This window comes from Dermochelys coriacea, chromosome 3 (assembly GCF_009764565.3).
Source record: "Dermochelys coriacea isolate rDerCor1 chromosome 3, rDerCor1.pri.v4, whole genome shotgun sequence".
NCBI lineage: Eukaryota > Metazoa > Chordata > Testudines > Dermochelyidae > Dermochelys > Dermochelys coriacea.
The window spans coordinates 39467862-39754478 of record NC_050070.1 but is presented as its reverse complement, the minus strand read 5'-3'; the positions used below and the strand labels follow the sequence as shown (position 1 = coordinate 39754478).

At 41.5% G+C, this 286617-nt stretch overlaps 2 protein-coding genes across 14 annotated transcripts; one reads left to right on the top strand and one right to left on the bottom strand.

Annotated features, from left to right (window-relative positions):
* Nucleotides 1-45267: 45267 nt before the first annotated feature.
* Nucleotides 45268-87915, top strand: LOC119853188 (testis development related protein). Its single transcript, XM_038395916.2, is given in 6 exon segments — nt 45268-45362; nt 45365-45425; nt 45790-45932; nt 62099-62158; nt 80635-80738; nt 84680-87915. Coding segments are annotated over 6 exon segments (786 nt in total). The 5' UTR covers nt 45268-45290; the 3' UTR covers nt 85026-87915.
* Nucleotides 87916-104968: 17053 nt separating this feature from the next.
* On the bottom strand, nt 104969-171884 carry FBXO25 (F-box protein 25). 13 transcript variants are annotated; one of them, XR_006279780.1, is made up of 13 exons: nt 171751-171790; nt 170459-170556; nt 162923-163068; nt 152759-152868; nt 151620-151669; nt 146954-147067; nt 129212-129305; nt 128243-128427; nt 125306-125488; nt 122720-122863; nt 111435-111461; nt 110996-111170; nt 104969-106271 (listed from the first exon to the last, which is right to left on the bottom strand). XR_006279780.1 is itself a non-coding variant. In XM_043510325.1 (12 exons), exons 3-12 carry the CDS (start codon nt 163057-163059, stop codon nt 106182-106184), a joined length of 1134 nt encoding a protein of 377 aa, XP_043366260.1. In that variant the 5' UTR covers nt 163060-163068; nt 170459-170556; nt 171751-171789; the 3' UTR covers nt 104969-106181. The 13 variants fall into 13 exon arrangements, 10 of the variants coding, with proteins under 10 accessions (XP_043366260.1, XP_043366261.1, XP_038251508.1 ...); XR_006279781.1 differs by having other exon boundaries at nt 110996-111167; XR_006279782.1 differs by lacking the exons at nt 110996-111170; nt 111435-111461 and adding exons at nt 117777-117836; nt 117998-118043 and having other exon boundaries at nt 171751-171788.
* Nucleotides 171885-286617: the final 114733 nt, after the last annotated feature.

Below are 286617 nucleotides of genomic sequence, written 5' to 3'. Positions count from 1 at the left end.
AAATACATGCCACACTTGCCAGTTGTGTAGTTAGTATTCATGAACAAAATGTCATAATACAGGATTTTCAGTTAAAACATGTGTTGGTGACTATCTGGGATATTTGATGGGGTATACCTGCCCAGCACTGGGCAAGCAGGCATTAACCCCATGCTATGAGCTGAGGAAGCCATGCCCCCTCACACCTGCTGGACATGCTCTGACTGGAACCACTGTATAAGAGGGAGCAGCTCAGCTCAGCTGGGATGACCACTGATGAGAGCAGATGTGCCCTGCAGACTTCTTCTGGGAAAGTGCCAGAGACACCAGACACCGATACTAGCCAGGTTGGTGCCTCTACCAAACCCCAGCCGAGGCCGACAGGCAGTGATTGCTGAGGGACCGACCACATTGGAAGAAGGGGTAGGAAGCAACCCAACAAATGGGACAGTAGCAACGGGTGACTGAGACTGAGCAGTGAGTTATCTGCTCTCTAGGGTGCTGGTTCGGGACCTTGTGGAGAATGGTGGTCCAGCTCTCCCAACCGTCTGACCCACCATGGATACCACCAAAGAGAGGGGAAGTGAATTGGACTGCTGAAGGCCATTACATACTTTGGCCTTACTAGTCTCAACCCTGGGACATAAAAACATAAGAACGGCCATACTGGGTCAGACCAATGGTCCATCTAGCCTAGAATGTTGTCTTCCGACAGTGGCCAATGCCAGGTGCTCCAGATGGAGTGAACAGGTAATCATCAAGTGATCCATCCCCTGTTGCCCATTCCCAGCTTCTGGCAAACAGAGGCTAGAGATACCATCATCCTCCATGAATTTATCTAGTTCTTTTTTGAACAGTAGGGACAGCCCTACTAACTCTGGCCATTGGGCCATACTGCCCTGGGAAGAAGGGTGGCTACTTAGACTTGGGTCACTGGGCCTTCCTGTCCCGAACCCCAAGATAGCCCTATTGTCTCTGATTGTTGGGCCATACTGCCCTGGGGAGGAGGGCTGCTACTTAGACTTTAGCTACTAGGCCTTATGGTCCTGAAGCCCAGGCCTGCCTTAGTGACTTGGGCCACAGGGCTACAGTGCCCTAAGAGGCTGAAAGGGTTTACCTGCCCCTCAACAGGATGTTATAGCCATTTTGTTTCCTCCAGGCCATATTGTGATACTTTACTCCAATTTACTAGCACTTACTTATTGGTATCAGTAGGTCTACCAATGGAGGAAGGTACTATTCAGTGTGAGTTAGGGGATCAGAATCTGTTTTTTTTATTGGGGAGATGTTTTTAAAGTCTTTATGCATTTTATTGAATCTCATATTCATTGTAAATGCTCCAGGACTGGAACTGTGTTCTGTATAATGCTGAGTAGATTGTCGTTGCAAATAATAAATAATAGTAATGATTTCTGATGAAATAGACATCTCCAAATAAATATTATGCAATCCTGTAGTACCTGCAGCACTACACATATCATTTTTCAGAAAAATAGTAAGAGAAAATCTTTCCTCACCCATTAGTAGTGCTGCTCCAAAGGAGGATGCATTGATGAGGAGTTGAAGTGGCATATGTGAATTTTACTTGTAACTGTTGTGTTGGCCACATGTAAGTTGCCAAGGAAACTACGCATATCTTAGACTTACTGAAGGTAAAAAAGAGTTGACTTGGGCAGTCTGGATGGATCTGTTGCTTGGAGTGGAAGTGAAATCCCAGGCTTGCTTGAGGAGTGAACTGAAAGACTTGAAGTGTTACCTTTCACTCTCAGGGCGTGAGCAGCTGGCCAATTGGCAGGTTTGAGACTCTGGATAGCTGACATCATCCATTTTCAAAGCAAAAACTGGGAAGAGAAGCCTAATTTAGAGTTTGATGGGGTGTGGTGGCTGCTTGGAATTCAACCTAAAATTTTAGTTTGGTATCCCCAAAATATATGCATGTTCTTTTAATAATATATCATATTGTTATCCTTTCAAGCCTGCTTCAGTTCCTTTACTCTTTCTATGTATCTGTATATTGCCCAAGATCTAGTGTTAGACTCTCAGAGAAAATCAGAATCCCTTTTTTTTCTGGTTAAACCACCTTATGGAGATAATAGAATTATAGAAAGGGGGAAATGTAATCTAATGTGACTTCTTTTAAGGAACACGACCCAGGGAAACTGCCCATAGCCCCAAATATATTTAAACAATTCAAGGAGTGTTAATGGGCTATCAACAAACTTGTAATTTATTTTCCCTCTGTTGAAATGGTCCATTGAGTTGCGTTTCACAGATAATCAATCATCTAGGGACTGGAACGCATCACAACCTCTTTGTTTGTTCTTAATTCCATCTACACTACAAAATTAGGTTGAATTTATAGAAGTAGTTTTTTTAGAAATCGTTTATATATAGTAGATTGTGTGTGTCCTCTCACAAAATGCTCTAAGTGAATTAAGTGCATTAACTCGGCGGAGTGCTTCCACAGTACCGAGGCTAGCATTGACTTCCGGAGCGTTGCACTGTGGGTAGCTATCCCACAGTTTCCGCAGCCTCTGCCGCCCATTGGAATTCTGGGATGAGATCCCAATGCCTAATGGAGCAAAAACATTGCCGCGGGTGGTTCTAGGTACATGTCGTCAGGCCCTCCCTCCCTCGATCCCTCCCTCTGTGAAAGCAATGGCAGACAATCGTTTTTCCTGAGTTACCTGTGCAGACGCCATACCACAGCAAGCATGAAGCCCGCTCAGCTCACTGTCACTGTACGTCTCCTGGGTGCTGGCAGTGCGGTACTGCATTGCTACACAGCAGAAGCCCATTGCCTTGTGGCAGCAGACGGTGCAATAGGCCTGATAACCATCGTCATCATGTCCAAGGTGCTCCTGGCCGCCTCGATAAGGTCGGTCAGGAGCGCCTGGGCAGACATGGGCGCAAGGACTAAAATAGGAGTGACTCGACCAGGTCATTCTCTTTAGTCCTGCCGGTAATCCTATTGCACCATCTTCTGCCGAGCAGCCAGGAGATGAGGATGGCTAGCAGTCCTACTGCACCGTCTGCTGCCAGCCAAAGATGTAAAAGATAGATGGAGTGGATCAAAACAAGAAATACACCAGATTTGTTTTGCATTCATTTGCTCCTCCCTCCGTGAAATCAACGGCCAACAATCATTTCAGTGAGGTCTGTTAGGGGCACCTTGAAAAGTTTAATGGAGATTCAGTCCTGCCTGAAATACTGGGGGGAGGGATAGCTCAGTGGGTTGAGCATTGGGTTGAGCATTGGCCAGCTAAACCCAGGGTTTTGAGTTCAATCCTTGAAGAGACCATTCTGTGTGACAGTTGTTTTGTTTCTCCTTGATGTAAAGTCACCCCCTTTGTTGATTTAAATTCCCTGTAATCCAACCCTGTAAGCCATGTCGTCAGTTGCCCCTCCCTCCATCAGAGCAATGGCAGACAATTGTTCCGCGCCTTTTTTCTGTGCAGGTGCCATACCACGGCAAGCATGGAGCTTGCTCAGATCACTTTGGCAATTAGGAGCACATTAAACACCATGCGCATTATCCAGCACCAAAACCTGGCAAAGCGAAACCGGGTGAGTAGGCGACGTCAATGCGATGATGAGAGTGATGAGGACATGAACACAGACTTCTCTCAGAGCACGGGCCCTGGCAATGTGGGCATCATGGTGCTAATAGGGCAGGTACATGCGGTGGAATGCCGATTTTGGGCCCGGGAAACAAGCATAGATTGGTGGGACCGCATAGTGTTGCAGGTCTGGGATGATTCCCAGTAGCTGCGAAACTTTCACATGCGTAAGGTCACTTTCATGGAACCTTGTGACTTGGGTTCCCCTGCCCTGAGGCACAAGAATACCAAGATAAGAGCAGCCCTCACAGTTGAGACGCGAGTGGCAATAGCCCTGTGGCAATGCCAGACGGCTATCGGTCAGTCAGGAATCAATTTGGAGTGGGCAAATCTACTGTGGGGGCTGCTGTGATGCAAGTAGCCAATGCAAACAAAGCTCTGCTGATATCAAGGGTAGTGACTCTGGGAAATGTGCAGGTCATAGTGGATGGCTTTGCTGCAATGGGATTCCCTAACTGGTGGGGCCATAGACGGAACCCATATCCCTATCTTGGCACTGGAGCACCAAGCCAGCGAGTACATAAACCGAAAGGGGTACTTTTCAATAGTGCTGCAAGTACTGGTGGATCACAAGAGACGTTTCACCAACACCAACGTGAGATGGCTGGGAAAGGTACATGACGCTCGCATCTTCAGGAACTCTGGTCTGTTTCAAAAGCTGCAAGAAGGGACTTTCTTCCCAGACCAGAAAATAACTACTGGGGATGTTGAAATGCCTATAATTATCCTTGGGGATCCAGCCTACCCCTTAATGCCATGGCTCATGAAGCCATACATAGGCAGCCTGGACAGTAGTCAGGAGCTATTCAACTACAGGCTGAGCAAGTGCAGAATGGTGGTAGAATGTGCATTTGGGTGTTTAAAAGTGCACTGGCGCAGTTTACTGACTTGGTTAGACCTCAGTGAAACCAATATTTCCACAGTTATTACTGCTTGCTGTGCACTCCACAATATCTGTAAGAATAAGGGGGAGACATTTATGGTGGGGTGGGAGGTTGAGGCAAACCGCCTGGCCACTGGTTACATGCAGCCAGACACCAGGGCGGTTAGAAGAGCACAGAAGGGTGTGGTGCGCATCAGGGAAGCTTTGAAAACCAGTTTCAGGAATGGCCAGGCTACGGTGTGAAAGTTCTGTTTGTTTCCCCTGATGAAAGCCACCCCCCCTCTTGGTTCACTCTACTTCTCTGTAAGCTAACCACCCTCCCCTCCTCCTTTCGATCACCACTTGCAGAGGCAATAAAGTCATTGTTGCTTCACATTCATGCATTCTTTATTAATTCATCACACAAATAGGGGGATAACTGCCAAGGTAGCCTGGGAGGGGTGGTGGAGGAGGGAAGCACTGGAGGGGTGGTAGAGGAGGGAAGGACAAGGCCACACAGCACTTTAAAAGTTTAAAACTTTAAAACTTATTGAATGTCAGCCTTCTGTTGCTTGGGCAATCCTCTGGGGTGGAGTGGCTGGGTGGCCGGAGGCCCCCCCACCGCATTCTTGGGCGTCTGGGTAGGGAGGCTATGGAACTTGGGGAGGAGGGCAGTTGGTTACACAGGGGCTGTAGTGGCAGTCTGTGCTCCAGCTGCCTTTCCTGCAGCTCAACCATACACTGAAGCATATTAGTTTGATCCTCCAGCAGCCTCAGCATTGAATCCTGCCTCCTCTCATCATGCTGCCGCCACCTTTCAGCTTCAGCCCTCTCTTCAACCTGCCACTTACTCTGTTCAACCCGCAACCTCTCCTCCCGGTCATTTTGTGCTTTCCTGCACTCTGTCATTGTCTGCCTCCACACATTCGTCTGTGCTTTGTCAGTGTGGGAGGACAGCATGAGCTCAGATAACTTTTCATCGCAAGTGCGTTTTTTTCGTCTTCTAGCCTCTGGGAAGGAGAAGATCCTGTGATCCTTGAAACACATGCAGCTGGTGGAGAAAAAAAAAGGGACAGTGGTATTTAAAAAGATACATTTTATAGAATAATGGGTACACTCTTTCACAGTAAACCTTGCTGTTAACATTACATACATAGCACATGTGCTTTCGTTCCAAGGTCGCATTTTGCCTCCCTCCAGTGCATGGATAGCCCCTCCACCCTGTGGCTAACAGCGGGGAACATTTCTGTTCAGCCACAGGCAAACAGCCCGGCAGGAACGGGCACCTCTGAATGTCCCCTTAAGAAAAGGACCCTATTTCAACCAGGTAACCATGAATGATATCACTCTCCTGAGGATAACACAGAGAGATAAAGAACGGATGTTGTTTGAACACCAGCAAACATACACTGCAATGCTTTGTTCTACAATGATTCTCGAGTATGTGCTACTGGCCTAGCATGGTAAAGTGGCCTACCATGGTGGACCGAATAAGACTGCCCTCCCCAGAAACCTTTTGCAAAGGCTTTGGGAGTACATCCAGGAGAGCTTTATGGAGATGTCCCTGGAGGATTTCCGTTCCATCCGTAGACATGTTCACAGACTTTTCCAGTAGTTGTACTGGCTGCGAATGCCAGGGCAAATTAATCATTAAACACACTTGCTTTTAAACCATGTCTACTATTTAAAAAGGTACACTCACCAGAGGTCCCTTCTCCACCTGGCGGGTCCGGGAGGCAGCCTTGGGTGGGTTCGGGGGGTACTGGCTCCAGGTCCAGGGTGAGAAACAGTTCCTGGCTGTCGGGAAAACCGGTTTCTCCACTTGCTTGCTGTGAGCTATCTACAACCTCATCATCATCATCTTCCTCATCCCCAAAACCTGCTTCCGTGTTGCCTCCATCTCCCTTGAAGGAGTCAAACAACATGGTTGGGGTAGTGGTGGCTGAACCCCCTAAAATGGCATGCAGCTCATCATAGAAGCAGCATGTTTTGGGGTCTGACCCGGAGTGGCTGTTTGCCTCTCTGGTTTTCTGGTAGGCTTGCCTCAGCTCCTTAAGTTTCACGCAGCATTGCTTCTGGTCCCTGTTATGGCCTCTGTCCTTCATGCCCTGGGAGATTTTGACAAATGTTTTGGCATTCGAAAACTGGAATGGAGTTCTGATAGCACAGATTCTTCTCCCCATATAGCGATCAGATCTCGTACCTCCGGTTTGGTCCATGCTGGAGCTCTTTTGTGATTCTGGGACTCCATCATGGTCACTTCTGCTGATGAGCTCAGCACTCACCTGCAGCTCGCCATGCTGGCCAAACAGGAAATGAAATTCAAAAGTTTGCGGGCCTTTTCCTGACTACCTGGCCAGTGCATCTGAGTTGAGAGTGCTGTCCAGAGCGGTGAGTCACAATGGAGCACTCTGGGATAGTTCCCAGAGGCCAATACCGTCTAATTGCATCCACAGTACCACAAATTTGACCCAGCAAGGCTGATTTCAGCGCTAATCCCCTTGTCGGGGGTGGAATAAAGAAATCAATTTTAAGAGCCCTTTAAGTAAAAAAAAAAAAAGGGCTTCGTCGTGTGGACGAATGCAGGGTTAAATTGATTTAACACGGCTAAATTCGACCTCAACTCCTAGTGTAGACCAGGGTTCAGATACCACAATGATGGGAGCACTAGAAGAACCAGAAAAGAAGAGAAAAGAGTTCTCCTGTAGAAAATAAGAAGTCAGCAGAGCTGGTCAAAATTGGCAAAAATGTTCAGTGAAAAGGTTCTGATTTTTTGGTCTTTCCTTGGATTTTTTAAAATCTTTTGGCAATCTCTAAAACTAGACAAAATCTTGAGGAGGCGAGGGGAGGTATTTTTGTCAACATTTTGAAACATGTTGATCAGCCTTCATAGTAGGGTCAGGCAAAGCAGCTTTAATTTAAACTGCTACTGCCAAGATTGTCCCCATTTTGTTGTAGTAGCAAATGTCAGTGGAACACCCTTGCCACAGTGAGGGTAATTACATCAGTGTAAATCCCAATTGAAATGTCAAGTCAGTATAAATAAGCCTTCTGAATTAGCACAACATTCCAGTAGGTTGCAAATCTCAGGAATGAAGTGGATTCCACAGCTCAGTGGGCCTAAGGAGTCTCATTAAACACAGCTCTTTGACTTGTAAAGCATTTGGCAATATTGCCTATTAAGGCTGTTCTATAAAAATAATCCATCTTAAATTAGCTCTAATGCCTAACCCATCTATAATGCCAAATAACTGAAGTTGAATACTCACCTTGAGAAACTACTGTTATGCATAAAGGGGTAGATTTCCAAACAAGCCTCCTAAATTGTGTCTGTAAAATATGTGCATGCAACAGTCCACATGTACAAATTTCTGTATTTGTAAATGTAAATGGGCAGGCTTTGTTTTCATTGACATTTTACTTTCAAAATAAGTTGCACAAGGAAGGAACAGCAACAAGTGGTGTTGTAGTGAATTCCTTCCACATCTATTTGCAAAACAAAAGAAGAGGCAGAGAAGAAGGAAAAGCCACAAAAAATAAAAATAAATTCCTCACCCAAAGTATTTATTATTTCAAATGATGAGTAAACCATCCTACTGGCATGTAAATACACCATATCACATTGTTTGAGATGAGAATTAAAAACAGAAAGAAAGAATGGAATTTTTGGGGTGTGGGGTGGGGGTGGGGGTGTGTGCATGTGGGTGGATGGAGCCATTAAAAGATATTACTTCACCCACCTTGTCTCTCTGGCTCTTTAAACAGCAGAGGAAGGTGAAACGAAATCTAATGGCTGGAAGCTGACACTAGGTAAATTCAGACTAGAAATCAGATTAAAACTTTTAACCCTGAGGGTGATTAACCATTGGAACAGTTTACCTGGGGATGTGGTGAATTCTCTGTCACTCAAATTCTTTCAATCAAGATTGGTATCTTTCTAGAAGATACACTTGAACCCAGGCAGAAGCTGTGGGCTTGAGGCAAAAGTCATTGGGAGGTTCTGCCCATTGTTATTCAGGAGGTCAGACCCCATGATCACAATGGTCCCTTCTGGCTTTGAAAAAAATCTACCTGTCTTTGAAAAGCATGCAATGAAATGTGCAGTATTATTAAGGGAGTGGAGGGATGGTGTGAATGGAGAAGAGTTTTCAAAAGCAGTCAGCAGTGGCCTACCTCAGTGAAGTAAATGGTGAAAATTTCATTGACTTCAGTGGGATCAGAGTTCGGCCAATGCTAAGCTCTTTTTGAAATCCCACCCATGTGTGGTTCTTACAGCTCAAGGAATCAAGGCCTCTCCCATGCTCCCCATGCTTGTTAAGTGGGGTCCTCTGTAGAAAGCATATCACATCAAGCCCCTCTGCATGCAAACAGGTTTCACTTAGGCAACTCCTTGAAAAATCTGACCCATAAATTTGCCATTTTAGATTTATTGGGCCAAATTCACTGTTGGTGTAAGTAGGCACAAATGTGATTTCAGTGGGGTTGTGTCCACTGATGCAAGCAAAAGAGTTCGTTTGTCATCTTAAGACTTACACATTTCCAATAATTTGGCCACTTCCCCATTTAAAACTCCAAACTGAAACTTAGGTCTCCTGAAATACCTCCATTCTTCTCTGGGAAGAATGGGCTTGGACAAACAAAATGCTGTCTGACCAAAGGTCTGCCCCGGTTTTCCCATTGCTTCTTATGCCCTTAGAAGCAACTGTTCTTTTTGTCTGAAGAATTTCTTCCACAGTCAGTGTAATTGAGGTCTGGGGTACTTAGGTGGCACTGAAAGTAGAGTCAACCCTAGGATAGTCAATAGGGCATTAGTGTGCTGAGCCAGCATAAGCCCCATTATGAGACATTGATTGGGTATAAAATGCTGTTCTCCATTTTATGCTTTTTACAGCTAGATGGGCAAGTGAAATGCAGAAAGGCATCTCTCATCGCATAAAAGCCACATACGTGCACATTGCAACTGTATCAACTCGAGGCTAAGAAAAAGAGCCTAGTAGTGAAGTACAGACATGTGATTGGGATTCAGTTATAAGATGGATCTGTGGTGACAAATTCTCAAGAGAAAACCATTAACAAGATCTTCTATATTAAGGGATATCCAGGGACAAGATGATCTATAATGAATTTCTGCTTTTTAGTAGCTATGAGCTTCCATTCTTTATTCACTAACACCATTTAATCTCCTCTCCTTTGGCTTCTCTTGATAGGTTTATGTATTTTTTTTATTAATGTGGCTTTTTTAGCCTGGGTTTCACGTTCTATCACTACCTAATTTTAGTTATTTCTCATAACATAACAAATACAGATCTTTCCAGTTCATGCCCATATGGAACCTAAAACTTGTTGCAGCATTTGTGAAAAATGACTGTTTTGTCTGAGGCAGTTTGGTAGACAGACACTTTGACATCAGTGTTGCTGGATGAGAAATGGTACTTGTTTGAACATCAGGGTTTTTTTTTATGAAATATGCCGCTATCTTGTTATCAGAGAATGCTAAAATTGTTGAAATGTGTCCCTTGTAAGCAAAAAGAACCTCATGATTTTTGAAAAATGTCAATTTCTAAATAAACCCAACATTGACTTAAGTCAGTTTGTATGAGTCCAGATTCTGACACTCTTATTTACATTTAATAGTATGTTACGCTTCCAGGAGCCTTATTGACCTCAATGAAACTACTTGGTGTTTCTTATGGTGAGGGAGGTGTCAAAATCTGGCCCATAATGTACATAATCTGTACAAATGTCACCTCCTGGTTTTGCCCTTTGACCTTGAGAAAGATGTGCAAATGGCACTTACTTACAGTCAATAGGAAAAAGAAAAGGAGTACTTGTGGCACCTTAGAGACTAACAAATTTATTAGAGCATAAGCTTTCGTGAGCTACAGCTCACTTCATCGGATGCATCCAATGAAGTGAGCTGTAGCTCACAAAAGCTTATTCTCTAATAAATTTGTTAGTCTCTAAGGTGCCACAAGTACTCCTTTTCTTTTTGCGAATACAAACTAACACGGCTGCTACTCTGAAACCAGTCAATAGGAAGAATCTTTCCTCCTAATTTTTTCTACCCTTATTCATGTATTGATCTAAAGAAGGCAAGCAGGCTTTTGTCTCACAGATCTTATAACTGTAATGAGAGAGATGCAGGAGTTGGAACAGTTAGGGTATGTCTACACTGGCAAAGTTTCTGCACCACAAGTTATACCATTTTTATTAAACTGCTGTAATTAAACTGCTGTTGCGTGTCCACACTGTGCTCCTTGTGACACTGGAGCGCATTCACATTAGCAGCTCTTGCAACGGCAAAGACAGCAGTGCATTGTGGTAGCTATCCCACTGTGCAACTGGCCACAGGGTGCTTTGGGAAAGATTTGCAATGCCTTATGGGGCAGGCACAACATCACATGATGCAGGTTTCCCAGTCCCATTGTTCCATGGGCATCTACTCAGGCCAGATTAACTTTTTGTGGGCCCAGCACCATACATATTTGTGGGCCCCCATTAGGGAAATAGGGCATGTGATGGGGGGCAGTCTGCAAAGCAAGGGGCCAGTTGGAGGCAATGTGGTGCAGAGCAGCATGAGAGCCCCACTCAGCCCAGCACAAGGGCACTGTTTACAAACCCACAACTGCTAGATGCACACTGGCCCACCCAGCCCTGCGCTGCCAGCATGCTCCTTCCACACTGCCCCCCTGCCCCAGTGCCCTGTCCTTATGCCCAGCACCCCTTCACCCAGAGATCTCCCACATAGATCCCTATGCCCAATGCTCCCGGAACTGCTATGCCCAGCACCTGCTCCCCAGAGACCCCTCCCACTGACCTCCCACCATAACTGCACAGCACCCTGCACACCATACCCCCTGCCCAGCTACCCCACCCACAGATCTCCTACTGTCCAACACCTCCTTCACAGTCCCATCATCACAGCTGTACAGCACCCCATATTCCTGAGGCAATTCTGCATCAAATTCTGTGCATAATATTTTAAAATTCTGCAATTTTTTTAACAATAAATAAATGTGGAAGCTCCACCATGGCAGTGGGGAGCACAGGCCACTGGCTCCATGGAGGTGGGAGAATACCCTGCAGCCTGCCCCGTCCCCCTGGGACAGGGACTTGGCAATGAGGCTGAACCTGACCCTCACACAGCACAAGGGCCACGCCTGCCACAGAAACACCCTGCACCAGGCACACCAGATGTGGGCAGGGAGGCTCAGCCTGGCAGCAGGATCCAAGTGCAGAGGGACTTAGTGTGTGGGGGATCCAGATGGGGGTAATAGGGTTCTGTGAGGGGAGGGGGGTAAGAGGGTTCTGTGTGGGGGCAGTCTGGGTGCAGGCAGCTCAGTGGGGGATCTGGATGCACAGGGAGGTTCCAGGTGCAGGGGAAATGAGAGTCTGCAGGGGGTGCCAAGTGAAAGTGGTTGGAGCTCGGTGGGGGAGAAGGGGGAGCTGGGTGCAGGGGAGGTGGGGTTCATTTGGGTGAGGGTCCAGGTGTAGGTGGTTGGGGGTCAGTGGGAAGGGTGTCTGGGGGGGGCTCATTGGGGTGGTACAGATGCAGGGGAGGTGGGGGCATGTCAGGATGAGGGTTTGATGGGCCTGCTTAACAGGGGATCCCCAGCTGCTGCCAAGCGGATCCACATGCTGGGCCCTTGCTTCCCCATCCCATGCCCCTTCTTCACCACTCCATCTCCTGTCCATCCCACCCCCTTCCTTCCTCCGCTTCCCCATCCCCTTCTCTTCCTCATCCCATGTCCCTTCCCCACCGCTCCATCTCCCCCCCAGGCTTGGAGGGCAGGGGGGAAACCGCTCCCAAGCATGAGCCAGAGGAGAGGGCTGGTGCTGGGTCGCTCCACTTCCTGCTGCCTGGTGATTGCAGCGTGGGCCCGACCCTGCACTCATGGGGCAGCGGGAAGTGAAGTGACCCAGCCCCAGTCCTCTCCGCTCTGCTCCCCTAGCTCCCAGCCTTGGGACTTGGGGAGCAAGGGGGAACCGCCCCCCAGCACTCACCGGCGGTGCGGTTGGGAGCCGGTGGAGCGGAGCGGGCTGGGGCCGAGTCACTCCAGTTCCCGCCACCTGGTGAGTGCAGGGAGGGCCCGACCCTGCAGTCACGGGGCAGCGGGAAGTGAAGTGACCCAGCCTGCTCTGCTCTTCTCCCCTCGCTCCCAGCCTTGGGACTGGGGGACAGGGGGAACTGCGCCCCAGCACTCACTGGTAGCATGGAGTGGGCTGATGTCAGGTTGCTCCACTTCCCAGTGCCCAGTGACTGCAGGGCACGCCCGACCCCTGCTGCAGTCCATTGGGATTTGCTCAGGGGAAGGGGTGGAATGGGGGCAGGGCTGGGGCGGAGCAGGGGTGGGAAGAGGCAGGGCGGAGCAGAGGTGGGGGCGGCTTTTTTGGCCGGCTCTGGGCCCGGCGCCATGACACCACTGATGCCATGCTAAACCCGGTACTGATCCTACTACATGGCCAGCTGCTTTTCAACTTAAGTGATTGGGGCAGTGTGTGTGTGTGTGTGGAGGGGGAGAGAGAGACAGTGTGTTTTGGGGCACAAATAGTGTGTCAGCATGCTGTCCTGTAAGTTCAGACAGGGGCAGGAAGCCAAATCAACACAGCAGGCAAGGGCTGTCAGAAATGGTGCTTGAAAAGGGGAGGGGTGTATGTCTCCAGGGCAGCCGAGTTCAAAACAATGAGCAGGGCGGTCACTTGAGGCATTATGGGACAGCTCTAGAGGCCAATTACAGCACAGAAAGCAATCAAGTATCTACTCTGGCACAGAGCACTGGAGCCTCTGTACAAATAGTCTTACGACTCTCGTCGAGGTGGTTTTTTTTGCAGTCCTGCAACTGAGGAGTTTCTGCGCACAAAGAGGCTTGGCAGTGTGCACACGACTGCAGTTTGAGCGCAAAAAAGCTGCTTTACTGCGCAGAAACTTGCCAGTGTAGACAAGCCCTTAGTTAGTAGTCAAACTCATTGATCTACAAGTATATGGGCCTGATCTAAAGTTCATTGAAGTCAAGGACAGTCCTTCAATTACCTTCAATGGGCTTTGGATTTGGATTTAAGTGCATTCTATGCTGCTGTCAAGGAAACATTACAAAAATGTAGCCAGTCCTGTGTGTTGAGTCCCCTAGGCTGATTTGAAAAAAAGAGAAAAGTTTGAGATGTTTCTAGAAATCAGGGAGGAGGAAACTATTTCATGTATTGATTTTTTTATATAAAAATATTGCTATTATAAAAGCAGTAAGAAAAATATCAAGGTAGTCTCTTAAGTAGACTTTATCTTTTTTTATTAATAAACTGAAGGCTCATTAATAATAAATAAAGGCTGGATTATGGAGAACCGTACAGGACAATTTTAGAAAACAAAACAAACAAATATCACTGGTCTGATCAGCTAAGTGTCAGTGTGGTTAGAAAATGGCAATATGCTCATTCTTTTTGGCAAACTGGAAATTTGTTTCTGGGTTTGGTTGACTGATGCTATTTCTGAAAATTCCAACCTGTGAAGTATTGGTCTTCTAGAAAATCTTTAGGTAATACATATCCTTCCTTTTTCAGTGCCTTCTGAATATTCTGTTTTATCTATTAGAGAATCCCAGTATCTGGTATTAGTGTCTGGAAGTTTAAAAAGCACATTCATTCTGAGAAATTTTTTTTACCCCTCTAACTACTCAGTCTAATCAGCTCTTCATTTACTTTAGTAAAGTATCTTCACAGTTGTGACAAATAGCAAAGTGAACAGTGCATATTACTTTTCTTAGGCTATGAATCTTTTATCTCCCTGGGAAACATAATAAACACGTTCTCAGTAAAAGAGCCACCTTTAGAAATCTTTGCTTGGTATTTAATCTTAGTCCACATTATTGCTTAGGAATTTAAAGTATTCCCCAAAGAAAAAATAAACATGGAGACAGAAATGTCAAGGTCAGTGATTCGCAGCAGGATGTCATTAAAAGAAATGGAAGCTTTGTGCTTTCATATCCACTGTTATTTCCTTAATAACAGCATCTTAAATAACATCTTTAACATATAACTGAAAAACCAACCCGGAAAAAGAACTAGACACCACAGTATAATTTCTCAAAATAAAAATAAATGGTGCTCTGCAAATGCTCATATAATAATACCTCTGATCCCCCATTCTCCTGCATGAAGAACTTGATCCTGTACCACTTGAGCCAGTTGCAAAACTCCCATTGATTTCAGTGGTTCACAATTGTATACTTCACTGGCTCTTGTCTTTATGCCTTGTTTCATACTGCCATTAAAGCTTAGTGCTATATGCCCCATCTAACAGCAATGTAATATCTTACTCTGGCATCGTTATTATATTTGCATAGCCTCTGATGATCATGGTGCCAAAAATGCATAAGGCCTGATATTTTTGCAGTGTATTAACTCCTCTGACCAGATCCTCAGGTGTGCTAGAATTCCACTAAGAAGAGGGAATTGAACAAGTGGCTTTAAGCATCTTTCTGTTATCCTGATCCCCAGGGCTTCCAGGAGCCAGGTCAGCCCGCTGTGTAAATTAGAGCAGCCTCAGGGCAGACTGTAACTACCCAAACTAGAATTTGGTCAAAATGGACACGTACTCCTGCCAAAAAGTTCCACAGGATATGAAATGACTGCAAATGGTCAGGACCTCCAGTTTTTCATCTCATCTGAATCACAGTACTCCTAGCAGCACAGTGCTCTTGGCCCTCGCACCATGTTAGGACTTTCATTCAGTTCCAATGAAGGAGTCGTCACTAAGATCTACAGCAACATGGGGTTTTCTGGGAAGTCCATCATCAAAGTACTAACAAGGCTCAAGCCTGCTTATCTTGTGAGAGTTCTTCAGCCTGAGACAGTAAAGCTGCAGGCTAAAGAAAGGAGCTAGCCTTAAGGCTAAGGCTTGCCTTATATTTTCCACATTACTATCTGGTACTGCAAAGTTTTTTTTTTTAAAATGTTATACATTTTAAGTTAAGAAATAAATATATAAGAAGCATTTTCAACAGCATACAATAGATTTGTTTAAAGTTATTTATCTTACTTCATAGTAAGGCCATGCTCCAATAAGCTTCCATTGTAAAGGTAGAATTACTAGCATTCTGCATGTTGGCATGTTTCATCGAGGTAAGGTTTACATTATGAATATGCCAAATGTCCATTTTAGGGTTTGTATTTGGAGCATAATGCGAAAGTTGGCAGATTGACAAACTGGCAGCAGAGTTTGTTTAATCAGGTTTATTGAGACATGCAAAATAATTTAAATCTCTTTTTTTTTTAAATAAAGAGAACATTTTCCCACAGAACCAGAAGTACACATGTAACATTCTCATTGGATCACATTTCTTCATCCAGGAGTGAAAGTACCCTTGCATTTTCATGGTAAGATTGTTTTCAAGAGACTTGTCCTCTGGAGAGCATAGTATGCCTCAGATTGGCAGTTTTGTAATCAGCTTGTGGTGATTATGTGCTTGCAGCTATACAAAACACAAAGGAAGAGCCAACTAAAATATCAACCAACCAATTCAGATCAACAAAGTACCACATGACCAGGAGATGGATCTATCACAAAGCAAAGCTAAAAACAATATACATGACAGCATAAAATTGATTAAAGCTTGTACTATAGGTTCCATGGAAGAAATGTGTAACAAGAAGAGATCTGGAGGAAGAGAGGGAGGCTATCTGGTGTACCCAGAGAGGAAGGAATAAGGGGCAGTGTGAAAAAAGGTGAGAAGAGAAAAGTGGGAGATGGATCCAAAGGAAATAGTAATACAGACGTGGCAGAGCAGAAGGGGTGAGTTAAAGAGCAGAAATAGATTAGAGTAGATATAGACAGGCACAGAACTGTGTAGATCATTGAAGGTGATTACACGACGTTTGTGCTTGATGTGGAAGACAATGAGATTTCTTGTAACCTCCTCATTGCATTCTGCAACTGGATCTGCACAGCACAGCAGGTGAGATACACAGGAAAATGGCGATTTTTCTGAATCTAGCTGTGGCAAAGTTTGCTCTGTTCTATATCTGATCACCAGTTTTCCTCTTCTGCTGCACTGAATCAGTATCTCTGAAATGAGCAAAGAAAAGAAAGCCTTGAGTCCAAAGATTCTGAGATTCATAGTGATGCTCTTCAAAGAGGGATGGGCAACTGCCAGTACTCGAATGTAATCTGAAAAAACGGTTATAAATAATATTACAAGAGTGAGGTGACATAGGGAGAGAGAGGAGTACAGAGGAGAAAGAAGGAAGAATTAGAAGAGATCAGAACCACTTCCATTCAGATGATCTACTATACCTAACCGAGAATTGTTTCTGGGCATTTTCGTGAGAACTCAAAAAGCTAATGTTAGTTCTTTCATTCTGAAGCCCACAGACATATTCGTATTACAGGGTTGGTTGAAACCAGAGTTTCTTTGTCTAAGATTGTCTATATACAAACACAATCCTGATTACTTAACATACATGATAAATAGATCACTTCCTTTATTCTGCTCTAATGGGGGCTTTTGCTGAATTCAATTACTGAATAACTTATTCCTTTGTTTCATTAGGTCTTCTTGGTCTGATTCTGCTGTCAATTACATTAGTGACAGGTTTCAGAGTAGCAGCCGTGTTAGTCTGTATTCGCAAAAAGAAAAGGAGTACTTGTGGCACCTTAGAAACTAACAAATTTATTGGAGCATAAGCTTTCGTGAGCTACAGCTCACTTCCACCAAATGCATCCAATGAAGTGAGCTGTAGCTCACGAAAGCTTATGCTCAAATAAATTACATTAGTGTAAATCAGGAATGACTCCACTGAAAATTTTGGAATTACTCTGGTGAAAACCTGAAGCAAGTAAGATTTGGATCAAGCCTTCTCTGGTCTCTCAAGCTGTGTCCTTTACTCAGAAGGCAAGTATGCCTGTCATTATGTTGATGGATATTATTTTTGTTGACTCTTGGGCCAAGTGGCTACCCAATATTTGGGGTGTAGCTGGGTTGGTTCTGTTAGGACAAAACATTGATGATAGAGTCAGATTTTTTTTGGTGCAATCCTGTTTATTTGCGAGGAATGGACACAAGGCCCTCTTTCCCTGAGCATATTGGGAACAAATAGGAGGCAGTTTTGTTGTTCAGAAATCCAGCCCTGTACCCCAAGAAGCTCAGTTGCTGCTTCCTCTCAGGACCATGCTACCAGTGCTTCTTTAGCCTTCTCCTAGCTTTCTGATTTCTTTCTGCTTCTGACGCTCACAGACACAAACTGCTGCAATCCAATCAGTGCCCCTGCCCCTGCATTTTGAGTCAGTTTCAGGGAAGCCCCCATGGTTCTCCCTGAGTTACTTTATGCTTAGGCCTTCCTTCGTGGTCTAGTGTTTTGGGCATTGGTTTCTATCGCTTCAGCTATAAATAAGTTTAATTGCTTCTTCATTTATCCTGAATGAAAGCTGGCTGGCATGCACGTCAGCTTCAGTGAGGTCCAAAGACACTCCCGTTGGCAATCTTTAACACATTATTTGCATCACAATAAATAATATACAAAATGGCTGTTCCACTTGCTGTACTGGTATAAAAGAATGATTATTTACCTTATAGTGATGTTTTTATCCATGTGGATCCCACTGTAAGTTCACATGAACCTCCATATATGCAAGATCCGACTCATTTGAAAAGCAGTATCCATTGGGCTGCACCTGCCGTCTGCATGACCCCCATTACCCTCTCTCAACCCCCAAAGGCATAAAGAGCAGAGAAGCCACAACAAACCCTCAGTTTCCTTGATAATTCAGAATCCCAGATAATAAGGACTCTAAAAGAGCAAGGATGGAGGCTGGGTCATGGATCCACTATAAAGTACATAAATGTTCTCTCTTCAAGTATGTGTCTGTGTGGTTCCCACTCTGGGCGACTGATATGCAGTGCCCAAGCTGGAAGGTGAGATTGAGTAGTCCGGGCACTAATTAAAAAGTTATTGCAGTACTACCCTCCTGAAATTAGCATCTGAACTTGCTGCCGGGGTCAAGGGCATAGTGTTTAACAAAAGCCAGCAGGTTATTTCATGTAGCTGTCTTGCAAATTTCAGATATGGAGATAGTTCTGAAGCATGCAGCAGGAGCTCTAATGAAGTGCACTTTAACATTGAGGAGAGAGGTATATCAGCCATGCAGTATGCAGTGAATAGCCCATTTTGATATTCTCTGGGAGGAGGTGGCTCGACTCTTTGAACTACGAGTGAAGAGATGGAAAGAGAATCTGAAGGCTATGTTCTGTCAAGGTATATGCTAAGTCCAAGATGTGGATTTTTTTCTCTCCTGGAAGAGAGGAACAAGAAAGTTAATGAGGGCCTGTGGAGCCAATGGGCCATGTCCCTACTCCACCTGCACTAGGTGTAAGACATGGAGAGGGGGGTTAAAGGGAGGAGATCTTGCCTAGTTCAGAGCTGTGCAGGAAGGAGAGCAGAGTTCTGCTACTCCTCATGTGAGAGAAGCTGGGTTGCAGCCCAGAGACTGAGCTGGTTTATCGGCTGGACAAGCCTCCTGCTAGAAGCTTGGCTGAAGTATGGCCTATGTGAAGACAAGCCCTGAACAGAAGGGTGGAGTGCCACTGATGGTTTATTGAATGACCCTCTTTTTGAGTTGTGGGGTTTGGAGGTTTTTTTGGTTTTGTTCCCAATTTCTTTAAAACTATAGTACCCTGGAAGGGTAGGACTGAAGTGTGCCTGGGCCAGGGGGCCAAAGCACTGCTACTTCAGACTTCACAGAGACAGCAGTCTAATAGCGAAAACTCATGGCTAGGTGATGCATGGCCTTACAGCAGATGGATGCAGGTGTGGAGTGACCAACTGTTGAGGAAGACCGTGGTGTTCTTTGAGAGTATATAGGCTTTTTCCTACGTGGATAATTGGAAGATCTATTCTGATGATAGGTAGTTGTGTTTTGCATAGACTGCCATTGGTACTTGAAGGACTTGTGGTGCAGGGCTGTGGTGCATATGCCCAAAGAATAGAAAACAGGCTTGGAATCTTTGAGAGAAAGCAGTGCATTGTCCATATGCATGCTGAGCAATTCTCTTCCCTCAGCTGGTAAGACCTTGGTAATGCCTTGCATTTCTTTTGGAATGCAAGAGGTTTGGAGTGATGAATCTCTGCACATGATCACAGTGGTGGCCATGGATCTAGCTGCTGTGTCCAAAGCATCCACGGAAGCTTGTAGTGATATTTTTGGTACTAAATGGCCTTCTAAGATAATATCCTTTAGCTCTTCTCTGGCATCTTGTGGGTGCTTAGAAATGAAGGTAGATACCCTCACCCATTTTGAAAATAAGACCTGATAACTGGTGATTTGGAACTGTAATCATAATGAATAGGCCTTTCTCCCAGTTGATGGCTGTTAGCATGGTGCTTGATGAAAGTATGCATTTTTCAATAATTTTTGATTCCAAGTTGATAGGCAGCTTGTAAAAATCTAATATAGACTACAGTAGACCAGATATACCTGACAGACCAGAAAAGGGAAATCCATCTGGTGTTTAGAGCAGAGATCAGAGAGCTATGACAAATGGGTTATATTCTTGCTTCAGCTGCTACCTTCTGGTGTGTCCTTGAGCAAGTTACCTCTCTCTCTGTGATTCAGTATACCAATCTAACATTCACAGGGGTGTTATAAAAAGTTAGTTGATGTAGTAAATTACTTTCAAGTCCTTGGATGATGTGCAAAATATTGCTATTTATAACAAAAAAGCTTGCATATTTCAAACTCTAAGAGTTTATTCAGGGTTATACTGAAATAGTATGGTTTCAGCTAATCAAAGCAGAGAAATTCTGTAGAGTTACACACCAACCTATAAAGTTATTTCTAATAAAGCAGTTCTTTGTACTCAGATTGACTGAAGGGTTCTGGTTTGCATAGTTATTATATAACTAATAACTATGTTATTAGTAGTATTTTTCACTGTTCAAAAATGTGAGGTGCTTTTGGATGCTGAAAATAAAATGAACAACAATTATTTTTCACTAACTATACAGGCTGCAAATCCCTGTACTATGAATAACTGAGGATTTTTATTAGCCAAATTGAGCAGAAGGATTTGTATAATCATATGACAGTTATTTTCTATCTTTTGGGCTTGTAACAGTAACTGCTGGAGTCTGTGGATGCTGACTTCTGTCATGTAGCATGTGTATTAACCTTTTCTAAACTAGACCCAGATGATGTGTCTGGGACCAAGAAATAAAGTTCAGTCTTCCCAGCATTCCTGGGACTCATATCTTTTATAACAGGCCTCTTAACTTGCTCCTGCAACCTTGGACTTCCATCTTTAAACTGTATGAAACTGAGTATTACAGTCTATAGGAAAACATACTGGTTACATAGTATTTTCTGGGATATGAACAACACTTGAAATACATGTACTGTATATGATCTGTCCTATCCTCTGGCCTGACAGAACTCCAGATTCAGGGCTGCTCTACTTTGTAGCTGGCTGCAGAAACCACAAGAGGTAATTCCAGCAGCTGGGAATCACTGGAGTGAAGCAAGAGAACTCCAGGTACAAATTCTCCATTGGCCATGCTCCTTATGTTTAGGGAGGGAGGGGACATAGAACCAATCACATCTACTTTGTACCACCAGAGGATTTCCTAAAGTTAGTTAAACTGGCTTTATAGTCCCTTTCAGTGACAAGGCCCAGTATTTGTCCCTATAACTGTAATGAAAAACCTCAGAAACAATGCAAGAGAAATAAACCAATGCATCATTTCAGTATTTTAAACAGCATTTCCTTTCCTTGCCATTAGATACAAGTGAATCATCTTTCCCATTTAATATTAAAGCAACTCAATGAGTAATACAGTGATGCAATCAATACAAGCTAAAATTCTGCTTTCACTTCTTCAAGCTCCAAAAATAAAGTGCAGTACCTATTGACTGATCATTTGTCACAACAGCTGCAGTTCAGGATAACATTTTAAAAGGCTTTTCATTTATCTTTTAAGACTCTTTGGCAAAAGGATTTTCCTTTCCCAGTAAAGTACAGGTTGCAGAATGCTGAGAATTTGTCTACTTTTGGCAATTTACCAAAAGAGCTATTCTAGCTATTATTCCGGAGTAGTTATTTCATTATAAGCCCCCACATGAATACTCTTTTTCTGATTTTTCTTGGAAAGTAAATTAAGCTAAATTGTAAAGAGACACACTTATTCTGGAATAAGCGTGTTCACATGGGGGCTTATACTGAAATAATATTCTGAAAAAATTATTCTGGAATAGTTATTTCAGTAAGTTTCCAACTCAGACAAGCCCTTAGAGAAGGTGATCCAAGAATTTCTTCCACTGGAGCAGGAGATGCCAAGTACTGCATTGTGGTACTGTCAGTTCACAGCTAAGAAGCTGCTCTGCACTGTGTATCATCATACCAAGGGCTGAGTTAAAGATACACACATAAGGGAATATTTTTGTCTATAGCAGTAGCAGAATTCAGAAGAAAGTTAAGAGCTGTAGAGGGCACACTATAAAAGAAAAGAAAGTTGATACTTGTATTTGCTAATATTTCCATAGGGCCAGATTATAAATCAATATAAGGTGGCTGGCACTGAGGAGTAAGATGCCCTCTCCTCCTCCCCACCATACAGGATGCATGGTAACACTCCCCACATCACAGCTTCAGCAGGTGAGCACGGTATGGGTGGAGTCATGGTTCTGCCTTCCAATGCCTTGAGCCAGCAGTGTTAAGACAGCACAAGGGAGGAAGAAAGATACTGTATTGTAAAGGACTTCAGTAAATAACTTTCTCATGGAGTGAGAGGAAGTAGAGAAGGAGCTATGAGTCAGGGGATATGTCTACAAAACAGCTGGGAGGTATGATTCCCAATGTGAGTAGATGTACATACACTAGCTCTGCTTGAGCTAGTGAGGCAAAACAAATAGCAATGTAGCCACAGTGATATGGGTGATTCACTGCCCGAATCTCATACAGGGTTGTTCTCAAGCAGAGCTAGAGCATGTACGTCTATCTGAGCTGGAAGCCAAACCTCCTAGCTATAATGTAGATGTACCAAGTGTCACAGGTCCTTCACAGGGCTCCTTGTGGGAGGTGCAGCAGCTGTGCAATGGCCCCTACCCAGGGGTAAGCCTAAGCCAGAGCATCTTTCATCCTGAGCAGCCTTGAAAACTTAATTGCAGATGTCCAGTTCTTAAACATGTATTTCCTCATTTTTGAACTGATGCGTATCTAGATTAATAACTTGTATGCAAGTTAGTGTCCACATCTCCTAATAATGCACTGTAATAATAATATTTATTATTTTAATAATAATAATATTTTAACAAAATGTTTTCCCCGTAGCCTACAATAAAACTCTATATACAGGTGCCATATCAGAACCAATTCAAAGCCAAGCCACTTCACCCACCCCCCAAAAGCTCCCTATTTTTCTGGGTCCTACATTACAGGGCCTAAAATTCAGGGTGTGAGCTTTTCATCACCACTTGCCCCAAGCTTCTTTACCGTAGTTTCTGGGTGTGGAAAGGGAAGGCAACAGCGAATGTACCCATAAATAGTGTGTTTCTAAAAAAAGTTCTGAGAACAGGGGATGGATCCGTTCATTTAAAAGGAGAAAGGGAGAACCCCATGAGCCCCAGCCAGAGCAAAAGCAGATGTCATAATTCTCTAAGGTGGCTTAAGTGAGCTCTGTCAGCACAAAATAGCTTGCAGCTGGAATATGATCAGGAAAAGAAAGAATATCAGTCTGTCCTCTGTGAGGTTAAGCTTGTATGACCTGAAGAGCCCTCTTTGGGTGCAGGTTTGGCATCATTGGCTGACCAGCCCTGTGGCATATGCTTTCAGAAGGAAGCCTGAGAGATTGGAGAACCTAACCATTTCCTCATTTAAACAAGAAACAGTGTAATTGTCCTTTTGCTGAAAAAGGTTATACTTTGTTCCTGACAAACATACTAAAGATACAAGTGATAATGTCAGAAAAATCTGAAGTCAAGAGAAGGGATGAAGGTATTTAAGGGGAATATGGGGGAACCTTTGTTGGGGATTTTTTTTAAAAAAATTCAGCTCCTGTCACAATCTAGTTCCATTCAAAGAGAAATGTTCACTTCAGAGTACTCATGAGTCTGAACAATAAGTCATTTCCAGTAAGGGTAAACTAAGGATATGTACGGAAGGGCTGAACTTTATCAGAGGCAGGGAAATCAGACCAGTTTTTCTGTCAAAACGATGCTACAACTTTAACAAAGTGGCCCCTATGAGACAGCTCCAGCACAGCAGTGGCTTTACCTTTATTGTAGCATTAATTACAATGTTACTTTAAAAAAGAAAGGCAAACCCCACTGCATTTGATGTATAAACCAAGATAAATTTTAAATAAAAAAAAGCCATTGGTGTTTTCCTTCAAAGGTTATGCTCACATTCTCAGTCCACCCCATCTGTTCATGAGATCTGCTGAGATTAAAAATAGTAAGGAAGATAAATATATCATTGACCTCAGCAATTTGAATGGAAGCACCCAAGAAATGATGATAGCTCAGTTGTGGACAGGAAGTATTACCATAATTTCATTATTTTGCCAAGCTGTGGCTACTGCTCTTATTCTCCATCATCCTCCAGGCTGTGCAGTTCCTGCCAGTACCCACAAATCAGAGGATTTGACACAATCCACATAATCTTCTTGTAACATATCTATTGCTGATCTCTTTCAAAAATCAAGAGAGAAGCATAATCAGGGGGATGGTCGTTAACTTTCACTCAACTGTACAGAAATATAGACATACAGTGACACAAATAAGAACTTCGCTACTGGGGCTGTAAATTATTGAGTCTGTAGAGGAGGCAGGGAGGCCCTGTAACAGACCTATACTGTCTGAAAATGAAAACAGAGCCCATATCACATCACATTGAAGGAGAAGAAACTGAGGAACTGACAGCTGTTTGCTTTATAAGTTAACACTTCAAGAAGAAGGAAAGCTATATCTGTTTTGTCAAATATACAACTGATTTTTTTTTGAGACTGTCATAGAAGAGAAACTCCTGCATGTCTCCCCAAAACAAAAATTCTTGGTATGGGGGGTGATTATCAGATGACAAGCTTGGGGGTTGTTTTCACTAAAGTTGGTTGGAATATTTTTATAATATTAATTTTGATTTAAAAAAAAACAAAAAATGGGAAAAATGCAAAATGTTTTTCCATTTTCTGAGTAGCTCTAGCTCTCAGCCTGTTATCTGTAGTGAGCAATACATAGTTTTATAGTAGGAATTAAAAATAGTGCTCACTTCTCTGTAAGTCTTTTTATATATCTGATTTTTATCTCCCCCACAAATGACTTATATTTTACAATTGTCTGTTTTCTATATTTTTCTTGTTAATCTATCCAACTATACTCTTAGCCCAGCAGAAGAATCTGTCCTATCTCGGGGCCTCTCCTTTTGCCCCTCCACCCCCACGAACATGATACAGTTCTGTGGTGACCTAGAATCCTATTTTCGACGTCTCAGACTCAAGGAATATTTCCAACACACCTCTGACCAACATATTAACCCACAGAGACCTTCCTGCCAACACTACAAAAAGAAGGATTCTGGGTGGACTCCTCCTGAAGGTCGAAACAGCAGCCTGGATTTCTACATAGACTGCTTCCGCCGACGTGCACGAGCTGAAATTGTGGAAAAGCAGCATCGCTTACCCCATAACCTCAGCCATGCAGAACACAGTGCCATCCACAGCCTCAGAAACAACTCTGACATCATAATCAAAAAGGCTGACAAAGGAGGTGCTGTCGTCATCATGAATAGGTCGGAGTATGAACAAGAGGCTACTAGGCAGCTCTCCAACACCACTTTCTACAAGCCATTACCCTCTGATCCCACTGAGAGTTACCAAAAGAAACTACAGCATTTGCTCAAGAAACTCCCTGAAAAAGCACAAGAACAAATCCGCACAGACACACCCCTAGAACCCCGACCTGGGGTATTCTATCTGCTACCCAAGATCCATAAACCTGGAAATCCTGGACGCCCCATCATCTCAGGCATTGGCACCCTGACAGCAGGATTGTCTGGCTATGTAGACTCCCTCCTCAGGCCCTACGTTACCAGCACTCCCAGCTATCTTCGAGACACCACTGACTTCCTGAGGAAACTACAGTCCATTGGTGATCTCCCTAAAAACACCATCCTAGCCACTATGGATGTAGAAGCCCTCTACACCAACATTCCACACAAAGAGGGACTACAAGCCGTCAGGAACAGTATCCCCGATAATGTCACGGCTAACCTGGTGGCTGAACTTTGTGACTTTGTCCTCACCCATAACTATTGCACATTTGGGGACAATGTATACCTTCAAATCAGTGGCACTGCGATGGGTACCCGCATGGCCCCACAGTATGCCAATATTTTTATGGCTGACTTAGAACAGCGCTTCCTCAGCTCTCGTCTCGTAATGCCCCTACTCTACTTGCACTACATTGATGACCTCTTCATCATCTGGACCCATGGAAAAGAAGCCCTTGAGGAATTCCACCAGGATTTCAACAATTTCCATGCCACCATCAACCTCAGCCTGGACCAGTCCACACAAGAGATCCACTTCCTGGACACTACGGTGCTAATAAGCGATGGTCACATAAACACCACCCTATATCGGAAACCTACTGACCGCTATTCCTACCTACATGCCTCTAGCTTTCATCCAGATCATACCACACGATCCATTGTCTACAGCCAAACTCTACGATATAACCGCATTTGCTCCAACCCCTCAGACAGAGACAAACACCTACAAGATCTCTATCATGCATTCCTACAACTACAATACCCACCTGCTGAAGTGAAGAAACAGATTGACAGAGCCAGAAGAGTACCCAGAAGTCACCTACTACAGGACAGGCCCAACAAAATAAATAACAGAACGCCACTAGCCATCACCTTCAGCCCTCAACTAAAACCTCTCCAACACATCATCAAGGATCTACAACCTATCCTGAAGGACGACCCATCACTCTCACAGATCTCACAGACAGGCCAGTCCTTGCTTACAGATAGCCCCCCAGTCTGAAGGAAATACTCACCAGCAACCACACACCACACAACAGAACCACTAACCCAGGAACCTATCCTTGCAACAAAGCCCGTTGCCAACTCTGTCTACATATCTATTCAGGGGACACCATCATAGGGCCTAATCACATCAGCCACACTATCAGAGGCTCGTTCACCTGCGCATCTACCAATGTGATATATGCCATCATGTGCCAGCAATGCCCCTCTACCATGTACATTGGTCAAACTGGACAGTCTCTACGTAAAAGAATGAATGGACACAAATCAGACGTCAAGAATTATAACATTCAAAAACCAGTCGGAGAACACTTCAATCTCTCTGGTCACTCGATTATAGACCTGAGAGTGGCTATCCTTCAACAAAAAAGCTTCAAAAACAGACCCCAATGAGAGACTGCTGAATTGGAATTAATTTGCAAACTGGATACAATGAACTTAGGCTTGAATAGAGACTGAGAATGGATGAGTCATTTCACAAAGTAAAACTATTTCCCCATGTTATTTCTCCCCCCCAACCCACCCCCCACGGTTCCTCAGATATTCTTGTTAACTGCTGGAAATAGCCTACCTTGCTTGTCACCATGAAAGGTTTTCCTCCTTCCCTCCCCTGCTGCTGGTGATGGCTTATCTTAAGTGATCACTCTCCTTACAGTGTGTATGATAAACCCATTGTTTCATGTTCTCTGTGTGTGTATATCAATCTCCCCTCTGTATTTTCCACCAAATGCATCCGATGAAGTGAGCTGTAGCTCACGGAAGCTTATGCTCTAATAAATTTGTTAGTCTCTAAGGTGCCACAAGTACTCCTTTTCTTTTTGCGAATACAGACTAACACGGATGCTACTCTGAAACCTATATTTTTCTAGTATATCCTCTTATATTGCTGGATGAATTTTTCATATTTTGTACCCTTCTCCTGTGAAATTGTTGCATACCTCCTGAATTTAGTTAGAATTTTCTAACAGTTTATGCTAATACACTGGCAATGAAGATGGATTTTTTTTGTGTGTTCCCAAGTGTAGGCTCATTTAATAAGTTTCATCTCTGTTAGAGAGCTTGAAGGAGCCAAGAAATGAATAATCAAAAGAAGCATCCTTCTTTCATGTATAAAAAATTAACAATCAGAAGTTATAGGCTGAACTAATGACCGAGTATTCATGCAGGAATATATTCTGTTTAGAAAACAAAATGTTAATATATGATTAAAATGGCTGCTGTCTACATGGTGTTATAGAATTTAAGGTCACATCTTCACTAGAAACTTTTGCCAGTATAATGATGTTGGTTAGTGGTGTGATTTTTAATACTAGCAAAAGCCCTAATGTTGATACAGTTATATTGGCAAAAAAGCATTTTCAACAGCGTCGTTTATTTAATTTGGAGAACTAGTATAAACCATACTGGCAAAAATCACATTTTTTCCCGTAGAAGTTGCATCTACACTGGGAGGGTTTGCCAGTATAGGTATACAGGTATAGCCACACTAGCAAACCACTTGTGGATGGCAGCAGGTGACAGCATCATGGTCTGTTGCCAGCAGAGACTTGTAATGAGGCAGAGGGTATAGTGGATCAAACTGAATGAATAAACAATGTGATGTGTTGTGAAAAGGGCACATGTTATTCTGAGATGTATTAACAAGAATGTCATATGTAAGCCACCTGAAATAATTATTCTACTCAGAATAGGCAAGGCCTCAGCTGGAGAGTACTGTGTCCACAGTACTGAGTACTGTGTTTTTGGTACCCCGCATTAAGAAAGATGTAGACCAACCAGAGAGGGTCCAGAGGAGAACAAAAAATTATATTAGAAAAATTATTTAGAAAACATGACCTAAGAGGAAAGGTTGAAAGAACTAGGCATGTTTAGTCTAGAGAAGAGAAATGAGAGAGGGGACCTGACAACAGTCTTCAAATACGTTAAGGGCTGTTATAAAGAGTACTGCAATCTATTGTTCTCCATATTCACCAAGGGTAGGAGAAGTAAATTAAGCCTATTACTACAAGAGACTTAGAAAGTTTCCATAATGTCAAACCTAACTATAAGGATAATTAACCTGTTCCAGTCCTTATCATGGGAGGTTGTGGATTCCTTGTCATTTGTGATTTTTAAGAAAAAGTTAGACAAACATCTGTCAGGGATGGTCTAGCTATAGTTCAATGTGTTGGCATTGGGGGATGCACTAGATGATCACTTAAGGTTCCTTCTGGCGCGGCATGATTCTAAGATGTCCCTCACCCACAGTAGACATGTTAGTTATAATGCATCTTTCTGAGAAATAGCTGGCTTAATAAGTACAACAGGCCTAATTTTCAGAGATCCTGAGAATCCCCAGCTCCCACCTAAGACAATAGTAGCTGGAGCTATTGAAAGATAGCTAAATGGAATTAATGTAAGTATGGATTTAGAGACTAATGTTTAAGTACCTAGATTGGAAAATATTGGCCTTCTTTCCTACTTACTCTTTTCCTTTTTTAGTATATGAACCTTACATTAAATCTTATGGCTAAATCCTATCTTCCTCATTCAGTCAAAATTCCTTTTGCCTGTGGTCTACAAAATTTGATTAAAGTGGATCACCACAATTCTTTTCATAGGAACAGACTGACAGTATAAATATAATTATAACTTCAATTAACAGTATAATAATACTTACTAATACTTTGCACTTCTACAAAGCCTTTCATTCAAGGATCTCAAAAGTCTTCAAACTTTGGGCCCAATTCAATCCAGGGATGAATTTGACCCATTCATTTATATTCAGAACACCTCTGAGAGGTACAAAATATCACAGCCGGATCATGGGCAGTCAGAGACTAGAGCTCACCGTCACGAGACAGGAGTCAGCTGGGTCAGCATACTGGCAGGTTGGAAGCAAGCGACAAACTGGAGATCAGAAAACAATGCAGGAACCAGTGTAGGCCAGAAGCAGGAAACAAATTAGAGGTCAGGAAACACAAGTCAGATGCCAAGAATCAAGGCACATTGGAATGCTAGAGGATCAAGCCAGGGAAGCAGCAAGCACAAGTCACACAGTCCAGAGCAGAGGGAAACTCAGTTTTTCAGACAGCCTCTTGTGTCTGCTGCTGGCTTAAATAGGCCAGCAAGCCAATCAGTCTGCCATTGGACCTTGGCCCAGAGCTTCACACTGGGGCTGGGCATCCTGAGTCTCAGGTAAGCTATTCCTAGCAGGCTGCCAGGTGGCAGACTGGAGTGTGGCTGCTCCCATTAACCTTACCAACCTGGGTTTGAAACCTGCAAACCATAACATGTAAGTATTATTCCAACTTTACAAATGACTCTAAGACACAACAAGAAATACTAGAACAGAAACAAAAATCTGGATGGTTGATAAAAATCTTTAAAAATCAAACAGAAATTTGGAGCCAAAAAAGTTCTTTTTGTAGATGTTCTCTTTTCCTGGGCAACATATTAGATCCTTCCCCACTACATAATTTTTACCTTCCTTCTCCCCCTCAAAGGCCCAATCTCAGAACATCCTGTCCAATCCTGAGGGCTGGACATAATTTCTTCTGCCATTCCTGGTTTGACAGGAAGGGGTTGCTTGAAAATGATATGAGGTACTCTCTATGAGCAGAACTTGCTGCTTTTGCCATGGTTCCAGCCTAAATTGATCTGGATAGTGGAGAATGAACTGGAACCAGGTCTCTTTTGTGGCAGCCCAGAGGCATTTCTCACAACCTTAATATAATTTAAATTTGTTTTACATGTTAATCATAGAATCATAGGACTGGAAGGGACCTCGAGAGATCATCTAGTCCAGTCCCCTGCAGTCATGGCAGGATTAAGTATTATCTAGACCAGTGGTTCTCAAACTTTTTTTTCGCGGATCACTTGAAAATGGCTGGGGGTCTCGTCAGACCACTTAATGATCTTTCCAGATGTTATTTGTACCATTAGATAACTATTGTAAAGCGCTTTAGATAAAAGCGCTATATTAAAAAAACCTTAATAATAATTAACATTTTTTTCCTACAAATAAAAGCACACAACTCATATTTTAATATCAGTAGTCTTACCATTCTAATGCGATGGATGTTCCCCTCTCTCCCCCACCGCGGCAGCCCTGAGCTGGGGCTGGGAAGGAGGGGGGGGTCTCTCCCTGCCTGCAGCAGCCCCCGTGCTTCTTTTCCAGGATCCAAGCACCCTTCTTCAAGGCCCAGGCACATCTGCGCAGCTCCACTAATTAGATGGGTGGCCCTTCATTCTCTCGTGTGCGGCCATCCAGGTGCTTATAGAGAACTATCCGTGGACCACCTGAATGGAGCTCATGGACCACTGGTTGTCCACGGACCACAGTTTGAGAACCTCTGATCTAGACCATTCCTGACAGGTGTTTTCTAACCTGCTTCTAAAAATCTCCAATGAATGAGATTCTACAACCTCCCTAGGCAATTTATTCCAGTGCTTAACAGCCCTGATAGTTAGGAATTTTTTCCTAATGTCCAACCCAAACCTCCCTTGATGCATTGCTTCTTGTCCTATCCTCACAGGTTAAGAAGAACAATTTTTCTCCCTCCTCCTTGTAACAACCTTTTATGTACTTGAAAACTGTTATCATGTCCTCTCTCAGTCTTCTCTTTTCCATACTAAACAAACCCAGTTTTTTCAATCTTACCTCATAGGTCATGTTTTCTAGATCTTTAATCATTTTTGTTGCTCTTTTCTGGTCTTTCTCCAATTTGTCCACACTTTCCTGAAATGTGGCGCCCAGAACTGGACATAATACTCCAGTTGAGGCCTAATCAGCATGGAGTAGAGCGGAAGAATTACTTCTCATGTCTTGCTTACAACACTCCTACTAATACATCTCAGAATAATGTTTGCTTTTTTTGCAACAGCATTATGCTGTTGACTCAAATTTAGCTTTCCTTGGCAACTCCGGCCGCTTTCTTTTTTTTTGCTTCAGCAACTCCGGCCGCTTTTTTTTTTTGCTTCCCCCCATGTGTCCCGATATTTTGTCAGTTTCATCTGGTCACCCTACAGCACACACTATTACTAAAAATGGCTTACTTTCTCAACCATATCATTATAAAATAAGTCAATTGGAATGTAAATATTGTACTTACATTTCAGTGTATTTTTTAGAGCTGTATAAACAAGTCATTGTCTGTATGAAATTTTAGTTTGTACTGACTTTGCTAGTGATTTTTATGTAGCCTGTTGTAAAACTAGACAAATATCTAAATGGGTTGATGTACGCCTTGGATGACCTTTGCGTACCCTCAGGCGGACCTGTATCCCTTGTTGAGAACCACTGCCCTGCCACACTGGCCCACTGAGGAAGCTGGACACAGTATGCCAAAGTGTGGTGCAACCTACACAACGGCCCTCCACCTCCTCACACACAATTGAGTTCAAAGAGATTGTGCCTCCTTAAGGGACAATCTCTCCCTGAACTCCCCAACATAAGGTTTCATTTTATAGGTACAAGTGCATCTCTTGAGTTTTGAAACGTTATATATAAAATCTAGTATTTTAAACAGTTATAATTAAAAGAGAGCACTATTGGATTTTCATTAACTTATAGAAAAAAGACATGATGTAATATAACATTTAGAATCCAAGCCTTGTTTTCTAAAGAAAAATATTTTCTTTTCAGTGCTGTAGTGTTAAGATCTGTTGTATTTAAGTTGGTTTTTCGGGGGGTTGATGACTGAGCTCGCCCATACCATCTGAAGCACTCTTAAATATTTGCCTTTAAAGGCAATGGGAGAACTGCTCAGCTGCTTCTTTGCCACTGACCATAGCCAAAAAAGTTTCACAATATGATTATAGCAGATGTTATTTGCTTTTTAAGTCCATTGGCATTTTACATACTGGGTTTTTAAGGGCAAATGGTAGCATGGATGAGATTACCAAAAAAAACCAAAACAGTTTAACTTCAGGATCAACACACTGGTAGCCTAACATGAAGATCTGAACATATATTTACAAAAACAGGTTTTAACAATTATAACCCTATGTTACAGCATTATAGGTGATATATAACTATTTGTTTCAGAGTAGCAGCCGTGTTAGTCTGTATTCGCAAAAAGAAAAGGAGTACTTGTGGCACCTTAGAGACTAACAAATTTATTAGAGCATAAGCTTTCGTGAGCTACAGCTCGCTTGCATCCGATGAAGTGAGCTGTAGCTCACGAAAGCTTATGCTCTAATAAATTTGTTAGTCTCTAAGGTGCCATAACTATTTGTGATGGTGAATCTTAAAAGTTTAAAGGTTTGAGCTTACTTCAGATTAGGTTCCAAAAGTTTTCATGCATGTCCAAACTTTCCAGAAGTATCTGAATTTCTTGGATGTAAGTAGATGATAAGAACAAATATTCTGAAATTTCAATATTTGTTGTTTAGATAAGGGACAATGATGGTTTTAAAAGCAAAGGGCTGGATTTTTAAAGATACTTAGATGCCTAAAAATGAAGACAGGTGCTTAATGAGATTTCCAAAAGAATTATTGATTTCAGTTGAGGCTTGGGGCCCTAAATTCCAAGCATTTTTAAATGCCTAAATACATTTAAAATCTGGCCCAAATTGCCTAAGCCTACAACAGGTTAACCATGGGAAAGACAGCAAATATAATTTGACTACATCGCCTGCTGCTTAAAAATGGGTAGTGGTGCGTTGGTGAAGATGGAAGGGCAAATTCAGGGGACTGCACCTCAACAGCAGAAGTTATGAATATTTGAGAAAGGAATACCAGAGGAAAGATGGAAAAGTAGGCATGTGGGCATTATGTGTAGGATCCATTCCTAATGAAATCCTAAAGTATCTCAGCAGGTTGTGGGATACTGAAGAAGAGTAAAAGTGATGCAACGCATCTGTGAAGTTACTATTTGTAAAATGATGGTCAATGGAGGATTGTTACACCACGAGGTATGAACATGGATCAGACTCAGAAAGGTCAGGAGTCTGTTAAAATATAGAAAAAACACATTTTTATTTCAAGGTCCTATAGGAAATACGATAATTTAAATTACAAAAATTATGGTAAGATCTTCATAAGAAATATTCCTGTATAAATTCCCCTATGAAAGGTATACAAACTTCTAATTGCAGCCCTTACTAAAATCTCCCAGCTCATCAGACCAAACTGAGCTCCTTAAACAGAAGCAAACTCCCAACCAGAGTAAATCTCTCAGGTTTCAGCCAAACTGAATTTTTAGATTGGAGTTAAACCACTTGTGGCTGAGCTTTATAGTTCCTTAGACCCACCCGTAAAAGGTTCAGCCCCTTCCACCTGGCTCACTGAGGAGTTGAACACAAATAACCAATTTAATCTCTTCAAAAACTCAGGGCCATTCTCTGTGATGGACTACTTTGTCACAGGTGATCTGATATACAAGTAATTTTTTTCTTGGAATTAAAAACTATAGGTGGCCCACAAAAGGGACTGGAACCAAATGTAAACTCTGGAATAGAAATGGGATAGAGGGAGACTCAGGGAACAGAAGAAGCCAGTGGAAGAGGCCTGGACACATCTGTAGCAGGAGATTAGCCTTATGGGAGGTCTGTCAAGCAGAATCGGGGTGGGTACTCAGCGTGAGACTAGCTTCATAAACCGAAGCAGGAAGAATGTTGCTGAAATTCTGATCCTCTGACTCCCGATGAGAAAGCTTTCACTTCCTTCTTTTTTTGGCAAAGAAGTTAACAATATTTAACCTGACTTTCTACAGAAACTAGGGGTCTGGTCCATCACCCATTGAAGTCAATGTCCTGTGTTCCTTACCGTGATCATTTAGTTAAGAGTCACTTAAAACAATTCCCACCAGGAGAAATGTTGCAAATATAACAGTCTCCATTCATACTTTGGATCTGAAGTTACTGCTGTGATCAAGAGGGAAGTGGGAGAAAATAGAATTACTCATTGTCATCTATATCTTGAAGCATATCAAATGAATCTTTGGGTATGTTGACACTTCAGCAGTACATGCACTATAGTGGCAGAGCTGTGAAGCTGGGGCTATGCCACTGCATTGCTGTAGTGTAGACGCTTGTCTTAGAAACAGAAGAGATTTTTCCATTGCTGTAGTAAATTCAGCCCCTCAGGAGGTGGTAGCTGGGTTGAGAGAAGAATCTTTCCATCAACTTGGTGGTCTCTATACCAGGCATAAATCGGCTTAATTACATTTCTTGGGAGGGTAATTTTTTCATACCGAGTGAAATGGCTAGGTCAGCCTAAGCTTAAGGTGTAGAGAAGGTCTGACTCCTTTGAACTTTACTTTGGTAACACAAGTTCACTTTTTACGGGTTGATATTGATGAATATATGTACAATGCTCAAGCATCCTGGTTGCATTGTTTTTTTAAACTGCATATAACAAAAAATAAAATAAATAAATTACAACAAACTGCATAGAATAAGGAAGCCTCATATTAAAAACTTCTCTCCCAATCCATCTATGCAAAAGCATTCTTCCTAGCAAACCCAGTAGTAAACCTCCTCAAGCATCTGAGTGAGTTAAATGGATGGACCTAAAGATTTGTCTACATGAAGAGTTTTCTCTCCTGTCTGAATCAAGATATTTTGGGGGTGAAATTCTGACCCCAATGAAGCAATGAAAGTTTTGTCATTGACTCCAATGAGTCAACCGGTCTCTCTAAGAATGGGACTTTAAAAAGTCTGTCATTTACAATAAAAAGACAGACATTCTGATTGAGACAGTCATATTCCAGTGAATTACTAGAAGAAATGGGAAAAAAATGAACAGGCATGCTACATTCTTTACGAAAATATAGGGGCATACCACTGCTATCCTATACACACTTACGAGAAAATTAGTTTATAATCATAACTATGCAAAGAATTTTTTAGACTTATATATAGTTCTCTTCCCTCTCCCTACCACTGACTCAGGACTCTGCCCTTATCAAAGGCTGCAGGACTACTGCAGTCTGTGATCACCTTCCTGGACTTCCATGTCACTCACTGTACAGTATTTCTAAGTAATTATATGGGCACATATTATGGGCCTTAACTCTGTACTCTATCTCTTGTCTCCCGATTGATCCAGCTGATTCTCTATTTTCCTCAGTTCAGCCCAGTCAATGTCAGATGAAAATTAATTGAAACTAAAACTTTTCCTTAATTTCTCCATCTAGATGGAATGGCATAATGTTTTTTCAATTCTCTGTAGAAATCTCAGAGGTCTACACTTAAAACGCTGGAGTGGCAGTTTCACCAGTGCAGCTGCAGCTCTTCAGTGAAGATGCTACCTATGCCAATTGGAGGGCTTCTCCTGTCAGAGTAGGAACTCCACCTGCCCGAGAGATGGTAGCTATGTATATGAGAGAAGCCTTTCTGTTGACATAGTGCTGTCTACACTGGGGATTAGGATTTTTTATACCCCTGAGTGACGCTCATTAAAAAAATGTGTTAATTAAATTTGTGACTGAACTTCTTGCAGGAGAATGTATGTCTCCTATTCTGTTTTATCCACATTCTGCCATGTATTTCATAAAAAGAAAAGGAGAACTTGTGGCCTTAGAGACTAACAAATTTATTTGAGCATAAGCTTTCGTGAGCTCGTTATCAAGCAGAACCGGTCATCAGTATGGACAAGTCTTCTGGAACGGTGGCTGAAGCATGAAGGGACATAAGAATCTTTAGCGCATCTAGCATGTAAATATCTTGCGATGCTGGCGACAGTGCCATGTGAAAGCCTGTTCTCACTTTCAGGTGATATTGTAAACAAGATTTGGGCAGCATTAATTCCTGCAATTTGTAACCAAACTTGTTTGTCTGAGTGATTGGCTGAAGTAGGACTGAGTGGACTTTGTAGCGTCTAAAGTTTTACATTGTTTTATTTTTGAATGCAGTTATTTTTTGTACATAATTCTACATTCATAAGTTCAACTTTCATGATAAAGAGATGGCACTACAGTACTTATATTAGGTTGAATAAAAAATAAATATAAAATGAGCACTGTACACTTTGTATTCTGTGTTCTAATTGAAATCAATATATTTGAAAATGTAAAAAACATCCAAATATATTTAAATAAATGATATTCTATTATTAACAGTGTGACTAATCCCATGATTAATTTTTTAAATCACTTGACAGCCCTATTTTAAGACCTTCCAGTATGAGAAGCAAGTAACAAGCCCCCACTAGGAAGCTGGGAATCTCCTCTTTTTAAGGAATAAAGTGCTTGTTTGTAGTGAGACAAGGCAGTGAGATACAATCTTTTAAGTCATAACATTTTTATGTATAGAAAAACTGTTTCTTCTTCAGGAGTAAACCTTGCTCAACCTTGCTTTAAGCCAGTTTTTCAGGGGAAAAGCAAAAACATTTTTCTAATAAGCTGATTTTTTAGAATTGGAGCTGTTTGAAGAGCCATTTTAATATCATGTCTGTGCAAGACTTCTGCAGGCATACCTATGTCAGTCAGGGGTGATCCCTGACTAACATAGCAACGCTGACGTCCTTAGTGTAGACGCAGCTGCCTTTTTACCAGTATAGCCTGTTTCATTTGTGGGCGGTGGTTTTACTATACTGGTACAAACCTGGATTACAAGAAAAGAGTTACAAATAAAAAATTATAAAACTCTCTAAATCATTTCTAAATTAGCTTCTCTGAAACAAATATGACAAACAGAACATGATGGTGTGATGTAATATAAAATTTTTATTAGTATGAGTTCAGAGTTTGGGAGACTTACATAACTTGTGTACTGTTGCCATCCAAAACCTGTTATTGTCCTGCTTATTACCCACGATCCTAGATTTTCCCATGAGGTGGATGTCATGGGAAAATGTCCAGTCCCCTGCAGGAGATTGGATTAGATGACCTATCAAAGTCCCTTTCAGTCCTACATTTTGATGATTTCTGTGATTACTGCCATGAGGTTGGGAAGAAATTTTCATTTATTATAGCAGTTTATTATACAGAGGCCTGTATTCTATGTTGCCCAAGGCAACAAAAGTCCAACTCAGCGCATTATACTAAATTGTGTAGAAGGGTAAGAAGAAGTTGGAGACAGAAAGACTGGTACAAACTAGATTGTTTAAGTTACAAGAATGGTGATATGGGGTCTTTAAAGCTCCTGACAGACTTGTGAGTTGATATGACAAGTTGAAATATTCTAAAAATGGGAGGAAATGTTTATAGCTGAAATCACCAAAATGTGTTTTGAGTGGTTAATTTTAATCGGATGAAGTTGCCACCCCTTTTTGAACATTGCATATTTGGAGATCCCTGAAAGGGAACAATGGGATGAATGGATTGGAAGGAAAGAGTTTTGCCATAATGGCTGCAACTCCCCCCGCTCTCCTCCTTCCAGAAATCTCTTGGCATCCTGCGATCTACCATAACACCACTGGGCCTTTTTTTGTCCTATTCAGACAGAGGTCTTGAACACTAAAAATTAGAGAGAAAAATGGGGGATGTTACCACCTCTACCAGCTTCAGCTGAAAAACACCTGGGATGTAAGCCATTGCTTCTGACTGTCATCACCGTCCTAGTCTGGCATTTTCCTTCCTCTACCCTAATTGTCTTCTTTCTTATCCTTCTCATTTTGCTTTCTACCTAATAAGAATCTGGACTGGTCAGCCAAAACAACTTCACCTTTTGCAACACTGCTGAGAGCCTGTGTTGAAAAAGCCAAGGTCAAAGCAATGCCTTACAGAGCTCAATGCTGGTAAAAAGTATGTCTGTTCTCATTGTGGTATATACGACCCTGTACTCTGCCTTCACTTTCCCAGCAGCTAGTATGCAAGTAAAAGTAAGGACCAGAGACAGAAGCTTAATTTTCTGTGTTTGTTATTCTTTTTTTGTCCCATTTGGCATATCTTTTCTTAAAGGAAACAGGATTGAATTTCAAAAATAATAATAGCTCAAGACCATATAAATGAACGTTGTCTCTCTTCTTCCAAAAAGAACTTTTAATACAATCTATAATGCTGTCTAAAAAGACTGTCAAACAGAGGTTTTTCCATATGGAGACGTTGCACATCTAAAGAAAATAAGGAAAATTGTTAAAATGAAAGCTTTCCTTAATTCTTAGTCTTGAAATGCTTTAAACATTTTGTTTATTTTTCTGTGAGTTTAATAATGGGTTAAAGAGATTTTAACTGGTGGTTGTTACAGTGGACATAAGCCAGCAATAACTTGGCATGAAACCCTGAATCATGCTTAGCCATTTAATGTTGCAACAGTAAATGATATTTTTTTAACATCCTATCCCTTGCTGGACCTATACAATAGGCTATTGACACTGATTTGTTATTGTTTTAAGAAGTTAAAGTTAAGAAGTATTTCCTTTTTATAATGGTTGCACTTACTACTTTATTTTCACCTGGGACAAAAGCTTTGCCCTAGTTGGAGACACATTACTAATGTGGGTGGATCAGATCATTTAGTATTTTATAGCAAGGCTTGACAAAATTTGATTTTTATTTTTTTATAATTTCAATTGATATTTATCTTTAAACTTTTTTAGGTTTTTATTGATTTACATTTTCACAGTTGTGCACAAATATGAATTTTAAGCATTTTTTCCTGAATTTTATTGATTTAAAGTTCAGTTGTGAAAAAGTATGGGGTGTCAGAAAATAATTATTTAATGACAATAGATGTTGAGATTCAAAAAGTTAAAACTTTATAAACATTAACACACAAATTGTCAACATCAAATGTCAAAATATACAAAGTACATAGCCTTAAATCAAACTAAGAATTTTTCAAACAACAATTTTCTGACCTCGCCTATCTGTACATTTTGATTATTTGTAGATGAAAATATTTTTGAATTAGTTTGAGTGTGTATGGTGAAATTGATTTTTACTAACATTTACTGATAAAAATCTAATCTTACCAAGCCTATTTATAGTTGCTATTGCCACTTCTCTTCTCATCAGTTGTAGACCTAGGTTTTTACTTCCAGGAAGACTTCATTGATGTTGGGGGCGGGATGGATGATTTGTTTTAATAATTAGATAAGAGCTTCTCCTTTTCTGAGGTGTGGAAGTGATTTGGGAAGTTGGGTTTTTATATATTATTGGTAGGGGACACTCACTATGGAAGGGGTATATTTTTAATATTTTTTCTTGAGTTAATATTTGAGGCATAATTGGTTATGTCTTGGTAGGATTTCTCCAGACACAATCTTCCTACATCATAAAGCCAATGCATTCTAGGAAATAAGTCACACTGCTAGGATGACCAGATGTCCCAGTATTATCAGGACCATCCTGATATTAGGGGCTTTGTCTTATATAGGCAACTACACCTTCCCTTCCCCTTCCCCTCCCCCCCCCAAATGTCCCAGTTTCTCACACTTCCTATCATCCTGCTGATAACCATCACTGAATCAGTTTTTAGACTATGCTGTAGCAGGATAAAAGAGAAAACACTGTAACTGAGTGTATCCCTTAGGAGTCTGGCCTCCCCTTCATACCAGGCAAGCCTAGTTTATGGGATGCACTTTCTAATCTGGAGGACAGTGGAAAAATGTTGATATTTTTATATAATTAGTTTTTAAAAGAGGGTGAAAAACCCAAAGGTTTCTAAACTTCAGAAGTCTGTAAACAAACTGAATTGTTTAAAGAAACAGGATTATGAAATATTGATACTGCCCAAGAGTGTGCTAGGCATCTCAGAACAAACAGAAAGCAAGGGGTGAAATCCTGACTCCACTGAAGTCAATATGAGTCTTTCCATTAACTTCAATGAGACCAGGATTTAACTCAAGGTCCCTGCCCCTGAGGAGTTTGCAGTCTAAGGCCTGGTCTACACTGGGGGGTGGGGGGGGGGAGGAGGAGGAGGAGGGGATTGAGCTAAGTTATGCAACTTCCTACATGAATAACGTAGCTGAAGTCGACGTACTTAGTTCTACTTACTGCGGTATCTTCACTGCAGTAAGTCAACAGCTGACACTCTCCCGTCGACTCCGCCTGAGCCTGTCACCTTGGTGGAGTACTGGGAGAGGGCTAGACTAGATGTGATAAATCGACCCCTGCTGGACTGGTCCAGCAAGTAATGTAGACCAGCCCCAGGCCCTAATTCTGAAAACATACACATGTGATTAATTTTAGTCATGTGAGTAATCCAGTGGGTTCACTCATGAGAGCAAAATTAAGCACATGCATAAGTATTTTCAGGGTTGGGACCTAATCTTAGACATGATGTTTCAAGTTAGGGTAACAAACAACAGTGAGGGGAAAGGGTGAAGAAAAACATAAGGTTAAAACTGTAGGATCATGTATTCATAACTATTTATTTATATAGCAACTAATATGATCAAATGAAAACTAAATTAAATAACTTAAGAATCATTATCTACTATTTTAATATGAGATAATATAATTAAATGTAAATTGGAAATGTTAGAGATTGTCTCTTGCACTTGATTAACCTTTGAGTTTTAGATATGAATGAGGAGTAAGAGGCTAAAAAACCAGTTACAAACCAGCCTGCTCTTTTAAAGGGAACTTTCATGCTAAATCTGATCTGTCTTTAATAATTGAAAATGTGCTTTGTCTTTCAGCCCTCTCAAGTTTCAGTTAATATTAATGGAGGATGTGGAAAGGAATTTTACCATATACTGTTAATAGATTTAATTCTATGGGAGATGGGGATAAAAAAGAAAATAAAGCAGACTTGGATGGAAAATCTATTATAACATGTAAGGCCCCAGTTCCACAAACACTTATGCATTTTAAACTTACCACATATGAATGCCATTGAACTCAATGGAACTCCTCAGGTGCATTTTCCAGGTTGGGGCTTAAAACAGTATTGCTGCAGATTCTATGACTGCAGGTTTAAGGGAAGTGCATGCATGTGTGCGCGTGCTTAAATTATACATTATAGTTAACTAGAAAAATCAGAAACCCTACCTTCAGTCATAACAGACCAGCACTATGGTTAGAATGATGATACATCTTTCAGTTCATGTTATTCAGACACTATTTTATGACACAAAATGTGATACTGCTATATTGAATTTGCAACCTTTGATTCAGTGTGGGATCAGAATCCACTGGCATTGAGGTAAACTATCTCCCCTTTTGTATGTACAGCATGTTGAGTAACAGGCCTTGGGGACTCAGCATTCCATCTTAAATATGCCCACTTTTCCTGATAGGCAGGTAAGAGTACATTGCAGCCTAAAGGGCCCTAAGGAAAACACTGTTATATGTACTTATAATTGGTTCAGAAGAGCAGAGCAAGTAGGCTACAGATATACTCACCTAGGCCTTGATGCTGCAAGTCCTTGTATGGTGCACAATAGGGAGTGCAACATTGTCACTCTCCATTGTGAGTAAATGTGCTGGTATGTGTGATTGCATTAAGGATAAGCAATTCATACAGTCTCAAATGGTATCAGTCAGCTTCCAAGAGCACTGTGACAGATCTCTAGACATCTATCCCTAATTCATGACAATGGAAAATGAGTGCCTGTGTGGGAATTTCTATTGAAGAAAATACCCATCTATTTGAAAAAGACAATACAGAAACTGTCTGGGACAGACATGCAAACTAGTTTGTGATTTATGGTATTTAAGCTTGATTGTTCAACTTTTGAAAGGTGAATATTAATTTACATGAAGGGATTTTGTATCCACAGGGATCATCTCTTGGAGAAAGCACTGGGTCCAAACCTTATTTCATGCAGATGTGCCTGGAGAAAAGAGAACCCTGTAACTTTCAAGAAGACGTACTGAAGGGTAAAGAATTTCTGGAACCTACACCATCCTCTTAGCCTTGCTGAACAGGCGTAGATAGAGATGTTCTCTCCTAGAAAGGTGTGCTGCAAAAGGCTCTGGCAGGTAGTACACAGAGGATTTAATCTTTTAGTGTCTCAGTTTCCCTATATGTAAAATAAGTATTAGAATAAATAATAATAATGATCCCACCTTCCCAGAATTCAGGGAAGACTGATGAGTCACCTAGATTCTCCCACATACTTGTCCCAAGGTTTAATTAACATTTGTAAATTTTATAATTACTCAGATCTTTAAATTTAGTTTTGATTTGAAATATTAAGTAGATATTTTGGGTGAAATTTGAATGAATATCTAAAGGAAAAATTTTATTTACTGTTAAATGTTGTTATTACTGTTGAGCAAAAGAGCAGTGAGTTTTCCTTCAATGGCAAACTCCTGTTTCTGTCACTAAACTTTTCCATTAAACTTTAGCTCATGCTGTTGGGGAAAAAAGTTAAAAGATATTTGCCTGCTTATGTTTTATCTATAAAATATTAAACATATCAAATCTGGTATTTCCAGGTTGAACATATAGAGAAATGCCATCGAGTTGAGTGTAAGATCTCACTTTGATCAGCTAATTAAAAATTTGAGTATTTTCTATCTTGGAAATCACTATGGATGGTTGAAGAACGAGTGGGATGAGTGGGAGGTAATGGCATGTGTGGGGACAGTGGGTGGAGTACAGTCCCTGCATGAGTGAGGAGGCTACTTTGTGTAGAAGGTGATGTTTGTGGGGTGATTGGTGACTGGGTGCTGACTGTGTGGTGGTGACTAAGTGGAGCGGGGAGGACACTGTTAGGGATGCTATGTGTGTGCAATGAGTGAGAGGTGATTGTGTGTAGAGCAGTGGTTTTCAAACTAAGGCCGCCGCTTGTTCCGGGAAAGCCCCTGGTGGGCTGGGCTGGTTTGTTTACCTGCCACGTCCGCAGGTTCGGCCGATTGCGGCTCCCACTGGCCATGGTTCACTGGTCCAGGCCAATGGGGGCTGCAGGAAGGGCCGGGCAGCATATCCCTCGGCCCGCACCGCTTCCCGCAGCCCCCATTGGCCTGGAGTGGTGAACCACGGCCAGTGGGAGCCGCGATCGGCCGAACCTGCGAACGTGGCAGGTAAACAAACTGGCCCAGCCCGCCAGGGGCTTTCCCTGAACAAGCGGCGGCCCTAGTTTGAGAACCACTGGTGTAGAGTACTGTGGGAACTTGTTCTTGGAGTTGTCTGTGTGGGGTTATTGTAATGGGTGGTGGGTGATCAAGGGGAAGTGACAGTGTACAGGTAAGGTCGGGGGTTAGAGTACTGTCTGTGTGGGAGTAGTGACTGTGTAGGTTGCTGTACATGTATGTATGGAATGCTGTGGGGCATACTGTCTGTCTGTGAGGTACTTTCTATGGGAAAGTATTTGTGTGCAGTGGCATACTAATATAATAATAAAATGATACTGATATTTCATAAAGTACTTTTCATCAATAGATCTCAAAGCACTTTACAAAGGAGGCAAGGGGAACTGACTGCGTAGCATGCTATATGTGGGGAACTGTGCTGGGTGCTGTCTCTGTGAATGGTTTGTAAGGGGTGCCATCTCTGTGTTTAGGGGGTAGTGATGGGTGGGGTGCTGTGTGTGTGGAGGCTGTTGTGAGAAATTCTCTCTGTGAAGATTGCTTTGTGTGTGGAGTGCTATGAAAAGTTGGGGTGTGTTGTAGGGTGCTATGAAAGGGTGAAGTGCTCTCTGTGCGTACGGTAGCCCAGAGGTCTTGTCTGTGTGGTGAGTAATGTGCAGTTGCTCTTTGTGTGGGGTGTTCTGTGTGGGTGTTGTGTAAGGGTGGATGGGGTTGCTCTCTGTGTGGGTGGTGTGGGGGGTGCTGTGTAGCCTGCTCACTATGTGTAGTGCTCTGTGTGGACATGCTGTGAAGGGGTGGCATGCTGCTGCTTGTGTGTGGGCGGTCTATGTGGGATGCTGTCTGTGTTTCAGATGTGAAGAGGTAGTGTGCTCTCTGTGCAGGGTGCTCTATGCATGGGGGTGCCGTAAAGGGGTGAGATCATAGAATCATAGAAGATTAGGGCTGGAAGAGACCTCAGGGGGTCATCTTGTCCAACCCCCGGCTCAAAGCAGGACCAACACCAACTAAATCATCCCAGCCAGGACTTTGTCAAGCCGGGCCTTAAAAACCTCTAAGGATGGAGATTTCACCACCACCCTAGGTAACCCATTGCAGTGCTTCACCACTCTCCTAGTGAAATCGTTTCCCCTAATACTATGAAAAAAGAAAAGGAGGACTTGTGGCACCGTAGAGACTAACAAATTTATTAGAGCATCAGCTTTCGTGAGCTACAGCTCACTTCATCGGATGCATTTGGTGGAAAATTTTTTTCATCCGATGAAGTGAAGCTGTAGCTCACGAAAGCTCATGCTCTAATAAATTTGTTAGTCTCTACGGTGCCACAAGTCCTCCTTTTCTTTTTGCGAATACAGACTAACACGGCTGCTCCTCTGAAACCTAATACTCTGCTGTCTGTGCCAGGTGTTTTCTGCGTTGAGGCTGGTCTACCGGTGCTTTTGAAGGGGTGGGGTCCTCTCTGCAAGGGTGCTTTCCAGGGGTGAGGTGCTGTCCGTGTGGGGGTGGTCTGGGGGTGCTGTGAAAGGGTGGCCGGGGTGTTGTCTGCGTGTGGGTGCTGTGATGGGGTGGGGTGCTCTGTGCGGCATGCTCAGTGTGGGATGCTATGAAGGGGAGAGGTACTCTCTGTGTGTGGCGGGGTGGTCTGAGGGGATGCGAAGGGGTGAGATGCTGTCTGTACAGGGCTCGGTATCTCTCGGGGGGCTGGGAAAGAGTGAGGTACTATTAAGGGCTGGGGTGCTGTCTGTTTGGGGGCGGTCTGAGGGTGCTGTCAAGGAGTGGGGCGCTCTGTGTGGGGGTGCTGTGAAGGAGGGGGTGCTGTCTGGGATAGCGGGGAGGGAGGGGCGGCTCTCTGTGCGTGGGGCACCGTGAAGGGGGGGCGCTGTCTGCGTGGACGCTCTGGGGCGGCGAGCACGTAGAGGGCCGCTCCTCTCCCCCGGTAGGCCCCGGCGGGATGTGGGAGGCCGGGCGGAGCCGCGCTGGTTGCCGTGGTGACCGGAAAGCCCGTGCTCCCCCCGCCCTCTCCGGCAAACAGGGCAGCGGCCGCTCGGCGGCTCCGGGCCGCGGCTCTGGTGGGGGAAGGTCACAGGTGAGAAGGGGCCAGAGAGGCGGCGGCGGCATTTCCCTCCCCCGGCCACCGCCTTCCGGGCCTGTCAGCCCCGCGCTCGGACCGCTCAGCCGGCCGGGGGCGGGACCTTCCCCGCCGAGCTGCTCGCCGCCGCTGCGACCAGGGGACAGAGCGGCCGGCGGGAGGGGCCCCGAGAAGGCGCAGCCCCCTGGTACGGAGCCGGGGTGGAGGGGGCCGCCTGGAAGCGGGTGCGGGGAGGAGGGGGGCCGAGGCCGGTTTAGGGCCGGAGGGAGGGGAAGCTCTGCCCGCCCGGCCGGCAGCGAGTGCCCCAGTGCTCTCGCAGACGCGTCCGGGGCGGCGGAGTCACTCCCTTCCCCCGTCCCAGGGCTGAGTGAGGCGGGACCCCCACGCCCCGTCATGTGGAAACTCAACAAGAGCAGCAAAGTTCTCCTGGATGATCCTCCCGAGGAGGAAGAGACCCGGCTCCGGGATCCGCCTCAGCCAGCAGCCAGCGCCTCCGCCGCGCAGGTAAGCGGAGCGGGGGACTCGGTTAATAACAAGAGCGCCCGGCATCGCGGCACCCCGGTGCGCTCTGTGGGACCCGCCGCCCCCGCTCGCTTGTCTGTACTCGCTGGGTGGCGAGGCTTGGCGCGACTCGGGAACGACGGGGCGTTTGTAGCGGGGGTATACATTGCTGCTGCTGGTTGGGATTCTGTGATTTCCCCCCCCTCTTGCGGTGCTGGGACCTGCCGCCCTTCCTTCCCACGGCTTCATACTGCACAGGGTACTTTCTTTCTCCCACCCCCAAGCACGGCCACTGCAACTCCTCCACTCAACACAGCAAACAAATGATCTCCAAAGGCATAATCCCCATTAAATATAAAGGGGGGGGGGATTTAGGTTATGGCTGGCGTGTTTTTATACTTAAAGAGGGGCCGCTGTTACTATTATTAAAGTAGACACAATGTTGTTTGAAGACTTTTCCCTGTTGGATATCCCTCAGCACACAAAAGATTGCATAAATACTACAGGTTTCAGAGTAGCAGCCGTGTTAGTCTGTATTCGCAAAAAGAAAAGGAGTACTTGTGGCACCTAACAAATTTGTTAGAGCGTAAGCTTTCGTGAGTGAGCTGTAGCTCACGAAAGCTTATGCTCTAATAAATTTGTTAGTCTCTAAGGTGCCACAAGTACTCCTTTTCTTTTTATAAATACTACAAAGATACATTTACAAGATGGAGTAAAGGCTCAGTTTGGGTAAGGGGCAGGTATTGGTCAAATGTCAAACAGAACAACTAAAGTAGTTACTGATTCCATTAGTAATTGTGAGTCTAATGGCTTACCACTATTATTAGTTTTAATAAATTCTTTTTTGCAAGTGCCTTGTAATTATAGGTTTCAGAGTAGCAGCCATGTTAGTCTGTATTCGCAAAAAGAAAAGGTGTACTTGTGGCACCTTAGAGACTAACAAACTTATTAGAGCATAAGCTTTCGTGAGCTACAGCTCACTTGAGCTTATGCTCTAATAAATTTGTTAGTCTCTAAGGTGCCACAAGTACTCCTTTTCTTCTTGTAATTATAGCATTTGATTGAATAGTTTGAATAGTTTAATTGAGTTGATTGATTAATTTTACTGGGTGGGGTGTGCCAGCACAGGAGTATTCCAAGTTATTCATTCAGTAACTCTTGATGGCTTCCCGTTGGTGTGTAGTTAGAAATTCTTTACCCTGTCTGTTTATATATTAGTACAGTAATGATAGAGAAGTCTGTAAATCAATATAAGCTATGATTGCTTGTTGTTTGAAATCAAAACAGCTTTGATGATTGTAGTAAAATATTAAATGTAATGTAAAACATTTGTTTAGTTAACAAGGATGTCCTTTATTTAAATCTTTTATTATATGAGAATGAGAAAATGAAATGTCAGAGTATATGGCTAAGGCTGTTTTGGATGAATCTATTTTAATTGTAATGAACAATCTGGATAGAACATCACTCAAAACAAAGATGCTTTATTTTTACAACTCGCTATTTAGGTAAGTGTCTTAAGGAGGACGTATAACATAAGGAAATAAGGTTGTACAACCAATTAGATTGGAGTTGACATGGTTTAGGGCCTGATCATGCACCATTGAGATAAATGCATTTTGCCACTAATTTTTCTAGGAACAGGATCAAGCTTCTAACATACAGCTGTGGAGTTGATTCTGCTTCTGCTATGAATTCTGCTTGAATCATAGAATCATAGAATATCAGGGTTGGAAGGGACCCCAGAAGGTCATCTAGTCCAACCCCCTGCTCAAAGCAGGACCAAGTCCCAGTTAAATCATCCTAGCCAGGGCTTTGTCAAGCCTGACCTTAAAAACCTCTAAGGAAGGAGATTCTACCACCTCCCTAGGTAACGCATTCCAGTGTTTCACCACCCTCTTAGTGAAAAAGTTTTTCCTAATATCCAATCTAAACCTCCCCCATTGCAACTTGAGACCATTACTCCTCGTTCTGTCATCTGCTACCATTGAGAACAGTCTAGAGCCATCCTCTTTGAAACCCCCTTTCAGGTAGTTGAAAGCAGCTATCAAATCCCCCCTCATTCTTCTCTTCTGCAGACTAAACAATCCCAGCTCCCTCAGCCTCTCCTCATAAGTCATGTGCTCTAGACCCCTAATCATTTTTGTTGCCCTTCGCTGTACTCTTTCCAATTTATCCACATCCTTCTTGTAGTGTGGGGCCCAAAACTGGACACAGTACTCCAGATGAGGCCTCACCAGTGTCGAATAGAGGGGAACGATCACGTCCCTCGATCTGCTCGCTATGCCCCTACTTATACATCCCAAAATGCCATTGGCCTTCTTGGCAACAAGGGCACACTGCTGACTCATATCCAGCTTCTCGTCCACTGTCACCCCTAGGTCCTTTTCCGCAGAACTGCTGCCGAGCCATTCGGTCCCTAGTCTGTAGCGGTGCATTGGATTCTTCCATCCTAAGTGCAGGACCCTGCACTTATCCTTATTGAACCTCATTAGATTTCTTTTGGCCCAATCTTCCAATTTGTCTAGGTCCTTCTGTATCCTATCCCTCCCCTCCAGCGTATCTACCACTCCTCCCAGTTTAGTATCATCCGCAAATTTGCTGAGAGTGCAATCCACACCATCCTCCAGATCATTTATGAAGATATTGAACAAAACGGGCCCCAGGACCGACCCCTGGGGCACTCCACTTGACACCGGCTGCCAACTAGACATGGAGCCATTGATCACTACCCGTTGAGCCCGACAATCTAGCCAGCTTTCTACCCACCTTATAGTGCATTCATCCAGCCCATACTTCCTTAACTTGCTGACAAGAATGCTGTGGGAGACCGTGTCAAAAGCTTTGCTAAAGTCAAGAAACAATACATCCACTGCTTTCCCTTCATCCACAGAACCAGTAATCTCATCATAAAAGGCGATTAGATTAGTCAGGCATGACCTTCCCTTGGTGAATCCATGCTGACTGTTCCTGATCACTTTCCTCTCCTCTAAGTGCTTCAGGATTGATTCTTTGAGGACCTGCTCCATGATTTTTCCAGGGACTGAGGTGAGGCTGACCGGCCTATAGTTCCCAGGATCCTCCTTCTTCCCTTTTTTAAAGATGGGCACTACATTAGCCTTTTTCCAGTCATCCGGGACTTCCCCCGTTCGCCACGAGTGATTCAGTCCTCACCCCCTAATAATGTGTACCTCCTCACTGCACAGCCTGGCTAATCATGCTGTACATAGCATAAATATTTAGCCCTGATAAGAGTTAGCTCAACAAGAACTAGGAGCCAGGATCTCTTCAATTATCAGTCTTGTGGTCCAGCCACTGGATCATACATTCAGATATTTGTTTGCATGCTTGTAAGTAAATGAGAGAGTTCAGTATTGTTTCTTGGCATAGACTTATTTTTCATGATGACAAAATAGATCCCCTTAATGTGATCATTATTCCCTTTCCTCAAATGTACATTTTCTTTTGCTAATCTTCTACTTCCTTAAGAGAGAATCAGTTTTTTCAGGTTGTGTTACAAGAATATTTCAATCTCACTTTGAATTTGTGATATATTGTCTTCCCCATGCATTAAAATCAGATATCTATATTTTTATAAGTCAAGTCTAATAGGATTTTCAAAGGCTTCTGCATACAATTTACATAATTAGTGTTAACATTTATAACTATTATAGTTTCTTACTTTAAAAAATAATATGAAGTAACGTCTATATTGTCGTAGACAGAGCTGGTCAGAACATTTTAGACAAAATGAAATCTTGTAAAAATATGCTTTTTGTTGAAGCTTAAACATTTTGCAAATATGTATCTGTTTTGAAAAAGTATTTTGGAGAGGGAGCTCAAGCTCTCACCCTATAGCCTGATGGTTAGGCCACTAGCTTGGGATATGGGAGATTGGGATTCAGAGTTCTTACTCTACTTGCTTCAGAGTGATTTGAAACTGCTTTGAATCATCCAGAGCAGGGTCTTGAATCTGGGTCTCCAACACTGCTGGTTAGTGCCCTAACTGCCATACTATAGCAGCTAAGAGGTATGATCCCGTTTGCTTGGACATACACACATTTTCTTTGCTAACCTCCTGATTATATATGTAGGGAGTCTGGTGGGTGCAGTTAGATGGCTGGCCTAAGCTGTCTTCCATGCTGCCACAGCCACGCTGCAATTTTATCCTGCTATCTTGAGCAGAGCTAGCATGAGTGCCTGAATGGGAATCGTAGCTTCTAGCTGCTGTGTAGACATACCCTTAACAGACACCAACCTAACCTTATCATCCCAAGTCAAAAAGCTTAGGTTTTGATCAGAAAATGGATATTTTGACACCATTTTCATGAAAATGTTGAAAAGATTTTCATTCCAATGCAATTTCAAAGGTTTCTTAAAACAGAATCATCATCCTTGAGCTACCTGAAGATGGAAGTGCCTGCATAACACAAAGGCGGGTTGGGTTGGGTTGGGTTGTTGACGCTGTTTAAAACTGTTTCTCGAGAGTGAAAAGACAGACAAACTCTGAAAGATTAGTCGGACAATAAATTTGATTTCATGTACTTTTTACTAGACAATTCTTCCTTAAATCACAAAAATGACTTTAATTATGTGTATAAACCCTTTTGCACACAAAATGTACTTTGTTGGCTAAAGTAAGAATGAATACAGGAGTAAATTTTAATACAACTAAAGAGCACAAGTATTTCGTAAAATGTAATGTATTCTCCTTAACTTGCTCTTTCTACTATGTTTTCAAAGAGCTCTTCAACTTTGCATGATGAGTATAAATTTACTTTGTAAGATACTCATTGTGATTCAAGTTGTAGTCAATTGTCTGTACTTGAAAATATGTTTTGTACTTTTGTAGGACTTAATGCGTTGGCATTCATATTGAGTAAGTGCTCATTGACTAAAGGTCTTATATATGTTATATACTATACTTTTAAAAATATTAATCAAATGAAACTCTAAGATGACAGTGATGTGTCAGTATGATATGCAGCTTTAATACATGAGATGTTATTGACTGTTTTAGTAAGATAGCTGCTTACATATTGGCGGGAGGGAGAATCGAACTAAATTTTCATTCTTAAATTAAAGGAAGAAAATAAAGACAATATGAAATACTGGAGTTCCTCTTCCTTGACCTGTTCTCATTTGATCTTAATTTCTATTATATTCAAATAGAAAGAAATGCAGAGACATGTTTCATGTTAATTACAGTTTAGACCTGTTCACTGAACATTTCAAAGCTGGGCTTTACAGAAATTTAGTTATCTTTTTAATTAATGTGTTTAAAAGTCTTTGGTACAGTTTTGACACAAGCTTTCATGTTAAATTAATAAAACTTACACAGGCCCTGAAGGAGTGGATAAGAAATAAGTACAGCTTTCAGATGTATATTAGTGAAATAAATCAAATAAGGGCAATGACATCAGTTTTTGATGTTAAGGATCAAAAAATAATAAAGCTCCGTGAACAGTTTGACTAAGTTGACTGATGTGGAGAATGAGATCTTGGTCTTTTTGCTTCAGAGAGGAGATTCTGCTAACAGGCACGTTCTGATTTAGACTGTAAGCCAGACATATTTCTACTTTAATTTCATTCTTGGTTCTTCATTTAGAGATTTGGGGTACTCTACTAAAAGTCAGGAATGGACTAAAGTATTTCAGTTTTGTTTATAATTAAATCTAATTATTTTTGTTAAAAAGTGAAAGCAGTAAATGTTAATCCAACTAACTTCTCCCCTTCATTTTCCATTTCCTCAAATTATGTCGCTTTCAACGTTACCTCATTCCTGTCTTTGCAATTCCATCCTGGGTCTCCTCCATTCTAGCTTCAGTCTTCTCCACTTCAGCAAAAATTCTCCTGACAAGTTCTTCCTGGCCAAAATTGAAGTCTTCTATTCCATCCTTATCATTCTTGAACTCTAATGGTTTTGACTTTGTCAGTTGTACACATTTTCTTGAAACATTATTTTTCCTTGGCTTTCATGACTGTCCTTCCATGGTTCTCCTCCTACTTCTCTGATCCCTCCTTCAGCAATTCTTTCAGTAAGTCCTCCTCCTTTCTCCAACTCTCCATAAAGTCTGTCCTATTTGCTCACATTGTTTCTATTACCATCTTTACATTGATGGCTTGTAGGTCAGGAGAAGAGAGGTAGATCAGTCTACTTCAGTCCAATACTGCGTATTATTCTTTCTCTTTGAAATCACTGCAAAATAATTTTCTTTATCCCCAAACCTCTACTTCCTGCTTTCTCCCACAGTTGCCAACACTACCGTCCTTACTGTCACCTGTTACATTTGACCTCTTCCTTTCTTTACACTGCACAGTTCGTCTATGTCCAAATCTTGTTGCTTCTTTCTCAGTAACATCTCTAAACTCTGCCTTTTTCTTTCTGTCCAGACAACAGAAACTCTTCTGCAAGCCCTTATCTCCCATCCTGATTACTGTAACCTACTCCTCTATGGCCTCCCTAATTATGGCCTCCCTAATGCCAACATTGCTTCCCTCTAAGTCCATAAAAATCACAGCTACTGACAATGAGGCCATAGCTACACTACAAAGTTTTACTGACACCAGTTATGTTGGCAAAGTTAGTGCTTGTGCACAGGCATACTTGGCTCCTTTCGTTGGCATTGTGCATACCCACGAGGAGTTCTGTGTTGATGCAGAGTGTGGTGCACCATGGATAGTTATCCCAGTGTGCAACCTGCCACCATTCAGTGCAATGTCTTTTGAGTAGTTTTGGCAATGTATGGTGGGACAGAACTGAGTCACACGGGGTGACTGGGAGCAACGGATCAACTTCCTATAATGCAATGTTCTTCATCCCATAATTTTTGTGCCTATTTTCAAATTCCCATGAATCTGCGTAAGACTTGTCGCTGCCTGCTGTCTCTGGCAGAAGCATGTAGCCTGCACAGCTCTGCACTATTGTCATGAGCATTGCAAGCACAGGATGTACGCTTCTCTGTTATTTGCAGAGCTTCAAGAACCGCAGGGAACATGATGGCAGTTGTTGTTGTTCCTGGCAGTTGTTTTGCTGTGGGACATGGTGAGAATTATTTCAAGGTTATTGGTGGCATTCACTGAGCAGCTGCTTCTGGGCCCAAGAAACGAACACTGACTGGTGGGATCTCATCATAGTGCAGGTTTGGGATGATGAGTAGTGGCTGCAGAACTTTTGGATGCTCAAGGCCACATTCCTGGATCAGTGTACCGAGCTCACCCCAGTCATCCAGTGCAAGGACACCAAACTGAGAGCTGCACTGACAGTGGAGAAGTGAGTAGTGATCACACTAGAGAAACTTGCAATGCCAGATTACTACTGGTCCATGGAAAGTCATTTTGGAGTGGGCAAATCCACCATGGGGGCCATTGTCATGCAAGTGTGCAGGGCCGTTAATTGTCTCCTGTTACTCAAGACTGAGATTCTCAGCAATGTGCGGGATGTAGTGGATGGCTTTGTATCTATGGGGTTCCTGAACTGTGGTGAAGCAGTTGATAGCATGCACATCCCTTTTTTGGCCCCAGAGCACCTTGCCACAGAGTACCTCAACAGAAAGAGCTACTTTTTCATAGTTGTGCAAGTGTTGGTGGCTCACTGTGCATGCTTCACTGACATTAGTGTTGACTGGTGAGGGAATGTGCACGATGCTCACATCTTTAACAACACAGGCCTGTTCAGAAAGCTATAAGCAAGGACCTTCTTTCACAACCTGCAGATTACCACTGGCAATGTTAGAATGCCTATAGCGATCCTGCGGAGGTCCAGCCTACCCCTCACTCTTCTGGCTTATGAAGCTGTACACTGGCCGTTTCAACAGGACTGAGGAAAGATTCAACAACTGGTTCAGCAGGTGCAGAATGACAGTTAAATGTGCTTTTGGTAGATTGAAAGGGCACTGGTGTTGTTTACTCACCAGATTGGATCTCAGTGTGAGAAATATCCCAATGATTATAGTTGCCTGTTGTGTCTTACTTAATATCTATGAAGCAAAGGGGGAAAAGTTGCTGAAGGGTTGGAGGGCAGAGGTGGAGTGGCTGTCGGCTGTGTTTAAACAGCCAGACACAAGGGCTATTAGAAGATCTTAGCACAGAGCTATACTCAGGGAGACTTTGAAGGAGAGCTTTAAAAGAAAGCTACATTAATGTGCTGCAGTGTACTGTGCTCAACCTGGCACTGCAGTTTGGGGGCCTGTTAGGAATTGTGCAGTGCTCGATGCACATCTGTGCATATATCACTGACAGTGGATCTATTAATATTGGGGTGCTTGCTGTGTGTTTATGATGACTGCATTGTTTGGCACTAATTCTATGGGTTTTGAGTGTACAAGACCACTACTTTCACTGCAAGCAGGCTTTATATACCATGTGTTGTAAACCAACAACGACTAACTTTCAAAACAAGAGTTTTATTTACTTACAAAAAATACCTGAAGAACTTACAAGTAAACACACATAAATTTAAAAAAATTGAACCTTAATAAATGAAAAGAGGAAGGAACACTGATGTCCACTGTAGCTACACATACATCAACTGTGGTTCTCACAGATCAGTATATGTGAAGCTGTGGTTGTCCATGTTTCCCCAGGTGTGGGGGTACGCATGCGGGTGCTGAAGCCATGTGGAATGCTGAGGTGGGATGAAGGGAGGTACTATGCTTCAGTTCTTCACAGACTGCAATGGGAGTCGAGCCCAGGATTATTGAACCTGAATGTCTACAAGAGTCTGCAGCATCTAGTTTGCTGATGGAGAAGCTCCATTATGTCCCGGTGCATCTCACTCTCTTCCTCCTGTGCCCCACATTCCCCTTATCTGGGTCAGTCATTCCACTAGTGTGGAGGGGATACCCCCTCAAGGCTGCAGTGGCCACAGCTGGCTTCCCCTGCTTCATTACATTAAGTTCAAGGCCCCTCATAACTCTGCTCTTGTCATGTCATTTAGTGTGCCACTTCTGCTCTGCTCCCAGGCATGCCAACCTTGTCAGATTTTCACAGAAATACTTCTGTGGCTTCTTCCACACTGGCCTTTATGCATAGAATGCTCTATTAACTGATCCGTAAAGCCACTATCCTCTTCTCCTTCAGTTCTCTCCTCAAGATTCACCTCCTCTATCCTGCCCATAAGAAATCAGCTAATTAATGTCTTTCTATATGTTTGTACAGTGCATATTGTTTGGGGCCTCTTGGTGCTATTGTAATACATATAAAATAATGACTTAGAGGAAGTACATTAAAATACCCAATTTCTGAAAGTGAATTAAGCTTTTCCATCTGGGTTAAACTTTTAATCAATTGAGGATTCAGTAGAAGATGATGGTTTAAAATAAAAAATGAAGTTAGTAATAGAGTAAAAACCTTTTGCCAATAATTGCGCACACAAGTTACAGATTCGCTTATGGAGACTAATTAAACAAAACTAGTGAATGAATTCTGCAGCAAATAAGTAGTGTCTGATCTTCTCGTCCTTACTTAGATAAAACTCCCAAAGAGTTCAGTAGGAGCTTTGCCTGAGAAAGGACTACAGTATTAGGTCTAGTATAGAAGTACAGTACAGATAGGCCTATGTTAACACCAACATTGGTACTAAAAGCAACATACCAAACAAAACAGTGGATTTGATAATAAATCTCCAAAATAGTGTGTTCAGCTTCAGCATTTGAAAACTTCTTTTCAGATGCTAAACTGACTCATGTTGCCAGAACTGATGGAGGAGAGCTTTTGAGTTTTCACATGTAGTGTTTATGTCTTGTCAAAATGCCTCTGGGCGCTTATAAATATATGCGTCAAATGCTGTGTTCTTTCCAAATGGTGTGACTGCATTATCAGCTTTGGAGGGTTTATTTTCTGGATCAGGAGGCATGTAACAAATATGCACTTTACTGTGTGGGTGAGATGTCACCTTTCAGGTAGAGCGTAGCTAAAAAATTTTGATAGAATAGCGTTCCCTCAGAAAATGTTTGGTAAAATCAAAATGTTTCAGAATTTCCAATCCACAAGATATTTTAATATTTTTACTTTTTATCCTGATTTGAAATGTCAGAATTTCCAGCATCATACACATTCCTTTTTCTGACCAGCGATACTTTTAGTTTTGTATGGTTCAATGGGGTTCCTTTTTTAAAAACATTCTATAATGAGAAAAGTCTAAATAACATAATCTTTTGATCCTAACTCTACTTGAGAAAGTTGAGGTGGCTCAATATAGAGGTATGCAAAATAATGGGAAGAATTAAAATATGTAATAAGATCAGAGGGGAAGCCATGTTAGTCTGGATCTGTAAAAGTGGCAAAGAGTCCTGTGGCTCCAATACGTCTGTTAGTCTATAAGGTGCCACAGGACCCTTTGCTGCTTTTAATTAAAAAAAACGCCTCATATTGATGGAAAAAGTCTGTCAACTGAAATCACAACCGATTTTGGCATTCAGGTAGAACTTTTACAATATTTCACATAAAGTATTAAACCTATTGAATTAGTGCGCAAATAAGGGCATTTAAGCAAATAGTTTAAAGGAATTTGAGACTTCTAGATGCTTTTGTTAAGAAAGAGTGAACCAAAGAATTCAGCAACCAAACAGGAAAGTGCAGAAGAGATATCCTTAAAGGAATTGTATACGCCAATTCAGTAGTTCTCAACTTGTGGCCCATGAAGCATTTTCTGGTCACAACATGCTGGTCTTCTCTCTTCTTTGCATCTGCTAAACAGCATTTGAAAAGTGTTAAAATACATTAAATACTTATTACAGTTAATATTCTTGCATGTGATAACGACAGTAAAGTTACACAATTGTGAATGGGAAAGGAGGTGGTTCATGCAATCTGGAATGAAAGAGATGGTGATCCATGAAACTCACTCTATTAAAATGTGGTCCACATATGAAAGAGTTTGTGAGCGTCTGTGCTTGATCACTTTTTCCCCTCCAACAGTCTTTTGCTGTTTTTCCTCACCGTAAGGTCAAAAAGTGATCCTTGAAGATGAAACATCAATCTCATTGTCAGCAATGAAACAGTACCAGTAATGTGGTGGTCTGGGGATTGGAAGATGTTTGTAGTTGTGTTGTCCAGTGCTGTGTTGTCCTGTGTATGTGCACACTGATATACTGCATGCGTGATGGAGAATGGAAATTGAAAATGCAGAAAATTATTATTTAAACTCTTGGTCTAATAATACTTTCACATATCTATCGTCTTTCATCCAACAATCTAGAACACTTCACAAAGGTAGACAAGTATTAATTCCATTTGATAGATGTAGAAAACTGAAATGCAGATATGCTGAGTGTCTTGCATAAGAACACGCAGTAAGCAAGTGGAAGAGTCAGGAATTGAGCTCTTGTATCCTTACTCTAAGTCATCTTTTCTAACTTCAAGCAAACAATGCTGCCTCCCATTCAAAGATGAAAACACATAAGGCAAAAATCATGTGGAAACACAATGTAACTTAAGACAATGTGAACATGATCAGAAGTGGCAACAAACAACTATACTGGGGCTCTGCTACTAGAGCCTCATCTGCATCAGAGAATTTCTGCGAAAATTGTCCATCAGTGCTGACAGACATTTTTGTAAAAATTCCATACAGTAAACAAGGTTTTCATAACTAGATCAAGGTAAGACTTCAATTACTGCTTTTCAGGCTGGTAGAGCTCTAACTGTGTGATGACTTTCCATAGGCCAGTCTTCTGAACATAAATAGTCACATTTAAACATGGTTTTAAAATATGCTTATTACCCAGTTGCTTTACAGTAGTTTCTTTTATGCTCTGTATGGACAGAAAAAATTGTTTTAATCTAGATATTTACCTGTGAAAAAACACATTTGTGGGCAGAATAAAGCATGTTACAACATGTTTTATTCACAATCAAGATTAAAGATGGTTTATTTTGGTAGTGTAGATATGTTTTAGGTTTGATCACGAATAGCTCGGGGGGTGAAAAGTATTTTTTTTTTGTATAAGAAAACAATGGTTGATCCCTAATGCATATCTTGAATCTGCTCTTCCTCTGAAATAATCTAGTTAATATTTTTCACCAGTGATAGTCATAGGTAAGTCTAAAGTTGTATAGTCTGTCCAAATGGATTTTAGCTACTTTGCTCTGAAAACAGGCAAACGAATCTCACAAAATGAAGCCTAAAATCTTGGCTTATAATTAGACCACCTGTTCTAGTTCTCATCCATGGAGGCTAGTAGAAGGATCTTTGATTTATGACTTTTCAGAAGGCTGGCACCTTACAATGCACCACCTTTAGTAGTCAACATTGGATATACATCCAAATCATTGCATCGCACTTGAACATGTAGTCTTATGTCCTAGAGGTAAAAAAATTATGGCTGAGTAATATTGATACATACAGCCCTTCTTAATTTCTTCTGAAATGTGCAGATCTAGTTTTTCTAACATCTGTATGCTCGGTCATATGACAGTGCTCATCTCCAACCCAAGTTAATTTTATTTCAGGAAGTGGTTGTAATATTAAATGAAATATGTTACTAAAGCTTTTACTATGTCCGTTCTTTCTGTGTTATTTAACCATGATCGCTCATCTTCTAATGTTGATTTGACCTCTTAGTTTCATGACTGTAAATATGTATACCTGCCTGCACAGTCCCTTTTCAGATATAGTCATGCACAACGAACAAAATGAGGCATAATGTCAATGTCACTCGGCTACCTCTTGTTGCTTCCTTTGTACCTAAAACTGTATACATTTACCATTGCCTTTTGTCTTTTGAAGCCAACTCTTAATCCAGACAAGAAATTTTGCCTTAATAATATACTTAGCACTCTGTATCTTTTTTGATACTGTACCAAAGCCACCTTGAACTCCAGTAAACTACCTACTACTTCACAACAGCTCTCGCTGTCACTTCTTTGAAAAAGTTAATCAGGTGGCATGACCATGTCTTCTAAATCTGTGATGACTGTCTCTGATCAGCCTATATAGTTGTTTTACTTTACTTTTACTTTGATCTGTAATCCATGACTCTGGAATCTTTCCAACTATAGAGGCTAATTTGCAGGCTTGTAGTTTCCTGGGTGATTTTCAGATCCCTTTTTCTAAGCATGTTTTCGGGCATGGAGGGAGGCTGGGAATATTCTTTGCTATTTTCCCTGAGAAATTAAATATCTCAAGTTTTTAACCTAGCCTACACTTGTAATCACCGCAGTGTAGACATTTTAAAATTACAATGCCTAATTCCTTGATCAATTGTGGGGGGAATAATTAAGACAGATGAGCAGGAGAGCAACAATTTACATTTAAAGGATTTGCAGTAAAAGTGATCGTTACCCAAATCCGTTTTACAGATTTTCTTTTTGCTATAAATTGTTTACTTTGTTCATGCATTTGATTTTTGACATCCAGACTTATATTATGAGGTTGACGCACTGATTGGAAATAATTAATAATTTGACATTTGTGTAGTAGGGCAGCTCTTGTCCTGTATGCCCACCTTTTGATACATTCTTTGTGTTTAACCAGGTTTCTCAGCTTAGATTTATTATTAAAGTGAATGATCAAAAGAGGCTAGTTTATTACTTAACCACGAGAAACTGAGGAAAAGTAGATCAACAGTATAATCTTTATACAAAAAAGTTTGTAGCTTATTGAATTAATCCCTTGAGTACTTTATGGTTTGCAGTATGTCCAACAAAAGGACACTTGTGTTTCCTTGTGGAAACGTTGTGTGTACTGACATTCTATTGCCAAAGTTGCTTTTAAGTTGTTCAGAGTTTACCAAATGCATGGAACATTAGCATTTAGTTACCTGTTCAGCAACAGAAACTGTAGCCCTAAGATGTAAGTGAAACGTGTAAGTGAAAAGAAATAGTGTAATATTGTACATTATACAAACGTAAATTACAGTGAATAATTCTGAAATAATTAGAACATCAAAAATTATTGTATAGGAAAAATTGGCATGATAAAGGAAACTGAGTATGAAATATGCAGGTAGAGAAATTCTAGAATAAAAACTTTAAAAAAAATCCTTCTAATCCCTTCCCACCTACAATAATAGGATAAATAAATATATACTATTATTTATCAATCACAAAAGCATTTAGTAATGTGTGGTGCTGAAAGAAAAAAAGCCGGGAACGTAGTTTCATTAATAGTAATAATTGTCATCTTGAAATCACTGTGTTCAAAATATATATTTATAAAGATATAAGTGTGGAGGGAAATGTTTAACTGGAGTTTTTCCTCATCCATGTCTTTTCTAGGGGTTTCACTGAGCTAACTTGAATTTGTTTAATTAACTCTGTGGTGTTCCCCTACCCTGCTCACATCTCCATTGCATGAGCATATTGTGTGTGTGAACACATACAAAGTATCCTACTTCTCAGACTGCAGCAAAAGATCAGCAGAGTTTTGGAGTAATATTGGTATTAATTGTGTGCCAAACTCTTAATTAAAATACTAGTAGGCCACACATTGTTGCTTGTTTAGGCCAAGTTCATTGCAAACAGCAAGGGTTCCTTGCATCCTTCCACTCCCTTGTGTCAATCTCCCTTGCCTCTTTAGACTCCCTGCAGATCCTCACCCCATGCTAGGAGCACCCCCCTTCCCCTCCCCCCCTTATTTTTCTGTCTAAATTGTAATGGGAGAATGGGCTGAGCTGAAAGGAGGAGTATTGGTATGATGGACTGTGTTTACTGGCTGCCATCAACTGGTTCTTTGCTCTATAGACTATGAAAGAGGTGGCTGAAACTGGTAGCTCTGCTAACCAGATGCCAGGTGCTCTGTGGGTCCCCCATTTCCTCCTTTTTATTTTTTTCACTTTTCATCAAAATGAGTAGGTTTCTCCCCATTGATGCCTAGAACATTCTCAGAAATTTTGAGTTGATTGGATGCAGCATTACATCTAAACATCAACAAAGAGACGTGCCATCAAGTAGAGCGTAAGGCCTTGTAAACTGGGCCAACTCTTTTAGAGCTGACAAAGGAGTGAGGTGAAAATGGGGGGACTTTATTTTTAATATAGCTCCTTTTCAAAACCTCAACATTTTTAAAAAGAAAATTATTAACCATTTAATAATACTTAGAATTTGTATAACATTTTTTTCATCATTAAAGTACTGTATAAGTTGTAACTATTTAATCCTTTCAACTCCCATCTGTAGTAGTATTCTCCCATTTTAAAGGTAGCTAACCAAAATGCAGAGGTTAACTGACTTGCCAAAAGTCCCAGCAAGTAATTTTTTAGTTATTTCTCATCTCAGGAGTTCCTGACATTGTCCTGTACTCTAACAACTAGGTCTGCTACTGCTAATGTAGAGATCACTATACTTATCTCCAAAATGCAGCTTTCTCTGGGATATAACAGCCAGTGTAATGGTTCCAGAAACAGGTTTCAGAGTAGCAGCCGTGTTAGTCTGTATTCGCAAAAAGAAAAGGAGTACTTGTGGCACCTTAGAGACTAACAAATTTATTAGAGCATAAGCTTTCCAGAAACACTACACCACATTTAGGGACAGGAACTGAAGTAGGAGAATATAGCCCATAGTGGGGAATTTGGGCAGGATGTTAAAGAAGACATGCATAGAATCTCTAGTTAGCACAAGCGATTAGGATCTTACTTTGTCTCATTCTGAAGACAGTACCTGTGGCAGCATGGTATACTTGTGGCCTAGTAGGATAATAGTTTTCTCTGAGTTGAAGAGAAATGTGGTACCACTTCCTGCAGTACTTTTGGTTTTCCTTGGAAGCCTCCAGTCTATATAATGAGCAGGCTTGACCTGTTGAGCAGGCTTTATCTTGCTTAACTTGTGAGAACTAGTAAAATTACATCCAAGGAAAAAAATAGCTCTATATATGAGATAGTAATGTATAAAACATGGTCATCAAAACAACATCAATAGAATGCTGAGGTAAAGATAATCCCCGGTGGAAGTTTATTTCTTTACTTTTATATATTGTGGTGGTTTGGCTATTTATAACTTTTGACACACAACTTGGCATTGATCTGAATGAGGTTTTGTTTACATCTTTCATTTTTCATTAAGTTTTATAAACATTTGAGTTGTATATCATATCTTCATAATAAGTTACCATTGAGATGAGCTGTGTAAAATAAAGACATCATAAATATTCTGAAACAAGTATTCCATATTGTTCAACTATAACTGACTAGTATTTCCTTCCCCCTCTTCCCCCGCCACACCCCTGGAAGAATAAGGACCAGTTTCTTCATGATGAAGTTACATCTTCTGTGTCACAACTTGCAACAAAGGTAAATATTTGTTCCTTCGGTAATGAAACTTGTTTCATGTTATGCATTTTTCTGTTAATGCATGTTAGGAAAATCCTTATTTCTTTTCTGTCCCCTGAGTTGAGCTTTTATTTGCTATGGCTTTGTACTAATTCTTTTATTTATTTATTTATTTATTTATTTATTTTAAGAAAAATATTTTTAACGTCAATTCAAGTCTTTTACTAATTTTTTCTCCAGCGTTGGAGTACTATTTAAAATAAAATAAAATAAAATAAAAAAAGCAAGTAACCAAAGGAATAACTGAAGTAGAGGGCTAAGAAAATTTTTAAAGGGTACGTATAACAAGCTATAAAAGATAAAAAGTAAAATGGATGTATCTTAACTATAGTATAGGTACAGTTTTCCAAGTTTGACTCTCCCTCTGACCTCTCTCCCTCTGTTTTTCATCTTAAGCAAAAGCAAATTAAACCAATTTCTGCAGCCAGTAAAATTTATGTCTTTAAACCTCCTCAGAACATATGCTCTTAAAAATGCATGAGTTGAAGGTTAAAGGATCAGAAGCTGAGCTTAATTATTGCAAGTAAGAACTTGTTTTGAAATTCCAAATGAATTGAGCAAAGTGATTGAACTATAGTTTAATTAGTGTAAAAGGATACTTCCTATTAATAATGTATGAAAGTCACTTCTTTGCCTCATCTTTGTTGATCAGTGGTTTTCAAACCGTGGGTTGCGACCCAAAACTGGGTCGCAGAATGGAAGGGACTGGGTCGCAGCGGCTTTGGTCAGCACCACTGACGGGGCCATTAAAAGTCCTGTCAGTGGTGCTACCTGGATAAGGAAGGCTAGTCCCTACCTGTTCTGATACTGCGTTCTACCCTAGAAGCAGCCAGCAGCAGGTCCAGCTTCTAAGCTGGGGTTGCCCCTGCCCCGAGCTCTGCAATGGGAGCTGTGGGTGGGAGTCACGCGGAACCACTTGTGTGCCTCCGCCTAGGAGCTGGACCTGCTATTGCGTTTGTGGGGCACAGCACAGTCTGCAGTGCCAGGACAGGCAAGAAATCTGCCTCTGCACCCCCGCTGTGCTGCTGACTGGGATCTGGCTGAGGTAAGCCCACACCCCAACCCCGTGCCCCTGCCCCAGCCCTGAGCCCCCTCAAACCCGGAGCCCCTTCCTGCACCCCAAGCCCCTCATCCCCAGCCACAGCTCAGAGCCTGCACCCCCAGTCCAGAGCCCTGACCCCCTCCCACACCCCAAACCCCTCATCCCCAGCTCTGTTGGGTCGTGGGCATCAACAATTTTCTTTAACTGGGTCGCAAGGAAAAATATTTTTTACTGAAATTATAAGTTCAAAGTGTACTATAATTTTCCTGTTTTTTTTTAACTTCATGGAAAATATGGTACTAGAAAAAATTGACTACTTGTATCACAGATAAGTTTTAATGGATTTCAGGCCAGATGTTAGAAATTCAAAACAATGAAAAATAATTCCTTAAAATTGTTTCTATTTTGAGACTTTTTATAGACTTTCTTAATCATTTGTAAAGACTTGTAATCCGTGTTTTGGTTTCAGGGAAACATTTCACCAGCTAAATCAGTGAGCTGTCATTATCATACAAACTTTTGTTAAACAGATACATTAGAGAAATCTTTTGGCAACCCTGCCTTTTCCCTTTATTGCCTTTTTCTCCAACTGTTAGTGTCTATGGAATCATTTCATTTCTTTATTTGGGTAATCTAAACATTTTAAAAATGTGACACAGTGAGGTTCTTTGGAATATTTAATCTTTGATAAAGAGTAAAAGAATTATGCATGTTGGGAGGCCATTCATGTACTTCATGGCTATAGCGGAATCCCTGTACTGAATCAATATAACTAAGGACAGTAAAGCACAGCTGGAAGTTTTGTGTGGTTGGAGAGGGAATTTGGTGATTCCCACTGTGACTGACAGGACAGTTTTGGAAAAGATGGAGTGGAGCTGGTTTGTGGGGAAGTAAGTAAGTCACTTTTTACCATGTGTATTGGAAATTGCAGCACATCCAGGTGGATATGAAGTCAGCATAGGCTGGAGCTCCAGCCTACTCAAACCACAGAGCAGAGGAGCAACTTTTGTCAGCAACTGAGTCCAGAAACAATGTTTTTCTTGTCTTTTGGTATTTGGGGGCATGTTCCAGATTGGATAAGAGATTTATTTGGTATTATATTTAAATTCATCCTTGCAGTAAAGCCTAATGTATTTATTATAGACAGTGGAATTAGCAACACTTGTAGTTAATGTTGCCTGACACTTTCCATTATAAGACCCTATTTTCAGTTGCTTATAACTTTGCCAAACTTCAATCATTTGGAGCAAAAATTTCGACGTCGGGTATCTGTATCAGGCTGAATTTTTGTGGAAACATTTCTGTGCAAACAGTCCATTCATTTCTCAGATCATAGTTAGTAGAAAATACATTATTTTGTCCAGGTGAAAAAAATTCTTACAATTTTTCACTGAAAAGCCCTAGTGCATCTATGTGTTGGGGAATGGGCCTGGAATTTGGCAAAGGGATTGACCTAGTGTCAGAAGTGTGCCTTAAACTATTCCAGTGAAAATATGGCCAAATTGGGTCAAGTTATGAACCTCTGAAAAACTCAGTTCACAAATGCTAAGTAGAGGCGTGTTAAGAGTTTGGCAGCTAAATTCTCTGAAGATTCCGTCTGCACAGAATATTCTCCATCCTATAGCTGTGGGGACTGAGCAAAACTTTTCTCCAGTTGTTACTCTTGAAAGCCAGGGACTGCTGTGGCACCAGAACTGAGAGCAGGGAGACCCTCTCCTGTTTTCTCAAAGCTCCCTGCACTTAGAGTCCATGTAATCAGGCGGAAGAGGAAAATGTCTGGGTGGAATGCAGTCAAATTTATAACCAATGTTTACTTTAAAAAGGAATTATTTTTTTTGTAGTAAATCCAACAACCCAAACATATTTTACTCTCCTGTTTTGACACCTTATTTGTCTCCATCTGCCACACACCTTATTCTGTATATTTTAATGACTGCCATCCTACCTTCAGTTACATTTACAAATTGTCTCTCATTTTTATTTTTTGTTTAATTTAATTTAATTTAAATATTTTAGTGGAGATTCATCATGTACTCAATGTGTCAGACTTCTAGGTAGTGTTTTTCAATTGCCTTTTTAATACTTAACCACTGTCAGAATTCCTGCTCTGTTTCCTTTTAACTGTGACTCATTCTTATAGCTTCCATTTCTTCATGCCCATTCTGGCCCTCTGGCACAGTTTTAATGATGAATTATGTACCTTTGGCAGTAAAATTAACTTAAAAGGGACTCTTCAGTGATGATTTACTCCTTCTCAGAAGGATGTTATGTTGTTTCATTTCTTGCTTATTGGCTAATAAAGGTGCATGCCTAGTATAGAAATCTAGCATAATATGCATTGTCATACTACATTGAGTAAATATTCATATAGTTGTGGAAAGCTGTTGTTTATTTCTGATAGCGCTCACTAAGTGAGCTTTCTAAATGCATAAGGACGACAGTCCCTCATCTGAGAATCTTATAATCTAAGGGAAAACAGTAGACCCAAATAAGTAGACAGAGAGGTCTGAGGAAAAGGAATAATAGTAAGCAATATATATGCAATTTATATAGAAGTCAACTTGAATCATTATAGTCAACATAACAGAAGGTATTTCAAAAAGGACTTAAAGGAGGACAGAATAGGGGCCTGTGGATGAGTTCAGGGAGATCGTATTGTGCAGAGGATGCTGTAAGAAAGAGGGCACAGAAGACTGTGAGAATCTAATAGATAGGTGATGAGGTTGGAAACATTGGCAGAGTGGAGGAAACACAACTAGACTATGGAGCAGCAGATTGCCTCCTGTTGTGGAAATGACTGTACAAGTTTCCACTTTCAGCTATGCCAATTAAAGGCAGCTTTTTCATGGTACAGAAAGTAGAGTACTGCTGGAGTTGGGGTTTTGGCCAGCTGAAGTGGAGGAATTTGCTCTGAGGGCTTCAGGTCCTTAGAAACCTGTAAAGAGAAGATGGTTTCCCTGATGCTAGTTGATTGACTTTTAATCATTAGTCCTGTTGATCTTGAATGGTACAGAAGGAGGACTGTGTGGGACACTGCATTACAGCAGGACAGTCCTTTAATCACCTAAAATGGCAGATAGGGTAAGTAAGGGGGAGTCTTGCAGTGGCTGGTTTTTCTCTGAAGGGAACGCTTCTTGCTTTTATGAGTCCAGCCAACATAGGTCAGACCTTCACATACCTCTAGTTCTGTTGGTGAGTATTGGACTTCAAAGGGATGCTCCTTCATTAGTTTCTGCTTTGCTCTATGAGAACAGTTGACTGCAGTCTGTAAGATGGATCCTGGCCCCTGATGGGTCCACTTTAAAGTTACCTTTCTAAAAGGCTAATATCACAGGCAAATACAGACTTTAATAGTATTCTATTTTCTTGTCAGACAAAAGATTTCAGTTGAATTATAGCTTTGTTAAATTACATCTCTTTAATTTTAAAGGTCAGTGTTTGAATATATAACTGACTTTGTGCTAACGATACCAATAAACTATGGAAATTAGATTGTTTCCTGTTCATCAGAGATGTGAAACAACACTCAAAGAGATTGGGGATCTACGAATCATCCAATTACCCTTACAATGAATTTTTCTCTCTAAATACATTACGGAAAAGAGATTTCTAGGGATGGGAATATCCACTTCTGACCTTTACATTGACAGTGGAGACTTGCAAACTTACTATGAAATCATTGGTCATAACTTGGTAGGTAAGGTTGAGTGAGAATTTTTCTGTTTAAGTGAAGCTTTAAATCTTTATTTTGTAAAAATGTCATTACAATGACAAAAATTAACAAAGTAAATTTTTACTACTATGACTTTTTCATGGTGGTTTGAAAATTGGGTTTCTACAGAGAAAATTATAAGGTTTGCAAAATGACCTTTTTAATTTTTTTACTGGATGTCTTACCTCTTTTTCCGACACCCGTTGGAAATCTAAGTACTTTAGGATTTGTGCTTTTCTTCATGTGCTGCTCTTCATGTTCTGGTTAATACAATACCAGTTATATGTTAGGTAATCTGGGTCATGATTTTTCACTTTCTCTCCATAACTGAAAAGAAATGCAGCAAGTCAAACCTATCAGATTTATCAGTAGGCGTGGAAGGATTAGTTTTTTATTGGTAAATGTCAGTAAATGTCGATTTCACAGTATACGCACAAACCTATTAAAAATATTTCCAGCGATGGTCATTGAAATTTACAGATAGACAAAGTAAGAAGAATGCTGCTTTAAAAATTAAGTTTGATTTAACAGTATTTAATTTGTGGTTTTTGACATGCAATATTGACAGTTTGTATTTTAAAGCTTTATAAAATTCTTAACTTTTTGAATATCATCATCTATGGTCATTACATCATTATTGTCTGATCCCTCCCATAATTTCCCCCACTGTGAAAATTTCAATTGATAAAAATAGTAAAAAAAAAAAAAAAAAAAAAGCTTAAAATAAACATTAATATTATCCATCAAAATTGCAACCAAAAGAAATCAAATTCTACCACGCCTTTTTATCAGTAACAACATAACATGATAGGGAGGTGGGGTAGACAGTGACACTCCCCTACTAAATACTCCAGTAGTTTAGGGGAAGGTTTGAAAGAGGAGTTCATGAGTTTAAATCTCATGTGTACGGCTGGGGTTTATATTAGGACTGATGGGAAAACAAATTTCTGTTTAACAAAAAATGTTGACGTTTTGACATTTGTTTTCCTCCCTCATTGGAGGAATGAGACCTTCAGAATGTTGGGCATGTTTTTGTTTTGTTTTTTGTGGAAAATCATGAGAGCAGCTCACTGCAGAATAGTCAATAGCCGAATAGTTGGAGCACTCACCTGGGATGTGGGAGATACAGATTTAAAGTTGCTGCTCTGAATCAGACAGGTGAGATGCGTGTCTTGACTATTCTGGGAGGGATCTCTTTGTCTCAGACCAGACATTCCAGCATCAACCTGAGAAACCTTTCCAACAAAATTTTAGTTGAAACCAATATGTTTCCACAAAATATTTTGGTTTTGATTGGCAAAATGTTTCATAATTTTTTTTTGACCAGCTATAACTTTTATTCCCTTATGCACTTAACTGCTCGAGAAAGCAGTCATGTATGAGCTGCCTACCTATTCTAGAAATAAATTATAGTGGTTACCTCAGGTTCCTGTAGGTAAAGAATGCAGAACTTTAATGTGATAGACTCAAATCCTAGCTATCCAGCTGCAGTTGAATACATTTTGTTGTTCCGATTCTAACTGCTAAACCACACTTTTTTCCTGGTACTGAACTAAGAATTTCTGATCTTCAGTATACTACTGTTGTCTAGAAAATAGATGTATACAGTGGGAGAGTGTGTGTAAAATGATGCGCTAGTGGCTGAACTAAGTAGAGACTAGCCGTTACTCTTGTAGGTCAAATGGTAGATTTCTGGTCTGAATGTTCAAATCCTGCTGTTGACCTGAAGAGGTGTTATGGCTGTACGTGACAAATGTTGTTTATAAAGTTTTTTCTTTTTAAAAACAACGGATTTTATTTAATTCGCACAATGAGAAAACACCCTGTAACACACATTTGTAGTTTTAAGAACTATTATGTGTAAATTGACACATTAAAATGCAGGTGTTTTCACATTTCAGTCATTTGTCAATTCTCCCTCTAATCTCCCTGATCCTGGGGAACTATTTACTAAGGTTCATCAACCCTGTGCACGTGTATGAATGAATGTGTGTCTTATATATAAAACACTAAGAAATAAACATACATTATCTTCATTTAGTAACAATTAAGGTTGCATTAGGACACAATGCAAAACCTGAAAACCATGGAAATAATGTGATGGGCAAAAAACCTTGTAAATTCCTTGTATTTCTACTTCCAAGAGATATGAAGCAACATGTGTTCCAACTTAGTTATACTCTGATGGTAGTGCACCACTCTAACAATGATCTCAGCAAAGTTAAGGTAGAATAACTTTCCAAATGAATGGAATGTGTGATAGTCAATGTGTTGATACAATTATGAATCATGTTTATTACAATAATGTCTAGGGTTCAATTGAGAACAGGCTTCGATAGTAATAGGCACTGTACAGATACAGAACAAGAGACAGTCCTGCCCCAAAGCACTTACAATGTAAATAGAAAAGTCATACATAGGGTAGGAGAAAAGGATAGAACTTTCAAGCAGAATACACAATGAGTTGGTTGCAAATGTCATGTTAGTTCTACAACTTTTTGGTTTGTTATTTCAGTGCTTTCAGTGAGGTTATGTTAGGAAGGAATTAGCTAGACAGAGAGACAATGGAAAGGAAAGGAGGAAGAGCATGATGGAAGAGTGGGAAGGGCTTGGAGAAAACAGCACGGTGGGGGGAATGATCAACATTGGGGAGAGAGCATCTGCGCAACAGCATTTGAGGTCACTATTAAGGTTCTGCGCTACAGTGCGAGTTTGAGGAAGTTGAAGTACACATTGTTTTTTGGTTTCTGTTGGAGGTGGAAATGAAGGCCTTTTGGAGGGTTGGGGAATTTTACTGAGCGAGATGTGAATTTGACTGAGTAAGACAATGTGAAAATGGCAAGGAACACAGGAGACTTTACCATTAACTTATTTCCTTGCTTTTTAGGTTTTGAGTTGGTGAGATGTGTCCTGATTCAAATTTAACTGTCATTAAATGAAGTTTGTGTGTGTGTGAAACTTTTTAATCCTAATGGTTTTTAGGGATTCCTTTTTTACACATACTATTATTATTGATTTGTATTATCGTAGCACCTAGGAACCCTAGTGATGGATCAGGACCCCATTTTGATAGGTTTGTAGAATCATAAAGTATCAGGGTTGGAAGGGACCTCAGGAGGTCATATACTCCAACCCCCTGCTCAATACAGGACCAATCCCCAATTTTTGCCCCAGATCCCTAAATGGCCCCCTCAGGGATTGAACTCACAACCCTGGGTTTAGCAGGCCCATGCTTAAACCACTGAGCTATCCCTTCCCCCAAACACACAAGAAAAAGACTCTCCCTGCTCCAAAAAGCTTACAAAGCCAAGACAAGAAAGAAACAGATACAGACATTCCTATGGGCGGGGGGGGGGGGGGGCGGGAGGTACAAGGAAACTATAAAACGCTGTTGGTGAGCATGATAGGCTGTGGTCTCAATGCACCAGCAGCCTAACTGTTGTCAAGCCTTTTGTAGGCATCATGGCAAAGGAGAGTTTTGAGGAGGATTTTTAAGGAGAATCATGAGTTAGTATTGCAGATATTTACTGGGAATAGGGTTGCCACCCAGACAGTCCAGTTTTTGGCTTCTGTGTCCAGGTGCCATTTAGAGTTGCCAGGTGCTCGGTTTTAAATGCATTTGAACCAAAAGTCTGGTTACCATGGGGTGGCGGGGAGGCGCGGGGTCATTAACCCTAATCAGCTGGGGCTGCCTCTTGCCTGAAGGCAGGCTCCTTGAGATGATCCAGTGGGGTGGGGGAAGAGGAGCGAGCAATAGGGATAGGATCTTGGCGGGGAAGGCAGAGCATGGGCGGGGCTTTCGGGGAATAGGGTGAGAAGGGTGAAGTCTGGGGAAGACGCGGGGTGGGGCCTTGCGGTGGGGCTCAATGGTCCAGTTACCAGCAATTAGAAGGGTGGCAGCCCTAACTGGGAGTTCCTCCCAAGTATGAGGGGCAGTAAGGGAGAAAGTACGAAGATGCTTCTAGGAAATTTAACAAGTGGGTAATAGAGGCTGAGATCATGGCCCAGTTGTAGATGAGGGCTGAAGTCTATATAACAAATGAGAGATGGTAGGTAGGGAAGAGTCTTGCAAATGAGAACAAACATCTTATGCTTGATGTGATAGCGGGTGGTGGAGTGGGAGTGGACTCTGGCAAAGAGAGAGGTGACATGGTGAAAGCAATGAGCTAGGCAAATGATCTTTGCAGAAGTATTCTGAATGGACATGAGCTGGGCAAGGTTGTATTTGTGAAGGATGAGAGAAGGATGTTGTAATAATTGAGGTGTAAATGGTAAGAGCTTGAATGAGAGTTTTAGTTTTGTGCATAGGAAAGGATATATCTTACAGATGATTAGCAAATAAGTATGTCCATACTGGGTCAGACCAATGGTCCATCTATCACAGTATCTTGTCTTCCAACAGTGATCAATGTCTGGTGCTTCAAAGGGAATGAACAGAACAGTCAATCATTGAGTAGTCCATCCCCAGTTATCCACTTCCAGCTTCTGGCGGTCAGAGGTTAGGGACACCTAGACCGTAGGGTTGTATCCCTGACTATCTCTACTAATAGCCATTGATGGCCCTATCCTCCATGAACTTATCTAATTCTTTTTGAACACAATTATATTTTTGGCCTTCACAGCATCCCCTGGCAATGAGTTCCACAGGTTGACTGTGTATTGTGTGACAGAGTACTTCCTTTTGCTTGTGTTAAACCTGCTGCCTGTTAATTTCATTGGGTGTTCACTGGTTCTTGTGTTATGTGGAGGAGTAAATAACTCTTCCTTATTCATTTTCTCCATACCAGTCATGATTTTATAGACCTCAATCGTCTCCCCCCTTAATCATCTCTTGTCCGAGCTGAAAAGTCCCAGTTCTTTTTAACCTCTCCTCATATAAAAACTATTGCATAGTCTCTAATTTTAGTTGCCCTTCTCTGTACCTTTTCCATTTTAATATCTTTTGAGATGGGGTAACCTGAACTATGGACATACTAGGGATTTATTTAATGGCATTATATTTTCTGTCGTCTTATCTGTCCCTTTCCTAATGGTGCCTATCATTATGTTAGCTTTTTTGACTGCTGCTGCACATTGAGCAGATGTTTTCAAAGAACTATTCACAATGATTCTGAGATCTTTCTTGAATGGTAACCACTAATTTAGATACCATCATTTTGTATGTATAGCTTGGATTATGTTTTCTAAAGTGCATTTCTTTGCATTTATCAACATTGAATTTCATCTTCCATTTTGTTGCCCAGTGACCCAGTTTTGTGAGATCCTTTTTATAACTCTTTGCAGCCTGCTTTGGACTTATCTATCTTGAGTAATTTCGTATTGTCTACAAATTTTGCTATAGAATCATAGAAGATTAGGGCTGGAAGAGACCTCAGGAGGTCATCTAGTCCAACTCCCTGCAGAAAGCAGGACCAACACCAACTAAATCATCCCAGCCAGGGCTTTGTCAAGCCGGGCCTTAAAAAGCTCTAAAGATGTAGATTCCAGCACCTCCCTAGGTAACCCATTCCAGTGCTTCACTACCCTCTTAGTGAAATAGTTTTTCCTAATATCTATCCTAGACCTAACCCACTTCTACTTGAGACCATTGCTCCTTGTTCTGTCACCTCCCACCACTGAGAACACCCTAGTTCCATCCTCTGTGGAGCCCCCCTTCAGGTAGTTGAAGGCTATTATCAAATCCCCCCCCCCACTCTTCTCTTCTGCAGACGAAATAAACCCAGTTGCCTTGGCCTCTCCTCATAAGTCATGTGCCCCAGCCTCCTAATAATTTTCATTGCCCTCTGCTAGACTCTCTCCAATTTGTCCACATCCTTTCTGTAGTGGGGGGGCCCAAAACAGGATGCAATACTCCGGGTGTGGCCTCACCAGTGCCGAATAGAGGGGAATAAACTTCCTCAGTTGGCTGGCAATGCTCTTGTTAATGCACCCCAATATGTCGTTAGCCTTCTTGGCAACAAGGGCACACTGTTGATTTATATCCAGCTTCTCGTCTACTGTCCTTCTCTTCAGAACTGCTGCTTAGTCAGTCGTTTCCCAGCCTATAGCAGTGCATGGGATTCTTCCGTCCTAAGTGCAGGACTCCTGCACTTGTCCATGTTGAACCTCATCAGATTTATTTTGGCCCAATCCTCTAATTTGTCTAGGTCACTTTGCCCTCCAACATCTCTCTCTCTCTCTCTCTCTCTCTCTCTCTTCCCCCAGCTTAGTGTCATCCACGAAATTGCTGATGGTGCATTCCATCCCATCATCCAGATTGTTAATGAAGATATTTAACAAAACTGGCCCCAGGACTGATTCCTGGGGCACTCCGCTTGATACCAGCTGCCAACTAGACATTGAGCTGTTGATCATTACCTGTTGAGCCCGACAATCTAGCCAGCTTTCTATCCACTTTATAGTCTATTCATCTGATCCATACTTCTTTGACTTGCTGGCAATAATACCTTAGGAGACCATATCGAAAGCCTTGCTAAAGTTAAGGTATATCATGTCCACTGCTTTCCCCATATCCACAGAACCAGTTATCTCATCATAGATGGCAATCAGGTTGGTCAGGCATGACTTACTCTGGGTGAATCCATGTTGACTGTTCCTGATCAACTTCCTTTCCTCCAAGTACTTCAAAATTGATTCCTTGAGGACCTGCTCCATAATTTTTCTGGGAACTGAGGTGAGGCTAACTGGACTGTAGTTCCCCAGATTCTCCTTTTTCCCTTTTTAAAAGATGGGCACTATATTTGCCTTTTCCCAATCATCCGGGACCTCCCCTGACCGCCATGCGTTTTCAAAGATAATGGTCTGTGGCTCTGCAATCGCATCAGCCAACTCCCTCAGCACCTTCGGATGCGTTGCATTCGGACCCATGGACTTCTGCATGTCCAACTTTTCTAAATAGTTCTTAACCTATTCTTTCACCACTGAGAGCTGCTCACATCTTCCCCATACTGTGCTGCCTAGTGTAGCAGTCTGGCAGCTGACCTGGTCTGCGAAGACCGAGGGGAAAAAAAGCATTGAGTACATTAGCTTTTTCCACATCATCTGTCACTAGGTTGCCTTCCCCATTCAGTAGGGGTCCCACGCTTTCCGTGACCACCACCTTGTTGCCAACATATGTGTAGAAACCCTTTGTGTTACCCTTCACATCCCTTGCTAGCTGCAAAATCCAATTGTGTGTTGGCCTGCTTGATTACACCTCTGCATGCTTGAGCAATATTTTTATTCCCTTCCCTAGTCATCTGTCCAAGTTTCCACTTCTTGGAAGCTTCCTTTTGGTGTTTAAGCTCATTGAAGATTTCTCTGTTAAGCCAAGCTGGTTTCCTGCCATATTTGCTTTTCTTTCTGCACATTGGGATGGTTTGTTCCTGTGCCCTCAATAAGGCTTCTTTAAAATAGAGGCAGCTCTCCTGGACTCCTTTCCCCCTATTAGCCTCCCAGGGGTTCCTGCCCATCAGTTCCCCGAGGGAGTCAAAGTCTGCTTTTGTGAAGTCCAGGGTCTGTAGTATGCTGCTCTCCTTTCTTCCTTTTCTCAGGATCATGAACTTGACCATCTCATGGTCACTGCTACCCAGGTTGCCACCCACTTCTACTTCTCCTACCAATTCTTCCCTGTTTGTGAGCTGCAGATCAAGAGGAGCGCAGCCCCTGGTTGGTTCCTCCAGTAGTTGCATCAGGAAGTTGTCCCCCAACACACTCCAAAAACTTCCTGGATTGTCTGTGCACTGCTGTATTGCTCTTCCAGCAGATGTCAGGGTGATTGAAGTCTCCCATGAGAACCAGGGCCTGTGAACTGGAAACTTCTGTTTGTTGTCTGAAGAAAGTCTTGTCTACTTCTTCCTCCTGATTTGGTGGTCTATAGCAGATACCCACCAACGACATCACCATTGTTGTTCTTGCCTCTAAACTTAACCCAAAGACTCTCAACAGGCTTTTCTCCAGTTTCATACTGGAGCTCTGAACAATCTTACTGCTCTTCTGCATACAGTGCAACTCCTCCGCCTTTTCTCCCTCACCTGTCCTTCCTGAACAGTTTATACCCATCTATGGCATTGCTCCAGTCATGTAAGTTATCCCACCAAGTCTCTGTTATTCCAATCACATCATAGTTCCTTGACTGTGCCAGGACTTCCAATTCTTCCTGCTTGTTTCCCAGACTTCTTGCGTTCGTGTACAGATAAGATAACTAGCTGATTGCCCTACTTTCTCAATATGTGTCAGGAGGCCTCCCCTGTTGCACCCTTCTCCTTGTGTTTCCTCATGGTATCCCCCTTCCCCACTTACCACAGGGCTTAGGTCTCCATCCCACGGCGAACCTAGTTTAAAGCCCTCCTCACTAGGTAAGCAGGTGAAGATGCTCTTCCCTCTCTTTGTTAGGTTGATCCCATCTCCTAGCAATCCTCCTTCCTAGAACAACATCCCGTGGTCAAAGAATCCAAAGCCCTCTCTCCGACACTACCTGCGCAACCACACGTTTACTCCCACAATTCGATGGCCCCTACCAGGGCCTTTTCCTTTGACCGGGAGGATGGACGAGAACATGACTTGTGCCTCAAACTACTTTATCCTTCTTCCTCGAGCCATATAGTCTGCAATGACCTGCTCAAGGTCATTCTTGGCAGTATCAATGGTGCCCATGTGGAGAAGTAGGAAGGGGTAGTGGTCCGAGGGCTTGATCAGTCTCGGCAGACACTCTGTCACATCCTGAATTCTAGCTCCAGGCAAGCAGCACAGTTCTCAAGTTTCTCGGTCTGGACAGTGGATGGATGACTCCATCCCCCTTAGGAGGGAATCCCTCACCACCACCACCACTTGTCTTCTCTTCTTGGGAGTGGTGGTGGTGGAACCCCCATCCCTAGGACAATGTATCTCATGCCTTCTGGTCAATGGAGTCGTCTTCTGATCCCTTTCCTCAGAAGACTCTTCCAAACCATTCTCCACCATAACACCTGTGCAGAAAGGTTTCCTACCTCTATCTTCATTGGAGGTAGATCTCGCTGTTTACTCCTTTTTCCAGATCATTTATGAATATGTTGAACAGACCCTGGCGGGGGGGGGGGACACCACTCTTTACCTCTCTCAATTCTGAAAACTGACCATTTATTCCTGTCCTTTGCTTCCTATCATTTATCCAGTTACTGATCCATGAGAGGATCTTTCGTCTTATCCAAGGACTGCTTAGTTTGCTTTAAGAGCTTTTAGTGAGGGACCTTGTTAAAGGTTTTCTGAAAGTCCAAGTACACTATATCCAATAGATCACCCTTGTCCACATGTTTGTTGACCCCCTCAAAGAATTCTAGTAGATTGGTGAGGCATGATTTCCATATTGACTCTTCTCCCCTAACAAATCGTGTTCATCTATGGGTTTCATAATTTTATAGTTTACTATAGTTTCTACCAATTTGCTTGGGACTGAAGTTAGTTTTACTGGCCTGTAATTGCGAGGATTACCTCTGGAGCCTTTTTAAAATATTGGTGTCACATTAGCTATCCTTCAGTCATCTGGTAGAGAAATTGATTTAAGTGATGAGTAACATACCACATGTAGTAATTCTGCAGTTGCATATTTGAGTTCCCTCAGAACTCTTGGGGGAATCCCATCTGGTCCTGACATAATACTATTTAATTTATAAATTTGTTCCGAAACCTTCTCTACTGATATCTCAATCTGGGACAGTTTCTCAGATTTGTTACCTGAAAGAAATGGCTCAGATATGGGAATTTCCCTCACACCCTTTGCAGTGAATACTGATGCAAATAATTCATTTAGGTTCTCTGCAATGGCTTATCTTCCTTGAGAGCTGCTTTTGCACTTCAAATGTGCAGTGGCCCCACTGATTATTTGGTAGGCCTCCTGCTTCTGATGTACACTTATATATTTTGCGGTTAGTTTTTGAATCTTTGGCTAGTTGCTCTTCTGATTCTTTTTTGGCCTTCCTAATTATGCTTGTACACTTTACTTGCCAGAGTTTGTGCTTCTTTCTGTTTTCCTCAGCATGATTTTACTTCCAATTTTTAAAGGATGCCTTTTTGCCTCTAATCACTTCTTTTACTTTGTTGTTTAGCCATAGTCCTCTTACTATTGTTTTTTAATTTGGAGATATACATTTCATTTGAGTCTCTATAATGTTTTTAAAATTTTTCCATGCAGCTTGCAGGCATTTCACTTTTGTGACTGTACCTTTTAATTTCCGTTTAACTTGCTTCCTCATTTTTGTCTTTTTCTCCTTTCTGAAGTTAAATGCTACTGTGGTGGGCTTCTTTGGTATTTTTCTCTCCACAAGGATGTTAAATTTAATTATATTACACTCACTATTACCAAATAGTTCAGCTATGTTTACCTTGTGAACCAGATCCTGTGCCTCATTTAGGACTAAATCAAGAATTGCCTCTCGCTTTGTGGGTTCCAGGACCAGTTTCTCCAAGAAGTAGTCAGTAATGGTGCCTAGAAATATTATCGCTGCATCCACATCCAGTCAACATGGGGGTAGTTGAAATCCTCCATTATTATTGAGTTTTCAATTTTTATAGCCTCTCTAATCTCCTGGAGCATTTCACAGTCACCCATCACCATCCTGGTGTGTGGTTGGTAGTATATACCTACTGCTATATTTTTAATATTCAAATAAGAAATTTCTATCCATTCTATCTGCCAGATTTAGACATGGCCTGGATGTGAGGATCTAGAGAGAGGTCCTAGTCAAAGATGATGTACAGCATGTTTAACTTTCAGTAAAAGTTATATTCATGCTGTTTTGGATGTTAATACTGTTCTATAAATTGAACTGGAAGTTTTAAATTTGGAAATTCTGAATAAGCTTTAGAAGTTTCTGTTAAGGGATGGGAAGTATAGTAAATAATTTTTGAAAGACTTCTACTACAGAACTATTACCGTAGCTATATATCTGCCAAGAGCAGAGGCTTGTGTTGAAGGCACCTTTTTTTTGTGAACATGTAAATTGCTACGAGTTGAAGAATAGCTCTCTGAAGAGGATGTTATATTCTTATTGAATAACACCATGACAGATAGGAGAATGGCTGTTCATTCTTTCTCTAAAGTGCATCTGCAGATATATACATTTTATCAGTTTGGAGTACTAGACCTGTTAATTATTCCAAATGTAGATCTTTAAATCGGTATCAAGTTCAGTGAAATTAATTTAGATATTTTAAATTGAAAATAAAACACAGAAGAGATAACCAGGCTTTCACTTGGAAAATTACAATTTTGGAACATTTTGTTCTTTGGTCTCTGGGTTATCATGCTAGAGCAGTTCTCAAAACAGTGCAAGGCAGGTTAGGGATGCAGAGGTTTCAGCTGTACATCTCAATTCTGAATTGAGGAATAGTACTGGTAAAAGGTGAGTTTGGAGCTGCAAAATTCTTGTTTTAATTCCTACAGTTCCTCTTTAAACCACTTGTAATTTAGGCTGGATTGCATATGAGTTAGACTGCCATTTGGCTAAGGAAAAATATAAATTTATAATTAGATCATATTATAAAAGATAAAAGGCGATTGTAATAATTTTCTCTCTCTTTTGACATTTTGTTCGCTACCTTGTGTGACTCGGGATGCCTAGGGCAGCCCTCACTGGAAATGCCAAGGTCAGGGCAGGTTGCAAAAGGGAGGGCAGACACTCCCAAGACTGGTGGGTAACACTGAAGTTATTCTCCTCAACCAGTCACAAACTCTGCTTCTGATTGCCCACACTGGTTATCAAGAAGCAAAAAAAGAAACCACACAGATCCCTTTACTACATTCTAGTTCTCAGGTTCCCAGTCAGCATGTAGTAAAGAGAGAAGTTATTTTAAAAACTCTGCTCACATATACAAAATGTTCTTCTGACCTCAAAGGGTCAGCCACATTACCAGATCAGTACAGGTTTGGATCTTACCCAGAACACCATACTGCCAGCCAATCCTTGAGTGTCTAAAACTAAAGATTTATTATAATGAAAGAACAAAAAGAGAGATGTTAAATGGTAAAACAGTCACATACAAACAAAGACTTCAAAATCCATATATCAGGTTCCTAGCAGTATTGGCGAGTTTGCTGGCTTGAAAGTCCCCCTGGAATACATTCACAGCTTGAATGGGTCATTCAGTCCTTTGTTCAGAGCTTCAGTTTGTAGCAGAGTTCCTCCAGAGGTAAGAAGCAGGATTGGAGACAAAATGGAGAAGATGCAGCTGCCTTTTATAGTCTTTTTGCCATGCAGCCTGTGCTTCCTTTGTTTCAAGCACAAGCTGCCCAGCACATGTCTTGAAAACCTTAGGGTTCTGTCTGTACTGGAGCTGTCTGCAGGCTTGGGAAGACATCATTTTACACAGTGGTGATTTTTGGAAGATTATCTTCACAACCAGAGGGCTAAGAGCCAGTCTTTGGTATATCTGTGTAGGACCACAGCACAGATGGAGAGAGGCTGACAGGTGGCTTTAAACTGTCTTTGCATTCCCCAAATCCTAAGGTCATAAGACTGCTGGGTTATGTTTCTGGCATAAAATAGCCTCAGGCCCCAAGAAAGGGGTCTGGTAGCTATGAATGCCCAGATGTAGAGACCCCTTAGGTACGCCCATTGTGCCAGAAAAAGAAAAGCGGGATGGAGGTTGTGACGTTGCACTCTATATGCTTTATGGCAATATGCTTATGGATATGACATAACTGGAATATGCTTTATGCTAAACACCCCTTATATGCTGTCATTAGAAAGCTTGTAATCTACTAAGTGTGTTCATCCTATTTGCATGCATTATTTCTATATCTGGAGTTAGGAAACCAAGATATAAACTTGTATCACTGATGTAAACATACTAAATGGAGGCCATTAAGGGTGCTCCAGAAACATTCAGTTGTAAATGGCCTTAGTTATTTGAAAGCCTTCCTATGTATGTGTGGGCCAACCCAGGAAGAATGGAGACTAAGGGTTTTACAGTGACATGTGACCCTGTCACCTGATAATGAAATCCATCTCCAGTCATGAGAAAACCCCTACTTACCACCTGAGATGTCTGCTGGAACTAACAAGGCCTGTACCAGGGGAAAGGATTGGTCTGTGCATATCTCTCTCAGTGATATAGAGGGTGAATAATTTACAAATTTACCCTGTATAAGCTTTATACAGAGTAAAACGGATTTATTTGGGGTTTGGTTCGCATTGGGAGCTGGGTGTCTGGGTGCTGGAGACAGGTAACCCGGTGAGCTGTTTTTAGTTAAAGTTTGCAGCTTTGTGGGCGTGCCCCAGACCCTGGGTCTGTGTTGCAGCAGGCTAGCGTGTCTGGCTCAACAAGGCAGGGTTCTGGAGTCCCAAGCCGGCAGGGAAAACGGGCTCAAAGGTAAATTCAGCACATCAGGTGACAGTCCCAAGGGGATCTCTATGACCAAACCTGTCACAGAGGTGTCATAGGAGCCACTACTTTTGACCTCACTGGCCAGCTCAGCTGGTTTTAAGGTGCAAAGTAGCTTTAATGGACCAGTGAATTTGGCCCAGGATATGTCTTTAAGAAGGATGTGTCTTTCTCTCAGAAGGATGATAGGGAGATGGGGGGAAGGAAGAGAAAGAGGTTCTGTGTAAGCTCATGGTAACTACCTGGAAAAGATTTATTTATACTTGCCGTAAGGGAGTGGGCTTTTCAAGCCCTGGAAGTAAGTTTGTAATGCATTTTCATTGGTATTTTTACTACCTTGTGTAGGTTCAGAGTGCAAGTTTTCGGGGTTGGAAAGAAGTGACCTCTATGTTCAATAAAGATGATGAACAACAATTGCTAGCAGAATGCAAGTCTCCAAAATCAAAAGGGTAAGTAAACCTTAGTGGCAATTAGAAAATTAGAGAATTAGAAAATCAGCAAGCTGAGGAGAATAGCTGCAGGATCACTGGAGTTAGTAAAGGTAGGGCCTAAAGAACCAATTTAGAAAAAAAAAATACTAATCTATTGAAAGTTTCAGAAAGCTAAATGGTTTATATTTTTGGAACTGTTAAATTTGCATTCTTCAAATTTGATCTCTTATTTAAGCTTTGAACTTAAAATGTGTAGGGCCTGCTCTACTAGGCTGGGCGATTTCCTATACATATTGGGGGACAGCCACAATAAATGTAGTTGGAATAACAGCCTTTTACTGTAGAATGAAGCTACTGTAGAAAGTAATTAAAAGTTTTTGAAATTTTTTTCCCTCTTAGGTATAGTTTAGCACTTTAAACTGTGATCAAGCCAATATGTATAATATCTATTGCCCTGTTATTCCTCCTCTGAGTTGACTAAATTTCATTTTGTAGTGAAAAAATCAGTTCAAAGCTTCTTTTAATGCTCTTGACTGATTTTTCTGTTTTTAAATCAAAATTAAGTAACTAATTGGGGGTGCAAGTGAAGTGCTGGATAACCAATAGCAGCCCTCTGAAATTTTAAGCCAGTATAACTTTTTTCTTTAAAAAACACAAAAACAAAACAAAAACCCTCTCAAATAAGTCCTTATAATGTGGTTGGACACTGAAAAGGGACTGTGTAAAGTGGTACTTTCTAATCCATCATATCTGATCCTTGCATATAAAGATTCAGTTTAGCAATGAAAATGTTTTGACTGTTTTTATTCTTAATAACACTCCAGAACAAGCACAGCTTAGAAAGAATCAAACTTTCTCTCGCTCTTGTGCTTCATTTAATATAATTGTTTTCTAAGTTCCAGTGACAGGGCCAATCAAGTTACACCTGAAGACAACAGTTACACTGACACTTTGAGCCCAGATTACTTACGGAATGCTAATGTGAGAAGGAAAGAACCCAGCTTAAGTCTAGATTCTCAGGTTGAGTTTGTAGAATTGACAATTGCATAATATCTTCTGACTTGTAAAGCGAGCACACATGATATGGAAATTGAGATAGTGTAAACATGGAAAAACATGGTCATTTTTAATCAGTTTTCAGAGTACAACTGAACTTTAAGGTTAATTTTGATGTAAACAGCTCTTGATTTTTTTATTTTTATTTTATAGAAAATGAAACTAAGTGATCATGCTATGAAAAATGAGGAAATCACTGGGAAATCTATAGTTGGGTATAATTAGATTTGGGGTTGGAAAGGAATTTTCCATTGGATCAGATTGGCAGAGACCCTGAGGGTGTTTTGTGTTCATCTGCAACATGGGGCACCGGTCACTTGCAGGTTTAAAGTAATGTAAATGGTGGATTGTCTGTAACTTGAAATCTTTAATTAATGATTTGAGGACTTCAGTAACTCAGCCAGAGATGTTGGGGTCTGTTACAGAAGTGGGTGGGTGAGGTTCTGTGGCCTGCAAGGTGCAGGAGGTCAGAGTAGATGATCATGATGGTCCCTTCTGACCTTAAAATCTATGAGTCTATGAGATTAAAATAGCTAAAACAGATTTTTGGTTTTAACAACAGAGGAAAGATTTCTTAAAGTACTGATATTCAATCACTTCTATTTAATTGGGATATTAATAATTTCCCTATTTCAGCGTTGCAAGCTGAAATTAAAACAGTGTTTTCATTTTTAACCCCCTCTTCCCCAACTATATTCAATGGTTTACTTTAACTGCAATAAGGACATTTGACTGTGCATTATTAGTGGGTAATGGAAACTTTGAATCTGCTTCACTTTATAACTCACTGCACATCAAAGGTTATGTATACATCAGCACTACTATCTGATTGTCTGTGTTTTACTATTTAATTGTATACAAACTTACTTGTATAAACACTTGACATTTTGCATTTTTAAATGCTGTACAGTGCAAATATTAAGTTTATTAATCTATACACAGCTGAAAATCTAAATTCTTATTTCAGATACCCTGTATATAGTCCCTCTTTTGTTTGAAAGAGAAATGTAGCTAGCAGAGATTTCATAAGGTGATTTTTATGGTAATGCATTGTGGCCAATATAGTACAAATCTTTTCAGGAAAGCTGGTAACTATAAAAGCATTTCAATGCACATTAAATATTTTTGGACATAACCTGGCAGGGTGACAATTGATGTATGAAACTTAGCATTACAGTGACCGAATACTAAAGCTGGTTGGCAAATGATAAACATTTTCATAATTTATTTCCTTTTAACACTGGGGTAAATTTACCTAATTGAATGCTATAATGTTGTTAAGTATAGTTCAAAAATAATGTATACAAAGATATAAACCATCAGATTTGGTTGAATTGTAACACCCAATATGTCTTGCATTCACCCACTTAGCTTGTTCTAGATTATCATATCATTGTATCTTGCTTGGGACCAGAAGTCTGGCGAGCTGCTCTATCTGAAGCTGACAGTAATGAAGCTTGAATATGTTAGCATGGCATGGTCCCCATCACGGGCTGTGAATGTGTCTGCATGCTCAGCTTTGGATAAAGTGCAAACATAATTTTAACATATAAGAATTACTGCATGACCTTATTGCTATTTCTGTAGGACAAGATTTTCACTTTGAAATGTAACAGTTACATTAGTATTATAAATAACCATTGTACACTTTGCTTAATTAGAGAAATGAAATTACATAACTTCATAGACATGTGTTATGTCAAACAAAGTAGTTTAGATAATTGAACTTTTCTCTATGAACTGCTCAAAGAAAACTGGAACAAATTATATTTAGGATGCAATGTGTTCCGCAAACATTGATGGTTATAAATACACTTTTAAAAGTCTTTAGAACTTGGTTGAAAACAAAATTTAACTCTCTCAAAACTTGGCTCCTTTAAAAAAAAAAAAAAAAAAAAAAAAAACCCATACAAACTCTGGTTTAGTGCAAGGGTAAGTTAGGGCATTAAATACAAAGGGGTACAGAGTATCAGGTTGAGTAGCACCTTACTTAACAAGTGATTCCACTCATTTCAGCGTGATCATTCATAGAGTAAGGAATCCTATTCTTTATTAATAAAGATAATGGAATTTGGCGCAAAATATTTCAAATGCTCATATTGATGGCTTTGGTTTTTTGCGTCAGAGTATTTCTTTGGAAACTGGGAAAAAATCTCTTGTCTCTTCCCTCTTTTTCTCGTATCTAATTTATTGAATTCCTCAGTCAACCTGAAAAGTTTTAGTGGTTGTGTGTGTTTGCTCTTCTTTTTTAAAATTTTGTTCATGATCTCCCAGTGCACAGATCCTGCAAGTTGTTCATATTGGGAGACTCGTATGCACATTCAGTGCTCCATTGACTTCTTGGAAGCTTAGCATAGGCAGAGGGGTCAACTTGTGCAGAACAACTTCCAGGCCTAATCTCTTCTTTGGTGTGTGAAAATCATCTCCAGACTTCTTTCTACTGAAAAAATGTAGAGATTTGATTTGTTTGTGTGCTTAAAAATATTCTTCTCTTGTTCAAAAGAAAAAATTTGCAAGGATAGCTTTGAATTTTCCACACTCTCATCAAGGGTGTTGCAAACATATCCTTTTTTGGTAGCTGAAGATATGAAAATATAGTAGAGGAATGAAGTCCCATATAATAATTATAAATAATTTAATGATACAAGGAATTGTTACATATTTAGATATTTATTTTATGGTAGCTTTGTATAAAACAAAGAGGATTTTTTAAAAAAGCTGTTCAGTTTAAAAAATAGTCCTACACTTAAGGAAATCTTCTGTTTTTGTGAGTTGATTTGGCAGAACCAGTTTAGGAAAATTTATCTTTTGCTATCTTGAATAAATTTGTCCTCTAAAGAGAGTTTGATGTTTTTAATGGGAAGAAACATCAATGTTTAAATACATTTTTTGTTATTCTCTAGAACTAATTTAAAATTAAAAGAAGATGTGAAGTCAGAAAAGAAATCTGGATTTTGGGACAGTTTGGCAATAAAACAGAACACCCAAAGCAGGAAACCAGATCAGATTGAAGGGTGGGAACCACCGCAGATTACTACTGGAGACCCCATCAGTGATGCAGGCAATACTGTAAGTGACTATCCATCCTGGTCAGGTTGGGAAGATGAGACCAAAGGCTCCACAAAATACACCAACCTTGCAAGCTCAGGAAACAGTTCCAGGTGGAGTATCAAATCAGCGGGAAAGCTGGTTAGTATTAGAAGACAGAGCAAAGGTAACCTTACTGATAACTGGGAAGAACTAGAATGACACAAATAATGTGAAGTACTTTACAAATAAGAATAGAAAAGTTCCATGATTTACATGTGTATTTAAACCAAAATTAAATCTGCTCAGTATTGCACCTTTATACTGTACTTTGTTTTATTCAAATTGTTAGAGATTGTTTTCTCACATTTTCTTATTACATTGTTGGATAGTTAGGTTTTCCACACTGAAAAGATGAAGAACCTATTTTGTGCCTATATTTCATATTCAGACTCTGAAGTATGTTGGAATGTTGGTTTAACCAAAAAGTGAAAAAAAAAAAAAAAAGTAATTCCTTAGCAAATGTAAAGTACAGGTTGTGAATTTTGACTGCCTTATGTAGGAACTTCCATGAGCCTGGGGTCCTGGGTTTTCTGATTCTTAAGGATCACTCGAGATTTTATTTTTGATTCTGTCTCTTTAAGTAACAGTTCCAATATGCAGCTTGCCACAACAATGCTTCCATTTGATAAATGGTTTTCCAGATCTTCAGCGTGAGTACATGCTTCTCTGATTTGTCCATACAAGATGCTACATTTTCACAACGTGCTATGTTATAGTACGTGAAATGTGAGAACACCAAATGAGTCTTCCAAAGTTTATACTGAACGGTCCTTATCGTTGTGAAAAGTTGGCAGTTTTTAAAAACAAATTTGTCATGCTAAAAATAAAGATAAATATTTATTAAACATCGGGAAGCAAACATTACAGTTGGATGTAAGGGGAATTCAATATTTGAAACCCTTACTTTTCAATCTAGGGATATATTGCTCCTCATGGAGGTGGTGAATGTTCTTGTTTTTACAAAAGCTGGTCCTTGTTCAAATTGTTTAATCTTGGTCCTACATTTATTTTTTGTAAGAAAGGATCTGATGATGCCCTTTGGCATTTTCAGTGTAGCTAAGCAATTGCAAGTACATTCACACACACACAAGTTTTAATGCTTTTTTGTTATAAGGCTCCATCTTATTAGCTATGGATACTTTTATTTTTAGTGAAAAGGGGAAAAGCATGAAACTTTACACTAGAGATGTGAGATGTACATAAACACTAAAAGTGCCTCTTTATAACATGCCATTATTTTAATGACATAATTAGTATTATGTCCAACATCAGATCTAAAACCAGTTTCCATTTTGTTTTATATATACTGTATAAATACTACTTTAACACTTAGGGAAAAAAAAACCCTAATGTTTCATCAAATACAGATGTTAGGATTTTTCTCTCCTGAATGTTAAACTGGTATTATAGTTACAAATTAGATAGAGTATAATATATGTCATTTGTAACTCTTTCTATATTATATATTCTACAGCAATATGACTACCATGAGTAGGAAGCTCAAATACCCATTTCAAACAAATCAAAACCTTTATAAGAAATTAAAATGTACTGTTAATATGCTAAACATGTCTTGTTGTATAAATATTTTTCACAAGAAGTCTCTGCTAACCAAAAGGATGCTTGCAATTTTCTTTAAACGTTTCTGCTGGTGCCTGTCTTTCCACTGCCACATTTGCCCCCCAACATATACACTGATGTATGTCCTTCTGGTTTGCAGTATCCAAATGGATATTCATTTGAAATCAGTGAAATCTCTGCTATATAGATCTGCCTGTATGGAAACAGTGTGTCAAAACATGTCCTTTTTTAAAAATAGAATGTTACGAGACACTGTTTTAAAATTATATAAAGGAACATCAGTGGTTGGCTGCTGCAAAACTGGGTCTCTTGGTTTGTAAATTTATTATTACAAAAATTAATAGGGGAGAAAGGGCTGGAGTTACATTATGCTGTATACGAGTTAGGTATTATTATTATTTGGCTCCATTAGGAAAAATACATATTCACCTTAGGCAAGAAACAGGTTTATACAAACTTCTGTTCTGGGCATGAGTATAGAAAATCCTTGCTAATTTTTGTAAAAGATGCTCTGTTCTGCAGTTTATGGAAAGCATTTATAGAGCAGGAGCAAAAGTGTGGCGTGTTGGCAGTTAGTGCTAACATAAAGGGATTGAAGCAAATCTACTAGGAACCCTCAATATTTTACTGGGGGAGAAGAGTCAAGGATGCCATTTTTTCCTCCAGTGGAAGCTCCGTTTATACTGTTACCAGTAAAAGTTATGTCTTGCACATTATACTGCTAAGTGCCTGTATTTCACTTTGATGATGTATTTGTGATGCACAGCTGAACTGAGAAGTTAATTTTCATTTTTTGTTTTTAAATTTCCAATAAAGGATATAGTCTCAAGGCAGAAATTTATTATAAAAGAAAGCTGTATCTAAATGAGAACTTGAGATATGTAAATGTAAGGTCTGACTTTCTTAACTATACAAATGTTTTTTAAAAAGTGGTTTCCTCAGACATAGTTCTTTAATTATAAAGACAAATATTAAATTTAATATAATTTATTGTTCTGCTTTGGTAACATTTCTGTTTTGAGAACACAGTGGGGTGATATTTTCTTCTGTAATGTTCATAGACTTTTTGTTAAATATCTATCCAGAGATTGATTTTTTTTTTTAAATGTTTAGCTACAATGTACATTCATGGACTTATGCTATACATAACTCCATGTGTGGAACAGGAGTAGAATATGCCCCTTAAAGTTTGTTTTGAAATTGCATTTCAATCCTATGTGAACTGGTTTAGAAGAAAGATAGCATCAAAATTGTATACTAAAATTGCACAAAATGAATAAAATGTTTATATTGTTTTTTCATTGCCGATCTGCATGATTGTTGTCTTAAACTTAATGGGAGTAAGATGCTCCGTAACTGTAACTAGTCACTTAATATTAAATAAAAGTTCTTTTCTGGGTATTTTTATTTATTAGCATCACTTGCAAAAATATAGTATTTTCACATCTTAATAAAGAATCAATTTGAACTGAAATGCCTCATTCCATAATTTTTGTTCCATATTCATGCCTGTATATGTGATCTGATTTGCCGTAAAGCTATGTGATTAGTGTTTGTATGTAACTCTCAGGTTCTTGAGTCATCTTAGAATTCATTCAAGGAAGTAATAGATATGTCTAAACAAATACGTGTGTATATAATGATGCATGTCTGAATTCTCCTAGAAGTAGCAAATATCCTAGCTATGAAGTGTTGCCTTTTGTTTTTGTAGTGAGAGAATTTGACTTGTCTTGACTGATACTCACTTGTTTATTAATAATTCCATAACTGTTGTGAAAGCAAGAGCAGAATGGTACCCTACTGCATTCTGAAGATTTCAAAGTTAGTAATATGCTATCTTTATGTAGGAAGGACATCTCAATATGCTGATTCCTCCTTGTTTGTTTACTGATTTTGTTGGGATTGTGATATATAACAAAGGACTGAGAGATGTTTGGTGGGTTTTATTGTATGTTTTGTTTTGTTTTGGGTCTTTTGCTTGGTTGTTCTTGCTGACTGTTTTTCCTGGCTACAACTAGAAGGACTGTAAGAGTGGTATCTTTTATCATTCCATGCTGGATAATCAACAAATGCATAAAGAGCACAAAGTTGAGAAACAAAGGATATTGAACGTAGTGTACATTTTACTTTAATTTCAGATTTGTCTGTCGGAATAGGGCAATGAAGCGTGTGGTGAAAAATCAGGCAAAAGTGACTAAAATATTTGTATACTCTTTAATCTCATGTAAACTCTGAGCTAGATTCACAGAGAAGGAGAAGAACTGCTTGTAAAGTAAATTTCAAAGACTTGTCCTCTATCTCAGATGGAAGAGGCTATTTACTTCAGAATTTGGGAATCAGAGACATCAAATTTTAGCATTCACTGAAAGACACAAGAAAACAATTATTTTGTCTTACCTTTACCAGTTTATTAAACGGTTCAAGAATTTGTCTGTTTAAACTTTTATGCTGCTAGGAGCAGGGTGCATAAAAATTGATTGATTTATAAAAATCAGATTTTTTAATACAAATTTTTCTTTTAAAAATCTATTTTAAAGTAATTTTTTTAAATCGATAACCTGTGTTACAGCCTAAATTTAATCTATTATATTAATTTAAATACATAAAAAAATTAAGCAATACTTGTGTGACCCTTCTGCCAGGTGGCGCCGGCAGCAACCAGGACCAGGTTCAATACCTAGGGGCTGCTTTCCATCGATACAACACAGAATCAGCTCGAGCCCCCACCCAGTAACCTGGGAAAATTACACAGCACCCTTGGGCATCTCTGAGAGGCAATACGTCCCCACTCACAAGCACAGAATCTGAGAGTAGAAAATAAACTTTTAATGAAAGGAGGGAAGTCACCTGACATGAATTAGGGAAAACGCTACAAGCAGGATTCATAATCATAAAACTGTTATAGGACACCCACCCCAGTGCGTGGGCAGTGTCTTTTGCCTCATGTTCCTGAGTTCTACAACCAAAAGTTCCTTTTCTGTGCCCTCTGCTCCCTCACCATACCCCACTCACAGTGGTTGTCCTTGGTCAGTGAGGCATATCTGTGTGAGTTCACCTCCCACCAGGGGAAGAAAGCGCCTTGCTTGCTCTGAGCAGTTGTTCTGGCTGGCCGTCCTACCAGCCACTCGTTCCACTCCGCTGGTTTCCTGCCAGCCACTCACTCCGCCCGCTGCCTCCCCATTTCACTCACCCGTCATCTTTTGCCACCTGCTTCTCTGCTGTGACCTCTGCCAGTCAGTCTCTTGAGGTTTCACCCAGCTCTTAGTGATTTTCAGCTCTTAAGTTGGGCAGAAACATGGTCCCACCACAAATGATTGTCAGATCTTTTGAGCACCTAAAATAACAAAAGGCTCCTAATGGAGCTTATTTAGCTCTGTCTTTGAAAAGCGGGGAGAAACAGGTTAAACCAGACTGGGGACACTCCTCCTGGCTGCTATCCCCATTCCTCTTATTTTCACATGGATCTGGTATTCAAGCCACTGGCTTAATCACCCTTTCAACTGAGGACAACCCCCTCATTTGGGACAGGTTAAGCACAGTTCTGCCCCCCTTTATTCATATAATACAGACAAAAAGGAAAGGAGTACTTGTAGCACCTTAGAGACTAACAAATTTATTTGAGCATAAGCTTTCGGGAGCTACAGCTCACTTTGTCGGATGCATTCGGTGGAAAATACAGTGGGGAGATATATATACACACACAGAGAACATGAAACAATGGGTTTTATCATACACACTGTAAGGACAGTGATCACTTAAGATGAGCCATCACCGGCGGGGGGGGAGGGGAGGAGGAAAACCTTTCATGGTGACAAGCAAGGTGGGTCATTTCCAACAGTTAACAAGAACATCTGAGGAACAGTGGGGGGTGGGGCGGCGGGGAGAAATAACATGGGGAAATAACTGGTTTCAGAGTAGCAGCCATGTTAGTCTGTATTCGCAAAAAAGAAAAGGAGTACTTGTGGCACTCCAGAGACCAACAAATTTGTTAGTCTCTAAGGTGCCACAAGTACTCCCCTTCTTTTATGGGGAAATAGTTTTACTTTGTGTAATGACTCATCCATTCCCAGTCTCTATTCAAGCCTAAGTTAATTGTATCCAGTTTGCAAATTAATTCTAATTCAGCAGTCTCTCACTGGAGTCTGTTTTTGAAGTTTTTTTGTTGAAGGATAGCCACTCTCGGGTCTGTAATCGAGTCACTGGAGAGATTGAAGTATTCTCCGACTGGTTTTTGAATGTTATAATTCTTGACGTCTGATTTGTGTCCATTTATTCTTTTACGTAGAGACTGTCCAGTTTGACCAATGTACATGGTAGAGGGGCATTGCTGGCACATGATGGCATATATCACATTGGTAGATGCGCAGGTGAATGAGCCTCCGATAGTGTGGCTGATGTGATTAGGCCCTATGATGGTGTCCCCTGCATAGATATGTGGACAGATTGGCAATGGGCTTTGTTGCAAGGTTAGGTTCCTGGGTTAGTGGTTCTGCTGTGTGGTGGCTGGTGAGTATTTGCTTCAGATTGGGGGGCTGTCTGTAAGCAAGGACTGGTCTGTCTCCCAAGATCTGTGAGAGTGATGGCTCGTCCTTCAGGATAGGTTGTAGATCCTTGATGATGCGTTGGAGAGGTTTTAGTTGGGGGCTGAAGGTGATGGCTAGTGGCGTTCTGTTATTTTCTTTGTTGGGCCTGTCCTGTAGTAGGTGACTTCTGGGTACTCTTCTGGCTCTGTCAATCTGTTTCTTCACTTCAGCAGGTGGGTATTGTAGTTGTAGGAATGCATGATAGAGATCTTGTAGGTGTTTGTCTCTGTCTGAGGGGTTGGAGCAAATGCGGTTATATTGTAGAGCTTGGCTATAGACAATGGATCATGTGGTGTGATCTGGATGAAAGCTAGAGGCATGTAGGTAGGAATAGTGATCAGTAGGTTTCCAATATAGGGTGGTGTTTATGTGACCATCGCTTATTAGCACCGTAGTATCCAGGAAGTGGATCTCTTGTGTGGACTGGTCCAGGCTGAGGTTGATGGTGGCATGGAAATTGTTGAAATCCTAGTGGAATTCCTCAAGGGCTTCTTTTCCATGGGTCCAGATGATGAAGAGGTCATCAATGTAGCGCAAATAGACTAGGGGCTGTGAGCTGAGGAAGAGTTGTTCTAAGACGACCATAAAAATGTTGGCATACTGAGGGGCCATGCGGGTACCCATCGCAGTGCCGCTGATTTGAAGGTATACATTGTCCTCAAATGTGAAATAGTTATGGGTGAGGACAAAGTCACAAAGTTCAGCCACCAGGTTAGCCGTGACATTATCGGGGATACTGTTCCTGACGGCTTATAGTCCATCTTTGTGTGGAATGTTGGTGTAGAGGGCTTCTACATCCATAGTGGCTAGAATGGTGTTTTTAGGAAGATCACCGATGGATTGTATCACCAGTCGGGAAGTCAATGGTGTCTCGAAGATAGCTGGGAGTGCTGGTAATGTAGGGCCTGAGACTAACAAATTTGTTGGTCTCTGGAGTGCACAAGTACTCCTTTTCTTTTTTGCGAATACAGACTAACATGGCTGCTACTCTGAAACCTGTTGTTTCTCCCTCCCCCCCCCACTCTGTTCCTCAAACGTTCTTGTTAACTGCTGGAAATGGCCCACCTTGCTTGTCACCATGAAAGGTTTTCCTGCTTTCCCCCCTCCCCGCTGCTGGTGATGGCTCATCTTAAGTGATCATTGTCCTTACAGTGTGTATGATAAAACCCATTGTTTCATGTTCTCTGTGTGTGTATATAAATCTCCCCACTGTATTTTCCACCGAATGCATCCGATGAAGTGAGCTGTAGCTCACGAAAGCTTATGCTCAAATAAATTTGTTAGTCTCTAAGGTGCCACAAGTACTCCTTTTCTTTTTGCGAATACAGACTAACACGGCTTCTACTCTGAAACCTGTCATAATACAGACAATAACATTGATAATATTTCACCACCCCTGCATTCAATACTAAAGTGATTTGTAACCCAACACCAGCCAAACTTGATCACTTGGAGTTACACAGCTTCTGTCTGCTGGACACCTATGCAAAGTAGATGTGTTAAATACAGTTTGCTCCTGAAGTCTCTCCTCCTGCCAGATAGTTGTCAGGGGAGAACTCGTTTAGACCCAGATTACATCTGCTTGCTGCCAAAGTTTTAAAGCAAGCCAAACTAATGAACAGGCTAAGCACATGAAATCTGTTGGGGTTTTTTTGTTTTTGTTTTTTTAAATCAGCTTTTGATAGCAATGTCTTCATTTCACTTATTCAGGTAGTTCAGTTCATTTAAAGTTAAGAAACTGATTGGGAGTTGAAAAAGCAGGAAAGCTTGTTTTCCTCTTCCAGTCTATGAATAAAAACTAGGTGTGAGGGGGTGAGATTGACAAATTCTAAAGTCTTGGAGGACATGATGACCAGAAATAATCAGCTAGATACAGGTAATACTACTTTTGCTTAATAAATAAGTTAGCTTTAAATGCAATCCATTCTTTTGTATCCAACACGTTTAAGATAGTTTAATAAAAGTTTTAAATGCTATTTTTATAATTTTTAATTGAACTCCCAATTTCTATCCAAACAGAGCTTGACATTAATCATCTAATAAATAAGAAATGCATCATTTACCATTTTTGTAACATAATACAAAATTGTAAAAATTTAAGATTTTGAATAAATGTATGTTTATTGTATGCTAAATGTATATTAGCTTAAATAAATGTGTATACATGGTATGTCCTCCTGGTTAGCAGAAAGTACCAAGTTTAGTGTAAAGTCTATATTTAGTTTCAATTCAACACATTTTGATGGTTACCAACCAACAAGAATCAACCTTTCTTTAGGAAAATTATTCAAATACACATGCAAAAAAAATTAAAATTGATTATTTACCTAAGAACAGCCATATTGGGTCAGATCAATGGTCCATCTAGCCCAGTATCCTGTGTTTCGACAGTGGCCAATGCCAGGTGCTTCAGAGGGAATGAATAGAACAGGTCATCAAGTGATCCATCCCCTGTTGCCCATTCCCAGCCTCTGGCAAACAGAGGCTAGGGACACTTCAGAGCATGATTTGGCTAATAGTCATTGATGGATTTACCCTGCATGACCTTATCTAGTTCTTTTTTGAACCCTGTTTTAGTCTTGGCCTTCACAACAACCTTGGTCAAAGAATTCCACAGGTTGTCTTTGCATTGTGTGAAGAAATACTTCCTTTTGTTTGTTTTAAACCTGCTGCCTGTTAATTTCATTTGGTGACCCCTAGTTTTTGTGCTTATGAGAAGGAGTAAATAACACTTCCTTGTTTACTTTCTCCACACCAGTCATGATTTTATAGACCCCTATCATATCCCCTCTTAGTCATCTTTTCTGAACTGAAAAGTCCCAGTTTTCTTATTAATATCTCCTCATAAATCAAGATTTCCTGCTTGCTGATTTTTAAATCAGGATTTAAATCACTTTGATTTAAATCAATCCATTCTGTCTGAGCGTAAAAAATACAGATGAAAATTAACTACTGTAACTTGAATATGGTTCTGACAGCTTCATTAGCTTCCATTTGTGGAGGTCTCCTATTTCTCCGATTCTAAGGATACAAACATTCAACATGGCCAACTGCTCTCGTTCTGGAAGCATGACTACCGAAGGATTCCAATGGCACCGTAGCAGTTCCCCACATTGCCTTACCAACAGAGCTGGTACCTGGCTCCTTGGACACAGGCTCAACAACAGCAGGATCAACTGGGTTAGTCATAAGTATCAGAGGGGTAGCCATGTTAGACTGTATCCACAAAAACAACGAGGAATCTGGTGGCACCTTAAAGACTAACAGATTTATTTGTGCATAAGCTTTTGTGGGTTAAGGCCATAAGCTTAAATCATTTTTTACCCACGAAAACTTATGCACAAATAAATTGGTTAGCCTTTAAGGTGCCACCAGACTCCTTGTTGTTTTTGTGGGTTTGTCATAGTGGAGCTCATGGCCTCAGTATTCGCTTTCAGAGTGCTCCTGTTCAACTCGGGAGGACTCCCCCATCTTGCCCCCACAAGCTTTGTCTTGTAGACATTTGGAAATGGGCTAATCGGTCCATCCTGTAGCCCCAACTCTGATGGTACCAGCAGATCTGGAGAGACTCCCTTTGTTATCTCCAGATGCTACCTTGTCATTGACATTTTCTCCACCAGATGACTACTGACAGTTTCAAGAGCTGCTACGGATGATAGCCAGTGCTTTTGAGAGCCACTAGAAGAGGTGCAGGACAGTCAGCATCAGTCACTAGATATCCTGCATGCATTGGTACCCACAAGTGTGACTCCGTCAGTCAATGAGGCCATTATTCAATCATTGCACACTCTGTGGCATACCCCAGCCATGTGCATGCCAACCTCAAAGGGGGTCAAGAAAGATACTATGTCCCCCCATAAGAGATTTGAATTATTTTCACATCCTCCACCTAACTCCTTGGTGATACAGGCTGTGTCAGCACAATCCAAACACTACCACCCACCCTTAATTTGGCAGGCAGGTAGGATGAGAGACTGCACCTCATGGTTTGAAATGTCTTCTCCTTGGCTGGACTACAGTTCCAGATCTCTAACTACTTGGTATTAATGGCCAATTATAACTTTATAAACTATGGCTAGATGGAGGAATTTGCAGATAAACTATCTCTGCAGGATTATACTAGATTCCAAACAATTTTACAAGAGAGAAAATTGGTTGCTAGGTCTATACTTGAGGCTGCAGTTGATTCCGCAGACATGTCCTTCCGTGTATTGGTGACTGGAATTGTCATGAGGGATAGAATCCTGGTTACACGCCTCTGGTTTCCCTAGAGATGTGCAGAACACAACTGAGGACCTTCTCTTTGATGAATCTCACACCTCTTCGACCAGAAAACTGATGATTCCTTTCACTTTCTAAAAGACTCTACAGCCACCTTAGGCATATATATACCGGCACCAAAGAGAAAATGTTATCACCCACCACCAGTCCAATGCTATAGAACTCACTTCTATTGCCAAAGGGCCTATGAACCTCCTCAGAAGCACCCTAAGGTATATATAGCCCATTCGCCTGTTCCGGCAATGCTGACCTCTGCAGAACACACTCAGTCATTGCAAAAATGATGCCTAGAGAGCTGTCAACCACTCTGTATACCAGTGCTTCTACCCTCCACACCTTTTGGGGGTCATCTCAAACTTTCTACCAGCTTGGAGAGCCATAACAATGGACATGTGGGTCTTAGACCTCGTTTGATGTGGCTACACTAGAGGTTTATGATGATACATCCACATCTCCCATTATAACCCTCCTCAGAGATTCCTCTCATGACAGTATTCTTAACCTAGAGGTAGACTCCCTTCTACAGAGAGGAGCAGTGGAGCCAGTCCCTGAAGCCTTTTGGGGAATAGGGTTCTATTCCAACTCTTTCCTGGTACCCGAAAGGAAAGGGGGATGCAGACCAATCTTGGATCTCTGAAACCTTAACTGCTTGATTAGGAAACTGAATTCTGAATGGTCATGCTTGCGGCCATCATTCCCTCACTAGAAAAAGGCATGTGGTTTACGGCTCTCAACATGCATGATGCCTACTTCCATACTGACATACATCCGACCCACAGAAGATTCCTGAGGTTCAAAGTGGGGCATTGACACTTCCAATACAGGGTTCTCCCATTCAGACTTACCACCGTCCCACAAGTTTTTACAAAGGTTTTATCTGTGGTAGGGACGCATCTATGACATCAGGGAATCCTTGTCTTCCCATACCTAGAGACTGCCAACATGGCCCAGAAAGGAAGCTCGTGCATCAACCTCCCAGCTTCTTTTACTCCTCTCCTCCACAGGAGTGAGCATCAATGTGAAAAATCAACTTTACTCGGTCCCTGGAATTCATAGGAGCTTGCATTGATTCGACCTCTGCACAAGCTTATCTGCCAAAGAACTGATTACTGGAACAAATAGCCCAGTTAACATCCAACCCTTTGGTCTCAGCCAGGACCTGACTCTCCATCCTAAGTCACATGGCAGTGAACATATGCCTTTTGCCTGCCTATACCTTTGCTGTCTACAGCTATGGCTGCAAAGAGTCTATTCTCCGATGTACCAGTCAATGAACATCATACTCAATGTTCACTGGAGGTCATCTCTTCTCTCTGTTGATAGATCAAGTCTGGTCTGGGATGCCCTTCCTCTCATCCTTGCTGATCATGACAGTCATAATGGATGCATCACTCTCAGGCTGGGGCGCTCACATTGGAGATGACATGACACAAGGCACCTGGACCACAATAGAGGCCAGGATGCACATAAACATTCTTGAACTTTGGGCAGTACACAAAGCATGTCACGTGTTCTTACCAACTATCCTCTATCACCACATCCTCGTCGTTTCAGCTAGCACCACCACCACAGTATACTACATAAACCAACAAGGGGGCACGAGGCCCCCAGTGTTGTCTATGGAGATGATTCACCTTTGGGTATGGTGCATCAAACAATATTGTCAGCAGCCTACCTTTCAGGCACCCAGAATGTGATTGCAGACTCTTTCAGCAGGAACTTTGCAACTGACCACAAATGGAAGTTGCACAACACTATAATCATGGAGATCTTTGGTCACTGGGGTACACCAATCAGAGATCTCTTTGCATCTCACACCAATACCAAGTGCACCCAGTATTGCTCCAGGGGAGGACTCAGTGCCCACTCATTGGACAATGCTCTGGTTGTCAATTTAGTCAGACCTGACAAACTATACCTTTCCTCTCCCTCACCCCCCCCCCACCCTGTGCCCTCCACAAACTCCAGCAGGACAAAATGACAGTCATTCTGGTTCTGTTTTTCCCAATTCTGATTCCCTCTTCTTCTCCACATGTTGAAACGACCTCCACTCCTGCTGTAGCCATTTCCGGAGTTGCTGATGCAACACAACGGCAGACTCAGTGATCCAGATCCATGGATGCTACACCGGACAGCATGGTTTTTGAATGGACATCTCCATTAGAACAAGAATGCTCACTGGTGGTGCAAGACATCCTCTCCAGTAGCTGAAAGGACTGCATGAGGTGATCATATCAGGCCAAATGAACATGGTTTGCCTCCTGGACATCCCCATGCTCTTAGACTATTTCCATCATCTGAAAACTCTGGGACTTGCCCTCAGCTCTATCAGCACTTTCCATCCTCCAGTGGAAGGGCATTTGATTTTTAACCACCCCTTGACCACTTGGTTCTGGAAGGGCCTTTTACATAAATATCCATCCATTCAACCCAGTGCTCCCCAATGGGATCTCAACCTAGTTCTTACCTGTTTAATGAACTCTCCCTTTGAACCCTGGCCTCCTGCCCTCTCTCCTCTCCATGAAGATCCCTTTCTTATTGCCATTACCTCAGCGAGAAAAGTTGATGAGCTGGGAGCCATGGTGACAACCCTCCCTACCCTTCCACCACGTTCCATGTGGACAAGGACTTTATGACTGAATCCCAAGTTTCTGGTAAAAGTGGTTTCCCAATTCCATTTGAACCCACCCATACATCTGCCAACCTTCTTTCCAAAACCACATGCCTTGAATGAGGCATGGCGGCTTCATTCCCTTGATGTGCATAGGGCCCTGGCCTTTTATCTACAAAGGACAAAGCCATTCTATTAGTTTCCCAAGCTATTTATCACCAGAGCAGAAAGAATTAAAGGACACGCCCTTTCCACCAAGACGATCTCTAAGTGGGTCTTAGAGTGCATTACACGCTGCTATCAATTGTCAGGGTGTTCCCCACCAGATGGGTTATGAGCCGATTCCACAAGAGTGCAAGCATCAACTATAGACATGCTCTGCAACATGCCACTTGTGGACATATGCAAGATGGCCACATGGAGTTTGGCACAGACCTTTCCCTCCCACTATGCTCTAGTATGTGATCTCATTATCCCTAGCCTGATTCTTGCTTGCATATTTATTGCTGCCTCTGGAAATTTCCACTACATGCATCTGACGAAGTGGGTATTCACCCATGAAAGTTTATGCTCCAATACGTCTGTCAGTCTATAAGGTGCCACAGGACTCTTTGCCGCTTTTACTTTAAGAAGGAACTTTATGTCTCAGAAATGATATGGTTCTCTTCGGCATGTCTGTGCCAACTGTTATTTTGGAAACCTGCATACCTGTTCCTAACTTGGCTTGTGAAACCCCAACATGACTGAATCTGGGAAAAGAGAATTTAGTTACAAACGCAATAGCTGCAGAATGATTGTGGAATATGAGTTTTGTAGGCTGAAATCTCAGTGTCTGAAATGTCTGGATGCCAGCGTGGCCAGTGACATTCATATAACTGTTGGCTGCTGCACTCCCCATAATGTTTGTGAAGGTAAAAGGAAGTGCTTGCCTCCTGTGTGGGCACAGGACAAGTCAGATTTACAAACTCTGTACAGGCAGCTAGATCTCACCCACATGCATGCTGGCCCTGGGGCCCAGAAGGCAAGGGAAATCAGAGATGCCATATATGCACGTATCTTGGCACAGCAGGGAGGCAGTGGATGACATCTACCTGTGCTGAGGCACAGTGTCACCCACTATGCAGCTGCTGGAAAAGCACCTGATGGAACATTGCATATACTTGTGAGGCTACATGGTTTTGTTCACTTGTAGCTGGAGATCATTAGCCCTTCGTTCCTGTGATAGTTCACAAATCACAGACAATTATAACAGGGAATCTCCATTGTGTTATCATCTTCGTGTTTGGGTTAGTTCTGTGCAGGGTGGTGGGTGAGTTGTACTGTAGTCATTGTGCAGAGCTTTTATCTTAACTTTTCACACTTGTTTCCAAACCTCTGGTATCGGGAGCACTCAATCTCTCCTAATGACCTTATCAACATTTGCTTTATGGGGATCCGTTTTTTTTAAACTATTCTTTACAGCAGTGCTACCTGCACTTAGCAGATGTTATCGAGCACTAATCCCAGAATTGAAACTGCTTAGAGTTTGGAAGGGGGAGGAGGAAGAGGGGCTATTTATCACAGGGTAATGGCAGAGGCCTATATTGTTACTTGGACTGTGCTTTGTTTTCTTGCATGTGAAGCAAGCCGGAAAGACATTTCTCTACCTATTTTTAGTGCTGTGAGTTCTGTTGATTTAAAACTAGCAGTGCTGTCTGTAAGCACATAACACTAACCACACTTTCACCATTCCTCCCTTATATCCTTGGTACTGTGGCTATTTCCTAACCTAGGGGAGGAGCAGGTTGGAGTTGTCAGTGTGGGATGGGCAAAATCATGCTTGCACTGTGATGGTACCAGACAATTACACTATTCCAATCGTGCTGTGATTCATGTGACCCAGTCCTGAACCTGAAAACATCTTACATTCATCACAGTGAAGGAGGTTCCACAAACAAGTTAAGGGAAGTGTAACATCTATTAAAAGTACTGTACAGAATGTGTAATTGAAATATTTTTAAAAGGCAATGTAAACCAGCAAAACATAACGGGACTGACTCATTGAGCAACAGCCAAATTTTAATGTCTATCTCTTTGCTCTCGCCCGATAAGGGGGGAATGATTGAGGACAAACAGAGACACCTCCTGTCTGGGGATTGGGGTTGGGCACTTGGTGGGGTTCAGGGAGTCCTCCTGGCTCATTGTTCTCCTCCTGGTTTAGGGTGCCAGTGGAGGGTGTGGTCCTGGAAATCCTGTAGGCTCCTCCAGGTTGTTCATGGGGTGGACTGAGAGCAGGAGGTTGTGGTGGTTATTCAAGGAAGATGCTGTGGCTATGGTAGCAGGTGGACCCGCAATGCATTAGGCCGCCAGTTCTATCAGTCTTTCCATTATGGCATGCTCCTGTTTTCTATGGTGTAAAACCTGCCCTATAAACTGATGCATCAGTGTCTCTTCTTGCTGAAAAGCCTGACCCTCCATGCCCTGTGGCACCTAGGCTGTCCTAGTTTCTCCTGTCCATGCCAATTAACAGGTCATCCAAGGTACTCCTTTCTCTACGGTGCTTCTCCTGCCCGCCTGGTGGAATGGTTTTCCCCGTGGGAGCCAGACATCCTGCCAATCCAAAGACAAGGGCAGCATTATTTTTTGTCCTTTGGAAGAAGCCCAAGACATTCCCCCACATAAGTTTGCTGTGAAAGGCCACAATATTGATACTTTTCAGCATTCCAGAGCTGCAACTGTTAGACTACCCTGATTTTCAGACTTTTGCAGCCCATGAGGAAGGAGCAGTGGCTACGAAGGGTAAGATACATGTACTAATGTTTTATGAAATTTCCAGTGTGTCAAGGGGTGAGGTGGGGTGGGGTGTGGGTGACAGTTCCTTCCAGAGGCTAAGTTACAAGTTTGCAATTTCTTTTTTTTTTTTAGGCTGGGCAACTTTTGGAGAACATAGCATGTTTTCAAGGTACCCAGGCTGAAAAGAGAGGTGGCATTCCACTTCTGTGGAGGAAACCTACGCTAGAGAGATGTTTCTACTAAGGGGCAATGTTAGAGGGCTTTCCTTTCACACTCTTCCCTGCTTCTTGTCACGCAGACAGAAAGCAGAAAACCAGAAGTCTGAAGTGTAGACAATGCAATGTTTATTGAGGTTAGTTTCCAGCAAACATGTTCCATAACTCTTGACTCTGCAGAGCCTTTTTTCCTAGTGTCTCGCCCCCCCCCCCCCCGGAGGCATACTCCTAGTCCCACCCCTTACAATTTACGGTCATGTTCCATTTTGGGTCTGGGGTCTTCATCCTACCTCTTTTGTACCCAATGGGAGGGGTAAGGAGTGAGGTTGTGCGCCAGGTCAGGCATTTCTTTGGTCTTTTAGTGTTTTTATACCTCCCCCACAAGTCCCTTTGCCCCTCCCGACTGGTTGCTTGCTTTTGCTTTGATAGGGGTTGAGACAATCTGAAAGTGTGCTCTGAGTAACACTTTAACTGCTCTTATCTATTCCCATTGTATTAACAAACCTATCTGACTAGGCAGAAGCAACAACACATTGTCTTTGTCTACATATATTAGTACAAGAGTATCAAAATTCTATCCCAGGCTAACAAACAGACCTATATACTACAAGCTACCCCTCTATCTATTACTGAATGGAGGGGTTTGGTCACCTACAACAATGGACCAAAATGATTTGCACTTCTATTGAAGTTCAAGATGCAGCTGGAGTTTCTGCTACAACAAAAGTTTGTTGTATATACTTCCAGAACTGGGAGGTAAGTCAACTGGAACTTGACTATATTCTCAGCTAGCATATGGAGCTTTGATGGAAAGGGAAAGATGAACAATGCACACACACCCCCTCCTCCACCCTGGCATCACCAGAAAATCTTGTCCTATGCCTGCCTAGCAATGATGAATTAAACAGAGAAAGAAAAAAAACACAGTACAACTTTATTTTTGTACCCTGATGTTTTAGGTCAGCACCAGATCACTCTTGCCTCTCCACTGCAAAGGGACATCCTCTTGTGTTTATGAAACTGCCAGGCAGGATCCTCCTGCTCTCAGCCCCATTTCCTGCATTTCCTACATGTCTCAGGGTGGGGCAATGACAGACTCAGGAATGGTAAAAATTCTGTTGTCTTCCAAGTGAGAAAGGATCGCTGTGACTTTTCCTTGGACAACCAAAAAGCATTCCCACATCTAACCTGCATCTGCCACCTCAACCCCATTCTCTGTTGTTTCTGTTTGTAAGGGAACAGTATGTTTGGGGTTGGCTGCGAGAACTGAAACTGTATAATCTTCCAAGGGACAAGAGCTGTTGCTAGCTTTAGATAAACAACCATAAGTTTTCTATAATGACCATCCCCAACTGGGAATCTTTCTAAACCCACTCCCTCTGATCCACACAGCACCAGGACCATCACTGCCTGCATGTTGGGTGAGAAATGAACAAAGATTGTTTGTTGATCAGCTTTATTGCTTCTGCAAAATGCATAATGGCTAACTGGCAATCAATAAAATGACTGATTTAGAGCTGTGTTTTGCTCAAGGACCCTGTAAAGATGGAAGTGGAGTAGGGAGCTGGGCTTAAAATCAGGACTATAGCTCTAGAGTAAGAGGGGATATTGGCAGGGAGGGTGGGGCAGTCCATTCTAACTCACCAGCCTTGGTTCCTGCTGTGGTTCAGGTTTGGCAGGGGTGGGGTGTGTGTGAATTTTGTCAACCAGCTTCTTTGGGTAGAGGGGGCAGTCCCATGCTGCATGTCCTGCAAGTCTTCCATGACTTCCTTCATGGTCCCTGTTGCCACCTCACCCTAGCCTCCATTGGCATCCCAGCAATGAGGCTGGCAGTGTTGGGTGTGTGTGTGTGTGGGAGCAACTTCAGGCTCTGTCCTGGCAGCCCTGGACGGCACCTGGTCCAGCTCATCATAGAAGGGGTATGAACAAGGAGCCTTTCTGGAGTGACTTTTGGAGTCTTTACTTTCCTGTATAAGAGCCTCATGTGCTTGATATGTTCCCATCATTGGAACAGAGTCTTCTCTGCCCACCTGCACCAGCCTGCATGAAATCTCCAAGTACAGATGTATGTTCCTGTTGCTCTGGGAGAAGTTGTAGAGGATGCTGTACCCCAGCCACACACTGATGGGGCCTGGGTGTGGTCAGGGGGCCAGGTGGCTGCTCTCAGAACAGGCTCCAAGTTCACGCGTACTGGTAAAAAAAAAAAAAATGCAGTGGAGAACTGGTGTGGTCAGCACAGCTCGCTACTACTGCTGAAAATGGGGCAATAGACAGAGATCTTTATAGATAGGGTAAAGGACAGACAGAAAAGATTTCAGTGCCTTGTGGGTACTGGAGGACTATTGAAATGCAGAACCAGGTACATGCCCATTGCCCGTATCCACCCAGCCGCCTGGCACATGTATGGGGCCATGCCACAATCCAAGATGGGTCCTTACATACACCCCCTCAAGCATGCTAACTTACCCCGTACTTACATTCAGCTACATGTTTCCAGGGTTTGGCGGTGGAAAGTAGGGGGCTTCTGGCATGATCACATGCATGGACATGTGTACAGGCACTAGTGATGTTGTAACCTATAAGTGTGAGATTTACTCAACTTTTGTAATGCATTGGACACCTCAGCTGAAAGCACTGTGCAAAGTAAGCAGGCAGCTATTATGAGGTCAGATAATCTGTGCAGTACTGTAGCATGTCAAGTACGGTGAAACATTTAATAAATATTTACTGTGCAATGCGCCAGAGGCCAGAGCACACGTTTGTTATAATTTGTGCTAATTCTCTAATCGAATGACAAAGTCTCTACTTTTGCCTTTGAAATGTGAATTTAACCCTCCCCTCCCCCCAAAAAAACCCCCCAAACCATCTAAAGTTAGGGTGACCAACTCTAGAAAAAAAAATCACCCTTACCTCTGACTAAGCCAAAAGTATTTGAACAAAGGAGCTTCCAGGATCAAGGGCTAAAAATTCACCAATATTAGAAGGGGGCAGAGAATAAAGTACTGCAGTACCAAGTAAAGTGAATGAATCTACTTGAATACCTGGATCATATAATAGCTCTTAAGGTTTTGCTGTATCTCCCAATGCTGTAGTCTCTACCCTTAATGCAGATTAATGCAGCATCCCTCTACTACCGTCCCCTCCTCTTCTCACTTCTTTTGTTATAGGAGGGGCTGCTTTAGTTAAATCATGCCAGCTATGGTGTGAAAGCTTTCTGAAAAAGGAGACCCTTGCCTTATGTCCTAAAAGTGGTCAGAGGATCTGACTTTCTTGGGGACCTGATTCATAGTCAAATCCCTTAATGAGATGATTTTGTGAAAAATCCTGTAGCCTATGAAGTCAATGGCAAAACTCCCATTGACTTTAATGGGCCCAACATTTAAGCCTTTAATCTCTGGTTCTTATATGCTTTACCCTGGTCTTAGTAAACTGCACTATCCCAGAGAACAAACTGGCTTGACAGCTTGTGCATGGAGATAGGGTTACTAGAACTGGCAACAGAAGCACACAAGTGCAGTGGAGTAATTGGAGCCCAAAGGTCAGTATGTGTGTATGGTGGTCTGTCCTGTAGAGGAGGTGGCAGCTGCATTTTGCACCAACAGTAAACCTTGCTTCCTTACCATCATTCCAAGCATCCCAAGTTAAATGTTAGACTCAAAACAAACACCAACACAACCCCAAAACCAACTGCATCAAGGAGGGAGTCTTATGAGCTCAACATCTGATTTTTATTTATTTCAGCTTTAGGGCAAAAAGGTTTGTTACCTTTCACATTAATAAGGACATGTCATCAGTATTAAACCCAGGGAAGAATAGTTCACTTACTATGAAGAGCTAACTTTTCTTTTCAAGCACTTAAATATTCTCTTTCCTGCACAATCCACCAGTGCTAAAGGTCTGGCTCTGTTAATATAAATTAAAAATGATATGGGAACAGTAGATATCTACATTTTTCTTGTTCGGTTAGCAAATGCTAACCTGTATTGGTGATGGACACAGAAGCCAGTGCTATAAATTCAAACAGACACATTTCTAAATGCAAAAGAAATTGCTAAAGAATAATAGGTAAAACATGATTTATTACATTGTGTACAAAACTAGATTCAAAACAAGCAATGTGATATATATTTTGTATTTTGTCTTTACATTACACAGTTGGTAAATGATCTCTCCACAAAACTTTGTGAACAACTTTGTTATTTTTTCCTGTCTCTGGACAGTGCCCCTCCCCTCTTCTGTAATTTACAAGGTATAAGAAGGTAGCTTCCTGCAGAATTCACGTCACTATGGGGTTAGTCAGCAGGAAGTGCTCCAGATCAACTAGCGACATTTTAGTGCAAAGAATTTCCAGCTCAGAGCCTCAGTTACTAGAATAATGTAATACCACCACTGTACCAGAGGCCTAGCAACATGCTGTATTAATTTTCTGCTCAGTAATTTAAAGCTCAGTAATGTGTCCTTTCTTGAGGATGTCTAAAAGTCCTTCTGCAACAGTTTAACACCAAATGTAAAATAAAAATTAAATAAAAATAAAAGACAGTGGCTACCTTTGGAAAAATCCATCATTCTTCAGCAGCTACTGAGCAGCCTCCCATACTATTTAGGATGTCTTTAAACAGGTTTGATGTAGTTAATAAAATACCTTTTAAGAAAATAAATATTTTGCATAATTATGTACAGAGGTTGGTTTCCTTCATAACAGGTTCAACAACAAATAATCACAACTCTTTATTTTATTCACACGCAAACTCACAATGATTAATGCCAACTTGGTAATTGACTTGATATTTATGAAGGAGTCCAAAAAGGTATCAGAGGAATATTTATAAATGTGCAAAGTGTACGTAAGTACTTGGAAAATGGTGGCATAAAAAGAGTGAAGGATTAAGACAAATTGCTTTTGGTCACTCCAAGAATAGCCCTTCCAACAACTCTCTCCCCCAAGTCTCAACAGGCTTAATGAAATGTTAAATCAGTACAAAATGGACTTAAAGGCAGGACTAAAAATGTACTCTTTCTTGGATTCAAAAAAGCCTTTTGTAGACATGCCTACAGAATGTGTCTTCGTTGGAAATATTTATTCCTCTTCAGTTCATTTCTGCACACAACAACATTTGGAATACACCTCTCCAATTTCCCCCCTCCCTCCTAGACATCCCTTTTTACTATGAAGTACATTTAAAAAGATATTGCACACAAAGCATAATACATACTGCATGATTCTTCAAAAAGATGACCAAAAATAAGAACAAAAACAAGGCCATTGCACCTCTTAAAATTTGAAGAGATCAATGAAGTGCTGAGGAGAAACTGGCATGAAACAGGTATCTGGATCATTGGCAGTGCAGGGATGTCCTGTATCCTAGCAAAATTAAGAAGAGGGAAAAAAGTTATTTTCTCCTTTTTAAAAAAAATCCACAAAAACAAAAAGCTGCTGAGTATATTTTAAAAGAAAAGAACTGCAAGAATTCACACCTCAGTTTTACATTTTAAAAAGACAAATTAAGTAGCTGGACACCAGTTTTTAAGTCACTGGCCTTCTGGAACTCTGGTTCAAAGCCTACGAGGCCCTTACTAAGAAAAAATTGCCAAGAACATATAGTTACTTAGATTGTAAGCTCCTTGGGACAATGACTGTCTCTTTTGTTATGTGTACACAGTGCCTATACAGCAACACAATGTGGCTGCAAGTCCTGATTGGGATTTCTAGGCACTACTGTGATACAAACAAGAAATAATGGAACAAGTTTCTCCACATTCCCTCTCCCTTTGTCCCAAGGGCTTTTGGACCTGTATAAAACAGACAGAGACAGCCTGTACTCCAGCAAACTTAAAAGCAGAAAAGATGCACTGGGTGGTGAGGAGGAAATAGTTACCTTAGATCCTTACTCTTTAATGTTGCCTGGCTTTAGGCCTTAAGGAAAATGTGGACCTTTATGATGGATATGAAAGGGGGATGGGGAGGGGGCAGGACTGCATACTGAAATAGGGATGACCCACCATGAAAGTAGGGGGTAGCAGCATGGAAAGTAGGGGTTTGCAAGGCTGGTGGCACTGGAAGAGAGAATGGGGAATACAATAAGTGATTAGATCTATAGGCAGACAGTTGTGTGGGACTCTGAAAGTAAGGTCGAGAGGTTTAATTTTGATGTGAGGGCCAAGGCAAAGCCAGTGAAGTGATTCAGATATGGTCTGATCAACCAGCAAGGAGTATAATTTTGGTGGTGACACTATGAATGGCTTGGAAGGGAAAGAGAGAAGTGCTAAGGCAGTGGTGGTGGGAGTCGCACTAAAGGCCAGAGATGGCCTGGGTATGGGTTAGTATTTTAGCTGATATGCCTTAACTCACTTTTGGGCAGATCATTATAGAGAGGAGAGAGTACACAAATAAATGGGAGAAGAACTTTAATTAGAGCTTCAGGATTGGATACCATACATTACAATATTGGCTTTACACACACATGCAAACAGTAACATAAACCCACATGCAGTATGGTTAACATTCTTAAGGCAAAATGGGGAAAGGAAATGGAGAGAAAATGTAGGGACAGCTAAATATAAGTAGCAGCATTTACATTTTATCAATCCGAATGACCAATTGTTTATCTGACATGGCTGGTGGACAAATACATTTTGGAGCAATATCATTCTTGGAGAATTGTACAGTAGCACTTCTTCTGTTTCTTTTTTCTTCTTCCTCCCTATATAATTATTCCCCTCCCCCCCATCTTCTCTCACTTTAGTGCTAGCTGTGTGCTCAACAAGACAATCCCTACAACAAACGTGGTTACATGTGAAGAAACAGAAATACTGGAGACATCTGTTTCTTGTTTTACTTTTTTCCTAGCTGTTTCCCCCTCCCCACTTTCCCCTTCTAGTATTAACTATGGGGAGGGGGTTGTAACATATTATTTTTAAAGAAGTAAGAGCAGGAGCAATGTGGAACTTTACAAGTGGAAAATGCTGCAGAATCAGATTCTCCTTCTGCAATGGACTCCAGTTCTAAAGAGCTTCAGTGCTACTTGCTTTCCTCTTCTTCAAGGGAGGAAGTGGTCAAGTCATTGAAGGCTACTTCAAATTGTTCCTCAGATCTGTTGGGAAGCTAGGACAGGAAACTCAGGGCTCTTCCCCTCTACAAATACCATGGATTTGAAGGAACCAGTTACAACATAGTTCTTGTGTTGGAGCTAGCTGTATTTGTAGTGGGGAAAAGGCCCTTTCTTGTGCATGCCAAGAGGCTTAAAAGGCCATGGGGATTACCACATATATCCATTTAGGAGAAACTCTCAAGGAGTACGCATTGCTTGTCATTTATAATTTCAATAGCATTACTTTTGAGTTTTAAAGATTTAAACACTCTTAATGCTTAAGTGGTAAACTGGACAAAGCCCTGTGTGACAGCACAAATTGTAACAGGAGACAGAGGTGAAAGCAGCTACTTTTATTGCTGATCCCCATGCTGCTTCTAAATCATAGCCAACAAGCTGTGCTGTTAGTTTTTCCATTTCAACATTTCCTTTATCTTCTGAAAAATTACTTTCAGAAGAAGGATGATAGGAAACTGAAAACAAAAACTGTCAAAATGTATTAGTTATAATTAAACTGGGCCACATCCTAATTTCCATGCTTTGAGCTGTAAGGAGACCAACATGCATGCTTCTGGGTAGTTTTTAAGAACTCCTTCCCTGCCATGGTTATTTTACTATTTTCTTATATTTCACTGTACCAACATAAAATGCAACAGCATTCAGAAAGAATGTGAGACACAGTGTGTTTTAAAGTTATGTGCATTTTGGTTAATATATCTTGCAAATACTCAACCATATACTAAGCATGCATAAAATGCCAATCATACCTTCAGTATTTTATCATGCATAATTATTTTCAGTGATTAGATTCAACAAGTCTAAAATATCCTAGCAAAGGCTTGCTAAATTCGGCACTTTAAAATGCAAGCTTTCATAACAGTGGAAAAATCACAGAAATTGAATCACTCCTCCTCTCCCCCTCCCCCCGCCACTGTACTGTATTTAGTTATTTGGGAAGATACAAGGTTGATGTCCCATATGCCCCCCCCACACATATACACACAAAAGAAGGGCAGCAGCAGAGCAAGCTTCCTACACTGCCCTGGCCCTTGTTCTAGGCAGAATATTTGTAGCAGGGGTGAGGAGAGTGTAATTCGCACCCAATTCTCAGTTTCTCCGCAGATACAGCCAGTTGGGACACTGAAGGAATGGCTGACAGATCTCCAGTTTGTTTTGCATTTTCAGTCACTGACTTTTGATCAATACTGGACTGGTCAGGGTTTAAATTGGTGACATCAAGTTGAAAGGCCGTCAATGCTATCCCACTGAGCCATCTGGTCTTGCTTTAAAACTAATGTTATTGAGAGCCTAGCCTCAGCATGAGGCTCTTGTATTGCTGAAAAACATTTAGGATTTGAGTTAATTTTATGATTAAATGCTCACATCCCTTTTGTAACCTATAACCACCATTACCAGAAGGAAATGCTATAGCTGCAGTAAGCACAAAGTCCTGAACAAGTCTGGATAGTGAGGTTAGTAAATAACTTAAAAGACAATGTTCATAAAGCTCATAAACACCTGCTTTTTAGTGTACTTGCTACATATAACCATAAATCCAGTGTGTTGAGCAGAAAGGCTCAAAGAAGGTAAAAACACGGTAAAGAAATCATACAGTCTCTACCATTAACGTTACACACTACTGCTGTCAATGGAAGTATTCCACTGACATTTCAATGAGGAAAAAATGGAACTGTATTTCACAGAAAGCAAGAACTTAAAATGGGAGCTCTGAATTCAAGTCCTTAAAACCTAGGGATGGAAGCACACATATGTAGGCACAATAGTGCAAGCTAAGGATGAAGCATCCATTTTAAATGGCGATCTAGATGCCATGGAACTTTTGAAAGGGAGAGTCTCAGTCTCTAAAAATAAATACCTTAGTCTAGGTTTAAAGAAAAAAAGTGTGAAATGAGATTTTAAAATGAAGATCTTTTTATGTCCCTTCTTTTGCTTACTGTCGAAAGACAGAGCCTGAGAGCAGGGTGCTCTTTTAATGACATGGGAAGCAGGGAGAAAAGCTGTTAAAAAAGCGAACATCTAACAATAAGGTCCCTAACTGAACTGCCTTCAGAGACAGGGAGGACAGGAGATGCTGCAGTCAGCAGAGAAAGATGCCAAGGGCTTGGAACAGATGAAAGCTGAACCTCACTTATTCTCTTGAGAAGGGCTCTTCTACAAACTGCAATGACAGAGGAGTCTTTCTCCCTGGAAATCAGATACCGTAACTAGCCAACTAGCACCCAACTTCTCCCCATTGCCACCAGAACTCATTTCCCAGCTTTGGGGACCACTCCCTACCTGAGCTAGATTCTTGGAGAAGAGTTAGTTTTGTTTCGCTCCACAGTCTTTCTAAATGTAATTCTAAGGTACAGCCTGCCAGGTGTTGTCTGTTTTGCTCGTCACAACAGCATGAAAAACACCTTCCCAAGTTCCTCCTTTCAGTCAGAAAGAGAAGCCTGAAGAACAATCAACTAAAATCCATTTTTGTTTTTTAAACCCAGATAGCAATATTACTATGGAAGAGCCTTATGGATTTGAAGAGCTATGTGCATGTTTTTATCAGAGGTAAGGCATTGCATATCCACTGGTGAATCTGAATGCTCTTGCTTCTGAGAGTTATTTTAAAATCTTGCTCATACATAATGATTCACTTCCAATCGAATTTCAAGAAATCTATTTAACAAGATCAAAATAAATGTAAGTTGAAAGAAAATGTGCACTGCCTACAAGGAGCACCGAATGACAAATATTACTGTTTTCTTCCCAAAATTTCAGCTTAATTGCAAATTATGACATTCCCATGACAACCACAGGCCTCCAGTGCTCTAATTTGTAATTCTTTTCTGTAAATGTCTCATTCAGAAAGCAATGTCATCATTTCCTTTTCCTCCAATCACAAGAGGTCTTTTTTAAAAAACTACTATTTGTAGAAGGTCTTCGAGTAAAACAGGTTAAAGTGTCATTAAATTACTCAGTGGGGTAAAAGCAATTTCATTACCTTTGTTCCATACTGCAGAGACAGAATTCTGTGATGTTGCCTTTACTGTTCTTAGATTTCAGTGCTGAACTAAATCCATTAGAATGTGGAAACAGCCATTAATGCCTACTTTGTGCAAAATTCATTCTTTGTGTAAGAGGGCATAAATTTTTGAGTTCAATGACAGCTGCACCTGCTTACATCAGAGGCTGAATTTAGTGCCTTGGAGTTGAAACAGTACAGTAAGGAACACTGCAATAAAAATACAACAACAACAACAAAAAGTGCAAAGCTGAGCTTGGAAGATTACAGTATCTAAATAATGTCAACAGCTGCAGGAATAGCTTGTTCTTAGCCCATCATGACAAACCGAAACATCAATTACAATTGAACGTCTCGTTCACATCAACATTACAGAATTGGCATCGATAAAAGCAGGGATGAAACACATATGAAATACCTTGAATAACAAAGCAAGGTGGTAGTCCTTTGGGATCATGAAGGAAGAAGCAGGAAGAAGTGCAATAAAGTAAAAGAAAGGAAACATTAAGATTTATTGGCCTGGCAGTCATTTGGAATAAGAAGCTTAGTACATGATTTTGATTATTATTTGCCATAGGAATATTCTGCACTAGATTATTTTAATCAGTTGGCAAACAAAGCCCACATACAAACTACTGCTAAAACTCAGAGGAGTAAAAACAGGTGTTAGAGCGCATCATCTGCTTGAAATAGCTTTTAGTCACTGCATAGTGCTTCAGTGATCTGCTTATCGCTGAAAAAAATACCATTAAAGAAGGACAAATACTCCATCAGAAATGTCCATCTCTAGTCCTGCTGAAATGTATTATCCAGTTAGCAATGGAAGAAATTTACTCACATTGGTGACACCACATAATAGTATGGAAGAGTTATGATATAAACAAAAAGCGCTCACAAAAATGCATCACTTAATAGTACTAGATGCCAGCACTTTTACTCCACTGAGTAAATTACATATTTAATCTATATTAAAAATGAACATCAGTCTTTTTTTGTAAAATCACTTCTCAAAGTATCATTTGAGGTGACGAGTGTGCGCTATATTCATTTCCTCTTTTAATATTAAAAGTACAAGATATTCTTTTATATATTACCACACCTCCTATAAAGTAGTTAGTAATGATTTCACTGCTGTATTTAAGTTTTCTACGATCATTTGTTTTAAAGGAATGCTATCAATAAAAATAACCCTATACATTGCTGTCTGAAGTTTTTTAAAACTATTGTTACAAATAACAGCTATGATTACTAGAACTGAATGACTGAAAAACTGAAAAGTGAGAAATAATTTTCTTTACTGTGTGTGTCACTGTTTCCATGTATAGTCAGCCATTCTCCTTTTTGTGTGAGTTTTTCACATAACAGGAGATAAAAACTTTTTTTTAAGATAGGAAAGCAACTATAAAACAAAAACAAAAAAAGAGCAAAGGGTCCAAAATTACTTTGAACTTTTAAAAAATTGACCAGATTTTGAATTATTGGTATCCAAATAAGAAAATATCTTCCTTTATTTTCTTCATAGTATGTACTGATAATATATAATTTAACAAAGTCTTATAAGTTCCCCTTCCCCCCCCCACAAAATTTAAAGTAACTAGTTAGCATTTTTCCTTTAAAAAAATAAAACACATGGAAATTTTGAAGTTCCAGAATAAATCAAACACTTAAAGTGTCCAAAAGCATTGTAAAGGATCAAGTTTCAGTCTGGAAAAAATAGGTGTTAATTACAGATACTATAATGATATTAACCAACCACTGTACTGTATGCAATTTATTGACACCAAGTTAAAACCATATACCACACTGAACCCTAACAGAGAGTTTGTCACAACTTGGGTTACTACCATTAATATATTTAAACTGGTATACTTCTTTTTCCAGTTAAGATAGCTGTTTCCAAACATGGTTTCCAAAGAGCACAAAGTCTCATCAGAGATGACAAGACCAGAAGTTTCATTTCCCTTGGTTGATTTCTCTTTTTTTGGTTAAAAAGCTTTGAAAGCGTCTGAGTAAGAAGGCAATTTAGGCTCCACGCTGATCGAGCCTTTGGCAGGCATCTCTGCCAACAAGGGTGCCACTTATAGTGTAGAAATCATCCATTTAAAAATGAAGTAACACAAAAATTATTTCAGCATTGTCAAACATTTATCAGATGGTCTTGATGTGGTTCACATTCCAATGCTGTAGAGGAGATAAACCTCCATATTTTATCACTAATCCCATGCTTATTCCACACCAGAAATCATAATCCTATCTGATATCACGATCAGTTGCTATGGAGGTGATTATGGTGTCAAAAAGATTACTAAATTTGCATTTGGAGAAATGTGTTTATTAACTCTGCAGCCATACCACTTCTACTAGATCCCTCAAGTCAGCAGGATCAGGCATGGTCACAGTACTGGAATGAGAAAAGGAGGACCTGTGGCACCTTAGAGACTAACAAACAAATTTATTCCGAGTACTGGAATGGTAATTCAGTCTTCTTAGCGTATGCGCAACATGAATCTTGGTCACGTGTCACCTGAGGCACCACCGAATTTGGTCCTCTGGTTGGATCATTAGCTTCCCCTGCTTGGGCTGCGTACTGACCGGGTCCACCTGGTCATACCAAATGGACTGAAGGTGAAAAATCCATTGCTATCTACATACTGCACAGATCACAGTGAGAGATTATGCCACACACTATTAAAGAAATTGAGGAAGAACCTGATCAGCATCCTATACAGCAAACAGGAAAACATCAAAAAAGAGCTGTCCAACCTGGAGACTCTCATAAATAACCAACCTTCCATACAAACGGACTTTACTAAAATAAAACAGGAAATCTACATTACATGCTTCACCTCTCTACAAAGGAAAAGGACTGTAAGCTGTCTAAAATCCTACCTGCCACATGGAGCCACAACAGTGGTACCCCTAACTCACCCAGCAATATCGTCAATCTACCCAGCTATTCACTCAGCCTGGAAAAAGAGTCTGTCCTATCTCGGGGACTCTCTTTCTGCCCCGCCACCCCCACAAACATGATACAGTTCTGTGGTGATCTGGAAGCCTACTTTCGCCGTCTCCAACTCAAAGAATACTTTCAAGATAACACTGAACAGCACACTGATACACAGATACCCTCCCAGCAACAGCATGAGAAGAACAACTCCACGTGGACTCCTCCTGAGCGTCGAAATGACACACTGGACCTATACATAGGATGCTTCCGCTGACGTGCACAGGCAGAAATTGTGGAAAAAACAACATCGCTTGCCTCATAACCTAAGTCGTGCAGAACGCAATACCATCCACCGCCTCAGAAACAACCCTGACATTATAATCAGAGGCTGATAAAGGAGGTGCTGTTGTCATCATGAACAGGTCTGATTACCAAAAGGAGGCTGCCAGACAACTCTCCAATACCAAATTCTACAGGCCACTTTCCTCAGATCCCACTGAGGAATATACCAAGAAACCGCATCATCTACTCAGGACGCTCCCTACACTAACACAGGAACAAATCAACATTCCCTTAGATCCCCAACCGGGGTTATTCTATCTACTACCCAAGGTCCACAAACCCGGAAATCCTGGACACCCCATCATCTCAGGCATTGGCACTCTCACTGAAGGACTGTCCGGATATGTGGGCTCTCTACTCAGACCCTAAGCTACCAGCACTCCCAGTTATCTCCATGACCCCACTGATTTCCTGAGAAAACTGCAATGCATTTGTAGTTAGTCTCTAAGGTGCCAAAAGTACTCCTTTTCTTTTTACAATGCATTGGTGATCTTCCAGAAAATGCCATCCTAGCCATCATGGATGTAGAAGCTCTCTGCACAAATATACCACACACAGATGGAATACAAGCTGTCAGGAACAGTATCCCTGATGATACCACAGCACAACTGGTTGCTGAGCTCTGTGACTTTATTCTCACGCACAATTATTTCAAATTTGGTGACAAAATATACCTCCAACCATTGGCACTGCTATGGGCACCCGCATAGCCCCAACATTTTTATGGCTGACCTGGAACAATGCTTCCTCAGCTCTCGTCCACTCATGCCCCTTCTCTACCTCTGCTACATTGATTACATCTTCATCATCTAGACCAGTGGGAAGGAAACCCTGGAAGAATTCCACCACGATTTCAATAGCTTCCACCCCACCGTCAACCTCAGCCTGGACCAATCTACACAGAAGGTCCACTTCCTAGACACCATGGTGCAAAAAAGTGACGGTGACGTTAACACCACCCTATACCAAAAACCCACCAACCGCTATGCCTACCTTCATTCCTCCAGCTTCCATCCCAGACACACCACACAATCCATTGTCTACAGCCAGGCGCTGAGGTACACCGCATTTGCTCCAAACCCTCAGACACAGACCAACACCTACAAGATCTTCACCAAGCATTCTCAAAACTACGGTACCCACACAAGGAAATAAGGAAACAGATCAACAGAGCCAGACATGTACCCAGAAGCGTCCTGCTGCAAAACAAGCCCAAGAAAGAAACCAACAGAACTCCCCTGGCCATAACGTACATTCCTCATCTAAAACCTTTCCAGCGCATCATCAGTGATCTACAACCAATCCTGGACAATGATCCCTCACTTTCACAGGCCTTGGGAGGCAGGCCAGTCCTTGCCCACAGACAACCCACCAAACTGAAGCATATTCTCACCACCAACTACACACCGCACCATAGTAACTCTAACTCAGGAACCAATCCATGCAACAAACCTCGATGCCAACTCTGTCCACATATCTACACCAGCGACACCATCACAGGACCTAACCAGATCAGCCACACCATCACCGGTTCATTCACCTGCATGTCCACCAATGTAATCTACACCATCATGTGCCAGCAATGCCCCTCTTCTATGTACATCGGCCAAACTGGACAGTCCCTATGTAAAAGGATAAATGGACACAAATCAGATATTAGGAATGGCAATATAAAAAAACCTGTAGGAGAACACTTCAACCTCCCTCGACACACAATAGCAGATTTAAAGATAGCCATCCTGCAGCAAAAAAACTTCAGGACCAGACTTCAAAGAGAAACTGCTGAGCTTCAGTTCATTTGCAAATTTGACATCATCAGCTCAGGATTAAACAAAGACTGTGAATGGCTAGCCAACTACAAAAGCAGTTTCTCCTCCCTTGGTGTTCACACCTCAACTGCTAGAAGCCGGCCTCTTCCTCCCTCGTTATCCCTCGCCTGATTCTTGCTTGCATATTAATACCTGCCTCTGGAAATTTCCACTACATGCATCCGACGAAGTGGGTATTCACCCATGAAAGCTTATGCTCCAATACGTCTGTTAGTCTATAAGGTGCCACAGGACTCTTTGCCACTTTTACAGATCCAGGCTAACACAGCTATCCCTCTGATTCTGACCGGGAGTGTGACATGAATGCTGATCCATGCTCCCTGGTAATTCAGTAAGTTGCCCTCTTCTCTCAGGTTTAGTGCTGAACCAATAACCCACAACAAAGTTTTGAAGGTAGAGATGTGTGTGTGTGTGTGTATGTGTGTGTGTGTGTGTTCTGCTACAGCTACCATCTTTTGGATGATGTAAACCAGAGATTCTGAGTCACTAACAGTCATACTACATTTCCTACAAGAAAAAAGTATTAGCGTGGGTACACTGGCCATACCCCTGGTTGAAGGAGTTATCTAAAAGGTGCATAAAACACAGAAGACACTCAACTTTACAGCACCTTCACATCAGACACAAACAGCACATTATCCCAGCTACCCAACAGCTCGGCTGACATCAGCAACTGGAGGAAATGCAGCTGTCTGAAGCAGAATCCTGGAAAGACTGAAATGATGCTGGTGGAATGACAGAAACACCCCAAAAAACTCACCATTTTTACATCACCATCTTCCTTTGAGGGCATTTGCTTTAAGATAGTTCTAGTTCATAGCCTCAGTGGCCATTGGGCCTGTGGAGGCCAAAATTGCCACTGCTGCAAAAACCTCCTTCTTCATTCATAGCTGGTGGGAAACCTATTCAGATTTAGCCACGGTGTCCAATGATTGGCATGTTCATCACCTCCAAGCTTGACTATTGTAATTCTCTGCACCCAAGTCCAAAACCCATCAAATAAAAAAGCTACTACTGGTTCAGAACACTTTAGCCTCTGTGCTCAGCCACAACACTTGCCCAGTGCTCTGCCTCCTGCTCTTGCTCCCCTTGGATTCAAGGTTTTCATCCACTGCTTCAAATGTCTTGATGTGACTGTAACAAGTTAATAACAGGATCTCTCCATCCTGCATGATCATGACCTCCCATCAAACCTACATTCCAGTGGAACTGGAAACATCAAAGTGAAACATGCAGAAGATGTAGGTTGCTTGCCCATAGGATCATGAATTTTGAACCTGCTCCCTCATGACATCAGGGTGCCAACAAACTTCAGTACCTTAAGAACCAAATGCAACCCTCCCCGCCCTCCTCCTTCTTTGACCTAGCCACCTTTAGATAACACAACAATAAAAAGTCCCACCAAAACAGAGTTAGTAGCACTAAGCTGAGCTGTTAGACCACTTTGCATAGAGAAAGAATTAGTTCCCCACTACCGTCAAACTTTAGTAATTATTTTAAAAGGTGAAGATTTTTGTCACAGTCCCATATCCGCTTTTTCTGAGAGCCAGAAAACTAAAGCCACTCCTTAATTTGAGAACAGTTTAAAAACTATCTGAAAGAAGTTATGAAAATCCACAGTCAGCCCAATCAAACAACTCACTTCTGTGTACGAAGTCTTGCAACAGCAAATCACTAGTGCCAGTGCCAGCAAGAAATTATTAAAAAAGAAAAGGAGTACTTGTGGCACCTTAGAGACTAACAAATTTATTTGAGCATAAGCTTTCGTGAGCTACAGCTCACTTCATCAGATACATTCGTTGGAAAATACAGAAATAAGAATAATAAGAAATTATTAATAAGACTTAATAATAAGAAATTATTGTTACTCCTGCCTGGGAATTGATCTGCAGAACAGCACTCAGAACTCCTACCACAGGAGGAAGGAATCAATAAGTACACTTGCATGGAATACTCCACAATTCTTAGTATCTAGCCATTCTATCCATGTACATGGCATTTCTGCTTCCTCCTATACTCCCCCATGATCCTTGAACTTAAGCTCCAGACTCTTAGGAATACCACGAATTTGGTCTTTCCCAGCATTAAATGCACTACACTCTAAAGCACAACAGAAGCAAACATCGTAGATACGCTGGAGGGGAGGGATAGGATACAGAAGGACCTAGACAAATTGGAGGATTGGGCCAAAAGAAATCTAATGAGGTTCAATAAGGATAAGTGCAGGGTCCTGCACTTAGGATGGAAGAATCCAATGCACCGCTACAGACTAGGGACCGAATGGCTCGGCAGCAGTTCTGCGGAAAAGGACCTAGGGGTGACAGTGGACGAGAAGCTGGATATGAGTCAGCAGTGTGCCCTTGTTGCCAAGAAGGCCAATGGCATTTTGGGATGTATAAGTAGGGGCATAGCGAGCAGATCGAGGGACGTGATCGTTCCCCTCTATTCGACACTGGTGAGGCCTCATCTGGAGTACTGTGTCCAGTTTTGGGCCCCACACTACAGGAAGGATGTGGATAAATTGGAAAGAGTACAACGAAGGGCAACGAAAATGATTAGGGGTCTAGAGCACATGACTTATGAGGAGAGGCTGAGGGAGCTGGGATTGTTTAGTCTGCAGAAGAGAAGAATGAGGGGGGATTTGATAGCTGCTTTCAACTACCTGAAAGGGGGTTTCAAAGAGGATGGCTCTAGACTGTTCTCAATGGTAGCAGATGACAGAACGAGGAGTAATGGTCTCAAGTTGCAATGGGGGAGGTTTAGATTGGATATTAGGAAAAACTTTTTCACTAAGAGGGTGGTGAAACACTGGAATGCGTTACCTAGGGAGGTGGTAGAATCTCCTTCCTTAGAGGTTTTTAAGGTCAGGCTTGACAAAGCCCTGGCTGGGATGATTTAACTGGGACTTGGTCCTGCTTTGAGCAGGGGGTTGGACTAGATGACCTTCTGGGGTCCCTTCCAACCCTGATATTCTATGATTCTATGATTCTATGATCTGAATGGAGGCAAAATGTCAAACAGTATCCGGTTATCCCCTTACTCAGGAATACCCCAACAACAAAAGCCTTTAGAAATTAGAAAGAGAACTAGTATACACAAGAACTAAAAAACCCAACTCTCTCATAACTGCAGTCATCTAACCATCAACATTTTATCAAGGGAAAACTGTCTCCTACTGACTAGGTAGCAAGTTACGGGACAGTCTCTACTGCAATGGACAGCTTTTATTCCCTAGCAAACCTTTATCAGAAGTGAAAGAACTATACATCAATAGTTTGTCTAGACTTTTTTAAAGCAGAAGCCTATACTGACTGCATGTTTTTGTATTGCTGATGTAATTATTAGGGTCTGCAGGTACAGACAAGATAACAAGGATATTCAAATTCAGAATGGCATGATTCATACATTGCTATTGGCATACAAGCTATTACTCCTCATTGGACAAATTACGAAGTCATGCAGAGGACCCATAGTCACACAGGAAGAATTATCTTCTTTGGGAGGAGAGGGAGGAAAGAACAGAAAAGGAATCTTACACAGTCTTGCTTTCATGTAAATGTCTTTAGAAATTCAGAATAATGGAAAAACAACAAAATATAATGTATAAAAGCAAAATGATTTCTCAGGAGAAGATTTTTCAAGGTTTCCAAGCAACTCTTGCTTCTTATTTTCCATTTAAAATCATAATCTACTGTAGTCTTTGGTTGCAAATTGAAGTCAGTCAGAAAAAGGCATCTAATCCACTTTTCCAGCCATCAAATGTTAAACCAAAATAGGATTATTATGACTTCAGGTGAGAGTTAAGAAGCAGATTACCCAAAAGAAACAAAATCCTCCTTCAAGGCTAAATATGCTTACTACCAAACAGCAAGATAAGGGAAACACAAAATGCATGTTTAGAAAGATCATTTCTAACATAGATTCATAGATATTAAGGTCAGAAGGGACCATTCTGATCATCTAGTCCGACCTCCTGCACAGCGCAGGCCACAGAATCTCACCCACCCACTCCTATGAACAACCTCACCCATGTCTGAGCTATTGAAGTCCTTAAATCATGGTTCAAAGACTTCAAGGAGCAGAGAAGCCTCCCTCAAGTCAACCATGCCCCATACTACAAAGGAAGACAAAAAACCTCCAGGGCCTCTCCAATCTGCCCTGGAGGAAAATTCCTTCCCGACCCCAAATATGGCAATCAGCTAAACCCTGAGCATATGGGCAAGATTCACCAGCCAGATACCCAGGAAAGAATTTTCTATAGTAACTCAGATCCCATCCATCTAATATCCCATCTCAGGGGATTTGGCCTATTTACCCTGAATATTTAAAGATCAATTACTTACCAAAATCCCATTATCCCATCATACCATCTCCTCCATAAACTTATCGAGTAGAATCTTAAAACCAGATAGATCTTTTGCCCCGACTGCTTCCCTTGGAAGGTTATTCCAAAACTTCACTCCTCTGAGGGTTAAAAACCTTCGTTTGATTTCAAGTCTAAACTTCCTGGTGGCCAGTTTATACCCATTTGTTCTTGTGTCCACATTGGTGCTGAGCTGAAATAATTCCTCTCCCTCTCCTATATTTATCCCTCTGATATATTTATAGAGAGCAATCATATCTCCCCTCAACCTTCTTTTAGTTTGGCTAAACAAGCCAAGCTCCTTCAGTCTCCTTTCATAAGACAAGTTTTCCATTCCTCGGATCATCCTAGTAGCCCTTCTCTGTACCTGCTCCAGTTTGAATTCATCCTTTTTAAACATGGGAGACCAGAACTGCACACAGTATTCTAGGTGAGGTCTCACCAGTGCCTTGTATAATGGTACTAAAACCTCCTTATCCCTACTGGAAATGCCTCTCCTGATGCATCCCAAAACCGCATTAGCTTTTTTCACAGCCATATCACATTGGCAGCTCATAGTCATCCTATTATTAACCAATACTCCAAGGTCCTTCTCCTCTTGCGTTACTTCTACTTGATGCATCCCCACCTTATAACTAAAATTCTTGTTATTAATCCCTAAATGCATAACCTTACACTTCTCACTATTAAATTTCATCCTATTACTATTACTCCAGTTTACAAGGTAATCCAGATCCTCCTGTATAATATCCCGATCCTTCTCCGAATTGGCAATACCTCCCAACTTTGTATCATCTGCAAACTTTATTAGCACACTCCCACTTTTTGTGCCAATGTCAGTAATAAAAAGATTAAATAAGATTGGTCCCAAAACCGATCCCTGAGAAACTCCACTGGTAACCTCCCTCCAACCTGACAGTTCTCCTTTCAGTAGGACCTGTTGAAGTCTCCCCTTTAACCAATTCCTTATCCACCTTTTGATGTTCATATTGATCCCCATCTTCTCCAATTTAACTAATAATTCCCCATGTGGCACGGTATCAAATGCCTTACTGAAATCTAGGTAAATTAGATCCACTGCATTTCCTTTATCTAAAAAATCTGTTACTTTTTCAAAAAAGGAGATTAGGTTGGTTTGGCACGATCTACCTTTTGTAAAACCATGTTGTATTTTGTCCCATTTACCATTGACTTCAATGTCCTTAACTAATTTCTCCTTCAAAATTTTTTCTAGGACCTTGCATACTACAGATGTCAAACTAACTGGCCTGTAGTTACCCGGATCACTTTTTTTTCCTTTCTTAAAAATAGGAACTATATTAGCAATTCTCCAATCATTCGGTACTATTCCTGAGTTTACAGATTCATAAAAATTCTTGCTAATGGGCTTGCAATTTCAGGTGCCAATTCCTTTAATATTCTTGGATGAAGATTATCTGGGCCCATTTAGTCCCATTAAGCTGTTTCAGTTTCGCTTCTACCTCTGATATGGTAATATCTACCTCTATATCCTCCTTCCCATGCTACCATTATCCCCAAGATCCTCTTTAGCCTTATTAAAGACTGAGGCAAAGTATTTGTTTAGATATTGAGCCATGCCTAGATTATCTTTAACCTCCACTCCATCCTCAGTGTTAAGCGGCCCCACTTCTTCCTTCTTAGTTTTCTTCTTATTTATATGGCTATATAAATATATACACATGTTCTTCAATGCTTTTCACAAGACAGAGCTGGTTACTAAATCATGTAAAATATTACATCACTGCTGTGGAAATACTGTGGTAAAATGTTTTTACTATTGATCCTTTTTATTGGCTGCCATAGTGTTGAAGGTAGTCCTCTGCCTACTTTCCCCACATCCCTGAGCATTTGTGCATTACAGCTGTCTAACAAAAAGGCTGCTGGAAGGTAGGGAGTAACACTCTAATCATCTTTCTTTATAAAAACACAGAGTATCAATTTCTGGTACAGATTTTAAAACTATATATAGCACAGAATTGAACTTTTGATTTCTCATTTTGTTTGGAAACCTCTTTTGGAACAACACACCAACCTATGTAGGTGCGACCACTTTACTTAGTTTGATTTAAGGCCCAATTACTTTCCACCTGAGATGGCACACAATTATACAACACTAACATTTTCCCTGTCAACTATATTTTTTTCAGTAGCTAACTCTCAAAGTATTTTCTAATGTTAAATTATACATTTCCAGTTCTTACCTTCCAAAACAGAATACTACAATGTCGACAAAAATGTAATGTGTCCCCATATTGTTCCTTTATTGGATAACATTTCTGAAGTGCAAAGTACATCAGCTTCCAGTCAATGTGACCTTTTTCCGACAGGATCAAATGCCTACAGAACTGAACATAAAATTAATATTTTAATTTAAATTGTTAGCAGAAAATAATCAAGCCAATCAAAGGCTGAAGTATAAAAGAATAGTTCAACATAAATTATTTTATAATTGGGGTTCTCTCAGGCTAATATTCTGACTCATATACACAACTTCATGGAGTGTCAACTTGAAACTCTGAAGCACAGTTTTAGAGACCCATCCATATAAAAGGTGATTTATACCATATTCTAGCCCATACCCCTCTAAATATTTGAGACTTTCCCAATCAAACTAAGTTAGGTAGATCAATACAAAACAGAAAATACAGATTTGTAAGCTACACTGGGCCATACTCATCGTTGGGGCAACTCCATTGACTTGAAAGAGCCAAGTTAATAATTCTCTTGTTGCATATGAGTACTATTTTAAGAGTTACATAGAAAAAAATTGCACTGAGTATTTTCTTCACTTACAAATTGATGAAAGATGATCATGTATTACAACTAGTGGCTTATTGTGAGGACTGTAGCTATAAAATACTCCCCGTAAAGTACAGACAAAGCAACCAAGGCTTTAGACTTTATAAATGTAGTCTTAGGCTATGTATTTTTCACAATTAAGGCCTTTTACACAATTATTAGAAACTTAAATAATTCTTTTCTTTTAATTTTAAATAAATGCATGTTAGTCTTACTTGCACATGCTTTGTATATCTTTTTTGGAAGCATGGGACATTGAAGCACATGGATAGATGTACTGCCTAATTTTTCCAAGCAACAGTGCAAGAATCCTTCAAATCAATGTGGTTTCTACTAGTGTTTTGAGAAGACAACAGAAAACATTGGAACATGGTGAAGGTTAAGGTCTTATTGCTGCTTGTAAAGTGACACATTTTTAACATGAGGCAAATTACAGTGAAATAGCCGCCCAAAACCCCTACAGATTCAGTTAGGTTATTAGTCCACTTAAAAGCTGCTTGGAAACTACATATTAGAGTTCAGAGAGATTTATTTTTACGGAAGTATTTTTACACGAGTATTTAGAGATCCTGTATGACATGTTACACTGATGTGCTGGAGTGATTTTTATTTCTTATATAATCTTAAGATAACAGCTTCCTCTCCAGCCATTGTGATTGTTGTTCAAAATCCTTCTCCTCTTCCCCTCCTCAAAATTCCCTGTCCTTGTACATCAAATTCAAAATGCTCAACCCCACCCTGCCTACTTCCTTCCTATGCCTGCTCCCATGGCCTATATTTACCCCTCCTGAGCTCTCCTACTATTTCTATTCTCCTGCCTTTGCATCTTTTGCCAAGGTGCCATGTCAGTTTGAGACTCCTTCCATCCCTCTCTTGTGAAACAATCACCATTTATTTATTCGTTAAGATCCATTTTGAGCTCAGTGCTATACAGTCAATCGCAGCTCCCACTAGCCGCGGTTCACTGTTCCAGGCCAATGGGGGCTGCGGGAAGCAGCATGGGCTAAGGGATGTGCTGGCCGCTGCTTCCTGCAGCCCCCATTAGCCCGGAATGGCAAACCATGGCCAGTGGGAGCTGCGATCGGCTGAACCTGCATACACGGCAGGTAAACAAATCGTCCCAGCTTGTCAGCGGATTTCCCTGAGGGGCTGGGTGCCAAAGGCTGCCAGTCCCTGTTCTACACTATTCTCCTCTTTGACTATTAGGAGTGGAAGGAGGGTCAATTTTTCTAAGTTTGGTCTAAGGTCTTAGAGTTCATACAATGTAGCAGGAAGAGGCTATTCTGACTCACTTCCAACAAGTACGGTATTTTCTTTGACAGTTGTTTGGAAAGCAGCTCAAACTCTTAGCCTTGTGTGTTAAAGGGCAATGGTATATGTGTACACATATACACATACACCCCACTAGTGGGAGTTTAAAGAATGGGTAGGTTCAAGTCCAGATGGTCATGAATATCAATGTTATGAGGTGAACTCTGAGACTAATGAATGCGTGGTAAAAATTACTTGTATGCAAGAAAATCTACTCAGAATAATATAGGTAGAGAAATATAATCTAGAAGATCATGGCTGACTATTCAGATTTGTATAATTTATGAAAAATCTTAGTTTGAAACACCTATTACCTTTGTATCTAAAATGCATATACTGAAGCTTTAAAAGTCCAATCTGCCAGAGTTGGCAGGAAATATGGAGGAAAAAAAGCTTAGTGTAGACATTGTCTCCACTGCCCTCCCCACCACTGCATGGGAAACATCCGGATAAAGTCTCTTGGGTTGATGTACAGAGCACACTTCTCACAGAAATCAGTGGGAACTGAGGGTAGACACCACCTCTGAAAAAAACAGATCACTTTCCCGTTACCCACACTGCTATGGTTCAATGTGAAAGCAAGGGCAAATTCACTGAGGAATTCATACTGAGATCATCTTCATCCAGTATGACAGAAAACAGTATCAGATTTAACATACACAACTCTCTCTCGTTACCTGTTTTTCTGCAAAATGGTACTGGCAAAGTTTTTTCCATAACTGCCTGTCTTCGCTGAGCATGTACAGTGTTGGGGTCACTTGACCTAGGGTAATAATGTCCCAGCCATCTGAGAACCTGTATAAAATGTTATTCAGCATATGCAGAGGAAGATCGCTGAGCGTGAGACCATTGTTGACTTGCTGAAAAAAAAGTGTTAACTTTTAACTGCATGGAGTTGTTAGTATAACATAAGAAGGGTTTTCAATGTTAGGTTTAAACCAATATAGCTACCTCAGTTTTTTTATTTCACCTTTTTAAATTTTATATATTTTATAATTATGTGTATTATGTGTGTTTCCCTGAAAAAATATGGACCCGTTTTGGGTTTTTTTGCCAGTTTGATATTTTGATCATATGGTTTTCAGCATTTGTTAGATTATTCTGCAAGTTTGTTATTGAAAATTAAATATCTCAAGCAACAGAAGTTGAATAATGTGGTTTTGCAGCTCTTAGTTTTTCTGGTGTTAAGTGAATGAGAATTCTTAGAACGTAAAGTTATGCTTTGGATGAAAAAGCTTTGGAAATTAAAAGCAAAAAAATAAAAATAGAAATAAAAAATCCAAAATATGCAATGTGAAAATTAGTTAAAAGTTGCATACAACACCAACTTTTAGAAAAATGCACACTCTAAGATGTTAGTTAAAGACTCAGAGAAACCATTGTTAAAAAGCACTGAAGTTTATGTCAATTACTCACAGGATGTGCAATAGATATGAAATGTAAAAGTCAGAGGGAAGAGAGTAGGACAAATCCCACCTCTGCAGAGCCCCCCCAACAGATGAAATAGTGATTCTGCCACACAGATAGGAGAGCAAATATAGAGTGGGCGACCCAAGGGAGTATGTATACCTGACCAGAGTCCTCTTCTATGGGGTCTCTGTGCAGCAGCACCTAGGGTGGGGACTAGAGAGGTTCTCTTCCTTGCAGCAGGGGCATGGGAGATGTAAAAAGTGCCTCTCCCTTTCCTCTACTTGAACCTACTGAAAGGGGGCTGGGCACAAGAAGAGACACGGTTAGGGACTATACAGAGCTAGCACTACTGTCCGTGTTTTGTGCAAGGGATGACAGTGGCCCCACCTAGTGGAACTGACCAGATGCAAAGGGAACATATGCAATCGTATTACTACAGCTTCAATTGTATTACTACAGCTGCACTCCTAGGATAGCTGGGTCCAATAGACAGCTTTAGCTTAATGCCACAATTTAGTTCATTACACTCATTAGTCTTGCTTATAGAATATACTTTCTGTAGTGACATCTTGTGTATAGTTTTTGAGAGATCATCATGCTCAGGCATCTGTGAACATAATGACTCCAATCTTGCATTTGTAATACATAACTAAAGCAAAAGCACTCAGTGGAAGTTACTGATATAAAATAAAGGAAACAACAAGTCAAGCACCTGTCAAGCAAAGATGGTGTTTTAGTTTGTTGGCCATGTGTCAAATATTTTCAAGGCTGAATTTCCCTTTTTTTTAAATGTTATCTATCTTCTATTTCAAAATTTGTTGTGATTTATTCAGGGCAGAATGATAAAGTAACAAGACAGAGGAATGTATTGGCTGCTGCTTCCTGCAGCCCCCATTGGCCTGGAACAGCAAACCGCGGCCAGTGGGAGCTGCAATCAGCCGAACCTGCGGACGTTGCAGGTACACAAACCGTCCCAGCCCGTCAGCGGATTTTCCTGATGGGTCACATGCCAAAGATTGCTGATCCCTGTTCTAGGTGCTTAGCCAGTGACTTCTACCAGTTGGTTTCACTTTCTTTAAAACTTCACTAGCAAATGTGTTCTGTTAAATATTATTTATTTAAATGTAGATTATAATAAATGATTTAAAGAGAGTATAATAAATGTAGGCCTTAACATATGTAGTCCGTTTCAAATTTAGTTCTAAACAGGTTTAGTTTTAAAAAGAAAAATGTATTCAATTTAAATCCGATTTAAACCAAAACAATGTGATTTAAGTTAAAAAAAAGATTTTTAAATAAATGTGTATCCCCCATGATTATCACATAGACCCTTAGAAACTCCAGACATCTTATTTTCAAAAATTGCCATTGTAAATGCTTAAAGTGATGGACACAGCATTGGGGTGGGTAGTGGAACTGGGTGAGATGGGGGGCTAGTACTCCACCCCTAAGTAAACTTGCGCACACCTGAGGGAGGAGGGGACTGGCGGAGGCAAGAGCCCGGAAGCAGAGAGAAATACCTGGGACTCTCCTTCCCAGCCTGCTGCTGACTGCCCTTCCTCCTACTCCCTCACCGAATCTCAGAACCTCTCTTTGCTTCCTCTCCTAACCCTCTGTCGCCCCCTACAGTATGCTAAAAAAAAAGCTGTGACCCAGATCCAAACTTTAAAGCTTCCAGAAGTCCATAAGTTACCTAGTTTCATAGAAAAAACCCTGTTTGATTGCAAAGCTTTGGAATCGCTACTTCAATGCTTTAGTCATGTTTTTTGGTCCCTCTCTAATCTTGGATTTCAGGTCTGTCTCTCCTTAGTAAGGTAGAGTAATCGTATGTCTCTGACCAGTGAATAATTATCTCTAAATAGCCAGATTAAGGTCGACAGCGAGCTATCCATTTTGAAATTTATGGTTGGGCTATCAGAAAATTAAGTCTGTGAACATCAGTTAGGAGTCAAGTTAATGCATGTTGCTAAAGTTACTGTTGTCCTTTTCACAAAAAAAAAATATTAAAATACTTAGTGAGCGTAAAAAAATTTAACTTTAATTTTATATCTTTATGTCATCATTTGTGCTGAATAACTAATGAAGTCAAGTAAAAGTGGCTTTAGACATATTTAAAACTTTGCTTGTATACAGATCAAAAGCCAGTATTCAAAGCACCTTCTCCCTCTTTACCTCATATTTCTGATTTAACTAATTTAATATACCTTGTTCATCTGAAGATTTTTTAGTTGTTGTTGCCATGTAAGGATAGTTTCTAATCGGCAAATCCAAATATTGATGTTCCCCACCAACACAGATTTCCCTACTCCCCTAATCAGTATACAGAGAGTAGAACTCAGATCCTGAAGAAGATCTTTGATTAAGCGTGGATTGTGTTGGTCTTCCAAAACTGAAAAAGAAAAATAAGAGGTACACTTCTGATTTGTTACATTTAACCCAAGTTATTGACATTTCCCTATCTGAACTAACTCAAACTGCAGCTGAGCCGTGGTTTCACTTCCAAACTAAATGTCCTGATCCCACAATGGAATTTGTCCTGGCAGGTCCCACAGGTGCAGGATTGATACTTAAGACAATACTGCTATCAAGGCATCAGTGCAACATTTTGTGCCATGCGTTAATAAAATTAATGCTGCATCTTAGTTTTTCAAGTGGATTTCCTATTTTCAGTAGATAGCATTAAATGTCTTCCAAATACAATGGTCACCTTTAAAAAAACCCCCAATGTTTTCCAACATTAATATGCAAGAGCCCAGTTTTCTTATTATACACACTGGGAATAATTGCAGTTTCTTCCATACCTCTGTTGGGTAACTTGGCAAATCTGGATTAAAATGTTTTAGTTCATCATGTAAAGGAATTTTTAAAAAAAAGACATACATAGGTATTCATGTTAATAAAAACAGGAATAGTTTTGTTCAGAACTAAGAAATTTTAGATTTGATAAAAAGAGTACAGACTAGTAAAAGGATAATCTCTGATTTCACTTTATATATTTGTTTTGAATGATATTCTTCAATGTGAAGAAACTGGTTAAAAGGCATATTAGATTTCCACTAATTAAATATGCCATTACCTTTGTTTTGTGTCATAAGCAGTACATATAAAAATAATGAAACTAACTGAAAGGTCAGAAAAGTAACTCAGTCTATGCTAATGAACCACAAACATACCCTTTCGTACAATTTTGTCCAAAATATTGAAGTAGTTCTTCTGTGCTGCACCACTCAGTGAGGTTAGCTGAGATTTTGCAATTAACTGCAACAACTAAATCAGAAAAAATTAACATTAGAATGAAGGACTATAAAAATCAAGCATGCTTTAAATAATGCTTTCTATGAAAGACTGTAGCATCATAGTTTTGGCTTATGAAAACGTTAGAAGCTACAGTTCTAGGGAGAGAAAAAAATGATATAAATTAAAGAAAACTGAAAGTGTACATCAGGTTCCACTTTTTAAATAACCTCCCATTAGTAACTCATATTGAGACATATATTTTCAGTGTACTGTACAAATATTAATTATATTTCTGAGGTTACTACCAAATAGACTTCAGAAAAAAAATCCACATAGTCTAAGATTAGTAAAATATAGTTACATTTCTTGCAGCTCATGGGGTAATTCCTGTCTTCACCTTAGTTCTTAGAAAAGCTATCATGTACAAGAAAAGCTACCATGTACAAATGCAAAGGGCGCACAATTCAAAACTTGCTTTAAGCGGTAAGTTTTCTGACAGAGCATGTACACTGATGGTCATAATTTTTTCCCTTTTTAATCTTAACATTCTGATTTTATTTTAAATTGCTATGCCAAACTGAAAATTCCACAGCGATCAGATTGAAGGACTTACTCTAAACAAAGTTAACAGAAGCCATATAGCTGTCTGAAAGGTGCTACTGCTGAGAATTCTCAGAAAGGGTAGCTGTGCATCTAAGAGCTTTCTGCAACTCCATCATCGCAGTATTCAATTGCTCATGAGATAAATTACATTTGCCTAGTGAAGTCCACTTAACATCATGGAGTTGTATTACTTTAGATGGAATACACAGGCCAAAGATATTAACATAACTCAGTCACTATCCAACATTCAAATAGTTTAAACAAGGTTCAGGATTTGGTGTGCAGAGACCTCAGCCTGCATAGTACCATAGCAAACAAAATTAAATATCCTTTAAACTTTTTACTGAAGTTACAGAAAAGAAGGAAAAACAGTTAAAGCTTTTGAAATGTAGAGTATTACATAAGGCTTTCATTTTAACAACTTCCCTTTCTCTGTAGCTGCAGAAAGTTTTCAGAAGAAAAATATACCCTGTGTTTGACTGCCTTTTTTAGAAGATATCAAAGATGGCAATAACAATCCTTTCTGATAGAGCCCTGCACGGATATGTAATTTGTATCTGCATCCGATCTGTGGATATCCATGTCCCCGGATGTGGAGATCTGTGAATATAAGTGGATATCTGCAGATTGCAAAGCTGTAATTTTTGGGAAAAGAAGTTACTTGAGATGGGCTGAAGCTGTCATTGTTGCTGTTAAAGTATAGAGAAAGGATCAGCAAGGACAGAAGATGCAGCTTCTGTCTCTGAGATGACTCTCATTTGCAACCTCACTGCTGGAGAAACACACGTAGAGCTCACAGAGTATGTCTTCACTACCCGCCGGATCAGCAGGCAGCGATCGATCCTGTGGGGATCGATTTATCGCGTCTAGTCTAGATGCAATAAATTGACCCCCGAGCACTCTCCTGTCGACTCTTGTACTCCAGTGCTGCGAGAGGTGCAAGCAGAGTCAACCGGGGAGCGGCAGCAGTCAACTCACTGCGGTAAGTCGATCTAAGTACGTCGACTTCAGCTACGTTATTTACGTAGCTGAAGTTGCGTAACTTAGATCGATTCCACCCCCCCCAGTGTAGACCGGGCTCAGTCTTATCACCATTGTGAGACATGCAAAACATAAACCAGCATCAGGCTCTTTAGGGTATTGCTCTTAGTTGCTCATTCTTGGTTACAGGCTTACAGTAGTATTGTATAATATACAGTCTTGGCCAGATAAGCCAGACTCTTATTAGACAGAAGGAAAAAGGAGGGAGGGTAGGAAAGAGAAAAAATAAGGTGGGGGAGAAAAAGGATACATGTGGGCTGGGGGAGACAAAAGTCTCATATCCCAGGTGGTGTTTGAGATTCAGGCAGAGGTGGCAGTGTCATATGGATGTCTCTCTCTAGCCTGGTCTGGGTAGGCCATCGCACAGGAAGATGAAGGCCTGAGGTCCCAGGTGGCAGTGGAGGTAGCAGCCATGATGGTGAAGCTCATTCCAGTAGCCAATTTTTCTCCCAAAGTCTCTTTCTTTAAGGATTCTAAAAGGGAATGGTGGGTGGAATAGCCCATCCCCTCATTATTTTCTCCACCATTTAAGGCTAGTTTCTGACACATTAGTTTTGACGCTTTTTGGTTCCACAGTTCTTTTATTCACCATGCATGATTTTAAGAGTCCTTGGTTATGTCAGCAGGCCTTTTGTTTGTACTAATTCAGTCTGTCTCCCTTTCATATCTTTTCCCATCAACATTTGTAATAGGCTGTTGTGACATCTTCTGAACTTATACCTCACTTTTTACAGTTGAACTCACACTTAGGATAAACCTGTAGGCTCAATTAGTACAGAATCTACTGCTCTTTTACCTTCCCTAGGTATAGGATGTCCGCTTTGGTTACATATCTTGATTTAAAAAAAAAACAAAACAAACCATACTGATAATGTGGGAAAGCTCTTTCAGAAGGTCTTGTAGCATACACAAATGTGGCCAGGCTGATGTCCAGTCTCCTCTGGAAGCTTGTTTCACAGGAGCCGCTTCACTGAGAATACTTCATCTCTGCTCTCACATATTCCATCATAGTCTTTGTAAGCTATAGGGATACAGAAAAGTCTTGGAGGTTCATGGATGGAGATGTGGACTCTGATACGTATGGGTCCTGGCTCATTGAAAGATTTGAAGATCAGGTTTTCAATATAAAATGGTAGTCAGTATACTGATTGGAGCACGGGCATGATGCGCTTATCATGGTGCATCCTGCTCAAGAGGGAAGCTGCCACATTCCTCATGAACTGGAGGCCCCAGCATTGCTTTCACCTTCAGCCCCAGGAAAAGATAGCTGCAGTAATCTGAGGATGAATGGTGTGCATATAATCATATTACCACAAGTTATACAGTACTTGAATAGAAGCCAAAATGGATATGAAAATTCATAAATATTAATTTGAGAAATTTGCAATAATATTCTAAGAATTAAACCCCATCTCTTGAAACACAGGTGAGTCTGGTGCTGATCTAGAGCACACTGAAATGCAGATAGAGAACTTTGCTTTTGACCTTAGTGCACAGTTAGTATTTGAAGTTAATAATCATAGCTACTGACTGATTTTCTCACTTGTACAAATGATGAGACTTGCTGTTATTTTCCTCCTATTTCAGCTCAAATGGTCTCCACACCTCAGGCTAGGGAAAACTGTTGTTGGAACGACCAGAATGCAGTTGCATGGCAGCCCACAGAATTCCCTCTAAGAAACTCTCAATGATAGGTGGGTGGTGAGAAGAAGGGTTGGGATTGCCTGAAAGGGGATGCAGCCAGAGATGATCAAAGTCCTTCTGCACATGAATGTCCAGCTTTTAAAAAGTCAGGAGCCATTTTTCCCATGTGTTTTTTCTTCTTCTTTCTTTAAAGTTGTAGCCTTCCCTTGTTTTGAAGCTGAAGAGTGTGCTATCTCCTGGACAAATAGACAGGCTGCTCTTAGCCCTTAAGCAGTGTAAAGAAGATTCAATTTGAATGCATGCAAGGGAAATCCTGGTGCAAGAGACACCACTAAAACTCATTTCCACTGAGCTCTTAGGCAGTTCTATTACAAAGAACAGGAGGCACGTCTAAGAAAAAAAATGCATTTTGTCACAATGAACATCAAATTGCATTAAAGATAAGGTAAGTTAGATGTTGGGGCCTACATTAATGATAAATCAGAAGTTGGAGATGGAAATGAAACAGTATAGAATTTTGATACTGGTGCAAATAATTTATTTGCATAGTGAGACATCAGAACAAAAACAAAAGACTTATTCACAGCTGCAATCACTATATTAAAATGCTTTTACAGATCAGCTTTCTAGATGAGTTGACTGAATTCACACTCATCTCCTACCATTACCACAATGGGAAAACTAGGTAGTTTGCTACTCACTCTACTGACTCTCTTAATTTCTCAGCGGTTTTCTGTATTCATAATAAAAGAGCTATATGCATATGAAGAGCTTGTTTAGATAGACTTTTTCCTAAAGGAAAAAGGTAGAGGTTGCAATTTCCAACATTTATAAGCTGACGTTTAACTAATGTGCACTAACTGTGCTCAGCCATTTTAATTTCATTACTTTAAAAAGGAGATCCAGGTCAATTCTTTTTGACTACACTGTAGTTAAGTCACATTATGAAAGAGAACTTTTTGAACTTGGGACTGGACAATTTCAGCAAAGCTCAATCAATCATTTTCCAGGATCTCACACTTCAAAGGTGGTATTCCCAATCCCCTGAAAAGCTGTACAGAGAGTTTTATTCTCTACTATAGTACCTTCCTAATTGGTGCTAAATAAGTGGGAAGCCCATTGCCATTTTGAAGGTGAACAAATAAAATGCATTAAAGCTTTTAAAGTACATTTAAAAATACATTTTATTGTTCTGAACTATGGTGGTTGTTTTGTTACTGTATAATATATGAAAGCATATTTTACAAATATAAGTAATGTAATAAGACTTTATTATAAATCCTCACTACAAAACTCTACTATATACTTGCTTGAGAAGTAGGGGGAACAGACTGCTAGGTTTGCTGGGGATTTTTAGTACAGATTAGGACTGTAGTTTTTTTTTTTTTAACAGGGTTTACATTTATGCTCCTAAAATATTAATCTCGAGCTTCCTCTCAGAGAAGATAAGATCCTACCAAAGGGGAGATGCATTAGGTCATTAAGTAGGAATTAAAAAAACAACAGAGATAGAGAATACCCTTCTGGCACCTAAGGGGAAGAAAAAGGAGATCACTTCATGTCACTTCATGAAACACTAACTCAATTAAGATAAAATTGGAACTGTGAGCTACTGATAATTGGGAACTATTTTATTTCAAGCAAGTCCACATGAAGCCTTTGGACCTTGCTGCAGCAAATGTGCAGGCAATTTGTGGTGACCAGCTATGGAGATAAGAGAGTCAGCAAATCCTAGACCAGAACAACCACTATCTGCTGAGCTAACGGCTGACTGCTTCTTCTCTCCTCCCTTTGACACCACTGAATGCAAATGCACAAGATGTGGCTGTTTTTTAGGAATCCAAAAGCACAGAGCACAAGAACTTAAAAGATGTATTTAGGATGAGATTTTAAAACATTTTTTTAGACACTCCTATAAATTCCACTGCAGAATGGTGCAGATAAGTGGAGGAAAATGAAACTCTAAGCTTTCCTACACAGCATGACCCAAACATTCTTGCCTGCCCCACCCCTTCCTTGACTCCCCACTCCTGCCTTGCCCCTTTTCTGAGGCCCTGCTCTGCTCATTCCATCCCCCCCTCCCTCTGTCGCTCGCTTTCCCACACCCTCACTCACTTTCACCGGGCTGAGGCAGGTGGTTGGGGTGTGGGCTCTGGGCTGGGGCTGAGGGGTTCGGAGTATGGAAGGGGGCTCTGGGCTAAGCCTGGGGCAGGGGATGTAAACTATGAGAGGGAGTTTGGGTGCAGGAGGGGGCTCAGGGCTGGGGCAGGGGATTGGGATGGAGGAGGTGAGGGGTGCGGGTTCTGGGAGGGAGTCTGGGTGCAGAAGGAGGCTCCAGGCTGGAGTAGGGGTGCAAGAGGAGATGCAGGCTCTGGAAGGGAGTTTGGGTGCAGGAGGGGGCTCCAGGCTGGGGGGTTGGAGTGTGGAAGGGTATGAGAGGTGCAGGCTCCGGCCGCGTGACACTTACCTCAGGCAGCTCCTGGTCAGTGGTACAGCTTGCCCTGGCTCCAAGCTGCTCCTGGAAGCGCCTGGCACATCTGGCAGCGGCTCCTAGGTGGAGGTGGGGCCAGGGGGTCCCTGTGTGCTGCCCCGGCCCTGAGCGCTGACTCCATAGCTCCCCTTGGCCAGGAACAGTGGCCAATGGGATCTGTGGCGGCGACATTTGCGGGTGCGGAAAATGTGTGGAGTCCCTTGCGCCTCCCAGGGGCTGCAAGGATATGCCAGCCACCTCCGGGAGCAGCATGGACCCAGGGCAGCCAGGGAGCCTGCCTTAGCCCTGCTGCACTGCCAGACTTTTAGCAGCCTAAAATCTCCCAGTTTGGCTTCAGTAGCCTCCGGGATATAGAGCCTGATTCCGGGAGACTCCTGGAGAAACTAGGAGGGTTGGCAACCCTAACTATAAAGAATGGTGTCTTCCCCTTCTGGCCAAAAAAGCTTTCCTGCACATTCTGCTCACCATCCCCATGCCAGGACAATAACTTTGCCTATATTAATTATTTTGGAAATAAAGTCTTAATTGAGAGAGTTGCAGCTCTGGCTGGAAAATGCTGTTTCTCACAAAAAGAAAAGGAGTACTTGTGGCACCTTAGAGACTAACAAATTTATTAGAGCATAAGCTTTTGTGAGCTACAGCTCACTTCATCGGATGCATTTGGTGGAAAAAACAGAGGAGAGATTTATATACACACACAGAGAACATGAAACAATGGGTTTATCATACACACTGTAAGGAGAGTGATCACTTAAGATAAGCCATCACCAGCAGCAGGGGGGGGAAAGGAGGAAAACCTTTCATGGTGACAAGCAAGGTAGGCTAATTCCAGCAGTTAACAAGAATATCAGAGGAACAATGGGGGGTGGGGTGGGAGGGAGAAATACCATGGGGAAGTAGTTTTACTTTGTGTAATGACTCATCCATTCCCAGTCTCTATTCAAGCCTAAGTTAATTGTATCCAGTTTACAAATTAATTCCAATTCAGCAGTCTCTCGTTGGAGTCTGTTTCTGAAGCTTTTTTGTTGAAGTATAGCCACTCTTAGGTCTGTGATCGAGTGACCAGAGAGATTCTCCAACTGGTTTTTGAATGTTATAATTCTTGACGTCTGATTTGTGTCCATTCATTCTTTTACGTAGAGACTGTCCAGTTTGGCCAACGTACATGGCAGAGGGGCATTGCTGGCACATGATGGCATATATCACATTGGTAGATGCGCAGGTGAAGGAGCCTCTGATAGTGTGGCTGATGTGATTAGGCCCTATAATGGTATCCCCTGAATAGATATGTGGACAGAGTTGGCAACGGGCTTTGTTGCAAGGATAGGTTCCTGGGTTAGTGGTTCTGTTGTGTGGTGTGTGGTTGCTGGTGAGTATTTGCTTCAGATTGGGGGGCTGTCTGTAAGCAAGGACTGGTCTGTCTCCCAAGATCTGTGAGAGTGATGGCTCGTCCTTCAGGATAGGTTGTAGATCCTTGATGATGCGTTGGAGAGGTTTTAGTTGGGGGCTGAAGGTGATGGCTAGTGGTGTTCTGTTGTTTTCTTTGTTGGGCCTGTCCTGTAGTAGGTGACTTCTGGGTACTCTTCTGGCTCTGTCAATCTGTTTCTTCACTTCAGCAGGTGGGTATTGTAGTTGTAGGAATGCATGATAGAGATCTTGTAGGTGTTTGTCTCTGTCTGAGGGGTTGGAGCAAATGCGGTTATATTGTAGCGCTTGGCTGTAGACAATAGATCGAGTGGTATGATCTGGATGAAAGCTAGAGGCATGTAGGTAGGAATAGCGGTCAGTAGGTTTCCGATACAGGGTGGTGTTTATGTGACCATCGCTTATTATCACCGTAGTGTCCAGGAAGTGGATCTCTTGTGTGGACTGGTCCAGGCTGAGGTTGATGGTGGGATGGAAATTGTTGAAATCATGGTGGAATTCCTCAAGAGCTTCTTTTCCATGGGTCCAGATGATGAAGATGTCATCAATGTAGCGCAAGTAGAGTAGGGGCATTAGGGGACGAGAGCTGAGGAAGCGTTGTTCTAAGTCAGCCATAAAAATGTTGGCATACTGTGGGGCCATGCGGGTACCCATCGCAGTGCCGCTGATTTGAAGGTATACATTGTCACCAAATGTGAAATAGTTATGGGTGAGGACAAAGTCACAAAGTTCAGCCACCAGGTTAGCCGTGACAGTATCGGGGATACTGTTCCTGACGGCTTGTAGTCCATCTTTGTGTGGAATGTTGGTGTAGAGGGCTTCTACATCCATAGTGGCTAGGATGGTGTTTTTAGGAAGATCACCAATGGACTGTAGTTTCCTCAGGAAGTCAGTGGTGTCTCGAAGATAGCTGGGAGTGCTGGTAATGAAGGGCCTGAGGAGGGAGTCTACATAGCCAGACAATCCTGCTGTCAGGGTGCCAATGACTGAGATGATGGGGCGTCCAGGATTTCCAGGTTTATGGATCTTGGGTAGCAGATAGAATAGCCCAGGTCGGGGTTCTAGGGGTGTGTCTGTGCGGATTTATGCATGCATTCTATCATGCATTCCTATAACTACAATACCCACCTGCTGAAGTGAAGAAACAGATTGACAGAGCCAGAAGAGTACCCAGAAGTCACCTACTACAGGACAGGCCCAACAAAGAAAATAACAGAACGCCACTAGCCATCACCTTCAGCCCCCAACTAAAACCTCTCCAACGCATCATCAAGGATCTACAACCTATCCTGAAGGATGACCCATCACTCTCACAGATCTTGGGAGACAGACCAGTCCTTGCTTACAGACAGCCCCCCAATCTGAAGCAAATACTCACCAGCAACCACACACAACACAACAGAACCACTAACCCAGGAACCTACCCTTGCAACAAAGCCCGTTGCCAACTCTGTCCACATATCTATTCAGGGGATACCATCATAGGGCCTAATCACATCAGCCACACTATCAGAGGCTCGTTCACCTGCGCATCTACCAATGGGATATTTGCCATCATGTGCCAGCAATGCCCCTCTGCCATGTACATTGGCCAAACTGGACAGTCTCTACATAAAAGAATGAATGGACACAAATCAGATGTCAAGAATTATAACATTCAAAAACCAGTTGGAGAACACTTCAATCTCTCTGGTCACTCGATTACAGACCTAAGAGTGGCTATCCTTCAACAAAAAAGCTTCAAAAACAGACTCCAACGAGAGACTGCTGAATTGGAATTAATTTGCAAACTGAATACAATTTAACTTAGGCTTGAATAGAGACTGGGAATGGATGAGTCATTACACAAAGTAAAACTATTTTCCCATGGTATTTCTCCCCCCCACCCCACCCCCCACTGTTCCTCTGATATTCTTGATAACTGTTGGAATTAGCCTACCTTGCTTGTCACCATGAAAGGTTTTCCTCCTTTCCCCCCCCTGCTGCTGGTGATGGCTTATCTTAAGTGATCACTCTCCTTACAGTATGTATGATAAACCCATTATTTCATGTTCTCTCTGTGTGTATATAGATCTCTCCTCTGTTTTTTCCACTAAATGCATCCGATGAAATGAGCTGTAGCTCACGAAACCTTATGCTCTAATAAATTTGTTAGTCTCTAAGGTGCCACAAGTACTCCTTTTCTTTTTTCGTTCCACATGGCAATGGAAGAAATTCTTGAATTACATCATACTGCTTTAACTTGACACAGCAAACAGAAGTATGTTACAAATACACTGTATAAACATAGTCAGCATTAGGTCCATTGACAACTAAACATTACTCTTGGACAACAGAAGAAGACTGCAACATAGGAACTGTCATACTGAATCAGAACTGAGGTTCATCTAGTCCACTATTCTGTCTCCAAGAGAGGCCAACACCAGAAGCTTCCGCAGAAGATGTAAGAAATCTGCAACAGGAAGATGTGGAGTAATCTGCCCCCCTTCATTAGGTCTTTTTTTGATTTCCAATAGTTAAAAGATAGGCCTAAGCACTGAAGCATGAGGTATAATACCCCTTCCAAAATTTATCATAAAATATCACTACTTCGGATATTCTTGATATCCATATAAATATCCAATCCCATTTGAGCCTTGATAAGTTCTTGGCCTCAACAACTTCCTGTGGCTGAGAGTTCCACAGCTTAATTACAGGTTATGTGAAAAAAGTATTTCTTTTTATTGTTTTTTTACTTCCCCAACTCTTACCTTAATCCAATGTTCCTTTGTTCTTGTGTTATAAGACAGCAAAAGCCTAGGTTCCTAGTTACCATTTATTATTTATTTTATATACTTTTACCTTGGGTCACAAAAGGACATTCTGTAGTCACCTGCTACACACTACTGCAATGATAATTGTACAAAATATGTGTTGTGAGGTATCATTTGAAAATTAATATCACAGTGGTCAATATCATCATTATAAAAATATATGTAACCTTGTATGTAAAGTTATGAATTCTCTCTGTGTGATGTTACTAGAATGTGTTTAAAACCAGGCGGTCTAGCCTGGGCAGAGGCAATAAACAGGTTTGTCCTAGATAAAGAAATGTGGGTTTACCTCAATTTACATATTAGCAATAAACAAAGCCATCAAGCTAAACCAGCAGGGAATATCCTGAGACTGAACTCAGGAGATGGAGAATTAGCATGGCTCCTGCACCACAGAGAGACATAGGAGATTGAATCCCTAGGAGACCTTCCTGACTTTCAAGACAAAAAAAAATTCTGTTGGGAATGTAAGGGACAGATAGAGACTCCATCTTTATCTTACCTCGCAGGAGAAAAAGAAACCAAGCAGTCTGTGTTCCATTTGTTGGGTCCTGGCCAGAGTGCCTGCTCAAAGAATGACTGGTGAGAAAACTACCTTGAGCAAAGTCTGTAGCTTTTTAAGGTAGGTCTTAGCCATTAGAAAGCATATTTTAACTTTGGTTTGTTTGTAACCTGTTCTACCTTCAATATTTTCTACTTTGTATCACTTAACCCATGTCCTTTTGTTAATGAACTTGTTTTACTTTTAATCTAAACCAATCTAGTGCTGTATTTGGATTTAAGTGATTGTTAACTCCAGTTAAAGTGATAAGCTGTATTTTGGTCTCTTTAAAAGAGCATCAAACCTTATTATTTCTCTGTGTGTTCCAGGAGAGGGCTGGACACAGCCCAGACCAGGGAGAGGTTACATCACTGCCTGTCATGGTCTTCCGCTATGGCTCACATCCCGGATACCAATAGCCAGCTGATAAGCATGTAGGTAGTTCCCTGAGTCTATGTGCTGTACAGCCCTGATGCAACACGGACCCCAGCAGCCTGCTTATAACAAAACAGTTGCCCATGGTCTTCACCAGTCTTCATTACAACTTGCAGGGTGATTCCAGTGCACCCCCAGTCCCAATTTCCCCACAACCTTCTGCCCTGAAACACACCGAGAAACTTTAGAGCCTACAAGTCCACTCAGTCCTACTTCTCATTCAGCCAATCGCTAAGACAAACAAGTTTGTTTACATTTACAGGAGATAATGTTACCCACTTCTTATTTACAATGTCATCAGAAAGTGAGATCAGGCGTTCGCATGGCACTTTTGTAGCCAGCATTACAAAGTATTTATGTGCCAGATATGCTAAATATTCATATGCCCCTTCATGCTTTGGCTACCATTCTAGAGGCCATGCTTTCATGCTGATGACGCTCGTTAAAAAAAATGTATTGATTAAATTTGTGACTGAACTCCTTGCGGGAGAATTGTATGTCTCTGGCTCTATTTTACCTGCATTCTGTCATATATTTCATATTACAGTAGTCTTGGATAATGACTCAGCACATGTTCATTTTAAGAACACTTTCGCTCCAGATTTGACAAAATGCAAAGAAGGTACTAATGTGAGATTTCTAAAGATAGCTACAGCACTTGACCCAAGGTTTAAGAATCTGAAATGCGTTCCAAAATCCGAGAGTGATGAGGTGTTGTCATAAATATAAAGGGAAGGGTAAACACCTTTAAATCCCTCCTGGCCAGAGGAAAAACCCTTTCACCTGTAAAGGGTTAAGAAGCAAGATAACCTCGCTGGCACCTGACCAAAATGACCAATGAGGAGACAAGATACTTTCAAAGCTGGGGGAATGGGGGAAACAGTCCGTCTGTCTGTGTGATGCTTTTGCCGGGACCAGAGTAGGAATGCAGGTCAGAACTCCTGTAAAGAGTTAGTAAGCAATCTAGTTAGATATGCATTAGATTCTGTTTTGTTTAAATGGCTGATAAAATAAGTTGTGCTGAATGGAATGCATATTCCTGTTTTTGTGTCTTTTTGTAACTTAAGGTTTTGCCTATGTTTTGATTCTGATTACCCTGTAAGGTATTTACTATCCTGATTTTACAGAGGTGATTCTTTTACTTTTTCTTTAAAATTCTTATTTTAAGAACCTGATTGCTTTTTCATTGTTCTTAAGATTCCAGGGTTTGGGTCTGTGTTCACCTATGCAAATTGGTGAGGATTTTTATCAAGCCTTCCCCAGGAAAGGGAGTGTAGTGCTTGGGGGGATTTTTTGGGGGGGCGGGGAGGAAGACGTTTCCAAGTGGGCACTTCCCGTTATTCTTTATGTAACACTTTGGTGGTGGCAGCTTTTAACCTAAGCTGGTAAGAATAAGCTTAGGGGGTCTTTCATGCAGGTACCCACATCTGTACCCTAGAGTTCAGAGTGGGGAACGAACCTTGACAGGTGTGGAGCATGCTTTCAGAAGTCTTAAAAGAGCAACACTCCAATGCGGGAACTACAGAACCCAAACCACCAAAAGAGAAAATCAACTTTCTGCTGGTGGCATCTGACTCAGATGATGAAAATGAACATGCGTCAGTCTGCACTGCTTTGGATCGTTATTGAGCAGACCCTGTCATCCGCATACACGAATGTCCTATGGAATGGTGGTTGAAGCATGAGGGTCATATGAATCTTTAGCGCATCTGGCATGTAAATATCTTGCGTCGCTGGCTACAACATTGCCATAAGAACACCTGTTCTCACCTTTCAGGTGACACTGTGAACAAGAAGCAGGGAGCATTATCTCCTCCAAAAGTAAACAAACGTCTTTGTCTGCGTGATTGGCTGAGCAAGAAATAGGACTGAGTGGACTTGTAGGCTCTAAAGTTTTACATTCTTTTATTTTTGAATGCAGTTATTTTTTGTACACAAGTCTACATTTGTAAGTTCAACTTTCATAATAATGAGATTGCACTCCATTATTTGTATTAGGTGAATTGAAAAATACGATTTCTTTTGTTTTTTTACAGTGCAAATATTTGTAATCAAAAACAAATATAAAGTGAGCACTGTACATTTTGCATTATGTGTTGTAATTGAAATGAAATACTTGAAAATGTAGACAATATCCATAAATATTTAAATAAATGGTATTCTATTACTGTTTAACATTGCAATTAATTGGGCAATTACTTTTTTTAATCGTGCGATTGATGGCTTGACAGTTCTATTAGTAACATTTTCAAATGTTACTATTTCATTACTTGCTGCCATTTCCAGATCATTAATAAATGCATTAATTACGGAACCTAGAATGTAACCTTGAGATACCCTGCTGGGAACCTTTTGCCACGATGAAAATTAACCATTTAATTTTACTCTTTTTGCTTTCTGTCTCCCAGCTAGTTTTTAATCCATGGCAATATGTTGCCTGTCACCCTGTGACTACTTCACTTCCTTAGTAGCCTCTTGTTTGTGACCTTGTCAATCGCTTTTTGGAAATCTGAAGAAATGGTTATACACAAAAACTACATCAGAAATATTAAGATTACAATTCAAGCACTGAGATTAAGAAACGCTGCAATTAAGGTTGACTGTGCCAACTTTTAATGTAATACTTTTGAATATAGTTTCCTAGATTTTTAACAAAGAAAACTGAAAAAACAAATATCACATTGCATCCTACTGATACCAGCATGGGTCAGTAGCAGGGTTGGAACCTTTAGATCCAGAGCACAGACCTCTAACACTTGAGCTAATGGAGTAAATCAATTGTAGTAGGCTGTCCTCCTGTGTTGTTATGGCAGGGTGGACTAGGTCCAGAGGCACCCTGCTCGAGGACTCACAGCCCTGCATCACCCTGTCCCAGAATAGAGCAGCGCGAAGTTCTCCAGGCAGCCTAGAATTGTGTTTGCAGGCAATATCGGCCAAAAAAAGGGGGCACACATGAGAGGCAGGTGCTGACTCCGTTACATTATGGTATCAAAAGTAGGATCTTCAGACCGACCTTGTCTAAAAGGGGTCAGGTCAGATATAACTGTTTTACTGGGGCAAGCTTTTAACTGTTTTATTGTGTGAGGCCAGAGGCAGAGGTCAAAGGAGGACCATTGGCAGATGCAGCCATGGAAAACAGGCAAGATTTTAATTATTTATTGAGCAGAGGCCAAAGTGAGCCAGAGGCAGAGGTAGCCCAAGCGGACTACCACCTGACTAAGGGGGACATGAGAAAAGACTGAGTGGAAGAACCACCACCCCAAGTCTGCCTTGTGGCCTGCGTCACCCTGTCCCAGAATAGAGCAGCAAGAAGTCCTCCAGGGAGTGTAGAGTGGCTGCAGAAGAGCAGCTGCAGAAGAGCGGCCAATCAGAGGGGCTGCTGGAGCGACCAATAAGGGGCCAGAAGAGACAGATAAAAGGCAAGGAGCAGAGCAGAGCCTTCAGTTGCTGGAGCTTGATGAGGCAGGCTGAGTTCAGGACCCAGCCAGACCAGGCAAGGGCATGAGATGGGCCCTGCTGGTCTGGTTTCAGACTGAGCCCAGGGAGCACTGCTGCAAAGGACACCACTGAGGGTACTGTGATGGACCCCGGCTGGGTGGTTGAAGAAGGCAGTGCCTCTGGGAAGAAGCCTTAGAGCTATGGCCACATACCAGGGCCAAGAAAGAACTTGGACTTTATACATCGGAAGGGGGGGATAGGGTGCGGCTCAGCCAGAGGACTGAGCAGCCGAAGGCCAGCCGAGAGAACTAGCAGCTGGGGGTGGTGCTCACGAGAGGCAGGTGCCAGCCTGATGTAAGACCAAAAAAGAAAAGCAGGCTCACACCTAACCGAGAGACAGGGAGCCATCCACAAGAGGGGGGTGGCCCCCCCATGAGAAGAACTGTGTTTGCAGGCACTATCAGCCAGACAAAAAAGGGGCATGCATGAGAGGCGGATGCTGGCCCCGTTACAGTAGTCCAGTACTGGAGAAGAACTGGGACACACACTTTGCCAGAGGCTTTCAGAGAGATTTGTTGACAGAGGAATGGTAATACTATGGAATCTTGGGTTCTATTCCAGGTTATGGAGGGGAACGGGCACAGATCTTTGTGCTACTGTTCCACCCACCAAACCTGAACCCTCCTGAATCAGTCCCAGTCTTGTCGCTCCCCTTCAGCGTACAGTTAAATTTTGGAAAAGCTATAAGCCACTGAAAACAGGTTCTATAAATGGGAAGAATTATGTAACCTTAACTAAGGCAGATCTGGTTGCACTGCTTATAATGCCAACCAGTTCTCCTTTATTTACTACTTTTGACATGTTCTTTGATTAGTTGTGTGTGGAGAGTCAGCTGCTTAGACTTTATTATATCATGATCTTCAATGTACTTTGTTAATCTTTTGCTAAAATTATTGTTTCAACCAATCTGACAGGTACATATGTAAGGCTTACTAGATTGTAAATTCACTGGATCAACCTCTAGAGCTGCTTTTTTTTTTTTTTTTAAAGCTTGCTACCTACAGTCCTCTGAACAGTGGCTATTTTTCATTATTGCATGTTTTTGTTAACAGCTCAGCTGCTTCTACTTAGACTTCTTCAGAACTCTTGGTTTACCATTTGGGCCTGATAACTTAATGTTTTTTAAATCAACAATTTGCTCCAGCATCTATTCTGACACATCTGAATATATCACCTTTATTACAAGAAAAAAACAGGTCCGGACTAAGAAGCTCTCCAGCATTCTAGGTGGTGAAGATTGATGCAAAGAAATGTCCTTATCATTCTTAATTGCCCCCTTCAACTATTGATGATTCAGTGGACACATTGATTCTTCTGCAGGCTTCCTGCTTTTGATACACTTTAAAAAAAACCTCTTCGTTTTTATCTTTAGCTGTTTGTTCTTTGAAATCCATTTTGGTCCTTCTAGTTCTATCTCTTATTGGCTGCTGTAATTTATGCGCCTGTTTATTGGCTTTACTACGGTCAGATTTCCAAGTTTTGAAGTATTTCTGTTTGCTCAAGTAGCCTCTTGAGCACTGTCATTTAGCCAGATTCGTTTAAACACTCTTCGCTTTTTCGCAGTAAACATTTTCTGAGATTGTTACTGTTTTTGAGTAACATCCCTGCATTCACCAAGGATTAAATTCCTTTATTTTTACTTCAGGGCCTTTTTGACTAACCTTCTCATTTGATTGAAACCTCACTTTCTCAAGTTTAATATCACTGTCACTTTATAGTACACTATCTGCCTCTTGGCTTTTGAATCTAGATACAGTGTGTTACTTAAAACTAAGTTAAGGCTAGCCTCTCTTGTTAGATGCTCTAGAACAAATTGTTCTAGAAGCAATCACTAAAAGGTGTTGAGAAATTACTTCTCTAAAACTTTGCCCTATTCTGTCATTTGTGAAATAAATGAAGATAAACATGGCAAGAACAGCTTCCCACTAAAGTCATTTTTGGAAGATGGACAGGCTGGAAGATTTTTAAAAATCCGGATGCTGTTCCCAGAGTTTTAGAGGAAATAATAATAGTAGAAAGGGAATAACACTTATCTCACTAAATGCCTGCCACTTATAAAGCATGTGCAGCAGCAAAGATTGACAGAGTGGTGTAATGACACCTCATAGCTAGGGTTGCCAACTTTCTAAGTACAGAAAACTGAACCCCCTTGTTCCAGACCCTGTTTCTTCCCCCAAGGCCCTGCCCTCTGCTCACTCCTCACCCCCTCAATTGCTCGCTCTCCACCCCCCCATTTTGCCCACTCCCCCCCTCACGGGACTCACCTGCTGCCTGCAGAGTCAGGTTGGGAGGAGCTGACATGGAACCTGCCCACTTGCAAAATCGGGGCACAGTGGTGGTCAATTCCCAGAGCAAGAAGCCGGAGCGGGGTCGGTTCCTGTATTGAGGGGTTAGGGCTGGGGCAATCAGGGCATGCTGGGGTAGAAGGGGGGTGGACAGGATCCCTCCTCCCCCTGGGTGGCGGGACCTACCTCTTGGAACCTGGTCCGGAAAAAACCACGACTCTGTCAGGCATCAGCAGCTGAGCAGAGAGCAAGCTCTTCCATGTGGCTCCAGCCACGACAGCTCCTCTTCCCACCCCCTAGCGGCGGAGACCAGTTACTGCGGCCAAGTGGACTTTTAGTGCCCGGTCAGCTGTGCTGACCAGACGCTGCTAGGTTCCTTTTCGGACAGACGTTCCCGTCGAAAACCAGACACCTGGCAACCCTACTCATAGCACTAACACTTCATTGTTTTTAAAAAACAATATGCTACAGAAAATTTTCTAATTCATAATGCATTATCAAAAATTATTAAAATTGCAGTTGTGAAAAGTTAAATAAACATGTATTATAGTTTATTTTGCAGAATATTAATAGTGGGGTCTTAATTTGCTGTTTTATGAATTTTTTATAATGCAAAAAAGTAACTACTGAAGTTACCATCAACATTTCTCTGAAAAGCCATCAGAAAAGAGTTATTGGCCTATTTTCTTCCTTCTGCAATCTGAGGCGTTTCACAGTATAATAAATCAGTTTTCAACACACAAAAATAAAAGTTTACTCCAGAACTTAGGTATTTTTATATATATTTTTAAATGCACATTTTTATGCAAACAGCTTATTTATGTAGTTGGAAATTGCCAATGTATAATTATACTAGACAAACCAGCAAAACATTTATGAAATATATAATATAAACAGCTTACTTTGACCACATAATTGAACCTTCTGATGTCCTGAATTGCACTTGAAAAATCTAAGCGATTAAAAGCTTCTCCCAATGTGCAATAGCCATGTCTCTTGAAAAAGAAGAAAACATACTTTAAGAGTAAACAAAGAAAAAAATGGTTCAGTTAATCATCACTAATGTTCTGAATCAAGAAAGCTCTTAAGCATGTATTTAAAGTTAAACATATGCCTAAGCACCCTTATGGAACAGGGATACTTTCCTGAATCTAGGCCAAGCATTCATTTGATTCCTTAGAGCAGGAATCAGCAACCTTTGGCCCGCAGCCCGCCAGGGCCAATGGGGGCTGCGGGAAGCGGTGGCCAGCACGTTCCTCCGCCTGTGTCTCTTCCCGCAGCCCCCATTGGCCCAGAACGGCGAACCGCCGCCACTGGGAGCTGCGATCAGCCGAACCTGCGAACACGGCAGCTAAACAAACCGGCCCAGCCCGCCAGGAGGTTTACCCTGGTGGGCTGCGTGCCAAAGGCTGCCGATCCTGGTCTTCGAGAGAAAAGATGAGGAAATTACAACTGCTCCATTTTGAACTAAAAGGTATCGAAGTGATGCCACACATTATTAGTGAGGCTTTATCTTCATGACATGTGAATACTACTGGTATTCTGTGCACAATACTTTAAAATTCTGCATATTTTATTTGTCAAAATAACACAATTTAATCACACCGGTTTCAATTTTGGTAATTTATTTCAAAATACCTGTTAGCAAGTATGTCTGTAACAACAGAGACAACAAAAAAGATTCAGGAAATGTTTTTTGACAAATAGATTCCTTACAAGGTATATTATTACAGAAATTGATGCACCTTTGTTGACTGTTATCTTCTATTTCAGTGAAATTAAATATTTCATTTAAATAAAGTCATTACACAAACGTACTGTAATGACCTGGCCTAAGGGGGTGCTAGCATCCTTAAGGACTGTTTTGTGTCTGTCTGTCATGTCCTGTTCAAGTTCAAACTTCTATGTGTATTGTAAGGTTTTAGGGTCAAGCCACTGAGGCAGGAGGGGGGTTGGTGAATTAGCAGTAGTTTAGTTGTATGATAGTGGTGGTTAGCATGGGGAAATGGAGAACTCGGGTAGTATGTATGTGTTGGGGCAAATGTGCACATAAGTGTGTTTGTATGGACCTGGTCGTGTATATGGTTCAGGCTCATGAGCATGCAGACGTTACGTGTATACATAACTAATACATCTGAAACATGCAAAACTGGAAAATGGAAACAATTTGGTGGAACTCACAAATTCTGCATGAAAAATAAAATTTCTATGAGCAACATTAATTCTGCACAAAATCTGCATTGTGCAGTGGCACATAATTTCAGCAGGAGTACGTGCAAGCCATGGGATAAGTAAACATGTGCCTGGTAGCCTACCTCACTACTACACAATCATTGTGGACATCAGTACATTGCGGTCATGTCCCATGTCTGTACTGTCATTGTATATGGCAGTGACAAGCAATACAGTTATCTTGGCTCGTATCCTGAGATTGTGTTACTCTGTGCAGGGTCCTGTAGGACAACTTGTCTGTTCACTCTTGGGATTGTGGGAGGAAATGGTCTAGGCCCACAAAATTCATTTATTGGCAGTAACCAAGCAGTAATTAAGATGATGTAGTGGTGTGCCGTTTGGCTCCCTAATCACCACGGCCAAGAACTACTGTTTTTTAAGGATGCAATGTTTTCTTTTTGTGCCTCTGCACCAGCTGCTAGGAGATGTGGGCAGGAATTTCAGAGGCTGTTTTGGGGCTAGAGGAGATTGAGGTAGCAATATGCAGTCAGAAGTAGCATAAAAGCAATTGGACAGGGCCAAGTGGACACGGACTGAGATGATGCTGTTTTTAAATGGCAGATAATCCCTACTTCCGGGTAGGAACACACCCACAAACTGGTGGGAGCACATGATGATGGAAACATGGGATGACTAGTCACGAGTAAGGCTGCGAGGCTGTCACAGAGGTCACTGATTCCATGACTTTCTGTGACCTCCGTGACTTCTGCAGCAGCAGTTTGGGTGTGTGTGGGGGGGTATGGGCTAGGAGCAGAGGGTGGGGGGTGCAGGGCTCCCCAGCTCTCGCTGTTATGGCCCTGCAGCTCCTACGTGGAGAGACCGGGGGCTCCACGTGCTGCCCGCGCCAACAAGCCCCACCCCCACAGCTCCCATTGGCTGCAGTTCCCAGCCAATGGGAGTTGCGCAGATGGCACTTATGTTGGGAGCAGTGTGTTGATCCCCCAGGCCCCTCCGCTGCCTAGGAGCTGCAGGGACATGTGGAGACAGGTAGGGAGCCTGCTAGCCCTGCCAACCCTCCCCTCCCAGCATTACACGGCCTAGACCATTTCCCCCCCGAGCACCGCAGCCCCCCCGACCATCCCCCCAGAGCACTCATGGGACTCCAGGAACACACCCTCCCCCCAGAGCACCCGCAGGCTCCCGCCGAAGTTTTAGTTAGGGGTATATAGTAAAAGTCATGAACAGGTCATGGACCATGAATTTTTGTTTACTGCCCATGACTTTTACTAAAAATACCCATGATGAAAATGTAGCCTTAGCCATGAGGCCAGAACTTTACACAGACCACTGCTTCTGGGTAGTGTGACAAAGCTCCGAGCCCGTATTGGTGGGTCCCATGCTTCCAGGCGGATTCAGTGGCCTCAGAAGCTCGCTAAGGCCCTCAATATGATCTCTCTTTCCCAGTATAGCGGCAAAGGTCACAGCTTATTGAGCTACTTTCATCAAAGGCCAGTATGGGAGGTGGGAAGATAGAATACCCACAGTCTCTGTTGCTCCTTAGAGGTCAGTAGGTGCAGTTTGTCCTCCCTCCTGGACCAAAGTCTGCTTCCCCTCTCAAGGGGATCTCTGTAGAACATGGAGGGGGGAAGGGGGAACCCAGGATCGCCCTCTACTCCGGGTTCCAGCGCAGGTACCCTAATGGTAGCAGCTGTTGGCGGCTTTCCCTTCACCACTGATGCTGCTTTGATTCCTTGGGCCACTTCCCCATGGTCCCCTTTTCCAAGCTTCACCCTTACCTATGGATTTAACAATGCTTCCTCTCCTCCAGCTCCTTTCACCTGGGCTTCTCCCAAGAGAACTGGAAAGGAGAGCTTTCAAGCAGTATAAGTGGGACCTTAATTGGTTCCAGCTGTCTCCATTAGCCTAACTGCCCCTTTCGCCAGTTAATTGAGGTCAGGTGCCGGCATTAGCCTAATGACCTTAACTAGTTAAATTGGTGTCAGGTGGCTTGATTGGCCTGGAGTAACCTTTGTTTGGCTATCCTGGGAACAGGGACCTGCTCATTCTGAGGCGGATATACCAACCTTCCACTATTCTCTCATATCCTTCTGGTCTGCATCTGTCACAGTAGGAACACAAGCATATTATGACGGAAACATGGGATGACTAGCCATGAGCCCAGAACTTTCACATGAAGAAACACACATTCATGGAACTGAGTAAGGTGCTTCCCTGGCGTTTAAGAGACAGAGCACCCAGATGCGAGAAAGAATAATGGTTTAGAAGAGCGTTTCTATTGCCCTGTATAAACTGCCAACTTCAGACTGTTGCAGATCTGTTGGCAATCAGATAAGCTGCCGAGTTCTCCCCTACTTCTTCAGTGTGGATACCTTCTACCACACTGTGCTCTTCTAGGGATGTTTAAGAGAACATCTCTTGTGAATCGGACACAAGCTTGTGGATGAGGCTATAGACATCCACATCTCTGCCTCTCCCTCTCCTTGCTGGCTGGGCTAGGTCACATCTCCATGGACATCCAAATTCTGAACCCAAACCCCTCCTAGCGCCACATATGAGTCCATGCTGAAACAGGTCTATGTGCTCACAGGGCTGCTCAGAACACAGTCCATTTCATTGTAAAATGAACATGTTGCTGGGGCACTACCACACTTCTTATTCTTTTTCCTGGTCTTCCAATAGTTCACCTCGAGCCCCTGTATTCTCTCTCTGCACTGCTGTTTGGTTTGCTCAATTCCCTGATCAGCCAGCAGCTCCTCAGATATACCTTTTGTACAGTTTGACATTCCTCTTTGTACAGTTAAAGATGTGAGTTTGGTTTACTTCATCCCAAAGCCGCACCAAGATTCTGGTGCGTTCATAAGGCCAGGAGGCTGCATGCCAATATGCATGCTTCTTAGGGGCCATTGTTCTGCTGTTTCAAACACTGGGGATAGGATAGCTGGGGAAAGTGCAAGCAGGGTGGGACTATGCACTTTCCTGAGCAGAGGGAAGTGAAGGTAGACCATTTCTGGTCAGGGCTCAGGGCACAGGGAGATGGAAAGGTAGAACACATGAACAGGTGCCCAATGGGCTTATGGGAATTAATTGAAGGACTATGATATCTCAATTGTTGAGCAGCTACGGATACCCTTGTTTTAACTACATTGACCTTGTGGTAGCAACATGTGCTAAAAGCTACCTTGTGGTCTGCCCTATTGTTCAGAGTGTGATGGCTGCCCCACTGTAAGATTGTCAGAATATATTTGGGGGTGGGGGAGGGACCCAGGGCTGAGCATGAGGTTAGCATGCAGTGAAGATAAGGTTTAAGATGTGTACTTAAATACCACATGTAATCAGGCAGCAAATAAGGATTGCAAGACAACATAGGACACTTACTTCTCTGGTGCTTTCTTTGTGAACATAGATCCATTTTTCACGATAAAAACCTAAAAACAAATAAATTAATGTAACAATTTTAACTTTCAGCACATTGGGTAATATTTATTAAATAAAAAGTTACACAAATGTATCATTCTTGATAAAACTCTTTGCAAATGAGAGGCGGTTTTTAAGATAGTTTTAATGAAGGCTACTTACAAAAGTTTGAAACAGCTGATGGAGAAACAGTTCCAAAAGAATCTAAGTGACTTAGGCACTTACAAAAATTTTATCCTATGTAGTAAATTACACATACAAAAAAACTAAGCAAAAGAAAATTATTTAGGTTGCAAAGCCAAGCATTCAAAGTAAGGAAACTCCAGATTTTAGGCTGCACCAGCAACCTATGTTCTGCCCTCTTGTGAGTATACATTAGGATACAGTTTTAATTACATGATCGCATATTTTACACAGGACCCCACCCTCATTTTGTGCACACACTCTGCTGTCTCCCCAGGAATATTCTATGCCCCGGGGTTCCCCTGTGTTGTCCCCTCAACCCTGGGCAATTTGTGCCTCCCACTCCCACCCCCAGTGTTCTCTATGCCCCTTTCTGTCTCTCCATGCTCTGTGTCTTCAAGGACTGTGAATAACTGTATCCCCCACAGGTTTTTTTTTAAATCACTAAGTATTCTAGATGCTGTGATTAAAAGTAAAGAAAAAAATTCAATAAAAATTCATTTTTCCAAGAGCTGTTTCACTACTGATAAGTTGAATTAAAATTACATATAAGATTATCTTAAACTTATAAAGACAGTAACTAAAAAGTAAGTTTACATATTCAGAAGAACCTCAGTTTAAATTAAAAAAAAACAGAAAAAGAAAGTAAAAGCAGCATTGATTATTAGAATGATATCACAATTCACAAATGTATTTTCATTAGAATCACCAAGATCTCATGCTCGCTGATTAATGATAAAGTAGTTTAGAAAAGCTGTATCATTTATGTATGCATTATTAATACTGAGTGTTTGTAGAAGCAGGACTAATAAGGATTAGTGAATTATGCCCTTATGAGTAAGCTTTATAGAAATATTTAAATACTTTAAGGTTATGAAACATCCTCCAAACTAGAACTAAAAGCAATCTAGTCTTACATTGGGATTTTGATTTATTCCGAAAATGGTCTTTTTTCCTTTTCTTGGCTGCAAATTCACAATCTTCAGTTCTGTATATTTCTTCTTCATCATCATCATCAGTTAAGATGCTGAAATAAACATACATTTAACTAAAGAACCATCTAATGATAAATATTTAATTATAGAGAGCTTGCACCTCACTCTGTCAATTGGAAACTCACAATTGCAAGAGAACGTTATGTCAGGTGGTCCCCAAATATTACCATAGCAGGGATCTTAGCAGAGAAATTGTCATGTTCAGCACCTCCTCTCTCATAATTGTGTAGTATTCTTGTTTCAAATATAGTAATAACTTCCATAGGAAATTAATATTAGGAACATATTTAAAACTTTTAAAAGTGTAATTTAGGAGGAGGAACGAATGAAGAGCCAGCACCATATGATCAGGCACCTTTCTTCAAACCGCTATTGCGTGCACATGGATCACCACTGGCTGATGGACTACAGTCTGGAAACCACTGCAGTATATCAAGGTTCTCAGATTCCAAGGCCAGAAAGAACCACTGTGTTCCTAGAGCATATGACTCATGGGAAAATTGTTTCAATGATTAATTACCCTCACTGTTAAAAATGCATAGCTTATATCCAGTCTGAATTCGTCTAGTTTCAACTTCCAGCCATTGGAATGAGGTTATATCTTTCTCTGTTAGACTGAAGAGCCCATTATTAAATATTTGTTCCCCTTGTAGGTACTTATAAACTGTAATCAAGTCACCTCTTCTTGTTCTCCTTGTTAGGCTACATAGATGGAAGAAGCTCAATCTATCGCTATAAAGCATATTTTCTAATCCTTTAATCTTTCTTGTGACTTTTCTCTGAAATCTCTCCAATTTATCAACATCTTTCTTAAACTGTGGATACCTGAATGGGACACAGTATTCCTGCAGTGGTTGCACTGGTGCTAAATACTTAGGTAAAATAACTTCTCTACTCCAATTTGAGATACCCATTAATGGATCCAAGGATTGCATTAGCCACAGCACTGCATTGAGAGTTCATGTTCAGCTGATTATCCACCATGACCTCCAAATCTTTTTCAGAGTCACTGCTTCCCAGGACAGAGTCTCCTGTCCTGAAAGCATGGCCTACATTCTTTGTCCCTAGATGTAGGCATTTATTTTTAGCCATACTAAAACACATTGTTTTATTGCACCCAGCTTACCAAGTGATCCAGATTGCTTTGTGTAAGATACCTGTCATCTTCATTATTTGCCACTCCCCCAATTTTTGAATCATTTGCAAACTTTATCAATGATGATTTTATGTTTTCTCCCAGGTCATTAGTAAAAATGTTAAGCAGTATATGGCCAAGAACCAATCTCAACACCCTTAATACCACACCATTTAAAGATGTTTCCCCTTTTACAACTACATTTTGAGATCTATGAATTAGCCAGTTTTTAATCCATTTAATGTGTGCCGAGTTAATTTTATCTCATTCTAGCTTTTTTAACCACAATGTCATGCACTACCAAATCAAATGCCTTACAGAAATCTAAGTATATTAAAATTAACACACTATTTTCTTTATCATAATAAAAAAAGGTAACAAGTTAGTTTGATGGGATCTGTTTTTTCATAAACCCATGCAGACTGGCATTAATTATATATTCTTAATCAACTCGCATATCAGCCGCTCCATTATCTTGATTGGGACCAGTGTCATACTGACAGGCCTATAATTACCTGGGTCACCCTGTTTACCTTTTTTAAACATTAGCACAACATTAGATTTCTTCCAATCTTCTGGAACTTCCCTAGTGTTCCAAGACTTAGTGAAAGCAACATTAAGGTCCAGTAAGCTCCTACGCCTGCTCTTTTAAAACTCTTGGACACAAGTTACCAGACCTGCTGATTTAAAAATGTCTAACTTTGGTAGTTGCTATTTAACATCCTGCTGAGATACTAGTGGAATGGAAAGAGTGATATCAGATATGACTACATAATCTGTTCCACCCCCCTCACCAAATACAGAAGAGAAATATTTATTGACCCTTTCAGCCTTTTCTGCATTATTACTGATAATTCTATTATTTCCATATAGTAATAGACCAATACCATTGTTAGGATTCTTTTTATTTCTAATATACTTAAACTCCTTCTTATTGTTTTTAATTCTACCAACTATAGATATCTTTGTGTCCATTTGCTTCCTTTATAAATTTTTTAGAATTCTTAGTTTCTCATTACTATCAACTTCCCTTTTCTTCCATTCACATATATTATTTTGAAGAAGGCCAGTAACAAGCTTTGGCACTCTAAGGGAACATGATCTCTTGCAGCAATTCTGACGAGAATACGTTTTTTTCCATTTACTACCATTGTCACAGAAACACAGTATATGACTGAAATGCCATTGCTACAATTTAGCATCACAACATGAGTTATTTTAGGCTATCACTACAATATTGAGAAAAGTGTCATTGTACTAGAGATTTTCGGGGGTGGGATGGGGTTGGAGGGATAGCAATCCAATTGCAAAATGCCATCATTATCCTCAACAATATATGTCTGCACCGATACGTCCATATGAAGTAACCAAAACAGGAGAATCGTTTTTCTAAAAATCACCATGCTTGTGTTGAAATGGGAAATTAATTTTAGTAATGTATTTTGACTTTCACATACTAACTTTGTGTGTGTGTGTGTGTGTGTGTGTGTGTGTGTGTGTGTGGTGTGTGTGTGTGTGTGTGTGTGTGTGTGTGTGTGTATGAATACCAGGTAGCAAGAATATAACAGTAAGATAACAGTAATATAGAAACACGTACCATAATGGACCTTAAAGTCTATTCTTGAACAGTAATTCACTATACAGTTAAGCTTCCCTGCCAAAAAAATAGTTGAAGTATTTGTTAACAATTAAAGCAAGTTTTATATTCCCCCCAAATCCTAGATTATTTTTTATCTTCTCTACAATTAATAAAGAACTGTCAATAAGGTGTTGGGAGAAAAAACTCTGTAGACCCTAGAGCTGAATTTTTCCAAATTTTGATTTTTCAAATAAATTTTTACAAAAAAAGTTTTTTCTGCTCTGCTAAGTGCAAAGAACAAAATGTTAATACAAACCTCTTCACTTTGTAACACAATGCACATTTTTATGCCTTGATCTAAGTGTTTCATCCACTATTTGAATACGTGTTTTGTGTATATGTATTGTGTGCTAAGCTGTGATTTATTTTAAAGCAAAGGTGTTACAATTATGTCTAAGGCACAAAAAACTTAGCAAGACTGTGATACAATTCCCCCAAAACAAAGACTTAGAGTTATTTTGCAGAAGGGAAATTTCTGACTGAAGGGTAGTTTTTACACAACTACGGCTTAAGAAAAACTAGTAGTTGTATTTACTTTTAAGGTAGTAAATCCTTCTTGGAGCGTGATCAAATGAGAGACATAATACATATCACAATACATATTTCAACTTTAAAAGCAGGAATTCTGACCAAGTGCAGAATTTATTGCCTGATTTATTTAATTACTCAGTTATTTTACAGCCAATAATGTTGAATAGTAAATCATATGAGACTGCTTCAGCCAATCAAGAAACTGGAAATGTAATATTATACATTAATGTCAAAACACAAATAAAAAACCTCTTAGTTTAAGTTACGCAAGTAAGGGAGTAAAGGTATTTACAAATAAACAGATCTAATAAAATATCTACCTTATTGATAAACATTTGAATACCTGCCATGGATTTCGTTGAGCTCCCCCACCTGGACACTTGCCAGTCTGCTGTGAGGAGGATCCAACCCCGAATCCCACCTGCCCATAGCTTGATGCTGCTAGGCAGAACTTTGGCCAGTGGTTCTCAAACTTTTGTATTGGTGATCCCTTTCACACAGTAAGCCTCTTATTATATATTATATACCCCCTTATAAATTAAAACATATTTTTTATATTTAACACTATTATAAATGCTAAAGGTGAAGTGGGGTTTGGGGGTGGATGCTACAGCTCGCGACCCTCCCCCCATGTAATAACCTTGCGACCCCCTAAGGGGTCACAACGCCCAGTTTGAGAACCCATGTCTTAGGCACTGTCCCAGGCTTTGAGCCTCTAGGCCCGCACTCCAGGTGCAGACTTCATGTCTCACACCACTCTTTATAGTGGAAATCCTGCAGTCCAATTGCCTAAGGCCCTGCAACTAGTGCTGTCTTCCCATTGCCTTCCCAAGCAGTTTTTGAGTGTTTCTCAGAATCTCCTCTTCTGGTTTGCAGTTTACCTCTTCAGGGGTACAAAATAGTGAAAGCAAACAGACAGCTTTGTACAAGATCATCAAATATCATTACTCTTCACTTATGTAGCATAAGAAATATACAGATCTATAAAAAAAACAATGAACATACCCATGTGTTTTTCACTGCTTCAGGTTCCTTACCACTCTGGAGAGTTCTTTGGGCCTGGCCAGAGCTTTCTGCAGTGTTTGGGATCCTTTTCCTGCAGCTCATGGGTCTCTTCAAAATTATGGAACGTTCCTAGGTCGGCTAGCTTTATCTACCTTGATTGGTTCCGCAAACGCATACAACCCTCCCACAAAAGCATGCCAATTTCTTCCCATCTCCTGCCCAAAGCTTCCTGTCTCAGTGAATCTCTTGAGTTTATATTTATATGTCCCACCATCAGCACCTGGTTCCTTTGTTGTGACTGCTGGGAATTTTCTTTTCTCCACTTCTCCAATCTCCTGTAGAGAAAAATGGTTGAACTGGTTCTCCTAGGCTTCAGACAACCCATTGTACCAAAGTGCTTCCACCTAAATAGGTGACCATTACAGGACTAACAATCCACCACTGTATGTAGTCTGGGAGAGACATGCTACAGATGTCACCAAATGGTGGATTTCACATCTTCATAGAAGCATTTAATAGTACAACTACCACTACAATTCGTAAGTCCTACATAAACAGATTCCCCAAATTGTCACAACCTTAAATGATGTATATATAGTCCAGTGATAAGAGGGTGACCCAAGAAGATTATCTGAATAACTATATTAGAAGCTCTGATCATGCTGTTTGCAATGGTTTTACATACTTGATATATTCTGAAGAAGCAAAAAATTAAGAGTCTCTCTGGCTCCCGTTCCTCTTTTTATCACATTTATATATATTAAAAAAAAAAAAACCAACCCCAACCAACCAAAGAAAAAAACTACTCACCTGTACATTAAAAAAGCTTTTTTTTTAATTTGAGAAAAAACTCCAGAGCCCAGCATAAGGTTTCTTAAAGTAAGGCTTTGCTTTCCAGGTCAGCAGATAACTAGAGGAAACAGCAACACTAACCATACAAAGACATAAAGATAAGCAAGAGTGCTTACTTTTACAAAACACTGATAACTAAGATTGTTTTCACTGTGAAAGCAGCCAACCTTGTGTAGATAAACAGAATTGCTAAAGCTATAGGTCAGTGGTTCTCAAACTAGGGCCACCGCTTGTTCAGGGAAAGCCCCTGATGGGCCGGGCCGGTTTGTTTACCTGCTGCGTCCGCAGGTTTGGCCTATCACGGCTCCCACTGCGCTGTTCGCCGCTCCAGGCCAATGGGGGCTGCGGGAAGGGCGGCCAGCACATCCCTCGGCCCACGTCGCTTCCCGCAGCCCCCATTGGCCTGGAGCAGCGAACCGCGGCCAGTAGGAGCGGCGATAGGCTGAACCTGCGGACGCGGCACGTAAACAAACTGGCCTGGCCCACCAGGGGCTTTCCCTGAACAAGCGGTGGCCCTAGTTTGAGAACTACTGCTATACGGCACTGAAGCTCAACGAGTAAAATTGCTTTTATTTCCCCAGCATCATTCTTTGACAGAAAAAGTGTATACAAGCCTTATACCACTCATGAGTATTCACTTATATTATAACAGCTGATATAATATAACACTTATATTATATTCACTTATATTATAACAGCTGAGTTTGCCATATGAATCTATTTTTCATTGTTAGTTTAGACGTAAGAAGCATCAGCAATAGGCTAGATGTTGTAAGTCACCAGGGCAAGTAAAAGTGCATTTGAAAACAACCCATGCCTAGGCATTAAATGGCAAACATTAAATTATATCAATCCATGGCTACTGGTTGATACTAGTTAAATCCAGCATTGAGTGTTAATCTGTCTTTTATCAAAGTGACATAACACAGGACACTGGAAGCTTTCTTTTTAACACCAGAAATATTGTCCTACTCAGCAAAAACTATGTTTAGCTTTTGCCTTGCAGAAATTCAAGTCACAGAAACAGACTCACAAAGCAAGTTAAACAACTTCAGTCACCCACATTCACTTCCATTCCTCTCCCAGTGATGGATTTTAGAGAGAGGGAAATAGCATCACAATGACCTTTTACTGCAGTTTAAGCCTAAGGAAATAGTCCATTACCATTACATAGCAACTGTCCTTGAAAGACTATGTTTAAATTTTATATATAAAAACCAATAAAAGTTCTTATTTGAAACTGATGTTCCCCAAAGCCAGCAAACATCCATAATTAGTGTTATTGTAGATTTTTTAAAAATTTTTTGGTAAATCCACTTTTGGAGAATAGACTTTTTTTTGATAGACTTGTTAGAAACCTGTCTTAAATGAGAAGTATAGCTCTTGCCTACCCACTTAAACAGACTGCAAGGGAACAGTTAGACTGCTAAGCACAATTGTCCCTTTATAAAGAAAGCACACAGCACATTCATGGATGCAGTAAAATATAATACTACTCAAGGACCACTTATAACATGCTACTTCCATTAGCTGGAATTAAATTGTCCCACATTTTATCAAGCTTTATTTCTTCCTCATTCAGTGCTACATTCCATTTTCTAAAGTAAAAAGGAGTTGATGGGATTAGTTGTCCTTCAATTTCTGTATTTTTTTTTGTTTCAAAGGAACTTAAAGTGCTATAGTAGAACCAGTAAGCAAAAATGGATGTATTGTTTCATGTTGCATAAATAACTACATATACGGTGTTTAACAATGAGAATGGAATTCCATAGATGGACATTCAAGTTTAAAAGGAATTCAACAAATTATTACAGGACAGATGCAAAGTCCACAGTAACTCTAAGTATTTCATATCAATCACTTGGAAGTGTCTTAATTCACCACAGCGTCTGTTTAGAAACTTAAAATTATCCTTCTATAACTATATCTAGTTTCATGTGAAGATTAACAGATACTTAAGAAAAAATGTTTCAAATAGCAGCAGATTAGTTCCTTTGAAAAGAAAGCTATAGAATTTCAAGATCAATAGACTTCTAAGAGCTCAAGCTGGACCATTTCCTAACTGTGAAAAGGAAACTAAGTACAAAAAGAGAAACTAAGTTGTTTTTTCCAGTCAACAAGGGAATCAAATAAGATATGAAGATACAAACAGAACAAAGTCCTTGACAATTTAAATGTTTGCTTACAAGAACAGAAAGATATAATTCATATATATAGTACTAAGAAACTTCCATTAAGTTAACACAAAGAAATCTCTACAAGTACTACATAACAATTACATAACATTACATATAGTGTCTTTCACAAAATGCCACAGAGTTAAGTCTCCTGTTTTTATTTTTCAACTGCAACTATCATTTAAGGGATACAGGCAAAGGAGAAAGGATCTGTTTCAGAAGACATCTGAAGGCAAGAGTTGATAAGATGAAAGGATAACTGAATACTGTTCCAGACAACAAGAGCAGTTACAGAAAAGGAGCCTTTCACACTCATGCTAGGGAAGCTGTCTGAAAAACCAGAAAGGTCTGTGGTAGATAAGCACAGAGAGTAGGATGATATGTAGAAAGCAGCAACATCTGAGATGTAGGCAAGTTTCAAGACAGGTTTAAAAGAGACGGGCACACAATTCACTCTTTGGTCACTCAACAATTTAGGATTGCATTTTGCACATGACCAATTGAAAAAAGAAAAGGAATACTTTTGGCACCTTAGAGACTAACAAATTTATTTGAGCATAAGCTTTCATGAGTTACAGGTCACTACTTCATCGATGAAGTGAGCTGTAGCTCACAAAAGCTTATGCTCAAATAAATTTGTTAGTCTCTAAGGTGCCAAAAGTACTCCTTTTCTTTTTGCAGATACAGACTAACATGGCTACTCTGAAACATGACCAATTGAGGCATTTTTAGAGCATAGGGTGCACATCTACGCAAGATTTTCCATATTTGCTAATAAATTACCTTTTCAGTTATTTTTTCCACACCCAAATCAATTAACATACTGTGCTCATTGTACATTAATTGCAGTTTTCAATGAACTAACAACTTGAACACTGTATGCTCCCCTTCCTCAGGATGGTAAACTGGTTACACTGCAGGTCCTAACCAAGAGCACTGTCCTCTGACTAATTTTTGGGGAAAGGAACAAATATAAATTCAGCAGGAACAGAACTACAGAAAGACAGATAATTTATTCCATAAAAGTTTACTAAAATTTGCAATATATACTATTCCACTCTCAAATTAGCTAACACATTAAACAGGTTTATTTCTCAACAGATCTGAAGAGCCAATGCTTGACTCATTGCAGAGAATTTCCAGTAATATCAATGATGTTTGCGTATGGGTTAAAGGCACTATGTGGCAGCTTTAAATTAGGGTCTGATCAAATGCAAATTAAAGTTAACAGAAAGTCTTCCAGCTCCCACTGAAGTTGGTGGACCAGGGTTTTAATGCCTAACATTTGAATCCTGAAAACCCTATCAATTGTGTCTGAGGATGAATTTGGTAAATAAGTCAGATACAAACAATGGTACCTAGAATCAGACCGAATGTGGGCAAGAGTTCTGAAAGCTTCACACTGCACTATTAAAGCATCTTAATCTGTAGTGCTCCTACGTAGAATACATTTCAATTACTGTCCTAAGAGAAGACTGTAGTTGTAGCCATGTCAGTCCCAGGATATTAGAGAGACAAGCTGGGTGAGGTAATATCTTTCATTGGATCAACTTCTGTTTGTGTGAGAGACAAGCTTCAGGTCAGAAGAAGAGCTCTGTGTAGCTCAAAGGCTTGTCTCTCTCACCAACAGAAGTTGGTCCAATAAAAGATATTATCTCAACCACATTGTCTCTCTAAGACAGTGGTTCTCAACTCTGGTCCACCGCTTGTTCAGGGAAAGCCCCTGGTGCACCGGGCCAGTTTGTTTACCTGCTGCATGTGCAGGTTCGGCCAATCGCGGCTCCCACTGGCCGTGGTTCGCCGCTCTAGTCCAATGGGGGCTGCGGGAAGGGTGGCCAGCACATCCCTCGGCTCGCGCCACTTTCTGCAGCCCCCATTGGCCTGGAGCGGCAAACCGCGGCCAGTGGGAGTCCCGATTGGCTGAACCTGCGGACGCAGCAAGTAAACAAACCAGCCCGGCGCACAGGGACTTTCCCTGAACAAGCAGTGGACCAGAGTTGAGAACCACTGCTCTAAGAGAAGACTGCCATTCATGACATATTGCCTGGCATTTCTGATCTGGGCAACATTCCAATAAGGGTTAATATGAGGCCACCAACTTTCACTTGTAACAGTGGCTAAATTTGACCCCAGTTTTCCAGAGATGATAAACTAATACCGTATTCCAACTTGTCCCAACACATGAAAATACTAGAAGTATTGCAAAAGTTGTATACCTTTTAGTTGTAATATACTATTAAGTATGTAAATTATCCAAGTTTACTAAGATATCTAGAGCAGCCATTTGGCAAGTGTACATCACCCCAAGGTGGACAGATGTTACTTAAAAAAAAAAAAAGTAAATTTTACCAACTACCTTGTATTATTGCTATACTCTAGACAATCATATCATCTTCATTAAAATACTGATTAAAAGTTATTGTAATGTTTTCCCATTATTCTAGGAGACTATAAATTTTGAATATAAGAATTAATCACATATCAAGTGAGCCTCTTCCCTGCCTCCCCCCCAAAAGTTGGAGTTTCAAATAATTTCCTGTCATCAAAATGCTGATTGACATTCCCTGTCCAAGGTGCTTATGATTACAGCTCTGCATTGTTAATGAGTGCAGATGAGAAGAATGTGCGGAACACAAAAAAAGTTTCATTTTGAATAAGACACATCTTGTTACAGCAAACTTTAAACTATGAACACAATCCCTCCTACTTCCTGGTTGAATTTTATTAATCTTTGTTCTGAAACTTACACAGTGTGACTGATGTTGTTGAGCTGGCTGCTCTCATCCTCAAGTTCTGGACTGAAGGAGTCACATCTTTTCCAGCCATCTTCTGTTTTAATCCATCTCCATCCTGGAGATCTCCAGTCTTGGCCCAAAAATGGCATGGTTTCCCTATAAGCAATAAGTAGTTTATTCATGACAGGTATGATATTTTAAATTTAAATATTCCTGGAAATGTTTCAGAAACTCCCTCACACTTCCTAATTCATTACTCCACCTTCCCCCATTTTAAACAGAGCAATCAAGTTTTGGAAAATTAGGTTTCTACAGTTAACAGTGTCTGGCAAAGAAAAAAATGTTCCTTTTTCTCCTTTGTGATGCATAAAAGGATGACCTGAAATTTTATAAAACAAACTTTTTACTACATTAGAAATTCAGGAGTCATGTACCTCCCCCCAAATTCTGAAAGAGATGGAGAACTAGTAAGGTTGACAAAGATACAACAGAACTGAAAGCTGATTAAATTGAGAAAGGAAATGATTTATTCAGATAATTTAAGAGCTGTTTTGTTAACATGTATTTAATGCAAACAAGTCAAAAAGATGAAAGAAAAACTTGTTAAAGATACAAAAGCTCCTTCCGTTAAGGAGTTAGTGAGTTTCCAATCTACAATTCTTGATTTTCCAAGTTCTCTCTCCAGAAAACAGGCAAGATTAAACATGACATTCATGATATTTCTAAGGCACAAATGCAGCATATATGTTTGAAAATTGTGGGGGACTTTTTAGACTCAGTTATTTAATAAATCAGCAAGAGGGCACACACCCAAATCCCACCTCTCTCAACCCCAGGTTCCTTTAAAAATACCTACAGTAAGAAATGAAGTGTTTCTCCTGTTCATGCATTTTACACATGAAGGATTGTTAGGTCACAGATCATTACTGTTCTGGAAGTAAGAGAACTTCATGAAAGATAGTAAATTGGAGTTACTACAAGTGAGGATACAATACAAAGAAACTTGAGAGAGAAATTAGAAACAAAAACAAAAAATGGAAAACTACATGCTAATAAATCTTGGGAATTTTCCACCTCCCCATATTAAAAAAAAAAAGTGAAAAATCTATGAAAGATTTATGAACAAAAGATACTATGTGATTCAGTGGATGTTTATTCCTGAGACATACAAAGAAAGATATATTATTCAAAATAAAACGATTATGAACTTTAAGTGAAACACAGGAGTTCCCAGTCAATTAAATACTAATATCATGTCTACACTATCCCACAGTTTGAACTAAGAAGGTGTGAACAGCAGTGCGCACCAAAGAGCTGCACTGTAATTCCTCTGTGTGGTCCCCTTGGGACATTTAAGTTTGCACTTCCAGGGCCAGAGCGGAGTTATAGTGCAGCACTTTTGCGTGCACAGCTATTCACATCCCCTTAGTCCAGGGGTGGCCAACCTGTGGCTCCGGAACCACATGCGACTCTTCAGAACTTAATATGTGGTTCCTTGTATAGGCACTGACTCCGGGGCTGGAACTACAGGTGCCAACTTTTCAATGTGCCGGGAGGTGCTTATTGCTCAATCCCTAGTTCTGCCACAGGCCCTGCCCCTACTCCACCCCTTCCTGCCCCCTCCCCTCAGCCTGCAGTGCCCTCGTTCCTCCTTCCTTTCCCCCAGAGCCTCCTGCATGCCGATACAGCTGATTGGGAGGTGCAGGGAGGGAGAGGAAGGTGCTGATCGGCGGGGCTGCCGGTGGGTTGGAGGCACTGGGAGCAGGGTAGGTGGGGGAGCTGCTGACATATTACCGTGGCTCTTTGGCATTGTACATTGGTAAATTCTGGCTCCTTCTCAGGCTCAGGTTGGCCATCACTGCCTTAGTCCACACTGCGGGGGACGTAAACATGCCCTAAATCTGTAAAAATATATTAGAATAGGACAGATACAGAACTTGTTTTTCAGCATCTTATCTTTGTATTAAGAAGATGTTCAATAAAGTCGTGAGCTGGCTGGACAGAAGTGCAGATTTTGTAAAACTGACAATTATAATTCATCTCTCCTGGCTTCCATGAATTTGCTTATACAATTTTGCACCAAACTGGTTGAAGGAAATATGCACGCTAAGTGGGGGATTGGGTTCAAGTCCCTTCTCCAGAGTGCGGACCTGAATCTGGGTCTCCCACATCAGTTCCCCAATCACTGGGCTACTGGGTATTAAGAGGGTGGTGCCATCTCCTCCTTGTTGGGTTTTGTGAATGATGCCTATATGCTCTCAAGCATCTAGCCCCCAAATTTGAAATGTTTCATTTTGATGTTTGGTTTGACATTTCCAAAGTTCTCTTTTTCTGTTTTGACCAAATAATTTTGGCCAGTTCTACTCAGGATTATGCTTCAGACACCACATTTTAGTCTCTTATTATGAGATCAATCATGTTGGCTAAGTAATAGAAAAGTTCAACACCTTTTCCTAATATATTTTCAGTGTTGTCATGTATACTTCCAGTTCTTCATTGTTAACTAGATCAAGCCAGATTTCAATTGAGAGTCCCACAGTAGCATTAGCAAATTGTAAGGTGCTGCCAAAACATCCTTTGGCTATGTTTTTAAATGCAGTAGTTCTCTGTAGAGCTCGTTGTTGTTTAATGTGAGCTGTGATCAAAGCCCCTTCATATGAACTGCAATACACTTATGATAGCCGGATACTAGTATAGAGACACAATCATCCTGAGAGTTCTAATATGTCATAAGGAAATTGAGCCATTAATATCTTTATTCGGTCAATTAAACATGAGACTGAGGATGGGTTATATTTATTTAATATTTTTGAAATTCTACAATCTGTTGTAGAGATCTGATAAAAAACTGAAAAAGAATTTTGAGACATGTTAAGAATTTCCCCATTTTGTAGGATTTCAAATGGACCAGTTTCTTTATTCCAAAATTTTAAACAAAATACTTTTGGAAAAAAAATGAATTTTCTAAATATTGGCTTTGTTTTTCTCTCTTTCTTTGACAGAGTGGCAAATTTACTCTGTTTCATTCTTCCTTTTGCTACTAATTTCTCCAACTTTGGAAAAGGTTTCAAAATTTACAGAATGGCAAAAGGAAAAAGTCTAGATTTCATTTTATTGTTTTCAATAGCAAAGAAAACAAAAAGAAAGGTGAGAAATGGAAAAGACAGAAAGTCCAAAACTCTAAAAAAAATAAATTTGATTTTCAAAACCTGAAAACCAAACAAAAAATTTCAATTTCAAGTGAAAAATTTCCATTTTGATGTTTCCTGATTTTTGCAGGGGATCATACACCTCAAATTTGTTTAATAAAACACCCTTCATTTTTCTAATGGGAAAATGTTTTGGTTGAAAATATTAAACAGTGCTATGTGTGAGGTGTTACCCATATTTTCCTCCATGAGTTTTAAATAGTGTACTAAACAACTACATAGTATAGGTTGTGCAAATGGCATAAGCTGCAATTATATTTTCCTCGATTCCTTAATGGCAATTTGGACACAATATTCTGTAGGGGTTTTTTTTTTGTTTGTTTTTTAGGAGAGAGGGAGAGAGAGAGAGAAAGTCAATTAGGGCTATCAATTTTGGTTGGAGGTTCCTGGAGATTTCATCACATGACAAAATCTTCAATTAAAGATTACTCTTTAATTCTTGGAGACTCCACGACAATCCTGGAGAGCTGGAAACCCTAAAATCAATAGCATTAAATAGGACAATCGGAAGCCTTAATCAGGACGCTTCTTGTATTCAAACCATCTTGTATTAATGTCAATGTTCCTGCTTTTAGTTCTGCCTTTAATTTCTCCTGTTTCTTCACTTGCAGCTTCTAGTAGGTGAACTTCAATTTTTAAATCTGTCTGCAGGAGTACATCTCTCTCCAAGGCAGAGTGTTTCAGTCATTTCTTTAAACTGCATACGTTGTGCTGCACTGAAGGCAATGTTGTTCCTATAAAAGGCTGTTTTATCCTTCTTATCAAATATCTGGCTTTCAGGTGTTTGTGACAGTCACCATCTGAGCTATGCCACTAGAGTGTCAAAGGAAAAAAAAATAGATCCTACTACATTAAGTCAATGTGTTAAGTGCTACAGAAAGAACTGGTTTCAGAGTAGCAGCCGTGTTAGTCTGTATTCGCAAAAAGAAAAGGAGTACTTGTGGCACCTTAGAGACTAACAAATTTATTAGAGCATAAGCTTTCGTGAGCTACAGCTCACTTCATCGGATGCTGGAACATAGACGAAGTAATCACCAGTTAATGTTTGTTTTTGGGCATCTCATTACCAGAAAGATACCGACAACATGGGAGGAGTTCAAAGCATCAAAAGTCATTACAGACTGGATGGAATGCATGAGAATAGTCCCACTAAAGTTATGAAGACATTTAAGAACATGAATGGGAATGTTAAGGCAGCAAAGAAATTCAATACAGAGAGATTCAGGTATTGCTTTGTGATCTTGTGTAGGGCTTGATTAGTTACTACTAGTATCACATTGTTTTAAAAAAGAAAAAATTGAACTCTCTTTTTAATGTTTGACTTATTTACTTTATTGGCAGCAGAAGTATTGATATTAAAGACTCTAAAGATGACAAAGAGCTGCATTGGCTTCTGGGATTACCATAGTTTTCTCCACAAATAAATGTAAAGGTTTGTTCCCTCCTCCCTCCCATATCAAGCAATGGGTTTCCTCACATCCATAAAGGTAAGCAGCTGTGCAAGTACGGGTAGGACTGGAACTTAAAACTGTGTCATTCAAATTTTACATCAAACAGGAAGGATATAAAGTGGAACAACTGATTATCAGTGAAACCCTAGTAAAATAGTGAATAAATTCAATTCTTTAAAAAAAAAAAAGTTAATTTTGCTTTTTTTAAGCTCTTGATCTTTGAGAGACTGAGTCAGTCAGATTGAGTCAATACAATTATGCATAAACACTCCTATAAAAGTTGTGTCTGCTTCAAAACAACATGCCTTAGTATACATGGTCAATAAACTCTTGATTACTTTATAGCCTTAAAGGTGACCTGCAAACCAATGGGACTGAAATGAAAGTCTTCATTAGGAAATAAAAATTCAGTAAATGTTTTCTCTACCCCTATAAAACTGACAACTGGATTAAAGGTTTTAAAAATACTAATGGAAGTGGCAGCCAAATGCACACATCAGACAATACTTTTGCTGCTCCTACATAAACTTTAGAAACTTGTATCTAGAATCTGGATCACTTAGGGCTTTCTTTCTTACACTTTTATGACCTCCCATGTTTAGGGCAAGTAAGCACATTTGTACTTCAGGGGTGGAAAAAACAAAAAATCACTAGGAAACCACCAATTTAATTAGCAACAAAACTCTTGTGTAGAAAGCCATAGTGAGACACAGCCACAGAAAGTCAATAACTCCATGTGAGATTAGCACATGATGACCTGAATTTTCTATTAAAGAGAAGAAAAATATTGTTGTTCTATTAAAAAAAGAGAACATTTAATATTACACAAGATGAAAGTATCTGTCTAGCTCAGGGGCGTGCAAACTTTTTGGCCTGAGGGCCACATTGGGTTTCCAAAATTGTACGGAGGGCCGGTTAGGGGAGGCTGTGTCTCCCCACACAGCCAGGCATGGCCTGGCCTCTGCCTCCTATCCGACCCCCTCTGCTTCTCGCCCACTGACAGCTCCCTCAGGACTCCTACCCCATCTACAACCCACTGCTCCCTGTCCCCTGACTGCACCCAGAACCTCTGCCCCTGACTGCCCCCCGCCACCCCATCCAACCCTCCCCCTTCCTGACTGCCCCCTGGGAACCCTGCCCCATCCAACCCCCTGTTCTCTGCCCTCTGACCACCCCGACCCTATCACACCCCCAATCCCTAACCCCCCCCAATTCCCCTGCCCTCTATCCAACCCCCCCCACCCGCTGCCCCCTTACTGTGCCGCCCAGAGTACTGGGTCAGGTCGCGGCTCTGCAACTGCGCTGCCTGGCCACCCAGAGTGTTGTGCCAGCAGCGCGGCATGCTGAGGCTGTGGGGGAGGGGGAACAGCAGGGAGGGGCTGGGGACTAGCCACCTGGGCCAGGAGCCGGGCAGGAGGGTCCTGCGGGCCAGATGTGGCCCATGGGCCGTAGTTTGTCCACCTCTGGTCTAGCTCTAGCTGAAAATGCTGCAACATGCTTCTCACCCATCTTTATTTGAGATACAGTAACTCCTCACTTAACGTTGTAGTTATGTTCCTGAAAAATGCGACTTTAAGTGAAACAATGTTAAGCGAATCCAATTTCCTCATAAGAATGAATGCAAATGGGGGGGGGTTAGGTTCCAGGGAAACTTTTTTTTGTCATACAGTACAGTACTATAAGTTGGGAGGCGCCCCCGTCTTACCCCACACAGGCACAGCCCACTGGCATTGGAGACAATGAGGCAGGCAAGGAGGCTGAAGGTGCTGTAGGCTAGGAGAAGCATGTTGCGCAGCCAGGAGCTTCCCTTACTCTGCAAGCATCAGGAATGGGGGGGCTCAACCCTCGGCCCACGCACTCCACCCCTTCCCCCAAACCCCCACCCTTAACCTGCCTCTTCTTCCCCCTCCTTTTTACTCTGCATGCCACGTCCTTGCTCCTCCCCGCTCCCTCCCCTGCCTTCTGCCCACGGCAATTAGCTGGTTTGCGGCATTCAGGAGGGAGGGGGAAAGAGCGAGGACTTGGCACGCAGGCTCCCCCTCCCTCCCCTGCCTCCCAAATGCCGCAAGCCAGCTGATTGCCACGGGCAGGAGGCAGGGGGAGGAGGGGGAAGGCACTGATCCACGGGGTCTGCCTGCGGGCAGGAGGCACGGTGGGGGGGAGGAGGAGTGTAGGGGATCTGATGGGGGGTTGCCAGCTGTGGACAAAGCAGGCAGCCAAACAATGTTATAGCGAAGCATTGCACAATTTTAAATGGAGCACGTTCTGTAACTGAGCACGGACATAAGATTGAAACAATGTTAAGCGAGAAGATGTTAAGTGGGGAGTTACTGTAAATAGACCATGGAGATTACAACCTGCTATGCAGTGATCTGCTTTTGTGAACTTGGCTTCTCTCCTGGAGCATCTCAGGCTCAAAACTCTTACAGATATGCCAGAAAACAAGAGAAGCTGCATTTAAGGAAATTAGAGCCAATGGGGCCCTACATTAGAAAATGGTCCAGCTGCAGAACTGAACTTTGATCCTCCTCCTCATCTCCTGGAAAAGTACTAACATAGCCCTCAGCTGAACAAAGTTTGGCCATTCCTGAACTCACCAGTTTTAAGAGCTGCCAGCCCATATGAACTTTATACAATTATACATACCTCTTACATAGAATTAGGTTTTCATGATCCCATTACCTCATGCAGAGAAAACTCCTTTGCACCACCACAGCAAGAACAGAGTTATCTAGACTTCTGAATGTTGGACGCATTATGTTTTGTTTTCTCACATCTTTCCCTGAAAAAACTTACCCTCCAACTTCACACAACAGGTAATTTACAATAAACTTGATTATTTGATTTGCAGTGATTGGCACTATAGAAAAAACAGATATTGTTTAGCTTCTGGGTTTCCAAGCACTGAAAGCACAAATGAGAGTTGGTTTCTTGGTTTTTTTGGGTCTGCACCCTTTCCTCAAAAGAAATGGGAAATCTTGACAGGCTAGAGAATTGCAAGGCATTTTTGAGATTGTTTTGCTTGTGGTGGGGTGGATAAAGCATCACACATGAAACTGACAGCACTTAAAGTCCCATTCAGAACAGAAAATCCCTCATCAGACAAAGTTAGAAAGATGTGATCCTACACTCCATCCCTACCTATTTAGCACTCTGGACTCTGCATCATGAGGACTTCCGTGCTGAAAAGCCATCTCCTCATTTTCTATCACCAGCCCTGCTCACTCCCTGGATCCTTCTCAGCAATCAAGGAATATGGCATCCTCCCTTTAATCCCCAGAGCTTTCATGGCCTCCCATCCCAAGTCTCCCATGCCTCCCCATGACAGACAGCTGCCTTGCTCAAACCCAGAGACCCATCTGCCACTTTCTACCCTGGACCACTAAGTCTATACCTCTAATTCACCTCTTCCCTAATCTGCAGGCTCCTAAATGTACCCTGTTTCTAACTCCAGCAACTCCTGCCCCCAGCAACCTAGGGAAAAATCTGTTCCGCCAACTGCCTTCACTTCCCTCATTGCCCAACCACACAGCCCACTGCTATCCTATTCCTTGCTCCTCTAGACATCCCCAGCCTAGCGCAGCCCCAGCCCCTTGATCCCAGCAACCCCCCTCCACGTTCAGCCCCATCCCAACAACACTGTTGCCCCCTACTGTCCCGTCCCAGCCCCCCCGATCCCTGCCACTCCCATCCCAGCCCCCAATCCCTGCCCCAGGCCCCAATCCCTGTCCCTCCCAGCCCCCAATCCCTGTCCCAGCCCAGCCCCCCAATCCCTGTCCCTCCTGCCCCAGTCCAGCCCCCCCGATCCCTGTCCCAGCCCAGCCCTCCCGATCCCTGCCCCTCCCAGCCCCCCAATCCCTGTCCCTCCTGCCCCAGCCCAGCCCCCCAATCCCTGTCCCTCCTGCCCCAGCCCAGCCCCCCAATCCCTGTCCCTCCTGCCCCAGCCTAGGCCCCGATCCCTTCCCTCTCCTATTCCCCCCCCCACTACCTCAGCCCAGCCCCCTCTTGCCCCAGCTCAGCCCCAGCCCCAGCCCCCTCCTGCTCTGGTTCCAACCTCCCCAGGCCCCCGCCCCATTCAGCGCCAGCCCCGCCCCCAGCAGCCCTACCCGGCAAACCCAACCTGGCTCCCGCTGCCCTGGCCCCGAGGCAGGCCCGGGGAAGCGCGGCGCGCAGCGCTCACCTGACGGAACCCAAGCAGCTCCAGGGCTGATGCTGGAACTAACAGCGAGGCTAACCTCCCCACCCTCCCACGCCCGCTGATTGGCCGCTTGCCGCGGCGCTTGTTGCTACCCCGCAGTACGATTTTCGATTGGTTACGGCGTTTGTGACGTCATCGCTGTCGAAACCGGCCGCATCACGTGACCGTGGAGAGCGAGACGCACATGTCAATGTTTTGGTTGGCGGCGGAGAGGGCGTGTCTGAGGCTGTAGGAGCTGCGTCACCCCTCGAGTCCGTTCTCCAGGGGTCCATTGTGACGTCACCAGGCCAACCCCCCCCCCCCGCCCTAGGGTCGCGAGCTGGAGGCTCGGCCTCGCCCCAGGGTGACTTGGGTGGGGCAGCGGCTCCCGCTGAGCCCCCGAGGGGTAAGGCTGGGGCGGGAACGGGCCACCCCGGTTGTGAGAGCCTTTCTGCTCCGCTCGTTTCCAGCCCGCCCGTGGCCTGGTGCCTGGGCTCCTGCGGGGGAAAGCTGGGCGCGCAGAGGAGTGGTTTCCCTTGGTAGGGGCGGTTTGTTGGGTTTGGACTATCCCACGTTGCTGTCTGTGTACTTATGTTAGAGAAGGTCAGAACAAAGCGATGCGCTTGGAGCAAGAGGTGGTGAGGTTTGTGAATGGCCTTTGTTCCTGGGGTGGTTAGTGCCACGCTTTCAAACCTGCCCTGAAAGGTGTGTCTGCACTGCAATTAAAAGCCCAGGGTTGGCCCATGCCAGCTGACCAGGCCTCCCAGCGTTCAGGGGCACCATTTCAGGTTGGGGGGGCAACTTTAACTGTGATTCCAAATACTAGTTGGGCACCCCAAAACTTTCTTGGTTTTTTTTTTTTAAGATAACTTAGATACAGTGCTCCTGTCAGATAATAATGTCTAATTCCTATATAAAGAAAGAAAAATAAATATTGGACCCACTCAGCTCTAATACTAACATGTTCTGACATCTTGTGTCAATTCACTTAAGGGATGCTGGTTAGGTCTGAAAAATTAATGTATATTTTTACTTTGTTACTAACTCTTGAATATAACAATTGAAACAATTGTAGAAACGACTAGATTAGATTATTTTCTACCACATTTTTGCAGTTCATCAGGTTTGGAATAGATCATTTAACTTTTGGAAACATCCAATTGGGGCAAGGCCCAGTGGGTTTATACTGCACCAGCTTGGGACTCTAGGGGTGTTATCCCACTACAAATAATAGACTAGAAAATGACTTTAGCAGGAGTGAAACTGACACTTCTAAGTTATTTTCATAGTATTGCCAACCCCAAATGTTCAAAAATCAAGAATCAGGCTCACCAAAAATCACAAGATTGGTTTTAAAATAATGAGATTATGTAAAAATAATAGATTTGGTGTTCTTTTTATTTACATTCTGCTTTTTGAGCCTTTAAGGTGCACTGGGGTCACATTTTGAAGCTTCTCCACAGCCACAAGGGCTAGAAACTTCATTTTTTTTTTTAAGGAATGAAGGCTGAAATCATCACATATCACTTGACTCCAGGAGCTGGGACTTTAAGGAAACAGTTATTATGAGACTCATGACAAAATCATGAGTTAGCAACACTGCTTTCTGTTTAAAGGCTAGTTACTTTCCAGAAGGCTCTTAAACACAACACTGCAGTGATTGAGTTGCAGTTTTCACAGGAGAATATTTTAAATCAAACACCAAGAAAATTCAATGTTTTGAAGTTGGGGAAAAAATTGAGACTTCTGAGGTATATCAGGGCCACTGCAGGCAGGAAAGGAAAATAAACAGGCACGGAGCTCTGGGCAGCTCCTCTGTGAAAGAAAGTTGGAGGATCAAAGCTTCTAGTCCTTAATCAAGTAAAACTTCTATTGCCCTCAGTGCCTCCACTCATAGAGATAAACATCACAGTGACCATGTGATAACGTGTGGTCAATAACTATACACTTCATACTTATATATCTGAGCCATTTTATACAGAGTTACACATCTTGTATGCATTGGACTACATTTTCTGGCATATTCCAGACAGTGCTGAGCAGATTGTGCCCAGTGAATAACACAAATCATGACAATAATGGTCGACTTTGTGGATGCAATTTCTGTTCTTTGGCCTGAATACAGCTGAAACCCTAAGAATTTGATGTATAATTACATCTGATACTCAGACGACACTTTCTTATTCCTTCCTTTTCTCAAACTCGGAACAAAAAAGGACAAAACAAAATGGTTTTCAGTTAAAATCTAAAATTGCACAGCAGACATTGCTGTACAACTCAGCCTGGGGCAGAACCTGCCACCCATTGGCAGTTAAATGCTCTCCTCTCATCTGATTCTCATTCTCTTTCTTTCTTCATCCTTCCTAACCTCTTTGTTGCTTTTGATACTGTCAACCATGACGTTGTTCCCAATCACCTGGGACCGTGTGCTGGAGTCCCAGAGAACTGGCCTTGGTTTTGCTCCCATCCATCAGAGACCTCTTTTACGCCGCATACAGCCAAGAGAAAGGCTGGTCCAGTGGGTAGGGAGCTAGCCCTCAGAGACCTGCGTTCTACTCTCCCCTCCACCCCCATGGACTTCTTGCATGACCTCTGCCTTAGGGACAGAGTTTAACATGTTTTTAGGCACTCAAAGATGTAGCTAGGTATCTAGTGGGGTTTACAAAGCACTTAGCCTTCTAGGCACTTTTGAAAATCCCATTAGGTGCCTAAAGACCTTTGAAAATCTGGCTGTTAGTCTCTCTCTGCCTCAGTGCCCATCTGTACAGTGGGGATACTGCTCTACCTCGCTAAGGGGATGTGATGTGAGGCGTTCAGATACTACAAAAAGAAAAGGAGTACTTATGGCACCTTAGAGACTAACAAATTTATTTGAGCATAAGGTTTTGTGAGCTACAGCTCACTTCATTGGATGCATTCAGTGGAAAATACAGTGGGGAGATTTATATACACAGAGAACATGAAACAATGGGTGTTATCATACACATTGTAAGGAGAGTGATCACTTAAAATGAGCTATTATCAGCGGGGTCGGGAGAGGAAGAAAATCTTTTGTAGTGATAATCAAGGTGGGCCATTTCCAGCAGTTGACAAAAACGTCCCCACAGTATGCCAACATTTTTATGGCTCACTTAGAACAACGCTTCCTCAGCTCTCGTCCCCTAATGCCCCTACTCGTGCTACATTGATGACATCTTCATCATCTGGACCCATAGAAAAGAAGCCCTTGAGGAATTCCACCAGGATTTCAACAATTTCCATCCTACCATCAACCTCAGCCTGGACCAGTCCACACAAGAGATCCACTTCCTGGACACTATGGTGCTAATAAGCGATTGTCACATAAACACCTCCCTATACCAGAAACATACTGACCGCTATTTCTACCTACATGCCTCCAGCTTTCACCCAGATCACACCACACGATCCATTGTCTACAGCCAAGCTCTATGATACAACCGCATTTGCTCCAACCCCTCAGACAGAGACAAACACCTACAAAATCTCTATCAAGCATTCTTACAACTACAACACTCACCTGCTGAAGTGAAGAAACAGATTGACAGAGCCAAAAGAGTACCCAGAAGTCACCTACTACAGGACAGGCCCAACAAAGAAAATAACAGAACGCCACTAGCCATCACCTTCAGCCCCCAACTAAAACCTCTCCAACGCGTAATCAAGGATCTACAACCTATCCTGAAGGACGACCCATCACTCTCACAGATCTTTGGAGACAGGCCAGCCCTTGCTTACAGACAGCCTCCCAACCTGAAGCAAATACTCACCAGCAACCACACACAACACAACAGAACCACTAACCCAGGAACCTATCCTTGCAACAAAGCCCGTTGCCAACTGTGTCCATATATCTATTCAGGGGACACCATCATAGGGCCTAATCACATCAGCCACATTATCAGCGGCTCATTCACCTGCACATCTACCAATGTGATATATGCCATCATATGCCAGCAATGTCCCTCTGCCATGTACATTGGTCAAACTGGACAGTCTCTACGTAAAAGAATAAATGGACACAAATCAGACGTCAAGAATTATAACATTCAAAAACCAGTCGGAGAACACTTCAGTCTCTCTGGTCACTCGATTACAGACCTGAGATTGGCTATTCTTCAACAAAAATACTTCAAAAACAGACTCCAACAAGAGACTGCTGAATTGGAATTAATTTGCAAACTGGATACAATTAACTTAGGCTTGAATAGAGACTGAGAGTGGATGGGTCATTACACAAAGTAAAACTTTTTCCCCATGTTATTTCCCCCCCACACACTTCCGACTGTTCCTCAGACGTTCTTGTAAACTGCTGGAAATGGCCCACCTTGATTATCACTACAAAAGATTTTCTTCCTCTCCCCCCGCCCCTCCTGCTGGTAATAGCTCATCTTAAGTGATCACTCTCCTTACAGTGTGTATGATAACACCCATTGTTTCATGTTCTCTGAGTATATAAATCTCCCCACTGTATTTTCCACCGAATGCATCCGATGAAGTGAGCTGTAGCTCACGAAAGCTTATGCTTAAATAAATTCGTTAGTCTCTAAGGTGCCACAAGTACTCCTTTTTGCGAATACAGACTAACATGGCTGATACTCTAAAACCTGTCAGATACTACAGTGATAGGGCCATATAAATACCAGAGGTAGAGTAGGAACTTCTCTATACCACTGCTATCCCTTCCCTGGGTTTTGGCCCCTTCTTTTCACTTATGCCCCTCATATATTCCTCTTTTCTGAATGTAACCACCTTGGCTCAGAAGGCTTGGCTGTATCTCTCTTCAACTCCATTTCCCCCCAAGGGATTCCTGTTTTACAGGTTCATCTAAGGACTGTCAGATCTTTAACTTAATTATCAGCCTTTTCTTATCTTAATCACCCTGCCTCTGTTTGTAAACAAAACACTGACTTCCTGACCCAGGGACACAAGCTGGGAGAAGCGCCTCTCTGCAGAACTCATATTCCACACTATTTCTGAGCAGTTAAGAGCTCTGCCTGGAAGCACACCTCCTGTATGAAACTCCGGGGGAGGTGGGTCAGTAGCCCCCCTCTGCCCTATCTAAATGGTGCCCTTGCTGGTGCTTGGGCTGTGAGTAGGGTTTCCACCTGGCCGGTATTTGACTGGGCTGGCTGGTTTTTTATGAAGTTGCCAGAAAAATAATTTAAGCTGCCTTTTCTTTTCCCGTGGATCTAAAGATTTGCATTATCATTACAATACACTGGGTTTTAGCTAATGTTAAAAGTTTAGTATCAGAGGGGTAGCTGTGTTAGTCTGGATCTGTAAAAGTGGCAAAGAGTCCTGTGGCACCTTATAGACTAACAGACGTATTGGAGCATAAGCTTTCGTGGGTGAATACCCACTTCGTCGGATGCATGTAGTGGAAATTTCCAGAGGCAGCTATAAATATGCAAGCAAGAATCAGGCTAGGGATAATGAGGTTTGTTCAATCAGGGAGGATGAGGCCCTCTTCTAGCAGTTGTGGTGTGAACACCAAGGGAGGAGAAACTGCTTTAGTAGTTATTTAGCCATTCACAGTCTTTGTTTAATCCTGAGCTGATGGTGTCAAATTTGCAAATGAACTGAAGCTCAGCAGTTTCTCTTTGAAGCCTGGTCCTGAAGTTTTTTTGCTGCAAGATGGCTACCTTTCAATCTCCTATTGTGTGTCCAGGGAGGTTGAAGTGTTCTCCTACAGGTTTTTGTATATTGCCTTTCCCAATATCTGATTTGTGTCCATTTATCCCTTTACGTAGGGACTGTCCAGTTTGGCCGATGTACATAGCAGAGGGGCATTGCTGGCACATGATGGCATAGATTACATTGGTGGACGTGCAGGTGAATGAACCGGTGATGGTGTGGCTGGTTAGGTCCTGTGATGGTGTCGCTGGTGTAGATATGTGGACAGAGTTGGCATTGAGGTTTGTTGCATGGATTGGTTCCTGAGTTAGAGTTACTATGGTATGGTGAGTAGTTGCTGGCGAGAATATGCTTCAGGTTGGCAGGTTGTCTGTGGACGAGGACTGGCCTGCCTCCCAAGGCCTGTGAAAGTTAGGGATCATTGTCCAGGATGGGTTGTAGATTACGTGTGCATGTGAGAGGGTTTGAGTCACCGGGGAGTGAGGAGATGTGCGATGTTATCAATCTTCATCTGTACATTTTGTCTCTCTAGATATGATCAGTGGCTTGTGAAGGAGGGGTTTGTGGAGTTGGCTTATGGTTTGGATTGTGGTGGGTTTGCCTTACGTGGGGGCGTGCCGGATTTTTTGCATTTCAAAGGTGGTAATTCTAGCTGTGGGGCTGTTAAACTGCAGTGTAGACATTCAAGGTTGGGCTGGAGACCAGGCTGTAGGACCTTGTGAGGGTCTGAGAGCTCAGGCTGGAGCCTGAGGCTGAATGTCTACACTGCAATTAACTTGCATCTTAGCCCGAGCCCTGTGAGCCTGAGTCAGCTGGCATGAGCTAGGCACACGTTATTAGCTGCAGTATCGACATACCCTAAGACAGACTACTGTACCCCTTTCCAGACTACCCCTTTCAGGTATCTGATTTGTCTTGTGTACCTCCAAGTTTTACCTCACTTAAAAACTACTTGCTTACAAAATCACACAATAAAAATACAAAAGGGTCACAGCACATTATTATTGAAAAATTGCTTACTTTCTCATTTTTACCATATAATTATAAAATAAATCAATATGAATATAAATATTGTACTTACATTTCAATGTATAGCATATAGAGCAATATAAACAAGTCATTGTGTGAAATTTTAGTTTGTACTGATTTCTGTAGTGCTTTTTATCTAGATGAGTTGATGTACTCTCTGGAAGATCTCTGCATACCCCCAAGTGTACACGTCCCCCTCGCTGAGAACCATTGCTTGAGAAAGTTCTGTTTACCACACAAACGAACTTTACCCATCTTGTGGAGAGTGCCATTGCAACAGAGGAGCATAGTTGTCAACCACAGTCTTCATCCCAGAGCTTTAGGCACTTTGACATGTGCTGTCCTTTCACTGTGGTACCCATCCCCAGTTCTGCACACCAGAACACTGACTGTGTATAGTGAATGCTTGGCAAGCGTGTGTGTAGTCCAAAACAAGGACTAAAGGGATGTGTAACTGGAGCTATATAAGCAAATTAGTGGAGACACACAAGCAAGAAAGGGATATATAAATGGAATATTTTCCCGTAAAATTTAGCATTCTACTACCAAGCCCTATTTGGGTATTCTGTGTGTCACCATTCCCATGCCTAGCCATGTTTGGATTTATTGAATAAATCAAATACACAAATACAAAAATATATCCAGTGTTGCCAGTCACTCAACTGTGTTGTAAATTTTACAGAATGTGGTGATTTTCTGAATGCCCCAGCTCTTGCAGTCGTGATTATGTGAGAATCTCAGTTTTCATTTCAAAAATGAGTTTCTAACCCTTATGGTGTGGAGAAAAAATTGAAAAGATGAAGTCCAAAGACTCAAAAACCAGAATGTAATTAAAAATCATGCGAAATGTATATTTTTTAAAATTTCATTGTTAAGTCAGTCTTATGTTTTCTGTGGGGACTGACTCATATACTTGGGATGCCAATACTGCTTTACTCCATCTACCAGTATAGTAGGCCCCAATACTGCAACTAAATCCTAAAGGAAGTATCCCTGAATTTTCATGAAGCCCCATTGAAATACAGAGCTGTAGCTCACAATCTTGCAATGAGCTCCACAGGGGTATAGAAGTGTGCCTGCACGGAGCTCATTGCAGAATCAGGACTTTAATGTATATCTATACTTGAAGATGGGGTGTTATTCCTAACTTGAGAAGACATATTTGTGTTAGTTCTGATCAAGCTAACATGCTAAAAATATGTAGCCCTGGCACCACAGAAGGGGCTCGCCACCCTGAATATGTACCTAGTGTCTTTGACAGGCACTCACTTAGGGTGGTTAGGCCCTCCTGCTGGTTAGGCTGCCACAGCTACATTATATTTTTAGCACACTGTTTCAATCAGAGCTAGTGTGAGTATGCCCCCTTGAGCTGGGTATCACACCCTTAACGTATAAGGTCCTTCTCACTGTGTGCAGGCCTGATCTTGCAATCTCTCATGTAAGTAGGTCTCTGTAAACCAGGATTTACAGGATCTGTTCCTCATCATGACAGTTTTATTACGTACTTGAATGTCTGATGGAATATTTTAACTATCTGTGAAAATACTGTTCAACTGAGTAAAGTAGTAAAAGTTACAAAGATAGCATGTTAATATTTTTAAAGGATAGATGTTAGTGCTGTTTTGCTGTGGATTTTTCCACAAGGTGGATTACACATACCATAACAGAGGAATTCTTTAATTTGTATCAGAGTAGCAGCTGTGTTAGTCTGTATTTGCAAAAAGAAAAGGAGTACTTGTGGGACCTTAGAGACTAACAAATTTATTTGAGCGTAAGCTTTCGTGAGCTACAGCTCACTTCATCGGATGCATGTGACATGCATCCAATGAAGTGAGCTGTAGCTCACGAAAGCTTATGCTCAGATAAATTTGTTAGTCTCTCAGGTGCCACAAGTACTCCTTTTCTTTTTAATTTGTATGTATTTGTCATTTTTGTCTGATCATAAATTCATGGATTTTAAGACCAGAAGCGACTGTAATGATAATCTAGTGACCAGTGGCTCTCAACATATTTACCATTGGGGGCCGCATCCAATACTATCTGTATGGTCCTGAGGATGTCATGTGGGCTGCAGATGTGTGCTGATTGGGCTGCAGGTTGAGCACCACTGATTCTAGTCTGACCTCCTGCATAACATGGGCCATAGTACCTCCTTCAATAATGGCTGCAGCGGAAAGAATTATTCTTTCCTGCTTTGTAAATTTTATGTAAGTTGTAATTATTGTATTGTTTATAAAATCAATGAAATATTTTGTAAAAATTGTAAATCCTATTATTTTTAAGAGTAATAATTTTCTAAATCCAGTCCAGGGATGACCAGTTTCAAAAGTGATAGAAAGTTGTTGATCTTTGGTGGCTGATGTGAAATAGTTTGATGATCTGACTCTTAGTTCCTGGTGGACTAGCATCGACATTACCCTCATATTTGATGTAACGGTGGATGCCTCAACAGAGAGGCCAATGATTAAGTGGCCATTACTAATATTTAGTCTTCAGACCCATAATTCCCTTGGATATTATGAGAGATGAAGGGAAAGAAATGGGATCTAGAGGATATTATTATTACAGAGGGTATTGTTATTACAGAAAGTAAAAGAACTGACTTACTCCGCTGACTTACACAACGATGTAAATGAAATTAGAACCAGTCCCATTTCAGAGAATTATAGATTTTTAGGGCCGGAAGAGACTATTATGATTATCTAGTCTGACCTCCTGTATATCACAGTCCATAGAACTTCTCCAAAATGATTCTTAGAGCATAGCTTTTAGAAAAACATCCTATTTTGATTTAAAAATTGTCAATGGGTAACTATTGTTAATTATTCTCACCATTAAAAACTTACTCCATATTACCAGTTTGAATTGGTCCAGCTTCAACTTCCATCTCTTGGATTCTATTATACCTTTCTCTGCTAGATTGATGAGCCCATTACTAAATATTTGTTCCTTATCTAGGTACTTATAGACTGTAATCAAGTCACCCATTAACCTTCTCTTTGTTAAGTGAAATAGCGTGAGCTCCTTGAGTCTATCACTGTAGTAATTATAATCTTTCAGTCATTCTTGTGACTCTTTTCTGAACCCTTTCCAGTTTATCAACATCTTTCTTGAATTGTGGACAACAGAACTGGACACAATATGCCAGCAGTGGTTGGACCAGTGCCACATACAGAGGTAAAATAATCTCTCTACTCCTACTTGAGATTCCCCTGTTTATGCATCCCAGGATCACATTCCCACACTGTCACACTGGGAGTTAATGTTCAGCTGATTATGCACCACAACCCCCAAATCTTTTTCAGAATCATTGCTTCTCAGAATAGAGTCCTCCATCCTGTACGTATGGCCTACATTCTTTGTTCTTAGATGTGTACATTTACATTAGCCGTATTGAAATGTATGTTGTTTGCTTGCACCTCATATACCAAGCGATCCAAATCGCTCTGAATCAGTCACCTGTCCTCTCCATTATTTACCACTCCCTCAATTTTTGTGTCATCTGCAAACTTTATCAGTGATGATTTTTATGTTTTTGTCCAAAAATGTTAAATAGCGTAGCACCAAGAACCAATCCCTGTGGTATCCCACTGGAAACAGATCTGCTCAATGACAATTCCTTGTTTACAGTTACAGTTTGAGAACTAATAGTTAGCCAGTTTTTAATCCGTGTAAAATGTGGCATGTTAATTTTACATCATTCTAGGTTTTTAATCAAAATGTGGTTTGATACCAAGACAAGTGCCTTAGAGAAGTCTAAATATAGTATGTCAATACTGTAACCTTTATCAACTGTGATAAAGTTCCTCCTCTGCCTTGGTGGGTCCTGCGCTTATTGGTGGATTTGCTTGCCTCAGAAATTAACGGCAGCGCTCAGTTTGGCCAATTTTGCTAGTGGCTCAAACCTGACGTTCACTCAGCTAACCTCATCACTGCCCAACATGGGGAGAAGGAAGGAGAACAATCCCTGCAGTTTTTGCTGGTCCACCTAGTTGGTCGGGGGACAGGCCAGGGACCTTCCCCTCTGGTGGGACCCACAGTCCAGGTCAACTCCTCCTGTTTCCAATAGGGAGTTGGGGGAATGAGGGGAACCCGGGCCCGCTCTCTACTCTGGGTTTCAGCCCAGGTCCCTGTTGATCACAGCTGTCCATAGTGTTTCATGTAACCCCTATGTTACCCTATATCACACAAGTCCTGTGTGATAGTTACAACTCCCTGGGCTACATCCCCATAGCCTCCTCCCAACACCTTCTGTATCATCACCACAGGACCTTCCTCCTATGTTAGATAGCGTTTGTACTCCTCAGTCCTCCAACAGCACACGATCTTACTCTCAGCTCCTTGCGCGCCCCCCACTGACTGAAGTGAGGTCCTTTTTAAACCAGGTTCCCTGATTAGCCTGCCTGTCTTAATTGATTCTAGCAGCTTCTTAATTGGCTCCAGGTGTCCTAATTAGCCTGCATTAATTGGTTCCAGCAAGTTCCTGATTATTCTGGAACTGCCCCTGTTACCTTACCCAGGGAAAAGGGACCTGCTTAACCTGGGGCTAATATATTTGCCTTATATCACTCTCCTGTAGCCATCTGGCCTTACCCTGTCATACAATCAAGCTTGTAATCTCATCAAAAAATATATCAAGTTAGTTTGACAGGATCTATTTTCCATAAACAACGTAAATTAACATCAAATAACATTACCCTCATTTAGTTTTTTATTAATTGAATGTCATATTAGTCACTACATTATCTTGCCCAGGATCGATGTCAGGCTGACAGGCCTATAATTACCCAGGTCAGCTCATTCACCTTTTTTTAAAAAATTTGCACAACTTTAGGTTTCTTCCAGTCTTCTGGAACTTTCCAGTGCTCCAGTTCTTATTGAAAAGCAATATTAATGGTCAAGTGAGTTCCTCAGCCATCTCTTTTAAGACTCTTGGATGAAAGTTATCTGGACCTGGTGATTTAAAAATGTCTAACTTTAGTAACTTCTGTTTAAGATCCTCCAGAGATATTAGTGGAATGGAAAGAGTATTATTACTATATGATGAGACTATATCATCTGTTTTTTTCCCAAATGCAGAACAGAAATGTATTGAACACCTCTGCTGTTTCTGCATTATTATTGATAATTCTTCTATCTCCATCTAGTAAGGGATGAATACCATTGTCAGGATTCTTTTGATCCTAATATATTAAAAAACCTCCTTATTTTCCATAATGCATTGATTTCGCCTTGTGTTCCTTGACTTCCCTTATCAATTTTCTACAATTAATAACCTCTGATTTATATACTATCAGCTTCTCCTGTCTTCCATTTGTTATGTATGTTTTTTACACCTGCCTTCTCTTTCCCTCTAAATGAGGTCAATTTTTTAAACCGCACAACCTTCTTCCTTGATTCTGGGATTGGATTTTTGGGCTTCTAGTAAAGTGTTCTTAAATATTTCAATTATCATTCATATTTTTCTGATTAAATTCTTCCTTCCAGCTGATTTGGCTCATAATTGTTTTCATCTTTGTGCAGTTGGCCCTATTAAAGCACCAAGTATATTTATTACTGGTCTGGATTTTATTCTGCTTGCACAGTATAAATGTGATCGAGTCATGATCTCTCGTACGTAAGTGTGACATCCCCCAGGTACAATCTGGACTGCTGAACTGCTGTGTCCCTTTAACTCTCCAGCCCAGGGTGCCTTTTACATTGTTTTGCAAGTGAAAAGCAGACCTCTCCAGGCTCTGATCACTCACAGCCATCATGTAAAGTCAGTCCCAACTAAGTTACACAAATGCTGTCCCAGCCACTCATGAACCTACATATAGGATGATCCCTGAAAATTCTTATTCCCAGCCATGCAGCCCAAAAATGTACATCTTGTACTGTCCAGTGCACTACTGAACAATGCAAGCTCATTAATAGTCTATCATTTCATCAAAGGAAACGATTATGCACCAGCCTTTGTTAACCTGAGTAGAGATTCCCCAAACACTTCAATCAAATACACTGGTTTAGATAAAGCAGTAGAACAAGTTTATTAATTAGAGGTAGATAGATTTTAAGTGATTAAAGTGTTAAGGCATAAAACTTAGAGTAGGTTACAAAGGAAATAAAAAGATAAAACTAATATAAATTAATTTAATTCCTAAACTTTACCAAGCTAAATGAGATTTGAAAGTAAAAAGGTTTCTCTCACCCAAAAAATCTTCAGCAGTTCATACTAACTGGAAAGCCTTCCCGCTAAGACCACTCCCCCCGGTTCAAAGATGCTCCTATTGTCTTTCAAGTAATCTTGCTGTCATGAGTAGAGATGGGGGAGGAGAGGTGGCCAGAGGCCTTTTTTCCTCCCTTCTTGTTTCTGACCCTTTGTACTGGAAAGTCTTTGCTGGGTCATGGGGTCAGCAGTTCCATTGCATATGTGCACTGCCAGCAGTCCTTCAGGTGATTTGTAAATACTTTGTTTATAACTCTCTGATTAAACAGTTAATGGCCTTTTAGCACCTAGCTCATGTGCCAATATGCCTTCGTCTTTGAGAAAATGCTCTGAGGGCAATACCCAGAACTACAGCATATTTCAGTAACGATCATAAATAAAATCTCATAGCTCCACATACAGTGTTGATGCACACTTTTTAACAGGACAATGATGTTCAGTAGATTATGCGTTTTAAATGATACCTCACAAGGCATAATTTTGCACAAAATATATCAAAATCATATAACGGGGTGAACACGGGGTATAGGGTATCACAGTAAGCTACCATTGATTGTAGTAGAATTTTTATGTACAGAAAAATCTTTTGCAAATGAAAACTTTGAGAAGCTGCTAACATCAAACCTTTTCTAGTCAAACCTCGCAGTCATAACCAAATAAACAAATACCCCAAATAACTGGTAAGGTGAAAGGTAGATGTTTGCACCCTTTATAGTTTTATGCTTCATCCAATAACTGTGATGAAAGCAGTAATATAATATTCTTGCACACATAGTATGCTATCTTTTTAATTATCTGGAACAGGCTATTACTTAATTGTGTCTTTGTTATAATCTTGGCAGAACTGTGAGTGACCTGAGTGAATAATATGTTTGAAATTTAAATATAAGCAGGCAAATTGGTATTGTTTATAGGATAATATGCTTTATGCTTTCCTTTTTTCCTTTGACAGTTGTTGAATGAATATGTTTGTGGCTGCTATTAATTATTGACTTGCTGGAGTGACACATTTGTGCCAACTCCCTTCCTCCTTGATTGTAGACAATAATTAAGAGGTTTGACTTCATGCCAACTATTACAGTATTTTTCCCTTGTCTTCAGCCTTCTAACACTAGTTATAAATTTGTGGGAATTATAACAACATGCCTCTTTTGGTAATTATATTTGTTCTAGCACAAGAATGTTAGTTGTTTGGGACAGTAACTTTAATCTTTTCTGTGTCCAGGATTTTAATCCAAATGGATCAAAAACTTTTACCAAATAAATGTTCTTATTATAGAACGACTGTTGCCAACACCATAGTTAGTGTTGAGACATCCTTTCCATTTTAAGGATAATTTTGGCAATCTTTGTATTCCAATAAAAGTCCTTTCAGCTTCAAATTTGTTATATGTGTTCTATCAGCATCTGACAATATTTTGACTAAATTTGACATTCTTCAGAAAAGTCATTTTTGAGAGATAGGACATAGAAAAAAAATCAGTGATAATCATTTTCATGTTTGAAATTCTAATACTTTTTTGCCAAATCCTAGCTACAAAACAATCTGTCTAAGTGTCTTCAAATAAAATGTATTTGAAAGATGTTGGCAAGATGTAGAACACAATGCCTGAGATGTAGAAAAGCAAATGTAATAAGTCATTCATTTTCAGTTTGGGAGCATAAGAATAGTCTATTGGTATTTGAGAAATTATTAAGAGGGCTCCAATCAGCATTAGAAAATTTGCCTGATTCCTTATAATATTTGCCAATCCTTTGTCTTAGATATAGTGTCCCTTCTAAAATGCATATGAGAGCTAGGTTGGGGCTGGTGAGTAGGGGATCCTGGATAGCCCTAAGGAGTCAGATAATACAGAAATTTCAGTCATGCTGGAGGAAGGAATCATCCTGGAGCTCCTAACTCCAAAGAGGCAAGTGGTCTGAGACTTAGTGACTATTCTTCCATTCAGGTTCATTCGCATGTATTCTCCATTTAAAGTCTGCAGGTGTGGGTCTAACCTCCAGGAGTCCCCAGCTCCATGGAAGAAAGACTTTGCTTCTGCAAATCTCCTAAAGTTCTCAGAAATGGGATGGCCTCCAGTTGACTTTCTGTTGTCTGCAGAAGTGTAGTAGTCCTACTATAGACTTACACAAGTTTTCAGGAATGGGGTTCCCTCTGAAGGCTTTCTGCTCACTTTAGGAGTTCCACAGTATTCTGGATATTGGGGAATAGCCTTTGGCCCCTGTCCTCACTTTGACCAGTTTCCTAACTTCAGTGACTGCTGCTTCAGCCTCTTCTTGGCTCTCCTTCTCCTCCTCTTTCCCCTTTGATCCAATACCATAGCAATGAGCATGTGTAGGCTTGCTGGAGCCCTAGGCATAACTAACAGTGTGAAGCAAAAGCTGTGAACCGGAGTAGGCCTGGCTTTGGTAAAACAACAACACACTAGGTATTGGCTAACCAAGTAAGCACATTCCTGACCAGAAAGGATGGTACAAGAACACCCAGAGTTCCCAATTAACTATCTAAACACATTCTTAAGAGATGGTACAGATTAACCTTTTGTGGGCCCAGCACCAAACATATTTGTGAGCCCCCATGGGGGCAAAGGAGTATGGCGTGTGGAGGTTGGTCCCCAGAGCAAGGAGCCAGCCAGGGGCAATGGGGCATAGCATGCTGGGGCTGGCCCCGCTCCACCCAGCCCAGTGCAAGGGCACTGTATTCAAACCTGCTGTTGCCAGACACACACTGGCCCACCCAGCCCTGTGCTGCCAAAGTGCCTCTTCCCCTTGGGGGAGGGCCCATGCCATGCCCCACAGCCCCCGACTCCATGTGCCCAGCGTCCCCTGGAACTGCTATGCCCAGCACCCCTTACACAGACCCTCCACCACAAATGCCCACCACCAGACAGTGGCCTGCACAACACCACCCCTGCCCAGCACCCCCTCCCACAGCTGCACCACTACTGCCCAATGCATTTCCCCACAGCCCACCACCACAACTACACAGCTCCCTACTCAGACCCCCCACTGCCCAGCATCCCAACACACACACCTCCTCCACCGCCCCTCAAGAGACCTCCCCATTGGCCAGCAGCTCCCCCACATACACCTCCAGAGACCCACTCCCTCACACTCTGCCCCCTGGCCATACTCACAGGTCCTGCTGGAAGGTGATGGCATCTGCCAGGTTGAGCTGGCAGCGTGTCCAGGACCAGTCCAGTGCCAGGGTGGGGAATCACTCTGGCATCTCAGGAGTGGTGCGATTAGCCAGGCCAGGGTCTGCCCCCACCCTCAACGGACTCCCTCAGGACCCACTTGCCTGGAGATAGGATGACCATACGTCCCCGTTTGGCCGGGACAGTTACCTTTTTAAGCTCTGTCCTGGCCATCCTGACTTTTTTTGACAAAAATGGGCATTTATCCTGTTTGCTCTTGCCAACTGATCAGTTGGCAAGAGCAAATGAACAAATGCCCAGTTTACCAAAAAAGTCTGGTGCACCCCCCTAGTGGGGTGTGGAGGAACATGTGGGGGGGAGGCTGGCAACATGAGGTGTCAGGCAGCAGGACTTGGGGAGTCAGCCCCAGCCCCAGGTAGAATGGAGCTTGTTGGGGTTAGGGGCCAGCCCCAGCTCCTGGGGGTGGTGCGGGGAGCTGGAGCGAAGGAGGGGTCAACCCCGTCCTGACAGTGGCATGCGGAGCTTGGGGAGGGGGTCGTCAGCCCCTGGCTGCGGCGTGGGGTGCTGTGGGGGATGGGTCAGCCCCAGTGGCGGATTTAGAGTTAGTGGGGCCCTGTGCTCAGCTTCATTTTTGGAGTCCCTCCTTGGAACCCAGCCAAGAAAAAGAACATTCTCTCTTATCTCCCCCCGTCCCTGTTTTTCCTTCTTTTTTTCTTCATCCTCCTCCTATAAGTAATAGCAAGTAAATGAAAATAAAGTGAGGTACTTTGGTTGCTTTTGTAGTCTAACTTATTTTTCCACAGACCACTTCAAAATCGCAGGGGGTCTCGGCAGACCTCTTAATGATCCTTTCAAATATTGTTTGAACTATTAGCTAACTAGTGTAAAGCGCTTGAGATAAGAGCGCTTTATAAAAAAAATGTAAAAAAACATTGGGGTGCGGGGTCTGGCCAGGACTTCGGGTGTGGGAGGGGGCTCAGGGCTGGGGGTGCAGGGTCTGGGAGGGAGTTAGGATGAGGGAGGGGGCTCAGGGTTGGGGTAGGAGGTTGGGGTGTGGAGGGCTTACCTGGGGTAGCTCCATTTGGTGCGAGGGGTGCAGGTGGGGATGTGGGGGGGTGTAGGAGCTCCTGTTTAGTGCTCAGGGTGGGGATGGGGATGTGGGGGGGGTTCAGGAGTCAGGGCAGGGGGCTGGGGTCTTGGGGTGCTCGGTGCTCCATGCTCCCAGCCCCACCCTGCACCACCCCAACCCCCTGCCCTGAGAGGCTCACGGCAGGGGGCTGGAGGAGGTATGTGTAGGGGGAGTGTGGGCGCCCTGCCTTTGCTCCGCCCTGCCCTGATTCCACCCCCTTCCCCAAGGCCCCCCCATGCCTCTTCTCTGCCTCCTCCCCAGAGCGTGCTGTGGCCCCACTCCTCCCCCTTCCTCCAGGAGCACTGGAAAACAGCTGTTCGGCGGTGGGGGAAGTGCTGCGAGAGGGAGGAGTGGGAACACGACACATATTATGATAGCATAATATTTCCGGGTCACACAGATTAAGAAAATAATAAGGGTGATAATGGCCCTTTAAGAGAGAAGAGGCTAGTGCGCTTGTGACTGGTCAGCTGACTGCCAACTGGGCTTCAAAGATGACACCTAGGTCCTAGAGGGGAGAGATTGGCAGGTGAGAACTGCCAGAGATCAGGAGTCATAGAGTTTAAGACTAGAAGGGACCACTAGATCATCCAGTCTGACTTCCTCTCACAGGCCACCAACACCACCCAGCACCCGCACACTAAACCTGACACCAAAATGAGACCAAAATATTACAACCCACAGGAGATTAAACTGTTACGTGTCACAGGCAGAGAATAGGGGGTGCTTGTGTCCCTGATAATGGCAAGGAAATGATTAAGTGAGACTTATACAGATAAGCCTGGTAAGTAACCTGCACTCACACATTTCAAAGGAAGGTGAAAAACTCACACGGTCACTGCCAATCTGGGGAAAAATCCTTTCCAATCTCACCTACAGTGATCAGATAAACCCTGAGCATGTGAGCAAGAACCAGCCAGCCAAGCACCTGAGAGAAGAAATGCTCAGTGCCACCTCAGAGCCCTGGCCCACCCTGCCCAGTGTCCCATTTCCAGCCATTGCCATCCTAGTGCTTCAGAGGAAGGAGATAAAACACCCTCCCAGAATATATGGATGGGGGAGAGAATCCCTTCCTGATCCCAGTAGGTGTCTGGCTGAAACCCTGAAGCATGAGCTTTAGGAACATAAGACATAAACTGGAAGTGAGCCCAGGGATGTTGAGCCCTTCGCCTTACCTTCACAAGCAAACTTGTCATACAACTGCACTCATAAATTTGTCCAGCTCTATCTTAAAATTAATTAGATTGTTTTCCCTCACAACTCCTATTGGGAAGCTATTCCAGAACCTCATCCCTCTGATGGTTAGAAACCTTCTAATTTCCCACCTGAATTTGTTCATGGCCAGCTTATATCCATTTGCTCTTGTGCCAACATTGTCCTTTATCTTAAATAGCTTAAATTCACCTTCCCTGGCATTTACCCTTCTAATGCATTTATAGAGAGGAGTCATATCCCCTCTCTTTCTTTTTCTTAGACTAAACAAGCCAAGTCTTACAGTCTCCTCTCATAAGATAGGCTCTCCATTCCCCATGTCATTCTAATAGCTCTTTCCTGCACCTGTTCTAGTTTAAATTAGTCATTCTTGAATATGGGTGACCAGAATTTTACATACTATTCCAAATGAGGTCTTACCAATGCCTTGTACAATGGCATTAATACTAATCTATGGAAAATGCCTCGCCTAATACATCCTAGGATCGCATATGCCTTTTTCACAGACATATAACATTGGTGGCTCATAGACATCCTGTGATCAACCCACACACATAGGCTCTCTCCTCCTCTGTTGCTTCCTATTGATGAGCTTGTTGCAGAAATTCTTATTATTAGACCTTAAGTGCACGACCTTGCGCTTTGTACTATTGAATTTCACCCATTTCTGTCTCTCCTGTCTTCAAGGTCATCCAAATCTTTCTGTATAATATTCTGATCCTCCTCAGTCTTGACGATGCCTCCCAATTTTGTATCATCAGCAAATTTATTTAGCACACTCCTACTTTTTGTACCAAGGTCTTAATAAAAATATTGAATTAGATTGGTTTCAAGATGGATTCTTGAGGCACTCCACTACTAACCTCCCTCTAGTCCAATAATTCACCTTTCAGCACAACCCCTTGCCTTCTCCCCTTTATCCAAATCCTTACCTATCTTACACTGCTTGTACTAATTTAACTACTAATTCTCCACGTGGTACTGTGTCAAATGCTTTACTGAAGTCCAAATATATTAGATCTGCTGCACCTGCCTTATCTAAAAAATCAGTTTTTTTCTCAAAGAAGGAGATCAGGTTAGTCTGGCATGTTCTACATTTGGTAAACCCATGTTGCATTACATTCTCTTTACCAATTACTCCTATGCATTTAATTATTCTTTTTCATGCAATTTGTTCTAAAACCTTGCATTACTACTGCAAAATCTTGCAAGACTAACAGGTCTGTCACTGCCTGGATCACTTCCCTCCCCCCCATTTCCTACATTTAGGTACAACATTAGGCATTCTCCATTCATATCATACTATCCCCAAAAGATAGATTCATTAAAAATCCTTGCTATTGGACTGGCAATCCCATGTGCCAGTTCATTCAGTAGTCTGAATTGGAAATTATCCAGTCCCCCCAGCTGAAGCTCTTTAAACTCATTAAGATTTTCTTCCACCACAGATGTGATAATTTCCATTTCTAGACATTCATTTCCATCAGCTGGACTGCCTTCATGTACATATTCCATATCGTCATTATTGAAAACTGAGACAAGGTATTCATTTAGTTTTTGGGCCATACTTAGATTATCTTTAATCTCCTTTCTATCTCCACTCCAATAGCTGCCCAACCTCATCCTTCTGTCTTCTCTTTTTATTTATATCACTAAAAAAACATTTATTATTTATTTTAATTTCCTTGGCAAGAGCTAATTCTCCTTGAGTTTTAGCAATTCTCACTTTATTCCTACATTTCCTAATCTCCACAATGCAGCTTTCTTTGCTGACTGACCCCTTTTTTCAATTCCAAACAGGCTCTCTGTCTACTCATAATAACCTTTTGGGGGTGGCTATTCATCCAGCAAGGTCTGGAGCCTTTCCCTACAAGTTTTTTTCCCTTGCTTGAGATGCAAATTTCAGATAGTTTTTGTATAGTTGATTTGAAGAAATTCAAAACTTCCTGCACATTTAAGTCCTTGAGGTCTTCAGTCCAGCTGGCTTCTTTATCTAATTCCTTTAATATCCCAAACTTGAAATGAAAAGGTGTCTGTAGGAGGGCTCTGAAGGAAGCTGTAGGTGGTTCTGCGGAGAGGCTGAAGACCAGAGACCAGAGAGTTCCCTGCTGATTTCTAAGATTGAGAGGGCTGAAGGCAGGGGATCAGCAGAGGGGCTTACCTGCTGATGCTCCATGCTGGAGCCAGAGAGGTGTAGAGAGGTCTGAGGACCAGCGGGAGTGAGGCATGCTCCCCTGGTGAGGATGAACTCAAAGATGAGAGGCTGTGGGGGTACCTATTGGAAAGAGCGGGGTTGCAATCTAGCTGGAAGGGCTGGGGTGGGTCCTTTTAAAAAGGACAGGAGAGGACTGAAGAAGAGCCTAGGTGTGGGGGAAGATGCAGGAGTGTGATATATGCTATATTCATGGACTAGAGCAGTGGTGGGCAACCTACGGCCCATCAGAGTAATCCGCTGGCGAGCCTCCAGGCAATTTGTTTACATTTGCACAGCCCACCCGCAGCTCCCAGTGGCCGCGGTTTGCTGTTCCCAGCCAATGGGAGCTGCGGGAAGCAGCGGCCAGCACGCCCCTGCAACCTGCGCCACTTCCCGCAGCTCCCATTGGCCGGGAATAGCGAACCATGGCCACTGGAAGCTGCGGGTGGCCATGCAAATGTAAACAAACTGTCTGGCAGCCCACACACCGCAGGTTGCCCACTACTGGAGCAGAGGATGTGGAGTTTTAAGGACTATACACTCTGGGTGTGAGAAATGGACTATGTCTGGAACTTTTGTTATGGATTATTTGAACTATATTTTGGTAATAAACTGGCTCCAAAGAGGGGTATTATTAAGACAAGAAAGCCTGTGTGTAGTTTCTGAGGAAACTGAGGCAGGCATGCACCTGTTCTGTCTCTGAAGGGTGCTCAGGGCAGAGCTGCCCCATGATACTCTGCCAGGATTGTTAGCAATGCCCTCTATCCCTTCTTGGGTAAGACCCTTGGTATACCTTTTCTCTATATAATTCAGTGGAAAAGTCATATGTTAACATTTCAAAATTAAATAATGAACAAAGAAAAAATATACTACTGTGTTGATTATCCTAGTCAATTTCAACTTTCCTCTTTCTAAATTTTATGGTCAAGTTTTTCTTTGCTAATTGAAACTTTCTGTGAATTAACACACACGTAAATAAAACTTTGCCTAGTCTAAACTTTGTCCCCATTTCTAATATGTCCCAAGAAATCCAAGTTTACCCACAATGCATTGGTCCAATATTGTCGCCACTCTGCCCATAGATTTTCTATTGAATTCAATTAGAGTTCTATGAAAGAAGCAGCAACAAAATAGGACCCTTAAAAGCTGTAAAAAGGGGTTTTCCATACATTTCTAATCTCTGAAAATATCTGTGCTGCAATTCTAAGAGTTATAAACTGCGAGGGAAATGGGGTATCCTGGGAATTCTAAACTTTATATAAAAATATTGCAAAAAATGTCTAGGGTAAAAAAAATTACTTAAAGAAAAGAGAAACTGTTGTCTAAGAGGAAAATAATTAATAGCAAACATACCAAAGAAAGTTAGAGCTTTGTAAGTTTTTTTGTTTGTTTTTGTTTTTAAATCCTAATAAACATTGTGTCCTGAGGGGCATTAAGAGTTATCAAAAGATGCAAGTATTTTTGGTAATAATGCATAAATAAAAGTATTGTAGGTAGGATTTAGTATAAAAGGAGGTTTATTAGAAATAACCCATGGCTGGATGTTGACTTGTACTGATGGGAAAAATTAGAGCTAAGTATTGGGCAAAGATTTTTGAGAACTGATGATTCTTCTGAGAGTAAATTGTCAACAACTTGCAAGGGAAATAGTAGTAAAGGTGAAGCAGAGTGAGTCCAGTAATGCATTAGGAACCCTGGTTCCTCCCTGAGAGGCAGGGCTTAAATTCAGCCTGAGCTGCCTGGAGTAATATTTTCAACTCCGCTGGAAAATACTCTGTGAGAATTTAAGCCCTGCGGAGAGGAATATTGAGAGTAAAACACTGGAGAAAATGTTAAATACAGTGAGTATTACCTGGAAAGACATATTAAAATGAAAGTACTGGGAAATTAACAGAAATCGCACAGGTTGATAAAAGGCAGGGTGCATGGTAACACTGGTTAATTCAAAGTAAAAAAATGGGATATGAGAAATGATTTAGAGCAGAAATTTTAAACTTCCCAGATTAATGTCTGTATTGATGCTGTAATGAAATAACTGTATTTTAAGAGCAGCAATACATTCTTCTAGAAAATTGCTATGCTGGGTGGACTGTGGCTGGATTCAGTGGAGAAATCAATGGGAGTTAAGTTACTAAGATTCATGGTTTTGGTGCTTATGAAGCATAGCAGGAGCTTCCCCTGTGACCTACATAAAGTACAATATTATCTTCTCTCAAGATACCAATAAAAAATCTTAGAGCCACAGTATTTGATTGGATTTGACTACTTCCTCTAGATTTTTACACATTTGATTCTAAAAATTCATCCTTTGAACCAATAAATCTATCTTATGGTCAAAGACTTAAAATGTGTTTCTAAAGCATTAACAGCTGGTAAAATTGTGTCAAATGTTGCTTCAGATTACAAGATGGAGGGGTAGAATGATAAGAGGCCAATTTATCAGCAGTGGGAAGAGGGGAATGTGATTGTGATGGGAGAATGAGTGCCGTGTTCAATTTTACCCTATTACTTTTGGAAGTTGCAGGGTCTGAAACTACAGATTTTCTCTTTGGGAGGCTTGGAAATTGTTTCTTCCGTTTTGGAGGTGACAGTAATGAGGAAGCAGGGTTAAAAGCTTTTCTTTCTGTAATTTTCCCATTTAAATATTATGATTTCCTGGGGGGTCTTTACTGAAATAAATTATATCAGTTTTGGCAGCAGCAGAGCCTACATTGGACAATAGATTTTAGTGGTGTGGTGAGTGTTCCTATATTGTGTCAGGTTGTGCTTAAAATATAATCTTTTATCTTCTTTCTCTCCCTCTCCTTTCCAATCTAATATCTCTCTGTCTCTAAAGAGACAATTAAAAACAAAAAAGTATGTATCAAAGACAGTGTACTATAATTAAGATTTCCTTGAATCACTTCAACTTCCTCCAGTCATACACTTTTAATTCCTGTTCTCCTGCCCCTGCAAGAGGTACTATTTTTAATTTATTTCCATTCATACTGTATTATTTGCTATATCTAGTCATAATTAAAGTATCTAACCATATCACGTTTATCTCCTATCTAGTAATCTCTCTTCTAAAATAACCATTGCTTAATGGAATAACGTAAAACCAAACTGGTAAGTATTGTTATGAGTGATGCTATCAATGTCTCAAAGGTTGTAACCATATCTGTTACAGTAGAATCATTCTCTAGATAAACAGGATCAGACAGGAAGCAAAATGACAACAATGGAAAAAAAAACATTTGTAGCTGTAATCAGGGGCTGAATGAGCTCTTCCCTGTCATCTGTTGGTGAACTGGGGGAAAAGACCACAGGAGCAGACCACATTTGCATAAACACACCTACTTTACCTAGGTGATCAACAGATAGACCTGCTTTGTTAAAGTGATCAATTTTGGCTGTTTTGGGTTAAAATTCAATTTAGTTATGGATGTAGGGGTAATGAAATGTTGTTATCCTTATTGTATGACTAAGTGCAATAGATTTAGTGTGCTCTACTTGAGGAAGTCACTTTAAATGTAACTTCACTCACTAGGTTGTCATAGAATACCAGGGTTGGAAGGGACCTCAAGATCTAGTCTAACCCCCTGCTGAAAGCAGGACCAATCCCCAGTTTTTGCCCTAGATCCCTAAATGGCTCCCCTCAAGGATTGAACTCATAACCCTGGGTTTAGCAGGCCAATGCTCAAACCATTGAGCTATCCCTCCCCCTGCAAAACCACTCAAAAGTCAGAGGGATAGGTGTTCCCAATGCTTAATTTGTAATGAAAGAGATGCTGGGGTTCAAGCAATTTTTTTTACGTTCATAACTGATGCAGCAAGCCCAGAGGTGCTGGGGCTATGAACTGCCAAGCCTTGAGGTGCCAGGGCTCAGCCCTGGGAAGTCCTGGAATAAATTAAACACTGGGTGTTCCTACGTGGCAGTGTAAACTCGGTTTGATTACCATCCTTGCCCCATTTGCCTACACTCCCCTTCCAGGCTTTAAAGACTGAGCTGATCAGAGTCAATTTAGACTTCTGGCTTCTGCTCAGGTATAACTAGAGGTGAAACAACTGATGGACAGGTCTAGGGTGCTGAACCTTAGACTTGGTGTTGGGACAGTGTTGCAGTGAAAGACATCACAGAGGCTGCAGTGGCAATGCGGTTCCCCACTACCTGCTGAAATCATTAAGAGCTGAAATCACCAAAGAGCTAGGTTAAGTGGTGGAACCTCAGAACATGGCATTTTAACAGAGGCAGCATGAGCAGTGAGTGGTGGTAGCAGTTGAGTAATTGCTTGACACTTCCCCACCCTGTGAATGCACTCTTACATTCTGGGATTTTGCTGACCTTAGACAACAAACCGTGACTGGGGTGCTGCGGAGGGAAAAGGGAAGTGGTGTGTTAAGGGGACATTCACACAGATGATGGGAAACTGAGGCAAAGGATACTGCCCAGGTAATGTAGGGCAGGTGTTTTACTTATTGTTACTTTATTGTTGGTACTTACTTTTGAGTTGTTGTTCAGTGTTTTTCCTAATTAACATAGTATTTCCTTTTATTTTTAGGAAGTTTTCTTTTGTCATGCATGGACTCAGTGCTTGCAAGTGGGGAAGTATTGCCTCTTAGAGGCACCCTGGGTTGGTGTTTATTTTTCCAAGATTTCTGGGTGGGGGTCTGAGCCAGTTTTGTTTTGTAATGTTAAGAGTAACCCCTAAATATTGAATTTGACTGTTGCTGCCAATGCTACATAGCAGGAGGGGTACATGATTATGAACCTTTTACTGCTTACACTTCAACTGATGTAGCTCCATTGACTTCAGTGAAGTTATTCCTGACTTACATCAGATGGGTGGGAATAGAATCAGGTTCTATGGCTTTTCCCAAAGGTTTATGACAACAAATTGGACTTGTGCTGCTGATCATTTTTATTTTATTGGAAAGGTAACAAATCCCCTTGGTTATATTTATTACCTCACCTTAAAATTTTAAAAAAATCAGAATGAGTGGCTTTGTAACAACCCCTTATACAATTGACATTTCATTGTAAAAGGAGCACTGAGTGCTGATGCTGTCATTGTAGGAATCTCACTATCTTTCAGATTCATTTTCGTTGCTGCTCTTAAGGATGCATTATTGTTGTTGTATGCAATGACAGACAGATACAGTTTCTCTTCATCCCCCACCACCCAGGAGTCCATTGAACCACTTTGCAGCCTCTTTCCCTCCCATTTTTACTTTCTCCTTTCTCAGAAGGTGTGGAGTTATGACAGCCTTCCCTCCAATGATGAAACACAGATTAGTTCAGTCCTGAGTCCTTCAACACTGTTAGGGGCGTTGCCCAGAGGATTCACTTGCAAATATAAAGAGGTTCTCATTCCCTCTTGGGGCTAAGTGCACTGTCCCCGCAATCTCTGACAGCTGTGGGAGACAAAGGGCTTGGCTACACTTGTGAGTTACAGCACAATAAAGGAGCCCCAGGTGCACTAGCTCACTGTCCGTCCACACTGGCAAGGAACATAGAGCGCTCTGACTCCGTGGCTACAACAGTGCTGGTACTCCACCTCGGTGAGTGGAATAACATTTGCTTCACCCCCGATGGAGCGCCACGGAACCAGTGTGAATGAGGTGTTGCTTTACTGCACTCTGATCAGCCTCCGAAAATGTCCCATAATCCCCATAAATCAAGTGGCCACTCTTGTCATTGTTTGGAATCAGCTGTAGGAATGTGGAAATGCCCATTGAAAGCTCCGTTTCTAACAGCCGGCTGCTTATCTCCTCTGAGACAAAGCAACCATTACTGTGGAATGCTGTGTGTGAGAAAGAGAGATGGGGGGAGGGGGTCTGCTGCTGTCTGAACTTACAAGACAGCATGCTGACATGCTCTGAGCACCCCAAAACCCACTCTCTTTCCCCCCACATACACACAACACACTCCCTGTCACACTCCACCCCCCCATTTGAAAAGCACGTTGCAGCCACTTGCATGCTGGGATAGCTGCCCATAATGCCCCGCTCCCATTGCTGCTGCAAGTGCCACAAATGTGGCCATGCCAGTGCACTTGAAGCTGTCAGTGTGGACAGACTGCAGTGCTTTCCCTACTGCGCTCTACGAAGGCTGGTTTAACTCAAAGCGCTCTACATCTGCAAGGTAGCCATGCCCTAAGTATATCTGATCTTTATATTCATATAAACCCACCTATTAGTCTTTAAAAGAAATAAACTGTGTTATAATTAACATTGTCAAGTTGTTTTTTAAGGAGTAACTTGCAGTGCTGCAGAAGGAGAGCTGTGCTAGTGGAATATCAATCTCACCAGAGATGAGAAAGTACAGAGAGAACAGGCAAGCTGATAGATGCAGTTCATAGAATCATAGAATATCAGGGTTAGAAGGGACCTCAGGAGATCATCTAGTCCAACCCCCTGCTCAAAGCAGGACCAATCCCCAATTAAACATCCATATCCCTAAATGGCCCCCTCAGGGATTGAACTCACAACCCTGGGTTTAGCAGGCCAGTACTCAAACCACTGAGCTATAGTGGCTGATAAGCTTTGAAGGTATTAAAGTGAAGAAGTTCAGAATAATTTTAGTCTCTCTTTGAAAGACATGAAGATAAGTGATTCTAATTAGAATGAAATTAAAACCTGAAGGTCAAATAAGATACGAGTTATGGTATGTGAAGCTAATTAGACTGCTTGAAAACCCACTGCAGAAATACAGTAATATCTTATGGTTACCAACCCTATAAACTCTTGCAGCTGTAATAGAGTTCCCCTTTGGAAGTGCTGTATCGAGAAAGCATTTAAAGTAATATACATTTAAAAATTGGAATACAATATACATTTATTGTCTTTATTCCCAGACTCATTCACCATTTAATTACAGTCTCTAAATTCCCATTGCCTACTGAAGAGTGTAGAAAGTTGGCTTTATTATTATTGTGAGTCCAATAAAAAAGTCACCTATAACTCCCTGGGTTTTAGTTGCTTATTTTCTGCTTACTGTGTTAATATGGTCACCACTTTGCATCTCATACTCTCATAAGAACTACCCCACTCCCATTGAGGTCAGTAGAAGTTTTGCCCTTGATTTCAGTGGAACAAGATCAGGCTCATGATGTAATAAACTTAATTGCACACAGATGGGTTATTTTTGCAGTTCATTGCTGAGTGCCTGGCCCTAAGATACACCTGGGTTGCAGCTACACTAGTAAACTTTGTATCTGTAATTCAACACTAGCCCAGCAGTGGTGGAAGCTGTAGGGTTGACAAAACTCAGTTGGTGTAAAAAAGCTTGTTTCATCCTGGGAGCAAGGCAGAAACAAGGACCAAATTGTGACTCTGAGTCACAAATAAGTTCCTGGTCTGCTCCTGGGGCCACACACATATATGCTGCACCTAGCTTAGGGCACACTCGTCCCCCATGAGTACAGGGGACTGGACTAGATGACCTCTCGAGGTTTCTCCAGTTCTATAATTCTCACGCTCTAGCCTTAAATAGGGGTCCATAGCAGTTGATCTTGAATATACATTCTCTCTCCCTCTCAACTGGTATGTTTAGAATTTGATTTTTACATGTAGCTTTTAAATATGCAATCACTATCTTATTAAATGGAAATGAAAGCTTAGAAACTTTTAGGGGAGACAGTCCAGTTTCCTTGGCCCTATACAATGTAATCCCTTTTCCTGGCATACCTTGGTAGAAAGGAAAATGTGCCAGTTAAGTAAATCCCATTGTCAGAGGCTCCTAATGTTAGGAGATAATGACTCTTACTTCATTAATTCTTTTAAAACACAGCAATGTGCAAATATTAAATTATTTTTTAAAATTAAGATAAAACTGACTCATTTACAGCCATATTAGAACAGAGAAGGAGCATGAAGTGAACAAATTGCCTTAGAGTAGGAAATTTATGCTAGCAAACACCAATAAACAACTGTGAATAGGCATGCAGATAGCATCAGGCATGCCATTTAAACTGACTTAGCACAGCTGGATATTCAGTTCTCCCACAGTCTAGAGCCACTGAAATACATTACATTACATTTTTTGTCTTGTATCCATCCCAATTAAGTGAGCATACCATTTGTCAAAGTGCTGGTTAAATTCTTAACTCCCAAAGGATGCATAAACACATCTTTACAGGTCTAAGGTGAGGGACAGAAGACACATTTCATGGCTTACCATTCTCTTCTTTCAGAGTAGCAGCCGTGTTAGTCTGTATTCGCAAAAAGAAAAGGAGTACTTGTGGCACCTTAGAGACTAACAAATTTATTTGAGCATAAGCTTTCGTGAGTTACAGTGAGCTGTAGCTCATGAAAGCTTATGCTCAAATAAATTTGTTAGTCTCTAAGATGCCACAAGTACTCATTCTCTTCTTGTCTACCTGCCCTGCTTCTCTCTGACAGCTGAACCCCGAAGCTTCAGGAACTTCATGCTGATGGCCCATCTCCTCTGAGCTGTCTGTTGGCCTCTGGAAGTATGTCTACACAGTAGATGAGAGTGTGCCTCCCAGTGCAGACAGACAGACTCACTTGAGCTAGTGTGCTAAAAAATAGCCATGTGGATGTTGTGGCTCTGGTGGTGAGTTGAGCAAGCCACCGAGCTCAGACCCAGGGGGTCAGACAGGCTCGGGCTCAGGTGGGGAGCCTGAGCCTCTGCTGGAGGTGCAATGTCCACACTGCTATTTTTAGTATGCTAACTTGAGCTAAGCTAGTGTCTACCCACCCTGGGAGGCTTGCTCCCAGCTGCAGTGTAGACATGCTCTAGGTTCCATGGTGGATTCTCTTCTTCATCAGCCTACCCAGAGAAAGGGCAGGCTACACGAGACCAACTTCCCCCCACACTCCTTCTCTCACCATAGCACCTCTTGTACAACTCTTAAAAGGCTGGGGGGAGGTTGTATTTTGGGTCAAGATATGCCATCCTTACTTGAGCTGAGTAATATGAGACTACACATAGAGTAAGATACCACTCAACTTGATAAAAGATGGCAAGATCTGATCCTCTTGATTTGGTTATTAGCTTTAAGGTTAAGGATCCAATTCTGCAGTCCTGGAACCAGGAAAACCTGTATTAAAGTTAACGGGAATTTTGCTTAAGTAACAGCTACAGGATTAGGCCCTAATTGGATTCTGCTGTATGTGATCCATCTTATTTTTAAATCAATATGTTTAACAGAACATATTGACATTTACACTAGAACTTGTCACCATTAACCTCAACCATCATATTAATTCTTCAACTTTGGAAAGATGCAGCAATTACATATTGATAATTAGATTAATCACATCTTCTTGATTTACAAATTTGAAAGATATTATGTGTTTAAGCAAAATAAAGGAGAAGTTTCTCAATGTTAAATTTAAAAAGCCTGTAATTGCTTTCCTGTATTTGTTTGTATTAAAGAGATAATTTTCTGTTACAAATGCTGAGTTTCTAAAATGTCAACATACACAAGGTACTATTTTTGTATGCTTTGGAATATGTTTATATTTAGATATTCGATCCAACTTAAATAAAATCTGAAGAAGGAAGTTATCTGAATCCTACATACTGGATCTTCTGATTCCAATCCTTGGATCTGGACAAGCTGTGCATAGGAGAGTGCCTGGAGGATGGGAGACAAGGTTAGCCCATCTTTCTGCTTTCTCAATCCATATGGCGCTGGGGGATGGTCTGACGCCTCCCATAAGTCGGAGCAGCCTCAAAGCTACTCTAGTTTATGGTGGCACATGGGTTGCATGAATGTGGAGATCACTAGAGAGCAACAGAGCTCTGAATATGCCCCTTCCCGGGCAACATTTGGCACGCACCCAGTATGACATGTCCCCTATGCTGAAGGATACCACAAGACCGTGGTTCTGTCTGTTCAGCTCTGTCCCACCCAGGTCTTCCCCAGAGCAGGGGGATTCTCAGCTGCCTGGTTATAGCAGGAGCCACACCAACCCCCAGCAGTCATATGGATTGCGGAAGAGCAAAGGAAAGCACTAACTCCTAAGAAATTATAAAGGAGGAAGCACTGCCTATGTGAATCCCCAAAAAAACAAACCAAAACAAGACAAAAACAATGTTTGTGATGCTTCTGCTGTCTCAGCAGTTAATTAACAAACATTATTCCCAGAATTGTGCTGACGTCTGTTAACATTGGGCCTGATCCAGCAGTTCTCACTCAAGCATAAAGTCCCATGACAGTCAATGGGCTGATTCCACTGCTGGTGTAACTTGGTACAATTGTTTTGCCAGTTTACACCAGTGGTGGTATTGTCTCAGTGACTTTAATAATTTGTTAAGGGTATTGAGGAGAAGTCATATCATTCCCTACACTGGCTATTGTTGTAGAAGGGGCAGGGAACAGTGAGTCTGCATCTGTAGAATTTCTATCCCATTGTTCTGCAGCAGTGGGGAGGGTTTGTGTCAAGATAACTGAGAATTTTGCACTCAAAGCCAGTGTCTCCTGTAGTCTGTGGAGGTGAGGCATATTCACATGGAGACTATGTATCGTCACAATAGTTCCCACCCCCCTGCCATCTCCAAGCTCCATGACAGCATGGCTCCTCCAGGAGCTGCACTTCCACTGACTGCTGCCCATGAACCCTCTCAGGGAATTAACCATTACAGGGGAATCAGCTGATAAATACGCGCTGAGAAAGTCAACGCTAACTCAGCGGGTTTGCTAGGATGATGATGCAATGGATGGTGGCCCCATCCACTGGGCCCTGCCCTGGCCCAACATCCTCCCCTATTTCAAATCCAGATCCCTGCAGAGCACACACCTAGGGGCTCTCTGGGCTCAGTGAAAAAGGGAGAATGATACAGGAGAGCACACACTGTGTACTTCCACTGCTTCTTCTAATCTGAATCTATTGTGGGCAGGGGGGAAGTGTTCTTATCTCCACCTCCTGTAACACCCTTGATTTTTTTAAGTATTATTGGAAAACCAAGAGTGGCATGTTAGTCCCTAGCTGGAAATGGTGGAATTGTCCATAATGCAGAAAAGGCAGAAGTGTTCAATAAATATTTCTGTTCTGTATTTGGGAAGAAAAACATGATGGAAGCATATGATATAATGATGAAACACTTATCGCTCCAACAGTAACTCAGGAGGACGTTAACGTTAGAAGTTGCTGTTAAACATTTTAAAATCAGCATGTCCAGATAACGAGCATTCAAGACTGTTGAAAGAGCTGGCCAAAGAGCTCCCTGGACTGTTAATACTGAGTTTTAATAACTCTTGGAACAGGGGACGTTTCAGAGGACTAGAAGAAAACTGTTGTGCCAATATTCAAAAAAGGTAAACCGGATGACCTGGGTAATTATAGGCTTGTCATTCTGATATTGATCCTGGGTAAAATAATGGAATGGCTAATAGGGGATTCGATCAATAAAGGATTAAAAGAGGGTAATGTAATTAATGCCAATCAAGATGGGTTTATGGAAAATAGATCCTGTCAAACTTGATATCTTTTTTTGATGAGATGAAAAGTTTGGTTGATAAAGGTAATAGTGTTGACATATGTTTAGACTTCTGTAAGGCATTTGACTTGATATGACAACATTTTGATTAAGAAGTTACAGTGATACAAAATTAAGATGGCACACATTAGATGGATTAAAAGATGGCTAAAGTATAGGCTTCAGAATGTAATTGTAAACGGGGAATAATCATCGAATGGGTGTGTTTCTAGTGGGGTCTTCTAGAGATTGGTTCTATACTATTTAATGTTTTTATCAGTGATCTAGAATGAAACATGCAATTGTCACTGACAAAGTTTGCAGACAACACAAAAAGTGGGGGTGTGGTAAATAATGAAGAGGACAAGTCCTGATACTTTGTAAACTGCAAAAAGAATGAGGAGTACTTGTGGCACCTTAGAGACTAACACATTTATTTGAGCATAAGCTTTCATGAGCTAAAACCCACTTCATCGGATGCATGCAGTGGAAAATACAGTAGGAAAATATATATTGTGACAAAGTTCCTCCTCTGCCTTGGTGGGTCCTGCACTTATTGGTGGATTTGCTTGCCTCAAAGGTTCATGGCAGCCCTCAGTTTGGCCACTTTTATGGCTCAAATCTGCTGTTCACTCAGTTAGCCTCATCACGGCCAGCATAGGGAAAAGGAAGAAGAACAATCCCCGCAGTCTCTGCTGATCCACCTAATGGATCAGGGAACAGGCCAGAGACCTTCCCCTCTGGTGGAACCCACAGTCCAGGTCAACTCCTCTGGTATCAAGTAGGGAGTTGGGAGGATGGAGGGATAGGGGGAACCCGGGCCCACCCTCTATTCCGGGTTCCAGCCAGGGCCCTGTGGATTGAAGCTGTCTACAGTGGCTCCTGTAACAGTTGCGTGACAGCTACAATTCCTTGGGCTACTTCCCCATGGCCTCCTCCAAACATCTTCTTTATTCTCACAACAGGACCTTCCTTCTGATGTCTGATAATGCTTGTACTTCTCAGGCCTGGTCTACACTAGGCGGGGGATCGATCTAAGATACGCAACTTCAGCTACGAGAACAGCGTAGCTGAAGTCGACGTACATTAGATTGACTTAGAATCATTTACTTCGCATCCTCGCAGCGCGGGATCGATGGCCGCCACTCCCCTGTCAACTCCGCTTCCGCCTCTCACTGTGGTGGAGTTCCGGAGTCGACGGCAGAGCAATCAGTGATCGATTTATCGCATCTACACCAGATGTGATAAACCGATCCCCGATAGATCGATCACTACCCGCTGATCTGGTGGGTAGTGTAGACATGGCTTCAGTCTTCCAGTAGTATGCCTTCTCACTCTCAGCTTCTTGTGCCTCTTGCTCCCAGCTCCTCGCACACACACCACAAACTGAAGTGAGCTCCTTTTTAAACCCAGGTGCCCTGATTAGCCTGCCTGTCTTAATTGATTCTAGCAGCTTCTTGATTGGGTGAAGGTGTTCTAATCAGCCTGTCTGCCTTAATTGTTTCCAGAAAGTTCCTGATTGTTCTGGAACCTTCCCTGTTACCTTACCCGGGGAAAAGGGACCTACTTAACCTGGGGCTAATATATCTGCCTTCTATCGCTCTCCTGTAGCCATCTGGCCTGACCCTGTCACAATATATACAAACAGAACATGAAAAAATGGGTGTTGCCATACCCACTATAATGAGAGTAATCGGTTAAGGTGAGCTATTATCAGCAGGAGGGAAAAAAAACCTTTTGTAGTGATAATCAGGATGGCCCATTTCCAACAGTTGACAATTTGGAAATGGGCCATCCTGATTATCACTACAAAAGGTTTTTTTTTTTCCTCCTGCTGATAATAGCTCACCTTAACTGATCACTCTCGTTATAGTGGGTATAGCAACACCCATTTTTTCATGTTCTCTGTGTATATATATATATGTCTTCCTACTGTATTTTCCACTGCATGCATCCAATGAAGTGGGGTTTAGCCCATGAAAGCTTATGGTCAAATAAATTTGTTCGTCTCTAAGGTGCCACAAGTACTCCTCGTTCTTTTTGCTGATACAGACTAACACAACTACCACTCTGAAATTTGTAAACTACGTGCAAGCACACTGTGCATTTCAGTGTAGCCAAATATAAATATATACATCTAGGAACAAAGAATGCAGGCCATACTTACAGGATGCGGAGACTCTAGTTTAGGAAGCAATGGCTGAAAAAGATAAGGAGGGTCATATTCGATAATCAGCTGAACCTGAAATTGAGCTTCCAATGTGTTGCTGTTGCCAAAAGGACTAATACAATCCTTTGATGTATAAACAGGCTAATGTGAGTAGGAGTAAGAGGGTTATTTTTATGTCTGTATTTGGCACTGGTGCAATGGCTACTGGAATACTGTGTGTTCACAATTCAAGAAGGATGTTGGAATCAGATTGGAAAGGGTCCAGGGAAGAGCCATAAGTATGATTAAAGGCTTGAAAAAACATTCCTTATAGCAAAAGACTAAAAGAGATCAATCTGTTTAGTTTACCAAAGAGAAAGTTAAGGTGTGATTTGATCACAGTTTCTAAGTACCTACAGAGGGGGAACAAAAATTTGATAATGAGCTCTTCAGTCTAATAGTCAAAGACATAATGCGATCTAATGGTTGAAGCCAGACAAATTCCGACTGTAAATACAGTGTAAATTTTAACAGTGAGGATAATTAATCATTAGATCAATTTATTTAATGTTGTGGTGAATTCTCTATGACTGGCATTTTTAAAATCAAGTTTGGATATTTTTCTAAAAGATATGCTGTAGTTAGTGCTCTGAACTTTCCAGACTACTGTACCCCTTTCAGGAGGCTGATTAGTCTTGCATACCCCAAGTTTCACATCACTTAAAAACTACTTGATTACAAAATCAGATAAAAATACAAAATTGTCACAACACACTATTACTAAAATATTGCTTACTTTCTCATTTTTACCACATAATTATAAAATAAATCAACTGGAATATAAATATTGTACTTACATTTCAGTGCGTAGTATATAGAGCAGTATAAACAAGTCATTGTCTGTATGACATTTTAGTTTTTACTGACTTCACTAGTGTTTTTTATGTAGCCTGTTGTAAAACTAGGCAAATATCTAGATCAGTTGATGTACTCCCTGGAAGACCTCTGTGTACTCTCAGGGGTATGTGTATGTGTTCTCCCTGGTTGAGAACCACTGCTGTAGTTCAGGCAAGAAGTAATTTTGGGCAATCTGTGATGTGTGCAGGAGGTCAGACCAGATGGTCATAATAGTCCATTCTGATTTTACAATCTATGACTATATATTACAGCTCCATGGAGGGGAAGTCAAGATTTGTTAAATAGGACTTAATCAGTATGGGCGTAAATGTTTTTATTTTCATGTTATCTAGAGTTATTGAATTAAAACCAATTTGAGATTTTGTACATTTCCCTGCAGACAACTATTTAATTTATAGCAATACTGGCTTCTGAATTGATTTTTTAAAAGTTGTATTTGGTACATCCATAACTTCAGCAGGTGGCATAAATTAACACAGCCTTCAGAGAAAGGTTGTTAAGAAAATATATCCAACATCAGCAAGATGAAATGAGTCACAATAACTGGAGGCCTGAGTGATGGCAGAAATTGCATCTCTAATCCATCCCTGACGTGGCAGCAGTTCAGGGGTTGTAAAACTCTGAAGTCAGAGGATGAAAAAGCATTAGGGAAATGCAACATTCATTCATCAGTTCACTTCTGGAGAGTCTGGAGACTCCTGCTCCTTTCATGAAGTCATCTTTTAGTAGCATCAGCACAAATGTTTTGGAAGAAGATTTAGACAAATGTTTGCGCTGATGTTGCTAAAAGGTGACTTCAATGACAAAACTCCCATTAACTTTATGAGGCTAGGATTTCACCTTTAGTGCACACAGAACTGTAAAAATCTCATTAGAATTAATGGGAGGTATCCATAGCCTCTGTCAAGGCCAAGAGAGAACAGATCTAGATTCACCAGAGGCACTAAAAACAGGAATACATAGAGGTGCTTAGTTTTACTATAAATGGAAAATATTACTTAAGTACATTGCTTGGTTTTGACACTAGATGGCAACAGCATACGCTGGAAATAATCATTTACTAAATCAGAAAAAATAAACATGCTGTAAAGAAGTGAACTGAGTAGAAAATCAGCCAGTTTTGCAAAGTCGTTTCTGCATGAAATTAGAACAAATTAAAATAAGGCTTAAGTACCATATGTTTCGGCAATCAGTTTAGAGATCCTAAAGAGATTCCGAGACCTGCCAGTCATATATTTGAGCTGTTTATACTTCCTTTAGGTCAAAATATGCCCTCATTTACTCCCATTAAACAGTCTTTATTGGGGTTTTGTTGGTTCAAGTAAAGGCAGAATTTAGCCCTTAAATGTTGGAATATTATGGAACCAGATATAGGGTCTGATGATCAGTTGCTGGTGTACCTAAAATTCCTATAAAAGTCAGTGGATGAACCAGTGTCTGGCTCTTAAAAGCATGTTAATGAACAGAATGACGGCAAATGTTTTACAGCTTAGTAATCAAATGATAATAATCTACAACAGGGGATAGCAGATATCTATTGTACGTTTCATTTACAAAACTACTTATCAAGATATTCAGGACTAAAAATATCTGTGAAGAGTTTGGTAACAGGCCGGATTGTGCCATTCAGGAAGAGTCTTGGGTGAGGGAGGATAAAGGCTGTACACTCATTGCTAAGATTAAGATTTTGTCACGGATAATTTTAGTAAAGAAAAATTCATGGAAGCCTGTGACCTGTCCATGACTTTTACTAAAAATATCCATGACAAAATGAGGAGCTCAGCTGCAAGGTCCCCACACTGCCCCACTGTGGCTAGGCAGCTGCGGGGGCTGCTCGGAGCTCTGGGGGTCCCTACTGCCTGCAGAAGCTCAAAGCTCCAGCATGCTCTCGCCGTCTGCGGCGGCCTGGAGCTACAAGGGACCCCCGCTGCCTGTGGCAGCTGGGAGCTGTGGGAGGTGGCAGGGGATCCTGCAGCTCCCGGCTGCCATGGGCTGAACCCACGGGAGGTCACTGGAAGTCATGGATTCTGTGACTTCCGCAACCTCTGTGGAAAAAATCGTAGCCTTACTCATTGCCTCATTTCTTTGGGGATACAGCTCACACCCTCCTTCACAGCTAATCACCCCCCACTTGCATTGCATAGGGATGAGGAGTGAAGCCATGGGCACTGCCAGCTTCTTTCCCATCCCTGACTCATTAGGGGCACTGTGCAATCCCAGGGAGAGGGACTGGAAATCTCTGGGGCCCTACCCAGTTGCTGGAGCATAGTGGGGAGAAGAAGGATCCTTGCATACTTCTCCTCCCTACTGTTCATCTGTTTAAGGCAAAATCTGGCCCTTAAGAGTATAAGTGTACCCTCATTTGCATGTGCATGACTCCCACTTCAATGGGAGACTCAAGTGCAGGGCTGGACTGGGGCCCTGTGCATTATGGAAATTGCGGGACTCCCACCTCCACTCCAATTTGGCCCTGTCACCCTTCCCCTATCATGATGGAGGGGTGTCTGGGCCAAGCCTGAGTGGCACTGCAACCTTGCTCTAGCTCTGCTCCGGCTGCTGCCACTCCCTGCCCCATACAGATCCCTGAATGCCCGTCTCACCCCACATATACCCCAGCAACTCTCCAACAGTCCCCACTTATCCAGTTGCCCCACATATCCCAGAAGCCCTGACATACGTCCTACTCACAGCAGTCCCTAACACCTCAGCCCCCAACAGTCACAGTCTCCAACAACTGCCACTGACCCCCAACATTCCAGTCCCCCATTCCCCCAAGAAGCCTCCATTCCCACCACAACCCCCACAACTCACCCACATCCCCGCAACATCCCTCACTCGCCCCTCCCACAACATTTCCCACTCATCCCCTAGTCCACCAACAACTCTCCCGTAGGCCCTCATGCCTCTGAGACCTTCCTGGCTGCTCACTGGTGTCCCCATCCCCTCGCTCAGCACCTTTCTCCTGATCTGGTCCTGATCCTGATCCCCACAATCTCAGCCACTCAGTGGCTCTGCTCCCATCGCCTGCCCCACACTCACACGACATAGGCCAAATCTGAATGAGTGGCATTGCCAGATTGTAACACCACAGACTCAAATTTGGCCTGGTTGCCACTCGTCATGATGAAGTAGTGGCCAGGCCAAACATGAGTGGTGCTGTGATCCTGCACCTCACAATGCCACTCATTCAAATTTGGCTTGGCCACCCCTCCATCACTGGGGGCAGCCAAGCCAAGTTTTAGTGAGTGATATTGTGACTTGACTTGTGGGGTTGCAGCACTGTTCAGGTTTGGCCCTGTGCCAAGTGCTCTGAGTTCTGCTCAAGTGTTGACACTAGGTAGTTTTGTGATGTTATTTTGGTATGAGCTTGTTTTCTTAACGCACTGGGAAATTTGGGTCTGTGAGGAATGCAAGGCTGGGCTCCCTTGAGGATAACCGATGTGTGGGAGTAACCTTCCAAGTCCACACACAGAGAAAATATTTCCTATAAATCTGATTTATTTCGTATGTTATTGTGATGGGGAATAGCCAAGTTTGCTGAAAAACCAACTGATGAGTGAACACATCAACATAAAGTAGACATTCTTATTTGGGGCTCATCTGTGCTTGTGCTTTTATGAGAGACTGTATTTTCAAGATAGGGAGATCAAATTTTTCATATTTAAATGGACCATTTAATTCTTTTGAGGCAAAAATCATACAGTAGAATGCATTGTGAATATAATTCTGCATAGCCACAATACTTATTAGTAATTCTATAAAAGGAAAAATGTCTACTATAAAAGCTTAGACACAAATATATATATGTATAGAGAGAGAGTGTTTTTCGTACCTAAGGATTCCAAAGTGTATGTACTAATAATAATACTTAGCATTTATATAGTACTTTTCATCTTCAAAATGCTTGTCTAATTCTCACCTCCCTGTTGTGAAGCAGGTAAAGTATTATCATCTTAATTGCATCTAAGAAACCAAGGCAATGAGGTTAAGTGTCTTGCCCAACTTGACAGAGGGTAAGTGTCAGAGCCAGAATTACAACTCAGGAGCACCTTGCTACAGTTACTGTGCTCAGACCATGAGATCGTATCTCTTTCATATAGAAAAGACTGCACCACTGACATGCAGACATATCTGGGGTGAAACACAACAACAGTATTAGGACAGGAAGCGAAGGACATTGTATCCCATTAAAACAACAAAGGAAGTATTAGGTAGGCAGATTATAATTACTAAAATTGAACTAGGACATGTCAGGGTGAGCAAGAGTGTCTGAACCTGGCTCTAAGTAATTAATCTTCACAACATGGCTTTGCTATGGGCAAATAAATATTTCTATCTTTATTGTACAGACAAGGATTCTGAGGCAGAGAGGTTAGTGAACTGCTCAAGGCAACAGACCATTTGTAACAAAGCCCAGATTAGAAGGCAGGAATTGCTGACTCTTAGTACTGTGCTTTAATACCTCTGTCTGGGGTAACAAGCCTATGAACCATCTTAAAAGCTAACAATAGTGCTTTATGAGGCTCACCATTGCAAATGCTGTGGTACCGGTGAGGGGACTTATTGAAGAATATACAGTAATAACAATTCTTAGCACTTGTATTGCATTTTTCCATATTCAAAACTCTTTAAAATCCAAATCTAACTGAACATGCGTGTTCACAACCCCATTTTCCTCAGAGCTGTCCATGGGTCTGCTTTTATCCAAAAAATCTTCTTACTATTGTTGCTTTGCAAAAAGTAGCTTCCCAAGGCTATGAAACTGTCTCTGAAGGTATGTCAGCATGCTGAAGCTTCCTCTCTTCCCCCACCCCCTCCCTAAAACTTATTTGCAAGATGCAGTAAACTTCTCAATGGCAGCAGTGCACAGAGAATAAAAGCAATCTTAAGGTGGGTTGTCATTTTTCAGTCCATGTCTCCATTTGGCTCAGATTGACTGATAATAGCAGCTTTTCTCAGTGCTCCTCCAGATGTGAACAATTTGATTCTCTCTGGATGGTGAATAATGTGTATGGGGATGGGAGGAATCCTGCCCATTTGCCCCTCCTCTGCTGGCTGATCCACTGGAGCAGAAGGCTCAGGATAAGGCTGAAATGGTATGTTTCACTGCTTGGAGAGGGAAGGAGAATTTGGGGAGTCTGGACAGGGTGGAATGGATCTCCAGGCATCTATGGAGGGGGAGATGCACCAGCTGTGGGGCTACTTCAGCTTTTAGGGCCTGATTCAGTAAAGCATTTATGCACATGCTTAACTTCAAGCATGTTAAAGTCCCACAGATGTCAATGGGACTTAAGCACATGCTTAAGTGCTTTGCTGAATCGGGACCTTAGGCAACAGTAACAATGTGGGAGGACTCCATCTCCATGCAAACTTCTCCAGTGCACAACATACTCACCTGGGCTGTGGCTGGGCTTTGATGATTTAGACTCTAATATTTATGGTAAAAGGAAAGGAGAACATATTGGCAATATCTCAGCAAATGCCTCCGATTGAAGTTCAGCCAGTTTTGCTTCTTGAGATTTTAAAGATACTGAGGGAGCTTTGGCTTGCGATCTGCAGGTTGGACCCACACCTTACATGGCTGGCACAGGACTGCACTGGCTTCTTATCTGCTTGCAAGGGTTGACTGACCCATAAAGCCTTGTATGGTTTGAATTCTGATTACCTTTTCCCCAATGTCCCACCACTGGAGTTGAGGCCAGATGGGTTCCCTTGATTAACTGTCCCTGGATTTGAACATCTGAGGGTGGAGTCAAAGAGCATGATTTTTTTCTGACTTACGCCTGTGTAAATCAGGAGCCACTCCACTGAAGTCAGTGGAGTTACAGAAGTGTGAGAGGGGAGTCAGGTCCAAAATCTTCCCAGGGTAGATTCCTTGACTCTCAAATTCACTTTCCTAGCTGAACTGACAGAGTCCTAGTTCACTGATCTTCAGGGGATACACTGACTTAGTCCCCAAATAGATAGGTTTTATGTCCCTCTGTTCTACATCACTCCTGTCCCAGCCCTAGCATCGGAGGTATATCAGGGTCATGGAGCATCTTATCAGGGATGTGGCTGGAGCATACTGTGCTCTAGTAATCCCCAGATGGTAGATGGCCCCTTAGAGGCCATAGTCAGATGGCATAGATTGGCTTGATATCAGGACAGGGGTCAGAGCTGGCATAGAACTGACTCCAGGATCAGGGACCCATAATCTACTCCCTTGCACCTCCCCCCACCTCCAACTTGTGTCTATGGACCACTTTGCTCACATGTAAATGACTACATAGCTGCAAGGCACTGGAGAATCAGTCCTACTGTAGCTATCATAGTCTATTTAGAATATTTGCATGCATAATATAAAGCAAACTACCTGCACAGTTAAACAGCTTAACACATTGTACATGACCACATTCACATTTAAGCTTCAAACAAAACAAGAAGGTCTATATTGAATACAATAACATGAGTGTTTGACATTTTGGAGGCCTCTGTCTGACAAGTACGGCACTGCCATCTTTTGTCTGGAAACAAGAAAGGGTTTTCTGTATTGTTAGTAAGTTATAACTTGACTTTCAGACATGAGCTCATGCAAACATTTAACTAGAAAATCTGCACAGGCCTGTTTCCATACAAACAAACATTAGAACTTATTAGCTTTAACTCTTTAGATAATCGTTTCAATTTTTAAAGTCACAATGTGCATCCTTAATATTTAATCAGAATTATATTGTGCACCCTATGACCGCTTGACCATTATTGAACAGAGATGTGCACATATATATCTAGCAACCTATATAATTAGTCCAGTTGAAGCTAACACCAGTTGATGACTGACATACATATTTATAATGAACATGTGTTCTTGACATTTGAAAAGATATCCTGAGGCTCCTTATATATTCAATTTTTGTTTGTATAGATGCTAGGATAAATTATATTTCCAATGCAAACATGTACCCACAGTAATTGGTGTTAGGCAGTATCCTCTAGTGATTAGGGCAAGGAACTAGATGTGCAAGGATGTGGATTCTAGTCCTAACTCTGCTACTGACTCACTGTTTGACCTTAGTCAAGTTGCTTAAATGCTCTCTTAGTTGTATAATTCTCAGATTTGTTAAACATCATAAAATGCTCAAGTGAATGTATTGGTATAATACACTGTAAATGCCAAGTATTTGACATATTTTAGCCAGTATCTATAAAGATTACATTTCTATTTTGGAATAAAACAGAATAAAACAATAGAACAAAACTTTATGACTAATACAAGGTATCATTGCATCTTCTTCAGTGGCTTTGTAACTACTAAATATCACCTGAAACTGTGATCTTATTAAATTTAAACAGCCAAGTGGTTTGGACTTAGTTAGTATTTGGAGGAGAAGCCACGGGTGCTATAAAAAGAGATGCTGGTGACTCAGTGACCCTGTTTCTGCTCTTACTTACACTGTTGTAAAAATCAATGTGACTCCACTGGCTTATTTACACAGGTGTAAGAGGAGAAGCAAGCTCTGAAGGAGGAACTCTTTCCTCTGAATTAGGATAAGTCTACACTGGAGCTGGAGGTATAATTCCAAGTGCAGGTAGACATACCAGCACTACCTCTGATCTAGCTAGCATGCTAAAAATAGAAGTGTAGCTGTGGCGGCGTGAGTGGCAGGACTGGCTAGCTGCCTTGAATACCATCCCATCTATGATGGAGTCCTGAGGGTGCAACCTGGACTGTGGGACCACTGAGACCTCCAAACCCACCAACCTGGGTTGCCTTTCACACTGTGATGTCAAGATAGAAACTTCTGACAGGCTCTGTACTTACCACTGATATCCAGAGGCAGGGACACACACAACTGTGTTACATGAATGATCTCCCAGCCACTCACAAACCATCAATACAGGAGCTCCAGCCAATTCCCCCAGCTCTCCAGCCTTACACCCCAGAACTGTACCATCTTGCACTGCTCAGAAGCCTGGCCAGTATCAGTTCATTACCTAGTTCACCACTCCGACAAAAGGATAGTGGCTGTGCAACAGCCCTTGTTAGCCTGAGCTTAGATTTCCCAAGCACTTCAACCAAAACACACCTAACATATAAAATAGATTTATGAACTACAGAAAGATAGATTTTAAGTGATTATAAGTGGTAGGCATGAAGGTCAGAGATAGGTATTGTGACCGGGCAAGGCCAGATGGCTATAGAAAAGTAGTGGGAGATAGATATATTAGCTCCAGGCTAAACAAATCCCTGGTACCAGGATAAGTGAAATGGCAGCTGCTCCAGGTCAATTAAGACACCTGGGGCCAATTAAGAACTTTTCAGAAGGCAGGGAGAAGGCTAGGTTGATTGGGACACTTGAAGCCAATCAGGGGCTCGCTGAAACTAGTTTAAAGCCTCCCAGTTAGTCAGGTGGGTGTGCATGTCAGGAGCTGTGGGAAGAAGTTGTGCGGTTGGAGAGGCTGAGTAGTACACACCATATCAGGCACGAGGAAGGAGGCCCTGAGGTAAGGGTGAAGTGGAGCTTGAGGAAGTGAGGGCTGCTGTGGGGGAAGTAGCCCAGGGATTTGTACATGTCATGTTTCTAAAAGGTTAGCTACCATAGCTGATACTATTAGGGTCCCTGGGCTGGAGCCCGGAGTAGAGGGTGGGCCCGGGTTCCCCCCCACCTTTGCCTCCTGTTTAATCACTGAGACTGGGAGACAACAGAGACTGTGCAAGGAAGGATAACTTCTCCTCACCTCCCTCGCTGGCTTCTGATGAAAATGGCTCAGTAGACTGTGACCCTTGTCTCTAGAGAAAGAAGGGTTATGTGGAGGGTCACAGTGAGCCTCTGAGGCTAGCGAAATCCACCAGGAAATGTGGGACCCACAGAGGCAATGACAGAGCTTTGTCACAGTATCTTAAGAAAATAAAAAGTAAACATGCTTTCTAAATCCTAAATTTTTAGTCTAAGCAGGAGTTGAATGGAACAGCTATTGAGAATTTTTAAGTGAATAACCCAAAATATTTATACTATAACAAAACACCCCCAATAAAAGACCTGCCTGCTTAACCAGGAAGAAGCTTAGTACATCTAGTTCACTTACATGATTCAGTTGGTGTGGCCCACTATCCTCACACAACAGTTATAACCTATGATCTGCTACTCTGAAACCTATGATCTGCTTTTCCTCACACAACAGTTATAACCTATGATCTGCTACTCTGAAACCTATGATCTGCTACTCTGAAACCTATGATCTGCTACTCTGAAACCTATGATCTGCTTTTCCTTTGCTTTGCACCTTTGGTGGCCATTTGCAACTGTGCAATGTGAGTGCAACACTCTCACAAATAAGAATTCTCCACTCACCAAGATTATGTCTGTCAATTTGCATTCGTTTTGAAAAGTGTAAATGCCAGATTCTGATGTCATACACGAGTGTGACTCCAGTGAAGTCAATGGAATTACTCCAGATTGACCTAAATGACTATACAAGGTGCAGAGCAATGTAGAATTGGATGCTGCAAACTCTTGGAAACTATGTACTCTTATCCATTTCTGGTGTAGCCAACTTAGTCATTTAGCAGCCATTACAAGGAGTGTAAGATGATGAGAGGGACACAGGCAAGGGATGTATGCTGAGATATAGAGCTTACATATTAGCAATACCACTGCAGCTGAACAGCTGCTGAAAAAAGGTATGAAATTTCCAAGGGAAGATACATTGTATAGATGTGAACTACTGTTTGGTAGCAACAGAAGCTTGATATTTCATGAAATTTGTGGACAGACACAGATATACAGAATGTGTTCCTGATCATGTCTTGATCAGTTTAGAAATTATGAACTGTCCCTATTAAAAATAAAAGCTGAACTGAAGAATTCAGTTACAGTTGAAATAATAATTTCCAGTTCCAAATTTTAGTCATTAAGAATATTCAGTGTTATTTTTTTATTTCAAGGGATTTAACTTCTTTCTCCTCCCACTGAGCAAGTGTAGGCTGAATTCACATATTTACATCCTATAGATGATTCATTTGAAAGAGAAAGAGAAGATGTAAGATCTTCAAATGATCTTCAGGTTGCACGGCCCCAGGTTTTCTAGTATCCAGCTGACCTACAATACAGAGTAGTTTTCCATGGGCAAGCAGTGGTATCTTTTAAAAACTCATCCTTAATTCAGTGCTCTGTGCAAAAACATTTCCTCCCTCCCACATATTAGAATACAGGGCTCTCACAAAGCGTGCCCATCCTAGGGCCTGAACCACATTCCATTGAAGTCAATGGGAGTCTTTATATTGACTTCAGTGGCCTTTGGATCAGGCCATAGTCTGCAAATCAGTACAGTTGGGTAGGGCTAACCACAGATAGCCAGAGATTGCCAAATTAGGCAATCTAAAAGTGAGGTGTTTGCTTTCCAGAACTTGGAACAGCTTCCTTAGCTATGGAATTCAAGAATTTCAGGCCTTTGTGGACTAGCAGCAGGGGTGAAAATAATATTAAATTCTGATCAGTATGGGGAGCTGGCTCTGGTCAGCGACATTAAGGAGGGTCCTTTTCCATGGCAGCACTTTAACATTGGCTGGGGAAGGGCCGGTACCGGCTTCTTACCGGTATGCCGTACTGGCCCATACCGGTCCACTTTCACCCCTGACTAGCAGCTCAAGAGGCTGCTTTCTGAAGACTTGTCTCCTTTGTTTTAGGACCACAGAAGTGGTACGAAATTTTGGCCTGAGACTGCAGTGAGAAATTATTATTTTAACTTTTCAGTTAAAATTCAGGTACTTTTCATTGCATCTGTCAGTAAAATTATGTTCTAAGAAGCATATTTATATGAAACATGACTCACTTCTTTTAATTAGAAAAGTTGGCAAAACTAATAGAGAACTTGTCTTCTGGTAACATTCATTTTGCAAATTACATTCAATTACTGCCAAACTTTGTGTCATCTCAGTTGGTTATGAAGGTCCATTAGAAACATGTCTTTTGGTTTATCAGGACTTTAAGGGCTTACTTTCCCAGCGATACGAGGGTGATATATGAAGGTAACTCCCTTTAGTACTAATTGAAATTAAGGGCCCAATCCTGTGAGATGCTGGGCCATTAGATTTCATTGGGAACTGAAGGTGTTTAGCACATCACAGAATTTGTCTGATATGCATAAATTTCTCATGTATCCAGAGGAGAATACCCTTTAGAATATATTTATCAATGTTTTTAAATGACAGAGCCATTTTTGAAGTATTTTTGTAAATCATACTTGGCTGTGTTCCTTTGTGCAGGTTTTTAAATGACCTCTGTACATTGTATTAAGAAAAATGTTAGTATACAATATTATTTTAAAGTCATTTTTACTATAAACCTTTCCGGGCTTCAGTCTGTGGTTTTTCTTTTAGCATTCAGATGATAGAGTGTTCAGAAAAAGTACTGAAGATAAGAAGTGCTCACTAAAGAAAATCCACTGGAGTGCTGAGTATTTTTTCCAGTCTGCTCTTGTATGGTTCCATCACAGTCTAGGGATAGGGATTATTCTGGGGATTATCACTCCTATCCAAGTAAGAATGCGGTGGCTTTGGCTATATGGGAAGTTTCCAAGAACTCTGCAGAACGGTCAGCCTCCGACAGAGGTGGCCCAGCTGAAGTCACACATGGTGCCTACCTAATCACTGTTCATATTTTTTTCTTTTTTGACTTATCTAGCCCTGTTTTATTTCCCTACTCTCAATTTTGTATTTTGAAGTTTTTTTCATCTTTATTGTACACTTGTGCATTTGCTAATAATAATAACGGGAGAACTGGGCCATTGTTATTGCAGCATGTGCATGCACATGGAAATGAATACATACATATATAATACACCTAACTAAGATGAACCAGAGATGTCCAGATAATAATTAGAATACATTTATTTGGTTCTGGTAGCATTCATGTGCTTTCCAAACATTCAGGAAGGAGTGGTCCCTGCTGCTAAGAGCTCACAGTCTAAGGACAAACAGGCAAGTAGAGAAAGGGTACGGAGAAAAGGAACAATAATAGGCAATGTAAATACTACACAAATCAGTGACTGTAAGCCACATACCAGAAGTAGATTTAAATATGAATTAGGTAGAGGCCTTGCAGATGAGCTAGGGAAGTCATACCATGCATAGGGACTGTGTGGGTGAAAGGTAGAGAGGTGGTTATATGAGAAGTTGGGAAATAGAGGGATGAAGCTAGGAAGGCTAGTGGAGCAGAGGGGAGACAAAATTCTACAAGGGTGGCTAAGCAGAGAGGGGCAATATTATACAAAGCTTTTAAAGCTGTGACAAGAAGCCTAAATATCATACAATAGTTGATGGGGAGCCAGTGGGGGGATTCAAAGAGAAAAATGACATGGTTGAATTGATAGACAAGGAAGATGACTATAGTGGCTCCATTTTGTTTGGAATGGTGGGGGGCAATATACAGAGTGTTTGGGCTGGGGAGATGGAAAGAAAAGGATGGATCTTGGAGATGCTGAGGAAGACAAAGCACTGGGATTTGGATACGGCTCGGATGTGTGAGACGAGGAAATAGGAGGAGTGAACTCCCCCTCTCCCCTTAGATTGTGAGTCAGAATGATAGGGATGAAGGTGGTGGCATTAAAAGACAGAAATACCTAGTGAAATTATGAAAGTAAATTAAAATAGATGCAGTATCGAGAAGCCATCAAGCCCAATAGTTTGTAACATAGAACATTTTCGTGTTAAGTGAAAATGAAGAGAAAAAAATGCAATAGACCTTACAGAAAAGTCAAAGGACGCAGAAACAGGTAATTGTCTTATACAAAATATTGTGAGGATCAGACTGTGAGGAACTATAACTACAAGGAGAATTACATGAGTTGTGGTGCTATGTTTGTCAGTTAGTCATGATGCCTAACTTTATCAATTGCTTCTGTCCTTTTGGAAACATAGAAAGAACGGTAATAATAATAAGTCAGTAGAAAGGACCAATAACTAGGTGGTAAATGAAAGTTTTATAGTTTTCCTATTTGCTGAGTAAAGTCTGGGAATAAAGAACATTTAGTTCACTTCTTGAGCATTGCTAAAAAAAATTGATAGGGGAACTACTGGTAAAACACCTGCCTAGGTATATTTGGTCCTGCCTCAGTACAGTGGGATGGACTAGATTACCTCATGTCTATGATGCTAAAACACCAGGAGAGGCCTTAAGAATTTTCCTTCCTCAGTGACTGTGAATTTGTCTCCCTGGCAATAATTTCAAATGTAAGGTGGAAGTATTGTTTTACTTTCATAGCTAGAATTCTTGGAATGTTGGGCCACATATAAACACAGTATCAGAGGCCTAAGACATTTTCATTTCTTAAAAAGAAAAGGAGTACTTGTGGCACCTTAGAGACTAACAAATTTATTAGAGCATAAGCTTTCGTGAGCTACAGCTCACTTCATCGGATGCATTTGGTGGAAAAAGCAGAGGAGAGATTTATATACACACACACAGAGAACATGAAACAATGGGTTTATCATACACACTGTAAGGAGAGTGATCACTTAAGATAAGCCATCACCAGCAGCGGGGGGGGGAAGGAGGAAAACCTTTCATGGTGACAAGCAAGGTAGGCTAATTCCAGCAGTTAACAAGAATATCAGAGGAACAGTGGGGGGGGAGGGGAGAAATACCATGGGGAAATAGTTTTACTTTGTGTAATGACTCATCCATTCCCAGTCTCTATTCAAGCCTAAGTTAATTGTATCCAGTTTGCAAATTAATTCCAATTCAGCAGTCTCTCGTTGGAGTCTGTTTTTGAAGCTTTTTTGTTGAAGTATAGCCACTCTTAGGTCTGTGATCGAGTGACCAGAGAGATTGAAGTGTTCTCCAATTGGTTTTTGAATGTTATAATTCTTGACGTCTGATTTGTGTCCATTCATTCTTTTACGTAGAGACTGTCCAGTTTGGCCAATGTACATGGCAGAGGGGCATTGCTGGCACATGATGGCATATATCACATTGGTAGATGCGCAGGTGAACGAGCCTCTGATATTGTGGCTGATGTGATTAGGCCCTATGATGGTATCCCCCGAATAGATATGTGGACAGAGTTGGCAATGGGCTTTGTTGCAAGGATAGGTTCCTGAATTAGTGGTTCTGTTGTGTGGTGTGTGGTTGCTGGTGAGTATTTGCTTCAGATTGGGGGGCTGTCTGTAAGCAAGGACTGGTCTGTCTCCCAAGATCTGAGAGAGCGATGGCTCGTCCTTCAGGATAGGTTGTAGATCCTTGATGATGCGTTGGAGAGGTTTTAGTTGGGGGCTGAAGGTGATGGCTAGTGGCGTTCTGTTGTTTTCTTTGTTGGGCCTGTCCTGTAGTAGGTGACTTCTGGGTACTCTTCTGGCTCTGTCAATCTGTTTCTTCACTTCAGCAGGTGGGTATTGTAGTTGTAGGAATGCATGATAGAGATCTTGTAGGTGTTTGTCTCTGTCTGAGGGGTTGGAGCAAATGCGGTTATATCGTAGCTCTTGGCTGTAGACAATGGATCGAGTGGTATGATCTGGATGAAAGCTAGAGGCATGTAGGTAGGAATAGCGGTCAGTAGGTTTCCGATATAGGGTGGTGTTTATGTGACCATCGCTTATTAGCACCGTAGTGTCCAGGAAGTGGATCTCTTGTGTGGACTGGTCCAGGCTGAGGTTGATGGTGGGATGGAAATTGTTGAAATCATGGTGGAATTCCTTAAGAGCTTTTTTTCCATGGGTCCAGATGATGAAGATGTCATCAATGTAGCGCAAGTAGAGAAGGGGCATTAGGGGACGAGAGCTGAGGAAGCGTTGTTCTAAGTCAGCCATAAAAATGTTGGCATACTGTGGGGCCATGCGGGTACCCATCGCAGTGCCGCTGATTTGAAGGTATACATTGTCACCAAATGTGAAATAGTTATGGGTCAGGACAAAGTCACAAAGTTCTGCCACTAGGTTAGCCGTGACAGTATCGGGGATACTGTTCCTGACGGCTTGTAGTCCATCTTTGTGTGGAATGTTGGTGTAGAGGGCTTCTACATCCATAGTGGCTAGGATGGTGTTTTTAGGAAGATCACCAATGGACTGTAGTTTCCTCAGGAAATCGGTGGTGTCTCGAAGATAGCTGGGAGTGCTGGTAACGAAGGGCCTGAGGAGGGAGTCTACATAGCCAGACAATCCTGCTGTCAGGGTGCCAATGCCTGAGATGATGGGGCGTCCAGGATTTCCAGGTTTATGGATCTTGGGTAGCAGATAGAATACCCCAGGTCGGGGCTCCAGGGGTGTGTCTGTGCGGATTTGTTCTTGTGCTTTTTCAGGGAGTTTCTTGAGCAAATGCTGTAGTTTCTTTTGGTAACTCTCAGTGGGATCAGAGGGTAATGGCTTGTAGAAAGTGGTGTTGGAGAGTTGCCTAGTAGCCTCTTGTTCATACTCCGACCGAAAGCTTATGCTCAAATAAATTTGTTAGTCTCTAAGGTGCCACAAGTACTCCTTTTCTTTTTGCGAATACAGACTAACACGGCTGCTACTCTGAAACCTTTCATTTCTTAGTATGCCTAGGGGAGGAACACTGTTTACATTATTATTTTTATACTACCTGCAAAAAGGAATGCAGAATGGCAGCAACAGTAGCAAAGATGGTCTCATGCAAAACCCCCACAATGTGTTTCTCTCAGAAAAAGGCAGCAGTTTCAAGGGTTGTATTAGACTTGGGGTAGGAAACACTGTTTCCATCACTACACAGTTTTTATAAATGGCACAGATCTGTTGCCATTAAATACATAAAAACTGAACTGAAAATTCTACACAAGGACCAAGCTGTCAAAGCAGCAGAAGGTAGACACTGGTACAAGTCTGGTGATTCTGATAATTGTATCGTGCCATCTCATGAATAGGGTGACATTGAAACTGATGATGGGAAAGCCATGAGACTGGATTCAGAGTTGTGGCTAGTATTGGCTGGGTGCAGCAGAGGAAGGGGACTGCAAAGGAGACAGCTGTAGCTCTCTGACTGGGGACAATTCTGTGCCTGCTTTGCATGTACTTTAGAGCAATATCAGGTCTGCTTTTAAATTGTGCCAGACTGTAACAGCTCCCAAAGGTGTGTCTGTTGGCCAGGGATCACTGGAACACAGTAGTATTTTGGCCACCCTCCCTCCTGCCCCCAACACATCCTGTAAGCCAAGGTTACTGAAATGCTGCAATGCAAATTGTGGAAACTGGCTACACCACCTCTACCCTATCTGGGGCTAGACCTGATTTTGTGAGATGCACAACACCCTCAACTTTTGTGGAAATCAATGGAAGGTGAATGTCCCTAGCAACTTAAAAAAGCTATCTTCTAATTCTTAACAATGGCACCACAACGTTATTGAAAATGCAGACCTAATATGGAAGGGCAGGAAGAATCTCATATTACTAGGGGTTGACACTAGCATTGTGTGGCACATTTATGTCATATGTATAGAGGATATGGATAGAGGACCACACTCCCAACCAATGTGATACCCTGTATTCAGCATTTCTCTCATGGTATTGACTGTGAAAATTTGATGCAGCAGTCATTCAGAATTTCCAGGGAAGCCTATTTAATGCTGTTGAAGTTATCCCAAAATAACCCTGTTGTCATGGGTAGACTCTGGTGTTGAGAAGTCTGGGACAGCTGGCCCAATTCATCCTTTGTGTAACTCCACTGAGATAATTCTAGCATTTTCAGTTTCTCTTGGAATGTGTGAAGTGTGACCACAATGCACAAGCTATACTGAAAAAAAAAAGTCAGGATGCCAAATAATTATTGCCGTTACGGTGGATAGGTCCCACTATAGCATGTGGAGGAAAGCACTAAGAAATTTAAATATATTGTCAAACTTTAATGCTAGGGTTCAGTTGGTTATTAAATGAAAAGAAAATTTTATTTAATTGAACCATAGTTTAATTGAACCATAGTTAAAGGAACCATAGTTCCTTTCCTCCCTCAGAAAGACATAATTCACCTTGTGCTGCATTGTGGAAAATACTCTTCAGATTCACCAAATGTTCCTCTTCTCTGAACGTATCTTGATAATTGCAGCCTGCTGACCGCCTGTCTTTAGACAAGGAATATATTTAATATGTTAATTTTTCAGTTCTTAAAGGCTGAAGGGATTTTGTAGACCATTTTTCTTTTCACTCATGTCTAAATTAATGTTAAGGGCTGCTGCTGCTGCTACCTGAAACTTTTTGTTTAATAACTCAGGCATCATTCAGATTACAATTACAACTGACTCAGAATTAGCATCTATCAAGTCATAACTTATTCCAAATCTGACCTTTACTTCTGAGGCATTTCAATGACAAATTGCACACAAGGGGTCAGATCCACAGCTGACTGAAATCAGTAGAACTCAATGAAGGTAATGGAGGAGTGCCAAGTTACACTGACTGAGAATCTGTCCCATGATTCCTTTTTCTATTTTTTCCACCGTGAAAGTCTGGAGCTTTTGTATTTCTCAAATGTATAAGGCAATAGATGGGCACCTGGTGGGCAGAACATGCTAACACCTTCTCCTTTGATTTATCCATGAACAATTATTATCGGGAATTCATATTTAAGCAAAATTTTTATATCGTTTGTTTTTGTTTTGAGAACAGGGAACTTCTGGCTGACTGGAAGTCTATTCCAAAGCTATTTGGACAACAGTGGGACAAAGTCTGCCTTGCTGTAACTACCAAGAGTGGAGTTACAACCAGGATCACTTTGGCTAATGCTCCTTTGTGGATTGGTTGGCACCAGTGCTCTAATGAAGGGGCTGAACTTCCAGAGTTCAACTCCTATTGATTTCAGTTGATGTTTGGGGCATTAGCACCTTGAAGCAGGTGCCCAGGACCTTTTAAGATGGGACCCTAACTAGTTCTCTCAAAAATGGCTCCACAAACCGGAAAATTTCTGCCAAGAATTTTTTTGGCATCCAGTGAGGAATGTAGCTGTTTCTTTAAAAATCCACTTGCATTCAAGCAGTATATTATTTTCTCCTTGATGCATGGAAGATTTAACACAGAGAACTCCCATTTTTACTATGGGAAGTGCCATATATAAATTCATTTTACATGCAGAGGAAAATAGACTTGCAAGTATGAGTAGCAGAGCTGGCAAACTGAGGAGGTAAAATTCACCCCAGGGTGGAAGGCTCACTTGAGCTCTTATGCACAAGTTAACACGTGGTGCCCTTGATTTAGGGTTTACCTGGGGCTCAAGTGGTGAGTAGGGCCTTGTGTGAGACTGCTGCACAGGGTGAATTTCAGTCACTGAGAATTAAAAACAAAACAGAACTCTTGTATTCAGGTCTGTATTTATCTGCAACATTCTCCACAACTGCAGGACTGTCTGATTAAAAACAAAGTCCTACTCCTGAGTACATGCTGGATTTCATCTCTGAAATTCATGAAATTTCTATTGACCTCAGGGCCCTAAAGTAATTATATCCCACATAGGACCTCTGAAGTGAACATGTGACTGATCAGTTAGGCTCTAAGGTTATTTCTACTCTAAAATTAGACATCTCTAGCTGTCCTGTGCCAGTTGACTTTGGCTAAGGGGCTGTTTAATTGTGGTGTACATTTGGGCTCAGGCTGGACCCCCATTGGGAGTCCACTGGGAGTTTGTATTGATCAGAACTTCTCAGAAGTTAGGCCCTAAACCTACAAACACATGTAGTTATCTTTAAGTATATGAATAACCTATGGTGAAAGATTGTAGTGTTTGCAGGATTGGGGCCTTATTGATAAGCTTTATGCTAATCCTCTGAAGCAGTAAAGGCAGAAATATTGTTATGCCCATATATAAATTTATTATATCCCAGTATAAATTTGCAAACTGACCCCGGAATGGTTTAGTGACTTGTCTAAGATCACACAGTTGGCTATCAATGCTTGAAGCTCTGACATGTCTTTTCTTCTACCCAGTTCCTTGCCATAAGCTGTAAAAGATCTGTGCAACAAAAGCTTAGTATGTGAAAAGGCTCTTGTCTTCACCCAAAGGTATTATGGCATGCTTCAGAACCTAGGATGAAAACAGAAACCAGCCCAAACTGCAAGCAGAATGATAGAATTTTCTCAGGGCAGAAATAGGATTCAAGGGAATTGCATTTATTTTATTTACTATCTTAACATGCTCATAGCTAACATGAATAAAAATAGAAGAGATCTTACATGGTAATAAAAAAATAAGGTGCACAGTGAGTGCAGTTGGGGAGAAGACTTAAAGCATAGCTCACAGTTCATCTGGCAGAGATTTTCTGATGGAGTTTGGATTTTCTGGGAAATATAAGAGATTTTCTCTGCTCTTTAGCCCTCCTTTAACTCACAGCCCTGTCCTACTCAAGACAGAGCCCATCTGGTCAATTTGGGACTGAATAAATGTCTAAACTAATGATCAGCAACTGGTTTATGTGGCTTCTCTCTTCAAGCACAGGGTTGCTTGAAAAAATCTCACAGAAACAATAAATGCTGCTAACATGTTCTTGGGCTTTTGTCCAAACTTCTTTGAAACCAAGGTCATAACAGTAGTTAAGTATCACATTCTCATGAGCATCCCAGTGGGGCAGTCATTGTAGATAACTAGGCTATCTGAACCTCATGATTAATGAGAGTTGTGAAGGCTGACAGGAAGATTGTTGGAGGTTGGCTATAGCTTAATTAACTGTGACATCACCTGGAAAGATTCATAAGCAATGGAATGGTATTTTAAAACCTGTCTCTGGGTTTTGGTCTGACCCATAAATAATTACGTGTTTGCAGGCCAGTAACAAACAGACTATGCATAGACAAGGTTATCACCTTTTGGTAGTTTGTCCTGCAGGATAAATTCACTTCCCTGTATGTTGCAATGAAGTGTCATAACATCACTATGCCATGTGACAATGTTCAAAAAGCAATCCTTGGCAGGATGGCATCACAGCATGATTGTGCTGTGACACAATGTCAGAAACTTATGATATCATGCTGAAATCCTATTTATGGGACTGGGGAGTGATCCATTGTGTCGGGGACAGTCCCACTGTGTTCAGAGTAATGGCAATCATGTCTGCTTAGTATGTCTGAGAGGAAAAAAATACGATATATAAATGGACAGACAAAATATACTAATTCTTGGAATTATGTTCAGGAATTGTCTCACACCTGAATGGTAAGGGACAATAAACTTGTTGATCAACAACAATAAAATGCATCTAATGCAGAAATAGGCTTGACCCACAGGAAATTAACCACAGAACTGCACATGCCAAAACTAACCACCTTTTTGTTCCATGAAGTGTCACTTTACTCTCAAGTTATGGAACGGGGTAAGAAATGGAGGGGCTCCTTAGTTTTCAGCACACCCTTGCTGATTTGGAATGCTTCAGTTAAGACCTTGTAACTCTTCCACTGTGGATCATAAATAATTCCAGTTTTTGCAGTCTCCAAATCTGTTTTACTCTACCTAAACATCTAATTGTTCTTCTCAGACCCTTTTCTAATTCCACAAGCATCCTTATGGTGAGAGGTGACCAGTTTTGCAAATCAGGAATGATGCATTTACATTGTCTAATTGTACAAGGATCAAGTTAGACTATTTAATCAGACAACATTGCACAGAAATGATTCAATCTTGAAAACTAATGGTAAACATGACAAGAATTTAATGACAAATGTTGAAATAAAAGTTATCAAGAAACAGTCTTTGTACATACCGTTGTCTGATATTTTTTTCTACATGGTATACTTAAAAGAAAAGGGACAGTGACATTCCCAGAGAGTAGTTATCAATGGTTTACAGTCATGCTGGAAGGGCATAATGAGTGGGGTCCCACAGTTATGCGTCCGATTCTGTTCAATATCTTCATCAATGATTTAGGTAATGGCGTAGAGAGTACATTATAAAGTTTGCTTATAAGTGGGAGAGATTGCAAATGCTTTGGAGGATAGGATTATAATTCAAAATGATCTGGACAAACTGGAGAAATGGTCTGAAGTAAATAGGATGAAATTCAATAAGGACAAATTCAAAGTATTCCACTTAGGAAGGAACAATCAGATGTACACATACAAAATGGAAATGACTGCCTAGGAAGGAGTACTGCGGAAAGGGATCTGGGGGTCATAACAGACCAGAAGCTAAATATGAGTCAACAGTATAACACTGTTTCCAAAAAATGAACCTCATTCTGGGAAGTATTAGCAGGAGTGTTGTAAGCAAGACATGAGAAGTAATTCTTCTGCTCTATTCCGCGCTGATTAGACCTAAACTGGAGTATTGTGTCCGGTTCTGGGCGCCATATTTCAGGAAAGATGTGGACAAATTGGAGGAAGTCCAGAGAAGAGCAACAAAAATGATGAAAGGTCTAGAAAACATGGCCTATGAGGGAAGATTGAAAAAACTGGGTTTATTTAGTCTGGAAAAGAGAAGATTGAGAGGGGACATAAAAGTTTTCGAGTACATAAAAGGTTGTTACAAGGAGGAAGGAAAAAATTATTGTTCTTAACTGCTGAGGATAAGACAAGAAGCAATGGGATTAAATTGCAGCATGGGAGGTTTAGGTTGGACATTAGGAAAAAAATCCTGTTAGGGTGGTTAAGCACTGGAATAAATTGCCGAGGGAGGTTGTGGAATCTCCATCATTGGAGATGTTTAAGAGCGAGTCAGACAAACACCTGTCAGGATGGTCTGAATAATACTTAGTCCTGCCATGAGTGCAAGGGACTGGACTAGATGACCTCTCAAGGTCCCTTCCAGTCCTATGATTCTATGATAAATGAGCATTCCTCGACCTTGATTCTTTTCATGTGAAATATTTGCAATTTAAACTACAACACTGATGTGGTCCTATGCAAAGCTACCTAGAAAATGCTGTGTGCTATATTAAATGTTAGCAGGTGAGAGAAAGTGACATTTCTCAAAATGCTGACACACAAAAGAAGTAATAGCATAGGACTTTAAAAATATACAAGATTTATTTATTATTTAGGCCATGCCTTCAGCTGATGTTAATCAGCATAGCTCCTTTGACCTTGATTTAGCTACATCGATTTATACTAACTCAGAATAATAATACCTTGCTATTTTCATCAGTAGCTCTTAAAGTGCTTTACAAAGGAGGTCAGTATCATTAACCCCATTTTACAGATAGGGAAACAGGGAGGTGAAATGGCTTGCCCAAGATCACCCAGCAAGCCAGTGGCTGAGACAGGAATAGCAGCCAGATCTCAGTTTATCCATCAGGTCAGACAGTGCCTGCCCCTAATAACATAATCTTGTGTTTACACCACATCAAATTGTCATATATTAATCTATAGCATACCTCTTCTAAGAGCACAGTACTAAAATTAGAACAACTCTCACTTTAATTTATTTTCAAAGAAAAATTTGATAACTGAAAATGAAATAGCATGTGTCCCAAATACTGTATTTAGTAATACAGCTTCCTTGAGATACTGGATCAAATTAAGCTCTCAGTTACACTGGTGTAGATCCTGAAATAATTCCAGTGTAGTTAATGGAGTTGCTCCAAATGTTACACTGCTGTAATTAAAGGCTTGTCTTCCCTACGGGGGTAAATTGACCTAAGTTATGCTACTTCAGCTATGTGACTATCCTAGGTGGAGTCGACGTAGCTTAGGTCGACTTACCCTGGTGTCTTCACTGCGCTGCATCAATGAGAGACGCTCTCCCGTCGACTTCCCTTACTCTTCTTGGAGAGCTGGAGTACTGACCGGAGAGCGCTCTGCCGTCAATTTAGCAGGCCTCCACTAGACCAGCTAAATCAATCCCTGCTGCACTGATTGCAGCAGTGTCGATCGATCTCCCCATAGTGAAGACCAGCCCTAAGGGCCTGATCTAGCTCCTGCTGAAGTCCGTGGAAGTTCTTCCACTGGCTTCAGTGAGCATTGGATCAAACTCTAAGAGCAGAATTTGTTCCGCAGGCTTTAGACAATACAGTTGTTCTTCAAGAAGGCCAGGTGCCATGTCTTTTTCTGACAGGTGCCCATTCAGGGGCCAAGCTGTGGCATTCCCCCAGGCAGCTGATCTGGTAGGGATCATGTACAATCTCTCCTTGAGTGGACCAGTGCACAGGGGAACTGCAAACATGTTGGTGGAGCAGTCCACTTGCTCCCTGAACTCAGGGTCTGCACCTGTGTCTTTGTGCAGGGGCTCTTTGCACCCTCCTGGACCTGTCTTGTCCACTCTCTTTGCACCCATTTAATGGGGATCCTCTTAGTCTGGTCCTAAAGATGGCTGTTTATACATCAGCACATTCAACATATATTATTAAGGCAGGTATCACACATGTCTTTCAATTTCTTTTTCTTAGCATGCGAGCAAACATTCAGGCTTGGGAAGTCATGCTTGGGAAGTATGGTGGCGTTAGCTTTGTTAATGCAAAATTCTGGCTAGAGGGAGCTGTATGAGCAGCAGGAGAGTTTGCTCTCTGCCTTGGTGTCTGATTAGAGTAAATGCTTAAGGCATAGTTACTCCTGGGGAACTAGGCAGTGGTGTGGGCTGAAATTCCTGAAGGAATTTTGATCACCTCTGTTTGACCACTTTTGTTCCATGGAGGGTGTAACTGTAAAAAGTATCCTATGTTTTATACCCAGGTTCTGTCACTAATTCCTCCTCCATTGGGAAGCTGATTCATAAGACCCCAGCATCTGCTAGCACTTGGTAGAGGTGCAACAGTATGAATAGATGGCCCAATTTTGAACTATGACTGCCTAAAATTAGATACCTAAACCCACTTCAAGGAACCTTAATCCATATTTAGGTTCCTAGAATAAGTATTTAGGTGCCTAAATACAGATTTAGGCACTGAACTTCAGGTCAAGTTGAAATATTGGTCACCGGTAAGTGATGTGTTTAAGTATCTTATTTGGTGCATTTTCACATGGTTTAGCAGGTTCAGACTTCTCAGCAAATGGATAAATCATTTGCCCTTAAAATACAGAGACTGTCAAGCCAGGAGAATTCCATTTTTAACAGGTTTATTCATATTTCCAGGATTAATTAAAGTTGTCATCTCCCTCTGTGGTAATTGAAATGATGCTATTAAACCAAGCATTATATCAAAACATTTGTTAAAACCTTCAGGTGGTGTAAGGACAAGGGGCTGGAGTTGTGAGTGGGGTGGGGAGTTTACAGTGCCACAGTAAATCCCTTGGGGAAGGATTCTGCTTCTCTCAGCATCCCAATCCCTCCGGTACTCTGAGGCACTGCTCTTCACAATGTACCAGGCACATTCCATTTACCAGTACACAGAGGGAAGGGCTGTGGCTGCCCTGAGAGCCTGTGCAGGGAGCATTCCCTGTACTGTGATTGTGACTGGCCTTTGCTCAAGTACATGAGTAGGGGAGGCTTCTTGTACACTATATTTACTGGTGTTCACAATGACAAAATACTTAAAATGATAAATGTGTTTGGATCTCACTGACACTTCCCTGAGTTATTGCTGTAGCCCTGAAAAACACTGGCAGCCTAATGGTCTCTAATTTGGAAAATGGCTTCTAATTTCAGAAAAAGTTCTCCTTCCTCAGCTGAATTGTAGTTTGGGTGGCTGTTGGAAGGAAGAGGGACCAAAAATAGCTAATGACCTTGAAGATATAGTGCAGTGTTTCAAAAAAATTCCAACTGCTGGACAGTGCCTTGAAGATATGGACTGCATAGTGGGAGTGGTGCACCTGCATTCCTTTCACTTTCCACTTACGACACCTTGATTCAAACACCAAGTTCTATCATACCCTAAGCATGGGGTATAAGTTAAAGGAGTCGAAGGGGAGAAGGAGAGAGAGGACATCTGGTGAGAAATACTGAGCACAGATTATCTCATGGCATTTCAGTACTTGTGTGGCGTACCCCAATTTGAATTTCATTCTAAGAATGGGTAAAGTATCAGGACAGAAAGAAACACAGTTATTTTTTTATGATCCAAACTGGCCATCTTACCCTATTCTCCAGTAATTTGCCAGAGAAACTCTTGACCTTGTGCAAATCACATAAGAATTTCCACATTTCTAAAATGATGGCAATAATACTTTACCTCACAAGGGTGTTGAAAGGTAGTCTGTAAAACACTTTGAAATCCCTGGGTAGACATAGCTATGGTAATGTGAAATATTTATACCCAACAGTAAAAAAGTGATAAAGGCGGACTTGATGTTTGAACTGAGATCTGGACAGAATGAAGTGATGGTGGCTAAAAATGGAGAATAGCCTTCCACGAGTGTGGATTACAAATCATAGAGAGGAAAAAGCCCTCAGTACCTCCACAAGTACACTCTAAAACTTTCTATTTGTTCTGGAAAAAAGCCACCAGCGCTATTATGAAGTAGCTATTCATGGAAGAACTTTCTGGTTTCTGACATGCAAATGATCACACAAACATTTTTCCCTTGCTTCTGAATTCCCATAAATCTAGTGCTGCCATAAAAAGTACCATTTAAACTGCAGCAGATTTTACAGTGGCCAGATATGCAATGTACATTCCTAAACTCAGGTGTTTAGGGGATTTTTCTACAAAACCGCAGCACTTTCAGCAACTGACACTGACGTTCTGGTTGGCAACATTTGCAGGCAACATTCTTTAACTGTAAGAAGGGTTATTGAATAGAACAGAGGAGAAAGAGATCTTGTTCAAGGAGCACATAGGTCCTAGAAGAACACTTTTTGAGCTCTGTCTTCCAGATTTACTTGGGCATTTTTATTTTTAATTAGGAAAATAAAGATACGTTTGATGTGAATCCTTTTTCAAATGGCAGAAAGAGTCCTGAGTAAGATGATGGGGAGAGTGGTAAAGGCATCACCTGAGAGAAAATCTCAGGGTTTTCAATTTCCCAGGGTAAGCAGCTGTGGTTAGATATTTAAAATAGCATGCTCACTTTATGCCATGTAATAGACCAATCTGACATTTGTCATCAATAAATGAAGCCTCTCTTTAGTTTAGTGAAGCACAGATGTTTTTTGGGCAGGGACCATCATTTGGTTCTGTGCTTGTATGACACCTAGCACACTGGTCCTTGACTGGGACTTCTAGGTGCTACCATAATAGTTATAGTAGAAACTCAGTGATACAAACACGAGAGTTATGGACTGACTGGTCAACCGGACACCATGTGAAACCGGAAGTAAGCAATCAGGCAGCAGCAGAGACAAAAAAAAAGCAAATACTGTACGGTGCCTGTATTGCATCTTAATGATAGGCACATCTGGGCTGCCTGTTCCCACCCCCACATGCAGGGCAGTCATTTACAGCTAGGCAGTGAAGATGCTGATGCTGCCAGCCCCAGGCAGCTGGAGACAGTAGAGCAGGAGCAGCACTGGGGGCTGCACTGCTTTCACCATTCCTTGCCCTCAGCCAGGAGAGGGATGTGCTGTTCTCTCTCTCTCTCACACACACACACACCCTCCCAGGAGGGGGACAAGCTTGCAAACTCAGTCCAACCCAGGGAAAGAGGTTGCCTGCAAGGAAGCTGCCGGCACTGAGGAGGGAGCTCAGCTACTGGTGGAGCCCGGCTTGGAGTGTCAGCTGCTGGAGCCCAAACTACGCTTTGTTCAGAGTTACAGACAATCTCCATTCCCAAGGTGTCCGTAACTCTTAGGGTCCACTGTATATTAATCCAAACAAAATTATGTATTTTTTAAATGAGCTTGGCACCTTATAGGTAACTAAAAGCTCATATCCCTGTCCCCAGATGCTTACAATCTAAGTTGAAATTACCCTTTTATTGGTTTAAGTCTATATAGAAATGGTTGGACTGATTTCAGCTGTGGGGAGGGAAAATGTCTCTGCTACCCTAAAAACCTGTTTAAATTTCAGCCTAAGGCTAATTTTAATGGTTGAGATATGAAACACTGACACTGAGTAATACTGCAGATGTTAATGTACCCTTATCTGGGAGCTGCTGCCAGGAGCTGCTGTAATATTACCCATTTTCTAAGTTTCTCATTTGAAAAATCTTGTGATTCTATTTGTGTGGATAGGGAAATGAGAGTCATTACCGTCACAGGAGGGCTAATCAAGAAAGTCTGTCTTTGTGCTCCCATCACTAAGCAGAATGGAAAGTGGGGATTTAGTGAATGATAGGAAACCACATCTCTTCTGGGAGCTCCCATTTTAACAGTAATAGCAATTTCCAATGCTTTGTTTAATATCAAACGGCACCCCTATTTACAATTACTATGCGTGCCTATTTGTTGTGTTGCAGTCAGACTACACTGGGCTAATCAATAGGTGGACCACAGGCCAAATTCAGACGGCCAGATGCTTTTGAACAGACCACCAAATCTTTTTATTTACTTATTATTATAATTATTGTTATTGTGGTGTGAAAAATGTTTCTCTGGCATCTGGACCTTGGCTATACTTTGACTAAGAAATTTGGACCTTGACAAAAAATAATTGAGTACCCCTGGACTACACCCTTCTACAGAGATTCATCAAGAAGCAGGGCCTGCAGCAGAGCCAGTCTCTGGGCGACCTAACGAGCACAGCTGGCCTATAGTAGGCTGCCCGATTGACTACACGGCCTGATTGGTTGGAAGAGTCAGGAGACTGGCTCTTAAACCCAGCAGCAGCACTTGTTCAGTGGCTGCTCAAAGTATTTGCCCACTGCTGTGATCACTCCTGTGCTTGCTTATTCCTAGTCCTGCTCCTGCCTTGGCTCACTCCTACTAACCTGGTCCTGACCTTGGGCGCTAATCACTGACTCTGACTCTTACCCTGAGCCTGGGCTCTGAATCCTGACGACCTACTCTTGTACTAATCACAAGGGCTGACTTCTGCTCTAATCACTGGGCTGAACCGCCCACTTCTCAGTCACTGACACAATGCCCTGGAACGGTCTTATGTTTCCCTTCCAGGGCAAGAGAGATGAAAGATTGTAATTCCGATGTCTAAGGCAGTATTTTATCTCCTTTATTTTAATGAAGGAAGAACAAAACATAAAGTCTCAATGAGAAAGCATAGTGAGTGAGTCTCCTCTTTTACATGCTGATATCATAATGGCTGCTGAACTCAGCACAATGGAAAAATGCATAGCAATTTAAAGGTGCTATGGTGAGAATACAAAAATCAGTAATGTAGTTACAGAGTTATAGCAGCAGGGGTTGTGGGAAGGGTCACGGTCCAGGAAACTGAAAGTTGGGACTGTTCTCTGTTTGCCCACATTGAATGTTATCAGGTCATGATCACTCATCCCCACAGAGTTCCAGTCCAGTGATTAATTTATCTGTATCTGTCATAACCAAAATAAAGTTACCTCATGTTGGGCGCAGTGTTGCCAACTCTCATGATTTTTGTCATGAGTCTCATGATAATTATTGTTTTCCTAAAAGCCACAGCTCCTGGAGACAAGTGGATATGTGATGATTGCAGCTTTCATTCTTAAAGAAAAATGAAGTTTCTAGCCCCTGTAGCTGTGGAGAAAGCTTCAAACTGTGACCCCCAGTGCATCCTAAAGGCCCAAAAAGCAGAAGGCAAATAAAAGAACACTAAATGTATTATTTTTACATAATCTCATGATTTTAAAGCCAATCTCATCATTTTTGGTGAGCCTGACTCATGATTTTTTAACATTTGGGGTGACAATACTGTGGGTATAAAAAAATTATTACCTGTAATTTTAAAAACTCTTATGGTGTTTTATTACTGGCTGCATAACTCCTCCAATATGTCTCCCAAACTAGCTGCTCTTGAAAATTGTACCCTAGTTAACACTGGCTTGAAGCACAATATATTATATAACTGGAATTCCTTGTATGAGTCTAATTAATTTGTTTAATTATATTATTTATATGAATTAAAATACTGATCCTCAGAAAATTAATAAAAAAGTAAGAAAAATAGAAAATATATCATTCATAGATTCTAAGGCCAGGAATGATCACTGTGCTTCAGTTCTTCTTTTAACCCTGTTTCCAAAGCACAATACGTTTTAAAAGTACAGTATAGTACAACAATAAACGCTGACCTCTACATTATCTTTAGATCAGTTGTTGCTCCTAAAACCAAGTGTATTTTTCATCAGACCACAATTTACCGAATTACCCACAACACTTCCTGAAGCACACATGGATAGCTGTTCTGTCAACATCTGACATACATGGGCTGACCTGACCCAAACCTGCTTAGCTTGACAAGATCAAAGCATAAAGTGACCTGCCTGCAGGCCCTTTAACAAAGGCTGTAGGTGGAGGGAGTGGGAGGGTTTGTTGTTTCACACTTTGGCTTTGCATTGTGGTGGAAATTAAAGGTCTATTTACAAACCAGTCCACTTTATGGACTGGTAAAGTGATAAATGATCGCATTGTATCTCGCCTGGATATTTTTTTTCAATTATTTTTCAAGATTAAGTAAGCGGAAAGGTTTATTAATATCAGACAGCAACAGAGAAAACATAAATACATAATATGAGTGCATGCTCACCTCAGCAGTCAAAGCTTACCCGACCACATACAATTTCCCCATTTGTTGGTCCCACACATCACACAAACATGAACAGATCCTTTGATACCTTGTAAACCTACCAGAAGAAAGTGGTTGTGCCCAGAGAGTGTAGTGGTAGCTCTGTCAGTCCCAGGATATTGCAGGGACAAGGTGTGTGAGGGGATACCTTTTATTGGACCAACTTCTGTTGATCAGAGAGAAAAGCTTTCGAGCCACACACACACCTGAAGAAAAGCTCGGTGTGGCTCAAAAGCTTGTCTCTCTCACCAACAGAAGTTGGCCAATAAAAAAATATTACCTTCCCCATCTTGTCTCTCTTGTTGTGCCCATGCAGTCATGTTCCAACACTGTTGATTCCAGATGCATTATTATATCCCAAAGGTATATTAGTCATATACATTAAACAGCAAAAGTGTAGTCATTTTTTTAAACACAGTGTTCTAGCTTGCCATTTATTTTTTCTGTAGTTCAGCAGATAGAGCTAGACACATAGAATGATCATGAATAAAACTTGGACTATGACAACAAAACAAACAAACAAACAACAGAAGGGTGGGGGTAATATGGCAAACATACTTCTAAGTAGCATATGTAAAATACTTGCAGTAGCGAGTTTGGGTTTGTTTTTAATAAAATGTGTCAAATTCTTAAATGAGTTACAGCTTTGATGTGCCACTCAGGTAGTACGAAAGACCTGTAATCTGGCTGCACATTCCCAAAAGAGAAGTCTCCTGGCATAGGGGAACCCTCTGCTGGGCATAACTGTAGCAGATCCGTACCTCTGGGCTCTGCTCTCCCAGGTATAGCTGGCTGGCAAGTAAGTGAGATACACTATGCCAATCCTCTAGCAGAATGCTGGGAATCACTAAGGAAGGGATAGATAATAGGACATAAAATATCATATTGCATCTCTACAAATCCATGGTATGCCCACATCATGAATACTCCATGCAGATGTGGTCACCCCATCTCAAAAAAGATATATTGGAATTAGAAAAGGTTCAGAAAAGGGCAACAAAAATAATTAGGGGTATGGAACGGCTTCCGTATGAGGAGCGATTAATAAAACTGGGACTTTTCAGCTTGGAAAAGAGAAGACTGAGGAGGGATATGATAGAGGTCTATAAAATCATGGTGTGGAGAAAGTAAATAAGGAAGTGTTATTTACTCCTTCTCATAACACAAGAACTATGGGTCACCAAATGAAATTAATAGGCAGCAGGTTTAAAACAAACAAAAGGAAGTATTTTTTCACACAATGCTCAGTCAACCTGTGGAACTCTTTGCCAGAGGATGTTGTGAAAGTCAAGACTATAATAGGGTTCAAAAAAGAACTTGATAAGTTAATGGAGGATAGGTCCATTGATGGCTATTATCCAGGATAGGCAGGGATGGTGTCCCTCGCCGCTGTTTGCCAGAAGCTGGGAATGGGTGACAGGGGATGGATCACTTGATGATTACCTGTTCCATTCATTCCATCTGGGGCACCTGGCATTGGCCACTGTCGGAAGACAGGATCCTGGGCTAGATGGACCTTTGGTCTGACCTAGTATTGCCATTCTTATTATTTTATTTTTTAAAACAGTGTTTCTCAATAACTGGCACTGGTCCCTGAGATCACCCTCACACAGTTCAGGAAGGCAGCAAGCTGGTCCCTGGTATCCAAAGGTTGAGAAACACTGCTCTAAAAGACCCTGTGTCAGTGGCACAATTTACAGTGCCTAGCAGCAGCTGTAAGTGGGCTCAAGGCTGAGGTCAGTGGGGAGCAGTTTCTAACACTACACTCCCAGAAGCAAGGAGCTATAGCCAGCTCACCCATTCCTCTCTGCCAGCTGGCTGGCACTCTGGGCAGGGTAGAATCTACCTACATTCATTAGAGCCCTTTACTCAGGATTTCACTTACGTGTTAGAACTTGCCTTTTAGCTCAGGTTCATCAACATAGAAAGCAGAAGAAAAGCCCATAATACTGTAGTCTAACTTTATAGCACTATCTAGGGTGAACAGATATATATTTGTATAGGGACACCCCTGATATCTGGGGCTTTGTCTTATATAGGTGCCTATTTCTCCCTCCCCCTCCGTCCCAATTTGTCATGCTTGCCTTCTGGTCACCCTAGCACTATCCCAGTGACAAACAGGATATCATAACAGCAAACATTTGGAAAGAAGGGCACCTCAGACATTACAGATCCCTCAAGCTTTAAGCAGCTTTGCGGCTCTTTGCTAAGTTGCTCTTTGCTAAGCAAGTAAAATGAAAAACAGAGCTCAGTGAAAAGAAGGCGCTCCAAATTATTCATCTCACCTCCTACTGCTTGCACCAGAGATCATGCAATCTGCTTCTTTTCCACCAGCTGTTCTTTACCAGGAAACATTTTGTGGTTTAGCTGTTAAATATTGCTGCCTTACAAAAGTAATATGAGATCAAATCCCTCCATTTGAGCCAGAAGCACCTTTTCCTGTCTCACTGTGGAAACTTTTTCAATGGTTAGACCCACTCATGCCAAGAAAAATAATAAAATATCCTGCATTTCTATATATTCCATGCAAAGATTTCAAGACAAGTTACAAAAAACAACTAATTAGAGCCAAATCCTGCTTGCCTTTCTCAGATAAATATCCTCAGTAAAGGAAATGGAGCTTACTTATGGGAATAAAATGAGCAGGATTTGATCGGTAGGCCTCATAGCACCAATGTGAGGTGTACAGATGAGGATGGTGAGGAATAAAGGTTTCAAAGTTAGTTGTTTAGGTTTGGCGCCTAAATCAGTGTCCTTCAGGTGACTGTAGATAATAGGGATGCTTAGATAAGGGTTCTATACATCACCGCCATTAGAGAAACGTGGTCTAGATCAGTGTTTCTCAGTGACTGGGTCCACGGACCGGCAACAGTTCCTGAGATCTTCCTGACACAGTTTAGGAAGGCAGCAAGCTGGTCCCTGGTATGAGAGGTTGAGAAATACTGGTCTAGATGAAATTAATTCTAGGTGGGTGCACAGCAGGTTGAAAGACTATACTCAAAGAGTAGTTATCAAAGGTTCATTGTCCAGCTAGGTGGGTGTATCTAGGGATGGCCTGCCAAAATTTTAACAACTGGTTCCCTCCTCACCCCATGGGAGTCGTTGCCCACCCCCGCCCCCCGGGACCCCGCCCCCATCCACCCCCCTCCCCTGTCCCTTGACTGCCCCCAGAACTGGGCAGGGAGGGTCTTGTGGGCCACCGTAGTGGATGTCCATCCCACCCCTAAGAGCCAGAGGGACCTGCTGGGGGGGTGAGGTGGGGAGTCCCGGCGGTGCTTACCTGGGGCAGCTCCCTGGAAGCATCCGGCAGGTCTCTCTGGCTCCTGGGGCAGGGGAGTGTAGCTGGGGGGGGAGCAGGGGGAGCTGCTGCTTCCCACACTGATCACATCAAAAGTGGCATCTTAGGCACTGACTCTATGGGTGCTCTGGGGTTGGAGCAACCACGGGGAAAATTTGGTGGGTGCAGAGCACCCACCGGCAGCTTCCCATCCTGCACCCGGCCCCAGCTCACCTCCTCTCCGCCTCCTCCCCTGAATGCGCCGCCCCGCTCTGCTTCTCTGCCCCCTCTCCCAGCTCCCCACGAATCAGCTGTTTGCATGGGAAGCCTGGGAGGGCTGAGAAGCGGGCAGCGGCTTTGCGCTCAGGCCCAGGGTGGCGGAGGTGAGCTGAAGCGGGGAGCAGTTCCCCTGCATGCCCCACCCCCGCAGGGTTACCTGCTGTGGCATGGGAGGCCCTCCTCGTGCCCCCCACCCCCAGCTCCCTTCCACTCTGCCTCCACCTGCTGCTTGCTTCTCAGCCTGCCCCGGCTTCCCGTGTGAACAGCTGATTCGCAGGAAGCCGGGGGAGCGGGAGGCGGAGAAGCAGAGTGGGGTGACACGTTTAGGGGAGGAGGCAGAGCGGAGGTGAAGTGAGCTGGGGTCGGGCGGGGCAGGGAGCTACTGGTGGATGCTCTGCACCCACCAAATTTTCCCCTTGGAAAATTGGCCACTTTTGGCCGGTTGTTAAATTTTCCCCTTGGAAAGGTGCCACTTTTGGCCGGTTGTTAAATTTAGAAGACCTTTTAGAACCGGTTGTCCAACAACCAGTTCTAAAAGGGCTTCTAAATTTAATAACCGGTTCCAGCGAACCGGTATGAACCGACTTCAGCTCACCACTGGGTGTATCTAGTGGGGCCCCAGAAGAGTCAGTTCTGGGTCTGCTACTATTCAATATTTTCATTAATGACACAGTTACTGGAGTGAAGAGTATGCTTATCAAATATGAAGATGTCACTAAACTGTGCAGTTGCAAGCACTTTGGAGGACTGGATTAGAATTCAAAACAACCTTGACAAATTAGAGAATTCCTCTGAAATCAAGAATGTGAAATTAAATAAAGATAAATTCAAAGTACTATACTTAGAAAAGAAAAATCGAATGCACAATTACAAAATGGGGAATAGCTGGCTATGTGGTAGTACTGATGGAAAGGATCTGGGGGTTATAGTCAATCACAAATTGAATATGAGTCAACAACAAGATGCAGTCGTGAAAAGGCTAATATAATTCTGAAGTGTATTAACAAGAATGTCATATTTAAGACATGGATGGTTATTGTCCCACTCTACTCAGCACTAGTTAAGCCTACTTTAGTATTTAGAAAAGAAGACTGAGGAAGGACCTGATAACAGTCTTCAAATATGTTAAGGGTTATTATAAAGAAGATGGTGATCAGTTATTCTCCCAGTCCACTGAAGGTAGGACAAGAAATAATGCGCTTAATCTATAGCAAGAGAGATTTAGGTTAAATGTTAGGGAAAATTTTCTAACTACACGGGTATTAAGTTCTGAAATAGGCTTCCAAGAGAGGTTATGGAATCCTGATCATTGGAGATTTTTAAGAACAGATTGAACAAATACCTGTCGTGGATGATCTAGGTTTACCTGGTCCTGCCTCAGCACAGAGGTCTGGACTTGATGCCCTCTTGAGGTCCTTTCCAGTGCTATATTTCTATGATTAGGGGACTATAATCCATGTAAAGACATGTAGTAAAAACTAGAACACCACAGGTTACCCATTTTCTCTCCAAGTTTTATACCATACCATTTTTTTCTTATTATACCAGGCCCAGACAAGCTGCAAAGTAACAAGTCCTGAGAAGGCAGCAGAAGGGAATAGGACCTAACCTAAAGCCCATTACATAAATGGAAAGACTCCCATTGACTTTGGTGGGGTTTGGATCAGGGCCTAGACCCCAATCCTGCACTCCTTGTTGTTGTTGCTGCTGTTGTTGTTGTTTTCAGAGGAAACTTTTACTGAGGTCAAAGATAGTTTTGCTTGTGAAAGGACATCAGGATCAGGTTCTAGGCAAGTGCTTGGAAAAGGTCTGGGTGAATACTTCTGTTTCCAGCTGCACTATGAAAAGTCAAATTCAGAAGGGGAGGTACCCGGTCCAGGAAGGCACTATGAAGTTCAAAGGGGTTTGTGATTTTTGCTTGAAGCTAAAAAGAAGGAAACATATCAAGTGTCAGATAAATTTCCCTTCACTGATCAGAATTTTATTAACTGCCTGTTTTCATTTTTAAGTGACAGAATATTTATGCTTCCCTTGGCAAGATCAAGCAGGTTTGTACATGGATATATGGAGATACATTTTGTCCTGGCACAATGACTGATAAAAACCCACACAGAATGACGTAGAAGTAAAAAAATGTATAATTAGATTTTTTTTCTTGTTGGTCCCTCTTCCACAGACTTGAAGTAGAGCTAAAAAGCTTGAAATATTTTTTATGTAATGTTAAAAGTTTTTCAAATGTTTTCATGCATTTTGGGTCAGATGCTGCCCTGTTAGAGGAAAATGGTGTCTCACTGAAACATTCTGACATTTCTCTGTATACTAGAGGCTAAATTCTGTTCTTAGATAAGCCCCTGACAACTCTTATTGATTTCTTTGGATAGAATGTGGCACCATAAATGGAGGAGAAATTCCAATAGATTATGTCCTCGTACAAACTGGACCTCACTAGGTGGGCTGTGAAAGGTTTTCACTTTCAGTGAGCACTTCAGTTATAGTCCAACCAGTAGGTCACTTTTATAGCCTCTGAGTTTAATGATGCTGGAAAGAGTCAGATCTGCAGGCAATGTAGATCAACAGAGTTTCTTTTGCCTCAGTGGAACTATGTTTATTTATATCAGCTGAGCATTTGGTCCATTATTATAACCTGGTAAACTGGAAGCACCCTCAAATGTTAATTTAAACCCAGATTTGGCAAAGCACGTAAGCACGTGCTAACACAGAGTACCTAGAATCATAGGACTGGATTCTGCAAGGGACCTCGAGAGGTCTTCTAGTCTAGTCCTCTGTACTCATGGCAGAACGAAGTATTATCTAGACCATTTCTGACAGGAGTTTGTCTAATCTCCTCTTAAAAGTCTCCAATGATGGAGATTCCAAAACCTCTCGAGGCAATTTATTCCAGTGCTTAACCACCCTGACAGTTAGGAAATTTTTCCTAATGTCCAACTAAACCCCCCTTGCTGCAATTTAAACTAGTTGTTTCTTGTCCTGTCATCAGAGGTTAAGGAGAACAATTTTCTCCCTCCTCCTTGTAACAACCTTTTATGTACTTGAAAACTGTTATGTCCCCTCTTAGTTTTCTCTTCTCCAGATTAAACAAACGCATTTTTTCACTCTTTCCTCATGGGTCATATTTTCTAGACCTTTAATCATTTGTGTTGCTCTTCTCTGAGCTTTCTCCAATTTGTCCACATCTTTCCTGAAATGTGGCACCCAGGACTGGACACAATACTCCAGTTAGGGTTGCCAACTTTCTAATTGCATAAAACTGACTGAACATCCTTGCCCCGTCCCTGCCCCTCCCCCTGCCCCTCCCTGAGGCCCTGCCCCGCCCCTTCTCTGAGGCCCAGCCCCCACTCACTCCAGCCCCCACTCCCTCCGTCGCTCACTCTTCCTCACCCTCACTCACTGTCACTGGGCTGAGGCAGGGGGTTGGGGTGTGGGAAGGGTAGAGCTCCAGCTGGGGGTGCAGGAGGGGGCTCTGGGCTGGGTATGGGGATTGGAGTGCAGGAGGGGGTGAAGGCTCCGGCTGGGGGTGCAGACTCTGGGGTGGGGCTGTGGATGAGGGGTTTGGGATGCAGGAGGGGGTCCAGGTTGGAGCCAAGAGGTTTGGAGTGTGGGTGTGGGATCAGGGATGGTGTAGGGGGATGGGGTGTGGTGGAGTGCAGGCTCTGGAAGGGAGTTCGGTGTGGGATGGGGCTCAGGGCTGGGGAAGGGGTTGGGTGTGGGAGAGGGTTTGGGGTGCAGGCTCCAGGAGGTGGTTTGGGTGCGGGAGGGGGCTCAGGGCTGGGGCAGAAGGTTGGGGTGTAGGAGGGGTTCAGGGTTCAGGCTCCAGGAGGGAGTTAGGGTGCAGGAGGGGGCTCACAGACCTTGAGCAGGAGGTTGGGGTGCAGACTCCGGAAGGGAGTTAGGGTGTGGGAGGGGGTTCCGACCTGTGGCAGGAGTTTCAGGGTGAGGGCTCCGGCCAGACAGTGCTTACCTCAGGTGGCTCCCGGTCAGTGACGCAGTAGGGCTAAGGCAGGCTCCCTGCCTAGCCTGGCTCCATGCTGCTCCCAGAAGTGGCCAGCATGTCCGGTCCCTAGGTGGAGGTGCGACCAGGCGGCTCTGTGCAGTGCGCGCTGCCCACACCTTCAGACGCTGCCCCCACAGCTACCATTGGCCGTGGTTTCCAGCAATAGGAGCTTCATAGCTGGCGCTTGAAGTGGGGTTAGCACGAGGAGCTTCTGCATGAATCAGGCAGATAATTAATATTATATCAGATAATTAATATGTAATTACAATAAATTATTCATTCAGCTCTAGAGGTCACAGTTTTGTTGTATAATGCTGGATTGGATGAGACAGGCTGAAGTTTTTTGAGAAATCAGAGTGAAGTGATTATATGCCAGCTGTGATTTGAATGAGGGGTCAGGCAATTTATTAGCATTGTCAAGGAAAGGAACATGGTATGCTTGATTGTATTATGGAAAGCGCCAACAATGGGGAAAAGTAATGACCAGGAGAGAGCAAAATGAGGGACAAAGTTTAGCCCTGAAAAGACAAAGGTTTGGAATGATTTATCTGCAGGTGGTCACAATACCCAGATCTGATGCCAACTCTTCAAGTTTTGAGTTTAGTGGAGCTTATTACTCATGCTGAAGTCTTCCACATTCCATTACATTTCTGCATGGTGTGTTTTGTGCAGCCTGCAAATCAGAGTGGAGCTGAACTGCACTCTGTGAACCAGAAAACTCACTTACTCTCACAGAATGTTTCTCTATATGGATGGTGCTTTAAAAACAGTCCACTGAACTGTGCTTCTGCTTGAGCATATTAAATCCAGTGTGAGGATTTCAGACAAATGAGTAGACAGTACAATGAAATGACTGAAGGCACTCAGCGCCTTCCAGGAGATACTCAGCACCTAAGAGAACTGGTCTCTTCAGGAGGTTGCTTCTTGGACATTAGATATGAAAAGGTGAAATCGTTAACCCCTTCTGGATATAATCTGAGGTATTTGTTAGTTGTTCTTCCAATACAACCTATTAAAGCAAAGAGTGCACCTTTTCAAGACCTTTCGAAGAACAGACTCAAGCCAGAAGGTAAATTTTCCCATTTTGGCGAAGTGGGTAAATTTATCATGTGAGATTAAATACCCCCCTATTCTTTCTGAACAAGTGGGGTCTGATCACCTCTCATGCACAGTGGTTTTATACCAGTACCACTGACTTCAATAGAGATACTCCTGATTTGCATTGCATTCAGAGAAGAATCATTATATGTATCACAATATAATTTATCACTATATACAACGTATATAGCCATAGAGTAAAGAAAAATAAAATCAGGGATTTGTGCTCGATGAGATATGTGATGGGTTTCGGTCACAGAGATCCCCTTGGGACTGTCACTTGATGTGCTGAAATGACCTCTGAGCCCGGGACTCCAGAACCCCTGGCTTGTTGAGCCAGACTTGCTAGCCTGCTACAACACAGACCCAGGGTCTGGACCACACCCTCAAAGCTGCAGACTTTAACTAAAAACAGCTCAGCAGGTTATCCATCTCCAGCACCCAGACACCCAGTGGGACCCAAACCCCAAATAAATCTGTTTTACTCTGTATAAAGCTTATACAGGGTAAATTCCTAAATTGTTTGCCCTCTATATCACTGAAAGAGAGATATGCACAGCTGTTTGCTCCCCCAGGTATTAATCACTTACTCTGGGTTTATTAATAAACAAAAGTGATTTTATAAAGTATAAAAAGTAGGATTTAAGTGATTTCAAATAATAACAGCCAGAACAAAGTAAGTCACAAAGAAAAATAAAACAAAACACGCAGGTCTAAGCCTAATACATTAAGAAATTGATTACAGGTAATATCTCATCCTCAAGATGTTTCAATAAGCTTCTTTCACAGACTAAACTACTTCCTAGTCTGGGCCCAATGCTTCCCTCTGGTACAGTCTTTATTAGATCCAGCAGACATCTAAGGTGGTAAGCAGGGGTTTTCTCATGACTGGCAGCCCCTTCTGTCCTGCTCCACCCCCTTTTTATAGCTTTCCCGAGGCAGGAATCTTTTTGTCTGTGCTTGTTTACACCCCCCCTTATCAAGGACAAAAACGCAATAGGCTTAAACTACAGCAAGAGAGGTTAGGTTGAACATTAGCGAAAACTTCCTAACTATCAGAGTAGTTAAGCAGTGGAATAAATTGCCTAGGGAGTTGTGGATCCCCCTCATTGGAGATTTTTAAGAGGAGGTAGATAAACATCTGTCAGGAATGGGTCTAGATAATATTTAGTCCTGCCATGGAGTGCAGGAGACTGGACTAGATGACCTCTCAAGGTCCCTTCCAGTTCTATAATTCTGTGGTGCACACACAAGTCATCAAGACTCACACAGTCCTGCCAGCTCTCCACCTCCTGGGTACGTGAGGTACTATATTTTCAAGTAACTTCTGCATGTGCTGGTGGTACTTCTGTACCAGCTGGAACAGGAAGCAAAAGAGCTAAAATACAATAAGACAGGCCCATTCTCACAGTATGTTGGTCACTGGATGCTGCTTTGACCCGGACCTCTACCCTTTTCATTTGTGCTCATCACTAGTTACTCAAATATTTATGAGGGAATCAGTCCCATAGGTACTGGATACTAATCTGACCCTTAAATGAGCAGGTACTCCATAGCTGGGACTTACCCAAAGTTGCTGAACAACTAAACACGATGTCCTGTATTCTCATCAGGCTTCTGAAAGTATAATCAGCTAGTTTTGCTTAGGCTGTGTGTTTTCACCACAGGGTGTGCAGGGAATGCCGAATGGGGTGGACCTAATCTTGGAAAGTTGGAGACTGTGGATATGTGGATCATATTTCTGCCATCTGCTCCCAGAAAGGCTGTGGCTGCACTCTGCCAGTCTGCTCATTCTGAACCAGCTGCCCCACCTGGGTGTGTTTGGTCTCCATGTTCATGATGGATCCCCTTTGGCCCTTAAACTGAAATGGCCTCCCCTCTGCAGAGGAGAAGGGCCAGAAACAACAAGGGGATCAACTAATTCCAGGGGACAACAAATGAAAAACAGGCAGGGAGTATGTGTCATAGGTTCAAAGCCAGGGTCACAAAGTGGGGACACATAGCAGAAAACCTCAGACAGCACCTACTGCTCCTGGAAGGAGTCCAGGGAGCTACATGGACGTCACCCAGTGAACCCACCTAGGAGAGCAAACAATTCAATACAAGCTTTTACTGGAGGAAGAGCCACTGATCACAGCTAAGGAGACTGGAGGGACTTCTGCCTACAAATGTGGATAGTTGCTTGGGGGATTTCTCCCTTGCCCTTAAAATCAGAAATAGTTCAGGAGGGGACTGTTCCACATGGCAATGTTGCTGCTGCTGTCCTCCCAATTCTCTATCTTTTGTTCTCTTCTATTTATGTTGCGAAATATAAATTATTTATTTATTTATTTTTCTAATTGCCCCTCTGCAGTTTTTCCAGCTCAACTGCTTCCTTGACAGTGCTGGGGGAAGAGTGTATGTGGGAGAGAAGCAGGATGGTATTCACCGATGCAAATTAAAAGCCGGGACAGAATGGCAGCTTGGCCAAGGAAGGCTGAAGAGGACTTTACAAAAACAAACACATAAAGGCCATAAGAAGAGCTGGTTAAAAATTAGAAGTTCTGTCCCACAGGAAACACCAATGTTTGTTTTCATACCAACTTGGGATGAAAAGTAGAAATATCAAAATTTTTCATGGAACAGAAGTTCTGAAAAATTTGATTTGAAAATGTTAAAGCATTTAATTTCAACTCAATTAGACATTAAACTTTGTCTTCTTCAGAGCTGTGGTGACTTTTGGGAGTTGCAGTTCACGTACCTCATGCCCCTATTCTCTCTTATGGGCCAGGATCCTGGCTGGATTACTTTTCCCATGCTGCAGAGGTGATGTGTAGCGGGGGAATGTGGGGTCAAGTGGCACCCAGATTGGCATGCTGGAGGGGAAGGAGAGGGGCTCTGTCCTCCCGCTGCGCCTGCCCCCCAGCACAATCAGCCGCTGTCCCTGTCAGCCAGTCGTGGGATGGGAGCAGAGCCAGCAGGATCAGCCACTTCTCACACAGGCTGCTCCAGTGACTGCTCTGTGCAGTGCAGCAGCTGCCTGAAAGAGCCGGGCTGGGGAGATGGTAGTAGGCTGCCCCAGACCTGGGCCCGGCTGCTGGGACAGGGGCTGAACGAGCTAGAACTCCTTCTCTCTCCTGGCACATTTCTGGCTTGCTCAGCCCGTCTCCAGCAGCCAAGCCTGTGTGATGAGCAGGCTGCCGCCGCCACCTCCCAATTTGTCTCTCTTTCAGGCAGCTACCACGCTGCACAGAGCAGCAACCTGGAGCGGCCATCTTGAGCCACATGAGAAGCGGCTCCATCCCACTCCCCGCCCAGACCCAGCTGCCAGGGAGAGCGGCCAAACGGGCCAGGGGGGACGCACAGTGGGAGAAAGACACAGCTCCCTACCCCAGTAATATGGGGCAAGGAGAGCGTGGTGGTTCCGGGCTGGGTGCAGGATAGGGGTGTGTGTTGCTGGGCAGAGGAGACATGTGGGGTGGTCATGTGTCCTCCCCTATACATTGTGCTCACCAGTATGGGGAGGCATTACTCATTTATGCATGATGTGTCATAATAATGCAATTCCTATGATGCACCATGGTGGTTCAGTCAGAGAGGAGAACATAGCATCATAACAACATAAGAACGGCCATACTGGGTCAGACCAAAGGTCCATCTAGCCCAGGATCCTGTCTTCTGACAGTGGCCAGTGCCAGATGCCCCAGCGGGAATGAACAGAACAGGTAATCGTTAGGTGATCCATCCCCTGTCACTCATTCCCAGCTTCTGGCAAACAGAGGCTAGGGACACAATCCTTGCCATCCTGGCTAATAGCCATTGATGGACTTATCCTCCATCCTGGGAGATATAGTTTGGCTGGGGATCCCAACCCATAATGGAGAATGGGGGTCTGGGGCTCCCAAACAACAACTCCAATGAGGCAGCATATCAGCTCAGGTAGACACAAATTAATGTTGAACTGACTGCAACAAAATGTTTTGATTTGGGACAACCATATCTGAAATTAAACATTTTGTTTCAATTTTTCTGACAGAAATTAATTTGTGTGTGCACAGAAACCACATTTTCCATAAAAATAAAAAAACCCCACTTCAGTGGAAAATTCCTGACCAGCTCTAGTCATAAGTGAACATAATAATGAGTGCTCCAGCAAAAAAGTGCATGCACCCACTTACTTGTTAACAAGCTCTTGCACTAGGGCTTGTCTATATGAACACTTAGTGTACACCAAGCTGGGATGTCAATGTACTGTCTGTGTGGACCCTCCTGCCACACACTAAATGTCCCTAGTGCACTTTGATCTACTACCATTTCAAAAGTGGGTAGATCAAAACTCACTAGGAATATTTAGTTTGTGACATTTTCACATGGGCACATAATGCATGGAAGGCTAGCATGGGGTAGCTTGCCTTATAGTAAGTCTTCATCTAGATAAGCCCTTAAGCTCCCATTTACAAAGGCAAATGCCTATTTGTATATCCAAATGTGGATGTCTGTAGGCATATCTAGTGTCAACATTTTTGAATTTGAGACCCTAGAGAGCTAATAACCAGTGTCTGTCCTTGCTTAGTTCAAAGCCAGTATTGCTGACTGTAGATTCATCTGAGTGTCCTCAGTGCATTCATTCTATTTTGAAATAAAGGTCAGAAACATTTGAAAAATTCTGTGTGTCTATATGTTTTGTATTGATAATTTTCAAAGAATGTATGTTGTAATACTCCTACAATCAGCCTGCAAAAGGCAGTGGCGTCCAAAATGTCATACCAAAATGAGGAGTACAAATCTAATGATCCTTTGACAAACAGAGTAGCAGCCGTCTTAGTCTGTATTCGCAAAAAGAAAAGGAGTACTTGTGGCACCTTAGAGACTAACAAATTTATTTGAGCATAAGCTTTCGTGGGCTACAGCTCACTTCATCAGATGCATTTGGTGGAAAATACAGAGGGGAGATTGATATACACACACAGAGAACATGAAACAATGGGTTTATCATACACACTGTAAGGAGAGGTTTCAGAGTAGCAGCCGTGTTAGTCTGTATTCGCAAAAAGAAAAGGAGTACTTGTGGGAACTTAGAGACTAACAAATTTATTAGAGCAGCATCTGATGAAGTGAGCTGTAGCTCACGAAAGCTTATGCTCTAATAAATTTGTTAGTCTCTAAGGTGCCACAAGTACTCCTTTTCTTTTTGCGAATACAGACTAACACGGCTGCTACTCTGAAACCTCTCCTTACAGTGTGTATGATAAACCCATTGTTTCATGTTCTCTGTGTGTGTATATCAATCTCCCCTCTGTATTTTCCACCAAATGCATCCGATAAAGTGAGCTGTAGCTCACAAAAGCTTATGTTCTAATAAATTTGTTAGTCTCTAAGGTGCCACAAGTACTCCTTTTCTTTTTACTGTAAGGAGAGTGATCACTTAAGATATGCCATCACCAGCAGCAGGGGGGGAAAGGAGGAAAACCTTTCATGGTGACAAGCAAGGTAGGCTATTTCCAGCAGTTAACAAGAATATCTCAGGAACAGTGGTGGGTGGGGTGGGGGGGAGAAATAACATGGGGAAATAGTTTTACTTTGTGTAATGACTCATCCATTCCCAGTCTCTATTCAAGCCTAAATTAATTGTATCCAGTTTGCAAATTAATTCCAATTCAGCAGTCTCTCGTTGGAGTCTGTTTTTGAAGCTTTTTTGTTGAAGGATAGCCACTCTTAGGTCTGTAATCGAGTGACGAGAGAGATTGAAGTGTTCTCCAACTGGTTTTTGAATGTTATAATTCTTGACGTCTGATTTGTGTCCATTCATTCTTTTATGTAGAGACTGTCCAGTTTGGCCAATGTACATGGCAGAGGGGCATTGCTGGCACATGATGGCATATATCACATTGGTAGATGCGCAGGTGAACGAGCGTCTGATAGTGTGGCTGATGTGATTAGGCCCTATGATGGTGTCCCCTGAATAGATATGTGGACAGAGTTGGCAATGGGCTTTGTTGCAAGGATAGGTTCCTGGGTTAGTGGTTCTGTTGTGTGGTGTGTGGTTGCTGGTGAGTATTTGCTTCAGATTGGGGGGCTGTCTGTAAGCAAGGACTGGCCTGTCTGTGAGATCTGTGAGAGTGATGGGTCGTCCTTCAGGATAGGTTGTAGATCCTTGATGATGCGTTGGAGAGGTTTTAGTTGGGGGCTGAAGGTGTTGGCTAGTGGCGTTCTGTTATTTTCTTTGTTGGGCCTGTCCTGTAGTAGGTGACTTCTGGATACTCTTCTGGCTCTGTCAATCTGTTTCTTCACTTCAGCAGGTGGGTATTGTAGTTGTAGGAATGCATGATAGAGATCTTGTAGGTGTTTGTCTCTGTCTGAGGGGTTGGAGCAAATGCGGTTATATTGTAGAGCTTGGCTATAGACAATGGATCATGTGGTGTGATCTGGATGAAAGCTTGAGGCATGTAGGTAGGAATAGTGGTCAGTAGGTTTCCGATATAGGGTGGTGTTTATGTGACCATCGCTTATTAGCACCGTAGTGTCCAGGAAGTGGATCTCTTGTGTGGACTGGTCCAGGCTGAGGTTGATGGTGGGATGGAAATTGTTGAAATCCTTGTGGAATTCCTCAAGGGCTTCTTTTCCATGGGTCCAGATGATGAAGAGGTCATCAATGTAGCACAAGTAGAGTAGGGGCATTAGGAGAAGAGAGCTGAGGAAGCGTTGTTCTAAGTCTGCCATAAAAATGTTGGCATACTGAGGGGCCATGCGGGTACCCATCGCAGCACCGCTGATTTGAAGGTATACATTGTCCCCAAATATGAAATAGTTATGGGTGAGGACAAAGTCACAAAGTTCAGCCACCACGTTAGCCGTGACATTATTGGGGATACTGTTCCTGACGTCTTGTAGTCCATCTTTGTGTGGAATGTTGGTGTAGAGGGCTTCTACATCCTTTGTGGCTAGGATGGTGTTTTTAGGAAGATCACCAATGGATTGTAGTTTCCTCAGGAAGTCAGTGTTGTCTCAAAGATAGCTGGGAGTGCTGGTAACGTAGGGCCTGAGGAGGGAGTCTACATAGCCAGACAATCCTGCTGTCAGGGTGCCAATGCCTGAGATAATGGGGCGTCCAGGATTTCCAGATTTATGGATCTTGGGTAGCAGATAGAATACCCCAGGTCGGGGTTCTAGGGGTGTGTCAGTGCGGATTTGTTCTTGTGCTTTTTCAGGGAGTTTCTTGAGCAAATGCTGTAGTTTCTTTTGGTAACTCTCAGAGGGTAATGGCTTGTAGAAAGTGGTGTTGGAGACTAGTCGCCTCTTGTTCATACTCTGACCTATTCATGATGACGACAGCACCTCCTTTGTCAGCCTTTTTGATTATGATATCAGAGTTGTTTCTGAAGCTGTGGATGGCATTGTGTTCTGCATGGCTGAGGTTATGGGGCAAGTGATGCTGCTTTTCCACAATTTCAGCTCGTGCACGTCGGCGGAAGCACTCTATGTAGAAGTCCAGTCTGCTGGTTCGACCTTCAGGAGGAGTCCACCCAGAATCCTTCTTTTTGTAGTGTTGGTAGGGAGGTCTCTGTGGGTTAATATGTTGGTCAGAGGTGTGTTGGAAATATTCCTTGAGTCGGAGACATCGAAAATTGGACTCTAGATTCATAGATTCATAGATTCATAGATACTAAGGTCAGAAGGGACCATTCTGATCATCTAGTCCGACCTCCTGCACAGCGCAGGCCACAGAATCTCACCCACCCACTCCTATGAAAAACCTCACCCATGTCTGAGCTATTGAAGTCCTTAAATCATGGTTCAAAGACTTCAAGGAGCAGAGAAGCCTCCCTCAAGTCAACCATGCCCCATGCTACAGAGGAAGGCGAAAAACCTCCAGGGCCTCTCCAATCTGCCCTGGAGGAAAATTCCTTCCCGACCCCAAATATGACAATCAGCTAAACCCTGAGCATATGGGCAAGATTCACCAGCCAGATACCCAGGAAAGAATTTTCTATAGTAACTCAGATCCCATCCATCTAATATCCCATCTCAGGGGATTTGGCCTATTTACCCTGAATATTTAAAGATCGATTACTTACCAAAATCCCATTATCCCATCATACCATCTCCTCCATAAACTTATCGAGTAGAATCTTAAAGCCAGATAGATCTTTTGCCTCCACTGCTTCCCTTGGAAGGCTATTCCAAAACTTCACTCCTCTGATGGTTAAAAACCTTCGTCTGATTTCAAGTCTAAACTTCCTGGTGGCCAGTTTATACCCATTTGTTCTTGTGTCCACATTGGTGCTGAGCTGAAATAATTCCTCTCCCTCTCCTGTATTTATCCCTCTGATATATTTATAGAGAGCAATCATATCTCCCCTCAACCTTCTTTTCGTTAGGCTAAACAAGCCAAGCTCCTTAAGTCTCCTTTCATAAGACAAGTTTTCCATTCCTCGGATCATCCTAGTAGCCCTTCTCTGTACCTGCTCCAGTTTGAATTCATCCTTTTTAAACATGGGAGACCAGAACTGCACACAGTATTCTAGGTGAGGTCTCACCATTGCCTTGTATAACGGTACTAAAACCTCCTTATCCCTACTGGAAATGCCTCTCCTGATGCATCCCAAAACCGCATTAGCTTTTTTCACAGCCATATCACATTGGCAGCTCATAGTCATCCTATGATCAACCAATACTCCAAGGTCCTTCTCCTCTTCCGTTACTTCTAATTGATGCGTCCCCAATTTATAGCTAAAATTCTTGTTATTAATCCCTAAATGCATAACCTTACACTTCTCACTATTAAATTTCCCTATTACTATTACTCCAGTTTACAAGGTAATCCATTTCCTCCTGTATAATATCCCGATCCTTCTCCGAATTGGCAATACCTCCCAGCTTTGTATCATCTGCAAACTTTATTAGCACACTCCCACTTTTTGTGCCAAGGTCAGTAATAAAAAGATTAAATAAGATTGGTCCCAAAACCGATCCCTGAGGAACTCCACTGGTAACCTCCCTCCAACCTGACAGTTCGCCTTTCAGTAGGACCCGTTGCAGTCTCCCCTTTAACCAATTCCTTATCCACCTTTTGATGTTCATATTGATCCCCATCTTCTCCAATTTAACTAATAATTCCCCATGTGGCACGGTATCAAATGCCTTACTAAAATCTAGGTAAATTAGATCCACTGCATTTCCTTTATCTAAAAAATCTGTTACTTTTTCAAAAAGGAGATTAGGTTGGTTTGGCACGATCTACCTTTTGTAAAACCATGTTGTATTTTGTCCCATTTACCATTGACTTCAATGTCCTTAACTAATTTCTACTCTAGGTCACCACAGAACTGTATCATGTTCGTGGGGATGGAGGGGCAAAAGGAGAGGCCCCGAGATAGGACAGATTCTTCTTCTGGGTTAAGAGTATAGTTGGATAGACTAACAATATTACTGGGTGGGTTACGGGAACCACTGTTGTGGCCCCTTGTGGCATGTAGTAGTTTAGATAGCTTAGTGTCCTTTTTCTTTTGTAGAGAAGCAAAGTGTGTGTTGTAAATGGCTTGTCTAGTTTTTGTAAAGTCCAGCCACGAGGAAGTTTGTGTGGAAGGTTGGTTCTTTATGAGAGTATCCAGTTTTGAGAGCTCATTCTTAATCTTTCCCTGTTTGCTGTGGAGGATGTTGATCACGTGGTTCCGCAGTTTCTTTGAGAGTGTGTGGCACAAGCTGTCAGCATAGTCTGTGTGGTATGTAGATTGTAATGGCTTTTTTACATTCAGTCCTTTTGGTATGATGTCCATCTGTTTGCATTTGGAGAGGAAGATGATGTCTGTCTGTATCTGTATGATTTTTTTCATGAAGTTGACAGATTTCCACTCTATATGGCTAAATTCAGTGCCCTGCATAATGACAGGTTTCAGAGTAGCAGCCGTATTAGTCTGTATTCGCAAAAAGAAAAGGAGTACTTGTGGCACCTTAGAGACTAACAAATTTATTTGAGCATAAGCTTTCGTGAGCTACAGCTCACTTCATCGGATGTATTTGGTGGAAAATACAGAGGGGAGATTGATATACACACACAGAGAACATAAACCAATGGTTTTATCATACACACTGTAAGGAGAGTGATCACTTAAGATAAGCCATCACCAGCAGCATGGGGGGGAAAGGAGGAAAACCTTTCATGGTGACAAGCAAGGTAGGCTATTTCCAGCAGTTAACAAGAATATCTGAGGAACAGTGGTGGGTGGGGTGGGGGGAGAAATAACATGGGGAAATAGTTTTACTTTGTGAAGATATATGCCATCATGTGCCAGCAATGCTCCTCTGCCATGTACATTGGTCAAACTGGACAGTCTCTACGTAAAAGAATAAATGGACACAAATCAGACGTCAAGAATTATAACATTCAAAAACCAGTTGGAGAACACTTCAATCTCTCTGGTCACTCGATTACAGACCTGAGAGTGGCTATTCTTCAACAAAAAAACTTCAAAAACAGACTGCAACGAGAGACAGCTGAATTGGAATTAATTTGCAAACTGGATACAATTAACTTAGGCTTGAATAGAGACTGGGAATGGATGAGTCATTACACAAGGTAAAACTATTTCTCCATGTTATTTCTCCTCCCCACCCCACTCTCCACTGTTCCTCAGATATTCTTGTTAACTACTGGAAATAGCCTACCTTGCTTGTCACCATGAAAGGTTTTCCTCCTTCCCCCGCCCCCGCTGCTGGTGATGGCTTATCTTAAGTGATCACTCTCCTTACAGTGTGTATGATAAACCCATTGTTTCATGTTCTCTGTGTGTATATATCAATCTCCCCTCTGTATTTTCCACCAAATGCATCCGATGAAGTGAGCTGTAGCTCACGAAAGCTTATGCTCAAATAAATGTGTTAGTCTCTAAGGTGCCACAAGTACTCCTTTTCTTTGACAAACAGTTATTTATAAATGCTGTTGAAAACCCTTTCATATATTTTTAGGTGGTTTGGAAGTTAATGTAACCAATGCAGGTTGATAATTCAGTTGAGAGAAAATATAAGAAAATGCAAAGAACGAGAGCTGTCAGAAAATGTTGTAGAATTCATTGTTGTCTAGTAATTGTCATCAGATTTCAGTCCTCTAAGCAGCTTTTCCTCATCTTTACTCTATAGGGATTTTCTAATTTCTCCAAGCACATGATGTAGTTATGTCCATCCATGATATCAGCTTGGAGTTCAAACTTACCTTTCATTTCAGAAAGCAGAAGTCATTAAATATATTTCGATGTTGAATTACAATATGGAATGCCTTAGACGCTGCAAACAATGGGATTTGGATGCCAGAAGAGTATGGCAACTACAATTCCCTGTGCAGTTCATTAAATTTTATCCACTGGGAAATCCTGAAAATGTGAACTTGCCTTGAAAAAAGAAATGCATACCATAGCACAGAAATAGGATTTTCAAAACCAGCTGATTGAAAAGAACCACACTGCAACTCAACTATCGAAAACACTGTAGCCTTAAGCTAAAGACAGGTTTCAGAGTAGAAGCTGTGTTAGTCTGTATTCGCAAAAAGAAAAGGAGTACTTGTGGCAGCTTAGAGACTAACAAATTTATTGGAGCATAAGCTTTCGTGAGCTACAGCTCACTTCATCGGATGTATGATGAGTGCATGAAGTGCATGTAGCTCACGAAAGCTTATGCTCAAATAAATTTGTTAGTCTCTAAGGTGCCACAAGTACTCCTTTTCCTTAAACTAAAGAAGACACTAGAAATGGTTATCTTGCAAATCAAACTATTTTAGTAACTATATAATTGATTTCCTGTAAAGTGAGAGGAGGAGAGGCCTTTTGAGTTTACCAGACACTGAGGTCCTTACTTAGTTTTCAATCTGTCCTTCTTACTCTGACAGTTCAGAAATATGGATCTGGATGGGAATTTTGATCTGAATTCTTCAGAAAGTAGGTGTGTTTGGAAGCAAAGAACCAGATCCCTGCATCTGGCTGAGCTGCACTCTGTGCAAGACTTGCGATGTGTGGTGGGGGAAGGTGGCTTTATGCCAGCCTAGGGGCTGTCCTAAATTATGCTGGCTAAAGGAATCCCCTGCAAGATTCACCCATACAAAAGTTTGAGTGTGTATACAAATTTGCAGTACACAGTTTATGGTACACTTAGTTAAACAGTCAAAAAGTAGGCAAGTAAATTCAGAGGCTGAAGCTGAAAATTTTGGTCCTAGATGGCTCTCTCACTTTCACCTCACTTCAGAATTTGTTAACTTTGCTTTAATGTCAAGGTTTTCTCTCTTGGTAGCAAACCTCTCTATTCTATTCCCTCTTAGCTGCCCAATATACATCCCAATATTTTATGCTTCTGATATTTTATCTGTCTTTCATTCTTTTACTCCTGCCTTCTTTGTGTCTTTTGCAGTTATCTTCAACACTTCTCTAACTGTATCCATGATCGCTCTCTTTCCTGCTCCTGCTCTCTCACCCACGCACCATTGTTTTCCTCTTTCCATATTGGCTTGCATATATCTTTTTCTTTCTTTTGTTTCCCAAAGCAGGATGAAGTACTGCCTGTAAAATTGTTCATAGTTCTGATACTTTCACAATATTTCCTCTGGTTTTCTAATTTTTTAAATCCAAAAATATAAGGAACACCTTACTCATAAAATCTTTTTAAGTTCCAGTGAAAAAGAAAAATACCTGCCCCAACTCCTCATAGTTTCTGCCCTGTTTTCAATAGGCACCTGTGTCCATAAGCACACATCTGTCCAGGGTCAGGTTACATGCTAAAGAAAACATCTAGATCAGGACCGAGCGAATGGTTTGACAGATGTTATTAAGTCTGTCTCAACATTGTGGTTTCATGTTTGGCACTTAGCTTAACACGTAACAGTATAATTTAATTTGATCATGATGTTCCCCCAGAAGAGCTTGTGCTGTAGTAACCCAATTCAAGAGTTTGGATATCAAGAGAGGCCTGGATACATAGGCAGTATATGTTCATATCTAATAATCTTTGGTGCCTTAAAAATACACCCACCTTTCATCAATGAATTATTTTTCTCCATCTGCATTGTCCATAATTGACAAGACCATTGTTCATGGTCTCACAGAAAATTTGTGGCAGAGTATTCTGATCTCCTGACTTCCAGGCTGGTGTTTAGGTACATGATCATGCTTCGTCTCCGAGGGATTAAAATACAATGGAAATCAACGTCAGTCAGTGATCAGACTTTTTTTATAAACCATTTTTTCAACGGCAGCAAGAGTTCAGTGTTTGCAACTGCAAACTGATAGCTATGGTCAGACAGCACATAACTCTGACTTTCTGTGCAATATGCTCAACTATCACCTCCCGGGTAATTTATTTTCTTCCAGGATATTATTCCTTTTTTTTTTAATCTGAAGAATTGATGTATACTTAGTTTGACTAGGAGTATCTACAGACACATGAAACCTATGAAAAATATGTATGAGATCTGTCTTAAAGCTTTAAAATAACCCATTGCTCACACATGCTTTGCACAAGTATGTTGCTTCTTGTTCACTAGATTATTACCCACCTGCTTAATGAGAACTGATGTCTCCAAGTCTTCCATGACTGGAAGGTCTACTGGCTGCAAAGCTGTAGGAAAACTAAGGGTTGAATAAGCCCTAAAAAGAAGCCAAGCCAATTAAAGAGACATCCCTAGCTCCAATACCTGTACTCAGTTGCATGTGAAGATATATATATATAGTCAATAACCCATATCATTGATACGTATGTAATTTAGTAATGCTGAAGGATGCAATAGATTAACAAATGACTTAATGTATGACTATATAACAATTGTAGAAAAAAGTTTTCATTAGAGCTGTCAATTAATCACAGTTAACTCACACAATTAACTCAAAAAAATTAATCGTGATTAATCACACTGTTAAACAATAGAATACCAATAGAAATGTATTAAATATTTTTGGATGTTTTTCTACATTTTCAAATATATTGATTTCTATTATGACACAGAATACAAAGTGTACAGTACTCACTTCATAGTATTATTTTGATTACAAATATTTGAACTGTAAAAATGATAAAATAAATAGTATTTTTCAATTCACCTCATAGAAGTACTGTATTGCAATCTCTTTCTCACGAAAGTGCAACTTACAAATGTAGATTTTTTTTGTTACATAACTGTTCTCAAAAACAAAACAGTGTAAAACTTTAGAGCTGGCAAGTCCACTTAGTCTTACATATTATTTTTCAATTCACTTAATACAAGTGCTGTAGTTCATCTTTATCATGAAAGTAGAACTTACAAATGTAGAATTATGTACAAAAAAATTCCATTCAAAAATAAAACAATGTAAAACTTTAGAGACTACAATTCCACTCAGTCCTTTTGTTCAGCAAATCGCTCAGAAAAAAAGTTTGTTTACATTTACAGAAGCTGCCTGCTTCTTATTTACAAATGTCATCTGAAGGCGAGAACAAGATTCGCATGGCATTTTTGTAGCCAGCATTGCAAGGTATTTATGTGCCAGATATAATAAACATTAATATGCACATTAGTGCTTTGGCCACCATTTCAGAGGATATGCTTCCATGCTGATGATGCTCATTAAAAAATAATGCATTAATTAAATTTGTTACTGAACTCCTTGCGGGAGAACTGTATGTCTTCGGCTCTGTTTTACCAGCATTCTGCCATATATTTCATGTTATAGCAGTCTCAGATGATGACCCAGCACATGGTTGCTTTAAGAACACTTTCACGGCAGATTTGACAAAATGCAAAGAAGATACCAATGTGAGATTTCTAAAAATAGTTAGAGCACTCGACCCAAGGTTTAAGAATCTGAAGTGCCTTCCAAAATCTGAGAGGGACAAGGTGTGGAGCATGCTTTCAGAAGTCTTAAAAGAGCAACACTCAGATGCGGAAACTACAAAACCTGAACCACAAAAAAAGAAAATCAACCTTCTGCTGGTGGCATCTGACTCAGATGATGAAAATGAACATGCATTGGTCTGCTCTGCTTTGGCTTGTTATCAAACAGAACCCATCATCAGCCTGGAAGCATGTCCTATTGAATGGTGGTTGAAGATGAAGGGACATATGAATCTTGCGATGCCCTCTACAATAGTGCCATGCAAATGCCTGTTCTCACTTTCAGGTGACATTGCAAACAAAAAGTGGGTAGCATTATCTCCTGAAAATTGTAACCACATTTGTTTGTCGGAGCGACTGGCTGAAGTAGGACTGAATGGACTTGTAGGTTCTAAAGTTTACATTGTTTTATTTTTCAATGCAGTTATTTTTTGTACATAATTCTACATTTGTAAGTTCAACTTTCATAATAAAGAGAGAACACGACAGTACTTGTATGAGGTGAATTGAAAAATACAATTTCTTTTGTTATTTACAGTGCAAATATTTGTAATAAAAATAAATAAAGTGAGCACAATACACTTTGTTTTCTGTGTTGTAATTGAAATCAATATATTTGAAAATGTAGAAAACATTCCAAAAATATTTAAATAAATGGTATTCCAAAATTCTTTAACAACGCGATTAATCGCAATTAATTTTATAATCGCTTGACAGCCCTAGTTTTCATTACTTTTTTCCCTCTTTTCTTAGTAATTTGGGTTATATTCTATTTTTGAATTATTATTGTGTGTTACTGTAATATAACGTCTGGTTCTAGAGCTGTGCATAGTGATACAGACCCCTTCTGCTGACTGAGATGAATGGCAGGTGCTAACAAGTTGCACGAAGATGAAGAGGTATCTCTGTTGACTCACCATAGCAGACAGACCTAGAATATACTCTGAGCTCCAATCCAGAAGTATAAATGGGTTTAGGACAGAGGAAACCTAGGGCAGGAAAAAAGTGATCCATCAGAGAAAAAGCCCTCAGGAGCAGCCTGCCCAGGAGCAGACTTACAATGAGATTTATGGTTTGTTGTTAAAATTAACAATAATCAAACCCCAGGCAGCAGATTAGTTTGGACCAGCTCTGCGTGGGTGTATTGTGCTGAGAGTGAGGCGGGAATGTTGCCTTCTTACAATTATTGAAATATATTTAACATTTTTCGTTTAAGATAATGGCCTAAATTCAGAGGTGAAATAAAGTGGTGGTATTAGTGGCATGCTGACGAATCAGAGTAAGACAGTATAAATGAGTAATTTTTACACACAGAGGCTGTAGTGTAATAAGCAATGATTAGGAAGGTGTCAAATGGAGTAAAATATATCAGGCCTCCATCTTATATCCTCCCGGACTTCTCATTTGCTTCTCCTGTCCTTCCACCATTTCAGCATGTTTAATTATATCAGCTTACTTAGGCTGGTATAATTATACATATGCTCATTTTTGCTGATTTACTGATATTTAATTTATACTATATGCTGCCATTTACATCACCTCTGAATTTGGCCCAGTAATTATAAAGTGTACAGTGTCAAATATCTATATCTATATTGTATATATAGAGAAAGAGAGAGAATATTGTATTCTTAAAAGCAAAAATACATGTCTTTCCAACCATCTGGCCTATTGAGAAATTTGGGCTGTTATTCCATCCAATTTTCCTTGGTCATTTCTTCTAACTGTTTTTTTATTTGAAGAGAAAATAGTTTTGTTCAGTGGTATACTGTCCTGATACTGCAAAAGGAATGCAGCAAAATTAACTGTTTAGGTAGAGTGCACTTCGTACTGTTTAAAGCAATTCATAGCTGTTTTATCTTGGAAGCAGTAATTATTGATCATCTTTTTTTCTTGTACGGCTGAAAGTGTCAGTAAGCAGCTGCAGATGTGGAGAACTTTGCCAGGTATTCTTATCAGCCTCAGTTCAGTTTCAGCTCTGCAAAGCTCACAAGACTTTATTTTACTGAAGATTCATTCCGCTGACCTTCAGAACCAGGAAGGTTATAAGCTTCACCAGCTTGGTATGAGAGTTTCACTGAACTGGAAATATGGATATTTTCAGCCTTGTTCATTATAATGCACAATTTTAAAGTTTAGTTGCTTGCATAAATATTGAAGAAATCAGTATAAAATTTCCAAGGCTATAAGAAATAATTTTCTGTGACTATTCAGAGAGGTCAAGCTATTTTACCTTATACTGTGCAGTCTGTGCTGCCACTTTGTTAGCTAAAGACGCATTCTTTTAATGATGAGAAAAGCCTTGAGTTTTCATGAAGAATGAATCTAATCCTCCTTCGACTATACAATCTTTTCTCATGGGATCATTCAGCAGACAGATCAGAAACACCTGGTCTGGAAAGGAAACTGAAAATAGATAGCGTGGCTTGTAATAATCTAAAATAAACAATACCTTCAAACTAGTCTATACATTTAAAAACCTTTATCCCTTTATACATGATATATCATCTTCGACTGGAAGGTCATTAGGTTTAAAATATAATTCTTTCCCCCTGCATCATATGCTTATAACTTGAGTAGTGCTGGCAATCAGACTTATAAACCTGCTTATATTGTTCATAAACTTGTTGTTGCTCTTTTGTGACTAGAAATTAAGGGAGCAGTTTTCTTTTCCTTTCAGTGAAATTTAGCATTTATGAAAGGTGCTGAAGCGTGAAGTCCTCTGATTACCCTCTGAACAGAAATGGCAGAGGCAACAATAATACATGCGCACCCTCAAATCACTCCATCGCTCCATCAATCCTGAACCACCTCTGTAAACTGTACTTCATTTCTTCGAGGCCCATTCAAACCCTGAGCCCCCTCAGGTAAAGGTACCAACAAGGATGCCAACTTTTAGGATATAAATACTTATCCATAAGATATTGGACAGATGCTTTCAGTTCACAAAGAGAATCAAACACCTATCATATGGTAATGACTATTTGTCACTGGTGAGTTGGGCTGGATTTGAATCAAGGACCTTAAAATGGAAAAGTCTGTTTCCCTTTGTTACTATTTATTATTTACTTATGGTAGCACCCACTATGTACTCAGCACTTTCCACATACTCAAAGGGGATGGTCCCTATTCTGAGGAGCTCATAAGAGAGAGAGAAGGATGCTTCAGGTATATTGTGGGGTGGTTGGGGCTATTATTATCTCATCCCTTTGGCTCCCTCTTGGGAATTTCTCACACTTCCTCTGAAAAATTGGTAGTACCATCATTGCTTCTCTCTGTTAACATATCTCTTCCCCTGAAACTCTTATTTCACTTTATAAACTCTTTTAGGATAAAGATTTTTTTTAAAAGGACCCTATGGAATTATTTATTTGACCCTCATGAAGCAGTTTATCTTTGCAGAATGTGGAAGGTGAGAGTAGCATTTTTGCTGTGCTGCTGATACTGTGGGCCATTTAACTTTATGAAAATAGTATATGTACCATTCCTGGAGAATGAAGCAACCATTTCAAGTGACTGTTCATAGAATCATAGAAACGTAGGGAGGGAAGGGACCTCAAGAAGTCATCAAGTCCAGGCCTCTGTGCTGAGGCAGGACCAAAACTAAAGGTATTTGTTCAGTCTGTTTTTAAAAATTTTCAATAATCGGAATTCCACAACTGCTTTTGGAAGCCTATTCCAGAACTTAACTACCCTTATAGTTAGAAAGTTTTTCATAATATCTAACCTAAATCTCCCTTACTGCAGATTAAGCTCATTAGTTCTTGTCCTATGCTCAACAGACAGAGTGAGCAATTGTCCTCTTTATAACAATCCTTAACATATTTGAAGACTATTATCATTCTTCTTTTCTCAAGACTAACCATACCCAGTTTTTGACCTTTCCTCATAAGTAGTTTTTCTTAAATCTTTGATCATTTCAGTTGCTTTCCTCTCTGGACTCACTCCATTTGCCTACATGTTTCTTAAAGTGTGGCTCCCAGAATTGGTCACAGTACTCCATCTGAGGCCTCACCAGTGCAGAGTAGAGTGGGACAATTACCTCCCATTTCTTACATAATGATCCTCCAGTTATGCACCTCAGAATGATACTTTTTTTACAACTTCATCACATTGGTGACTCATATTCAATTTGCAATCCAGTATAACCCCTAGATTGTTTTCAATAGCACTACCACCTAGCCAGTTATTCCCCATTTTGTATTTGTTCATTTGATTTTTCCTTCTTAAGTGTAGTACTTTGCACTTATCTTTATTGAATTTCATCTTGTTGATTTCAAGCCAATTCTCCAATTTGCCAAGGTCATTTTGAATTCTATTCTTGTCCTCCAAGGACTTACACCCCTCCCAACTTGGTGTCACCACAATATAACTCTTCACTCCAAGACTTAATGAAAATATTGAATAGTTCCAGACCCAGGACTGATTCCTATTGGACTTGTCTAGATCACCCTTCCAGTTTGACAGTGAACCACTGATAACTACTCATTAGTATGTCTTTCAACCAGTTGTGCATCCACCTGATAGTAATTTCACCTAGACCATATTTTCCTAGTTAGCTTATGAGAATGTCATGTGAGACTGTGTTAAAAACCTCCCAAACTCAAGATATATCATGTCTACTGCTTCCCCTTTATCCACTTGGCCAGTACCCTGTCAAACAGGAATGAGGTTGGGTTGGCATGATTTATTCTTTATAAATCCATGCTGGCTATTCCTTATAATTCTATTATCTTCTAGGTGCTTACAAATTCTGCTTAATAATTTGTTCCAGTATCTTTCCTGGCATTGAAGTTGGCTAACAGGTCTGTAATTCCTCGGGTCTTTTTTGTTCCCCTTTCTCTCCCCTATCTCTCTATCCTCCATGAATTCTCAAATAATTGCTAATGATTTCAAGATTGCTTCGTAGCTCTTTAATTCCTAAATTGAATTTCATTACATCCTGCTAACTTGATAGCTAACTTATCTAAATTTCCTTTAACCTATTCTTTCCCTATATTGGCTTGCATTCCTTCCCCCTTGTTGATATTAATTTGTTAAGCATCTGGCCACCATTAAGCTTTTTAGTGAATTTTTGCAAAATAGGCATTAAACAACTCAGCTTTCTTGATGTCATCAGTTATTAACTCTCCTTCCCCCTGCTAAGTAGAGGAAGAATTCACCTTGATTGGGAAAGCTTCCAGACTTTTGGTAGGCTGTACGTCCAACTTAAAAAATATTTTGACTGTAAGCCACTTCATGGACCACATGTATCAGTAAGCACCCCTTTCACTACTCCTGTGTTAATCAATGATGATTTCCTGCAGAGCTTTCTCTGTGTACTGAAAGACAGTTGTCCTAGTTTTAATCTTTCCATTTTAATTTTTTTTTTATTTTTGTTTTTGGCACCTTAAGTTGATGCACATTGCTTGAAACATATTAACACGTACTGTGTCCCTCCTTTCCAGAGGGACGTATGTAGTTAAGTAAATGTGGCAGATTACTTAGGTGCAGAGAATGCAAAAAAGCCACACTAACTGAAGGCTGAGATCAAGCACAGTGTTCGATAACTCAAACCTGGACTGACCTGGTTATTACATTATTATAAATGAGCTCTTTTGCAAACCACTGCAAGGAGTAATTATCCTAAGAAACCTTTTTTTTGTCCTTGTGCCATATTCTAAAAAGTGTGGCAGTTATTGGTAATATTTATCTATAATTAGGAATAATAAATATGCTGTCAGTTTTGGGCATACCAATTTTAAATGGTGGATTATTAGGTATACTCCTCCATCTAATCCTTTCCTAGGACAGATAGATCATAGACATATAACTATGTTCAACATTCAGCATAACTGTATTTAGTTTCTGATTTGCTTGAGTAGAAAATGGATGGCATTGATAGCGTTCTGCTCTCAGTTACCTTGGAACGTGAGAGGATGTACCTTAAATAAATCTGACTTTTTTCGTATAATTAGGCTGACCTCATTGCAGGTTGAATTATTCATAGGGTGAAGCTGAATTATTCATTGGATGAAGCTAAATTATTTATGAGCTCAAGTTGAAATACCTTTGACCTATGACTATGCTCCAAATACTAAAGGGTATATAATCAGATAGATTACACGAGTTGGTATTTAAACAAGTGATGCTTTGATGTTCAAGACTTAAATTCTACCCTCAGACAAGTGCTTGTAGTTGGGAAGAGTATTATTAACCCATCAGTAACCAGCACTAAGTGCAGAGAGGACAGCTGGAAGAAGAAGGCAGCAGTGAGAAGTCAATGGAAAATTAGTTTTGATTTACATGGAGATCTGATTCTGGCCCTTAAGTATGATTCATAGACTTTCCCAAATGGAGTCTCTTCCATGTCCTCACCTGCAGATAGAGGATGTGGTAATAGATCCTAATGTTTAGCTTGTACCTGGCACTTACATGTACTACATGAGTACCTGGCACTTATTTTATAGTTCCCAGAATATCTGTGTTAAGCAGATGTTCCCTTTTTCTTTTTTAGGGTCAGAAGGGTGAAGGAGTCTTAATGTGGATTTGCCTGATTCTGTTCTCAGTTACACTTATATAAATCAGTTCACACTTATATATGAAACTAATGGAATTACACCAGTGTGAGTAAGATCAGAATTAGATATGCATGTATGTGTAGGTATGTCTACCCTACAATTAGACACCATGGCTGGCCCATACCAGCTGACTTGGGCTAAGGGGCTGTTTAATTGCAATGTAGACATTCTCAGCCCAAGTTCTGGGACCCCCCCACCTCTCAGGGTCCTAGAGCCTGGGCTCCAGCTTGAGTCCAAACACTTACACCACAATTAAACAGCCCCTTCACCCTAGTCCTGCAAACCCAAGCCAGTGGCAAGGCCACAGGTTTCTAATTGCAGTGCAGACATAACTTGTAAGAGCAGTTTGCTATTCTTGCACACTGATTCCCTACTTAGCCTCATACCGGGCTGTAAGAGAGAAGAATAGGTGTAGTATACCACATTACATTTACAAGAAAAGCAGCTTTCACTAGGCAAAGTTTGCCAGTATCTTACAGTATCTCCAGTAACACTAAAGGCAAATTCTGAGTATTTACTACATTGTGGATAGCTCAGAAGAGATTATTAATTTTCACTAAAGTGAACAACAACAAACTTCTCTGTCTCCCAGGCAAAAGGCTAATCCACTTTCTACTGATCAGGATATGTAAGCAGTTTGCTTGGATGATTTTATAATCTTATGCTAACTTTACGGTGACACATTGTTAATCTCTAAAACAACGAGGAGTCCGGTGGCACCTTAAATACTACAGATTTATTTGGGCATAAGCTTTCGTGGATAAAAAAAACCCACTTCTTCAGATGCCAGTATTAAAAGTATTAATCTCTAGACTATCTTTTCTAGCATATTTCATAAGATACTGTCCACCCTGATTTACCTATTTATTTGTCAGTTTGCAAGATAGCAATTTCCCTCAGAGCCTCCTGAAATCCATTAACCACCACAGCCAGACTGTCAGAACAAAACCTTTGCACGGACATGGGACAAAGGGCAACAGCCTATCCATATACTCAGCCGCACTTATGCATAGTGCGGGCAGCGCTACATTCATCGATGTTACAGCTGGGTATTACTGTGGTTATTGCTATTGTCCTTAAGAGCATTCCAGAAATGGTGAAGCAGATGCAAGTCCTATGGAAGATTATGGGTCAAAATTCTCCACAGGTAAAAATGATGGCGTAGGTTAAAAGTCAGGTGTCATCTTGTCAGACAAGTGGGTGTAGGAAAAGGAGCATGATTTACCATTCAGTGGGTATGCAAAATTTATTTTATTTACCTGCATTATATGTATACAATTTACATGGGGCAAAAGGGTGTAGAGCAGTTAAACATTTAACAGGAAAGTGTAATGTAATGTAAGCCATGCCTGCTTGATGGGGCACATTGTCCCCCTCTCATGGTGGCCAAGCCAGCTAGAGGGGGACAAAGTGCTGCACCTAGCAGGCTTGGCTTACTGTATTATGATGCAACCCTCGTTGTCCTTATTGTACATCATTTTAATAGTTAATTTCCTGCTACATCACCCCACTCCCCTGATATATAGATTGCTCTGATTTTGCTTGTCCTCTGACTGACTGATTGGTGCGAATTATACTGTTGGACTACTTACACATGTTTTCTGATCAATAAACTCTAATATCATCCCAGAATCTGGCTCATTTTATTTAATGAGATTTATTTGGAATGCATCTGAGAGCTTGGGAAGCGAAGAAAAATGCTCATCTGGGCTCTTGCTCTGTGTTTATGTGGATGTTCTTCTAGTGATCTTTGTCTGCATTAGGAGGGTGTCACCCCTAACAATGGGCTTGATTTTGATCACATTTACACCACTGTAAATCTGGAGTAATTCCACCGAAGTCACTTGAGTTACACTACATAAAGCTGGTGTTAGTGAGATCAGAATCAGGCCCACAGTATTGACAATCTAGTTATTCTGCAAAGGAAACATAAGATGTTTGCAAAGTGCATAAGGTGTGCATGGTGGATATAGCCAGCATCCCTTAGTGCAAAACCATCTTAGACAACTTTAGTGAGACTGCAGTTAATTGTGTGTGGTGATGATGCTGACGACGTGTGGAATTATTAATTGCTGCCTTCTGGAATGAGAGAATATATGCACACAATACTGCTTACTCACTCACGTGCTATGTGTTATGTGGTGCTGTATGTACTCACAGTCACAATATGTGGCTTATTCAGAGATAAGAGATTTAGTCAGAAAAGTTCATGGATGCTAGAAGACTCAAAGCCAAAAATCCCCTACAAAGCCAGAAATTTTCCACATTTTTGGTGTTGCTTCATTTTTCTTTGCGTTGTTTTCTTCTAAAGCCAAATGTTTCTCCCATGGATATCAGTGTGAAAATTCCCATTGGCTTTAAGATTTCAGCTATAGTGTGCACCACACCAAGCAAACATAATATTCCAGGGCTTGATTCAACACTGCAGTACTCGGTGGAGTTACACAGTATAAAGCTCGTATAATGCAGAGGTGAATCAGGTCCCATAGGTTTATTCATTTCAACTGCATAAAATCCTCCAGTCAGAGCCTCACAGGGTAACTTTGAAAAGTGCCTTTAGGCAGGACTGTTGTGGGCTTCTGCTATAACTATATCAGACACATGAAACTAAACCAGAATGTCAGGACTTGTGCACATCCAAACTGAGGCAAAATGTAGAGTTTCTTTCTTTAAGGAAAAGCCTGTTAATGTGCTGCCTTTATTAGGTTAAGCAAAGGTATCGCAGTACATGATGTTTGGTTTGTAGTACACAGAAGGGGCTTTTATTCTACATGAGGTCAGACTAGATCTAATGGTCCCTTCTGGCCTTAAAAATCTTGGAATTTATTAACTTAATGACTTAACACTTTAATGCCACACTCAAATTTTGGTCTTCTGTCCAAATCTTCCTAGCAGACCACTGTCTGTGTTCTACTGCATCTCTATTCCTACCTAACTGCTTTTCTGGAGACCCCCAAATCCCACAGGGTCCTTTCTGAAAGGCTGCAAAGCTCCCAAGACTGTAACTGCATCTCAGGAAGTCCTAGTGGACTCAAACCTGGCCACAACAATCCAAGCATTCCTGAGCTCCACTCTTGATTATTGCATTTCATTATAGCTTAACCATTGTTTGCCATAAACCCAGAGTAAGGGGAAGTGCACTGTTGTGGTGCCCCAAAAGCAGCCTGGGAGGGCGACTGGGACTCCCTGAATCACAAATTTCCCTCCTGGCCTCCTGACTGCTCTGGGGAGGGAGGTAACTGTGCCAGGTCTACACCTGGCATAGCATCCCTTCTCCAACATGCTGGTACAACTGCATTCCCTGGCATGCTGGTACAAGGATTGCAGAATTTGGCCCAGATAGCAAAATAACATCCTTGCCTAGGTGGCAGAAACAAAGCATTAAAACAAGACTAAGACAAGACTTTATGTACATGCACCACACTGTGAGCTTTTATTATCTGACTGGTTTCAGAGTAGCAGCCATGTTAGTCTGTATTCGCAAAAAGAAAAGGAGTGAAGTGAGTTGTAGCTCACGAAAGCTTATGCTCAAATAAATGTGTTAGTCTTTAAGGTGCCACAAGTACTCCTTTTCTTATTATCTGACTGTCTAATGGTTGAGCTGCCAAAACTAGCAGCCCGCATAGAATAAGTTATGAACAGTTGAAGAATTCTCTGTTCCTTGTATGACAACCCAGATTTTTCTATCTATAAATGATGGTCCCAGGAGATAGCACTTGAAGATAAGGAACACAAAGATGATGAGAAAAAACAGTGTGAAGTTCATGGCCTTTTGTTGGAATGATTTTTGTCACGACAAAATAAAATCTGTAGTTTTTCAGATCAGTGACCAACTCCAGACCAGACGGATACATTGTGCATTAAATATACCTGGCCTACTATATAATGCTTGGTATACGGCATGAGTCCTCAGATATGTCAGTTTCTACTTGTGTGCAGCTCTACAGTGTATAATGTCCATAAGAGGTTCTTCTTGTATCCCAATTGTATAGAAAAATTCTATTTCCAATACAGATCTTCTTGAATATAGATGTGAGATTTGCAAATACCTTCTTTTTTTAAAAACACAAAGGCACTGTACATCCACATAGAAGATTTCTACTATCGCCCAGAAAATGGTAGTTTTCTCAAGGTGGTTGAAATCAAGATAGGTTTGTTTGTTTTTTTCAAAATCACTGTTTTTGCACACTGTTGCAACTCTTGGAAGTTTGAAAGTAAATGTTTCCTTACTGAAATTTGTTATCTTCCATCATGCACCTGTGATACTGTTTAGTTTTGTAGGTTGCTCTTGAGTACATCAATTGTGCAGGTTGCAACTATATTTTGGCAAAAGAGAGATAACTGAGTGAGTAGCAGAATAATCATCTTGACAGATTTGTGGTGTTTAATTTTTTCTTAAATTTTCTGGAGCATCTGTCACAGGCCTACCACAATAGACAAGTTTGTTTGTTATTGCTGTTTGTTAAGTTAAGGGTCCAGTCCTGCTCCCAAAGGCAAAACAACTTTTGACTTCAACAGGAGTGGGATTTGGCCCTAAATTAGTACCTTGGGTTAAATAAGAGTAGTAATAGGATGAAAGAAGAGAGAAAGAGAGAATATGAGGAATATAGTAGAGGAGCAGAGAAAGATGGAGACAGATAGAGAATGGGTAGAAAAGAGGAAAGTTGACAAAATAAAGAGAACTATAGAACTGATATAATTAGACCTTGGTAATTGTACATTATGAGCTATGGTACCTTACAGAAGCTTGCAAGAGAAAAATAATTGATATAGCTGATCATTTTTGAGAGGTGGAATTTTGCCATGTTAAGTGCTATGGTCTCCTGTCCTCTTCACAGTGTCCTTTTAGAAAATTCGTTAACTACGGCCTGCTTCAGACACCTTCATGAACTCAGTCAAGCAATACATTTGTTTAATCACATATTGAAAACCACCACTTATAGTAAGTCATGCCAGGCACCTGCCTTCATTGAGTAACCATGTACGCTTATCGATGTTACCCACATCTTCCCTCCCCTACCTGCTTCTGAACCTCTCCTTATGTCATGTCTAATGTAGCCTGATTTTGCAATTAGTTCCACTCAGATGGACCTCCGTGCCCTCATGGAACCCCAATAAATTCATTGGGAGGTAGGATCGTGTTATTTTTTAGTTTCTGGGAACTGAGCATTTAAGAATAATTAAAATAATAATCATAAAGAATATGCATATACATTATTTAATTTTTACATATTTATTTCTCACCTTATTATGAATCTCAGTTATTAATTCTGAAAAGAAATTCCACTGACTTTTAAAGGGCTTTTTTGTGTCCTTACTTATGGCTTCACACTTAATTTTGATTTCTATTAAATCTGAGGGTAAAGCTGCATACAGCCAAAAGTAGAATTTAGCTCCTAGCCAATATTTCTCATTTTTTCTGTTTGCACATGGACTTAACAGTTTTTCTATGTTTGATTGAGTACATTGTGCAACAAGAGTCTAAATGAAATCTAGGGGCTGAAGCATACACATAGCATTAAAATCCAGTGCATAGACATTACAATGACAGATGCTCTATCAATAGATAGATCAATTTTTGAGCTCAAAATCTTAGTAGCAGAATATGCTTTTGGTTACAGATCAACGTATCAAGTTTGAATTTTATGAAGATTTTTCACTCATGTAACTTATGAAGATCAGATAAACTTGAAATCATACAACATTCCAAGGCTGTAAACCTGTGATCATTTCCATCCTGCATGATCATAAGAATGCAGAAATGGTTCAGATATGTTAAGCAATTATCATGGAGAATGATGCCTTCCTTCTGAGAAATCCTGGATGGGTCTGGGATAAACAGTAAGTGTCAGATGTGGGACAAACAAGTGAAATTAAACTAAAGTTGGAAAAAATCTCACTTTTTGGCTGGTTAAAAAGGGTAAACTAGACTATGACAATAATAATTGACTTACTTTTTGATAATGTTAGTAGGAAAAGAGTACTAATTATTTACATGAGTAAATGGCATTTTTCCATGACTTGTAAAAATAAGTCTCTGAGGGTCAAATAAACTAACTTCTGGAACCTGATGGAGCTCAGAAGCTGCTGCTACAATAAACTAAGCATAAATGCTTTTGCTCTGGGTGAAAGTTAGAAACACAGAAACTCCTGAATGATATTTCTTCACTGTTTAAGACATGTTTCCCACATTGCTTTTTCAGACTATTTATATTAATTGCAAGTTAACTTATAACCAGCAGCTGAAACAAACAAGAATGAACTAAAGTCCTAATGAGCTCTCTTCCCCTAATGAGCTTGGGGGTGCAGCTGAGGAAAGAGAGCTCATGCAAATAAGCTACCTCCCTGTACCATTTCACAAGTCCCTATCTATGATTTAAAGAAAAGGAGTATTTGTGGCACCTTAGAGACTAACAAATTTATTGGAGCATAAACTTTCGTGAGCTACATGCACTTCATGCACTCATCATACATCCGATGAAGTGAGCTGTAGCTCACGAAAGCTTATGCTCCAATAAATTTGTTAGTCTCTAAGGTGCCACAAGTACTCCTTTTCTTTTTGCGAATACAGACTAACACGGCTGCTACTCTGAAACCTATCTTTGGTTTGTTATTCCAGCCCCAGCTAGTGCCAAAGAGCTGTTCCTAGGGCTGGAACAATATCTTTGTGCAGGAGAGATGGGCTGGCTTTGGTCCAGCTTATGGGTAAGTTTTCTTTAAAAAAAAAAATCCTGCTGTTGGAGACCCACTGATCACTAGAGGTGAACAGTGGGAAGGCTTCTGCCCTCAGTCTCTAGAAAGGGCTTGGACTTACTTCACCACATCAGGAATTATGACTGTGCCTTCCCCATTGCTGTTGTTAGTGGAAAAACTAGGATAATGTTGAGTTGACAAACCCATATTCTTCTCCTTGGATATGAGCATGTCGGGTGACCCATTGTCTACCACAGGGCTCCATGCAAATCTTCCTTAGCTCACTGTGCAGTTAATCAGGGAAGAACCACTTCCCTGCCTTAGGGCATCCTGATAGATACACAGAGTGGAAACAAAACATTTATAGGCAGGCATGTAGGATTCAATTAAATGACCATAGGTGTAATGTAGAGTATCCTATGAGGTATTTTAAATTGTGGAGGCTGTAATGATTTCATAACAACTGCTGTGCCAGCCAAGGATCAGGAAGAGGGCTGTGTACTCCTCCTGGGAAGGTCACCCTTGTCATGGCATACTCCCTGCCAGGGGGGAATCCTTGGATGCTCCTTCGAAGCTGTTTTCTAGCCAATTTGCGCTGCTGAGGCAGCCAGATCAAGAGCCTAGGATTGGACTCATAGTAATGCCTTCAGTGACGTAGATCTCTGCTACTGCCAAAAAGGAAAATGTCATTTTGGAATCATGAGCAGTAGCTGTGGAGTTTCCTTGGAACAACCACCCAAGAAACTGCCTTCTTCCTGCAGAGGGTCCTGCTGTTTTTCCAGATGTGCAATGTGGAGAAAGCCAGAGAGAGGAGAAAGAAGAGAGCTGACATGCTGCCATTGTTTTGGGGCCGTGGAAACATATTAGGAAGTTTAGTGCAGTATGACAAGATAAATAAAAAGTGACTGATAGTGAAATGTTGAAGTTTGTGGAGGAGGTAAAACTATAAAACAGACCAAATACATAATGCTCATGCTTGGTGTATTCACCTTCAGTGTAAACTTAAATTCTTGTAGGTGGAGGTGAGGTCTGCAGTGAGTATTGGTTGCCAGATTTCAGGTAAATAAAACAGTCTTAAAGGAAAAAGACTGTTGCCATAATTTTCTCTTTGATGCTGGCAGACAAGCAGAGTGGCCAAGGATTTCTGGAAGGAGATTAGGGTAATCACATGCACTCAAGAGATGTCTTCCCAGGCTAAATTACTATTAGGATGTATTTGGTTTGAAAACTGTGGATTAGTAGATTAAAACCCAGTCAATTTCTCTCTCTTGGGAAGAAAAAATTATATTCCATCTACTCAATGGAATAATTCAAATTCTGAAAAGTAGGCAGTTCAGTACTGAGTAGTTACCCATCTGTCTTCTGTGAGAAATAGTTAAAGTAAACTTTAATGATCTCAACATCAAAAGTCTGCACCCAGTCAATAAGAAGAAAGAAATGCCCAATTCCAGAGCCAGTTTCTGCTATCCTTACACTGATCAAGAAATCCCATTGATGTATAGAGCTGGTCAAAAAAGGGATTATTAGTTTTAAATGAAAAATGTGTCCTTTTTTGGGAGGGGGGATTCCAGATAATCCAGATTTAGAATTTATTCTACTAGCGCTGGGGTCTGATCAAGTATCATGAACATCAGTGGGAGTTTTACCATTGAGTTCAATGAGGGAAAGATCAAGGCCTTGTATAGGCCAACGTGTAAGAGTAAGATTTTGCTATATGGGCTGCCTCCAGGGCCCACTAAGGTCAGTGGTAGCCTTTTTATTGACTTAAATGGGCACTGAATCAGGTCCAATGGGAATAAGAGTGAAAGAATTTGAGTGGAAGAAGTGGCTCCTATATTTCTGTAATCTGATTGAAAATGCACACTGCTTTTGGCCAAGAAACTTTTTTATTTCCACAAACCTTATTGTGAACAAGCCAACCTACATTTGTTTCCCAAAATTTTAAAAATGAAGTAGTGACAAACTTTGCATGAATTTTCATGAAAAAAAATTACAACTGTGACCAGTTTCACCCGGCCCTAGTATTTTTTATTTTGTATAATTTCTTTCATCCAACTGTATCTCAAAAGACTTTGCAAGTTTGATAATGCTGAATTATACAAAGGGTTAACATTGTGCATGTGTAAGCTTTTTTTTTGTCAGTGAGATCAGTCTTCTAAAATCTTTGCCTACCAATTGCCAATCTCAACAACATACGTGTGTATTGTAAATAATTTGATTTGCCAAAACTGAATTGGAGGAGCACAGCACATTTGGAAATCAGGCCATTTTTATTCAGCTGCCTAAATATGGAAGATGGTGCTTAAATTTAAACACTGAAGTTTACAAATGTTGGCATAGGATTTTTTAAAAGATTGCTTGTCACTTGGTTAGAGTATGCTCAGAACACTGTTTCACAACAGAGGCAGGTCAACAGAGAAGGTATCATCTCATCCACAAGTGACTAGCCAGTTGGTAAAAAAGGAGAATGAAGTGATTCTGGCAAATGGCATGGCGAAAGTAGCACTATAAATGCATGCATTCAGAACTTCAAACGCTCAGTTGCTCATTGCAATGAGCAATTTTCAGCTGAGAAAATCAAGCACAGCTCCTATGAGCTCAGAGAACGGTTCCTTATTGGTTCAATTGATATGGCTACTTCCCACAGAGCAGGGTCTTGTTTTGAATCTTGAGTGAGGTAATCTGTAAGATGCATAGAGGGAAAGACAGATTAATAGAGTGGGCTGGTATAATTAAAAGCATAATCTGGCCCAGTGAACTGAATCCAGGCACTAGATCTAGGATTCTGCAAATTAGTTATGTTTGCTGTAGTGTCTTCAGACAAAACACTGACTATTAGAATTCTTTTTAATGAAAGTATTCTGTACTGCTTATTGAAAATGCTGCTAATAGGTGTGAATTCCCAGAACAAGAGCAACATCAGCTTCTTCTTTTTTTTTAAAAATGAATCACTAGGACATATTTCTGTGAGGGGAGATGAGTGGGAGACCTGTATTTAAATAATTGCAGTTTGCGGGTGATTAAACCTTAATTAGCTAACTGTTCTAAAACGCCACAGCTCTAGGTCTGAAATGGTGAGTAATGACTGCTTAAAGTGCCAACCAAGATGGGTTTTCATATATATATATGAAAATATATATATTATATATAAAAAATCAAAAGTCCAGAGAGGGAAGAAAGGTATTGAAATGTTGGGAGCTGAATTATGGTGTCTTTATTGAAGGCAGAATCTGGCCCTAAATCACATCAGTGCAAATCTAGAATAAGTCCTTTGAAGTCAGAAACCTGCCCTCCAGTCCTTAATCAAGCATAATTTTACTGAAATCAATTAAAGGTTTTTCTCTATAAGATTTGAGTGAGGATTTGGTGCAAGGAGACCATCATGTATTAACTTACCCTTGCAGCTACAAGCAGAGACTTCCTTAGTGTGCATCAGATAGTCCTATTTTATTGAGCACTTTTCTGTCACCCAACTGCCTAAATGTCTGGAAAAAATAATATTTGGAGGGGGAAATACTTTGAAAGATTTCCAGAAATTCATGATGGCCCCTACTTATCAAAGTGGTGTACAGGCTTGGCGACAGATGACTCAGTCCTAGACCTGGATAGCTGGGTCGCAGAAGTAGACACAAATTACTTTCTCGTTTTTGGAGTGGCAAGAAGATGGTGCCCACTCCCCTTGTGATCCCAGAGTGATCCATGTCATTGGCACTTCAGGACTGGAATACTATGATGCGCTCTACCTCTACTCTACTAAAAGAGTTCACCACCCTTGAAGGAGAACCATTGCCCAGAGTTGCTGTGAGATACACTTGAGTTTGGATCTCAGCAGGTGAAAAGAGACACCATACAGTTGGCCTCTTACCCTCACCCTGATGAACTCCTGGAGGAGCAGCAATGGCCAGAGCCACTTGGCAACATACTTAGGGATACCTTGGCTTTGCTAATATAAACACATAGCATACGTACATATAGTTTTTTACAAGAACAGCAATGCCACCAAAACAAAACACTACTTTACACATACAATATTTCCCTTGGGGAGGATAAGTGTGTGATGGTGCCCCCCATAAGGCTTTATGGAAATATGCTTACGAATATATATGACATAACTGGAATATGTTTTATGCTAACCTATCTATGTAAAGGTTATGATCTACTGAATCTATTAATCTATTTGTATGCATGTATCATTTTTATATTTGAAGTTATGAATATTGGCTTTGTACTGGCTTGATTTTTAAGTAGCCTTTGTAAAGCATTTGGTCAGTTTCTTGAGAAAGGAATGTGCAAATTAAGTGCCCAATCAATAAGTGCTTAAGGAACAATGGATCTTAGAATGCTCCAATCCATATTAGAAGTCTACTTGAGGATGTTCAAGGTAGCATGTGAACCACGGCTGCTACCTGTAGTTCTGAGTCATGCAGGGACATGTGACTGGCCCATGTGACTACAAAACTCCATATTGTAGCTGGGATTCTACACAGGAGAAGGGAGGGGTATCCACCCACAAGAGAAAGTCTATTTAAACCCGTGGGAGACCTCTCCATTTTGTCTTCAGCTGGCTAAAGAGATAACCTCTCCACCCCAAGGGATACCTGAAAGAAACTGGAACAAAGGACAGTAACTACAGGGGGTGTGAGTGATTGCTAGACCCAGACTAGAAGGAAACTAGTCTGTAAAAGGAAGTTTACTGGGTGAGGATTTTATCTGTATTCAGTTTTATTACTGTAGTAGACTTAGACTTGTGTGTTTTATTTTATTTTGCTTGGTAATTCACTTTGTTCCGTCTTTTACTACTTGGAACCACTTAAATCCTACTTTCTGTATTTAATAAAATCACTTTTTACTTATTAATTAACCCAGGGTATGTATTTATACCTGGGGAGGGGGAAACAGCTGTGCATCTCTCTCTATCAGTATTATAGAGAGGGAAACAATTTACCTTTATACAGGGTAAAACGGATTTATTTGCGGTTTGGATCCCATTGGAGTTGGGTATCTGAGTGTTAAAGACAGGCACACTTCTGTAAGCTGCTCAGTTAAGCTTGCAGTTTGTGGGACGTGGTTCAGACCTGGGTCTGTTTGTGGCAGGGTTCTGGAGTCCCAAGGTGGCAAGGGCAGAAGTAGTCTTGGAACATCAGGTGGCAGCCCCAAGGGGGTTTCTGTGGTCCAACCCATCACAGAGTGAAAGGAATGAACTATGTGACAGGTTAGTCATAGATTCATAGATACTAAGGTCAGAAGGGACCACTCTGATCATCTAGTCCGACCTCCTGCACAGCGCAGGCCACAGAATGTCACCCACCACTCCTATGAAAAACCTCACCCATGTCTGAGCTATTGAAGTCCTCAAATCATGGTTCAAAACTTCAAGGAGCAGAGAAGCCTCCCTCCAGTCAACCATGCCCCATGCTACAGAGGAAGGCAAAAAAACCTCCAGGGCCTCTCCAATCTGCCCTGGAGGAAAACTCCCTCCCGACCCCAAACATGGCAATCAGCTAAACCCTGAGCACATGGGCAAGATTCACCAGCCAGATACCCAGGAAAGAATTTTCTATAGTAAATCAGATCCCATCCATCTAATATCCCATCTCAGGGGATTTGGCCTATTTACCCTGAATATTTAAAGATCAATTACTTACCAAAATCCCATTATCCCATCATACCATCTCCTCCATAAACTTATCGAGTAGAATCTTAAAACCAGATAGATCTTTTGCCCCCACTGCTTCCCTGAAGTCACATTACTTAATGCACTATGGGAAGGTGCTCAGATTACTAAAATCATGAGAGTGATACAAGAGCCTGTATAGAATAGAATAGACCATATGGTCCTCAGACTCTGGGTACTTTGAAGGTATATGGTGTTTTCTTTTAACTGTTTCACAGCCACAAGAGAGAATCCTCAGTGAAGGATGAGAGTGAAGGGGCACAGTTCAGGGCCCCAGGTTAGACAAAGAGGGGAATGAACAAAAGGAGTGGAACTTGTATTTTCAACCTGTTTTTGAGAAAGTTAAGAGCTAATTCTTCCCTAATTATTTTTGGAGAGGGGAATGTAATTATTAATAAAGATAAAAAACAGGGAAGGGCAATGAAACACTCATGGAAATGGAACTTTAACATATTTAAGTACTTTTCTGAATGGGGTGGACTCAGGTACCTACTTAGGCATATTCTTAGATCCTTAAAATGCTTACAGAGTTATGTTCAGCAGCACTTATGTTAGAGGTCCTCTCCATGAGGCTACCTGTCTAAGTACTATTGAATATGTGTTGCAGAATCAGCCCTTAAGTAGTTATCAAAGCTACCAATTATTATTCAACAAATATATCCTATTAACTATGAATGCAAGGGTTACACTCATTCGCACACACTACATTTCATAAAGTGTGTTTACGGCTACTTAAAGGGTAATCTTTTAAAAACAGATCACAGTTACATAAATAGGCAGTTTAGTGGCATGTCCTTTGCAGCTTCCCTGAGGTTTTAGAGTAGCAGCCGTGTTAGTCTGTATCCGCAAAAAGAAAAGGAGTACTTGTGGCACCTGAGAGACTAATACATTTATTTGAGCATAAGCTTTCATGAGCTACAGCATCCAATGAAGTGAGCTGTAGCTCAGGAAAGCTTATGCTCAAATAAATTGAAATGTTGTCTCTAAGGCGCCACAAGTATTCCTTTTCTTTTTTCCTGGGGTTTTACTAACTTGACCTTCATGAGGTTTTATGTGGAATGAATGCTTACATTTTGTATATTAAAAGGGGATTGTTCAGTTTCTTCCAGCTGATTTGTATAAGATACTCTGAAACCTGTCATTATGCAAGGCACTGAATTTAGCCGTATGGAGTGGAAATCTTTCGAATACAGACTAACACGCAACAACTCTTAAGAAATATAATAAACTGCATACACTGCTTTTTGCACAAGTGCACTGGATGTTCAGTATTTCTTGGATAAAGCAGGAATACTTGGCAAATGCATACACCTCAAGAGACCCATTCCTTGCTATCTTAGAAGCAGTCTGTTGCTTTTCCACAAATTATCTAGCAGTAAAAGCAATAATGCATTGTTTTATTCTCTATAAAGAAAAATGCCTTTTAGACTTGTTGGATTATCTTGATGTCCTTTGAAATTTGCCACAGTAATTTTCTTTGTACTTTGGGAACTCACAGTAAGAATGAAAGCAGTTCATTAACTGCTTTCAAAGAGTCTGAAACTTAGCTTAGCTAAAGCCTGTTCATGAATCCCTTAAATAATCAAGAGCATCAGTGGAAGAGCAAGGTTGCACAGACAAAAGCCTATAGCTTGATTTAAATTTTACAGTTTATACAAGTTAGGAAACTGACCCTTACATTTGATCTTTTAAGAGGATGGAGAAGAGACGTTAGACTTGCATTTTCTTTGTCTCTTGCCATTTCACCTGTGTACAAGAAAGATGTTGGAAGTGGTGACTACACGGCCAACATTATATAAATGAGCAAAGCTAATTTACATGGTTCATATCGTGGTTCCACACTCTTCTTCTTTTGCTGCCATTGCTGTGTCTAGTATTTGGCTTGAAGCTTCTGTGATTTGGCCGAGAGGGCCTCTGTCTATTTGTGTGCAAAGCCAGCAGATAGTCTCTCCACTTTATACTGAATGAGGAACATTATTATCTCTATTCACACAGGATTAAGCACCTATGTTTAACTGCTGTTAATAGGGACTGCTCATCCAGTTCTCTCTCTTCATGTGCTTGATTCTGCAAGGCACTGAGCCCCATTGATTTAAATGGAAATTGAGGATCTATGGTACTTCACACCACCATGTCAATGCTGAATCCCCATTCTGTCACTCGGAGTGCAGAAGTGGGGGCCTGCAAGGATTTTAAAAATTAATACTTGCCTCTCCAGGCTTGTATTAAACTCCCAAGATTACAGCTTCTCTCTGACCTTGGCTTGGTAAACGCTGCCACCACCCAAATGCAAAAAAACCCCTTTGAACCCAGGAAGGAGCACTTGGGAATTCCTCCCTGTGGGGTACCCTCAAGCCCTTTCATCCCCCTCCAGGGAAGAGCTGAAAAAGAAAACAAAGGAAATTAGCAGTGGCTATCAGCTAATCAAACAACATGCACAAACCTCTTAGAACACCAAAAATCCAATCCTGTTCTTAAAAAATGATAAACTTTATTAAAAACAAAAAGGGAAAAAATACATCTGGAACTCAGGCTTTTTGCTAGATCTTAAAAGAAACAATTGTAAAAATTAAGCACCCAAAACAGCTTTCTTGGGGGGTTCAGCTTAAAGGTTACAAACAAACAAAAGCCTCAGGGGTTAGCACAGAGGAGATCCACAAGCCTTAAAAAGAAAACAGAAATAAACCTGATAGCATCTAGCTAAACATTCTGATCTACTTACGCATTTGGAGTTCAGATAAGTAGTTCTAGGTATGATCATACCTAGCTTAAAGCTGCTTATAACATGGCTGCTCTGTCCCTCCACCCCAGAGAATGACAAAGGGAAAGTTTCTTTCCCCATTTTAAAAAGTTCTAGACTTCCCATTGGCTTTTTGGTCAGCTGCCCACTTTTTCCCCCCTTCCTTTACCTGGGGGACTTTTTAACCCTTTACAGGTAAAGCAAATAAAGAACAGCTACCAAGAGGGATTTTACAGCTAACCGGCTGGCTGGATGTCCATCAAAGGGAGCTCCCCCCCACACTTTATTTATCACAGAGCCCCATTGATTTAAATGGAAATTGAGTATCTATGGTACTTCACAGGATCTAGGCATATAGGCCAATAATGATTACTTCTGAGGTGAGCTTCAAAAATATACAAGGACCTCTACTTAATGGGAAACAGGAGACTGGAGTAGGCTGTTGAATATGAATTTTCTTATGCAATGGGCATGACTCTGCTTTTTGATGTTTGATTTTTTTTGGAGGGAGGACAGTGATGTCCCTGCTCTCAGCATTGCTGCCTATAATACTAGCAAAAATTGTCCATTCATTAACTCACCCAAATTGTCCTTCCATTTTTCAGACATTTTGAAAGGTAACTATAATAGTGCAGATTCTTTTACATGGATTGGTTAATTTCATGATAATCAATAAGGTTAATCACATGCATTTTTAGTAAAAGTCATGGAGAGGTCACAGGTAATAAACAAAAATTCACAGCCTGTGATCTGTCCATGACTTTTACTGAATATATGTATATATATATCCCTGATTAAAACTTAGCAGCTTCTGGGGACCTGGGGCACTGCTCTGGGGGACCCTAGGGACCAACGGTTAGCCCCTGCACTGGCAGCAGGAGCTGAGTGCCCCCTGCCACCTGCTGCTCCAAGGCCCCTGGGATCACTGCTGCTCCTGCAGCCCTGAGGCTGCTCCGGTGGCCCAGGGAGAGCCGCCTAAGGCTGCTCCGGCTGCGGCTGATGTGGCTGGCCCCAGGGACCACTGCTCAAGAACTTCCCAGGGTCAGCTGTCCTGGGGCTGCTGCTTGGGCACTCCCGGGGGCCACCTCAGGACCACAGCTTGGGCACTTCCCAAGGCCAGCCACCCTGGGGCTGTCTGAGCAGTGGCTGGTGTGGCTGGCCCACGGCAGCCCTCAGGACCTGCTGCTCAGGCACTTCCTATGGCTGCTTCCAGGACCACTGCTCAGGAGCTCCCTGGCCCCCCACCCCAAGCTGCGACCGGTGTGGCTGGCCCCAGGGACTGCCTGAGCAGTGGGCCCTGGGGCTGCTCCAGCAGTGGCCAGTGCGGCTGGCTTCATGAAGCCCAAGTAGCTGGCCCCGGGGCCAGCTTCTTGGGCAGCCCTGGAGTCAGCTGCACTGGCCAGTGCAGCTGCAAAAATCATGGAGGTTGAGGAAAGTCACAGAATCCGTAACTTCATGACAGAATCGCATAATGATAAAGCTAGATAGTAATCTAACTGTTATACATACCTTGAATCCAAGTAGGACTTTTGTTTGCTTATGTCAGTTACCAGAATGCCCTTTTCCATTTGACAGCTATTTCATTACTGCTGGTGTCTGAGTTCTCTGAATTAGATGGAAGGTTTCAATTTCCCTGTAGATGCACTGAGGGCCAGAAACTGAGAGGTTTATCTTGATTTTAATGGGGAGCACAGCTGCTGAGCATCTCTCCATATCAGGCCCTGTGTTTGTCTCTGTAGACGTGTATTGCAAGCCAGAAATACAGAAGGATTTCCACACATTTAGCCTGCAGACCATTATTGTGTTCAGTTACTTCCACAGACATTTGAAGAGTCCTTCTAAGTACCAAAGTCGAAGGGATCAAATCTCTTTTTCTCTATGATATGCTGGACAGAATGGGAAATAATCTTATACTGTATTAGTGTCAAATATACTGCTGCTCTTTCATTGCTATGTAGAGATTCAATGTAAAGGAATGTATCTCCTTCATTGACCTTACTTTAAAAGATAATTGTTTTTTACCTGTTGATGAACCTTAGACAGTCCAAGTAACACAAAGCTGCAGCTGTGATGGAACAGCAAACAAAAACACTATTCCCATTAGGCTGTCTGAGCTCTTTCTTCCCAGGGTGGGCTGGAGAGAAATGAAGTCAGCTATTATTTGGTGCTGATTCATATAACACACCAATTCTTCTCTCTTAGGATTCTCCAGTCAACAGGGTTAACTTTGATTTTTTCAGTTAATAGATTGACATTTTATTTAAAAATTCCATTTACAACCAATAGAAATATGACAAGTTGTCAAGGTTCCTTCCCCACTCTGAACTCTAGGGTACAGATGTGGGGACCTGCATGAAAAACCCCCTAAGCTTATTTTTACCAGCTGAGGTTAAAACTTCCCCAAGGTACAAACTATTTTCCCTTTTTCCCTTGGACTTTATTGCTGCCACCACCAAGCGTCTAACAAATATATAACAGGAAAAGAGCCCGCTTGGAAATGTCTTTCCCTCCCTCCCAAAATCCTCCCAAACCCTACATCCTCTTTCCTGGGGAAGCCTTGATAAAAATCCTCACCAATTTGCATAGGTGAACACAGACCCAAACCCTTGGATCTTAAGAACAATGAAAAAGCAATCTTAAAAGAAGAATTTTAATTGAAGAAAAAGTAAAAGAATCACCTCTGTAAAATCAGGATGGTAAATACCTTATAGTGTAATCAGATTCAAAACATGGAGAATCCCTCTAGGCAAAACCTTAAGTTACAAAAAGACACAAAAACAGGAATATACATTCCATTCAGCACAACTTATGAGCCATTTAAACAAAACAGAGTCTAACACATATCTAACTAGATCGCTTATTAACCCTTTACAGGAGTTCTGACCTGCATTCCTGCTCTGGTCCCGGCAAAGGCAACACGGACAGAGAGAATCCTTTGTTTCCCCCCACTCTAGCTTTGAAAGTATCTTGTCTCCTCATTGGTCATTTTGGTCAGGTGCCAGCAAGGTTATCCTAGTTTCTTAACCCTTTACAGGTGAAAGAGTTTTTCCTCTGGTCAGGAGGGATTTAAAGGTGTTTACCTTTCCCCTTTATATTTATGACACAAGTACAACATACAAGATCAGGAGGAAACCCCAGCATTCCTTTATAATTATATTTATAAATCCACAGCTATTTATATGCAAAATATAGAGCCTAAAAACTAAACAATGGAGGTAATTAAGTACAGTGCTTCTCAAGTAGCAAGAAGACACCTTTACTGACAAATAGTTGAAGATGTATTTGAATGTCTTTTTTCAATATTGGGACCATTCAGAACAGTCATTACTGTAGTAAAGAACCAGCTCCAACTTCAGTCAGAATATATTATGTTTAGTTCCTATTGCAGATTCTGGCAGGTTTGACAATTCAATATTTAAATTTAGTTACAGGTTTAATGTATCCCAGAATCCCAATTCCCAAACCATTTTAACACTCAACAGAATGGAAGTCTATAAATATTATGTGACAAGCTGTTTTGTCTGAGTTTTCTTTTTCTTCCCCCCCCCCTTGCCCTCAGAACCAAGTCTTGAGTGAAGGGCAGCGTGTCAGCCTTCACTCTGAATTTCCTGGCTTTTGTTGATTTATGTCCCAGCCTCAAGGTTGTCCAAATGAATGGGATATTTTTGCCTTTTAATTTCCTTTAAAACAAACCCAATAAAGAAGGAAATATTCCATGAAAAGCTAGACATGTTTACTTGGAAAATGTAAACTGACCACAAATGGGTAAATATGTATTTAGATAGTTTGTTGTATCAGATTGTGGTATCTAAACCCCAGAAATCTATATGTGTATAATATTTTTTAAAAGGAAAGTCATTATTTAACTAGCCCCATATTGAGATCATACATGCCAACTCTCAGGGTATATTTCTGGTCCTGTTTGAAGCCAGTGAAAACTTTGCCACTGACTTCAGCACAGCCAGGATTTCACCCTTAATACGGAAGAATCATTTGGCTAATTATAAACCTTAAAAACCAGACTACATCACATAATTGATTTTGAAGCTGATGTCCCTGTTGTTGGGAGGTCTGCTTAAAATTTGATCATGCAGTATGGCTTCAGGAGTTTATGATAGATGTCTCATTTCAACTGTCATTCTGCAAGCACCCCGCTACTAAAACTATAGCCGTTTACAACTGAAGAGTCAGCTACTTGTCCAACTTCAACCTCAGCCTCTGATCCTACGGTGATGCTGGCAAATGGTGCCAGCTCATGCCGAGCCCCCATGTCTCAGTTGAACACTGACAAATACATAGCTGGAATTAGTCTGGCTCACCTGTGTATTGGTATTGCTAAAATAGGTATTAGAGATATAAAAATGTACTTGGTATTTAGACTTTATTGAATGTTTGTAAATTGCTGCATGCATTCATCTCTCTTAAAACATCTGTATCCTACATTGTAAAGTCATATTTAAGTGTCTGCATTATAAGCTTCTTTAAGTGTGTAAATCACCAGACATGAAAGAGACATGAATTATTGTGAAATGCTGGCTTCCAACAGAAGGTGTTAGGTCCAGCCCAAGAGAGAAGGCCCATTGACACCCAACCAACTATTGTGGAACATCAGAGGACAAAGATTTTGTTGATTACTCTCCCCTCATCCTATGAAGAGGAGACATGAATTCCTCCCATAAGCTAAGGCCTTGTCTACACTGCAGAGTTTTGTTGTCAAAAGGCAGCTTTTGGCAATGAAATACCAGAGGTGAACACACTCCAATGCATTGGTGACAGAATAAAACCACCTCGACGAGTGGCATAAAGCTTTTTGTGGCAAACTTAGGGCATGGCTACACTGGAAACTTCAAAGTGCTGTCACGGGAGCACTCCTGCAGCAGCGCTTTGAAGTGCGCGTGTGGTCACGTGCAGCGCTGGGAGAGAGCTCTCCTAGTGCTCTTGGTAATCTACCTCCACGAGGGGATTAGCTCTGAGTGCTGGGAATGCGGCTTCCAGGCAGTGCTTGGAGCCTGTTTACACTAACGCTTTAAAGAGCTCTGACTTGCTGTGCTCAGGGGGGTGATTTTTCACCCTCCTGAGCCAGCAAGTTAGAGCACTATAAAATGTAAATGTAGCCAAGCCCGTAAAGTGACAAAGGGTCAGTGTAGATATATACCCCACCCCTTGATAATCTGTACCTTATTTCCTGATAACCAGAAACTTCTATGCTTAA

Bases quoted from the DNA above. Each gene is read 5' to 3' on its own strand.
- FBXO25 (XM_043510326.1), bottom strand. From the start codon at position 163,059: ATGCCATTTTTGGGCCAAGACTGGAGATCTCCAGGATGGAGATGGATT. The intron at 147,068-151,619 runs GTAAGTGTCCTA...TTACTCTTAAAG, and splicing joins ACAAAGAAAGCACCAGAGAA to TATGTTTTCTTCTTTTTCAA. The intron at 125,489-128,242 runs GTATATTAAATT...CTTTTTTTTCAG, and splicing joins AAAATCTTCAGATGAACAAG to CAAGTCAACAATGGTCTCAC.